Raw genomic sequence first — 288,358 nt, 5'->3', positions numbered from 1 at the left:
TTGATTACATAGAACAATTGTTCTCAGTCTATTAGAATCCCCAGGGGAACTTTTAAAGGGCCGATGCCCAAGGTCTCACTCCAGGCACATGAAAGCAGAATCTCTGAGGGTGAGGCCTGGGCATCTATATTTTTTTAATTTCCCAGGTGATATTATGTGCAGGCAGGGCTGAGACTGTACCTGCGGTGCTGCCACCAGGGACTGCTTTCCCTGGAGGCTGATGAGAATATGATCAGCTCATGTGCTTTTTATAATTCTTTGTTTAAATGAGATGAATTTGCATTAGCTACTCTGCGTTCTGTGTATAAAGAATTATACACGTGGTGGAGAGAAAGAGAGCTCTGGTCTTTTCATTCCCTTATGAGAGCACTGATCTCATTCGTGAGGGCTCCACCCTCATGACCTCATTACCTCCCAGAGGCCCCACCTCCTAATGTGGTCACATTGGGGATTTAGGTGTCAACATATACATTTGGGGAGGTGGGGGTAGAGACGCAAGCATTCAGTCCATGGCAGGGTACTTGGGGACAGAAAGAAAACTGAATAGTGACTTGTCCCCTCCCTCAGGTAAACTCAAGAGAGATTTTCCTGGGATGACTCTGGGGCAGGAACTCCACCCCAGACCAAGGTGTCCTCTCTGACCCTCAGTTTTCTCATCTGCAAAGTGAAAAGAATAATCATCTCAACTGCAAAGAACTGTGGTGAGCAGTAAATGAAACAGGGACACAGCGTTGCTCATTAAGTGGTAATCATTGTCATTACTGTCATCCTCCTGGGCACCCAGCAAAGGGGAGGGGAGGGCCCCGCATCCTCCCTCAGCCAAGAAGCAGGAAACCCAAGTTCCAAATCCTCTCTCTTCCTCCTCAGAACCAGCGCTAGCTTCTCCATTAGTCACGGGAGCACTGTGCCTAAGGCCAACGATATTTTAGGGATGCCCCAAAATATCTTAATTTCTTTTCACCTTATTTGATTTTGATAAGAACACTTAACAAGAGATCTATATTCTTAACAGATGTTTATATAATACAGCATTGTTGACTAGAGGTACAATGTCATACAATAGATCTCTAATACTTATTCATGTTACTTAACTAAAACGTTTTATTAAAATATATTTGACTTATAACATTGTGTAAGCTTAAGGTGTATTTAACTGAAATTTTATGCCCATTGACCAGTGACTCCTCACTTCCCCTTCTCCCCAGCTCCTGAGACCCTTCCCCCATTCCATTCTTTAATTCTATGAATTTGACTATTTTAGACACTTCATATAAGTGGAATCATGCAGTATTTGTTTTCCTGTGTTTGGCTATTTCACTTGGCATGACATCCTTGAAGTTCATCCATGTTGTTGCATATTGCAGAATTTCTTTTTTAAGGCTGAATAGTACCTCACTCTATATCTATGCCATATTTTTTTACATCTTTTGAAATTAGAAAAATATAACTTTTAGAGTAGGCAAAAATGTTTGAAATTTTTTTCTCATCAGAACAAATGAGATATTTAGGATCCACAACAATTTATTATTGTGGAAGGGCTCACAGAGAGAGAATGTCTAAGGTCCATGGAAACCATGAGGCAGGCCTGCTCAAAACTCACCTGGGCTGGCCGTTTTGCACCCCGCACCCCCGCCCATCCTCATCTGGACGACGTTCACCTCTCTCGTAAACAGTGCAATAAGCTTCCCAGCAGGACTCCCAGCCTGCTATCTCAAACCCTCATAGGCATCCTCCATAGCGATCTGTACATGCAGCCTGCGTGACCTGTCAAAATCACAAACCTGTGTCTCCCTACTGTTGAACACCTTCCACGGACCCCCATGCCCTCCGGACAGAGTCCCAACTCTCCACCATCACTTTTAAGGCCTCGATAGGCTGACACGTGCACCGCTCTGGCCCCTCCCTCCCACGCACCCGCCCCTCCTGCTCTCACGCCCCCATGCCTCTGCACCTGTGGTGCCCTCTCCCCAGAACGCCCTTCCCCTGCAAGCTCCTAGACATCCTTCAAGGCCCCGCTCCTCTCAGAGAAATTCCACACATTCGTTATGTCCTGATTTGTTGAGAGTCTCCTCGAGGTCCAAGGCAGCGTTTTCTTCATTCTCATCCCTCCACCCACCGACGCAGTGCCTAGCTTAGAGCAGCTGTCCCACAGCATTTGCGCAGTAGTCACGGCCAACATCTGGGCCCTCTCCACCCCACCCTAGCCCCCACCCCCTGAGGCCCTGTGCTTTCCAAGTGCTGAGGATGCCCTGTGCTCCTGCCCATCCCTCCTTGTCCAGCAGGCTGGGAGTGCAGCACCTCTGGGTGCATGGGCGGCAGAGCAGCCCTAGGTGGGTAGAGCCGTGGCCCTCACCATCCACACCCCCTCCAGGAGAAGCCATCAGCCAGCCAGGATTAGAGGGAAGGCTTCCCACCCCAAGAAAAATCCCAGGGGCCATTTCAGAGACCTGGCCAGGGACCAAGGACCTGGTGCAGCCTTTGTCTCTGGGTATGACTCTGCACCTTTCTGTGCCTCAGTTTCTCCATGTGTTAAGAGTAGATTGGGCTAAAACCTCTAAAGAAAGCCTCCTTCCAACTCTGGCTGCAAAAGCTCGCCCAGGGTCTCTCATCATCCCAGGCCCAGTTCCCAACACAGAGGGAAGAGTGCCACCTACTGAGTCCCAGGCTCCCTCTGGAACACCCAACCACGGAAGGAGTCAGCCAAGCAGGCAACCTGCAACATGAGCAATTGTCTGCTTTCTCCCTTTGCTTAGCCACAGCCCCGTCCCTTGTACAGGGTTGAGGGGCACTCCTTCCAGCCTGGCCAAGGGGGGTTAGCTGCACTGCCCCACACCGTCCCCCGCCCCAAACCCCAGGAACATCAGGAGCCCTTGTGCCATCCTGTCCCCATGTCAGGCCCAGTGCCGGGCAGCCTTCAGCTACCAGCCCCTCTCACGCGGGCCGGTGGCTGGAGGTGGAGAACAATGATCCCTATTGTGACTAAATTTCCCCCTGAAGATCTCATTCAAGATGTTAGAGTGAGCGATCATAAAAGGAATTAATAGTTGATTCGCTGTATAATTTCCTAGTTCAATATACTTTAGTGCAGCGACTAAATGAGCCGTCCCGGCCGTTCGGTGGGGCCAGATAGCGACTTTATCACTGGGATCTCAGGCTGAGGAATAAAAGCAATTCTTCTGAAGTAATTGCGTCTAATTAAAAGAAACATTTAAAAAGTGTAACCAAAAGGAATTCATTTCAAATGGAAAATTAATGCTGAAAAATAGCCCTGAGCTCTCTTGTCGCAGCTAATAGCCAGGCAGCCGCAGAATAATTAAACTGTTTTGAAATGTCGATACCATCTTCCTCGGGAGATGGGCACGGCTGAGCACGTCGCGGGCATCGGTGAAGGGGGCAGCTTCCAATGCGGTGGCCAGCACTGGGACTCGGGGTGACAGCCAGGCCACCCGGGACCAGCATGGCAGAGGTTGGGGCCATGACACTTAATGAGAGGAGTACCACTGATTCACACATCTTGAGTGCCTGAGTGTCCTGTTGCACCCTCAGAACAGCCTTGCAAGTCAAATCTGATCATTAATTATTATTAATATTATCATTGTCAGTTCATAAAGGGATTCCCAGTGGCAAGACACCTTGGCTAAAAAATCTTGTCCCATTACCAATACGAAGCAGAGCCAACACTCGAACCCAGGTCCACCTGGCTCTGGTGTCCACGCCAGTTCCACTAGACTGGCAGTTAGGACTCAGCATCGGGAGAGAGACCCTATGCTTGCTGATGCTGTGGTTCTCAGCTGACTCCGCACCTGAAAGACTTGAAAAACCCTCCCAGGCTCCGCTCCCAGACACGTTGCCTTCATTGGCCTGGGGGCAGCCTGGGCATCAGTATTTTTTTAAAGCTACCCAGGTGACCGACTGTGCATCCAGTAGGATCTAACCCCCAACTATTGGCACTCTTCACGCTGTGGACACGCCCTGAAATCTTCCTGCCTGCTTTCCAGTGGAGGGGAGGGTGCAGGGAGGGTCAACAGGATTACGATGCAAATAACTTCCTTTGCAAGGTTGCAGCCAGGACGAAATGGGCCAACAGACTGAGTCAGAGCTAGGCACATAAAAGATGCTAAATAAGTGTTAGTTTCCAAACAGAGAACAGCAAGAAGTGAGAACCCAAGATGAAAAGTCCAGCAAGCCTTAGCTTCTGACTCCATTAAAACCTGGGAAGAAAACTAAATCTGAGCAGTTTCACAGTAAAGACAATCTGGTCCAAAGGGCTGTGTAGTTCCAAATTGAATTCAGAGCGGAGAGGCCACTCTGGCTTTAGAACCAAAACTGCATTATTACATATACACAAAAACCCGCTTCTTTTTCAAGTGCTTAACACTCAAACTAAGCTGAGGTTTGCCTGTGATCAGTGATTAGGGGACATGCTTTAATGAAATAGAAGAATAATTTGTAATCCATGAGTTGTTTACATGCTGACAAGCATTTCTAAAGACCTTGGGAACACTTGCAAAGTAGGTTTATAGATGCACCTAAACTTTCTTTAGACCGTGAAGATTCTTAGAAAACACCTTCTTTATACATATGCAAAGATCCCCAGTCCCCTTTTCTGAATTGCAAATAGATTCCAATTTTCAAAGATCATCAGCAAAGCACCCATCAGCTTTGTTAATGGCTAAACCTCTTAAAAGGCAACCTGGGGACTCTAAGTATGATGGAGACCGTTGGGAGCAGGAGGTAAAAAGCACCACCTTGCCTTCTGAGGAAAGGAGGTGGGCTGCAGTGACCCCAGGATCTTTGCAAGTGTGAGGAACTTCCACGAGGTTTTGCTATTGCTGCCAGCTGCCACTTCAGGGACTGAGGACTTTCTCTGGCCACTGAGTCTACTTTGTCCATCTGCATGGTAGGCCAGAAGTGCCACCCACAGCCTCAAGGCAGCTCTCAACGAAGCAACGGTGAGCAGTGAGCATTGGTAGATGAATACCCCAGCTCCCTCCCTCCTTGGGGAAAATGACTTTGTGCTGTCCTCTGCAGGCTCCCACAATCCCCTGCAGAATTAAGCCTCAGTCACCCCGTGGGAACTAGCATGATCGTGCACCCTTTCTTACCTGTCTCCCCCTCCTTATCTCACATCGTAACTCCCTGCATTGTCTTCAGCTCCCAAATAAATGACTTTGCATTTGAGTCCACGTCTACTAAGACAGAGGGTAAGAACTGCGTCTTTCGGGGGATCAGGTCAGCAGTTGCCATGAAGATCTACCACAACCTGGCTCTGTGACTTAGGAGAGGTCGGTTTGCTGAGCCTCTCTTTCCTTCACTCTGCATCTTGCTCATGGGAGGTCGCTGGGGGGCTGCACCAGGAACTCTGAAAGTCAGAGCTGTGCCGTCCAATCAGAGAACCACTAAGCACGTGGTTGTTTAAATTTAAATTAATTAAAATTAAATACAATTAAATTTAGTTCCTCAGCCACACTAGTCACATGTGAAGTGCTCAAGAGCCATTTGTGGCTGGTGACTACCTGCTATAGGTTGAATGTTTGTGTCCTCCGCCCAAAAAGAATTCATATGTGGAAACCAAACCCCCAGTGTAAAGGTTTTTGGAGTGGGGTGTTCGGGAGGCGTTCAGTCATGAAGGTGGGGCCCTCATGAATGAAATTAGTGCCCTTATTAAAGAGGCCTCAGAGAGCTCCCTGGTCCTTCTGCCATGTGAGGACACTAAGAAGATGTCTGTCCATCAACCAGGAAACGGGCCCTCATCACACAAGGCCCACGCCTTGATCTTGGACTTCTCAACCTCCAGAATTATGAGAAAAAAATTTCTGTTGTTTATAAGCCATTCAATTCACAATATTTTGTTATTGCAGCCCAAAGAGACTACGACACTACCATGCTGAGCAGCACAGGTGCAAAATATTTCCGTCATCACAGGAAACACTGCCCTGGCCGAGAGTCGGACAGACCTGAGTTCAGACCTGGCCTTGCCCTTGCTGCTGTGAGATTGGACAGGGCACCTGCCCTCCCTGGGCCTCAGTTTCTTTTCCTGTGAAATGGGCTGTATTAATTACCTGACCCTGAGCAGCAGGATTCTCCCAAGAACCAAATTAAAAGTCATATGTGAAACCACCCAGACCGCACCTTGTCCAGCTGACCCAAGAAGCACGAACAACGTTGACCACCTTTCTTCCTCTTAGTAGTTCGCCTTTCTTCCTCTTAGATCCGTGGGCCCTGGCTACGCCCCCTCCACTTTCCATCCTCTGTGATCCCTGACTCCTTCCCACCCACCCACCTCTCTACCCACACCTTCAAGCAATCCCAGGAGCCTGCGGAGATATAACCAAGAACTCAGACATATTGGAGGTGGGTTATCAGGGAGAATGGCTTTGTTGGGCTCTGGGAGGGGAGCCTGAAGAAGGGGTGGCCTTAAATGCATATTACTAAGTGAAAGAAGCCAAGCTGATCCGACTGCAGACAGTGTATGAGAGAGCTGGAGTGTATGACTCCAACGATGTGACATTCTAGAAAAGGCAAAACTATGGAGGCAGTAAAAAAAAAAAAAAATCAGTGGTTCCCAGGGGTTTTGAGTAAGGAGGGGTGAATGGGTGGAGCACCGGGGATTTTTAGGCAGTGAAACTACTCCCCGTGACATTGGATTGGCCAAAAAGCTCATTTCTTCTTGTTTTCTTTTTTCTGTAAGATGGCTCTAGTAGCACTTAGTTGTCTTTAACTTCATTCAAAAGAATTTTGTTAAATTGCATTGCACAGCTGTCATATCAGCATGCATTTTTTAAAAGCTTATCAAAATTGGTGAATTTCTGTGTAGCCATTTTAATATTGATGATAGAAGAAAATATGCAACATTTTCAGCATATTATGCTTTATTATTTCAAGAAAGATAAAAATGTAACTGAAACATACACACACAAAAAGATTTGTGCAGAATACGGAGATGATGCTATGACTGATCGAACGTGTCAAAAGTGGTTTGTCAAGTTTCGTGCTAGAGATTTCTCGCTGGATGATGCTCCCCAGAAGGGTAGACCAAAGTTGATAGTGACCAAATCGAGACATTATTTGAGAACAATCAACATTATACCTTGCAGGAGATAGCCAACGTACTCGAAGTATCCAAATCAATAAAATTATTGGTGAAAATGAAAAATGTGTCTTTTACTTTATGGAAAAAACCATATGGACTTTTTGGCCAACACAATACTATAATGATGAATACAAGTTATTATATATCTGCCCAAACCCATAGAATGTACAACACTAGAGTGAACCCTAATGTAAATAAACTATAGACTTTGGGTGATAATGAGGTGTCCATGCTGGTTCATGAATTATAACAATTGTACCACTCCAGTAGGGATGTTAGTGAGAGAGGCTCTTTCAGGCAGCGAATGTGGGAACTCTGTGCTTTCTGCTCAATTTTGCTGTGAACCCAAAACTGCTCTAAAAAAAAATAGCCTATTTAAGGATGAAACAGTTTTTCAGTGCCTTGGTCCATACCAGATGCCAATAGCAAGAACCAGCTTAGAGGAAGAGCCATCACATGGTGGGGCAAATGAAAAAGACACATTTCAAGGTTCAAATCATAAGAAATAAGTACACAAGAGAAAGTGTCTGGCTAGAATGTGAAGACAGCAGCACTTGGCTTCAACCCACGGGCCTAGCCTGCCCTGGGGATTTTCTGTCCTTAGCTCCAGCCCGCCCTGGCCCAGCAAAGTCAAGCCTTTCGGGATGGAATATCTTTAATCTCCAGCCATCCCAGCCTCCACCTGACACCTTCATTTCTCTTTATTTGCTCTTTCTTTCCCTTTCATCACAAAACGGTCAAATCACCCAAAACTTTCCAGTTATCACTGAGCCTCCCTAATTAAGCTAACATTATTAGAAGGCTGAAAAAAAAAAGAGAGAGAAAAAAACCCTCCCAAATTCTCTTTGCGTTTCACTAGCTCTTTAATATGCGAGGCAAGGAGAGATGAGCTGCTCCTAATTGCCAGTCCCTGGAGTAGCCAGTCAGAAAATGAATTGATGTGTTTTTTTCCTTATGAACAATGCATGTAGCACAAATTGCGGTGGCCGTCACCAGAGATTTAATTACAAAATATCATTACTTTCACACATCATTTCAGATTTGGCCTGATCAAATCAAAGTGAGGGCGAGAGGGAACGAAAACTGCACTCTTAGCAGGGTCATTCATTCGGGGTGGCTGGAACGCGGGGGACGCTGGCACTGTGGAGATGTCCTCCGGGGCCCTGCAGGGAGAAGAGCTGCCAGAGACACGCATGGAAAGGGAGCTTCCCTGGGCTCAGCACTTCTGCCAAATGGAGGGTATGGGCTATGGGAGAGCCCCCGGGCTTGAGAAGGACCCAAGCAGGGAAGAACCAAGAATCAGGTTTCAGGGAGTACAGGCCCCTACCGCTTGTCACCGGTGGCTTTAAGCATGCATAGCTCCGGGTCATTCATTCTACAAATATTTGTTGAGCACCTCCTATGTGCCAAACACTGTGCTCTCCCCAAGGCGGCAAAATAGTAAGCAAAAAATCATGTTCTGCACCGGGTTCACACTGTGGTTGAGAAACAGATTTGATTCAAGTAGTCCCAGCAGAGTGAGAAAGACGGGGGCGGGGGTTGGCGGAGCGGGGGGGCCGGGGGAGCCAGACTTCCTGAGTTTGAGTCCCTGCTCCATCCCTGAATCGTTGGGTGACCTTGGCCAAGTCACTCAACCTCTTCATGCCTGGGCTTCCTCGTCTGTAAAACAGGGATGACGCTAACATTTAGCTCGTAATCACGGTGAGGATGAGATGATTTAATATTTATAACACACTTGGAACAGAGCCTGGTACAAGGCAATCCCCATGGAAGTGTAAAATAAATACAAAGTTGCAACTGTAAAAAGTAGAGTGTGTAGTACTCTGACGGCTTGTAACAGGAGGATTTGACCGAATCAGGATAGTCAGGAAGGGCTTGAGCTGAAAAGCAAAGCAAAGGGAGACATTAATTAAGGGAAATACTGAAGCAAAATGGCCTCAGCAAAGAAAGCAGTATGTGCGAAGGCCCTGTGGCAGGAGGGGGCATTTTAAGGGCAAAGCACTGAATAAAAGTCATGCGGCTGGATCATGATGCACGCTAAGGATGAGGATGTTGGTAGGCCCAGTCCTGGTCAAGAGTTTGGACTATAAAAATTACCCACATGCACAGGAGTCTTTGAAACATTCATCTCTCCACTAGCCTCACTTGTGTTAGATCTATTGCAAACGTGGCCCCCACGTTTCTCCTCCCTGTATCCACATCCCTTGCAATGTGATGTGGCAGCTCCTCCCATCAAGAAATGAAGTACATTTTGCCATCCCTTGAACCCAGGCTGGCCTTGTAACTTGTTTTACCCAACCAAATGTACTGGAAGAAACATTGTGCCTGTTCTGAACCCGGACCTCAAGCAGCCTGGCATGCTTCTGCTTGTTCTCTTGCGGCTTTGCACAGCCACCACTAAAACAAGTTTGGCCTGGCCTGCTGAACGATGAGAGACCACAGAAAGCAGAACTGAGTCATCCCAGCCCAGGCCATTCCAGACCAGCCAACTAGCCGTGGACGTGGGAGGGAGCCTCAGCTGAAAGGAGCAGAACTGCTCAGCCAAGTCCAGCCACCATCAACAGAACCCTCAGCCAACCCACAGAATTAGGAGTTGGATAAATAGTTTTTGTTTTAAGCCACTGAGTTTTGGAATGGGGTGTTACACAGCAGTAGCTAACTGATACACAGACTGGGCAGAGTCGGGGGGAGCATGGTGAGAAAGGATGGGAAAGCACACACTGTACCACAACGTGATACTGATACATCCAAGATGTGCGCAGAGGGATGAGAGCATCTAGGAAGGAGGACTTATCCTGCAGGGAGGAAAGAGGAGCCACGGTCAGGGGAGGCTTTGCAGAAGAGAAGACATGAGCACCTGTTTGTCCAGGGAAGGAAAGTGAGAGGAACCTACCAGGCAGAGGAAAGAACACAGGCAAAGGCACGAAGTCATGAAAAACGAGAGGGCTTGGTCAAGGGCAGGGAGCTTCTGGCTTCTCTAGTACCTTTGAGGGGGCAGAGCTAGAGGTGGGGCTCCAGCTAAGGAGCACCCTGCTAGGAGGAGACCAGGAGCTGAGGATGAACACCTGCTGTGGCGGCAGAAGATGAGCAAGCAAGCGGCTTGGAGAGGTTGGGGCTCCGGGACAGATGGAGTCAAGGCAGGAGGGCCAAGAAGGAAAATAAGTTCCTCCACTAGACCCTCCCAGCTTGGGAAGTGACATAGGTCACAAAGGTGTCCTGGAACAACCACAAGACAAGACCACTTCCCCCCCCACCCCACCCCCGTGTGGCCTTAGGCAGGTCTGTCCTCTCGGAGCCTGGCTCCTCTACTGCAAAGTGAGCGCGAGAGTCTCACCCTGGCTTCCCAGAGCTCCTAGCAAGGAGATCATGAAAGAAGTCTGGGAAGTTCTTTGTGAACTAGAAAGCCCATGCATGCACTTGAATGGGGCGGGGTTATTCTCACTCTTCACTCTATTTTCTCCAGTTTTACCCAGGAAAGGGAGCTTTCCCCAAAAACCGTGCATCTGTTGGAATCCCACAGGAAACAGATGGCAATTGAGGAGAGTATAATTTTTTTTAAGTGATGTGGGAAAACCAACCAGGACCATGCTGAGCCCAGGGGTCGCTGCAGTGGGGAGCCCTTCTTACACTGAAGGCTGAGGGACAAAAAGAGAAACAAAGTATGGAGACACGGAAAGCGATGAGCACAGACCGCAGGTGTGGCTCTAGCCACCAACCTCGTCGGGAGCGAGTTGGAGAAATCAGGGCCCTCAACGCCACTCTCCCCCGACCCCCTAGTCATCAGCAAGACCCTCCCACTGTTTGCACGCATCCAGGAGGTGGAAGCCTGAAGCTCAAGCTCACGGCGCAGCCCTTATGGGTCGGCCGCCCGAGGTCAGAGCAGAGTGGAGGGGAGACATCCAGGGCCACCTGCACAGAGCACGTGTGGGCTTCGCGGGGAGAAAGTGGACTCTCTGAGACCTGGCCTGACGCAGGCCAAGGGCAGGACTACCTCCCTGCACGCTGCGCAGTCTTCACCCCGGTGATTCCCAAAGTATGGCCTGGGGAACCCCTAGGGGTCCCAGGTCCTTTTAGGGCTCAGATGTCAAAACTATTTTCATAGTAATACTGAGAAGTTACTTGCCGTTTTACTCTCCTGCTCTCACAGAGTGTGTGCAGTGGGATTTTTCAGAGGCTACGTGAGAGAGCTACAATTAGGTACTTGAAAAGGCTGTTAAAATGCTCCTCCCTCCTCCAACTGCATGTCTGAGCAAGGCCGGACTCCCTGCATACGTCTGAACCACACAACTCACCACAGTAGATCAATTGCAGAAGCAGAGGCGAGAATCCATCAGCCTCCCATTAAGCCAGAAATGTTAAAGATTTGGGAAAATGTACAACAATGCCACTCTTCTCCCATTTTTCTTGTTTTGGAAAATAGAGATACTTTCTGTTAAAAAATGTGCTTTACATTGACCTAAGATAGATTTATTATTGTTATTTTAAATGAATTAATAACTTTTTTCCTTTCTATGTTAATTTCTAATATGATAAATATTCATAGATGGAGCCCACATAAACCAAACCTCTTTAGGGTCCTCAGTAATTTGGGGGGCTTAGAAAGGGGTCCTAATACTGAGAAGTTTGGTGCCTGCTCTCTATCGGCGCCCAGAGCAGCTATCGAAGGAAGGTACTGCTGTCTCTCTTCTAGTAGGAAGGAAGATGCTGAGGTCCTGGGACAGGGTGGCAGCTCCCAGGCTCACACAGCCGGCCGGCCGCCCAGCTAAGATTCCGTCTGGCCTGTCTGGCCCCAATACACACCCACTGTCTCCTCCCACCGCGTGGGCTGGGCAGCAAGAAGCCAGGACAGCATCGAATGACAGCAGTGCAGCACCTGGCTTCTGCCACCTCCTCCAAGGAGGCCAAATGACAGGGATTGATTGATCTCAATGATCAGCTACAAATGGTCCCTACATGTGGCCATGTTAATCAGCTTCTACCAGCCAGGATCTGACCGGTTTGAAAGGTTTATAGCAACAATGTGGGGCTGATTTATTTCTCCTTAATAAAAAAGTGATCAAGTGAAACCCGCATCTATCATTCTATTTATCACTCCGGGTGATTTATTAACTAATTACACTTGCAGCGGCCGCTGGTTCTAAGTAGGGGGAGGTGGGGTCGATGTGGTCATCAGCGCAGCCCTGGACACGCCCACTGCCCTCCCCTCCCAGCCTCAGCCACTCACAGGCAAACAAGTAGGGGTCGAGGATCTCGGAGAAGGGGGAGAGGGGAGAAACAGAGGGGCCGCCCCACCATCTACGCCTTCCCTACCTTGTCCCTGGAGCAAACAGACGGTGCAGGACGCGGCTCTGTTTCCCCAGCTTCCTCCCAGCTCTCTGGAGGGAAAGGGGGCCTTAAGGCAAGATCGGGAGGGTAGGGAGGGTTTGGGGGGAGGAAAGGTGGAAAGCCAACAGCCCAAAGAGGAGACCCAGGCTAGCGGAAACCTGCGGGGGGGGGCTCCCCCTTCTTCCTTGCTGCCCGAGGCAGAGGTGCAGTAAAACTGGACACCCAGTTCAGTTTGAATCTCAGATCAACCATTGAGAAATTTTTCATGTGACGATGATCCAAATTTGGATGCTTGGGCATCCGATAAAATCTGGCAGCCTCAGCCCCAGGACGGTGAGGGATCTGGGAGGGTGCTCAGCTGTGGGGAATTGTGGACTGTTGTGGCCCCGCCCCCCGCCCCCTAAGGTCTGAGTTCCCTTTAGTCTTCTTGGAGACATAACACTCAGAACTCCAAACTTTTTCCCCCCTTTCCTGAAACCTTGAGTTCATGGTAGGAAAAGTCAGGAGGTGAGTTGGCACCGTCTTTGTAGAAAAGCATGATGCAGAATCTACTGAAATTGAGAAGAAGTAAGTGTATGCCGTGCTTAAAATAGTGCCTGACACATGGAAGTCCTAGTAAATAAGTACACCCACAACCACCCCTTCGACGCAGTGATCCCACTCCCGGGCTCGTAGGAGGGAACCGTAGGGCTCACACACCTGCTATGGGACAAGGGTGTTCCCTGCAGAGCCTATTCCATTAGCCAAAAAAATCAGAAGCCACCCAAAATCTATTCAGCAAGAATTAGGTCAGTAGATTGGGATGCAATCAAAGTATTCTCAAGTAAAAGGAATGGGGGAAAGAAATCTACTAACCTGCCAAGAGTTTGAAGATAAGAAAGCAAGTTGAGGAACATTCTAGACCCAGGTCTCTCAGCCTGAGCACTACTGACAATCTGGGCCCGAAAATCCTCTGCCACGGGGTTGTCCTAGACTCTGAAGATGATGTTTGGCCGCATCCCTGGCCTCTCACCACTGGATGCCTCTCCACACGTCGTCATGGTGATCAGCACCTCCAGACATTGCCTAACATCCCCCGAGGGGCAAAGTCACCCCTGAGTGAGAACCACTGGTCTGGACAAGTATCAAGGATGTTTATGTGAACAAGAGCAAACACCGAAACTAGTATTTCTATAGGAACTTAGGTAAGTCTGTGCGTGCATAAAGAAAAGTCTGGAAGGCAAGGCTGGGAAGCTGGAGTTACCTCTGGGAAGAAGGCGAGAGTAGGGAAAAGGGGAAGAAGGAGGTGGAGGGAGACTGTGGCCGGAAGTGTACGAGCTGCATGTTTTCCAGTGAGAACGTGCTTGTCCATGACTAGTGTGATAGGAAAGGAAAGAAAGGGAAGAGGAAAGAAATGGGAGGGGAGGGTTGGGGAGGGGAGAGCCGAGGAGAGGAGAGCGGGGGAGGGCAGGGGAGAGGTGGGGGGAAAGAGGAAGAGAGATGGGGAGGGTGGGAGGGGAAAGAGGAAGCCAGGAGGGAGGGAAGGAGGGAGCCCTAGAAGCCAGGTCTGGGCAGAGACGCTGCGGGACTTCCCTGCTGCCTTTCCCCCTGTGATCCTCAGTAACCTCAACGCGCAATAAGGGGGTTGCACAAGCCCCTCCTGCTCTGTCCTCAGCTCAGGCAAGCCCCAAGGTGACCCGGCCCCCTCGGTCCCCCGCGGTCCCCCCCACCCAGCCCAGTAGTTACACAAAGAGAAGCCACGCTGGGGGTCTTTGCACCCCCTCTCCCAGCTCCAACTGATTACTTCTCCTGGGAGGAGGGAGGACGGGCTGGTCAGCCGCCCAGCTCCACGCGGAGGACGTGGTCGGGCTGATTAAATAATTACACAGCACCTACTGAGTAATCACGCTGTCTGGAGAAGCGAGGAGCACCTTCAGAGGGAGGCCCCATTAGTGATTTGGGGGCGTGTGACTGAGTGTGTCTGTCTCCTGCCTATGATAAAATTATCATCCTAAGGCCTCATTAGCAAAATGCATTCATCGCCCACCTCATTCGCTCACCTACCAAACCCGGAGCCTCATTCTACCGCGGAGGAGACTGAGGCTCACAGAGGTTTGGGGCTGGATCAAGGACCCAGGAGTGGGGTGGGGTCAGGTCCATCTCTGTCTGCCGCCACTAGGGCCTGGTGCCAAAGGTCGACAAAAACAAGGTTCAGGACTGAAAGACCTAACAGAGATGTTTCGTTTCTTGCTTGCTGTTTTGGGGGTTTTGTTTCCCCGCGACAATTATTTCTCTTTCCTTTTGGAAAAGAAATCGAAAACCGGCCACAGGAGCCTTCTTCTTACGATCTGTTTCCGCCAAGAGAACAGCGCAGGGTGTAGGGTGAGAGGTGGGGCCCACTGCCCTGTCCCCACCTGCTCCCAGGCCCAGGGAGGGACCACCCACCAGCAGGCCCCATTTATACTGGAAGAGCCCAAATTCATTAATAATGATTAGTCTCTCCTTGAGAAGAGGTGTGCAATCAAAGGACCATTAAAATTAAGTGCCAGAGGAGTGGGGGAGGGGGCAGGGGGAGGGAGGGGAAGGTGCAGGACAGGCAGGCAGAGCTCAGAGAGACTCCCTCCAGGAGACTCAGACTCTTCCTTGCCTCAGGACCTTGGGTCAGTGACATCTGGTCCTGTTGTTGAGGCTCAGTGTCCCCGTCTCTGAAATGGACAGGCAGTTGTCACTATGGAGTCAGCGGCAATGTGTGTGGAAGCACCCAGATGAGAGGAATAAGTGTTGAGCAACCTTCATAGGTGGCTCCCAGCAGCATGACGCTAGCACAGAGTAAGTGGAAGGAGTGGCCTCTCAGTGTCCAGCTGGCCTCCCTTTGTTCCTGGGCACCACACGCTGCCCACCTCCCTGAGTCCCAGCACCCCCAGGACAGGGCCACAGCTCTGTCCCCTCTTCTGGTCTCCAGGCAGGAGCAGCATGGGAGGGGAGAGAAGGACACCTTGGAGGAGGCTGGACCAGACAGGGCTGCCCTGCCACCAGCAGCCCCTCAGCCCTCAGCTCCCACCTGCCATCTAGTTTCTCAGGAGGCCTCAGGGGCCGAGAGGAGGCCCCAGGACCCCCACCCCCACCAACTGATCCTCCAACTGCCCCAGGTGACAAGAGACCAAGACGTAGCCGTCTGCTGGGTGCCAGGATATCCCACACACAGAAAACGAAAACTTTCCCCCTCCTTCCTCAAAGAACAAAATCCAAATGGAAATAAAGAAAGGAAGAAGAAAAAAAGAGAATCCTGCATCCTGTTGGGTCCGCATCTTCCTTGGAGAAGGGGAAACACCAACGTGTCAGGCGTGCTGATCTCTGGGTTTTGCAGCTGTCGGATTCTTCTTGAGGACAGAAAATGAAATTTTACGAAGTCCCCTATCACGTGCCAAGCTCCCATCTGGGTTACTTCGTCTACCGACCCCAAGGACACCGCAAGGTTGGTATTAATCATTCCTATTTTCCAGAAGAAAAACTCAGAAAGGCCAGTAGTTTGTCTGGGACAGTCACAGCACCAAGCAAGACTCAGGGCCAGAAGCGTCAGACTGCCTTGCCTTTTGTTCGTCCCCTCCACTTGGCAGCCAGGCGCCTGGCTCCCGGAGATCGGCCCCAGGCCAGGCGGTTCAAAGGAGCTCCTCACGTGCCTGGCTGAGGCTCTCCGCAGGTTAGAGCCCAGGACTACCAATCATACCTATTTCCTAATGAAGACATTGAGCCCAGCGAAGTGAAGTGACTTGGGCAAGGTCGTGGGGTAAGGACATGGAGAGCCAGTACTCACCCGAGGGACTGTACATTCCACGAGGACCTGGAACAGTCCAGCCTGGCTCCCCACTGGGCCCCACTGGCTCAGTGTTTAGAACAGAGCTGTGGAATAACCAAGTGCTAGACAGGAGGGAGGACGGGTAGCGAGAGGAAGGACAGATTAGCACAACGACAGAGCAGAATGGTGAAAGGGGCTGTCCAGAGCCAAACTGCCAGGGTTCAGCCCTCAGCTTTGCCACGTTTTACGTGCTAGCTTCTTAATTAGTCTCCGTGCCAGTTGTCTGATCTGAAAAATGGCCGTTATCCTAGTGCTTACGCGCTGGGGTTCTTCGGAGGAACCAGTGAGCTGGTACTGTGCAGCCTGGCACCAGGTGAGCGCCCTCTGCCTTGTGAGTGAGTGGAAGGCAAGCAGCCCTGAAGCTCAGGACTAGCCCACAGTCCAGCCCCAAGGTGTCCCTGTCAGGCTCCACTCTGAAACGTAACACCTTCGGTTTGGCACCCTGGGCACCTCGTTTGCCTTACTGACGCTCTTCTCCCCACTGCGTTCCATCTGGGCTCCCCTGGGGTCCGGCTGCTCCCACCCAGAGGATGGGGGCTCTCAGGCCAGCCCTGCAGGGGTCTCCAGCCTTGGAAGAGGGAGCTCCCCTGGCAGGAGGGAGGCTGGAAATCACTCCCAAGTGATTTCAGCGAGCTAATGGGCTAAGCATCGCCTTTGCGAATGATCACAGCGCCACCTAGTGGCCATATTGGAGATGGCCCAATTGGCTCCGGAGGCCAGCCAGGTGCTTCTCACAGCAGGGGTATTGATTCATTTATTTTCAATTTGTTTAAAATGTAAGTATAGTTGGTATATCATATTAGTTTCATGTGTTGCCCTATAGTGATTCAGCATTTATATACCTTTAGACATTCAGTAAATATTAATCGAGGTCCTAATACCAAGTACTTTGATGGGTTGTTTTCACACATCACATCATGGAATTCTAACAGTACTCTAAGGAAGGTATTGTCATCTTTCTTACAGATGAGGACACTGAGGTTCAGAGACACAAAGTTATTCGCCCAAGGGCACACAGCTAGCACAGGGCAGAGCCAGAATTTGAGCTCTGATGCCACAGCCTTTTCTCCTAATCGCTAACCCTCAAGGGGATTCGGTGAGAAAGAAAACAAGCACTTCCTCCATTCTCGCGAAGCTTGCAGCCTACTTGAAATCACGGTTCATTTATCAGATGCTGCGCAAGGCACTGGAGCTGCCGTGGTGAACAAGGTGGCCAGGGTCCCCACCCAGATGGAGCTTATGGGGGAAACGGACATTAATCAAATAATCACACAAATAAACATACAACAGTGACAAGAGACAGAAAGGAAAGGAATAGGTTCTGAGACAGGTTATCAGGGCATCTACCTGACCTGGGGGTCAGGGACTCCCTGAAAAAGTGACAGATCGGGCTGAGATCTGAAAGGTGACCAGGTCTTCTTAGCCAAGCAAAGGGACATTCATTAGCAAATGAAAACTGTGTCTAACATCCATGTTTTCACTTTTTGTTACAAATACATAAATCTGTAAATAATATACTGAGTACATGCTTTTTGTGACTTGCTATCGAATGCTACATTGTTCCTCAGACCAACACCCAGAACCATTAGTTTTAACGAAAGAGACCATCATACAGCAGACATCTCCCATGTGCACTGTGATTTATTTACCCATGGCCCTACTGACGGCACTTGGGCTGTTTCCAAATTTTCACTCCTACAAACAGTGCTACAGCCCACATCCGCCAAGCACATGCATCTCAAAGTCTGCGTATATTCTCATTTCCCTGGGGTATGTGCCATATTCTTTCCAATCTTTTTAATATCATTTTGGTAGGAGGTGAGGAGAAAATAAGTTCCCATTTTAAAATGTATACAGAAACAATTTAATTTACTAGTTCATTTACCCTGGCTAAAGCCATGTTAAGGTTCTGGAACATATTTGCCAAAATGTTTCCCACATTTCTGTAGATGTGGTTCTTTTCTCCCTCTTCTTTTATAATTTTTCCAAGATGGGAAACTTCTTAGGATACATCCTTAAAGGGTTGTGTTGGTTTTGTGTTATTTTTTTTTTATCACTTGTCTCATAAACAGGACTACTTCTGAAGCTTGATTTCAGGATTTCAGCTGAGTGCTCTGAGTCCTTTAGGGGGCTGGTCTCAGCCAGGTAGCAACCCCCATCCCGCTACAACCCCACCTGGGAAGTTGCACCACGTGACCAGCAGATGTACAATACCTAGAGATAGGGGGCACCTGTTTGCACGTTGTCCAGTCTGTGAGGGAAACCTGAGTTAGCTGGCGCCATGCTTCCTGTTGATTCCTCCTCCTGTATTATGGCCCCACACCTGGCTCCAGGTGCATGTGTAAACTCCATCCATATCCAAAGTTACTAGAGTATCAGGTCTGAGGGAGAGACTATTGACACGAACCCTGAGGCCCATGATGGTCTCTCTTTGTGTGTATATATCGAGTGAGGGGTGACTCCCCAGTTCTCAACAGCCCCTTTTCTGCAATAGTCCCTGACTTTCAGAACTGTGGTGAAGCCTGGAAGATGCTAGGGTAGTGAAGGATGAAGAGGACTCTACAGCCAGGCCTTACCACTTTCTCTACCAGATTCCTTCACTGGGCACTCACCTTGGTCCACTCTGTCAGGAGCTGAGCTGAGCTGAGCCTAGCAGGGCTTAACAAAAAATCGCAACGAGACAGGACAGCGGATCTCACAGCAGTTCCAAAGTATGCCACCAGGTGGCAGAAGAGCACAGGCTCTGGACCTGGTCTCCAGCTGGGTTAAGAGTCTGTCAACTAGGACTCTCAGACCTGCATCCAGATCCCTGCCGTGGTTCCTCTGCCCGCCTCAGCTTTGGGATTCCTTCTGGGTCCCCCTGCCCCAATAAGAAAATCCCTCCAGCTGGATATTGCAGTCAGCTGAGGTGCAGAGACTCTTCTGTTACCAAAGAGCCTGCTGGCTTCATCACGCGGCGAGGGGGGCGGGACGCGGTGGGGTGGGGGGGCGCGCAGGGCTGCCCAACAGCCCAGGACAACTCAGGAGGCGGCATGAGGAGGCTCAGGCCAGAGTGCACCACAGAGAGGATTTCCAGAACCCAGTAAAGTAGCCCTTCGCCCTGTCCCAGTTTCTGCCCCTTCCCTTTGTGGCCGTAAGACTCTGAACCCACATTCAGCTCCATTCCCTGAAGCTATGGCATTGGTTGGGCTCAGCCTGGACTGGGAGGGTAGATGGAAGCCCAGGGGTCAGTGGTCTGTGGCCACAGTCCAAGCCCTAACTTCTTTTCTTTCCACCATTCCAGACAGCCCTGACTTCCCTGGCCTGAGACCCCTGGCATCAGGGGATCCCCTGGGAGACCCCAGATCACGGGACCAGCACAGATCCATCTGATGGACCCCGGATGCTGTCTGTGACCTGGCTTCCAGCCTGTGGTGCCCCACTTCCTGGTCAGGACAGACCAGCTTGTACGGGAAAGTGAGCAGGAACAAGCCATGACCTGGAGACACTGCGCGGACCTGAGGCCTAAAGCCTGACCTCTGAAGCCTGAGTCTGGCAGGGCCCCAGCTCCCTATACACCCCCTATGTCACAAGCATGGTGGTGACATTTCCATGACAGGTGGGCTGGTGTGACCTTTCAATGTCCTGCCTGCCACCCTCCTAACCTGCAAGCCCCACAAAAGAAGAGACCACATTCACCCCTACAACTCTTGCAATGAACACAGTGCCTGGCTCATCATAGATGCTCTGAAAATAACTGTGGAATAAGTAAAAGAATAAGTGATTCTTCCCAGAAGAGACCTCAAAACACCTGTAAATTGTTTTACAGTTGACAAGTCACTTCTCTCAGTGAGCTCATTTCATTCTCCACCAACCTCCATGTTACATACGGTGTCTTCATTTCCTATCACTGCAGTCGCAAATTACCTAAGTCGCAGACTTAGCACGTAAATTAACATCAAGCTGGCTGGTCTTACAGTCCTGGACGTCAGAAACCCAACACAGGTCATGCTTCTAACATCAAGGGGTCTGCAGGCCTGCATTCCTTCTGGAGTCTCTTGAGGAGACACCATTCCTTGCCTTTCCCAGCTCCTAGAGGCTGCCCACAGTCCTTGGCTCGTGGCCCCTTCCTCGTCTTCAAGGCTCGCAATGTCCCAGAGTTCCGCCTGAAGCCAGGAAGGGTCCTCTGCTTTTAAGGGCTCAGGTGATTACATCGGCCTCACCAGGATAATCCAGGTTAATCTCCCCATCTCAAGCTCTGTAACCTCCGCCACATCTTCCAACACGGTCACGGGTTCCAGGAGCCAGGGCATGGGCATCTTTGGGGGTCGGGGTGGGGAATCCCACAGGCTGTCTGGCATCTGGCCAATACAGATTCAAAAGCAGAGGTGAATTCACTTGCCCACCCCTCCCAGCTTGTGACTGGTGAAGGAGACCCAGTTCAAACCCAAGTCTTTGAGGCTTCAGGAAATGAGCTGCTTCTCCCCTTGTCCTTATATGTAAATACCCAGGGCTCCAGACCCCTTTACAGGAACCCCAAGGTCAGAAAACATGGGCCCCGCCCCTTTAGATCAATTAACTTTTATTTAGCTCTTAAAGTTGTAGTTTATTGTCATTGTTTTAACATAAATACATCTTTTTCAACGAGGGAAAAAAAGAATTAACCCACCTCATTGGCTTGGGAGTGGAGGGAGTGGGCGGGATGCTCCCACCGCTAAACTTAAAGCCTCTCCTTTCTGCAATTGAACAAGTGACCAGCAGGTGGCGCTGCAGGCTCACAGCCCGCTTTTCGGCCTCCTGGGCCATGTCTTTCATGGAGCTGCGGGGGTAGCAAGAGCCCGGGTCTTTCCCTTCTCTTCTCCAAAAACCGCTCTCAGAGGAAATGCCCAAACGGGTCCAGTCAGGCAAAGCAAGGACATAAAGTCCAGAGGGTCACCCAGCCTCCAGGCAGCCAATTTGGGAACTACACCACCAGGTACACTATCCTGAGCCAGGCACAAGGACTGGAGATCAGAGAGTTGCATGAGATCAGACTTGGTTGCAGGGCATTTACACACACTTAGTCTTTCATCTCATCTTCCCCGTGGCTCAGAATGAGACCTGGCTTCAAAAATAATGACTGATTAGGCAGATAGTAGCAATGCATCATTTTTTTAATCTCTCCCAATTCCCACTTACAAATAAACGGATAAAATTAGCAAAAGCAAAACCACAGATATCTGCTTCAAAATTAGGCAGTACAGCCCTGGCCAGTGTGGCTCAGTTGGTTGGGTGTCATCCCACAAAGCAAAAAGTTGCCAATTTCAATTCCCAGTTGCTTTGATAAGAGCAACAGAAAGCCAGAGGAGTCTTGCCCAGTTCCATTGCAGGTGAGGTCAAGAGTCCCCTGGAAGAACCGAGCCTCTGGAGCACTCCAGCCTGACAAACTCTCAGCCCTGACCTGGTTGTGTTCCCTTCCAGGACAGGGTCCCCGAATTACGAACGAGAAACTGCTTGGAGCAGGATCGAAATGGAGGAGGATCCATCAGAACAATCAAGAGGGAGAAAGGAAAAAAGATCTTTGTCTAAGTGGCCGAAGGAGGTGGAGCCTGAAACTTCAGAATACAGGCCACCACAACTGTGTAAACCACGTGAAAACAAGATGAGAGGGAGCCTATGCGGTCGGAAAGCCTTCCTGGATATTTAAATTCAGCAAAAGTAACTTCACATAAAAATGAACAACCAAGAAGTCTTGAGGTCAAATCCCATACAGAGTTAATTTAAGCAAAAGGACAATGGGGAACAAAATAGCATCCCTACAGTCCTGGCTGGGTGACTCGGTTGCTTGGGGCTTCATCCTGTACACCAAAAAAAAAGGGTTGTGGGTTCGATTCCTGGTCAGAGCACATACCTAGGTTGCGGGTCAATCCCCAGTCCAGGCGTGTGTGGGAGGCAACTGATCAGTGTTTCTCTCTCACATGGGTCTCTCCCTATCTCTCCCCCTCCCCATCCCTTCCTCTCTCTCTGAGGTCAAAATCAATAAACATATCCTCAGGCGAGGATTTTAAAAAATAGCATCTCTCCAAAGAGTAATAGTGTACCAGCAAGACATTTCAATTTCAAAATGAGCTAAAAGACAATTTTGAATTATGCAAGATGTGAAAGGACGACACGAGTCTGAATTAGAAAACCTTATAAGTAAAGGTGAAGGAACTCAGAAAAGAATTAGACATACAAAAAAAAAATCGTCTTGGAAATGAAGGCTAAGATAGAAAGAACCCAAGATCAAAATGACCAGACCTAAGAGGCCGTCTTCTTCATTTCGGGCTGAAAGGGGTGGGTGTGAGAAAATATGTTTCTTTATAACCAAAAAGTAGCAATGGGCATCCCTAGCTGCCAGACCAGGTTGTGAAATACCATTTCAAACAACAACAACTTCTCTTGGGGAAAAAGCTGATTCCAAGTCTGGAGCAGAAAACATGCAAGATGAAGCTGGTATATCTTGTCTAAAGAACAGGGCAGCTCTGAGACCTCTAGGGGTCAATCCAAGGACTCGAGCCAACTTGAAGAGCCACCTCTCATTGGCATGGCACAATAAAATGGGCCAATTTGAACTTCGAGAAAAACAATACTGGTCATTGATTGTAGCCCGTCAAATAGGTTTAAATCCTAGAGTTCCTAATGACATTACAAAGAAATTCATTGGTCTCCTTTGGAGGATGGTAAAGAACCACATTTATTCCTTTGAAAATGAATAAACAGAGGGGAAGAATTAGGTATATACCCTGCCTTTTTTAAGTGAACTGAGTGAAGGAAGCATCTCTTTCGAGAAGTCTCTTTCCATTTGGTAGATCTTTTTAAAAGGGTAAGATTGAAATGTTGTCGTTTGTAACCCCCAATGAATTAATGGACTAACTGATAATGACCATCGACTAGGACAGAAAGAGGAACCACCCAACATAAAGTGCGGCCCAATACAAACCCATGGAGGATCTAGCTAAAGGTATTGACCCTAATCTGATCAGGCCTCGGGATCCAGTGGGACATGGTGCGCTGCACCGTGAAGATGGAGTCAGCAAAACCTGGACCGTGGGAAACTCCACAGACCAAACAGCTGGGTCCTTCAACACACAGCTTGTAAGGAAAAAAAGGGCTGAGGGGAGCCTATTGATTAAAAGTGACTTAAAAAGGGCTTTTGTTTTTGTTTTTTAATGGGCAATTCTAAACCATAGTACCTAGAGATGCATGCTTAGGTGATAAAACACAGTATCACTAGAAAACAATGACAAAGTCAATTGCAGGGGCAATGAGAGGGCTCAGATTGGAAGAGGGGGCTTGGAGGGGGTTGAGGAGATGCCTGCAGGCCAAGTCCTATCTCATTAACTTTGGTAGCGGTTAGTGTTTGCCTTAAGATAACTCAGTGAGACACCCATTTGATTTGCATAGTTTTCTGCATGTGTTTAAAAATAAAAGACTGAAGTGATTAAATGAATGAACAGCACTACTAGGTCTCATTGGTCTCTTCTGATGGGTGACAAAAGGAAAACTCAGACAGAAACACGGTTCGTCCAAGGTCACACAGCTGCCGAGCTGCCCAGCTGGGCTCAAAACCGAAGTGAGGCGCCTCTGTTCATTTGACAGTTGCTGACACCTGCTGAGTTGATTGCAAACAGCTGAATTAAAACCGCCTGCCTTCAGACCCACCTGCCCTGCCAGGGCGTGGGGGCGGGGCACGTGTAAGAGGTATTTCTTGGTCTTGGTGCCCAGCTGAGCATGGCCGCAGCGCGCCCAGGGCGCATGTGCAGGGCCCAGACGGTGCTCTCGGGGGCTGCACCCACGCTCTGGCCCCAGGCTCTGGACATGGAAATTCATTTGATGAAGTTTCACTTTTGTTTCTCAACACCTCCCAAATTGTTCCGGAAGGAGGGTCTGGGAAAGGGTCCTGTTCGGAAACTAAAAAGTCAACCCTCTCCAACATTGCAACCCCACCTGGGTTTGGGGTGCCAATGAATTGCGGCAAATGGGGAGAAGGCGAAACTGTGCTGCCAGCCCTGCAGGCTGGGGCCCCGTCCTTATCTGCCCTGGTGTCTGGTATCCCCAGCATTTGGCTCTTGGTCTCAAAGAAAACAGAGCCACAGTATATGTTTATTAAATGAATGAATTTGATATATTGCTTTTGATCTATTTCACAGAGAATCCAAGGCTCCAACAATACTTTTAAAATATATCATCTTTCACTCTAACATGGAAGTTATACTAATGTCTACCCCTGGGGTCATTGGGAAGATTAAATCATTTGATGAATGTAAAACCCTTAGACTAGTGTCCAGCACACACTAAACCCTGAGTGAGTTATAACAAGTTTGTCTAAGGTTAGGACCCAGTCTGTGTGGGATTAGGGGTCAATCTGAGGCCAGGGTCAGAGGTCAGGCAGTAGAGAGAGCTAGTTTAGTATGAGGTTGGGATGAGAGGACCAATTTGTGGCCAGTCAGCATTCAGATTTTTTAATTAGCCATCTATTTGTTAATTTACCCCCTCAGTGTTCAAGGCAGCTTTTAGGAACACCAACCACAGAAACTGCAGAGAAAGAGGTGGCACCCGAGGACCTCTCGGCACAGAACCACCGTCAGATGACCAAGTCCCAGGGCGTGGTGGCCACTCTGAAGCCCACACTGCAGCCCAGGATCAAGCGGAATCTGTCTCACAGAATCCTGGTGAGAGTTCCAGGAGTGAACCCAATAAATGTTTGCTATTATCGTCAGAACAGGGGGCTGAGGTGGACCCAGAGGGCCCATTCAGAACTTGCAGTGAGCAGTAGGGACCGGCCTTTTCTCAGTGGCCCGATCAGCACCCTCTCCCCAGGAGCGTTCCCCACCCCCAAGTCAGAACCAGGAGACGCGGCTGTTCAGTGGCATCAGGCTGGGAAGGCCAAATCCATGCCCTCAGGGCTGCTGACCAGCAGTTCCCCAGATGCCTGAAGTCCATTGGGTCTGACCCCACCCTCAGAACGTGCCTGATGGGCTCTGCCAGCCCAACCCCACTCCCGGACGCCTCTTTTCTTTCTGTGGCTGAATACATTTGCCAGGTGAGGAAAAGTCCACAAGGCATATTTCAAATGCTAAGTGCGCACGCGTGTGTGGGCTTTTGTTAAATTCCTGTTGTTCTTGTAACAATGCAACAGCTTCAACAATGCACAGTGCCTTATAGTTCTGTAAGCCAGAACCCGGCTGATCAAGGGGTCAGCAGAGCTGTGCTCCTTATGGAGGCTCCAAGGCAGAGTCCGTTCCTTGCCCCTTCTGGTGTCTGGTGTCTGCCCACCTTGTAGAGCTCGTGACCCTTGTCCATCAGCAATTGTATCACATGACTCTGCTTCTTTATTTATTTATTTTTAGACTCTATATCATTTATTTCCGACCTGAGTTTTATTATTTTCTTTCTTCTATACTTTTGGATTTGTTTGTTTTTTAGTTCCTGGAGTTGTAAGGTGAGGTTGTTTATTAGAAGTTTTTTTTGTTTTTTTTTTTGGCTTTTCGAGATAGGCTTGTATTGCTATGAATTTCCCTCTTAGAACTCCTTTTGCTGTGTCCCATAGATCTTGTGTTGTTGTGTTTTTTAACTGCTTTTTAGAGAGAGGAAGGAAGAGAAAGAGAGAGAGAGAAACACCAATTTGTTTTCCCACTTATTTATGCATTCGTTGGTTGATTCTTGTGTGTGCCCTGACTGGGGATGGGACCTTGACATATTTGGATGACACTCTAACCAACTGAGCTACCCAGTCCAGGCTGACGACTCTGCTTCTTAATTCCCTCTCTTTCTCTGACTCTGACCTTGCTTCCCTCCTATCAGGACATTGGACCTACATTGACAACCCAGAACAATCTTCCCATCTCAAGAATCTTAATCAAGTTTGGCAAGTCCCTTCTGCCTGTGAGGCAACATATTCACTGTTCCCTGGATTAGGAGGCAAATGTCCTTGGGAGACAATATGCTGCCCAGCGCAGGGGCCTGGCCTATCAACTCCCAGGATGTTGTGAATGCCCTGCTTTCTGCTCTATGGAGAGGAGAACTTGTGAACAACCAGAACAGCCCTCCTTCTCAACCCAAGGAAATGTTCGTAAAATGTCCCATCAGAAGATAAAGAGAAGTAAACCATCCCTTCAATTCCTTCTAGAGTGAGCACAGGACATTATGCTCGCCTCCCTGTGGTCCTGAAGGGTGGTGACCAGTACGAAGCTTTGCCTGCTGGGGAGAATCCAGGCCATAAAAGATTGTGCCAGACCTCCTTGCTCACTTGGGATTAAAAAGACCTTTTTTTTTTTTTTTTTTAAATCAACTGGGATGGTCCAAAGATGCAATGGCCACCAGCTCTGCAGAACGCATGAGACAGACCCAAAGAAGAAAAGCAATGGTGTCCTCAGGGTCCCAGATTCTTGTCCCTCCTCTCCTGCTTTATCTGGCTCTCGGGTTCTGGGCCTGGACCCCCAGCCACAGAGACGTGCAGGCAGGACAAGGCAAATGTGCTCAGGAAGCCCTCCCGTCCCCGGTCTGTGGAAACCACCACAGCTAGTGTCCCTCTTGCAAAAACTGTTCTTTTAGCTGAAAGTCATAAATCTCCTCTTGTTTAACTGACAGGTTGATTGTTGCCTTTGCTTGCAGGGGACACAATACATAGGGAGCAGTCAACCTTCACTGTTGGAAGGGGGAAGTCAGTCAAATACCAAGATTAGACCTGATCTGGTAATCACTGGATAGGAGAGCTGTGAGGGGGGGCAGGTTGGGGGATGGAGAGCTCCCCAGGGACCACGCAAGCCCAGGTTGTGCCTGGAAGCTGTCCTGTCCCCACCTGGAGCCTTTGCATGCCTCTGTTCCAAACAGACGGGGCTGAGTCCTTGCATTCAACTCCCAAAGGCAGCCCTGTTCCTCATGTTCACATTCCTGAGGGGTCCACCTCACTGCAACCCTCAAACACTGACAATTCAAGAGTAAAGTGTCAAAAAAAAAAAAAAAAGAAGAAGAAAAAGAAGGTGAAGAAATTGGGTCAAAGTTGAAATGGGAGAAGGAAAGCTGAGGGCAACCAGGAGCAAGGTTAATGTAGGCAACGCAGCTTTACAGAATCCTAGGCCCATGGAAAGCATGGGCCACAAACCCGACTCTTAGCTTCCCAGTAACTGTTGTGAAAAGGGAAACAATATCAACCGCATGATTCATACGGCCTGTCAGCTAAAAGCAAAACCATTCCCTGCCCCACGAGGAAAATGTCAGTTCCTGTTATTAAGTTGTGGAAGAAATTATTTTGGAGTTCTTGTGGAGAGTCACTGTGGACAGAATGGATGAACACTATCCTCAGCGAGATCCTCACGGTAAGTCCAGCAAATGGCTTTCCAGAGCTGTTTCCTACAATTGATCCTGATGAAGGCCTGCCGCATGATGCTGAAGCCCAGTTAGGTAAAAAGAGTTCCCTCCAGTGAACCCTCTAAGGTTAAGTGCTACAAAATACCCTTTCAGATAAGCTTTACTAAGGATAAGAAGTTAAGTGATCAAAGTCATCCTTTATGAGGTTATGGGTTTGGGAGAGGTATAAATTTCTGCCTTTGTGCTTCCTTCAAGTTGGCCGCTGGATACAGAGACATGATCAAAGTTGAGTTCAATTCCTTTGGCTAGAATCTCGGTGAGCTGGTGGAAACACTAGTCACCAGTGAGTATGAACTGTCAATAACTACGCATGGAGGTGTGGATAAATTTCACCAACACAGTACAAAAGAAACCAGACACCAAAAGGTATACACTATATGATGTAAAATATATAGAAACAGACAAAACTAATGTATACTGCTAGAAGTCAGGATAGCAGTTAAACTTGGGAAGTTATGACCATAAGAAAGAGTGAGCAGGCCCTGACTGGTGTGGCTCGGTTGGTTGGGTGTCATCCCATAAAACAAAAGGTCACCAGTTCGATTCCCAGTCAGAGCACATGGCTGGGTTTTGGGTGGTCCCTGGTCAGGGTGCAGGCGAGAGGCAACCAATCTATGTTTCTCTCTCACATCCATGTCTCTCTCCCTCTCTCCCTCCCTCCCCTTCTGTCTAAAAATAAATAAAATCGGGGGTGGTTTTAAAGAAAGTGTGAGAGTGCTTCCGGGACACTGGAAATGTTGTTAATGACATGGATGGGTTCAGTTCGTAAAAATTCTTGTGATACATGGATGGGTTCAGTTTGTGAAAATTCTAGGGGACATTTCTTAGTGTATGTTACACTTGAATAAAAAGGTTTTAAAACTGGTATCAGGTCATTATAATACAGATTTTAAGTTAAGGTGCTGCTTGAGGAGACAAGACCTCAGTCTGCGGCCAGAATTGGAGCTTGTTCTAGGGCTGAAATCTGGGCTCAGCCGGGATGAGAGTCAGTGTGGTCACACAGTCACATAAGGGCTGTTGCTGCTTGACCACTTCCATTTCAGGGTCTGACCACTTGATGTCTCCATGCGACAAATTGCGAAGTGAAGAACTGCCTGGGCCATCGATGGCCCTGCGCTGGGAGAGGTCGAAGCTCACAGCTCACGGAAAGACTGGGAGGCTCCAGAGAGTGAATCCAAGAGGAGCAGGGCTGGCCAGTCTGGGTTTTGGGGTCCAGGCCCCATGGAACAGTGGGTAGGAGAGGGGACCACAGAAGCAAGGCCAGCTCAGAAGCCCCCAGCTCTGTCCCGTCTCAGTTGGCATTATTTCATTCACTTCTTTGTTCGTTCGTTCATTCATTCATTCACTGTTCAATGAACTCTTGCTCTGGGCCGGAACTGAGGATTCAAGAACAGCAAACGGGCCAGAGTCTCTGACTTCATGAGTTTCACACCTCCTCACTTCTCTCTAAGCCCATCCCCAGGCCTAGCATCCACAGCGCCCTCCAAGCCCAGAAGAACCTCCAACATTAGAATCCACCTCCCAACCTCGGGCAAGACTCCCCTTTTCTTGTTTATTATCTATCTTTCCTGTTAGGATGGTGTCCAAAGGGGTCTCATCTGTCCTCTTGACCCTGGCGTTCTCAGGGCCTGGTCCAAAGTAGATGACCAATAAATACTTGCTGAGTGGAAATGGGATAGTAATGAAGGGGTCACATCACCCCTGCAGAACCAAGAGAAACAAAACAGGGGGGTTATCTCTGGGCCTAGGGTGCCAGGCCCCCCAGACCTTGCAATTTTGGAGGAAGCCTCTGTCAGGGCTGTTGGTGAGGCGGGTGTGGGTGGGCGCCTGAGTAGGACTGAGCCCCGGAAGTTTCAGGGCTCCCGGGCTGCTGGAGACTGTGCTGCCTGCCCCGCTCACAGACCCTGGGGCAGATCCACTTCCCCTTTTTCAAAAGTAAACACAGTGGGGGTTGTGGGGGGGAGACAGGGCAGGCTTCCGCACAACAGTGACAGGCCCAGGGACCTGGCGACAGGAACAGGAAATAGGAGGCAGCAGAGATTAAGTGGGAACCAGCTGGGGCTGCCCTGCCTGACTCCACCACCGTCAGGCAGCCACCAGTGACCTCGATCCAACCTTGGCAGACAATGACGGGCAAACAGACCAGCTGGGGTAGGGCCTGCTGGATCCTGGGAAAAAGACCTGGGTGTGACTTTGGGGGAAACCAGTTGGAGGGGAGGGGGGGAACAGCAGGTACCCCCTGGAGGAGGGAGGAGGGAGTAAGTGCATGAGACACAGATTTGGATGGCCACGTGGATGCGGACAGCTACCCTGGAACTTCAGAGGCCCGGTTTTGTCCCATTTTCTTGGACCCCAGAGATGGGGGGCTAGGATGGGGCCTCCAGCACCAGGGTCTGCATTCTGCAGCCTCAGGCATGTCCAGTCAACCTCTCCATGCTGGCCCATGGCGCGTTAGAGCAAACCAGACCTGTCCACTAGAACTTTCTGCAACTATGACAGTGTTCTAGAGCGAGGTGCTCCAATATGACAGCCATTAGCCACACAGGCCAGTAGCTGCCATATTGGACAGCGCAGCTCTAGACTCGTGTGTAAGATGACGGCTAAGCCACCTGCCCTCCTTCCACACCTTCACATCCTCCTCCTCTCCACGTGGCTCAAGCTATCAGTCAAAAGCTCCATTGTAATGGGTGTGAATTTCACAAGTCATAAACTCATGTGAAAAGAATATATGAAATACTTAATTTTTCTATAACTGAGTGTAATGTCTATCTCAAGTGCCCACCCTGTCTGCTGGCAGAAATTTACTCTAAATAAATTCAGGCGAAAGGCAGTCATGGGAGGGTTTCCTCCTTCTTCTTTTCTCAGAGTTCATCTAAGTCTCAGGGTGCCCAGGCTTTGGGAGGGGGGACATTTGGAGCCTGCGGGGCTACTGTCCATGCTGGCATCTAGCTAGTAGCCCATGTCCTACTTATCCAACCTCTTCTTCTTGTTTCTTTCTTTTTGAAAAAATTTACTTAGAGAGAGGAAAGAAAGAGAAGGAGAGAAACATCAATGTGAGAGAGACATATTGATTGGTTGCTTCTCATATGTGCTCTGACTTCGGACCACACCCACAACCCAGGCATGTCCCCTGACTGGGAGTCGAACCAGTGACATTTCACTTTGCGGGATGATGTGGGACCGAGCCACAGCAGAGCTCAATATCTTCTTCAATCTCTAAACTTCATCTCTAGGTTCTCCTATTCCTACAACAACTGCAGGGAATAAGGGGCAGGTACAGAAGCCTTTCTTAAAGACCCGCCCCAGCATCTAACTCTATTGTCCCCACCTGCCACATACTACCATATCCCCCTCCCATACACATCAGTTAACATTTATTAAATACTTCCTATGTACCAGACATCTTCTGGGCCCATTTAGGCTTTCCAACAACTCTCTGAGATAAATACTGCTTTGCAGGTGAGAAACTGAGGCATAAAGATGTAGTGTGAATAAACTCACACAGAAAATATTCTTGGGCTAGGACCTTAAAAACCAATATTAAATATGCATCACCCACCAATGCTATGTCTAGGAATCAACCCCAAAAATACACTGGCAAAAGCCTGAGAGTAATCATGACAACACCATTTGTTACAGGACTCTTTGAGGTAGCGAATGCCTAGAACCTACTCAAATGTCCATCAACAGGGCATTAAGTGAATAAATCATGGTACATTCAGGGGTGTCCAACCTTTTGGCATCTCTGGGCCACACTGGAAGAAGAAGAGTTGTCTTGGGCCACACATTAAAATGGAGTGCCATGCAGCTAAAAAAAAGGAATGGGAGCCATCTCTATATACTGTAATAGTGTGAACTTCAGAATATAGTGTTAAATGAAACAAGTGGATGTGGTATGCTATTCTTTAAATAAGAAAAAAGGGATATAAGTACTATAAATATACATATATGCTTATTTTTTAATTAAAAAAACAGAAAGCTTTTTTAAAAAAATGATTACCTATTGGAGAGGAAGAGACTTGAGCAGAAGGAACAGGTATAGAAACTAAACTTACCTGAAAATACTTTATTTTGAAGATTTGGCTAAAGAACAGTATAAAAGTTCTACATAACTATGAAAGCAAAATTGAATTTTAAAGTAATCCTTAAAACTTGATAGCAAAATGAAACAGATCTATCAAACTATGAATTAAATCAATAGTGTAACCACTCAGAGAAGAATTCTTTCAAATGACATTAGACACAGTAATTTGATTGTACGTTCCCATCAGGATATATTCAAAGGACAAGAAGAACAGAAAAAAAAAAGTTTTTAATCTTAAAATGTTTTTGGTAATCTTATTAGTAAAAATCATTATTTTATACATTATAGAATAAAGCAGATACATCTAATGTTTTTTAATTGAATGTATTGGGGTGACACTGGTTAACAAAATTATGCAGGTTTCAGGTGCACAGTTTGAAAAACAAATAAATCTAATGTTATTGCCATTAGAAACCAAGACTCTTGGCCTAAGAGAAAAGAAATGCAAATATAAAATCAAAGAAGTTAAGCAAAAACCCTGTAATCCAAATTGAAGATGAAAATATCAGTGTGAACTCAAGGCCTCAAATATTTTGATCTCTATCTATTGAAAAGGCCCAGAAACAATTAACAATGAAATAGTCATAAGTGCCCCTAGAGAAAATGTTGCGAAAGAGGTAAATACCATTTCCCATGATGGAATCAGGGTTCCTTGGAGAAATGGCTGATCCAAGGTCTGGGGCAAAAAGTCTACTAGATGAACCTGGAACATCTTTCTGATCCAGAAAAGAAGCAAAGGTACAGAGTCAGGTCATAGGGCTCAAAAGCCATTTGGAAGAGGCTCTAGCTGGCCAAAGATGAGACAAGTTCAGCATCAGTAAGGTTTAAAATCAAACAGGTTTAAAAATCCATAAGTTTATAAGGATACTAAAAAAGAAAGGCCAAAAGAGAAAAAGAAAGAAAGAAAGAAAAGAAAAGAAAACCTCATTGCAGTCCCTTTCAGAAAACCTCATTGTTAGGGAAGTGACTCATCGTTTTGAAAATTGCTAAATAAAAAGAATCACCCATTTTTTCTACTTTTTCTATATGAACTGGATATTACAACTAAATAATTGGTTAGAGAAAGTTTCTCATGATAAAGTATTTCTGCTAATAAATGAAAAAAAAAAACCCTAAAGAATTAGGATCTTGCATCTTGTATTTTGCAACCTTTAACAAAACAATACATTTAAGCCACGATCATCAATAGCTAGGAATTTCACAGAAAGAGAGACAAATAAACATGATATGCCTCCTGGTAGAAATATACAAAGTCACCTGTGAAACATTCTTGCTAAAAAAATAAATAAAATGTAATCCGACTACTAAAATACTAGTCACATAAAATAAAGGCATCGGGGAATATGTTAAACGACACCACAGGGGTGCAGTCAGCAAAATCCAGGAGCCCCTACAAGACAAATACTTCATTTCTTCAATAAATAAACTGAAGACAGTAAAGGAGAATCACTCCACTTCCTGTCTATTTCACCTCCCACGCTTGGAAGAAGAGGGAGACAGAGGGAAAACCTATAGAAGACAAGAGACGTAAGAGGCATTAATCAGTGCAATATATGGGCCTTGTTTGGTTCTTGATTCAAACAAACACAAATATGATTTAAAATGATGTAAAAATTGGGTGTGTTTGAACACTGGATGTTTGATAATGTTAAGAATTTGTTGCTGATTGTTTTACATATAATTATGGTATTGTGGTTACATGTTTAAAGTTATCTTTTAGAGACACCTAAGGAAATGTCTGCAGTTGAAATGATATGATGTCTGACAATTGCATCAAAATAACCAACAAAAGAGGGAGGTAAATGGGCACATAAAAGCTAAGTGACGGGCACATGCAGGCTTATTATATTATTCTCTCAACTTGTGTGTATACGTTTTCTATAATAAAAAGTTTTAAGAGAAAAGAGCTAATAGTATTCTTTCTACATTTCTGGTATAAAAATCGTCTCTGAAGCCAAAGGTACTAGTCTAAACCTAAGAAAGATGATAGGATAAAAGTCTTTGTACAAAAAAAAACAACACTTCAAACTACTTTTTAATTGCAGTGGCATTCACATAATATAAAATCAAACATTTTAAAGTATAGAGTTCAGTGGCATTCAGTACATTCACAATTTTGTATAACACCCACCTTGTCAAGCTCCCAAACATTTTTGTCCCCCCAAAAGAAAACCCCATACCCATTAAGAAGTCACTCCTCATTCCCCCTCTCCCCAGCCTGTGGCAACCACCTGTCTGCCTTCTGTCTCTATGGATTTACCTGTTCTCAATATTCCCTATAACAGAACCATACATTATGTGATCTTTTATTTCAAACTATGCCCAACCACAGGTTGACTGAGCTCTGTTTTGAACCAGGCACTAGCTAAGTGGTGGAGATAAGATGGTGAAAAAGACAGATATGATCACCACCTCTATGGTGCTTCTGAGACAGCCAATTGTGTGTATTTATTATGCAAATAAACACACACAATTAACTATCTAATTACAGATGTGCCAGTGCTTCGGAGTTGAAGAGCAGAATCTACAGGGAAGGTAAAACAAAAAGAGCATGATCTAGTTTGGGGAAGAAGGAAAGTCTTCTCTAAAGAGGTGGCGTTTAAGCAGAGCCTTAAAGAATGACATGGGCTCTGTCCCAGGAAGCAGGGACAAACCTTCCTGGCCAGGTTCGATTCAGAGTATTGGAAGGTCCAAACGGAGGAGTCTGAAATTTGATCTGCTGTTGTTGTTAGGGTTTTTTTGTGGGGAAGGAGGGATTGTCTAAAGTCCATAGTTTACATTAGGCTTCACTCTTGTGTCACACAGTTCATTGGGTTTTGACATCTATAATGACATAATTCACCATTAGTGTCACACAGAAGGATTTCATTGCCCTAAAAATGCTCTGTGCTTCACCTGTGGATCCCTCTTCTGTACCCCCTGACTGCTGGCAACCACTGGTCTCGTCACTGTCTCCTATGACTTTGCCTGTTCCAAAATGTCATGTAGTTAGAATCATTTAGTATGTAGCCTCTTCAGACTGGTTTTGCTCACTTAGCAATATACATGTAAGGTTCTTCCATGTCTTTTTTTTTTTAAGTCTTTTCATGGCTTGAAAGCTCATTCTTTGTGTGGGGAATGACACAAATTTTATCACTTTTACTATCTTTAAGTGTACATTTCAGTGGAATTAAGTATATTTGCATTGGTGTGCAACCATTACCACCATCCATCTGGAACTTAGCTCATCCCTTTTTATTGCTGAATAACATTCCATCGTATGGATATACCACGGTTTGTTTATCCCTTCACTTCTTGAGAGATTATTTGTTTTTAAATAAGGACATGGGCTGCCACGTGGAAGACCAATGGGAGGAGAACGAAGGATGCAGGCAGGGAAGCCAGGGAGGTGACTAATACTGCGGTGACTAATACTTGGATAATCCCATCCAAGTAAGAGATGACAGTGACTTCAACTGGGGTGGTCTGAGTGCAAGCAGAGAGAAGAGGATAAATATGAGAGAAAGAGTGGGGTGGGCTTGGCAGAAAGTGAAGAGAGTTGAATGTGGAGGGGGAGGGGAGGGAGGAGTTAAGGTGAGGTTCCGCTTGTAGCTTGGGTGACTAGATAGGTAAACGGTGGTGACGGAGATGAAGGAAAAAAAGGGAAGGACAGGTTTGGGACAAGACCACAAGTCCAGCTCTGGATCTGATGTTTCAAATTTGAAGTGTCTGAGAGACATCCAATTGGAAATGTGAAGGGCCCCATGGAACAAACCTGGACCTCAGGCCACTTTCCCCTCCCTTACCAAACAATCCAGCCCTCTGACCTTAATTCTATTCCTGAACAGGACAAGTTTCCTCCGGCCTCAGCGCCATGACGTCGCTGTTCCCTCTGCCCACTTCCCACCCAGAAGGCCATATAGCTAGCCACATTCAACATCAGGCCAAATATCACTGAATCCGACTCCTTCCAGAGACCCAAACTAAAGGTGGCATAAGGAGTGAGCTAGAGAACCGTTGCAGATTTTGCTGTGAAAATGCCACATTAAAAACCAAAAAACAAAACCAAAAAACAAAAATACCCTCCTGGAAACAGTACTTATAACAGTAAACATTCATCTCTCATCTAGGGGTCTGTGGGGCGGCTGGGGTTCATCAGGGCTCCCCTAGGCTGGGCTGGGCTACAGGCTCTGGGTGGACTACAGGGCTGCTTTGAGCGTCTTCCACTATGAGTCTGGGCTGAAGGAGCCCCACTATTGGGGACTCATGGTTCTTATGGCCGGGGACAGTTCCTCAAGAAGGATGAACAGAAACACTAAGTGTTTGGGGTTTTCTTTTTTTAAGATTTCATTGAGTTTTTTTTCTTTAGAGAATAGGGAAGGGAGGGAGAAAGAGGGAGAGAAACATCAATGTGTGGTTGCCTCTCATGCGCCCCCTACCGGGGACCTGGCCTGCGACCCAGGCATGTGCCCTGACTGGGAATCGAACCAGCGGCCCTTTGGTTTGCAGACCAGCACTCAATCAACTGAGCCACACCAGCCAGGGCATGCTCAGTGTTTTGGAGCCGGCTTCTGTCACTTCCACACGTATTCTTGTGGCCAAAGCAAGTCACATGGCTAAGTCCAGTATCAACAGATTGGGGAAGTATGTTCCTCCCATGATGAGGAGGGCTGGGGGAAATAAACATCTGCTGAACAATCTGCCACAGGGCCCAACTCTTTTTTTCCCTAGATGGCACATTTATTGAGTCATCCCTGTCCACTTTTAGAAGACACTATCTTGTATGAATGAATGAATGTATGAATGAATGAATGAATGAATGAGGGTATGTGTCTTTCAAGGCAGGAAGAGTCTTCTCACTTTTCAAATGAGGAACCTGAGGCTCAGAGAAGGGAAGTGACTCACCCAGGGTCACAGAAGCCACCTGTGGCAGGCCCAGCCTATCTGCCTCCTTCGGCTCAGTTCCCTACACAGTGAGTGAGGCAGGAAAATGCCCTCCTGTGGAAAGGGGGGCTATGTCACCCATTCCGCCCTCTCTCTGAGGCTTGGCTGACAGGCACATACTCAGGGAGCAAGTAGAGCAGAAGGTTTCCTCACTGATTCATTCTCAGGTCTCCCTTCTAAGCCAGGTAGGACCTTGACTTGTCATTTCCGGGTCCCAGAGCCCCAAATGTTAAGTGCATGCTGAGCAAATGAGTCATCAGTACAATGGTGACTTTAATTGCTGACTAAGTATTTCCTGAAATTCTGCGTCCCAGCCCAACTGCGCCCGCCCCTAAGGTACAGACAGTCACCTCTCTGTCTGCGGAGGCCCTGCACTATCTAACACAGAGGGGAGCACGTGGCAGAATGGAAAAACTAGGGATAGGCATAGGAAGAGTCTGGAAGGACATGCCTCAGATACACAGGGGCACTTCTTTTGAAAAAGGCTTACTTAGGACTTTCACTCTCCACTTTATATCTCTATGTAACATTTGAACAGTTTGCAATGAGCATAAGTGGCTTCTGTAATCAAGAGAGGAAAAAGCAGGCTGAAAACATTTTAAAGTTTGTACTAGCGTGCAAAAAGCGATCACTTGCTGGTTGGTTGGGAAACTCCTGAAAATCATCTTCTTTAGAATCCTACTCCCACGCGTTGTTAGAAGCATGTCTTCAGGAACTGAGTCAATTCCCAGCTATTCCTTCAGTCAGCCAGCCCGTAAGCACCTACCATGCGTCAAGGGCTAAGCGAGCCACTCTGGTGAGGAGTGACAGGCAGGGGAACAGGTGGTAATCAGAGTCAGTGAGGTCTGCATTCATACCATAGCTGACATGAATAGGGCTGGCCCATGGGCCAGACACTGTGCTAAGTGTTCCACATGGATTAACACGTTTAATCCGCACAGCAAGTCGATGTGGTAGTAGCTATAATTATCCTGCTTTACAGCTGTGGAAACTGAAGTGCAGAGAGGCAAAGGAACTTGCCCAAGGTCACAGACGAGCAGATGGAAGGAATGACATGCGATCCCAGAGCCTGTGCTCTTGACCACTACCCCACACTGCCTCCCACTAGGAGCCTGCCCAAATTCCACAGGCAGGAAGTGGCAGCATCAAAATCCAAACCAAGCAAGGTTCATCAGCCTCCAAAGAATATGCTCTTAACTGATAAGATGCTCCTTTCATTTCTACCCTTCCCCATTTCTGGAATTCCCCCATTCCAACACCAACACGCCAGGTGACTTGGGTCACCTCCCTGAGCCTCAGGTTCCATGGCTGAAAACGGGAAGAACTCTGCTTACCCCAGGGGAGGTGAAGGGAGGTGTGAGAGGATAGTAACTCCTGTGGAATGAGGAACTCAGTTAAGATATATTTGTGTTCTTCCTGCTTTCCAGGAGTTCGGTACAGTTGGCCAAGTGGACACGGGGCAGGCCCAGCCGTGAGCTCCAGGCCGAGGCATGCATTAGGTAGGGCCAGTGGCTGGGTGCAGGGTGAAAAGTCAAGGGTTACTGTGTATCCAGAAGACTCAGCTGAGGGAATACTGGAATAAACAACCCCTAGAAGTGGGGGTGGCGGGGGCTTGGTTCGTCATCTTTCCTGTTTTCCCAACCTGGCCCGGTCCCAAAGCCTCTTCTTCATCTTGTCAGGATTTTGGCCCTCCGCCCTACGAAGGAGCCGCCAGGAGGCCCACAGTGAGCCAAGTCTTCAAGGAAGCAACGTCTTCTGTGGGTCAAGAGAAGGCCAGAGGCTTTCTGGGAGAAAGGAGAAGACAGGGACAGAACAACGGGAGGGCCCAGCTAGCACGCTCCTCCTTGAACCCTGGGAGGAACGGAGGCTTAGAACAGACAAGGTTTATTACTTTGCTGGTGGCAGGGGCGGGGCAAGTAGCCTACATAAGCAAATAACTTCATTTCATGCAATGTCTCTTGTTACAATGTGATGAGATGCCCTAGGGACTTACCTCTTATTTATATCAATCAGTGTATGGTAAAATTGGTTCCTTATATGCCATTTTGCTGCAATACCTATGGAAGATATCAAGTGAGGACATAGTGTATACTCCTGCCTCCCAGTCCTGAGCCTTCTCCATGGCAGAATACCAAGTGCTCACTCGCTGCCTACTCTAGGGCCACCCACGGAGGGGGAGGGGCCGTTAATCCCTTTTTACCACAGATTTCCCCAGCAACATCTCTCCATCACTGCACAATACACTTAGTAAACACAGATGTGGGACCTAGGGGGACTGTAAAGATCTTGTTAGCTCTGACCATGCAGGAAATGGGGATGACTGGCCCTCTGAAACAAAGAACCAATGCTTCCTGAGCACCTACTTACTATGTGCCTACACAGTGCCAGGCACATTCAACATGCTACATCCTCTAATCATCACACTAACTGTGGGAAGCAGATCACGTCCCCATTTTGTATGCGAGGAACCTGGGGCCGATAGGAGAGAGGTTTTCTGCCAACTCTACCTGCCCCCATAACTCTATCCTAAACTCCAGACCCAGCTGTCTGCCTTGCCTTAGGCATCCCCATTTGTATACCCCACACACTTCTCAAACTCAGCCTGAACAAGGCCCAGGCCAGGTAGTTCAGTTGGTTAGAATATCATCCTGATACACCAGGATTGCAAGTTCAATCCCTGGTCGAGGCCCAGACAACTATTAATCAATGAACGCACAAGTTGATGTCCCCCTCCTTCTCTCTCTCAAACCAATCAATAAATTAAATTAAGTTTAAAAAACCTTAACTTGAATGAGCCTAAACACATCACCTTCTATCCACTGACCTCTGCTTTCCTATCGCAGGCTCACTACTCAGCAACCAGGATATCAACCTTGACTCCACCCTCTCCCCTGGTCTCCAAGTAGCAGCTTGGACCAGTGGTCCCGCCTCCAACTCTGTTTCCCAGACACTGGATTTCCTTAATTCCAGGTTTGGAGCATAGTCCAGACTTGAATTGTCTCGCTCCTAGACGACTCCCACAGCTTCTTCTGTATTTTATTTATTTATTTATTTATTTATTTAGAAAGAAGGGAAGGGAGGGGAAAAGAGGGAGAGAAACCTAGATGTGCAGAGACACATCCATCAGTTGCCCTTGCACACCCCCAAACTGTGACCTGGCCTGCAGCCCAGGCCTGTGCGCTGACTGGGAATCAAACCAGCAACTGTTTGGTTAACAGGCCAGTGCCCAGTCGACTGAGCCACACCAGCCAGGGTTCCCACAGCTTCTGAATAGGCCATTCTGACTCCAGGTTAGCCTTATCCCCATCTATACCCCACCCAAATGTTAGGGTAATTTTTTTCTAAAATGCCAATTTTGCTAGTCTCACCCAAGAGAAAACGCCTCAGTGACTTCCCAGTGCCCTCGAGAGAAACCCCTTACCCAGGCTTACCAGGCCCCCCAAATCTTGGCCCTTGCTGCTCACCCTGGTCTCAGGTTGGGTCACTCCCTGCCCCCTGTGCCCCCCTCCCCCAGCCTCAGATGTCCTGGATGCTCACAGTTCTTCTTTTGCTTCAGGGCCTTGGCACATGCTATTGTCTCCGCCTTCCCTGGTGAACTCCTTCTCATCTTTCAGGTCTCAGCTTAGTCACCACTTCCTGACTACCCTCTGGTAAGCTTCGTGAGCTACCACTCCAGTGACTTCCCACAGTTCCCCTGCACCTCCTCCCCGGCTACCCGCCGCCTTCCCCTCACATGCCCCTGTGTGGGCCAACAAAGCCTTCACAACCAGCACAGAATGTTGGAGCAACACTCGTCAAGGGAAATGTAATGCATGCCACATGTGTGACTATAAATTCTCTAGTAGCCACATTTTAAACAGTGAAAAGAAATAGATGAAGCCCTGAGGTAGCTCAGTTGGTTAGATCACTGTTCCAATATGTCAAGGTTGTGGGTTCAATCCTGCATCAGGGCACGTAACAAATCAACGAATGCATACCCAAGTGGAACAACAAATCGATGTTTCTCTGTCTTTTTCCCTTCCTCTCTTCCTAAAATCAATCAAAAATATTTTTTAAAGAAATAGATGAAATCAATCTTAATAACATGTTTCCACCCAATATTTTTAAAAATGTATTACTTCGACATATAATCAATATAAAAATTCTTAATATTTTATTTTCTTGTTGTACTAAGATTTCAAAATCTGGTGTATATTTTATATTCACGGCACATCTCAGTTTGAACCAGCCACATTTTAAGTGCTCAATATTACCATGTGCTAGCAGCTACAAGATTGGACAGTGTAGTTTTAGAGGATCCTTAAAACTAACTGGTCTGTTCTGTTCTGGGAGACACTAATTCTGAGAAATACTCACAGGCATTCTGTAGAAAAAAGGGATTCTCAGTCAAATAAGTCTTAAAAACACTGACAGTGTGAAGCAGGATTTTTATGCTTAAGAACCTCCCAGAGTTTTATCTGTGCTAATATACGATGTGATACTAGAAACTGACCCCAGAACATGTAGCATTTACACAACTCATCTGAGCTCAGATCTCTATTCTTGTAAAGCATTGAGGCAGATTAGTGTCCAGTGGAATGTTCCCTGGTAAATGCTGGTGTAGCCACATCCCTCACTCTGTCAGGTCTGGGATCCCCACAGAAAGAACTTGGGGTCCAGATAGCACACCTCATGTGCCTCTGAGCCTGGCACAAAGGAAGCGCTCAAAACCTGATCGAATTGACTAATTCTGGGAAGGTGCAGAGGGCAGGCCTAGAATCAGTAACAATTGCAGCATATCTGAGTTCAAACAAGGAAGTTTTTTGGCCTGGCTGGTGTGGCTCAATTGGTTGGAGCATTGTCCCTTAAACTGAAAGGTCGCGGGTTCAATTACTGGTCAGGGCACATGCCTAGGCTGTGGGTTCAGTCCCTTTTCAAGGCACATACACCCGATCAATGTATCTCTCTCACACTGATGTTTCTCTCCTCTCTCTCCCTCCCTTCTCCTCTTTCTAAAATCAATAAGTATGTCTTTGGGTGAGGATTAAAAAAAGAAGAAGAAAGTTTTTTGGGTGGGTGTGTGTGTACGAGAGAGAGAGAGAGGGGGGGAGAGGGAGAGTTTTTAACAGTTCAAAGCAAACTTGCCAGACCTGTCTGGAACATGCAATTGGTAGCCTTATAAGATAATGATTTCTCCATCACTAGGAGTGATTAAGGCTGGAGTTCTGGGGGAAGGAGGAGGGAAGGGTCTTCCCGAGTGTCTAATTTCCCTCCTTCAGAACAAAAACGAAAGAAAGGAAGGAAGCAAGCAGTGGGCATGAGAACTTGAACTTTAGAGGAAAGTGATCCTATGTACACGCAGACATTTCTGGGCCCTTTATTAAGAACACACTTCGGGACTCAGGAGGCCCAGCAGAGGGTCAGTTTACAGCCAAAGCCCCTTTGAGGCTACAGGTCCTTGGTTCAATTCAGAAGATGTTTTTATCTATTTCATAAGCAGTCAACATCTGGTCAATGACTAATTGAATCCATTCATCATCAGCCAGTCAAAATGTATGTATGTCTGGGCGGTGGACAAGAGGATGGTCTGTTTTAAAATTGTTTTTGTGAGACAAAGACAGGCAAGACCAATCTGTGCTGTTAGAGTCATCAGGATAGCGGTTAACTTGGGGGTAAGGACAGGAAGGAAGCAAAGGGGGGTTTCAGGGGGCTGGCAAATTCTGATTCTTGATTAGGTGCAGGTGATACACATGTGTTCCGTTGGTAAAAATTCATAATCTGCAAATCTGCGTACTTTTGATAGGCGCACATTTCTGTGTGTATATTACACTTTGGTAAACACATTTAGAAGTTGCTTTTGTAATGATTTATGCCTTTATCACTCTAAGGGCAAAAGTGTGATTGTGATCAACCTGACTAAAATTATCAGGCTGGTCTGAGATTTGAGCTGAGGAGGAAGAGGTTAACCGACAGCCAGGTGTTTCTTGTGCAGGGTCTGAGCAGCAGTCTGCCAGCTCAGAGGGCAGCTGGAGGTTAGCCATGCTGTGGAGAGCCCCCCAACCTTCCACAGACAGGCAACACATGAATTTGGATCAATTGTCTTAAAGCCTCCAGGTGCCCATCAGTAGGATACTTGGAAGTATCTGGAAGCAGGAACTTTCAAAGGTTGGGTTCTGTGTCACCATGCCATGCATGGGGCCTGGCACAAAGTAGGTGCTCCACTAGGTGTCCCCTCCCTTCCTCTTACCTCGATTTCAGGTATGGCAGCCCCAGAAGTGCCAAGGCCTTCTGTCAGAAGAGGCTGGAGTACCCCATTTAGAGTTAGCAACAAGCCCAGAGGCGGGCACAGCTGGGCTGAAGATGGAAGAGGAAATGAAACCTTGCATGGCTCACATGTGCTCAAGTAACTGCAAAGAAGCCACCTGTGGTCAGTTGAAGTCATGAATGGAGGTGAAAGAGAGAGCTTCAGAGAAGTGGCAGAGGTAATGAAGAAGGTGCATTTCAGGAGACAGAGAGTGGGAGAGGTTTTAAAAAAAGCACAGCAGTTAAGAATAACAGAAAACATACCATGGGCTTGGGGTTGGGGGTGGTAGGTTTCAGGTGGGAAACATCAAAGAAAACAGCAGTTTATAATAGGCAACACAACACGGTGCTGAGGAAAGAGACCCTGGGCTTGGGACCATGTGGTGTTGGCAAAACTCCTAATGAAGCAGTTTTTTCATCTGAAAAAATGGGACAATAACAATTCCATCCTCTGGGGCTTGTTGAGAGGATGAATTCAGTTGGTGCATGTGAAAAATGGTTCGAATCTCGTAGCCACTCTTCATAGCAACGGTATCGGCAGTAGCATGGTAGGGAGGAGCTTCTGCCTCCGAAAGAAGACCAGGTGGGCTGACCTGGGAGCCAAAAACAATCTGAAATCTAGAGGGAGCAGAGAAGGGGAAGAAAGACCACTTAGAGGAGAAGTGCTTAATTAAGGCGCCCCTGAATTTCAATGCAAAATGCTGTATTTATGAGTATATGTATTTATAGGAGGGAGAGGGCCCATAACCCACATCAGTTTCTCAAAGGGGTCTATAACCCTCCCCCCACCCCAGTTGTTTAAGAATTATTGATCTAGAGAAATGAAGGGTCAAGAGAGGGAAGTAGCTGAAACAAAAGATCTGCCATCACCCACAATGGCCCCACCTCCATGAACTTAAGACACGGTTTAAAGGGTGGAAGAGTGTCTAGAAAGGAGAGGCAAGGAGAGTGAAGTTGCTGGGATGAAGGCTTAGAGAACCAAACCAACTTGCAGTGGGGTGGTGAAGATGAGGGTGGGGGCTCAGCTCAATTATCACTGTGTCCCGGGGGAGGCTGGGTGAGTGGATGGCTGGGTAGGCAGCCCAACCCAGTAGCTGAACATCAGAGAACTAGTGGGGTCAACTGCAGAGGGGGAGTGTGGGGGAAATGAAGAGACCTTGACCGTGTGCCTGGGAACTGAAAAAGGACTGAGTAGCAAATTCTTTCCTTGTGCCTGGTGTGATGGGAAAAAACTGTCAGCCAGTGTATAGTGTTCTCCAGCTGAAACACTTCTGGCTCTGCGGGTGAGGACGTGCAGAAAGGCATTCTGTGGGAGGAGACACTCATCACTGTTGTCCTGTGGCTACCTCAGAGACACCTTGGGTTGGAGTCTGGGGAGGTAGAGACTTTGCTATTTAATGATTGGGAGTTTGTATCCTGATTTGGCCATTTCGTTCATTTTTTTCATGCAGTAAATATTTCTTAAGCACCAACTATGTGCCCAGCTTTCTACTGGGCGATGGAGATGCCACATGAGTGAGAGATGGTTCTTGAGCTCAAAAGTCTTACATCTAGTTGAGGAAGTGGACATAACAGTGCAGATTGTTAAGGACTGTGCTGGTTGCTTTGGGAACAGAGAGGAAGGGCACTCATACTTCTGCAATCTTCAGTCTCATCTGTAATGTAACTCAGTGTAAGAAGTCTCCCGGCACATTCCAGGCCCCTGCTAGCACAAGTTAGGAGGAGCTCACTGCAGCCCGTTATTGTATTCAAAAAGCATTCATTGAGCATCCTACGTGTGCCAGGCACTGCTATAGATGCTGGAAATTCAGCAGGAAACTAAACAGATTTTTAAAAAAATCCCTGCCTTCATCACGTTTGTATTCTAGCAGGAGGACCATAAGCAATAAACAAGTAAACTGTTCGGTCCTTTGGGACTAAATACGGTGAAGGTCTTTGGAAACAAGCAAAGCAGGGATGAAGGGTGGGAAATGGATGAGGGGAGGGGTTTATGATTTTAAATAGAGTGGTCAGTAACAGTCTCACTGAGAGGGAGATATTTTAGGAAGGATCTGAAAGAGGTGAGAAAGTAGGCCAGGAGATGGGGGTGCGGGGAGGACATTCCAGGTAGAAAGGCCCTCAAATGCAAAGGTGCTGAGGCTGGAGGGTGAGCGGTGTGTGCTGTCTGGGGAGGATTGAAGGGGGTGGGGTGCCTTAGGAGAAATGTCGGGGAACCAGGGATGGGGGAAGGCAGGTAGAGCCCTGGGGACTATTGTGAGGATCTGAACACTCACCCTGTGTGAGATGGGAACCACCGGAAAGGTTTGAGCAGAGGAATGACAAGGTCTCATATTTTCAAAGGATCTCGTGTTCTGAGGACGTCCTGTGGGAAGACAAGCATGAAAACAGGGGAAGTCAATTGGGAGGCTGCTGCGTTAAGCCAGGTGGAGAGGATGGAGGCCTGGGCTAGAGTAGAAGCAGAAGGGATGGTAAGACATGTTTAGCATCTGGATATTTGAAGGTGGTGTCCACAAGATTTGCTGACAGATTGGATGGCAGGGTTAGGCAGGTGAGAAAAAGAATCAAGGATGACTCTGGGGGTGGGGAAGGATGATTCTGAGGCTTTGCCTGAGCTATTAACTGTGATATGGAAGGCCAAGGGTAAGGGGGGCGGTTTGGGAAGACAGAAGGTTGGTTTGAGGGAGTGTGTTTAAGAAGCCCATTTGAAATCCAAATAGCTATGTTGGGTAGGTGGCTGGATACACAAGTCTGAGGCGAGGGGGCAAGGCACTGATTTACAGATATAAACGTAGGACTCCTCGGTGTGCAATGGGCACTTAAGGCCACAAGAGCAGATGGATCCTGAATTATGAGAACGGACAGAAGAAACCTGGGGACTGAGGCCAGGGGCTCTCCAACATCCAGCAACAGTGGCCTCGCCTGCTTTTAATTTGAGGGTTCCAAGGCTACACACGGACTTTCTGTAAAATTTCATGCAAATATTGTTTCAGTGTTCTGTAGCCCAGTTCTGAATGTGCATGCTCACCAGGAAGGCAAAAGTCTGCAGAAGGAAAAAAAAAATCCATTTAAAATAGATTGTGCTACCATTATCCCGAAAGAACAGGAGGGCCGAGCGCTGGGTCTTGTGGAGAATTTGAAGGCTTCAGCTTTCTGCCATCAAACTCTGAGGCTGGGCTCCAGTGGAAGAGACTGCCCGGGTTGCCAGGCGGTATCTTGTAATTGATGGTTTGCTTGTCTACCTCCTCTACTGGACTGTGGGTTCCTCCAGGTGGGGGCCCTGTGTAATTCATCACACAGCTACTACCAGGGCCTGGCACCAAACAGGCATCAGAAAGTGTTAGTGGAACTTAACCACAGTGCAGAATCTGAGAGGAACACTCATCCATCCACCCAGCTCTGGGTGTCCTCTGGCTCATCATCAAAGCTGATGTCTTTTCTGCTGAATTCCTTCCCAGGAACCTGCGGCTGAATCCTGAATCCTGCAAAGGTAGAGACAGACTCTGTCAGGCTGGACTCTGCCCTTTGGGAGAATATCCCTGGATACGCCATCCTGAAAAACAAGTTCTGTGTGTCATGAGTCAATCCTCACCCTGGAGGTGAGGTCTGAAGCAGCCTGTGGCCTCTTAGAAGTGAGAAGGAGTGTCTCCTTCAAGGGGACCTCTCTCTCTTTAGCTAGAATTCCCAACACATCTGCCCATTGTGCTAGCACTTTGTCAGAGGGGTTGGGATGATCCAAAAGGCCCTGAACTGGACATGTTAATAAAAGTCCCTCTTATTAGCGTGTCTCTTCCATCATAGACCAAATAAATAAGCAAACAAACAAATAAGCATACAAACAAAACAAAAGCCCTTTTAACCCCAGGGTACTCGTGTTATTGCTCTACGTTCCTCCTCTTGTTTATAGCTAAACCTTTGTACAACTTGTCTAAACTTGCTATCCTCCACTTCCTCACCTTCTATTTACTTCCTAGCTCAGGCCCATCCCTGAAATCCGGCCTCATTCTTTCCAAGGCTTCCCAAATGACCTCATCGAGTCCAATTACTTCAGGTAGCACCAGATATTGACAACTTCCAGTCTCCTGAGCTCCAAACCCATATATACAACTGCCGGCTTCATCTCTTGACTTGGCTCATCCACAGACACTTCAAACTAAAATACACAGAGCTGAATTCATCTTTCTCCCAAACCAGGTCAGGTCATCCAAAGCGTTCCCTCCTTTGTGAGTGGCATTTCCATCCATATCCTTGAGTCCTAACTTCTTCCTTTTTCTGACGTATATAATCAGTCACTAATACATCACCCTTATGTCATGAATATCCCTCAAATGCACACACTCTTCTCCAGCCTCATGGCCTTTGTGCCCATCAGGGCCACCATCTTTGCCTAGATGACATCAGCCTTCTTCACTGTGCTCTAACAAGCCTCTAGTCTTGACTACTTCAAATCCACTTTCTACATTGTAGGCAACATTTACTGAAATGCGCATTACTACGTTCCTCCCTTGCTCAAAACTCATCAGTGGTTCCCTACGGGCCTCAGGATAAATTCCAAACTCCATAACCAAGAGACCCTCAGTGAATTGGGCCTTGCTTACCCTACAGCCTCATTTCCCATCACCCCTTCTCACACTCCAATCCTTAGCCACACTGAATTACTAGTAGTTCCCCCAATAAGCCATACTCAGTTTCGAAGCTTTTGACCTCTGCCTCTAGGGCTCATCTCCCTCGGTTGCCTTCTTTATCTTCCCTAACCTTCACCTGGCTAACTTCTATCCCCACTTTCAGTCCTCAGTTTTAAATGTTATTTCCACTTGGAAACCTTGTTGGACTCCTCAATTCAGGCATCTCCTCTTAAGGGCTCCTAGAGCAAACACACTGTACTTTACCCCCAAAGCACTTATCGTAATAAGTGGCAATTATTTCTTCTTGTATCTGTCCCACCTACTAGGTCCTTGAGGGCAGGCACCTTCCCTGATGAGTTCACGGCTCAATCCTGAGCACCAGGCACGACACCTGGCTCACAGCTGGTGCAGTGAGAACCCTGGGGAAAGAAGGAGATTTGATTACAGAAGTCGGTCTTAGCAGACTCTCAGAGGTAGTAGTCACAATGGGGTGTGGAGGGTAGGGTCAACTCAAAAGGCTCCCAGGCTTTGAACCTGCATGATTAGAAGTTAAGTAGAGCTATTTACCAAACAGGGACCATAGAAGGAAAGGGCAGGTTCAGGGAAAAAGTTGAACTCAGGAGCAGAGGACTGTGGGGGCCATCAAATGGACATAGGCAATTGGCAGATTCTGTAGCTCCAAAAAGAAGTCAAGGATAGAAATGTCCATTTGAGAAGCTATCTACAGAAGTCAATATAAAATCCATAAGCTTCCAAAGGGAGGGTGTGTAGAGAGAAGCTTGGTGACAGAAGCTTTGGGAATATTTACATTCTGCTGGGAGAAGAGGAGGAGGTATAAAAATGGCATTTATGGAGGTAGGAGGAAAACCAAGAGAATTTACAGTCACTTGAGCCAAACGGAAAGAACCCAAAGAATGTGTCATCCACATCTACAATGCCTTCCCTTTTCTTCCTCAGGCCAGTGCCTCCTCACGTGCAATGTGCTGCAGAAAGGTTCGGGAGAATATGGCTACTCCATTCGGAAACTGGGCAGTCTCTGATTAGAATGGAAGTCACATCTACAGTGTTTAAGGGGTGGAAAATAAGGCAGAAAAGGCAGCAAGCACGGAATATCCTTTCCAAATATTTCAAACAAGGCCAGGGAAACTGACCCAAGGACAATTTGGGAGGCAGTACAAGGACTTAGAGATTGGGCTCCACAGTCAGACTACTTGGGTTCATATCATAGCCTCACCTCTCAATAGTTGTGTAACTTTGGGCACGTTACCTTAATCTTCTTAAACCTCGAGTTTTAGGTCTGTAAATGGTAAAATGAGTGGCACCTGCTTCATATGGTCAGTGAGAAATAATGTAGGTGAAGCACTTAGCACAGGGCAGAGCACATGGGTAAGTAATCAATTAATGTGAGATGTTATTTTTAACAAGGTCAAGGAGGAAAACTGGGAGAGGAAGCAAGTGAAGTTGCTATGCAGGAGGAAGAGAGGGTGCTGGAGTGAGCCAGGCTCTGTGGAGATGAAGGGACTGGGGCTGAGGATTTGGTGGGGCTTGTTTGGGGCATGAGGAGGTAGATATTTTTAAAACCTGATCTTAGCTAAGCTGTCACCTGCTGGTTATTAAGTGAGGCTGCTACTTTTGTTCTATTTTCTTGGAGAGTCATGCTGAGTCAGCTTGGGGTTTCTCTCATTCTCAGAATTTTCCAGTATTTCCTGGAGCCCCAGTTTCTGCCTCTCTGCCTCTCCTACCCACTGGCTCTCAAGGTGGGGGCAGCTGGATCTGTGCAGTAACACAATGTCCCAGCAGCACACCCTGTGAGAGGGAGATTTAGAGAGAACTGCTGTCACAACATCTCCTTGGGCTGTACCCTGGATGTAGGCCAGTATCCTCAGTCCCCTTCACAGTCTGCATCCTCACAGTCATTCCATGGTTAACGATGCTTCTGAAACACTTTCAGCAGCCTCCATGGGCCTCCTGGGTAATCTCCCATCTCCAGTGTCAGCTCTGCAGAACTGTCCCCAACTTCTGTTTGTTCTCTAGCCTGCTCAAACCCCTGGCATAGTTCACCCTGCAGTGTCTTGCTGTTATCGGAGAGGACTTTCCACCTTCTCAGCCTCAGGGAATTTCCCTCTACCCTGTCCTGACCAAAGCTATTCGTGACCCTGACTCTGCCTTTGCATAGGAGACCCTTCTTGCCGCAATGTCTTCCCTTCTCTTCCAAGGCCAGCCCCTCCTCATCTTTCAAGAATCGCATCAACTGGAAGCCTTTCCTAATATTGCCCCCAATACCACCACTGGTGAATTGGATGTGCCTACCGCATCCCAGTGTTCCCATAGCAACTGGTGGCTGGCCACATGTTGTCTGTTATTCTTTGTACCTTATGGTAACAGTTGGGGAATGTCTATCTTGTTATCAGACTAGGAGCCCCTCCAAAATGATGATTAGGTCTTATTCATATCTGTATCCCCAGGGTGGCATAACATGAGGGCCCAGGGGGCCAAAGGGAAAAATAGAGTGCCCAGGAATCAAACGCAGGTTAGGACAGCATCACTTAGAGCTCTTGGTCTTAGGGACCCATGAGAGCTCCATCAAACACAAGGGAGTAATTTATTTAGAGGTACAGGAACAGGAATGAAATAGGGCCTCAGGGGATTTAGTAAGAACCTGGGCCCTGAATATCAGGGTCTTCTTTTCTCTTTTTTCATTCATTTGTTGATTATGCATCTCTTCTATAGGCTCTCTTGCTGGGTGCTGAAGATTGAGTGCTAAGCAAGATAGATACCCCGACCTTTCAACAGGGGACATAGACATAAAACCATTAATTGCCCCCTGTTAATAACTTTTTAACAATTGTGATAAGTATTAAAGAACACTGAAAAGAACACTATGAAAATGAAAAGAACACTATGAGAGGCACTTGATCTGGCCGGGGAAGAGGGAGTCAGAGAATGGGGTAGGTGGGGGCGGGTGTCACTTTGAGAAAATGATATTAAGGTTTAGCTTTGAAGAATTCACAAGAATTAATCCCAAAACATTTATGAGTACATGTGATAGAGATGATTTCAATAGTCCATGGATGAACACTTTTTGTATTTATTTGTAAATGATTTCATGGACATTATTATTTCACAGATATTGTTCTTTAGGATGAAGAGCATGAGTTTAGATATTAAGTAATAATAGTGGAAGTGGTAATAGATGTGACAAAATTCATAAAGGTCACACTTGAATTAAGCAGGGTATGCAGGGCCTTGGCATCTACTTTAAGAATTTTGAAATTTATATTAAGAGTGATGGGAAGTATTGTGGGAAGGAGATGATGGTTAGGTCTCTGAATTGAAAACATCACTTCGGCTACTGTTGGTGAGCAGTTTCTGAGAGAGTTGGAACAGAAGCAGGTACCCCTGTTAGGAGTCTATTTTAATAATGCAAGCAAGAGATAATGCCCACTGCACAGGTGTGAGGGCAGGGGAGAGAGAAGGAGATGGATTATAGAAATGCCATCAGCTGGACTAATGAGGAATAAGGGAGAGGAAGATGTCCAGAGTGGGGCTTTTCTGAGTGGAGGAGATGGTGAGTTCAACCCTGGAGAAGCTTGCGAGGTATCCAAGTACAGATGTCAGGTAGGTCACTTATCTCTGACATAGTTTAATTTTAGCAAAATAAGTGACTTCACAGGGCAAGTGTGTCTATTCAGAGCGGTGTACACAGTAGACGTTCCCTGCCTGCCTCTGCCCCGCAGTGTGCTAGTGATCCAGGGGTGGTGAGAGCTCGGGCGTGTTTACCCCAGGTCTGGTTTCCCCTGGTCTCTTGCGCCAGCCACCCCCTTTCTCAGCACAATTCTAGGCTTACAGTATTTGCTCAAATGTATGTAGAATGAACAAATGAAATTAGTTCTTGTGACTCAGGGCTACATGTACCTGGCTGAAAATTGGAGCTGAACCAGACTTTTGGTTGGTTCTAAAATTAATTGTTAAGAAGTGGGCATAAAATAATACAGAAATTAGAAAGCCTGGACAAAGGCTGGAGCAGGGGCTCCTCCCGCCAAGAGGCCTCGGGGTCTGGTTAGTGAGCGAGGAAGCACTGGTGGGAGCTCTGGGGACCCCTGCCGCCAAGGTATCCGCAGTTCCAGGGAGATGCAGAAGCGGTGGTCCAGCTCCGCCCGGGCCTTGCGCGGTCCCGCCGCCGCCTTTAAAGGCCCACCACGTGGCCTCGCTGCCGGCTCGGGTCCGGAGGCGGTGTCCTGGCTGCGCCTGCGCACTGCTTAGCTAGAGGGGCCGGGGTTCCGAGAAGGCGCTGGGAGAGGAAGGGTAGGTTGTTCAGGGTGGGCGGCCGTGGGAGGAGTCGGCCTCTTATGCAAATCACAGCGTCGCGCGTGGGCTAGGGGCGGGGCTTGCCATGCAAAATCCGGTCCTCCTTTGGTAGCGCGAGGGGGCGGCCCCCACAACCCTCGGCCTCTTTTCGCGAGTCTCTGACGTCGCCGACGTCCCGTTTAAAAGCGGCCGCGCAAGCGCAGTGAGCCGAAATGCGAACTTAGGCTGTTACACAACTGCTGGGGTCTGTTCTCTCAACCTGCCCGGCAGCCTGTAAGCCTCGCCGCCGCTGTTGCCGCCTCAGCGGTTCTAGGGGTGTCAGACCTGACGCCACCTCGCTTCCGCTTCCCCGCGCCTTCGGGAGCCACCAAGAGCCCCCGTCCGCCCGCACAGGCCGGTCCCGACCGTCTGCGTCTACTCGGCGCCCCTTGCCGCCCACCGCGCTCGCCGGTCCGGCCGAAATGAGTGGGGACCATCTGCACAACGATTCCCAGGTACAGTCCAACCTCCCGGCCGCGCTTCGGACCCCGCAACCCCGGGCCCGACCCAGCCGCTTTGACAGGCCGGAGCCCCCCGCCAGGGGCGGCCAGCCAGAGGAAATCGGATCGCTAGGCCCCGGACGAAAGCCCCGAAGTTATAGTTTGGGGGGATGGTTGCCTTTTCGGGCCGTTCCCGGGGCCCCAATACCCGGGGGCGCAGGGTGGGTTAGGCCCCCGGCCGTGCGCGTTGGCCACCCGCGGGGTTTAATGTGCCTGTTGTTTCATATTCCCTTCTTTTCTCTCTCCAGATCGAAGCGGATTTCCGATTGAATGGTGAGTGTGGCCCCCGCCCCGACCCCGGGCCCCCCAGTCGCCCGCCACCTACCCCGCACCCGGCCAGAGGACAGACATGGCGTCCCAGAGACTAAGTCCCGGCTCCTCGCTCACCGGCCCCATTGTTCCCATCGGGCCGCCTCTAAACCCCCTTTCCGGGGATCCCAGCCCCCCCAAATCGCGGCCCTCCCAAGAGGGGGCAACGGAGACCCCATGTCGCCTAACACCGGCCCTAGGGCGGCCTTTCCGCGCCCGGATTTCTCCCGGGAAAGTCGCCTTGTCGACAGTCGGGACTTAGTCTCTGCGCCATTTTCTTTTTCTCTCTCCTCTCCTTTCTGTGCCTGTGTGTCTTTCTCTCCCTCCCTCGGCTCCTTCTTTGAGCTGCCCAGAAAGCTTTCTGCAGAGCAAAGCCATATAAATCACAGACTTCACCAGAGAGAGAAGGGTGGGAGACTGAATTGTTACTATTTTTTCCAAAGAGAACTTTATTTTGGGGGGTTATTCCCTTTCTGCTTCGTTTGTTTCCTTTTCTGCTTACAGAATGAAAGCTGTCCTTTGGCAACTGTTTTATTTTTTTGTTGTTGTTGTCGTTTTTGTAAGAGGTTTATGATAGGAATTGTGGCTCTAAAATTAAAGCTACCCTTCGTGGACTCCTTCATATTTTGAGATTGTTTTTCCCAAGTTGTGTTGTTTGCAAAGGTAGTAGTGCCTCCTTTCAAAAAGTTTCTAAGTTCTCTGTGGGCCATCCAGTGTAAATGTTGGACTGTGGCATACTGATTTATTTTTAAAAATTAAAGTGTTATTGGCTAGAACTTTTCGATGTGGCTGAGGTGCCTAAGGTAGTGCTTTTTTAGAAATGCGGTTGAGTATACTAGTCGGAGGGAAAGGTTGTTGAGCATCTCATCATGGTGCTAGTGTACTGGCTTTTTCTTTTGGACTGTGGGGAAGAAAAAAGGATTTTATTTATGTTGAAACAAAGAATGGCCATCACCCACTCCTGCTTCCTGTTCATTCTTTTTCCAAAGCCGCTGTTTTTCAGGAATCTAGAGCGACTTGCCTTTTCCAGATCTTTATGGTTTTGAACTGGGTTCAGCCAAATCAAGGCATTTATTCTTTGAATATTTCCACTACAGTTTTCCAGTTAAGACTCTACCCAATAAAAGGCTCACTCTTTGGGCTTTTCAACAATCCTAGTGAGAGAAGCTTCCCTCTGTGGTGTGCTGGGAATTCCCACTGATTCTGTTGGTACATAATCCTGCTCAATTGAGTTTGGGTTCTGGGAACCTCTCCAATGGGAGAAGCTGATGAGTAGTTTTTCTGATGTTGTAATCAGCAGTCCATCATGTTAGCCTGCTCTACTGAGAGCTGCCTTATGTTCAGATTTTGAAGTGGGGGCATCCAGCAAGAGATGGTCTTCTGCTAGGAGATATTCTGGTTAAGTTAAAGTGTAGCATTTCTTGAGCACCTAATATGTCATGCACTGTGCTAAATGCTAGAGTTGAACTTTCAGTCACAATGCTGTTCTTGCCCTCAATCCAGTCTATTGGGGGAGATATAATTAGTTAATTATAAGGTAGGTGCTAGGGCATATGTATACCCAAAATGCTCTGGGAGACAAGGGGACTTAATTTTCTCTGGGGGTGGAGAAAGTTTCTCAGGAGGTGACTCCTGAGCTGGTGTTATGCAAGACTAGATAGATGCTCAGTGTCAGGGGCTGGAGTATTTCTTAACTATGTTTAGCCAATGTATCAGGATTTTAAAAGAGGGTAATGATGCCCCTGCTGTTCGGAAAACTGCAAAGAGTATAAACATGTTTCTTTGGGATGTGGAAGCAAAGGAAGGATGTAGTAGGTGTAAAATGTCCTTTTAACTTCTCTTGGAGGAAGGTAGTATCGTAATACAGAAAAAGTGTGTTCTTTTGACTTTCCAACTGGGCTGAGTATGTAATATATTTAGTAGTGAAACAGAGTTTAGTCCTTTCTCAGAAAGTAAATATGGTTCTCCCCTAAATTATCCAGAGGAAATATTGAATATGTGAATGATTGTGGGCTGGTTGGGTTATTGATTTTTAGTGCCATTTTTATACAGGCTGAAGTAAACTGACTATATTGACTTAACAGAGTGTGTTCACTTGTAATAACAATAATTGCTAATACTTATTGAATACATCCTGTCTGCCAGGCATGAATATCAGCTCTTTCCATGGATCATCTAATTTAATCCTCAGAAGGGCCCTTAAGATTTAGGTACTGTCATCTCTGTTTTACAGATGAGGAAATCGAGGCTTAGATTTATTTACCAGCTTGCCCAAGGGCAGTGATTAGGGGACTTCAGAGCTCACAAGCTTAGCCACTGTGCTATATATGTGATTCTGGTATGATTCTGCTAGAAGCTGCACATCTCTACTTTCTTACAGAGCTAAAAAAGGCAAGAGGGAAGAATTTGATAGTTTGTCATTTGCTTTCTTTTTAATCTGAACTTGATCCTTCAAGAGGAAAAGCACTTTAATTGTCTCCACACCACCCAAAGTGTCTGACACTGGAGTGATTATCTTTGTAAATAGTGTGTAGAAGAAAGCTGTAGAAGTAGTAACTGTGTGCTTGCTCTATTAAGTAACACACAGGTAATTAATGATTGATTTATGTAACTCTTAATAGTTTTGAAAAAAATAAAAATCAATGTTTAATTATGCACAGACATGTCATTACTGAACTTTGTATTAAGAGTTTGCTTAAGCTTGAGTTTCAGGGGACCTAACTTAAACCCATCTTACAGATTAATTGTGCAAGTTCATAATACTAAAGGAAGCATCCCTCATTTTGCCTGCCCTCATCCCCTAAGATCTAAAAGATTTTTGCCCTTTGGAGCTCATTCTTTACAATAGCTAGAACTGTTGGCTGTTTTACAGAATTTAGAACACTTAACTGCTGGGGAAGTCTGTTGTCTGTGAAATGTATTTGTGTTTAAAATACTGACTGGGAGCTGGGAGTTCAGGAGCAGAAACTATAATTTCTTTTCCCTAAATGAGAAGACTTCCTTTCTGAGTGCTGGTAGCACTAACTGTAGTGGGGCTTAGTCATTGTTACAGTACCGTGCAGACCGCCAAGCTGTCTGTAGAGTTGATAATGGTAACATCAGGTTGGGGCTAGCGATCCTTTTGTTGTTTCAGGGACCTGAAGTTTTGCCTATCTATGTTGGAGTTGTGTTCTTCCCTACCCAGCATGAACAAAGTATGATGCAGGATTCCATCAGTAATTATTCTGAGAAATGTTACATGGGATTATAGTTTGAAACCATCTTGTGTTGATTCTGGTTAGTTTAATGGATTCAAATTGGATGGGGGAATGAAATATAAATTGTTCCTGATGTTAACAGATAAGTTCTGTGCTGTTGGGTGTGGATTGGGGTGGGGGATGGGAAGGCTGATGATGTGGCTGTCTGAAAAGTCCCTTCACATTTAAAAAACCCTGCAAACTGAGGGCACCTTCAAATGAAATCTGGCACATCTTCCTCCTCAATCCATAAACAGTTCAGCGTTGGACTCCGGCGGCATCTTTCCTCTTCCTTGCACTGCAGCCAGCCGGAGTCCTTGGGGCACCTTTTTAGATTTAGCAAGCTGCTGTAGAACCTTGTACCATACTTATGAAACAGAATTGCTTGTCAGCATGTGCTTTTTTATATTATCAGCGTATCAGAACTCAAACAAATTTTAGATTTCAATATTCCTAGTAAAACAAGAAAATCCAGGAGTTAGTAAAGGAATCTGAAATACCTCATGGTTTTAAAGGTGAACACTAGATGATGCTGACTCTCCAATGCATACTTTTTTTTTGGTAAGTAAAGTAAAATGGAAAATATGAACCTAGGATCAGTCCCCAAATCTCATTTTAACTTGTAGTAGCAAAAAAAAGAATTGAGTCTGACTTTTTTCTTTAACATCAGCATAAAAATGGGGAATTGTGAGAGTTTGAAAAAGGGATTTGTTAATTTGTTCTGGGTTTTAGTGAATTAGTATTCATTTATACATTATATGATGCCAGAGAGTCTTAACATGTCTTAAAGCTTATATTCCAGAATTAAGCTATTGGATTTTATTGTTTGTTTTCGGTATGTGGAGAGGTGTGTGTGCGCAAAAAATGTCTACCTTTAGAGTCTGTAAATATATTAGAGAAAGCTCTGTGCTGTATATTATAATAACAGGTATCCTCTACTGCTGATGGTATGGGAAATGATTCTGTTGTACTTTCTGGATGTTTGTTCATGTTAGGAGCCTTCAGTTTATACTAAAATTATTTCATGTTAGTTGGGTGTGAAATGAATGTGTATGTTACAGGTCTTCAACAGCTTCTGCCATACCTTCAGTGCAAAGTAAAACTGGGTTGCCTCAAACCTATTTGTTCCCCCAGAAGTGTGTTTTGTGGGGGATTGCATCCATATGAATCCACGTTGAGTGCCCGTAAAATTTCAAGTTCCCTTGGAAAAAATGGATACAATTGTACATTTGAATGAGACTGTGGAAATGATTGAAATGAGTATTTGATTGTGGGAACCTGAGTTAAAAAAACTATCTTGAAAGGTAAAATATAATCACTTCATTGCATTTGGAGGTGGGAGAGAGTCAGTTGAATGACCTTTCTGTGCCTTGTGTTTTAGATTACCTGGCTGCCCCTTAATTATCACAAGGCATTGGGCAAAACAGTTGAGAATTTGGCTTCTTAAGGTAAAGAGTTTGGGATGGGAGAAGTTCCTAACTGGCCCTTAAGAAGTGAATGAGGTATTGTGTGTAAAGGAAGCTTTCAACTGTGTTTAAATTTTGGGCAGTAATAATTGGAACAGATCTTTCTATTTCCATGCCCAGTAAATCCTGAAGTTTGAGAGGCAGCCTTCCATCCTCTGGGTCATGGCTGCGGATCAGTAGCTGAAGTAGGAAATCTAAATAGAGGCAAATGGCATGGAATAATAAAGCATTTTGCCGACCCCAGCCCTTCCCTCACAACCTGCCTATCTAGGTGTGCACAGTGTGCTCCGTGCTGATGGCATGGGACCTGGGAACTGTGGAGAGGGATAAAGAAGGTGGCGGGGGGGGGGGTTGGCAGGGAATGGGCTGGCCTCGAATATATTAGGTGGGAAAAGCTTTATAGTTTATAGTAGAATATCTGTTAGCTATTAATGATATTTTTGGTAGTGTTACGGGAAATGACTAATAGCTTGCTGAAATGATTTAATAGCAAATAAATACTGTTTAACATGATTTTTATTCTGTATGCTCAAGAGATTCTAATTCTTTTTCAAACTGGGAGAGAAGTGACTTTGCTGATTATCTCGTATCTCTCTATGGTTTATAGGCTGTAATATTATCAAGCTAGACTACTCATTATCAAAATCTGTATTAAGTGTCTTTATCTGTCAGTTAGGTCTCTAAATTTTAGTAAAGAAAAACTCCAAGGGAGTTAGGCAATTTAAATTTCTTTTAATTTGTTGTAAGTTTTTAGACTGACTCAGTTATCTTCCTGCCACCTTTACCTTATATACTGTTCTTGAAAAGTTATCTTGAATTGTATAGCAAATATTTTTATTTACAACCCCCTTCTGCGCCCCCCCCCCATTAGTTTGGGGTTAGGTGCATCTCTACCACCAGGCTGTTAATTCCTCTCTGAGCCTTTGAAGTTCACTAACTTAGTTTCTGTGGATTTAAGGAACTAAAGAACTCAGTTCATTAGCATTTCTGAGACACACCTAGATAAGCAACAACAAAGGGTGTTAAAGCAATTAGCAGTATTGGGGGCTTTACTTCTCTTGTCTTTGTTGCTGAGAACAAGTGTAATAGTTTCCTGGGTATTCTGACATTTTCCTGTATGTATTTTAAGAACAAAAACAAATCTGCCAACCCATAGACCAAATATTCTTTGTATTTTTCTTAGGACAGCTAAGCAAAAATATATGCTCGGGAGATTTATTGGAGGAAATATCTTTGACTGGAGTTTACAAAAAAAAAAAATTAAGTTGAAGATTAGTTTTACAGCAGAATACACTGGAAATGCACCCTTTTACTGCTTAGCAAAAGTTCAGATTTTAAGCTTACTACCACATATGAATGCCCAGGCACATAAAGCTTCATAGGCAAAATACTGGTTGGGCAGAAGACTTACCTAGCAGGTGTCAGGATCAGTGGATTAGGGGATCTCATCCTCTTACTTTACTCAACTCTCATAACCCCTTTATTTCTTTGTACAGTAGTTAGCTGTCTAAAAAGTAATAAGTTAGCCATCTGAACTCTTGTATAGCAGCGGAAGGGGAAGTGAGAGGAAGGGAACTAACTTTGAGAGCTTAGTAAGCACCATGTTTTTGTATTCATTACATCTGAATTTAATGCATATAGTACAGATTTCATAGGTTTCTGGTAGAACCAGAGACCAAGAAAGGAAAAATTTTCATCTTGTACACCTTCTCACCACCCATTTTTGATAGTGTGCTGCCTTTCAGATTCCAGAAACCCCACTCAGGCTGTAATTTGTAAGATTCTAGTACTGATGTCGTTAATCACAGCCTGCCCTTAATTATCTGCTGGTAGAGAGAGCTTAGATCCGTTGCACCTGGAATGTTAGGCCTTCAAGAGATGCTTTGGTTTTAAGGCTGGAACCAGATTGATATTGAAGGGTATCAGTGATGAAGAAAGAGGCTATGTGGCGCTATTGTACTCTTGAGCAGCTGTGATAAAATAGAAAATTACAGTAGAAATCAGAAAAATCTAATTAAGTCCCTGTTCTTACAATGAAACTTGCCCTGGCCACTATACAAAGATGATCTTTCTATTTTTCATAAACCATTGAGAATTAAGTACGTATATGAATGTGCCTCTGCTCACATTTTAAAATTTAAACTTTGGTCAGTTTCTACATACTCTGAAATGGGTCTTTATTTTGAATGTTAGATTTGAAGTAGTGACCTTGGTGACTCCTTCCTTCGCTGGTATTCCCTGGTACTGTTTTCGGTCTTTCTGACATTTACAGAGTTACCAGTGGCATATAACAGGAGTTGGTTGACCCTACCTAACTGAACTGCATAGCCTGCACTGATCTCTTCCGACTATCAAGCAATCACTGTAAAATAAGAGGTGGTATACGCATTGGGTTGGCCAAAAAGTCGGTATGGCTTTTTCCATAAAAGACACATTTTTCATTTTCACCAATAACTTTATTGATTTGGATATTTTGAGTCTGTAAGCTATCTCCTGCTATTGGCTCCTAGTGGGTAGAGGCCAAGGGTGCTGCCAGACATCTTGCAATGCATAAGACAGCTAGCCTGACAGCACAGAATTATGTGGCTAAAATGTTAATAGTACCAAGAAACTTTGCAAGCCACTTCTGACACGTTCAGTCAGTCACAGCACAATTTTTTGTTTGTTTGTTTCAGTTGCATTTTTACCTTTCTTGAAATAATAAAGCATAATATACTGAAAATGTTGCGTATTTTCTTCCATCTTCAATATTAAAACGGCTGCACAAAAATTCACCAATTTTGATGTTTTTGTTTTTAATGCATGCTGATATGACAGCTGTCACTATACAATCTAACAAAATAGTGTTGAATGAGGTTAAAGACAACTAAGCAGTACTAGAGCCATCATATGGAAAAAATATAACAGACTTTTTGGCCAACTCAATATATCTAGGTTCCTCCTTTTCTAAGAACAAGTCAAAGGCAAGGTAGTGATTGCTAAAAGAACTTGTTTGAGCTATAGCAAAAACAGGCTTAGAAATAAAAGAAGTATATTGATGTGGCTAATTTCTCAGCTCTTTAATAGAACTATAGATTTTCTATAGAAGATATGCAGAGCTTTACCTTGTAGATGCATTTAATAAATGAAATGCCAAGATCATTATTTGTGATTTTTTTTTTTTAACCACAAAACTTAGTGTGTCTTGTGTCAGCATGTTTTTTCCCTAAGGGCACTATTTTACTTCTGGAAACTTTTTTTTTTTTAATCCTCATCTGAGGGTGTATTTATTGATGGGGGGGGGGGCCAGAGAGAGAGAGAGAGAGAAAAAGAGAGAGAGGAAGAAAAACATCCAAGTGAGAGAGAAACATTGATCAGCTGCCTCTCAGTGTGCCCAGACAGGGGACCAAACTCTTAGCCTAGGCATGTGCTCTGACTGGGAATTGAAGCTGCAGCCTTTTGATTTATGGGACGATGCTCCAACCAACTGAACAACACTGGCCAGGGCACCACTAAACATTTTTAAATTGAGAAGACTCAAAAACACCTGAGTGACTTTTAATTTTTCATTTATCCAGGTGGTTGCTTAAAGTGACCAACTTACTTTCTTGGGAAATTGTAATTCTTGGGAACAAGAACCCCTTAAATAATAAAGCTTAGGTAGGTATGAGAATTTAAGTAGTAAACTCCATGTTAACAGTTGTGCATGAGTCTAAGCATTTGGGAGATTCCATGAAAAAGTTGTATCTAGTCAGGAATTTCAGCAGTGGCTCTTAAGGCTAGCTCATGTCCATTACTGAATTGCCTTGAATGTGTTATTTTGGAAGTGCTACTTAAAGAAAAGAAACCACAGTCAGTTAGGGGCATGTTCACTAAGGTCCGTCAGATTAAGATCTTAGTAGTGATCTTATACTATTGATCAAAAGGATTATCAGAAGCATCACAACAGGACCAGACTTCAGACTTCAGAATTAATATTCAATTAAAGATAGGCCAGAGAAATTAATTTTGTAGGATAGAAATTACAGAATAGCATCTAAGTTTAAAGAGTCTTTAAAGATAAAGTCTTCAAAAGATACGGTTCTTAAAAGTACATGGGGGGAAAAAAACCTGTGGGAAAGTGATTATTAATAACTACATGGCTATATTGCTTTCAATATATGAGTGTTCAAGATAGGATTGGATTTAAAAGTCTTCAAAATTTTGGCCTCTTTATTTTATATCATTTTCCTGTGATACAGAATGTGAATAGTTTTTGAGGGTGGGGTGGGGTGTCTGTCTTCCCACTGCCCCGAATCAGACAACCACGATATAGTGGAAAGGACAGAGACTCTGACTCAAGGGGACGTGAATCTTTCTTCTTTGCCTGTGAACTAGGAGAGAGCATGCGAGGAGCACCTTAGGAGAGGTAGAGCATAGGAGAAAATTTTTAGTTCCTCACCAGTCCTTAAAAAACCCTTTCAGAGATTGTCTCATTAGTCTTTTGTACAAAGGGAACTTACTTAATTTCTTCAAATTTAGGTATTGTGAGATTTTACCCAAGGGGGAAGGTCACTAGAGAGCCTTGAATATGATACTGCTGTGAATCCGAGACAGGTTGGCTCAGGAGGGTACAGACTTGCCTTGAGTTTGTGGCTGTGTACAAGCCATTTTTTACTCGTAAATTAAATTACAGTTTAAGAATCTTAGTGAAGACCTTTCCCCACTTTGCATTTGGGGTGGTGCAATATTTATAGCTTACTTAGGAAGCTAAGAATGTCACATTTCATTGCAAATGGAAAGTTGAATTTGCCATATTCATTAATCCAAACATTCAGAAAATAAATACCAGTAATGATTAGACACAGATAAACAAGAGAAACCCATGTGGCTCTCTGAACACTTTGAAGTTAGTATATTGTAGATCTGTACAACCACTTTCTTCATTGAGATTTACAGTTTTCATTGGGACTCAGCCCAAAGGCTCCTGTCCTATCAGGGTGAATGGGGATGGAAGGCATTGTACTTTCCAGCAGTTAATGCTTCACTATTAGCCAGAGTGATATCTCCATTTATTCCCAGTACTAGGTGGTTTTTTCCTTTCCTTGAAAAAAATGGAAACCTAGGTTCCTAATTCCCAAAGATGTTCAAAATTATAATTCTAGAAAATTTAGGTTTTCCTTTTTTTTTAGACTACCTATAAGCTCATTAAACCTTTTCACCTGTAACAGAATAGTTTAAAGTTCTGTAAATTTATTTTTCCATATCTTTTTGTATCAAACACTTGTATTGAATGAATTTTAGAATAGTATTCTTCAGGTTTCCCTGAACACATAGATTTGTCAGTGACTAGAAATATAATAAAGAGTATGAAATCACCATCTTTGTAATTTTGCAGAAGTAACTTAAAGGTTAGACTCGGTACTTAAACTCCTGGGAAACTAATTTTATGAAACAGTTTGAATGTGTTCCTGTTGTTACTCCTTCCTAATTATAGTGTCTTGATATGGGCAATGCACTAAAGCTGTTAAATTCAGAGGAAGGGTCATAGTACATAGTGGTATTATAGTGATACGAATACTAGAAATGTGACGAGGAGAGACTAATCGTTAGACTCACTGTGCTTATTCTTACAATCGGTGTGTTTTTGCAGGAATGGATGCAATGTCAGCAGTTCTTCCTGTTTAACATCAGAAATAAAGAAACAAGAGCCTCTTGGGAATTGCTTATACCTGTTTCTTAGTTTTTCATGGTTCCAGTTAACCTGTTGGGAGACCAAAAAGGGCAGGATGAACATAAATTGACCAGCCCCTGTAACGGCCGGCCTGCCACACTTGCAAACAAGGAGTCCTCTGAGGCCGGACGCCCAGCCCTGCGCAGTCCCCGAGGCAGCTACCTCAGCAGCACAGCAGCCCTGGGCGTGTGGAACGGGGTTAGTGGAGGCGGAGCTGGTGATCGCTTCATGATGGTTATTCCTTTTTTCCCCCTTAAAAACAAATCACCTTCCTTCCTTCCTTGAAGGCAGTACGATATAAAAGGAGGCACTTCAGCAGAACTTTATAATCCTTTATAGATGTTAGCACCGCCCTAATCTCAAAATGTCTCGAAAGCTCTCTATTTGCAGAAGTACGCTTGTTTTCTCTATGGCAAAATGGATTCTGGTTGGGCAAACAAGAAGTTAAAATTTCTCTCCTTATAGCCCTGAAAATATTATGGAACAACTTGAGGACTGGAGCCAACTTCCAGAACTTAGATGTCAGATAGTGTGTGTTGAACTCCTATTTTTGGGAGAGAATAGTTTCAAAGTTAAAATACAATATGATGAAATGTGTCCATAAGTGACTGAAAGCATAGTACAGGTGTTTGCATAAGTAAGACTAGAGGAATATCAAGCAGGATCCATACTGATTGCGCATGTGTAAGCATGCATGCCAGCACGTGCTGTTGTACAGAAGTGAAGATAACTTTGCTAAAGTACTTTTATTGAAAACGTGACTTTAAAAAAAAAAGCAACCTTATTTCCTGGAAATAAAGTTCAGTGTTCATTCTTCTCCCACAACTTGATGATCCTGTTTTGTTCTGTTCAGGTGTTCCTTTTTACCCTGGAAACGCCTCTTGGGTTTAAATTAAGTGTACCCAGTACTTCTCCATTTTACCACCTATTTTTAGGAAGGCAGTAAGTATTGTAAGCTCCTTGAGGGTTAGGAACATCTCAGAGCCTGTTTTAATATTGAAGGCATAGTTGTAAATACTGTTTCCTTTCCAGTGAAGTCTGTCTGCGGTCACCACTGATCCCCAGGCCAGAAGTGACCACTTTTCTCTGGCTTTCACGGAGACCATGTCCTTTTCCGGTTCCAGTTTTTCATTGCAGGCTGGAAATTTACATGTTCGCTGAGTTTAGGTAGGAAGTGGGCAAGAGGGCTGTCTCATCATATATGGTCAAAGCAGACACTTTCAACAAATGCTGTGAAATGGGAAGCCCTTCCTCTCCTAGCTCACCAACTGATAGAAGATAAAGTGAGAAACATTGAGAACTTCCCACTGAAGTTTCCCTGTTCTCCAGCTAACATGTGTAAGAATCACCTGGGAGTGTTTGGTAAAAATACATATTCCTAGTTCTGTGCCTCCAAGTTGATTCTGTAGTGAAGTGTACTGAGAAATCTGCATATTAGAGATACCTTTAACAGTCCCAAATGATTCTGATTAATACAGGTGACCCATAAATCTCCTTCGGAGAAATTTATCTGGGCTCCGTTGTCGCAGTGGCTAAGATGTGTGTTTTACCTCATTTGATTAAAGTTGAGCTATTGGTTGAGCTATTAAGATTAAGGGAGTTTTTAAAAAAGATCAGAACAGTGTTTTCCAAAATGTGTTTATTAAAGCTTGATCCTTGTCCCATTCGAGATAAATATCTTCTACCTTTCATTGAGTATTTACCTAAATAGCAGTGATAGTTAACTGCCTTTGCAGCTGTTTTAGTTTGTGTCTTGTCAGAATACTGATCCTTTAACAAGTCATTATTTGATTCTGATGTCATCTTTTAGGTTTGGGTGACTAAACAGGAGCACAGAGTGAGAGGTTGTTTTCATGCTAATATTCCTACGATGGTTAAGGCAGGGCTTAGGAGGTAAGAGGAGGAGGTATCAGCAAAGTTTAATGGAATGCTGAGGATCTAATCTTTGGAGGTCACTACCTTTAGATTAAATTAGGGGTCTTTAAGTTCCTGATGGCAGATATTGAAATAGGAGGATTCAAATAGAGCCTTGCTTCGTAAAGTGTGGTTTCCTACTCTGTATCATTAGCATTGCTTGAGAACTTGTTGGAAATGCAAGCTATTGAGCCTCACACAGACCTACTGGCTGAACCTCTGGGAGTGGGGACTCAGCCATCTAGGTTTTAGCAGTCAAGCAGGTGATCTGGTGCACACTGAAGTTTCAGAACCAAGGAGTAGAGTAAGATTTGAGGTTCACTTTCTCCTCACATACTTAGTAAGTATGAACCTCACATACTTAGGAGGAACAAAAGACAGTTGACAAAGTCCACATGCTTACCAGTGAAATGTAGACTTTGGAGTTAGATAAACTTGGGTTTCAGTTCTTGTTAGCTGGGTGGCCTTGAGCAAGTCACAGTTCTGATCTTAGTTTTATCATCTGTAAAAGTACAGATAATAGCTACCTCAGAGCCATATAAAAGAGCACTTAGTACGAGGTACTATTTCCCCAAAGTCAAATAAGTGACACGAATAAGTTGACTGATAAAAATAAACATCTGGACAAATTATTTAGTCACAACATTTTTTTGATACCTAGAACTAGTTTTATAGTGATTCATCCTCTTAAGCAGTGTTCCTTGTTTTTTCACAGGATCGATAGCTGGGCCCCAGTACTTGTACTTCCTTATAATTATGAAGTTGGAGTAATGCATAATGGGAGGAGGATCCGCTGGAGCATAAAAAGGAACCAGTTACATAATTAGCACCAGAGAGGCTTCTAAAGAACATACATGTGTTTAAGCATAGTCTTGCTACTGCTGGTTGCCCAGAGACCGTCCTGTGCACTTGAGGCACAGTCCCTCGTGATGTGACCACGGCGGCCAGCCCCTAGCCCTCGGGCTGCATGTGGCCCAACACAGACTTGTAAATGTACTTAACACCTTTTTTTTGCTCATCAGTTTTCATCATTGTTTGTGTATTTAATGTGTGCCCCAGGACAATTCTTCTTCCAGTGTGGCCCAGAGACGCCAGAGAGTTGGACACCCCTGCTATATATACATTGAAGGCCCAGTGACTGAGTTAGTAGTAATAGAATGTATTAAGCAACACATCAACACACTTGACACCTCCATGGCCAGACAAGTTGTGGACTTGCGGGCATTTTGAGGCTTAGGCTGAGCTGTGGATTCCTGTGTAGCATAGGCAGAAGGTTTGTACTCATTTTCACTACTTTGCAGGCAATAAAGTCTCACTTAATAGAAGCAAAGTAGCACAAGCCAGCAGGAATGGACTTGTCCTAATTGAGCTGGCCTGAGAAGGTACATTTTTCAGGTTAGACAAGTCCTTTTTCTCCTTTAAGTTCTGCCTCCTGGGGAAGGAGAAGCATTTCAGTGCAAGGATGTCCTTGTGACTCACTGCAGAAGAGTATAGGAAATGCAAACGACCCTCTTAAGGGTCTTGTACTGGTTAATTACTTTTGAGTAAAAGTAAAGAGTAAAAAACCCCAACTTTGTCTTATATTAGAGACCAAAGATGAGTTAGTAAGATGGGATTTGTTTGCCATACTCCTGAAACTTAAAATACGTGCTCTGTCTAGGTTTGGCTTCTGTCTTGGTGGACTGACACCTTCATTGAAATGTCCTCTGGGCAGCTCTCCTTGCCACTCTGGTTCTCCAGGGGCTCTGTGCAGCAGTGGCCTGCCTTTTGAGATGGCCACTGTAATCAGGCAACTTTTTAAAAAAAATTACATTTATTGCGGTGACATTGGTTAGTAGGATCATACAGGTTTCAGGTGTACATTTCTATGATAACATGATCCGTACATGACATTGTGTGCCCACCACCCAAAGTTTAACCATCTTCCGTTGGCCAGGCGAACTTGTAGCTGGCCTCAGGGGACTCCACAGCACGTTGTGCCTTGCCAGGTAGGCAAAAGGCCTCTGCCCGAGTTCCAGCAGGGCAGCTGGGTCAGGAGAGGAGAATGCTAGCTAGGCAAGGAGTTCAGGACAAAGGAGGTCTCAATCTGACTTTGTCAACTGTGACCAGAGCAAATTACACTATGTTATACTTCAGCCTTCCTACCAATAAAAGGAAGATGTTGACCTGGATCCAATATACTTTTTTTTTCTTTTCCTTTTTCTTTTTTTAAATGCTCACTTGAGGGTATGTTTATTGATTTTAGCGAGCAAGAGGTGGGGAGGAGAGAGAAAATCACCAGTGTGAGAGAGAAACCTCAATCAGTTACCTCCTGAATGCACCCTGACTGGGAATCGACCCCACAGCCTTTTTGGCGTATGGAATGGTCAGGGCCGAGATGTTTTTCAGTCAGCACTGATTGAACTAGAACTTTCACTGACAGTGGAACTTTCTGTCACGATGGAAATGTTCTGTATCGGTGGTGTCCCATATCGTAGTTGCTAGCTATATGAAACTGTTGAGGCCCTGAAATGTGGCTAATGTGGCCAAAGAGCTTAATTTTTCAATTTTATTTTACTTAAGATTAAAATAGCTACATGTGGCTAGTGGCTACTATACTGGACAGCACAGCTCTGGATAAAATTTAGGTAGGAGCATAGAGATTCAGGTTTAGATTTTGCATGGAGTGGGAGTGGGTGGGGCTCTTGGAACTTAAAAATTCAAAACAGGTGTAAATTTGGTGTATTTGAGTTTGAATAAGTCTTCCTTCTGTATGCATACATTGCCTTAGCCTGGGTAACATTCTAAGAGGTTTTTATGAGCTGGTAAGTAAAATCATGTCTACCAAAGCAGTTGGAAGCCCAGACAGTTCTTCATTTTGCTTGACTGCTTTAGCTCTACTCAAGATCAACACTTAAGGCCTTTTGGATTGAATAAACTCTCATTTTATCTCCAACCCTATAAGGGAGGTCCTGTCTATTTTGTAGGTGACTAGATGGATTAACTTATATGCACCTTTAACCTTTAAAATGGTTGATATTAGCCTACAACTTCATTCGAAATTGCAGGTTTTTGACATGTTGCTATAACAAGAAATTAAGTATGTATTTGTTAAATCGTACTTAGTAATAATAAGTGAATGTCTGAACATAAGTGATAAAGAACGTAAGGTCGTACAGGCAAGCAGACAGCGCTCAAGAGGTTAACTCACCCAAGGTGTTGCTGATAGTAAAAGCAGGTCAGGTGTCTGCTTTTATACCCCACGGTGGAGGGGCGGGAGTGTCTTCCTGCCATTTGCATGCTTATAATGAGTAGTAAGCTGCATCTTAACTTTTATAAGTAATCTGGCCCATAGTTAGCTACACAGTAGTAGTCAGAAGGAGCAAAATGAGATTGTATCCTTAGCCACTGTGAGGATCACTGACATAGTGGACATATGAGGTCTCAGCACTTTGAATAGACTGCTTAAAGACCGGGAACAGGTTCCGTTTCCTCCAGCTTTAGCGTCAAATTATGACCATTTATTTTGGGGGTTGGAAGAAGAAATGGAATAGGGATGAAATAGCTGATAATTTGAACATTCACTGTCTCCACTTTATCGTTGAAGAAACTGAGGCTCAAGGCTGTGTAGTTTCTAAGTAACCCACAGAGCTGGAAGCTAATCTAGGCCTACCTGATGCCACAGCCTGAGTTCTTAAATGGGACATAAAGTAAGGTAAAGGGGAGTCTAGGTGACTCAGCTGCTTCCTGGGAATTCTGGGCTGTAGTGGAGCTACTACTCATGTTGTATCAGACAAAAAGCTCTCCTTTTATAGAGCACTCGCTTTATTTACAATGGATTCTTACCAGACTACTGTCATTGACTAGTAGGCTCTGCTGCTCTTTAATGTGTAATCCTTTCCCTCTTAAGGAAAGCTTGCCTGCCTTTGCAGCAGACTGCTGAATAATTTATTTTTGTTAGCAGTTCAGCTTGTGCTTAGAGTCAGTTATTCCAGAAATCAGTAAAACTTCTCTTTATCTGAATGTTCAAGAAAAAGGATCTTTTTGTTAACCAAGGATTAACTAAAACCAACTCTACCTCCCCCATTTTAGAAGGATCTCCTAGGTGTGCATATTTACTGAGGAATTTCTTCGGAGGTGGTTAGCAGTATGTGAACAAGCATGACGTTTCCACTTCAAGGGGGATAAATAACAAACTTAACTAGCTTGCTGCTATAGAAGCAGAATTAGCAGTGGTCTCAGCATTGGCCTGAGCATTGGCCTCCCCGTTCAGAATTCTCACTCATATGACTTATTTTCTCCAGTTTTGCAGAGCAGGAGTAGATTTTTAACCTTGTAGGTAAAGCAGGGAGGATGGTTTTCACTCACAACTGAGCTGAGAAAGACACCTCTGTCTACAGGCAGTGCGGGGGATAGTTTCTAGTCACTATTAATTAGTGGAGCGTTCAGTAAACAATGCCTTCTTTTGTATAGCCCATGAACTAAATAGTTTTTACATTTTCTACTGGTTGGTGGGAAAAATTTTAAAAAAAGAATACTAAATATACCTGGAACTAATATAATGTTATATATCAATGATACCTCAGTTTTTAAAAAGAATATTATTTCATGATGTAGGAAAGTCATATGAAATTCAAATTCCAGTGTCCATAAATAAAGTTTTAGTGGAATGCAGCCATGCTCATTCATTACCACATAACCCGTGGCTGCTTCTGTGCCCCACTGGTGGAGCCGAGTACCTGCAGAGGAGTTCAGGTGGACTGCAAAGCCTAAATTACTTACAGCCTGTCCCTTTACAGAACAATTTGCTGACCCTTGGAATGGTAGGTAGTGCCAGTTGCTTACCTGACTAGTGGTACCTGTGTGTATCGCAGGAAGCTCACAGGACTTCTCATATTACCTGGTAACCTCTGGCTCCCAAAGGATTCTGTAAGCCAAGTGTCAGAGTTTACTGTGAGCGCGCAGTGTCATTAAGCCTTAATCCATCTTTTTTCTAGTTGTTTCCCTAACTGAGTTCCACTAGCAGGACTCAAGGTAACTGTTTCTCTCTAAGCATGGCTCTGTGCTCTGATGCCCAAACAACAAACACAGTTTCTATTCTAAGGAGCCTGGGTACCCTATCCCTTACCTAAGCTGGGCTAGCTGTGTCGCCCCTTAGGCGCCTCTTGCTTCTCCTGCTCACCTGGGAGAGCATCAGGTGAAAGCAACTTCTTTCTCAGTTGTAGAGACTCAGTAGTCTCAGCTGTAAATTAAAGATAAAATCCTCAGAAACCGACTAGCCCACGACCTGTGCCTGCCTTTTAAAGAACAGAGAGATATAATTGAAATGGAAACATTAAAATAAAATCAGTATGGCATGTTTATTATTGCAGGTGGCTGGTATTTGATGTTACTTATTGCTCAAAGGACCAACAAACCACAAGGCAGAGTTTTTCAAAATATTCTGGACAATGTAGACTCTAGTAACCTGGGGAGCTTGTAGTAAAATACACAACCTGGTTAAACCCCAGGTCTCATACACAGAAACATTTGAGAATCACTGCTCTTAAGCATTAAATATTTTTATTTTTACCTTAATCCTTTTGAACTAAAACAATTTTTAAAGGTCATAGAATTTTTGTGACTGGAAGTGTAAAGGACCTATAGAGGCCATTTTACAGATTAGAAAACTGAGACCAGAGCAAAGAAATGAATTAACCTAGGGTCTCATCAGGACATCACATAAAAGACTTAGGTGCTTCAAGGATGTTGTCGTCTTACTGTTAGAAAGTGTAACTGACTTTTAAAATACGGTTCTTGGCAAAATTATGTAACAGTGAGCACCTTGTTCTGTCCTCTTACCGTATCTAGAAACTTCATCTCAGAAAACCTTATAGTTAATTAAGTAATGTTTTTGAAGACAGTTTGGTGGTCCCATCACTTGAATCTGAATTTTTTTAAAAAACAATAATTAATAGGCCCCTGGGAATATGAAGCAAAGGAAGAAATGAAGATGACCTTGAATTTAAGGGGAATAATGGAAGGCGTGGGATAGGAGAGAAGGTTGTAAAGTAAGTCGAAGTAGGATACACAGACCAGAAGGGGCTAAAAAGGAAAGATTAAGGTAATTGTAGCTGTCATAAAAGTATAAAAGGAGCCAAAGAAATTTAAATGTGGAAGTGAACTGGAAGCAAAAACATCCTCTGACCATTTAACCAGTCTTTTGTGTGGGATTGAGGCCTAAAGCAAACCAGTGGGCTGCCTCACGGTGTGTCTTTTTGCATGGCAAGGCTCTCAAGACAGCATCTGGCCACTAGTCTCATAGAGTTGCCGATGTTTAAGAACGAAGGTAGGTTCTTGAGTGTTTTTAAATCAGTTTGTGGCATTTCTTCTGAATATGTAGATACTTTGGAAAATGTAACAGGTTTGAGAAATTTGACATTGTGCTGCAGAGCTGATAAAAACAAAATTGAAAATGCTGGATATCTACCTTTGAGCAACTCTGTCTTCTAATGCAATGTACTTCTAACGTTGAAATTTTACCAAGCATTGAATATTGAGGAGAAAGACTTAAGCACTTTGCACAATAATTGGCTACCTCTGTGTGCTTGAGTTTGACCCTTTCTTCGACTTCCTAAGTTCTTATGAAGGTCTTTTCTAACCACAACGTTAAAGTCTGATTCTGGAGCTTAATGGGGCCAAGTCCAAGAAAACCTGTGCAGTTACGGGAACCCTCTCTTTTCAGAGGGTCCTCACTGGACAGCTGTTGCTGCGGGGTGGCCGTCAGCGCTTGCTGCGGAGCTTCAGGAGGGCAAACGCTTGACACTGAACAAATGTTCGAATGAATACTGTGAGCCCCAGCTTCCTTAAGGAAGAAAGAAAAAGAAATATTTATTGCTCCAGATGTCATCTTCTCTGCTAGAGGTTTTGTTTAATTAGCTCAAGGGTACGGGGTCCCTAATGGGTGAAGCCCATGAGTTTCAATAATGAACAAGTCTGTTCATGACAGAAGGTCTTGTTTCTGTACAGTACACATTTGGGGAGAACAGATGACAATTTGGACTTTAAAAATTGGAAGTGTTACTAGTTCCTTTTCTCATTCTTAATTTTTAACGGGTTTGTTTGTTTGTTCATGTTAAGAACTGAGTTCTCCCAGCATTTTTCTTTTAAGTTCTGGAGCTCTTTGAGCTCTCAGCCAGAGCAGCCTCTGTCTTGCTTCTGGAAATTTCTCACTGTGATAAGAGCTCTTATTCTTGTTCTGTGGGATACAAATTAAAGCTATGGGTGACAAATTAAAGCCAGCCACCATTAAGATGGATTGCAAACTGGGTTTCCTGGATTCACCATGGGCCAACATTGGTAAAGTCTTGAGTTTAAAGAGCTTGTATGGAGGGGAGGGGAGGGTAGAATTTTTTCACCTCCTCAACCCATCCCCCTTCCAGTTAAGGGCTTTTAGGCTTCCTGGCTGCTTTTAGTTTGGCACTAAGTTCCTGGGGAGATTTGCCCGCCCCTGATACTGACCACACTCCCGGATGCCAATCTTTATCACCAAGACCAGCTTGTTATCTGTCCTAGACAAAAAACAGTCTTCTTTTAAAGTGTACAGTGTTGAGTAGAACTGTTGATTTTGTTGAAACTCCAGCTTCTGGAGATGTGTTATCCGAAGGTTTGAAGGTCAGGAAGGAAGGAAGGAAGGAAGAAGATGCAAGCATTTATCCCAGTAGAAGTGATTTAATAATGAGCAGGTATTATCTTATTTAGAAAATTAATTTCTTTACCCAGTGTGTTCACCCAGATGGTTTCAGCGTTCACTTTCCTAACGTACTGGTTGTATGCGTGCGTGTCAGAGTTAGCAGGGGTTATCTTTGACAGAGTCGTACTGTGAGTGCCCCTTTGAGAAAGGCAGCTTTGGCTGAATAACTCTGTTCCCCATCCTCCACACGCCACTTGATGACTGTGTTTGGAGGAGGAGCCTGGCATGTGACACAGATGCTTTAAGTCTCAAAACCTGCTGACAAAAGTCAGTGTAGAGAGGTCTGGCTCAAAACATGGCAAAGAGGCCCTCCTTTACACCGGAAAAGTCTCTCCCCCACCTTTGTTTATAAGAAAGCGAAGGACTTCTCTCTTGCTCTGACCTGATGACCCCGAAACGTTTAGAAGAATGGCGGAGTGGCATAACGCCTTAAGATTATAGACTAGTTGATAAGAAGATCAGTAATCTTTGCCCTTCCTTAGGTCCTTCACTCTCAAGAAAGTGTAAATGTTTATACCTTGGTTGAATTGTGATTGTATTACAGACCCTGGGTGGAATAGGTTTGGCAGCATTGTTAGCCGCCTGCTGATTGCAGCTAAACTAACACAAGTGGTTTTCTACCTAAGAGGTGTAAAGTGGTCATCCGTGCTTCCCTTAGAACCTGTAGGTTTGTTTGGTACAGGATTGTTAGAGCAGCTAAAGTTTGATCGTGCTTTCCATCGTTGGCTGGTCGGGCAGAGTGAACTGGCATGGTTGCCGTCTTAAGTACAGGTATATAACCTGACCCCTGAGTTATTTGGAGTGTTTGGGTAGGCTCAGTTCAGTTCCGTGTGAATTAATCATGAAGAGGGTTCAGTAATAATCGTACTTCATTGACAGTTGTCAACGTGTTTGTCACTTTATGGAAATTAGTCAGAAATTACACAACCATACACAAATAATTTGACTTTTGAAATAAAATTCTTTAACTTAAGTATTCTGAGCTCATTTCTTCATCTGTAAGAGAGGCCGCAGTTATCAAATCAATGATAAACAGAGATTTGAAGATTAATCACTGACCTATGCTGCCTTCTCATACACCCAGCAGTTAAATGAATTTTAGCCAAGGTCATATAGTAAGTAGAACAAGGATTTGAATCAGGAATTTTTGACTCTGTTGAACCAGGGGGCTTCCTCAGAAGTCCCTTTTAATATTCTGTGCTGCTCTGTGTGATGTCTCTGATCAACATTAGGGTTAAGCTATAGGCTTTTGTGCTGAAAGACAAATCATTTTTGAACATATTTAATGAAGTGTTTTATGGACTTGACTTCCTTTACTTTTGTGTATGTGTCTGGTTCCCCTTTGGGGAGTGAACTCTTCATCTTATGCCTGATTTGACACTGATTTTGTTGGCTACTTGAGGCTGACTCTGCACCTGGTTTCCAAACCTGCAGCTTCATTGTCATACTGGGATTATGCCAGCTTTCAGGGACTTTATAACAGTTGGATCAAATTTTAGTGGATTTACTTGATACTGAAGTTTCTTATTCCTAGGTGTTTTATTTCTCTTCTATCTAAGCAGAGCATTGGGACTCCAAAGTTACAAAAAAAATGAGTTTATTTTTGTTGGGTTTTTTTTGTTTTTTTTTGTTTTTAAGAAACTGCTTTGGGAATACAAGCCTTTAGAGAGGCAGATATGCTATAACTCTGGGATTTCATTTTTTAATATGCCCCTGACAAAAATCAACTCTACCATTTCCTAGCAGGCAGGAAGTAGATCTCACTTAATTTTGCTCAATCATGACAAGATCAAGATTTCAGCAACAGCAGTAATAATAGATAGTTGATTTTTATGGCTTGTGTGCCAAGAATGCCTTTCTCCTTCCTCTACTTTGCTGACTCCCTCTTAACCTTTAGTGAGACTCAGCTCAAACCCTGTCCCCTCCAGGGAGCCCATGGTGGCTCCTCACTGCCCTCTTAGGTCCTGGCTCTTTATTTTTTGTTCTTTGCTGGAATCAAGCCGTTTTCCCTCATTATATTACTTTTCACTTGGAAACAAAGGAAGCAGTTAATCCAGATTAATTTTTTTTTTACTCTTAAGACTTTTTTTTTTAAATGCCCGTAAATTAAGTAATCCTACTGCCTTATTACCCTTACTGAGAAATAGCAGGGCAGGAAATTCTGCCCACTTGTAAGAGATGGAGGTAATGATACCCACATGTTTCATGTATAGACATTTGGGAAAATGTCTGTTACCTCCATAAAAAGTTTTTCGTAGTTTCTAAATATAGGAGCATCAAGATGCAATAAAAACACTGTTACTTTAATGTCAATCATTTGATATTTGAGAGTTTGGCGGTAGGAAGGGAATTTTAATTCATTCCAGCAAGTCTAAAATTAAAGAAAGATTTCTTCTGCTGACTTAATTTCTCTACCTTTATGTATACATAAACCAGCTTAAATTTTCTGCCTTTGGAAGTGTATCTTCAAGTTAAATGCCTAGATGTGAATTGCTGGGTCAAAAGAGAGTATGTAAATTAGTTTTTTTAGATATTGTTAAATTCCCCCTCCATGGGGATTATATGAACTACAGGTACCTCTTCAGAGATGTTAAGAGGCAGAAATGTGTCTTAGATTTGATGAAATGGGCACTGTCTGGAGAGTTGTATATACTAGAGGTGATGTGGAAAGCAAATGAAAAGTGCACCACCTTGTGTAGAATGTATGCTCAGTAAGGAATGGCTCTTAGTATTGTCTTTTGTGAAATGGGGGTGACATTTCCTTATCATGAGAGAGATAAGAAAATTGAATGGGACAATGTTTGTTAAGTACTCTCGCAGGGGTCTGGCACCTGTATTAGTGCCCCTTTTCTCTTGCATGCCTTGGACCCGGGCTGATTGGGTTCATATCTTAATTACGACCTTCATGGATTGTAAATTCCTTAAGGGCAGAGTTAATGTCTCGGAAGTCTTCAGCAGTGCGCTTTGGGCTTAAGAATATATTTTAAATGTTTGTAAACTAAATTAGACCTCAGAATGTAATTCTGAATCCAGTGGTAAAAGGATTCCTTTTCTTTTGCTTGTTAACCACCAATCCTTGCATAATGGCAGCCAGCAACTATTCCGACTGGACAGACACTGACACTTCTCTTTTATCATTTGGAAGTCTCTTTACTTAAAATCTTAGTTAACTTCAAGGAACACTTCAGATAACAGTAACAAAAGATGTTGATTGCTATGCTGTGCGTCCATTTACTTATCTATGCTATGGAATAACTTCAGTTAAGTTAGAGTGAAAGGAATTAGTTGTTACCTGTCTCCTATCTTCTCGAAGTTGCCTTATTTCTGGGGTCTTTCTCCCATGTCTTCATCTCCAATTTTTTAATACTAGGATTTGAAACAATTGTTATCAGTCAATTAATAGGTGACCTGAATTCACAATGAAAATAGTTTTCTGGTGACTTAAAATGCAGTGGTTTGCACCTTTCATATCTAAATGTCAATCAAGTTCAACACAGTTCTTTTTGCATTTAACCAGTACTTGAAGAGGCAAGATCCTCTCTCCAAAACATTTTAACAGTATCTATTGTTAGGTGAATTCCAGTTAAGGGGAAAGGGTATGTACTAAAAGTAGTCTTCAAGGCCATCAGTGAGCTGTCTACATTTTCACCAAGAGGGGTATAGATCAACATGCCTCTATTGGTTTCACTTCTTTACTTACTGGATTCTTTCCTGATCCACATCTTTAGTTAGATATCCCACTGTTATCTTAGGTACAATATGACTTCAGTGAGTTTCATCATTTCATCAGTCTTTTTCCTTCTCCCCACCTTTGCACAGCTTTCTGTGTCTTCAAAGCCACTTTGTTCTCCTACTTGGAGGACCCAAAGCCTTTGATTCCTTGACTCTTCTCCGGGACACACAGCCGGCAGGTTCCAGAGCTGAGTTCTAATTCGACCTACCGCAGTGTGCTTTTATCTCTCTTCCTTGCTTTGCAGACCCACTACGGTCACTTTTTTCTAGACTGCTTTTTCTAGACTGGCTAGTTGCTCTGCCTTGCCTTTTCTACTCAGATTGTCCTTCAGTTAATCTTCCTTAAGTAGGGCTTTTATTTTGTTCCTTTTCTGCTTGAAATGGCTCCCTGTTATCCTTGGAGCAGGACACCCTGACTCCGGGGTTAATTTTATCTCTTATTGCTCCTTAACACAAGTACTGTCTTGGATTAGGCTAGTCTTCTCCTTGTTGTTCCTTTATATAGTAAGAAAAAAGTAAGGGATTGGAAGGGAAGAAGCTTAAAATTTTTATTATGAAAAGTTTCAAGCATACAAGGCCCATGCAGAAGGTATCCAGCCTTGTAATATGGATAAGAGACATTTATTGAAGAAGGTACAAGATACAAGAAATATTGTACGTAGGACAAGGATGCCTCAGTCCCCTTCATAGTAGGCACCTTGGGGACTCACACAGTTCTCCCAGTCACCCTTTTTGTATTTTCCTGAATCTCATCAATGGTCTATAATCTCTTCCCTTTCAAAGGTGATTTTAGTTTTGGGAAAAGCCAGAAGTTGTAGGGCACTAAATCTGGGCTGTAGCGGAGCTGAGTCACTTGGGTGACTTGATGTTTCACCGAAAAAACTCTGCACCAGAATGTGACACTTGAGCAGATGTGTTGTCGTGATGAAGCTGCCAATCACAAGTTGCCCATAGCTGTGGCCTTCTCGATAGTTTCTGCAGAGCAGCGTTCAAACTTAACGCAAAATTTGATGCAGATTCATTGCTCTACTTGCTCAGTCATTTTGAATGTGATGGTCACACAGTGCACATGCGTACGTGGCTGCATCTACCGCCCCCACTGATTAGTACCGGAAAGTCATCACCGTTCATGCACGCACATTCCAGTCCACTCTCCTTCGCCACCAGGTTAACCTCAATGTCGCGCAAACCATTCTCATTATGTTAACAGTGGCTGGACTTTTTTCAGACAGGCCATTTGTATAGAGCAGTAGAGAGAGTAGTATAATGAATGCCTATGTACCTGCCATATCTGTCCACTTCAGTAATTCTCATCCTTTTGCCAATCTTGTTTTATCCATTTCTATATCTCTCTTTGACTCCCCCCCCCTTTTTTTTTTTTAAATCCTCACCCAAGGACATTTTTTTCATTGCTCTGAGAGAGGAAAGAAGAGAGGGAAGGGAGGGGTGAGTAGAGGGAGAGAGACATGTTGGTGTGGAGAGAAACATCACTTGGTTGCCTCTTGTATACTCCCAGTTGGTGATCGAACCTACAACCTTTTTCGTGTATTGGACAGTGCTCCAGCGAACCGAGCCACAGCAGCCAGGGCTCCCCGACTTGTTTTTTAACTTGAGAATGTTTTAAGGCAAATTCTAGGCATCATTTGCCTGGAAGTATTTCCATATGCATCTTTAGAGATTAGCTGTCCGTTTACTGGTGCAGATCATCATTACAGTTTCCCTGTCAGTTGATAATTTCATTTGTTTACACCCCTAAAAAATTTTTTTTAATTTATTGACTTGAGAAAGAGAAACATTTCTTTGTTGTTCCACTTATTCATGCATTCATTGGTTGATTCTTGTGAGTGCCCTGACCAAGGATTGAACCCACAACCTTGGTGTATCAGGACAACCCTCTAACCCACTGAGCTACCCAGCCAGGGCCTATTTACACACTTTTGATGTTCAGGAGGCACCCCATTCTGTGTTGCCTCCCCTCTCATTTATCTTGAGAAGGCCCACCCTGCCATATGTAGCTCTACTATAGTCATTCAGATAATTGAAGAAGTTATCATATACTGTACTTTCTGGTATCTGTCACAGCACATATATCACAGTTGAATATGTAATAGACATATAGTAACTTCTTTTAAAATTGGGGACACTTGAGGTTTAGATCTTTGACCTAGGTCTTATTTTTATCAATGGATTATAGCCTTAAGTTTAGCAGTTGCTTTAAAAGACTTGAGACCTGGCTTTAAAATCAATTTTGAAGTTTTGTGCATTTAAAAAGATAAGGTTATTGGCAGACTGGTTGTCTGAAACCTACCTGGAGTTACTCTCAATTTATCTTTTAGTTAGTTTCCTTACTCTTTAAATTTAGTGCTTTTTAGTGAATTAAACTGCTTTTTCCCTTGTGTACACCAGTACTTGTCAAAGTAAATTCGTAAAGCATGGTAATTTAAAAAAATTACTTTTTATTACAAAAGTGATTCACATGGGAAAAAGATTGGAAAAGGAGATGAAATACATACATGAGAAATCAAGTTGGTCATAAATTCACCACCCAAAGGAAACTACTTTTAACATTTTTGTGTCTGTCTCTAGTCTTTTTTGTACATGTTGTTTTTGTGTTTGTTGAATTACACACAAGAGTAATTTTTTAAAAAAATTTGTCCCTGCCATACCCTTGGGCCATAATAGCAGATCATAATGTTCTGTTTCCTGTTTGTTAAATCTGGCCTATAAACAAAATAAAAAAACACAGACTTCATTCCAGGTTGTACTGCTGGTGGCATGTTTTGTCATTATGATTTAACCAGAGTGCTTCATTTGGAGCAGAAGTAATTGGAGGGTTTTATTACTGTCAAGTAATCAGGGGCCACCAACTTTGTATATTAGATTGAGTCAGCATTTTAAAATTTTACACTTGAGACTTCTAGAAGTTGGAGTCTTCTGTGCATCTCTGTGGAAGACTGGGTTCAAGTTCTGCTTCTAATGCCATATGATTTTATTTTCCCCATCTCTGTAGGATGAGAAATTCTTATAGGTGGGGTATGGTCATATAAGTTTCTGTTCCCATAGGGTCTGGCATGGAATAGATAATTTTAGAGGATTATGCCAAAGGTGGCCGTGCCACATTTTGTGAGGAATGGGATGAACACATACATTGCCTATACACGTTATTATTAGTTATTCCTGTCAAGCATGTTACCTCAAAATGTAGCAGCTTAAAAAAAGAAACATCTGTTTTCTCACACAGCCTGTGTGAGCCAGGAATCCAGGAGCGGCTTGGCTGCGTGGTTTCATCTCAGGGTCTTTGTGAGGTTGCAGTTATCTGCAGGCTTAGAAGAGGCTGGGGACCTACTCTAAGAGGGTTCACCCACATGGCTCTTGTCAGTGAGCTTCAGTTCCCTACCGTGTGGGCTTCTCCATAGGGCTGCTTAAGTTCCTGACAGTATGCCGGTGGCCTACTGCAGAGCGAGGAGGAACAGCCAAGTGCCTTCCACGGCCTGGTGTCAGAAGTTACATACCAACATTTGCACTGTTTTTTAGGAGTGAATCTCTAACCCCAGTCCATATTCAAGAAGAAAATTAGTTCATATCTCATGAAAAGGAGTATCAAATAATCTGTTGGACATATTTTAAAATCACCAGACATGTGTTACATACATAAAACTTCCAGTTGATGAGTATTCAACTTTGGGGTGACCTGATCCCAGTGGACCTCATTTTTAATAGGCCCTTGGTTAATTCACATACACCCTAGCCCTGGCTGGTGTTTATCAGTGGATTGAGCACTGGCCTGCAAACCAAAGGGTCACTGGTTCCATTCCCAGCCAGAGCACATGCCTGGGTGCGTGCCAGTTCCCCAGTAAGGGGTGCACGAGAGGCAACCACACACTGATGTTTCTCTCTTTCTCTTTCTCCTTCCTTCCCTTCTGTCTAAAAAATAAATAAATAAAATCTTTTTCTAAAAAGTCTGATACACCCTAAAATTTTGAGATTCACTAACTTACATAAGCGGAGACGGATAACTGTGTTCATAGATTAAAAGAAGTGAGAATGTTTCCAAATTGTCCTATGAACACAATTCCCAGCTGGCCTTTTTCCTTTTCCTTTTTTGTTTTCTTCTCTTTTTGTCTTCTCCTGGCCTCCCTTTTTCTCCTCTCTTGTCCTCTCTTTTTCTCTTCTCTCCTGTCCTTTTTTCCTTCCTTCCTTCCAAAAAGAAATTAACAATCTAAAACTTACAAAAATTCAGAAGACAGAAAAGGCATAACTATTTTGAAAAGGAATAAAGCTAAAAGTATGGGGTTGGCCAAAATGTTTAATTTTTTCCTGTACATTGGCTCTAGTTGCCCTTGGTTGTCTTTAATTCCTAACAATTTTGTTAGATTGTATTGTGACAGCTGTCATATCAGCATACATTTTTAAAAAAACTTATGAAAGTTGGTGAATTTTTGTGCATTTTAATATTGAAGATGGAAAAAATAAAACATTTTTGGCGTATTTTATTTTATTATTTCAAGAAAATGTAAAAACGCAACTGAAATGCAAAAAGATTTGTGCAGTGTATGGAGAAGGTGCTGTGACTGATTGATTGTGTCAGAAGTGGTTTGCAAAGTTTCTTGATACTGTTGACATTATTTTGGCCAAATCTTTGCTGTGGGGTTGTCTTATGCATAGGAAGATGTTTAGCTGCACCCCTGGCCTCTACCCACTAGAAGCCAATAGCGAGAGATAGCCAACATACCCAAAATATCCAAATCCATAAAGTTACTGAAAATGAAAAATATATCTTTTAAGGAAAAAACCATATGGACTTTTTGGTCAGCCCAATAGTTAATATTATCTGATTTCAAGACTTGCTATGAGAAAGAACCTTACTGTGAAGCTATAGTAGTCAAGATAGTGTCCGTGTAAGGATAGCCTAGAGTTCAGAAACAGACCTAAGATGATGTGGTCACTTCATTTTCAGTAAAGAGGTCAAAGCAATTCAGTGGGAAAGGTCTCTCTTTCCAAAAACCAGTAATAGAACAACTGGACATCTTTATAAAAAATGTGCCCTAACTGTCCTTTGCCTCTGTAAAACTCCTAGGGAAAAAAAGTATTTACAATACATATATCTAACAAAAAAAAATGTAATCCAGAACTCTCATAACTCAGTAATAACAAGACAAACAAATATTTTTTAAACTGAGGGGAAGATTTGAAGAGATACCACATCATAGAAGATATATGAGTGGCCAATAAACACGCAAGAAGGTACTCATTTAATTAGGAAACTTGGATTAAAACCATGGTGAGAGAACCATTACATACCTGGTAGAATGGTAAAATTAAAGGCTGATAACACTAGGTGTCGGTGAGCAGCTTTAGCATTTGGACTCTAATGCATTTTTGGTAGGAACGTATAATGGTAGAACCACTTTGGAATGCAGTTTGGCAGTTGCCTATAAAGTTAAACATAACTTACCATTTGACCCAGTAACGTTTGTACTGTATATAACCAAGAGAAGTGAAAATATGTCTATAGAAAGATTTGTGTATGAGTGTTCATAGTAGGTTTATTCGGGATAACCAATGTCTGGAAACATCTCACATGACCATCAACTGGAGAATGGATAAATAACTTGCAGTGTATTCATATGATGAAACACCACTCAGCAGTAAAAGCTAACCAACTACCGATACATCCAGCAACGTAAATAAATGCTAAAAATATTTGGCATAAATGTTGAGTGAAAGAAGCCAGACACAAAAGACTAAATCCTGTGTGGTTTCATTTATATGAAATTCTAATAATCCAGACAAATGTATCATAGTGCTGCTGGATCAGTGGTTACTTCAGCTTGGGGTGCAACGTGGAGATAGGTTGTGAACTGGCATAAGGGAAGCTTTCTGGGGTGATCATATTGCTCTGAATATTTTGTTTTTTAATTCTTTTGAGAGAGAGAGAGAAACATTAATTTGTTCCACTTATTGACGCATTCATCGGTTGCTTTCTGTGGGTGTGCCCTCACTGGGCATCAAACCCGCAACCTTAGTGTGAAAGAATAATGCTCTAACTAGCTGAGCTACCTGGCCAGGGCTTTTTCTAAATCTTCGTTGAGGTGGGTATTATACCTGTGCATATTTTTGTTAACGTTATTATCACACTATCTTTGAAATGTGTATATTTTACTATATAGAAACTGTATACTTCATTAAAGTTTATTTAGAGCATATCTCTTGAGGATTGGATTTTCCAGGCATTACATAGATAACTGTCTAATCTTGGAAGTCAGTGTTCAGGTTTATTCCTTTGTATCATTTATAGCTTAGCCTTAATAGTACCAGACCCTAGGATAAGAGTGCCAAACTGTTGCTTCCTTTTATTGTAGAATTGTCTCCCCTTCCTGACTGCACATTTGTGGCACATCTTAGTTTTAGGGGCAAGGTAATGAGGTGCCTTGCCCAGACTGCTTTGTGAAATCTTTCCTTCCAATGGAATCTCCCAAGAAAGATTTCACAAAGCAGTCCAGACAGGGCATCCCATTACCCTGCCCCTAAAACAAAGAACATGTGTTACAAATGCCATTTGAATCCTGTCATTGTGCTTCTTGACCAGCTTGTCAAGGTAGGTAGGCAGGAGATAGCTCATGACTCAACTCTTAACTGATTCATCTCTTATGGTTGCAGATTCTCATAAACACAAAGATAAACACAAAGATCGGGAACACCGGCACAAAGAGCACAAGAAGGACAAGGAGAAGGACCGAGAAAAGTCCAAGCATAGCAACAGGTAAGGGTTGAACCAGCAACCCCTTCATTCAGCTATGGCTTGCCTCACCTAGAATAGGCCTAAACTTGAGCCACAGGTAAACAGCCTGGACAGCAAAGTAAGTAGAGACTGTATTTGATTCGAGTCACTAACAGGATGGCCTTGATAATTCAGACCTTACTGGTGATGCCATTGTTCAGATCACGGTGTGTAAAGTAAGTGTGGTGAATTTTCTTTCTATATATACCTCATTAAAGTATAATTTTTAAGTAAGTCAGCTATGGATTCATTGTAATATGATGGCATTCAGTCAAGTAAGTGTTCAGAGAGCTCGCCTCAATAAAAGGTGACTGGATTGGAGACGTGATACATTTTTTTACCTTCTGTCCCTCTCTCCTGGAGAGGGCGCTCCTTGCTAGCCTCAGGTTATCAGAGTGGGTCACCTCTCAGAAAACCAGGGGCCACCAACGTAAATGAAACTCAGTAGTGTTGCCTTCTGGGACTTAGGCCTCAGGAAGATGTTTTCTTGTTCATTTTGCCAAGTAACCAAAGATGTCTGGGGTATCTTTGGATATATTTTCAACTGCTTGTTGAAAATGAGGACTTATGCTTCTTTTCTGAGTAAAGGCAGTTGGTGAGAAAGCTGTATTCCCCTGGTGCCCTTAGTTTTGTTAGAAAGGAATTTACGTAAAGATCAGTCATTTATTAGAACACATGCCTCTAGCTGAGGTTCTCTTGGAAGGCACTTGACTCTTGAACCACTTGGGTTTGAACTGCATTGGTTCACTTATGTGCAGATTTTTTTTCAGGAAATACTGCAAATATATTTTCTTTATAACATTTTTTTCCTTTGGCTTACTTTATTGTACAAATACAGTATATAATACATATACAAAATATGTGTTGACTGTTTATGTTATCAGTAAGGCTTCCGGTCAACAGTAGCCTATTAGCAGTTAAATTTTTTGTGGAGGTAAAAGTTATACATGGATTTTTGACTGTGCATGGTGTGGGGAGTTGGCACTCCTAACCTCGTTGTTCAGTGATCTGTCATACTTCGTTAGCTTGGTTTATTGTCTATAGACAAGTTAAAGTGAGAGTTCCTTTCTGACTCCGGGGTTTTGGTTTTTCTTTTTAAATGAGTAAGTTTTTCTGAACCATTAAAATAACCAGGTTAATTTTCTCTAGTGGGAATGTTTCTTCACAGATCATTTACCATTTCTGTGATCTTCCCGGTGTCCCCCCCCCACCTATTTCTTAACAGGTGATCATCTAGTTTCCATTGTCATTACTCTAGTGAATTTAATCTCAGTAGGTGAATCCAAACTCAGTTCACTTGCATCTGCTAGACTCTTAATGGTCCTTTGGAGCAGAGTTGGGGTCTGTTGTATTCATTTTATATCCTCAAGGTTTAGTAGGTGACAGTACGTATTTTTAGTGAATGAGTGAGTGGGTGACCTATCAATAGACCAGTTACCATCTTCCATCATCTTCTCACATATTCACAATATTCTACAAGGCAGTTCCCTTTGGTCATTCTAAATTTCAAGCAAGGTTTTTGTGTGTTTTTGGTGAAATATATATGTAACATAAAGCTTGCCATTTGAAGTGGCATTAAGTACATTCACAATATTACACAGCCATCACCAGTGTCCCATGTCCAGAACTTTTTCATTATCCCAGATAATCTCTGACCCCATTAAATAATACCTTCCCGATTCTCTTACCCCCACCCTTGGCAACCTCTGTTCTACTCTATGAATTTGCCTATTCTAAGTACCTCATACAAGTGGAATCATAAAATATTTGTCTTTTTTGTGCCTGGCTTATTTCCCTTAGCATAATGCTTTCAAGGTTCATCCATGCTTTTGCATATTACAATCCTGTTCATTCTTATGGCTGAATAATATTCCATTACATGTCTTTTTAAAAATCCATTCATTGGGAGCATTTGAGATCTTGCTTCCTGGCAACTGTAGTCAGTTTGGCTCAGATAAACTCAAATTCTTATAAAAATTTAAAAAATCCAATCATCTGTTAATGGACACAGTTTTTTTTTTACCTTTTGACTATTGTGAATAATGTTGCTATGGACATGAATGTGCAAATATCTGTTTGAGTCCCTGGTTTCAGTTCTTTCAAGTGCGTATTCAGGAGAAGAATCGCTGGATTATGTCAAACCATGTTTATGCTTTGCTAGTTGATGTGAAGTGCCAAGAAAATGAGATAACCTTTGACCATGAAGAACTCTATGATCTGAGGAAAATGCTTATAGATCAGATGAAGAAATGCTAATTTTCATGTTACCAGAAATTTGTCCAAAAAGCCTTTTAAAGGATAGAGGTTAATATTGAAAACATAAGCTTTTAAAAATGGATCCTTGCTTCTCTGGTACATTTACTTTGCGAGCTGTGATTTATAGTTGTGGGAGAAAAAATTGTGTAGAAGTGGCATAAAATACTTTGGGACATAAGGTTGGTCCTGCCCTTTGTTACCAGAATCTCCTTTTTTACACTTTTTAAAAAAGATTTTATTTATTTATTTTTAGAGAGGGGAAGGGAGGGAGAGAAACATCAATGTGTTGGTTGCCTCTCACACACCGCCGACTGGGGACCTGGCCCGCAACCTAGGCATGTGCCCTGACTGGGAATCAAACTGTGACCCTTTGATTCTCAGGACAGCACTCAGTCTGCCAAGCCATACCAGCCAGGGCAGAATCTCCATTTTTAAAAAATAAAGAGTAACTTTGGTGTTACTTTTCTTGAAAAATCCACAATAGCTTAATTGCCTTTTTCCAGGAGAAGGTCTCTTACCTGCTTTGGTCTTATGATCTTGGATAGGTTAGATAACCTTTCTTAAGTCAGCTCCCTCATCTTCCTCAGTTTTCTCATATTAATACATGTTTCACAGGAGACCACATGGGAGTCAGTAAGCATAAAAGCTCTACAAATGTGGTAGATATTTTGTATATCCATCATAGCATACTTTCCAAGATTATAGTGTAGGCAAATTCAGGAATTTGTTGTTCAATTTTGTGCCTTTTAATATTTTCTTACTTCCTTTATTTCTAATCAGAATGCTTAAGAAAATAACATGTTGGCCAAGAGGCATTGGAAAAACCTGGCCTGAGTTTCTGTTTACACATGACTAAATCTAGCCCTGGATCTCTAATTCCCATGTAAATAACTTTAAGACAGTTGAAGCAGATGATGTGTTGGAAGCAGACTTTTAAATACTTCCCTATTTACCCACTACCTTTTTGCAACGAAGGAAGTGTCTCGGTTATTGTCCATTCATGTCCTGTACACTGTGTTCCCTTTTTAGTGACTTCTGATCTTTCAAGTAGTTTTGGGTTTCTTAATTTTTCTTCTGTAGCAGATTAAGGAAACCTCGAAGCTTTAGTCACCTCTGAAGCCCAGAATAATTAAGATTCAGCACATTCTGTTTGAAAATTCTTCACTTCATTCCAACACTTCGCTAACAGATGTGTTTCTGTGTTCCTTCTCTGCTAGATACTAGCATCAATCATTTCTCCTTGGGCTACACTAAGGGCCCAAATCCAGGAGGCACCTTCTTCCTGCATAGTAACATCTCCTGCATACCTGGAGTGTCAAGAGAATGGGAAACCAGCCCTTCTGCTGAGAGAATGGGACGTGGACTAGCCCCCCTCAGGGGATCCCATCTAATTCCTGCAATTTCTCCTTTATTCTTACTGAAAGTGCAAACTAAGGGAGAGGGGGTATTAAAGATTATTCCATCTTATCCCTTTGTATGTACAGGAGTCTGAGGTGACATGCTCAGAGTCACCGGACGATAGGGTAGCAGAACGAGGATGAGCACAGGGCTTCTACATCTTCTTGTGTTTTTCTTCCACTACAACATTCCTTCCAGTAAACACATACGGGAGTGCATGCACGAATGAAAACAAACCCCTTTCCTAAGGAAGGTTAGTTGTATAGCTAAGCTATCTGTGTTTCAGTACGAGCACCTCTTTCTCATACACATGTCGTAGGCAGCTCAGGGTTTAAAATGCCAGAACATTTCAGGCACTGCCTCTTTCATTCTGGGCCCCAAATCTCTCAAGTTTTGGGGGCTCATTGTATTAACTTCATTAAATTCTGACCCTATGAAAATCTTACCTCTATCTCCTGTTTGGTTTGTAACATCACAGGAAGAGTTTATATGAGAGTCAAATAAAAATAATTTCTCCTGTTTATCTCTAACACCACTTTTTTCTGTTAGAATTACTTTTTAGCCCTCTAGATCCTTGTAAAAAACACATAAATCCTTTCAAAAGAAACAAAAGGAATACTCTTACTAGATGCTAAGGAATTGCTGGCCTTGTAGGATCTCACCAGGTATTTCTTTGAAAGGTTGTATTCTTAGCCATAAATTACCTTTAATACTTGACCTCTTCTGTAAACAACATTATCAAAAGCAATGGGGGGTGGTTTTGAAAATAAAGGACTGTCACGTGTGTGAAAAACAAGATTCCCCCTGCTAGGTTCTGACTGCGTGCCTCTCTTGCCGATTTAAACCTGGCACGTAGGCTGGGGTGGAAAGCCGGGGAGATAGGAGAGCACTGCTGTGAACCACACAGAAGCGCCTTTGCAGCCACGCCCGCAGCACTCGCCTGCCCGTACAGGCAGCGTGAGAAGCATCTAACATGAAGGATGCTTTTGGGTCCTGCTTTCCCTTCAGTTCCAAATCCTACGTGAAGTAGAACTGAGAGAATGTAGGGTCTTAGGAAAATGTCCTGGAAATTAAGCAACCGGTTCTCAGATCGGGGAAATTTTCCTGAAAGTAAGCTTGCTTGCTTATTCCTTCCTTCCTTCCTTCCTTCCCTCCCTCCCTCCCTCCCTCCTCCTTCCTTCCTTCTTCCGTTTACTGAAGCTCTTTATTTAGTTATACATCCCTGTAGCGGCCTATCTGGGGGAAATGGACAATTAATTAACATAGGTAGGTAGGGAAGGCAGCTGGACAGTTCAGAAAGGAGGAAAGTGAGCGCCACAGCCACTCACACGAAGGTCAGCGTGATGTGGTGAAAAGCACGCCAAAGTAGATCTCGAGAGACCAGATCCTGTCATTTACTAGCCTGTGTGCCCCACATTTACAAGCTGTGTGTCCTAACCCAAGCCATTTAACTCCTGGGTCTCATTTTCCATTTCGGTCAAGCGTTGAGAGTAGTACAGACCCAGTCAAGTTTTCAGGTTTGTTGGGGGAGAATTAGGTGGAGAACAGTAACGTGTAAAACAATTGAGATACGATGGTAGTGGTGGCAGTGATGATGATGATGGTGGTGGTGGTGGTGGTGATTACCACAAAATCTGATAAATGTCCTTCAGATAAATTGGAGCTGTCCATGTTGGTAATTGAATCTAATTTAGTACTTACTTATTGATAACATCTAATTTGGAGTCCTAGTTTTCAATTATATCTAGCCCTGTTATAATGAACTATAATCATTCTTCAAAAGACCTCATGGTGGAAAACAGCATTTGAGCTAGGCATTGAAAGATGGTTAAGTTCTTGACAAAGGAAGGTGATGGCCAGAAAGAGGGGCGTCTCAGACGGTGAGGAAAGCGCGAACAGAGCCTGGAAGTGTGGCGTCATGCCCTTTGCTGCGGGAAGACTCCAGGAGGCTGGATGCCGGGATTGAGGGGACGGCAGAAGCACCAAATGAGGCCAGAAAAGTGACTTGGGGCAAACCTAGTCAGAGGTATTTCAAGAAGTTGGGGCATAAAACAGTAGTTGGGACTTGATTCTGAAGGGCGCAAGAGGCCATTAAAAATAGTTGAGAAAGGGAGATACAGAACTTAGCGAGGAATGGCATGAGGGGTCTAAGAAAAAGGGCTCCTACTTTGGATAACTGGGTGGCTGTTTATCCCACTAATAGAGATAAGGAACTTAGAGAGAGGGGAGGAACGGCAACTCACAGCTTGTATTGGGTTTGCCCTTTATCCTCTCTGGCCTGCCAAGAAAGGATTGAATAATTTCTGAAATTACATTCAACTCAGACTTCCAATAATTCTTGAGATTTTGAGCATTAAGTGATACGCAGTAAGAAATCTTGATATCCTAGAGTCTTTCTTCTGCATTCCTTTACCAGAGGCAACTTTTGAATTTACTTAGAATTTTTTATTTAGCAAACATTTAAGCTTTAATTGTCTGCTCTTCTTGAAGGAGCTGTGGATTTTCTCTTTCTGCTGCTTTGAGCTCTCAGGGCTCTCCCATAGGAATCCCCCGTGGTTCTATTGACGGCAACCACAGGGAGGGGTTTGTTGTTCTGGAGTGGCCCGGTAGCTGGGATGAATCCGTTCTCTTAGCCATGAGTGGCTAAGTCCTAGTTTCAGAAGATAGAGAGGCTCCTTCCACCCTTAGCGGTGCAGCTTTTCCACTTTGTTTGGGAAGTACTGTAACAGAATGGTCCACTCTGGAGCCAGACTGCCTGAGTTTAAATCCTGCTTATCCCTCATTAGATGTGTCTCTTCCCTCATTAGATGTGTCTCTTCGGTGAGTTATCTAACCTTACCTACCATGTCTCAGTGTCCACATCTGTAAAATGTAGATACTACAACTTACCTGTTTTGTTATGGGGATTAAACTGCTTAGAAGAGTCTCAGGCACTTAGTGGTATTCAAATATCTGTTAAATACTTTTATTAGTGATGGTGGACAAGCTATTTTTGTTTGTCTCCTTTAACAGATTTAAATGGTTTCCCATAGCCAACATCCTACTTCCAGAATATCAGACACAGACTTTTTTTGGTTTGCTTTGTTTTCTAAAGCAGCAGCAAATGCCATCACTGGACAGAAGGAAAAGGCTGTTCCTTCCTGGCATCTCCCTATTCCACCTTTCTGCCTGAGTGCCTTACAGGAACCCTGGGCAAACTTGTCCACTCAGCTCCAGTGAGGGTCACAGACCAAAGGTTTCGCCATCATCACTTTAAAAATAGTGTCGGTTACTTTTTTCTGGAGTGGAATTTAGCTAATTGAAGCACAGGACAGGCATGAACACTGGAGAGGTTAGGGCTCTTTCATTTGTTCTCTTTGGCATTGACTTCTGCTTGTCCAGGCTGCTGCTGTGGTGGGCCTTTTCCCAGACGGACGTGGGCCCTGAGCCCCAAGGGGTTAGCATGTGTGCGTAGCCACTAATTGGGTGTTTTCTCTCTCAGATTGCTTATGATGAAATTCCTATTTCATCCAAAAGTGTGACCATTACAGAGGTTCTGGAACTGTCTGTGATTTGGCCTTCAGTGTATCCCAGACTACATTCATTCTTAAAATGTATTTGTTCTTCAGATCTTTTTGTTCCTCCTATCATCAGTTTTAAGCCTTTTTCCCAGTTTCTTTGTCTTACTTAGCCCCGCTGAAGTTTTTTCAGTATCTCACCTGGTCTACAGCCTCTGAACTGGCTAGTATTTGTGGCCTTCTGTGGTATTCAGAGCCCTTTTTTGTGACTTTGACATTGTGTATAAAAAAGTAGTGGGATCAGTATAAAGACAAGTGTAACATCGCTTAAAACAGGCAATCAACACATGAACTCCTCTTTTGCACTGGTCAGAATTTCCATCATCTATCAGTGGGCAAGGTGCTGCTCTTTAAGCCACCATAAAAGCCAAACTAGTTTTAAACATTTTGGGAAAAGAAGTACATACTAGGAAACCCTGTGTGATAATGAGTCAGCCTAGCTGATCCCAGATTCGCTCCATTTTCTACCCTGGCCACTTCCTGCTTCTAATTTCCATGGTACAGCCTTAAATAGGCATCTCTATCACAGGACTTTGTCCCCCTGATGTATTTGCCCTTTGCCAGCATTTCAGCCTGCGTAGGGATTACGGATGAGGGATAGGACTCCAGTCCTCTCTGCTCTCTATTTCTGGAGGCAGGGACAGGAACAGTGACTGACAAGCAGATAGGATGTTAGCACTGTGTTCAGAGCCTAATAGGGGCCCACAAACTCGAATTCCTAACAGTCCCCAATGGGATGCCTCATGTACCACAGGATGTCATTACTCTGGATCATCTGAGTTCACTTAATACAAAAATCCAAACCTGCTCTTTTAGATCTAAACGCTGCGAGAGGGTTTTCTTTGGAAAGTTGATAGTTTCAGCTCATCCTGGTCTTTGTGATTAATTTTGACCTTCAAAGGGGTTACTACTCTAACAGGAACTTTCAATTTCCTGCATAGATTTCCTTCTGTTTAGTAGGCAGAGGAAGTATCTTGGACTTTTTTCACTTCTCTAGGGTGGCCTGGGTTCTGTCTCATTACCTTGTTATTTGTTGACCCCTTTTCCCTTATCTCTGTTTGGTGTGATAATGAGCAGCAGAGCCGAAACTGGAGGGGCTCTGTGTCACACCTACAGACTGCCCATGCCTGGTTGCCAAGAGGCCAGGGAGCCAGTTTTATAGTGAAATAGACTAATGTTCTACGCATTGCTTTCATTGAGAAAGGGAACAAGGGGGGAAGGTGGACCAGAAAGGAAGATGGAGTGTTTCTAAACTTAGATTCCTGAATCAGCCTTTTATAGTTTTGTGGGAAAACAAAATGAGCAGTGATCTCAAAGGTCTTATCATTTCAGTTATCCAAGAGCTCTGTTCTAGAAAGTTTCTGCTTGATGGTAAAATTAGGTTTGCACCTTAATATCAAATCTCAGATTGGCCATGCATTTGTCTCTAACTCTAGTCTACCTTAAGTTGTAGGTATCAATTTCATGGAATTGTAAAGGTGTTGATTTAGTGGGAGGTGACCTGAACTTGGAGATGGAAATGCTGAGTTTAAATCTTAACTTTGCTTCTTTCTAACATAACTTTAAGACTGAACCACTGGCTTCACTGTTTCTAAATCAGTCTAAGGGGAGCACACTGTTTGCTTAGAAATGCTTTTTTTTCTTCCTTTTTTGGGGGATGAGGTATATTCATCAGTAGTAATATAATTGTTCCCTATCTTTTTTGCTTTTAGGCAAAAACTTGTATAGACCATTAATATTTCTTATAGTTAATGTTAAAAACCAACTAAAAGTACAATACTTGTATAATGGAATAGTGATATTAGCATACATTTTGCTGGTAGTATCAAAAGCACGTGAGAGCTCTTGAAGAATCAGTTGCAATCTTGGCAGCTCTGCTATTTTACTCATCATTCTAAAGCTGGAGTGTTATGCAATTAAGAACCATTTTTGTACAAAGTGAAAAATAAGCTTTTTGGTAAAACATTGCATTTTGGAAAAAACATTAAGAGAACAAATTGCGTAGAAAGTGACACCACACTGATGCTGAGAATAAAAAGCATGGTGGGAAGACTTGGTCACATGTGCCTCCAACTAGGGCTGAACCTAAGCTCAGCCCTCATGAGTTCAAAAGAAAAGTTTGTTCATGTATAAACTTGTTAGTTCCATGTGTGGTGTCTCTCAATAACCCAATGAGGTCTTTGAAGAGTATATAAACAAGGGAAAATGAACATTTTTTTTTTCCAGACAGTTCCTGGATTTTCCCTCACCTATAGTCCTGTTCCTTCTAGTCTCCATATTCTCTGGCTAGATTTCAAAGAGTTTCTGCGTATTACCCAAAGCCCTGTGTTCAGCCGGGGCTCCTTTGGTGTACGGAGATGTATGGGACAGCAGATGCTCTCCTGACCCAGGTTCTGTGGCCGCCCCATAACTGGTGCTGCCATTTGTTTATCCATTTTTGACCTTTGATATGACCAAGTATGCTTGCCAAATTGTTTTTAGGACAAACTCCATGGGATGGACATAGCGTAACGCGCTCATTGCTGGTAAAATCTTATATTTTGGGGGGGTTGGAGGTGTTAAGTGTGACAGATGGAAAATACTGTCTATGGTGGGAAAGGCAATGCTTCCTGTAGGCCTGACTACCCGTCAGCTGTTTTACGGCTGGGATGGACTCCTTCCCCTCCTCCCCAGTTCGTAGCACTTGAATTCAAACTTCCTTTTGTTACCTTATGGAATATATTGGTGATGTGAGCAAGGTTCCTAAACCATCTGAAGAAAACAGTCATCCAGTGTTCTAACACCTTAAGCTAAAGAATGCGATTTTCACTTATTGCCTCTTTAGTCTTTGTCCACATGGATGTTTTTATGCAGTTGCAGTTATTTTATATACAAATGCATTGTTCTACACCATTTTATATAAGGGACTTGAGCATCCGCAGATTTGGGTATCTGCACGGGGAGGAGGTGGTGTTCCTGGATCCAGTCCCCCTCGGATACAGAGGGACAACTATACTCCTTTTTTCCCATGCCATAAACATTTTCCATGTATATTGTAGGACTTGTATATTTGTTATCTAAATTAATATATCACAGTTTTTCCTAGTTGTTACTCACTAATTTGTATCTATAGTTTTTTGGTGGTTCATTTATTTTTGCTTGCTTCTTGGTATGGGAAACATCAGAGTGAACATCTTTGTGTAATGTTATTTCCCAAAAAGAAACATCCAAGAGCTAGATCTCAGGGTGGGAACATTTTGATGGCCCTTGCTTTGAATGTCATGTTTTGTTTTCCAGAGGAATAGTGCCTTTTTACAGTGCTACCAGTGTGTCCACAAACTCTTTTAAAAGCAAGGCTTTTAAACATTTAGCACAGGACATGCCTTTGCTTTTTAAGTTGGGTCTCGTCTTGAGGAAAGGACCAAGCAGGATTTATAAGCTCCGTATAGCAGGAGCTGACTTTTCCTAGTAAAGTCTAGCAGGAAACATATACAGTGTTGGGCTGCTCACTGTACTGAAGCCCTGGCCTGGCTACATGTCTGAAACATCTCAAGTCTGGCACAGAGCTACCAGATATATTTTTGATGAATTGTCTTTACCCTTCTCATCAGGTGTGAGTGCTCAAGTTGAAGTTTTCATTATAGTTTTTTGCTGGTAGAATGTTGTAGAAGTACAGCCGAGCCTATCGTATATTCTTACACTTTTTTAAAAAATACCCTGGTTTGTTTAGAATGACTGTGCTTCTGTATTTGGTTCCTTTGCTCCTTTGAAAAAATAAAAACATCAAACAAGATAAAGACTGGTGTAGACAAAAGCCTCTACTTGAACCTTCTATCAGGACTGTTTATTTAAAGCATTGTAAGTTTCCATGGTTCATGTTATCTTAGTGTATCTTGTGAGTTGATCTTGTGAATTGAACCCTTGTGGTCCCTACTCTGGCCTAACCCTCTGTGTCTTATTTTTCACAGTGAACATAAAGATTCTGAAAAGAAACACAAAGAGAAGGAGAAAACCAAACACAAAGATGGAAGTTCAGAAAAGCATAAAGACAAACACAAAGACAGAGACAAGGAAAAACGAAAGGAGGAAAAGGTACAGAACTTTGCGGGGTTGGGGGAGGGTGTGGAGGGCGAGATGTGAGGCATGCTTCTCATTTGGTTTCCCTTTTAAAGCCAGTGTGGAAGTCCCTTCGCTGCAGAGCAGATCGCTTGGCCATTGAGGGGAAAAGGTCTCTGTCAGGAGACTTTAGAGTTAACAAAAGATTTAAACTAGGAAAACCAAAGCCTTTTGCCACTGTATTTATAGTATCATGTCAATTCATATTATTTCATATGGTGAATGGATACATTGAGGATGTAGTGTTTCCGGAAATATCAGTTTTCTTTCACAGGGGAAATGAATTCTGTTTTAGAGGAAAGACTTAACTGTATTGGTTCTCTGTTGAATGAAGGTTCTTCTTGAGGGAAAATTTGGTGATGCTGGTGCCTCTCCTGACTCCTGGTCCCAGCACGACCAGTGCAGCCTTCTCGAAGTGGCTGGGCCCCTCTGGCTGTGAATGAGTAGGCTGGGCACAGACTTCTAAAAAAAAAAACTGTGTTTATTTTAGTTTTTGAACAAGAAACATTTGTACTGGGTAAACTCAGACAATATGAAATAAGGAATATAGTGAAAAATATATCTCCTTTTTATCCCTGCAGCCACTACACTATTTTTTGCATTCTTCCAGAGATACTCTGTGTACATATATATGTGTGTGTTCCCATCTCTTTGTATATGTGTGTGAAGATTTTTGAAAGACATGGAGTCCGTCAAGGTAGAAAATGGGGATTGAAAGAAAGAATTGTGTATATGCTTTCACAGGAAATAGACATTTCTTTTTGTTTTGTTTTGCTTTTATTTCCTCTGTGCTGCCAAGGGCAAATCCTTGGGAGGTAGAGTTTATTTACTGAGGGAGGGAGACCTGCCATAATTTAAAGGTAAAAAGCTACCATTTTGAAGGGAAACGTTTCTCAGTGAATTAGAAAATTCACCCTGAAGAATTGTAAACATGAGTCTTACAAAAATAGAAAAACCTTCAATTCACCTGTCCGACAAGAAGAGTCAGTCTGATCAGTATGCCCAAAGAGTTGAGGCCAAATATTCCTAAATAAGAGAGGCTTCTTCAAATGTAGTTCTTTCAAGGTATTAATCAGTTACTTCTGTTTTACCTTTCAGATTAGAGCCTCTGGGGATGCAAAAGTAAAGAAGGAGAAGGAAAATGGCTTCTCAAGGTGAGACTCCCCGCCTCTCTCCGTCGGCGCCCAGCAGGCCAGCTGGCCCAGTTGTGCCGTGGCCCGAGCTTACCTAAAATACGCTGACCTGGCCCCTGCCAGGCTTCCAGGGAAGCGGGCAGGCAGAGGGCGTGGTCTGAGCCAACTTGAGCATTTCTAGAGTGCCATTTAGTGAGACTGACCAGCACGTTTTCTATTTGGAGTGGAGAAGGTTGACGGGAAGAAATTTTTAAAAATTGAGATGTAATTTACATACCACAGAATTCACTCTTTTCAAGTGTACAGTTGGCTTTTAGTGTATTCACAAGGTTGTGCATACTCCCCGCTACGGCACTACTTGATTTGAGAACATTTTCATCACCCCAAAAAGAAACTCCATACCCAGTAGTAATTATTAATAATATTCTGAGGCTCAAATATAGATTCCTTTGTGACCTACAATTTTAGGGAAGGGCGTAGATTTGGGTAGAAATATGTATCTCTTTTCTGGAAGGAAAGGAAAGTATGCACAGACTAGAGGTCACCTTTTCTGTGCTATTTTTGCTGTTTTGATTCTGTTTTCCTCATCAGTCTCAACTTTTCCAAACAAGCCTGTGAGTCCCCTCTAGTTTCAAAAAAGCCAGAAGTTTATGGTCGTGTACTCTCGCTCGCGTCCACAAAATGACAGCATGGATTTATTAGGAATTGTTGGGAGTGTTTGCATTATTGACCAGGAACAGAGTATTTTGAAAGTTTTGCTTCCTTGAAACTTTGAGCTTTCAGTTTCATTTGAGAACATTTTGGAACACTGTGCCGTGTCTGCCAGGTCCCTTAGGCTAGGAGAAGCAGGAGCCCTCTCCAGGCGTGTTTTGTAACTGTCCCAGGAATGCCGAGTAATAGAGTTCACTGGAAGCTACCCTGGACAGTCTGGTCTCTTAGATAGAGTGACTGAGTACAGGGAGGCTATTTTCTGGCAAGAGACAGACTGACTGCCTGGGATTTTTACTAAGCTAATACTAAGAAATTAATAGGCTCTTCAGACTTGGTGTAGTCCTGGATTCAGTTTCAGACTTTCTGGGTTAGAAGATTTGGAACACAGCCTTGGAGGCAGCGGCCTTTGCATTCGCTCGACTGGACTGCTCTTCAGCTTGCATGTGCATCGTTGCAGAGTCCAGGGGCTTCCCTGGGCGGGACCCGTGCTCTGAAAAATTGCTTTAGAAGGTCTTCAGGCCTGGTAGCCCTTCCCACATGTTTTACTTCACCTGCGACAGTAATAGGATCTAGCATTTCCTGGTTGGGTAAATGGCAATGTTCCTTTCTTTCTAGCTTTTGGAGATTTTGGACCCTTGGGTGTATGTTAGTCATTTTTATGGGGTGGGGGGGTGGGCAGAGACAGCTGTAGAGGCTGGCATTTGGGGAGCATGCAGAAATAAGGAAGGAAAGCTAATTTCTGTAAACATTCTAATTCTGTTGCAAGCAAGGAGATCCAGTATGCTTGAGGGGGTGGGGTCTACCTTTAAAACCCTGTGACTCTCCTGACTTTCCTTTGCAGCTGAGTCTGTAAGCTTATCCCTTCGGTCTCTCAGAGGTGGGAAGCTTTGTGTCCAGAGACCATTCCCTGTACCCAGCTAGTTAGCTCTGTAAGTGCTTCTGGCTGTCAGCAGTGAGGTTCTGAAGAGATGTGCCAGACCAGGGACTATCCCAAGGCTGAGGTGATTGTTGCTCCTGTGGTTTTCTCGCTTCTTCCTTCCTCTTTTTGGTTTAACATAGTTGTCTAACAGAATAATCTTCTGTTTTTAATCCTCACCCGAGGATATGTTTATTGATTTGCAAGAGAGAGGGAAAGAGAAACATTGATGTGAGAGAGAAACATAGATCAGTTGCCTCCCGTATGCACCCTGACTGGGGATCCAACCTGCAACCTAGGTATGTGCCCTGACCAGGGATTGAACCTGCAGCCTTTGGTGTACGGGATGATGCTCCAACCAACTGAGCAACGTGGCCAGGGATAAGAGAATTAGCTTTAAGGCAAGGCACTCTTCTGTGTACCAAGTAAATAAACCTAAAGAGGACATTGAACAAAGCCTAGATTTGACTTAGAATGGATTGACTTTGTCCTGAGCCTCTCATTTAGCATGTGCCCTTTTGTTGTAATGTCAGCTTGGTTATTTTCTCATGTAACAAAGGCTCTTTCCACTTAGACCCTTAAGGTACCGAGTTTGGGAAATAAATTTTGATTCCTTTCCTTGTAAAAATTGTATTTTAGCTTTTGGAGCACTGGAGTCATCAGTTGGGATCATTCCTGGGGTCAGATACACAGTATACCCCTCGTGTGAAATGAGGAAACAGTTCAGTTTACGTTTGTTCCTGTTATGGTCTGGGTCACGCTGGCAAAGGCAGCTAAGATGTACTGGAAAAGAATATTGGCATAGAATAAGGAGTCCTAACTCCGAATCTTGAAATGTTTGTTCATCTGTAAAATGAGGACAGTATTGTCTACCTCACAGGGTTAAAGTGAGGATTGAATGAGAAAAAGCGCTCATAGAAAACCTTCGTAATCAATATATACAAATGTATGTTACTGTCCTTCTGTTAGCTGGTTCTCAATGAGCTAATTTATCCCTCCTTTGGATTACTTAACGTAGATGTTCCAGCTCTCAGTAACTAACAGTTTTTTCTTTTTAGTCCACTACGAATTAAAGATGAACCTGAAGATGACGGCTATTTTGCTTCTCCTAAAGAAGATATAAAGCCGTTAAAGAGGCCTCGAGATGAGGATGAGTGAGTGTTCATTACTTTGACTTTGAAAACAAAAAGGAGTTGTTTAAAGAATAAATGTGATGTATGTCTTTGCAGTACACAGAAAAACTGCACTGACTTTTACTCATTTGGAATTTGTGATTAATTGATTGGGTGACTTGATTTCTCTTTGAATTATGAGAAGCAGGGTTTGCTAAGCAAGCGAGTAGTGTACATGAGGCTTAAATGGAGACTGTATTTCCATTTTTATTATTAAAAAGATAATGCATGTTAGTAGGAATCCCACATTAAACAGAACTCACAAAGAATATTTAAATTAGTTACGTTAAGTTTATGATCACTTAACCACAGATAAGTTTTCACTGTTAAAGCAATTTCTCTAGGATCTATGCCTGTCAATACATTTTAAGTGAAGTGTCAGTATATTGAAGAAGAAGTAATAAAATTGGTCTTAATTAAAAGTTATTTGGGGCTTACATGTACCTCTTTCTCAGATTCAGTCAGCGAGGTTAAATTCTATTCATTATTTTCAATCTTGTATAGCTTATCACAAAGGATTTATGGTAGAAAGTGGTGGGTGGAAAGGGAGCAGGAATATACTTGGTGAACTCATTTGTGTTCATTCTGAATTCATACAAAATCTCTTTCCTCCCCACTTCGAGCCAGTCATTACTTTGTGGCAGCCATTGTCACACTCACTGTAGGTCCCCCGATTTCCATCTTCTAGTGGTGTCCTTTATGTATGTGTCCCTCCATTCCACTTACCTCCCTGGCCTGCGTGTAGTGTGAAGTTGTTTGTTTTGTTCTCAATAGGGCTATAATGATTGGGCTTTGGTCTGGCCTTCTTTCTCTGTCCCATTCTTGATTAGAATGCTCAGCCAAGAAAGATAGCAACCATGCCTGCCTCAGAAGCCTCCAGAAGGAGTTAGGGGGTCCAAATCCTGTTGGTGAGAACTACTGAGTCACAGTTGTGTTAACTGCATATTCATGTTCCCCTTTCTAGTGCTGATTATAAACCTAAGAAAATTAAAACAGAAGATACCAAGAAAGAGAAGAAACGAAAACTAGAGGAAGAAGAGGTTAGTAAAGAGACTTAGGCCCTTTGGGGCTTGAGTTTGGAATAGGGAGTTTTCCGTAAGACAACTTGGAAGGCAAATGGGTTTTAGGGATTTAATTGGCCTGCTGTAGAAGAAAACCTCTTACTTGCGTGCAGTGGCTGTGGCATTGTTAGTGTGAAGATCTCTCCTAGGCTTCCTGGGTGTCTACCCACTGCTATGCTGCCAAATGAGGCTCTTAGAGAAACTCCGCCCTCTTCATATGTACAGAGGATGTGTGAACAAGAAATCACGTTTGCCTTACAATCCAGAAGAGTTCTCCCTAAGAATGTTTTTAGTGCTTTCTCATACCCAAGAAAGCTTGCTCCTCCCTCACTTTGGGTAACCATTCCTTCTTAACACCCTTGAATGGGTGCGGCTTGGACGCAGGGTGAATCCAAGCTCTACCCCAGCTCCACCCAGTCTGGCCCACATCTGTGCCTCTCCTCATCTCGTACCTCTTCCCTAATTTGCTTTGTTCCTGTCACACTGACCTCCTTGTGTTTCTTTATTCTACACAGTTCTTTTGTGCTTTAGAGCTTCCTGTAGCACGTACTGTGCACATACTGTTCCGTGTCAGGAACACACACGCTCTTCTCCCTTCTTCTCCCAATTTATAAGCCTTCCTTAAAAATCTTGGTTTAATTCAAGTACTTTTTTAAGGGTTCTGTTTGATGTTTTTGGTAGATTTAACATACAATAACATGGTTCCTTCTTTTGATACTTTCTGTTTCTTATACCGGAGAGTTGTTAGAAAGTGATTCAAGTAAAACATGCTACAAATTCACAGGGGCCTTAATCCTGCACTCTCTGAAGAGAAGAAAGGGGGTTGAGTGATTTTTAAGTCAGGTGCTGCATTTGGGGTTAGCCACTGCCTTGGGCAAAGTGGATTCACAAGCGAAAAGATAGCAACTGGAAGTATCATCGGTAGAGACAGCGATAGTGTGGGCCAGTGAGCCTTACGAGTGTAATCTATCAGAGCAGACGACTAACAGTAATAAGTGAAATGTGATAGGTGCTTACTGTGTGCTAGCCACTATTCTTAACACTTTATGTATATATCATTTCATTCAGTCTGTAGATCGACCCTTAGAGACAAATATTGCTGCTATTATCTCTGTTTTACAGATGTGGAAACAGTATAGAGAGGTCAGATCATTTGCCTAAGGTCTCACTGCCAAGTGGTAAAACTGGGGTTTGATGCCTTAAGTCAGCCCTGCCTCCTGGGGGACTTAGCTAATCCTTTTAACTCCACAAGAAGGGAGAAGTGCCTTTAATGAAATCATGTTAAGAATATTAATGAGTAGGCAAGGCATAGGGAGATGATTGGGTCCTGGATTTAGAGAATTATTGTTTTTCTGAAAATCTGTTCTTGGCAGAAGTTCAAGTTTATGTGAGAGCCGACTCAAGGAATTGGTGGTGAAGTGGAGGTTACGGTAGTCAGTCACTCCACTTTCATGTAGGTTATTAGGCTAGTCAATAAAGAAACGTAAAACTTAGCTCTCCATGCTTTCTAGGTGGCCTTTATGCTCGTGTTGCATTCATGTACGATAATACCTTTCCTGGAAGTCGGAAGAGGTTAGTCATAACTCTTAGGTAGGCCATTTGGAAAAAAGGACAGTTGACTCCCTTTTTTTTAATTGTTCTGTTAGCAACCTCTCTACAGGGGGAGGAAGAAAGTTCAGGCTGAAAGACTGAATTAATACAGTGCTGATTGTGGCCAGGACCCCAGATGGCAGACTCGGTCATTAAACCTCACTCTCCAGCTATGTTTTTTTCATTTCTGGGAATTGTTCTGAGTCTCTTAGTGACTGATTACCCCGTTTTAAAGTTTGAGAATATGCAGTGTAGCCAGTAGTTTCCTGATGGGACCATCTGCAGGCCTGTTCAGAAGCTACTCAGAGAATGTCTTAACTGAAAACATTTCCCTTTCCTGTGGTGCGTTTCAGCCTAAACAGTAAACATTCTCAAATTAATGTGATCCTCCAGTATTTTCTCCTCACAAACATACTAACACATTTCTATTCTCCATTCCTATTTTTAAATATGTGTGATATTGTCTTCTTTCTTGTACCCCAAAGGTCATTTGCTTAAAGATCCTGAGTTTCTCTTAATTGCCATCCTATCAAATTAGTCCTGGAATGTTTGTCTCTTCCAGTCATTTCCATGAGTCACATTCTTTTATTTTTCTGGTAAACTTGGGCTTCCATCATGCTCAAAACCTCTGAGTCAGAGTTTCCTTGAACTGGAAGGGGTCAAACCAAACTCTATACAAAGCTCTTTCGAGCTCTGCCATTCTGTAACTGATTTTAACGTAACTCAAAATCACCTTTCATAGCTATATAAAACTTGCGGAGTAAAGACTTAAGTTATCTTGAGTAGTTAGAACAAAGGAAAATATCTTCAAAAGAGTTTCAGTTCTCTTGAGCGGGACCCTCACCTGTTGAGTAACACATTTTTGCCTAGATGTGTATATGTTTTGAGATTTATCTCCTGTACTGGTGAATTGCTCTTGTTTATGTTTGATGATCTCTTTCTGTGCCATTGTGACAGCTCACCTAGGGTCAGAGCCACAAAGAAACATCACCATAAGAAGCAGTGGTCATTCTAAGGCCTCCAGAATACTTGCTCACTGTTTTGTGACTGTGTGCAAACAGCAGCAATAGAAAGTTCCCCACTAGACTCAGTCAGGACTCTCCTTTCAAATCATATATTAAGCATTTGATGGAAAGCCTCATATACCCATTATCTGGGAGTGTTAGAGAGGGTTAAATATGAGTAGATTCCAGCATAAGTGAGGACAATATGCTGGGCTACTCTGCACAGCAGCGCTGCTTTCCCAGACTTACCTGAGGTGGAAACAGGTACAGTGTTCAGGCTCTTCCTCTGCAGAATGAGTGTTTTTAACGCTATTCTGAGCAATTATTTGTCAGGGAGCTTTGGGAACTACTGCTCTAGAGAAAGTATGAGCACATTTACGTTCACCTGTCAAATAGAGAGGATTGAACCTGAGAATATCTCTAGTTCTGATGTTCTGAGATTCCAGTTTTTTTTCCTAATGGGCCCCCAGATCTACTTAGAGAAATGCAACTAGTCCTTATTTAAGTGCTTTCTCCCCATGTTTCTTTGTAGGATGGTAAATTGAAAAAACCCAAGAATAAAGATAAAGATAAAGATAAAAAAGTTCCTGAGCCAGATAGCAAGAAAAAGAAGCCGAAGAAGGAAGAGGAGCAGAAGTGGAAATGGTAACATCTCAGCACTGGATTAAAATAACAGCTCTTTGATTCCTCAACCTAATGAAGCAATAATTTTGCGTTACTAAAATTAATCCCTGATATTTGGGGGAGGAGGGAAGTATTTAAAAGAACCTCTCTAGAATAACATTTGGAAATAAATTTCCCAGGCCCTAGTGAAAGCATTAACTAGCTCTTGACCTATTGGATCTCAAAACTAGGTCCCAATCTATTGAACAGAATGAACGATAGAAGTAGACCTATGCATACATAGGAATTTAGCATATGAAGAACATTGTATTAAAAATGGTAGTGATTATTTTAAACAAGATGCATTATTCCATAAATAATGTTGGAAAAACTGCTTGCTTTTTAAAAAAATCTCCTTGAGAAAATATAGATGAGTAGTTTTATAAATGTAGACTAGTGAAGTCCCTTTGGAGCATGGCATACATATAACCAGAGTCATAAGGAAAAGATTAATACATTTGATACATCAAAGTTAAATCTTCTATATGGCAAACAAACTCATGCCATTAAAAAAATATTTTTACGGAAAATACTTGCAAATACACAGGGCTAAGATTCCTACTATGAAAAATAGGTCTCTTAAAATAAATAGGAAAGGAGTGACAGAAAAAGAGGAACAGGCACTTCATTAAAGAAAATAAATTCTTAGTAAGTATCTTAAAATATGGTCAACCTCACAAGTAACAGAGGCTCAAAGAAAAATAGTAAATGCTCCATCTTTTTGTTTAATGTCTCTCAGACTGGGGAAGATTAATAAGTATCAAAATATCTAGGTTTGTGACTGAGAAAATAGCAATCAGGCAGCTATATGAAGGGCTTTTTAGCAATACCAGAGGTTACTTTTGAAAAGTGTGTTAAGGTGGGAAATTTTGTTTTCTACTTAATAAATTTTGATGTTTCGAATTTTGAAATAAACATGCATTTTTTTCTAATACTGATTTTACTTAAAACTTTGTATTACTTGACTTTCACACCAGTAATTCATGATTTGTATTTATGTTGAAAAATTCAAATGATCCAGAGGTATAGGAGTTAGGAAAAAAAGACAATTTCCTTTCCCTCCTGTTCCCACTTATTTTTTTTTTTTTTCAGCTTTGCGGCTGTTCGTAGTTTGGTAGCATTTATTCTGTGGGTTTTATAATTGAGAAAAACAGTCTCCCCCAGCACCTGAGGAAAGAGAGGAAGGTCAGTAAGCAGAGAGGTGGCTGAGAGGAGCAGAGCTGCAGTGGCAGAAATGCGCAGTGTGGCTGTGGAACTGGTGGTGTCGGCGTGAGCATACGTGGGGTTAAAGGGAGGTAGAGACCCAAATCACAGGACCGAGAATCCTGGGCCTTTCCAGAGACCAGAGTCAGAAAACAAAAGATGTGTTTTCACTTTTTTCATTTTATTTCCTTTTTTTTCTTTGTAACTATTTGAAGTTTTTCAGTCATGGAATACTGAAAGGTTTTTTGGACCTTTAATAAAATGATTTGTTTTAAGATAAAATGAAGTGATTGTGTAAATCGGGGGTTGTTGCTGGGACTTGTGAGAATGGTTAGTAAGTCATCAGTCTGTTGTCTCTCTGGCCTCTGTGGTGGGAGCTCCTTTTTTTCCCCCTCTCCAATTGATTTTAGAGAGAGAAACATTGATTTGTTGTTCCCTTTTTTATGCATGCATTGGTTGCTTCCTGTATGTGCCCTGACTAGAGACCGAACCCACAGTCTAGGTGTATCAGGATGGTGCTCTAACCATCTGAGCTACCTGGCCAGGGTTCGTGTGTTTTGAATGAACAAGTTCATTTCCTTGTCATCACCAGCCCCTTGCTGTCTTCCCCACTTCCTTTGGAGCCTTGGCTCTTGTTGGGTCTTGAAGTCCTCTTTTTTCCCGGCCCAGCCGTGTATGTGAGTGGAATTAGGTACCCTGGAAGGGTCTAATAGCCTAATTTTGCTTCTGTGGTTGAAGTCCTTATTGGTGTTGCCCCACATTAATTCTGAGAGACCAACCTTTGTATTTTTGTTGTTACTGTTTTGTTTTTTGTTTAAGTGGGACCGGTCAGTCTTTAACTGAAGATGGTTGGTTTGGGCGCGAGCAGTCTCTGCTCTAGCCTCCTTGCATGCTTTTCTCAAGTCTGGTTGTTACACACAGTGCTGTGGGGTACAGTGTAAGTTACAGAAGTAGAGAACAGGAACGATCAGCCTCCTGAGAGCTCACCCTTTCCTCTGTGGCTGTTGGATGCCTGTTACACTCTCGAGACAGTGGTTCCGTCCTCAGTGACTGCCAGTCAATTGACAGTGTAGTCAGGGGACTTGGAGGGCAGATTACTCTAGTTTGTACTGTTCCTTTTGCCATTTCACTAAAAGAATGACACACTTTACCATCTTGGCCAATGTATAGATCTTTTGCTTCCCCCCAGAGTCTGCATCCTTGTTCATCCTGCCAAAAACAAACTGATCACTACCTCCCTCTCTTTGGTGATTGCGGTGATGGGGAAATGGTCGGAATCCCTCTGGGTTTCTTCACTGTATCATATTTTCCCCATAGAAACAATGTTTATAAGTACTGGCAATATGCTCAGGTTTAGTTCAGTGAAAACCTGTTTAATCCAGATCCCCCTATTTTAACTGGTACCTGGTACAGGTGCATAAGGGTTTCAGCTGGTGCTCCAGTCAAGTACACTTCTGTGTCAGGGCTGACCTGTTGGAACATAGGCCCCATCTTTACTCTTATACAGATGACTCTTGACCAAAAGACCTTGAAACTAGGGAGTTTGTTGTTGGTGTGTTAGGGGTGACTTTAAATGGAGTTTTGAGTCTTCTTTTAGCAGAGACTCAAAGGATTATAATGTAGGGAATTCGTGTTGAAAGACCAGGACTCATGAATACAATCAGTAATAGTGATAAGAAGTTTATGGAATATGGATTGACATTCTCCTCAAACCAGAGAGACTGTCCTTGAGTCCATAGACCAGCTTCCAGAAAACTGTAGCATGTGATGTTTATTTCCGAAATTTTAAAAACTAAATGTGTATTGTACGATGTACTGTGAGATGTTTGTTAACCTCAAGGGAATTTGATTTCAGAGAGCATGTGGATGTTTACTTTCCTGTCTTACACATATTTCTAGCACTTTCCCACCTTCCTTTATTCAAGCGTATTTTATTGTCAAATATATACCTAACTTGAGTTAGTAAGTCAAGCCAGCCATAGAGAAGTCATTGTAATGTTCGCTTGCTTTTCTTAATTCTGTTGTGAACCATTGATGGGGCCCTAAAAGGACAACAGTTCTGTCAGAGACATTTGTACAGGGAGTTGTTGATCCAATGATATCATCCTGTTGGAGGATATATCCTGTTTACACTGATTTGGGGAAGAATAGACTCAGGCGTTTGAATAGTTTCCTGAACCTAGGCCTTTTCACAATATTTATTTATTTATTTATTTATTTATTTATTTATTTATTTATTTATTTATTTATTTGGGAAGAGAAGGAGAAAGAGGGAGAGAAACATCAGTGTGAGAAAGGAACATCAGTTGGTTGCGTCTCACACACACCTTGACAGGCACCGAACCCACAGCCCAGACATGTACCCTGACCAGGAATTGAACCAGCAGCCTTTCACTTTGCCAGCTGAAGCTCAACCAGCTGGGCCACACTGGTCAGGGCCAGGCCTTTTTTAAAAAAATTCCTCACTGGAGGGCATGCATATCACCTTAGAGGTAGGGCAAAGGAGGAACAGAAAAAGCATCTATGGGCTGCCTCTCACATGTGCCCCGACTGCACTCGCCCCACTGCACAAGCCCCAACTTGGGGCTGAATCTGCAGTCTAGGCGTGTACCCTGGCCAAGAATCGAACTTGCGACCTTTTAGTTTATGTGACAACACTATAATCAACTGAGCCACACCAGCCAGGCACTGCATCTAAGCCTTTTTATGCCAACATCTAGTTGGGATATCCTGCCAGTTTCATTTCTGTAGAATGGTAGGTTGGTCATAGAGGATATTTAATGTTCTAAGTCTAAGATTTTATTAATAGCTTGATGAGGTTTATATTTTCAAGTTGTTTTTAATTGTGGCAAAATAATATAAAAGTTATCATCTTAACCATTTTTAAGTGTTCAGTTAAGTGGTGGCATTAAGTACATTCACATGGTTGTTTAGTCCTTACCACCACCATCCCTCCCCACCGCTCTCTTCGTTTTAAGAAGCTGAAACGCTGTGAAAAAGTAACCCTTCCTCATCCGACCCTTTTCCTTTGTTCTTTTCCACCATTCTACTTTCTGTCTCTCTCAGTTTGGTTATCCTAGGTACCTTATGTAGGTGGAATCATACAGTATCTCCCTTTTTTTGTGACAGACTTGTTTCACTTAGCGTAATGTCTTCAAGGTTCCTCCATGTTGTGCCTGTGCGCATTTCCTTGCTTTACAAGGCTGAATGATGGACCCCATTTTGTTTGTCCATTCATTCACCTTCGTTTTGTATCTCTTGAGGTTGTGAATAGTGCTGGTGTGAACGTTAGTGTACCACTATTTGAATACCTACTTTCAGTTCTCTTGGTGATACTCCTCGTAATGAAATTGCTGGATCACATGGTAAATCTGTGTTTAACGTTTGAGGACCAGCCATGCTGTTTCCCATAGCAGCTATACCTGTTTACATTCCCAGCAACAGGGCACAAGAGTTTCAGTTTCCCAGGCCCTTGTCAACACTTATTTCTAGTTTCTTTTGTTTTGCTTTTAATAATAGCCATCTTAATGGGTGCGACTTACATTTCCCTAATTATAGGTGATGTTGAGCACTGTTTAAATGGTGATTGGTCATTTGTGTATCTTTGGAGAAATGTCTATTCAGATCCTTTGCCTATATTTTAATTGGGTTATTTTTTTGTTGTTGAGTTTGTGGTTCTTTATATAGTCTATTAACTCCTTATCAAAATACTTGCTTTTCCGATATTGCCGTCATTCCGTGGTTGCTTTTTTCCCTCTCTCTTGGTTGATGCAGTTTTAAATTTTGTAGTCCAATTTAGTTTTTCTCCTGTTGTCTGTATTTTTGGTGTCACATCTAAGAAATCATTGCTAGATCTGCTGTTACAAAGCCTTTGCCTTGTGTTTTTTTTTTTAAAGAGTTTTATAATTTTAGCTCTTACGTTTGGGTCTTTGATACATTTTGAGTTTATTTTTGTATAAGTGTAAAATAAAAGCATGACTACATTCTTTTGCATGTGAATATCCAGTTTTTCAAAAACCATTTGTTTTGAAAACACTGCCCTTTCTGCAGTCAATGATCTTAGCACCCTGTCAGAAATTGTCTGACTATATACCCTGACTTTGATTTTTTAGTATACTATTGTTAGGGCACACAGTTTGATACATGCTATTTTTAGTTGTTTCCGAGCTTTGTTTAAAACATTGAGTTCGAAGATAATGCAAAGTAATAGGGTGTGGATAATTGGCCTTTGGAATGATTCTGCAGAACTGTAGGGCTTTTTATTTTAAGGTAGAAATAGTGAAGATTAAAATCTGTGCAGTTTTAAATCTCTCCAGGAGAACCGACTGACTCTGAAAAGGAACAAGCTAGTGGTAGTGATGAGACAGTCTGACTAATTCTAGAGAAAGAAAGACTTTGAGACATCAGCCAATTGTAGTATATTGTCCTTAATTAGATTTGAGTTTATGAAATATATTTGGGATATAATTGGAAAGTTTTCAATATGGTCTGGATATTAGAATACTACCAGGGAATTACTAGTTTTGTTACATGTGTTACATGTGTAACTGTTTTATAGCTAAGTAAAAGAATATTTTTATTTTTATAGAGATGTTTGCTGAAACATTTTAGGGTAAGGTATTATAGCTGCAATTTACTTTGAATGATTCAGCAAAAAAAGGAAATTTAGTATAATATTAACAATTTTGTATAGTTGATGGTATATGGTATTCTATAATTATTTTTCTGTGTTTGATGATTCTTAAAAAGGGTTTTAAAAAGCTCTTTCTACTGCAGTTTACATTCACTTATCATCGTCTGCTAGGTTGCTCTGGATAACCCATAAGTACCCTCAACTCAATATAACCCAACTGAACAGTTATTTCCCAGTCTTCTCTTCTATTATGTACTTTCTCATGGGATTGTTTTCCTCTCTACCTTCAACTGGCATCACTCCCAGGAGGCCTTTTCTCAGGTGTCAACAGCATAAATGTCAGACGTCCCATTGTGGCTTACTGTTATACCATTGTGATAAAACACCTGTTTTCATTTCCATATTCCCACTTGTTGCTGAGCTCCTTGACTGATGACCTCTTGGTATGCAGCATCTTTGAACCAAACTATTGAAATGTATTTCTCTCCATTTCATCTTATTTGTTGTGAAAGCCACTGGTTATTTTGATCCAGGCCTTGAGTGTAGGCCTCTGAGTCATTCTAAAGCATCAGTCAATTGGACAGATAATAACTTTGGCATTTAATAGGTAATCTCTATAATAGGTAATCTCTATAATAGGTAAAGTGATCACTAAATGAGATTGTACCTTGTCTTCTAAAGGTGGGAAGAAGAGCGTTATCCTGAGGGCATCAAGTGGAAATTCCTAGAACATAAAGGTCCTGTGTTTGCTCCACCATATGAGCCTCTTCCAGAGAGTGTCAAGTTTTACTATGATGGTGAGTTGTTCCAAGGTTGTCCATTTCTTGGCCAAGAAAAGAGTCTGGTTCTATATTAGGAATAGAAAGTGAGGATGGACTCCGTGCTGTATAATCCATTTTGTTTGTTTCATTTTGTTTTATTGTCTTCATATGGTTTTGGGGAAGGGTCATTAGGTATTTACTTAACTCTCAAAGACCCATTTCATGCTGAAAAGGTGCCAATAAGAAAGGGGCTGTTAATGTCTTATCTTCATGAGCCCAAAACAGTTCCTTTACATAACGCACAGCACTGGGTCCACAGGCTAACTGCTTTTATCTGAACTTTATTTCTAAGGAGCTACTTTTTGCAAGAGTTATTAGTACAGCCTTAATGGAACACTGATGTTTTATTTTAGCAATATCATGTGCTCACAAGCTGTTCATCACTAGAAATGGTCCTCGTATTTGGTTGAGGATTGCCACCAACCTCAGGGGAGGGCTGGTAGGTGTCTGTCACACACTCCACATCGTAGAACACTATGCCTTTACTGTGTGTGCAGTCTAGTCTGATGCACTGCTTTGAAGACATGCCCTGCCTAGTTCTCACAGAAACCTTAGAATTGTCCATTAACTCTCACAGGTATTTCTGACCTTGGGTTGAAGAGTTTGAGAGTAGTCTTTGACACTCCTCCTGTTGGCAGTGTAGCAGAATGCAGATAGTAATGCTCAACCGATTTCCCTTATTCCAAGATTTCTGTCTAGAAGTGTCTAGAGCATTATTCCGCAAACTCCTATGTGCTTAACCCCAGGTGGATCTGGGCGCATTTAATAGGTGTGGAGTGGTATTGGGTGCTTCTGAAGCAACTGGTCTGCTGACCAAACTGTGAGAAATGCTCAGCAGGAGAATAGCCAAAAGCATCAGTGGTGAATACGCCGAGCCCCGTGCACTTCTCTCCGCCAGCAGTGGCCTCAGGGTCCTGGGTGCTTGTAAGTCAAGGTAGCAGTTTATACTGAACGTTTGGGTCTTACAAGTAGGTGGCTTGGCAAACTGAAAGTTGTTTTTTAAAACTATGTTCATTCAGTGCGTCTGTGTTCAGATACCAAGACCCAGCAGTGGTCAGTCTTGATTAGTCCTTGATCTCATGGACTAGTCTAGCAGACTGCATAGCCTCAGTGACGAATGCTGGCACCAAAGAACATTCTGACCTGTCTTCACCAGGGACCACAGGACAAAGTCCTGTCAGCCCTCACAGTGGGTCATTCCTGGAGACTCTTAAGTGTGACCCAAAGCCAAAACTCCAAAGAAAAGAAAGAGCCTAGGACCTTGAAGAAGACAATCATAAAATAGTTATTTTGTAGCCCTAATTTGGATTTACCAAGAGCTTTAGAAAGGTCAACAGGTGGAGTCTCACTTTTGAGATTCAAAGTGACTTGAGGGGAAACTAGATTCCCTAGTCTTTGGGCTTCTCTTCTCCAGATGGGAAGCCACTGCCTGAACTGGTCGCCTGGCCCCAGCAGTCCTCTGTCACAGGACAGGAGCTCCAGCTCCCGGGCTGTAGTGTTTTCTCGGTCTTTTCTCTGGAATCCATTTCCTTTGCTTATGTAAGCTCCCACTCTGCAGTAAGTCAAGAAGTCGCATTTGCTTACTAGTTCCTATTGGTTCTGTAAGTCCTGCCTCCTCTCTAGGGAAGGGAATCCTCAGACTCCTTTAGGACCAGCCAAGGAGGTGGGGCACGGGCTGGCTGAGGTCATGGCTTGCCTCTTAGAACCTCCAGTTTTCAGCTTTGACTCAGCATTTTCTTCCCGCGGGAGGTCAGCCTTTTGCACAGAGCATTACCATCGCCAGGAACCTTCCAGCATCTTCCCACCACCTGCTGCTGGGAGCTGTCATTTTGACGGCTCATCTAAAACAGGAGGTGTCAAAATTGCTTCCTCTATTGGGACAGAATTCAGTAAAATTGCCCAATGAGTCTCCATTTAAAAGAAAATAACAAGCAGACCAGAGAACAGTTCACATTCTTTCTCGCCATGTATTTTATTTAATTTATTTCATTCTTAGTGATTTAATGGTTTCCTTTATATTGGAAACATGTTAAAACCTTACTGGTAACTGTGGTTCAGACCTGACTGGGGGAGTTCTGCAGACGTGCAGAAAACCCTGGAAAGCCAGCAGCTCCTCCCCCTCCCGGGTGTCATCTTCCAAAGGCTGGAGCTTAGGAGGTTGCAAGCAGCGCCACCTGTTGGCCTCTTAAGTTATGTAAATTCCAAGCGGTTCTTTCTGTGCACCAGGGCAGTTTCCATTTTGTGCTACAATTCCCTTCAACCCTACCATCAGGGATGATAACCTCCCAACCATGGGATGAGATGTCTTCTGAGCTTTGAAATGCCTGGATTTCGGGTTAAGTTTTAGTTTTCTATAATAAATGTGAAAATCCTTGATGAATTATTAGTACCTATGTAGTAACAAGGTAGTAGTATATTATTTAACCTAATTTTAATATAGCCAAATTATTATGCCATGGATGGTATTGTAAAGTTGGGTTTTCAAGAAATAAATAGGAATGGGCCCTAAGAGTACTGTTAAAAGTACTCTATTTGAAAAGTAGATTAAACTCTCAAGTACAAAACCCCAAGGTTCCATTCAGATTTACTTAATGCTGTGTAGCATCAGGATTCCTTTAGAAGGGTTTTTACCAAACGCAGGCACCGTGCCGAGGACCCAGTCATTCCTTGTGTTCTAGAAAAGTGCAGATTCCCTGAATGAGGCAGCCTCACAGTGCCTGTGTTCCAGGGCAGTGCGTCTCAAACTCCCAGGGCGCACACAAGCCACTCGGGGCTCGTTAAAATGCACCTACTGATTCAGCAGGTCTGGGGTGGGGCCTGAGATTTTGCATTTCTACCAAACTAAACTTCCACTTGATGTCGACACTGTTGGTCTGTGAGCCACGCTTTGAGTAGCAAGGTTGTACAGGGAAGTCTTTCTTAGATTTTTTCATATGGGATATCTGGGCTTGCCTGCTATGGATATATTTTTTTTATTCATACTCCACCCACCTAACTTTAAAGAAGAAAGATGCCTATTTCTTTTCCCCACAATTCCTTTCTTCCACTCCCTGCCCTATCCTTTCCTCCCCTTCCTGAACAGAAGCTGCTTAGCTTAGCAGTGGCAGGAGTCCCTCTGAGGATTTGATTTTTAAAAACCATTGAAGAGGTGTAAAGGACCCTGCTTGCTGAAAGGAAAAGGAAGAGTGACTGGGCCTCCCCCAGGTCATCCCTGTCCTGAGCAGGCACCTGGGAACAATTTACTGACATAGTCTCCAGAGAATGACCCAGGTAAATATCTGCTAAAGAGAAGGAACATGTATAAGTAGATATAAATCAGAATATTGTCTTCATTGTTGTTGTTACCGTGTGTCACCAGACCTTTGTATACCTTGAGAAGGTAAACCATTATTAAAGCTGATTTCTCCAGAGCTCAGTGCTTATACTCAGAACATGAATACTGTACCTTATTTTTTTTTTTGGAACCACTTTTTTTTTTTTCCTAGGTAAAGTCATGAAGCTGAGCCCCAAAGCGGAAGAAGTAGCTACATTCTTTGCAAAAATGCTCGATCATGAATATACTACTAAGGAAATATTTAGGAAAAATTTCTTTAAAGACTGGAGAAAGGTATATGTATTAATCTTCTAGCACCTTGCAGAAATATCAATCAATTACTAAGTAATAAACTATAACTTTACATACAACAAATCCCCAAATATAAAATTAGAGCTTATGAATTGTATTATGTTAAAGGTTAATTTTTTCCTGCTCACTTACTATATTACACAGGGTTCCTATCCAGTGGGAATGCTTACATTTCTTTCCTTCCCCCGTCATACGGCTGCAGGAGGGCGTTTGTTAGATCAGGCCGAACTGAAAACCTCAGCTCCAGTCAAGCGAGGGACAAGTTCGTCCCTGCAGGGCTTGCTCTGTCTGCTGTTGCAGGGATGTCACTGTGAGGTCCTGGTCCCTCTTGATTCTTGCGTATTTGCTTTAGGTACTTTCTGCTCTTAAAACCGCGTGTCCTCTATCTGCCTAGGTGATTTTAAACAACCTTGTTATTCTCAGTGTCGAGAATGTAGACGGAGGCTGAGCTGAAGTTTACATTCTGAATAGTTCTGGAAACGAGATTTAGTAAATGAAAGGAATGTTTCTGAGAGAGACTGAGTATGGGAATATTTCTCTCATTACTAAAATAAATGATATTTCCATGTTTCTCCAGCTGTGGTATTCATATCCCTAGGGGATTGTGGTGATGTGCCAAAGAATTCAAGGCACTATATAGGAGTTACCTTTTTCAGTGATAACTCATTTTAAACATTTTTATATCAAATACATATTTTATAACAAAAGGAAGTGATTATATTTCTTTTTTTCAAAACTCACTGATTTAGATTGACTTACCTATTTAACGCCTTCGACAAAAAAATGGGTGGTTTGCTATAATTGCAAGGAAGCCTGAGGGCTTATTAGTATATTTACCTTCTTCATTTATCTCCCTCTTTTCTTTTGACTAGGAAATGACTAATGAAGAAAAGAATACTATCACCAGCCTAAGCAAATGTGATTTTACCCAGATGAGCCAGTATTTCAAAGCCCAGTCTGAAGCTCGGAAGCAGATGAGCAAGGAAGAGAAACTGGTACTATTTCTTAAGCCTTTGTAGGAGTTTGGAATATTGAGTAGTTCATCCAGTTTTCTTCTTGTTCTTATAAGACGGCTTTGACTTTCTTACTCACCACATGACTCTGTACTAAAGATTTAGGATTCTCAACCTTATGGAGTCTAAATTTTCTTCAGGGTTTTATGTAGACTCAAAATGAACACTTTGTTTAATGTGTTTAATGTCTCAGTATGAGAACTCTGCTGCTCCTGTCCCAAAAACCAGTGGGTCCAATAATACAGCTTTAAGGATGGACAGATCTGCCCCACAGTGGCTCTGGATATTAGAGAGGTGTGACAGATAAAACTGTTGGTCATGTACCTCCATGTTCTTTGATCTATTTTACGCTGGAATCTGGCCACACTCATTTATATCCATCGTTCAGCCTTGATTGACGCTTTTCCTGGAGGATCCTTTCAGTATCGAGCAGGGATGTCATTTTCTTTTAGGACATCAGTAGGCTGCCTATCTTTGTAAAAAGGTTTTATTGGAACACAACTACCTCTACTTATTTACATGTTATCTATGGATGCGCTCATGTGGCAGAGAGGAGTAGTTGCAACAGAGACCTTATGGCCCTCAAGGCTAAAGTATTTTCTATCCAGAAAAAGATGACCAAACCCTGATCTAGAGGAATGCAAGCTGGAGTTTCATTTTTTTTCAACTTGGAGGTCCAGAAGTTAGGAATTTAAGAAATTATTTGCACTTCAAAGCCCTGTAGTTTGGATATTTTAAAAGATTTGCATGTTTCTAAAATTTAGGCCATTGTATTTCTGTAACTCATTGTTTGATGGTGTCTGACCTTTAGTTTTAAAATGATGAGTTATTGTTAGAATGATAACTGCATCAGACTTTTCAGTGCCGGCTTAGTCGTCTCCCCAGTATTCCAGATGAGTGAAATTTGGTTTATTGCTCATTTCAGTGGTGTTTCTAAAGTTAAAAACCACTTTGGTGTTTTGTTCTTAGACTGTTGATTCAAAGATGGGGAGGTTTCATAAGCATCACCCCGTCAGAGCTCCTGCAGAGGACACCTGCTGCCAGCTAGTTCGGAATCTGGTTCCACCCACAGGGCAGCAGAACTTAGTTAAATTGAATTGCTAAGTATAATAGTGAATGAAGAGGCAGCAGAGGATCAGGAGGCTTCAGATCCTTTCCCTCGCCTTTTGGAAGCAAGGGTCACAGAGTAACTAATTCTGTGTCTCAGAAAGGCTCCGAAAGAGGTGTGTTTGATCTTGAGAACCAGCGTGAAATGCTGTTCAACTGAACGTCTCTGGGACCCTTGGAGAGAGTGGAGGTGCTGCTTAGGAGGCCTGTCAGGGGGGCTCTTCTCTGTCCCCCATGTTGACACTGCTCAAAGAAAACAGTGTAAAGTTTTAAAGTTACATTTAAAATATCTAGGTAAAATATTCCTAAACATACATCCTTAGAGATGAGAGAATCAGTTTTGAAAATATAGCTGAAGGAAATCCTTATAGATAGGTCTCTAGGGGACTTGTAATTGCATTTAAGTTTGAAAACTCTATTAGAGGTTTTCCCTTACCTGAATTCATTTCTTAGTAATTTTTAGACTTTTCTTGACCTTGACCTGTTCTCACACAAAGATAAGACTATGAATTGAGAACAGCCATTTGAACCCATTTTGAGTACTTCCTTGCTGTCTTCCAGAAAATCAAAGAGGAGAATGAAAAATTACTAAAAGAATATGGCTTCTGTATTATGGATAACCACAGAGAGAGGATCGCCAACTTCAAGATAGAACCACCCGGGCTTTTCCGTGGCCGTGGCAACCACCCCAAGATGGGCATGCTGAAGAGACGGATTATGCCCGAGGACATCATCATCAACTGCAGCAAGTGAGCCCAGTTCACCCTTTGGGCCAGAAACGAAGCAGGGGCTTCCTTTGTCCTTAGCAGTTGGGCACACTTTCCATGTTGCTGAGAGCTGATTAGGGGCAGCACAGGACTTCCAAGTGTAGATCTCCAGGTTGTTTCCCTTGCGTTGACGGGTGAGGAGGAAACTGGGACATAGAAGCTCAGCAGATTTATCCACATCAGGTCATTAAAGGTGAAATTATTCCTCACCTCTCCTCATTTCACTGCCCTCCTGTTCGGTTATTCCCACAGAGATTCCAAGATTCCCTCTCCTCCTCCAGGACATAAGTGGAAAGAAGTCCGACATGATAACAAGGTCACTTGGCTGGTCTCCTGGACAGAGAACATCCAAGGCTCCATTAAATACATCATGTTGAACCCTAGCTCACGAATCAAGGTAAGGGGTGACTCAGACCTGCTCTGGTTAGTGGGGCTCTTAGTCTCTTATTATTGAAGTGTAATGTCCTTGGCCTCTAGAGTCACTTTGACAAATCAAAAACCCTCCCCACAAAAAGAAGGCAAGTACTTTCATGGTCAGCATTATCTGGTGGTCTCCCTAGGATGTATCTGTTTTCTGCATGTCCCTGTAGTCTTACTCATTCACAAAAATTTGCTGAAATTGCAGTATGCCCCTGGCATAGTATATGCATGATGCTAGGAATTGTGTTGGTAAACAAGATAGATGCAGTCTCTGCCTTCACATTGCTTATTATCCAGTTGTCAGAATGGGATGAAGAATTTGGTAAATAAATATATATTTCCTCTTCCTTACCTTTCCTGGCTCTGAGGAAGGGAATGTAATTGCTGTGACTCTAGAAAGAGGCTGTAAAATCTTACATACTCTTCATTTCCAAGGTTTCATCTGGGTAGATTCCACCAGGACCAAATGGGGCAGTGCAGGCGGAAAGCATGTCATGAACTGCTGTATACCCATGTGTTGTTACTTGTCAGTGCTGCTATTGAAAGGAGAAAACTTTTGGAAGGGAAGTCAGTTCCTGTTAGCCATGTAGGCATACCCTGCTTCGGAGAGTCCCACGAACTTCCTCCCTCAGGTACACTGTGGAAATGTGAACAGCAGCCTAAAAGACAAGCTCTGCAAGGAAACAGTCAAGGAGTTAGTTCTATAACGACTGTCACTGTTTACGTGCAAGGGACTGGGACTGAAGACCTTCTTAACCTTCTTAATGACTCTTTTAAGTTATTAAAAATTCATTAAAATAGGAAAGATTAAACTTAGACTAAACTGTACTGTTTCTAGCTTATAGTCCTGTGTTCTAATGAAAACAACCCATCTCTGTTTTCTTCAATTCAAAAGTGTCATTTTTTCTAGTTTAGAGTAGAGAATCAGAAAGAGAACCCTCATGGGTGAACATACGGTACCCATGTAAAAAACATGGTGTATTCCCCTCTGAAATACCACAAGGTAAGAATTGGGTTGTATTAGAAGAAACGTAAATGCTAAATGCTTTAGATAAAGAAATCAGTTATTCCCAGGAGTTAAGAGATCAGAAACAACTTCATGAAGGGAATTCAGGGGAGGATAGAGAAAGAATTCAGGCCTGATTTTCAGACATTTTCTTAAAATTTTTTATATTATTCTAAATCCAATAGAAGGCTACTAGGTTTGAAAGAGGGCAAATAATAGCAGATTTGTTTTAGAAATGTGTGACATAATTGATCATTCTGACTGCTGCTCTGCAGAGACTGGATTAGACACAAACAAGAAGCAGGGAGACCAGGAGGAGGCTCTTGTAGTATTCCAGGCAAGAAGTGGTGGTGGCCTGAAACGAGATGGTGGCAGTGGGGATGGAGAGAGGAGAGGCGAACAGATTCCAAATAGACGTACACTGTCTACTCTTACTCTTAGAGCGATTGTGGGAACGTCTCTGAGCATTGCAGTCCTTGTTAGAAAAGCCAAGTGGAGTATCTCAAGGGCACAGAGCCAGCCAATTTATTGCAGACAGTATCCACGTGACTTCTAGGCACCACAGGGATTTGTGCAGGTTTCTGGATGATGGTTAGCAGTTGTGAACCTTGAAGTTACCCAGCCATTGGCCCTGCCTAGAACCTTACATCCAGAACAGAGCGGCTGACTCCACTCAGCTGGGTTGGGACCCTAAGCATCAAAAAGATAGTTAAAGGCTTGGCAGGTGGTACTGTTGAGGGGAAAAAGAAATGTGAGTCCTTCAGCTTTCTATCAGTCCCTTGGCGTTTCCTAGTCACCAGAACAGTGAGATCTTCAGGGGTCTGGGTTTGACTGTGCTTTGAATAGTTTTTTAACTGCATAACCAGCAAGAGAAGCAGTCTTTTTTTTAGATAAAATAGAAAGATACAAGCATTATGTGTTTTATTTTCAATAAAATATTTCAAATATACAAAAAGAGATAATATAATGAACATTCATGCCCACCGTCTGGACATGTCAAATCTTAACATCATGTCCTGCTCAACTCCTTCATTTCATAAAAAGGTATCCAGATAAACAGCCGGAACCCCCTGTGTAACATTTATCTCCTTCCCTGGAGATTACTGTAATGAATTTAATGTTTTCATTCTTGAATGTATTTTTTATTTTTGCAGTATATGTGTGCATAAACAATATGTAGTATTGTTTTTAAGGTTTAATTTTAAAATAAGTATGTCATTAAGACATTAAGATCATTCTGAAACTTTATTTCACCCAACTTTGGTTTTGAGGTTTTGTTGTCTTGACATACATTCTAATTTATCCATTCTTTGTTTCCTACACCATGTATCCTGTTAAATAAAAAACTGTCCACTTGTCAGACAGTTAGGGTTGTTTATAATCTTTCGCTATTATTAACAGTGCTGAAATAAACACATTTTCCTTTTGTATATGGGTGAAAATTTCCCTCAAAGAATCTTCACATTTCCAAATCTAGCCAGGTGGATGGAGTCTCAGATATGGCACCAGCCCACTGACTCTGGGGGAAGGTCTTGGCAAAGGGACAATGGCTTCTGCTTGTCCCAGTGCCAGACACTTCAGTGCCTCTCTGTATACCACTGTATACCAGGTTATGTGACCACCACCCCCACAGAAGGGCATACAAGTTCCTTTTCCACAATCTTGCCAACATTTCTAAAGTTTTGCTTTTTAATGTATTTTCATGTATAAGTATATGGTTGAGATCTAATTTTTTTTTTTTTTAAGATTTTATTTATTTCTAGCGAGAGGGGAAGGGAGGGAGAAAGAGAAACATCAATGTGTGGTTGCCTCTTGCACGCCCCCCAACTGGGGACCTGGCCTACAACCCAGGCAAGTGCCCTGACTGGGATTCAAACCAGCGACCCTTTGGTTCACAGGCCTGTACTCAGTTCACTGAGCCACACCAGCCAGGCCTGAGATCTAGTATTTTTTTCAGATGAATAACCAGTTGTCGCACAAGTATTTAGTTGTATTGTAGCCCCCATATATCAAACTTCTATATATATGCCTATTTCTGAGTTCTGTCCTATTTATTTCATTTATTTCTTCATTACTAGCATACTGTCTTAAGTACTGTAGCTTTGTCAAATTTTACTATTGAGTGGAGCAAGTTTCCATCATCTCATTCTTCAGCATTGTTGTGGTTATCCTTACCTCTTTGCTGTTTCATACTATTTTTGAGATAATTTTTTCAAGTTCTAATGAAGACAGGATTTTTTTTTAATACTTACCTCAAGTTATGTTTATTGATTTTTTTTTTTTTTTTTAGAGAGGGAGGAAGGGGGAGAGAGAAACATTGACTTTTAGTTACTGATTTTTTTGGGGGGGGTGGAGAATTTGGGGTGGGGGAGAAACAGTGATTTGTAGTTCTCCTTTTTTATGCATTCATTGGTTGATAACTTGTATGTGCTCTGACCTGGGATCAAACCCTCAACCTTGGGGTGTGGGAATGACAGTCTAACATACTGAGCTCCCCGGCCAGGGCCTGACTGACTTTATCTAAGATATTGACACAGGAACATCCTCTAAGTCTCCAGCCTTTATATCCAGTTCTTATACCTCATATTTCTTTCAAGTTACACTTTTTATTTTATTTTTTAAACCCTCAAGCAAGAACATGTTTTTATTGATGTTAGAGAGAGAAACATCAATCGGTTGCCTCCCGTATATGCAGCAACAGGGATCAAATCTGCAAGCTAGGTACGTGCCCTGACTGGGAATCAAACCCATAACCCTTCTGTGTACGGGATGATGCTCTAACCAACCGAGCCACCTGGCCAGGGCTACTTTTTCTTTTAGGGAAAAAAACAAACCCACATGGATCCATAAAACTGCAACTGTCTCTTTAGTTGACAAGTATTCGATTAATTTCTACACTATTTTTCAGATAGATTTTCAATGTCTTGCTCTTTCTTTTTTTCTGGCACCCCTATGAGGCAAATATTGGACCTCTTAAGGTTGTCCCGGAGGCTGTTTATACTATCCTCATTTTTTTGGATTCTCTTTTCTTTTTGTCCTGCATGGTGGTTTTTTGCTTCTTTATGTTCCAAATCATTGATTTGATTCTCAGTTTCATCCACTCTAATGCTGTTTACTTGTAAATTGTTCTTTATTTCAATTAGTGAATCCTTTGTTGCTGACTGGATCTTTTTTATGTTACTTAGGTCCTCATTAAGTTCCTTGAGCATCCTTGTAACCAGTGTTTTGAACTCTGCATCTGAGAGATTGCTTATCTCCATTTTGTTTAGCTCTTTTTCTGGGGTTCTAATCTGTCCTTTCATTTGGGCCATGTTTCTTTGTCTCCTCATTTTGGCAGCCTCCCTGTGTCTGTTTCTATGTATTAGGCAGAGCTTCTCTGACTCCATGTCTTAGTAGTGTGGCCTAATGTAGTAGGTGTCCTGTAGGGTCCAGTGGCACAGCCTTCCCTATTACCCAAGCTGAGGTGTGCCTTTCATGTGGGCTGAGTACACCTTTCCCTTTTAGCTGAGCTTTGGTTGCTGTTGGCAACCAAACCAGGGAGGGATTTACCCAGGCCAGTCAGCTGCAAGGATTGGTTGTGACCACCTATCACCAACCTGTGTCCTCCGTGGAGGATCAGCTGTGCAGGGGCAGGGTGGTGGTGCTCTGACGTGGTCTGTAGCTCTCCACTGGGTGTGCTGACCCAGGGGTTTCCCAGGTGGTGCCAGCCAAGGTCAGTCCCCACATTTGTTTGGCCTGGGGGCACTCTGCTTGAGCTGCAAAGCAATCTGAGATGGCTGAATTTGGATATTCCCAGGTGAAGCCAAGCTGGAAGCTAATCTGGCTGCCACTAGGGCTCACGGAAGCCAGCAGTTGTTTGTTTGATAGGATTTAGGAGCCAAGACCAGCCATTCTTATGGAAAAGCAGCTTGGGTGGGCCTGTAAGTTGGGTGGGGTATAGCTTCTGTGTATCTCCAAAGTGGGTAATACAGTGCTAGCCAGGTTGATGGAGTCTCAGATGTGGCATCAGCCTAAGGGCTCTGTGTGGGGAGGGCTCAGCAAAGGGGCAATGTCCTCTGCTCATCCTGGTGCCAGGCACTTTAGTCCCTCCCTCTGTATACCACTGGTCCCTTCAGGCCACTATCCCAGTGCTGGAGCTGAGAGGGAGTGAGTCTGAGTAGGCGAGTCTGTGTGGGTTCCCCAAGAGGAACTGCCTAGGGCTCCAGCAGCCTCCTCTACCAACTCGATCCCCGCTGGTTTTTGGAGCCAGAAGTTGTGGGGACTTATCTTTCTGGCGTTTGACTTCCTGAACTGGGCGGCCTGGTGTGGGTCTGGGACTCCTTGCTCCTGAGATATCCGTCCTGAATTTCTATCCACGTGGGTGTGGGGCCAACCCGTTCCTCATCCATCCTACCGGGCTGGATGGATGTGATTTCTTCAATTCCGCAGTTGTCAGATTTCCATTCAACTCGATTTCTGACGTTCCTGAGTGATGGTGGTTCTGTATTGTAGTTGTAAATTTGATGTGGTTTTGCGAAGAGGCGAGCCATGTCTGCCTACGTCACTATCTTGACCAGAGCCCTGAGGACTAATGTATTTTTATTCTAGAAAACTCTGAGCCATTATTTCTTCCACAGCCTCTAGGCCCTTCCTTCCATTTGTTTCTTTTAGATTCATATTAGAGGAGAGTCCAACTGGAAGCATCCCAGGGGTCCATCAACATAGTAGATAAACACATTATGGTATAATCAAACACATTAGGGGTAGACTTAGAGTATACCGTATTACCAGCAATTAAAAGGAGTGAACTACTGATAAATGCAACACAGATGAATCTTAAAAACACATTGAGAAACCAGACGTAAGATTCTGTACTGTATGATACCATTTATATAGTATTATAGATTAGGCAAAGCTAATCTGTGACAATAACAATCAGATTAAAGGATCAGTAGTTGCTTATTTGGTGATTAACTGGGAAAGGCCAAATGAGGGAATTTAGCAGAATGATAAAAACTATTCTGTCATGATGGGCAGGTGTAGTGGACCAAAGCTGATTAAACTGTATACTTAAATATATATAACATAAAAGCTTTTAAATATTCAAGTAAAAGGTGAATAGAAAGGATTGGAAGAAAATAACATCACTTATATCTTGAAAAAAAGATTTAAATAAAAAGATTATAAATTCTCTACAATCAATAATAAAAGGATAAATATATTTTAAAATGGGGACATACAGACAGGTGGTTGATTTTACCTTTAAACATGGTATAAATTTTTTTCAAAAATGGTATAAATAGATAGGGCCAGTTTGCTGTGTCTTTTGTTTAAATGACATATGTTTGAAGTTCAGAAAGCCATTCACTTTTTCTTTGGTACTCTCTACAGTGGCAAACTCACATAGGGTTCACCAGGTAAGTGAGAAGTAGAGTGAACCACTTAAGAATATTTGCAAATGTCATCGTTCCCCAGGACAAATCTCTGAGAAAGGGTTAGAGAACAGGATTCGCTCACCTGCCACTTTGCTGTCCTGAATCCAGACCCTGACCCCGTTGACCCACTGTGCTTGATGGGTAGGCGGTTATATTACAAGGAGAGAGAAAATGAGTGTGCACACTAGTTTAAAATAAAAAAAGTTAACCCAAAGAATGTTTTGTTCAACTAATCAAATTGGGTTCTTGTCCATTATAGAGGGCTGACTGAGTAGGGAAAGAGGAAGAGGGGTTAAAGGCAGCCCCTCTGCAGTGGATACTTTGTTTTACTGAGGTGGTTTTGATAAAGACCTTGCTTGGAAAACCAAAACAGATATTTTATTTTCTAGAAGTATCCTGAAAAAACTGTTCAAGTGCATTTTACCCTGAGCTCTGTTCAGGGAACTGAAGGCAGCAAGGATAAAGGCGCTTCCTGGAGGCTGCCCTCCCCTGCTCGCCTCTATGGACAAGGTGGCTCCTGTCCCACCTCTTCTCTGTGTCCTGTTTGAGAGAATCCTGGATCCTTGTGCCAGGAGCCCAGCCAGCACATGAAGAAAAGCTGGTCTTGTGACATCCTCTGTGAATGAATTATTTGTTGGGTTTTCTAACCCTTGTTTCAGGGACATGATTAAGGGACTGAGGCAATAAATCCTACAGGACTTTGAAGAGTCAGAGGGCAGGCTTTGGTGGGCCTGTGTGCCTTAGAGCAGGGGTCCCCGCCCTCCGGGCCGCGGGCCAGGACTGGGCCAGGCCTGGGCCAGGCCTGTTAGGCAGCTGGCCGCACGGCAGGAGGTGAGCCTGAATGTAATGTGCTTGGATCATCCTGAAACCATCCTCCTCCTCCTTCCCTGGAAAAATTGTCTTCCACGGAACTGGTCCCTGGTGCCAGAAAGGTTGGGGACCGCTGCCTTAGAGTAAAGGGAGAGAGCCAACTTCTGACCTGCAGACTGTGTTGCTGAAGACAAGCCTTTCGTGTTCAGTCTCCTGTAAGTGTCATGTCATGGAGACGTAGTGCTGACTTGTACCTAAGGACAGCTCGTATCACACCTTTTCCCATTCACTCTAAAATGTCAAGTGTACTTTAAAAAAAATCACTGAGAAATTTTCAGCTTCCCCTTGTCAGGAAATAGATACTTCTTCTGTGTCACCAAACTCCTATTGTACATCACCTACCCACAAGATGTTGTTACCAAACCTCTTGTTTTATAGCCAAACAAGCACGTAGCACCAGCCCACGCCCAGCTGTGGGGGAGCGCTGGCGACCCCTTAGCGTACCCGGGCACGCCATCATTTCTGAGTGTTTAGGAATGCTCCGGGGAAGTAGAAGTGTTTTTTTGGCTCCATATACCTCCCACCCCTTTGCGCTCAGAAGGATAGTCACCTTAACCACAGTTCCCACGCCTCAGGGATCACATCTTCTGTGTCACAGGGGAGCCGGCACATGCCGGCAGAATCGCTACCCCTCTTTATGACGGGGGGTGGAGGAATTCAGAGCAGAGATTCATGGGTACTTAAATTTCTCTCCTGTATTCATGTCAGATAGTCTGTTTTAGGCCTTGTAATATTCACCAACCCTCTTAGATGTCCTGGATATTTCTTTTCTTCTTAACCTTTCTGAATTGATACTGTTAGTCTTTGCTGGCAGAAATCTTCCATCACTGTTGATTGCAGTCAGTCTTTTCACACTTTTAAAAACCTTTAATTGGCTTTAGAATTCAATTTTAAAACTTTCCACAGAAAGCTCTAATGTTTAAAAAGAAAAGGCTTCCAGGAACATTATTTCCTCAGTCTGATCAAGAATACTTTTAAGCGCAGAAGGTAGAAAATGGTGAATAATTGTGGCTGTTCCTAGAAATCATAATGTTCTTTGTAATTACATGTTGTAATCTTTGGTTCTGCTTCCTTGACAGTTTCTTCCATCAAACTGGAAATGGTTGTCATGAATTTAACGAGCATCAGGTCTAGCAGGAAACTGCTACTGAGTCACAGATTTGGCAGTATGAAGGGGGTCTTTATACCCTTTGTGTTGACAGAAGTCAGTTTCTGGGACGTGCCATGTGGGGTTTTCCCAAGAACATGAACATTTTGCAGACTGAAAGCCAGAGGCCTTCTTTTTCATTAGACAGGAGCCAGTTGGGCCTGGCATTGAAGTGGGACCACATGTTTCCTCACTAGGTTCAGTGCCCTAAAATTTCTCTTCGGTACTCTTCTTTTTCTACCTTACTTTAAGCTCAAGTTCCTTCTTTGGTTCAGAGCACTGAATTTGGATACTTAAAGTCTGTCTTTACCCCGCCATCCCTAAGCAGTCTGCCTTTGGGGTTGGGTCTCTGCAGGGTGAGAAAGACTGGCAGAAATATGAGACCGCTCGGCGGCTGAAGAAGTGTGTGGACAAGATCCGGAACCAGTACCGAGAAGACTGGAAGTCCAAAGAGATGAAAGTCCGGCAGAGAGCTGTGGCTCTGTATTTCATTGACAAGGTGAGGGCGCCCTCCTGTCACATCGTGTTCAGCCTCACAGGAACGCAGGGAGCGCTTGCTCGTCTGGGCCCCGGGCCAGGTGCTGGGGCGGTGGGGGCAGCCCGGACTCAGTGTTGGGTCCCGTGGGGAGAGCCAGCCAGCATCTGCCGCTGTCCGAATACAGCCTGCCGCACAGGGAGGGTTTGCCTGAACCTGAATGTGCCGGAGATACTGTGACATTTTTAAACTCTCTGAGCCACCAAAAATGCTTTGACATCACAACCTAATACACAAATATACTTATGTTTGTGTAACTGAAACAAACGTTGCACAAAACAATGCTTTGCCCTTCCTATGAGCAGTGAATTCTGGTATTTTTGTTTCATGTTTAAAAAAAAAGATTATAACACTTAAAATTCATTAAACAGTCCAATATATCACAACTGCAGTTTGAAAGACATTGCTCTGGAGATCAGCTTCTCGGTATTTAGAAGAAGATTCCATGTTTTTCTACCAGTTTTGCACTGCTTATATTTGAGCACAAATCTGACTTGTCTCAAAAATGAAGCAAAATTAAGAGGCTAGCTTTTTGAGTCTTAATTGCCAAGACTAGAAATGCTCCCTCAGTTGTTGCTTTAAAAAAGGGCAGAAGTGTTCTTCCTTTCCTGCATTCCCATTTGAGGAAACAGTAAAGAGAAGCTTGGATTTATGGGGAAGTTCAATGTCCCCATGACTCTCCATACTTCATTTCATAGGGGAAACAGCAACAGTGCAGAATCCAGAATTCCCAGGCCTTGCAGACTAATGCTCTGTTCCCAAGGAGAATTGGGAGACTTCTGATTTTGGTTTCCTAGCAATCCTATGAGATTCAAGTTTCTTCATTTACGTTCATCTTTTTTTCTTCTCTCCTCCCTGGACAGCTTGCTCTGAGAGCAGGCAATGAGAAGGAGGAAGGAGAGACGGCGGACACTGTGGGTTGCTGCTCGCTTCGCGTGGAGCACATCAATTTGCACCCAGAGTTGGATGGCCAGGAATACGTGGTAGAGTTTGACTTCCTGGGGAAGGACTCGATCAGATACTATAACAAAGTCCCTGTTGAGAAAAGAGTAAGTTCATGTGGCCTCGTTTTCCTTCCTGCCTTCCTTCCTTCCTGCCTTCCCGCCTTCCTTCCTTCCTTCCGTCCATCCATCCATCCAACAAGCATTTACTGAGTGCTTTTTGTGTGCTCTGTGCTTTGCTGGGCATTAGAAAGAATGACCTGAAAGAGAGGGGGGAGGTATTCTTTGGTGTCCTGTGTACCTCTTTTAGTCCCTGCCCTCACCTCCAACCCTGGCGCTACCTTCCTGAGAATGAGGGCCATCTCGCATAGCAGTATTCAAAAGAGGATGCTGTGGAGGTTTGCCCTCACAACAAACGTAAGATGTAATCTACCACATTGTTGTAATGATTTAACTGCATTTCCATATTCCCTGGTCATGTTGCACATTTGTCATTTGCAGCTTTGCTTGACTTCTCCACAGCTCCTGAGTGAGTGAAAAGGTAGCCCTTTGGTCCTTAGATCTCTGAGCTTGTAGCTGAAGAGGATATTGCAACTCTATGGTCCCCCCCAAAATACTGAGCTTGAACCAGAGACCTACAGAGTACACCCTTTTAGTCTGATATTTATTGAGTACTTAGGCTTTGCTGGCTATGGAAATACTCCTGATGAAATAAAGCTAAAGAGACCTGAGACAAACTCAATGCCTGAGCTTAGGTTGGATTCCACATAGACACGGAGTACAGAACATCATTAGGTCAACTGACAAAATTGGAATATGGACAGTAGATTAAAGTAGGTACCAGTGTAAATTTATGAAGCTGATAAGTACTTTGTGTAGCTAGGGAATATCTTTACCCTCTGTAAGTACCCACTGATGGTTCAGGACAAGTAATTAATACATACATGTATATGTAGAGAGAAAGAGTGAGCAGACATGCACACTGCACAACTGGTAAATTAGGTCCTGTGTTAATGGTAGGTGCCTTTGGGTAAAGCATATGGGTGTTCCTTGTACTTTGGATTTTTTTTTTTAAGTTGCAATTATTTCCAAAGTATAGGTTTTAAAAATAATAACTAGGCGCTCTGCTTGTTTCTTTTAGGTTTTTAAGAACTTACAGTTATTTATGGAGAACAAACAGCCTGAGGATGATCTTTTCGATAGACTTAATGTGAGTGGACAAAGTGCACTGGGTTGAGAGGAGCCCAGCCAGAGCCTCACAAGCTCCTCAAGGAGAGCCTTGCCTGGGGTGACTTGGGCTCTCCCTTCTGCCTGCCCTGTGGCATCCTATCCATCCTTCTTCCCCTGCACACACGGGCCCCGGGCCCTGAGGCGGAGGGAGACAGGCCCTGCTGTTGTCCTGCTCTGACTCCCGCGGAGCCTTCCCTTTCCTTGGCTGCATGCCAGGCATCTCTGCTGGAGACCCAACACCTGCTCTTGATATCTGATTGGGGAAGATGTTAACAGGAGAGGACAAATTTGCTTTACTAGCCTGCTTAAGATTGAAGGACTTCTTGGGGAGGTATCATACAACCCTTTGTTCTGGGATTCTCTTCCCTCTTTTCCCAACATCCCTCTCGCAGAGCAAGAAATGTGGCAAGGTTGTGATTGCAGGGGTACGAGCACCTCAGAGCTTGCCAGAAGGGGCAGGGGTGTATGGCTTTTATCTAAATCCTGACATCCCCTTTGTTGCTGTATCTCATGCAGACTGCTATTTTAAATAAGCACCTTCAGGATCTCATGGAGGGCTTGACGGCGAAGGTGTTCCGTACATACAATGCCTCCATCACGCTACAGCAGCAGCTGAAAGAACTCACAGCCCGTAAGTACTACTTGGCCACACAGGGCCCACACCCTACAGATGAAGTCCCCTGTCCTTGTTCAGCTAAGTCCTAGATCTGTTCCACTTTTTCTCCCAAACATTTTGACTGAAACTTTTCCCCTGCATACCTCTAATAGAGAGCAAAGGCTTAGTTTTCTGTAAACATAAAATCAGTGCTATTTCCCCATTCCTATCCTGGCTTCTAGATTCCACTTAAGGAGTGCTGACAGGGGCTTTCTGTCTGCTTTGAAAACGCCTGCATTTTCTGTTTTATACTTACGTTATTTAAAAGCTCCCAGAGAGAAGACACAGTTCTGTAATGTTCTGTTAAATTGGAGAGAGCACAGTTGTCATGGTTACTAAAAAACACCAGAGCAAATCCTTTCCTTGAGGTTTCTGTCATTTTTTCCCCCTTAAGAGTAGGTAGTATTCTAAAAAACAGCTGCAGAAGGTATCACCAGGATCTGCAAGCTTTTTCCCCTGGAGCCCAGTTACTGCTAAATCCCCACTGTCCTCTATAAATAGGTCAAATGGTTTTAGAATATGAGCCAGAGAGGCCAAAGATGGATCTATGGAAAGTCAGTATTTTAGGGTGAGATAAAGAGTGACACAAGTAAGAACATTCCTTGAGTAATATTTTTTATTTTATTTTTTAAAATATATTAAAAAATAAAAATATATAATATTTGGGGGGTTTTAAAATGTAAAGCTCATGGTCCCTTGGTCTTGTCCCCCGCCTCAGGCCTTTTCTGTCACAATTCCCTATTTGCTTCGGGTTACGTTGGGTGGGTAGGTTGCGGAGGCAGGCACTGCAGCAAGCATGTGAGTGTGTGGACTCTCAGATTTTGACCCTGTGGCTTGGGGAAACTTGAATTGATCATCTGAGTGGAACGAGGGGCAGTAAAATCATGAGGGTGCAGCACTGAGGAAGGTACTGTGTGTGTTCTCTCTTGTACAGACTGACTCGTTCACTGTCATGTTTCTTCTTCACAGCGGATGAGAACATCCCAGCGAAGATCCTATCTTATAACCGTGCCAACCGAGCTGTTGCCATTCTTTGTAACCATCAGAGGGCACCACCGAAAACTTTTGAGAAGTCCATGATGAACTTGCAATCTAAGGTATCTTGGATCTGGATGGTAGGGTAGTAAAGTGAAGAGAACAGTGTCTGCTGTGGGCTGGTCATCCAAAAAGGAGAGGCATTTCAAATCCAGCCTTCCAAGCAGGGACATGAGGCCAATGCTGAGGCTGTGCTGGAAGAAAGGGCCATGCTAAGGCCAGACAGGGGGAACTGTGGTAGTAGTTAACCCCGGTCCGGACACCAAATGTCAGGTGCCTGTTGTTCAGGTGTTCGCTCTGTGGACAGAAGGTCTGCGTTGGACGTTTTGAAAAGCTGAGTTTGATATACCCTCTCTGAAGTATTGCTGATTGTTGTCCTTATTATACAAGAGGATAATGGGCATAAAGAGTCTTCACAGATCCTTGCCACAGCTGAGAAGTGAAACTGTTTGCAAATTAGATTGTTTCAAGTTGAAAAGACGATGGAACAATGATCATTTGCCCCCAATTCTAGCACAACTACTTTTATTTTTACATATTCCACAGGAATCATATTTTACATAGTTCTTCATCAGACCTCTCTTGAATACTAGGGAGAAACTGATGTACAAATAGATGTGCCTCTTTTCCTCCCTCCAGCCCTGCCTGGCACTGAGCTTTTTAAGCCACAAAGACACTTACCATTTAATGATGAGCATTTTTGTGTGAGCAATGGCTAACAGAACTAATCCATTCTCACATATTGGGTTGGCAAAAATATCCATGACATTTTTTCTGTAAAATAAAAGACACATTTTTCATCGTCACCAATAACTTTATTGATTTGGGTATTTGGAGTATGTCGGCTCTCTCCTTCTATTGGCTCTGGGTGTGGCTAGAGGCCAGGGGTGCTGTGGAACATCATCTAATGCATGAGACAGCCCTGCAGCAAAGAATTATTTGGCCAGAATGGCAGTAGTACCATGGATCTTCACAAACCACTTTTGACACAGTCAGCCAGCCATAGCGCCTTCTCTATACACTGCACAAATCCTTGTTTTCCTTTTTCAGTTGCATTTTTACCTTTCTTAAAATAATGAAGCATCTTACGCCAAAAATGTGTATTTTCTTCCATCTTCAATTTGTAAATGGCTGCACAAAAATTCACCAATTTGGATTAAGTTTGGTTTTTTTTTTTTAACATATGCTGATATGACAGGCTGTCACAATACAGTCTAACAGAGTTGTTTTGAGTGAAGTTCATTTCTAGAACTTTGATATAAAAAAAACTAAACAAACATTTTGAGCAACCCAGTACTAACCCAAAATGAGAATTTGCAGATATTCATTGCAGAACAGACACACAGGGTTACAAAGGAAACCAATTGTCTTAAGTATACTTGCCAAATATATTTTAAAATATATATAGTAATAGATGTGCTTCCACTAAGATCTTAAGGGGGTTCTAATAACCTATAAATTTCAAGGTAGTGATGAATATAAATGATACTTTAATATTCAGTAATTATATGAAAATATTTTCATTATCTATTGCTGATAGTATCATAGGTAATACTGGTATCACTATAGTTTGTTGCCCATGTAATTGAAGGAGAAATGAAGAATTTCAGCTGGAGGTTAATGAAATTACAGATGTGATTCTTTTTTAATACATGTTCACAGAATTCTGTACTAGACAACTGGAGTTTAAAATCTGCTATAGAGTGAGACCACATACACATTTTTAGGCACATGTTGAAATTTCATTCTGTTGAAATACCTTCAAGATAAATGCCCAGGAATAGTACGTCTGGATCAAAGGATACACACAACCCACAGTGCCCTCCGGCTTTCCTGAAGGGCTGCACACAGCCACAGTAAATGCACGTATGTCCATAGAGCTCTCACGTCTGTACGGTGGGCAGGCAAAGAACCGTACAGACCGCCCTTCCTAGCGGCTCCTGTTTGCTGCCACTCTGTTCAGTGGCGGTCACCTGGTATTGTTTCCTCTCCTCGTGTTCTGAGCCAGAAATGAAGGCATGAATATTCAGGTGTTGTTTACCTGATTCAGGAGATCCCTCCCTGGAGCATGAGGAGAGCCTGTGTTGACCTCACTCTGGAACCACTGTCTGGGCAGCCCAGGTGGCCTGCCAGAGGAGCCCTCCAAGCCCAGGAGCCTTCTCCCATGTGCCTCCAGAGCAAATACATGCCCCTGTTTGCCAAGGGAATCAATGGAGTCTTGGACGCTTTGGGAGAATTTGGCATAGATTGCTAACTTAGCGTTTGCAGAAATGGTTAAAAGATTGTGGTGTGTTGTATTTCTAGCCGAAGAAGAATCTGGCTAGTGGTGTCTGTGATGCTTTTGTGCATAGAATTGGTTCCTTCAGCTTGCCTTTGGACAACGTAAATGTTGGAAGTAAGCCATTCATAGCAAAATGCATTTAATGATTGTCTCACAATAGCAGCCTCTATTTCCAATCTGGGGCTGTGTATGTATCTCTAACACAATTCTAGGCTGAGAGCAACAGCCCAGGGTGTGTGAGTCAGGCATATGTGTCCTCTGCAGAGGCTCCTTCGGCCCACAGGTTAGCAAGGTGAGCAGGTCTGGGGTGCCCCTGCACTCCGCAGCGCTGCCCTGGGTTTGGGATCTAGGTCTTTGGTGTTGCTTGCTGCCATCCTCAGGCAGGAGCTCAGAGAGTCTCAGGTTGTCAGGAGGCACTTCCAGGGCTCTGTAAGGCAAGAAAGGCTGCAGTTCCATGAGATTCATTTGTAAAAAGAGCTCTACGGCTAAAAACGTTTACAAGTTTCGGTTTTTGAGGAAAACTAATTTCCTCCCATCTCGGCTCCCTCTCCTTTTGAAAACAATGCCAAAGGCAGGGCATGCCATGTATCAGCTTGGAACAGACTGGCTGACCTTTTAATTGCCATGTTTTAGTCCCTTGGATATGCTCTTCAAAGCATCCTTTTTTTCTTGAGAAGCTGGCAGCGCCTTCCCAGAGTGCTGGCAGAACCCAAAGAGTGAGCTGGGCTCAGTAGATGTAGGGATCCTGTCTCAGCTTCACAAAGAGTATCTTCTGCAGTATTCTTGGAATTCCATATGATAAACAGCTGTCATCTGTAGCCCCCCGGTGTCCAAAGCCAAAGTGGTCTCTGAAAGATGAGCACCCACATTCCCAGTCCCAGTGGGTTCTTTTCCCTGAGCATGTGGCTTAATCGGGTCCTGGATCTCGTCTATAGAATGCTTATTTCTTGATGGGTCACTAAAGAACATAAATGGCCGAATAACAGTTGAATTCAGCAGTCCCTGGGCACCATGCTAATGTGTGCTTTCACAAGGCTGCCTCTGGGTGTTTCACCTGGCAGACCACCAACAGAGGCAGCCTCCCTGGGGGAAACAACATCCAGGCTTGACCTTCTCTAATGTAGTTCTTTTCTTCTCTCTGGGCTTTTTTTATTCTTAACACTGACTGGTGTTCTTCCCTACCCAGATTGATGCCAAGAAGGAGCAGCTAGCAGATGCTCGGAGAGACCTGAAAAGTGCTAAAGCTGATGCCAAGGTCATGAAGGATGCCAAGACCAGGAAGTATGTGCTGCCGGTGTGCAAGGCGGGGGGTGGCTGAGAGAAAAGCATGCACAGACCCAGCCAGGCGCCCCAGGGCTCCACTCTTCCGGGGTTTCTCAGTGATAGCCTTTGGAAATCTCTCTTGGGGGCTTTCTGCTGTTACTGTGCCCTCAGTGGCCGGGTGGTGGTGCAGTGTGCTTGTCCAGAGGCCAGGCCCGGTTCTTGACGATACCCGTTCTCCCAGGGTGGTAGAATCAAAGAAGAAGGCTGTGCAGAGACTGGAGGAACAGTTGATGAAGCTCGAAGTTCAGGCCACAGACCGAGAGGAGAATAAGCAAATTGCTTTGGGAACCTCCAAACTCAACTATCTGGACCCGAGAATCTCAGTGGCTTGGTAAGCACCGAGCCCTTTGCTGCTGGCTGGAGAAGGGTGGCGGGGTTGTGAGAGCGCTGCGTACTTCGGTCCTCTGGGAAACCTCTGCCGGGATTCAGATGTGCTTGCTTCAAAGGTACTGGAACCTTCTGGATGTCCTTCAGTGGTCAGTGCTGTTACACTGCCCTTGAGTGTGTTTATGTCTGTTGTAAAAAGGCAGGTGCAGTCCCCATCCCTTATGGAACTTTAAAACAAGAATGGAAACTCTTTGCCCATATTGAAGGAAAAATATAAAAGAGCCCTTCACTTTAACCAAAAAAAAAAAAAAATTTAAATTTTATTTATTTTTAGAGAGAGGGGAAGGGAAGGAGAGAGGGAGAGAAATGTCAGCGTGTGGGTGCCTCTCGTGTGCCCCCTCCCAGGGACCTGGCCTGAAACCCAGGCCTGTGCTCTGAGTGGGAAATCGAACCGGTAGCCCTTTAGTTTACAGGCCGGCACTCAGTCCACTGAGCCACACCGGCCAGGGCTAACAATGTTTTAATAAATTTTTTTACACGTGAAGGAAGAAAAGCAGGAACAAAGAGGAAAAAAAACAGAAATGAGAACAAAGGCAGATACATTTTCTGTTCTTTGCTCGCTCCTTGTCTCCCGCCACACACCCCCACACCCAGCCATTTAAAAAAAAAACTTAAAGTCAGTAGCTTTTTGAAGATGCCTATTAGTTACCTTGAACTGGTTAAGTTCTGGGCCTAAGTGGAGGGATCATCCCCTGTGGCACCTGCTCCTCTGGGCCAAGGTTTGCACACCCCTCTTATGCCCTGTCCACTCTTTGTGCCCTGTATGGTGCTAGGGGATTGGTTAGCTTGAAAGGTCCTACAGACTTAGGAGCCAGACTGCTTGGGTTCAGCTGTCAGCTCCATGGTCCTTAGCTGCATGAGAACTTAACGTTCTGCCTTAGTCTTTTCGTTTGTACCTTTTTCATTTTTGCATCTACGGTCGTGCCTGCTTTAGAGGTTATTGTCAAGGTTAAGTGAGCACCTGAATTCTCATTCTCACCAGATAGATGCAAAGAGAAGGCAGCACTCCAGGCCCCTGGCCCCCGGTCTGGGCCATTGCTCCCCGAGACACTAATCCTACTTTTTCTTCCTTGTTTGCAGGTGTAAGAAGTGGGGGGTCCCAATTGAGAAAATTTACAACAAAACCCAGCGGGAGAAGTTTGCCTGGGCCATCGACATGGCTGATGAGGACTATGAGTTCTAGCCAGTCTCAAGGGGCAGCATTCTGTGAAAAGGAACAGTGTGGTTTGGGGAAGATGGATAAACTGTGAGCCTCGCGCGCCCTCACACCTGAGGGCGAGAGGCGGCAAGTCTTAACAAACCAACATCTTTGAGAAAAGATAAACCTGAAGATATTATAAGGGAGAGCTGAGCCAGTTGTCCTATGGACAACTTATTTAAAAATATTTCAGATATCAAAATTCTAGCTGTATGATTTGTTTTGAATTTTGTTTTTATTTTCAAGAGGGCAAGTGGATGGGAATTTGTCAAGAGTTCTGCCAGGCAAATTCGCTGTTTCACTGAAGCATTTGGATTCTCTTAGCTACTGTATGCGAAGTCCGATTATATTGGTGCGTTTTTACAGTTAGGGTTTTGCAATAACTTCTATATTTTAATAGAAATGAATTCCTAAACTCCCTCCCCTCTCCCCCATTTCAGGAATTTAAAATTAAGTAGAACAAAAACCCAGCGCACCTGTTAGAGTCGTCAATATCTATTGTCATGGGAATCAATTTTCATTAAACTTGAAGCAGTTGTGACATCCGCAGTGTTTTGGTTCAGACACCTGTTCACAGAAAAGCATGATGGGAAAATATTTCCTGACTTGAGTGTTCCTTTTTAAATGTGAATTTTTATTTCTTTTTAATTATTTTAAAATATTTAAACATTTTTCTTGATCTTAAAGATCGTGTAGATTGGGGTTGGGGGGGATGAGGGGGTGAGTGAGTCTAAGGATAATGAAATAATCAGTGACTGAAACCATTTTCCCATCATTCTTTGTTCTGAGCATTTTCTGTACCCTTTCAGATATCCATCTTTTTCATTTTAAACCCCAGTCTTTCACTTGAAAGATTTTATTGTATAAAAAGTTCCACAGGTCAATAAATCTAGAGGAAAATGAGTATTTGGTCCAAAAAAGAAAAATAATCAAGATTTTAGGGCTATTATTTTTTCTTTTGTAATTGTGTAAAAAATGGGGAAAAAAACATAAAAAGCAGAATTTTAATGTGAAAACATTTTTTGCTATAATCATTAGTTTTAGAGGCATTGTTAGTTTAGTGTGTGTGCAGAGTCCATTTCCCACATCTTTCCTCAAGTATCTTCTATTTTTATCATGAACTCCCTTTTAATCAACTGTAGGTTATTTAAAATAAATTCCTACAACCTAACGGAAACTTAGTGTCTGCCTCTTTGTTACCCCAGGCCCCAGGCCAGAGTGGGGCTCTGGGGCTGGGACTTGGTGTGGGCTGCGGTCTGGCTGCTCAGGTCAGCAAGGGTGGCTCCCTGCCCAGGAGTCCTGCTGCCACGGGCGTGGGTCGCAGGGGAGCCAAAGGCCACCCCCGTAGATAAAGGCAAGCCCAGGAAGTGAGGGAAGGTGCAGGAAATCTACAAGAATAGATGGGGTGCAGGGACTGTATTGGGTTGGCCAAAAAGTCTGATTAGTTTTTTCCATAAAATAAGACACATTTTTCATTTTCACCAGTAACTTTGATTTTGATATTTTGAGTATGTCAGCTACCTCCGAACACATGCAATTGGTTGTTCTCAAAGTCTCGATTTGATCACTGTCAACTTCTACTGGCCTACATGACTGTGGAACATTGTCCAGCAAGAAATCAGCACGAAACTTCACAGACCACTTTTGACACATTCTATCAGTCACAGCACCTTCTCCATACGCGGCAAAACCTTCTGCATTTCAGCTGCTTTTTTACCTTCCTGGAAATAATAAAGTATAATAGGCTAAAAATGTGAAGTTTTTCCATCTTCAATATTTAAATGGCTATACAAAAGTTCAATTTTGATGTTTTTTTTTTAATGCACACTGATATGACAGTTGTCACAATACAGTCTTAACAATTTTTCCAGTGAAGTTCAAGAAAACTCTAGTGCTACTAGAACCATCTTACGGAAAAAACAAACGTACTTTTTAGCCCACTCAATAGAAGCCTAGTATGGGTGATGTTTATGGAGCAAGTGTATGAGGGCGGCCCCTTGTAGTACAGGCTTCCTCGGCTAGGTGAGCGTTCTAGGAACCCACCTGTATCAGTGCACCAGCTAGCATTGTTGCGAGAGACTGTGTTCAGCTTCAGTGAATTGTTTTTTGAAGACTCTTTTGAGCCTGTTTGCTCACTTCACAATGGGTGATTTACGAGTGTACCTGTCCACACGGGCAGGTGTTTAGCAGTTTTTGACCAAAAACGGCATGACCCCCAGGCCCCACCCTCCCTGTTCACTCGCTCTCACCCCAAGTGACTTTTTTTCCCCCTGGATGAAAAGTTCTCTAAGGAAAATGTTTTGCCAATGTGGAAGATGTGAAACAAAAAACAGAAGCACTAAAAGGCATCAAAATCGAGTTCAAGAACTGAGCAGTGGAAAAGACATCTCAGGAGATGTATTGCATCATATGGTGAGTACTTTGAAGATGACTAAAGTTTAAATGTAAGAATAAACACAATTTTTATATAAATAAATTCCTGGCGTTTTGGGTCCCACCTTGGGAGGCAGATTTTGGGAGCGCCTTTCCATGTGAGCCGGCCAGAAGCAGCAGGGAGCTTCCCTAGGTTTGCTTGTGTGCCTGTACCTCGCAGTCAGGATGGCGGGAAGTGGATCCCAGCAGCCCTCTCCCAGGTAGGCTGCCAGCTCCTCCCTGCATGGATTGGTTGGTTAGAGTGACCTGTGACCACTTTCCAGTGCTCTGGTACTCAGGCTGGCCAGGGGCCCTACAAAGATTGTTCCTTTCCTCATCCTAGGTTGTAGCCGAGTCTGGCATTGAAGGTGAAGGGTGAGATCTCCCAGTCGAGTGGAGCAGGAAGGCTAGGGTGGTCAGAATTCGTCACTTAGCTGTAGGCCCTCTGGCTGGCCAGCTTGTGCATGTATGTTCTGGGGCACAGCCATCTCCTTGACGGTCTCTGAACTCCCCAGGGATGGGAGCTGGGCAGGGACTGGGTCCACAGCAGACAATCCTGGGGATTGTCTTTGGCAGCCTGCATTTCATTGGCCAGTGAGGGAGGTAGCATTCACCCCAGGGAATAAAGAAGGTTATGTAGCCATCGTGGCTTTGGAGTGAGGGACTGCAGCCATGTATTTTTGGATTGACTTCTGTGGTGGTGTAGCCAGACCAGTGAGTGTAAGGAATGGCACTCAGTGGTCCAGCTACTGCCCAGCTGATAAGCTTGATGGCTGGCGGGTGGGTGGGGATGAAATGGACCTCAAGTGTGGGGCTTAGCAGGACCTGCCGCAACTAGAGCACAAACCTAGTCCACAACTAGAATCGGGGGCAGGAGGCCTTGCAGGCAGGAGATTTTATTAATGAGAGGAACTCGTGCCTGCCTTTTGCAGCAAGGACTTTTCTGCAAGCCTTCTAGGGACAGGTGCAGGGCCACTAGATGTTGGTCAAGAACAGCTGGGAAGGGCATATCCTGGACGGAGACATCAGGCCTCAGAGAGGAAGCCAGGGAGCAGGAGGGCGGCCTGGGCACTGGGCAGGAGGGAAGAGACTGGACAGGGAGCTGAGGGTCCTGAAGGATGCTTGAGGGTGGAGCCAGGAGACCGACCCCCTTGCCTGCTCACCCACTGGCTGGTCCCCTCCTCCCAGCCCCGTCCAGGAGTGGCCGATGTGCAGGGTCTGACAGCTCGTCCTGTCAGGCCCTTCCAAGACGCCTGAGTCCAGCTGTGGGCACAGGGAGACGGCCGCCACACGCTGCCCACACTGGACAGCTCGGCGCTTCCGTGGCTGCTGCTCCTCGCCCCTCCCATCTAGTCAACAGGACTTGCCCTCCCTGCCAGATCTGCCTGAGGCCTCGTACACATTGAAAATGTGAAAAAAGAAACCACAACTCCCAGGCCATTCCAGCCACCACCTCCTCCCTCTTCATTTCACAAACAAGCCCCTGGAATGAGTCACGGACACAGCCCTGCCACTCCCCCACCCACGGCAACTAGGTTCTGCCCCATCTTGCCCCCAGTTCCCCTCTCCACCCTGGCCAAATCCACCAATGAATGAGGGGCCAAACCAGTGAACGGACTCCGCCTCCCACTGAAGCTCTTTGAAGCACTGGACAGTTGACCCCTTTTTTTCCTAGCAGCTCTACTGAAGTATATCTTCCACATCACAAATAATCTACCTATTGAAGTAACGTACGATAATTTGTAGTATCTACTGAGTGGTACAGCCGTCGCCGTAAATCAGTCGTGAACATCATCCACCCACCAAGATCCCTCGTGCCCCTTCCACCCACTCCGCCTTCACAAACCTACTTTCTCTAGAAATCGTTTTTACGGGGGGACATCTCACACACAGGGAATCACACAATACGTGGCCACTCCCTTCTTAAAGCACGTCTCTCTGGCTTCCTTCTGCTTTTCCTCCCCGCTCAGGCCGTTGCTTCTCACTCAGCCTCATTTCCTTCACACCCGAATGTAGTGACTTCCCTGGCCCTCTCCAGCCTTGACCCCTTTCCTGAGCTCCAGGCACTTCTCAGCAGGGACGCCCATGGGCTACTCGACCTCCCGTCTCTGGAACTGAGCTCAGGACCTACCACAAGCTCAAGGGGCTGGGTTTCACGTCTGAGTCCCTCAACCGGAACTGAGAGTAGTCATCACCCTTCACGGCTTTCTCTCACTTCCACATCCAGTAAATCAGTGACCCTGAAATCACCTCCTAAATACCAAGTACAGGTGGTTCCCCACAGAAAACTTAAATTATTTTTTTCTTCTGAGAAAAGAGTTTACTTATCTTTTTTGGTTCTTACCAAATCCTTCATATAATGGGAAGCTCTCTAAACTTGTTTTGAACTAAACAGCACTTTTTGGAGAAAACACATTACCCTGAAATGACCTCAGTCAAGCTAGTTTTGGAGGATTATAAGTAGTCCCCTGACAAAATCAATAAACAAGAAGGGAAAGAAATTTACCACAGGCTTAGTAATTATTTCTCACAATCCTAAGTATTACATGTAAACAAGTCTCTCAATGATCACCTTAAATAGCAATATGGTGTTGACTTTTTTTTAGGTTTGATAATGGTACTGTAGTTCTGTATATTTTTTTAAAGACTCAGAAAAACACTGAAGTATTTATGGATAACATTATAGAGTTAAGATGTTTCAAAACATTATGGAAGCCTGAACCACTGAATAATAATATACAGCTATGGGAGAATGGAAACCTGTTATAATGTTATACAAACATTATATTGTGGGATATTCATGCTTAGGTTAAAATTTCCAGTAATAGCACCATGTCCTGATTCAAAAAGTATTCTCTCTGCAGCCACGTGGATGAATCTCAAAAACATGCTGAACTTGGACACAGTGGTGCATATGCGAATGATTTCACTTATATGAAATTCTAGAATAGGCAAAACTAATCTATACTAACAGAAAGTAGACGAGTGATTGCCAGACAGGGGCAGGGGAGACTGGCTGCCAAGGTGGGCCTGGGCACTTTGGGGACTGATGGAAATGTTCCATGTCGTGACTGGGTGGTTTACATTTGCCAAAGCTCACCAAACTTTGCCCTTAAAATGGGTACCTTTTACTATATGTAAATTATTCGTCAACAAATTTGGTTTTTCAAAAGTGCTCTCTCTCAGACACTTAGAGGGCAGTGGATGCACTTTTAGAAACCATATTAGATGACTCAAAAAGTAGCTCCAGTGATTTCTACAAAGAAAGAGTGATGTAGAGAGTTTGAACATTACTGCAAAGGTAAGAGTGGGAAAAGTCAACATTCATAAATGAATGTATTGTTTCAAATAATATGTGACTTACGTATAACTAAATAAACTGTTATATGTGGACATTTGAATCATGCATCTCTAAAAATGTTTATGTTTTAGTTGCAAAAAGAGCCACAGAACACCTGGACTGACATTGCAAAATGAATGATCACCTTATATTTGCACCTGCCTTATCTTCAAGCACATAGCACACCGTCTCACGCTTTGCCCCACCCCCACAGCCACCAAAGGTCTAAGCAAGGTCCGGTGTCCCTTCTCAGGGTTCCAGGGCCCTTATCACACTGATCTGTCCTCTGCTGGCATCTCTGTATCCACTGCTCGAATGGGAACTTGATCTGATTCACCTCTGCTGTGTTACTGCTACAGAGGAGGCATCGGGCATATTTGTTAGAAGAAAGGGAGAGAAAGTGGAAAAATAGGTCTGCCCTGGCCTGGGCCAGTGGCTCTCAAGGGCTCAACCTTCTTCTCCTTTAGTGAAGCAATTCCATACCCCTGCCACCTTCCTAAAGAAGGTACATCTGGAGGCCAGTGCTCCCGCCTCTCTGCGTCCCAGTACACAGACCCCTCAGCAAAGAGAAGGCAGACTCTGCAGAGAGAGCAGAGTCCCTGGGAGTGGCTGGGCCAGGTCTCCTCCTGCCCTGACTGGGAGGAAACAGGAGGCTCTTCAGGGGCAGAGAGTACATCCCAGGTGAGGAGGAAGCAGGAGGACATCACCTAAGGGGGAGGCCCAGCGACTAAGGTGGAGACATAGGTAGACAATGGGGCCAGAGGTCAAGGAGCCTAACTGACGGTTGTGGGGGGGAGTGCAAGGTGCACTGAGGTGAATTCTTACGAAGTACTAGCTGCATGCTGAGGTGCAGGCCGGCTGGCTCAGGAACCCTTGAGAAGGGCTGGTTAGAGGTCTAACATTAAGAAGCTACTGAGTCAAAACTAAATAGTTTAAAGAGATGAAGTTTTATGTATGGATCAGATTAGATCCTGCCAATCTATAAATCTGCTTACCTTTAATTGTGGAAGGGGCTTCACTGAGCTATACCTTTATATTTCACCTTATATATCCCATCAAGGTTATTACCAGGAACAAATAAACTGTCAGCATTTGCTGTTAATTTGCCAAGAACATTCTCTACTATTTCAATCAAATAAGTGTCCATATGATAAACTTCTTTTATAATTTATCCCCAGGAAAACTTTTCTCCCCTAAGTCATCAGTTATCAGAATAGGAGGAGTTTTTGCTTTGGCTACCGGGAAGCTCAGGCACAGCTGATTGCTTCTTAGTCATCACAGCTGTTAACTCATATTAGCTATGTTATGTTCCTCCTTTTATTACTGCAAATCCCATTTCTGTCCTACGATGTTTTTTTCCCTTTGTTTTACGTACCCTAAACTTTCATAAAGGACCAGAAGAGAATACATTGGTGGTGGGCCTAGTGATGTGTGCCACCCAATTCCCCTTCAAGGAAGTACTTGTTGCCCCAGCTGCCAGGAGAGCCATCAGCCCCCTACGGTCATCTCAGTGGCAGCCACTGGCTGGGGCTGTGCTCTTCCCAGGGCAGCCACGTCCTCTGGATGATGAAGGTGGGGCTCCGGGGCACTGGCCTGCATCACAGCCTAGCTTCTCCCTGTGCCTTCGCTTTCCACGGTGCTGATCCCAGCCAAGGGCGCTCCCTAATAAACATTCTGCACACCAACCTCTGTCGAGCCTGCTTCCCAAGGAACCCAGCTTGTGACGACATTTAACCAAATAACTAAAAAACAGAAAACACATCACATCAGGTATGGGTATTAGGAAAGGGGTGAGGATATGCAATAAAATGTTCATACTTACCGACGTGGGAGGTAACCTAGCACTGACTCAAGCCAGGCTCTGGGTTTGAATCCCATCTCTGCCATCTCTCAGCTGTGTGTCCATGAACATGTCCCTTAATCTCTCTGTGCCTCAGTTTTTCATCTGTAGAATGGGGATAATAAGAGTCCTCACCTCAGTGCTATAATGAGGAATGAATGAGCCAATGTTGTTGAAGCAGTTATATTAGGCCTGCTACACGCTAAGTGCTGTTCTAAGTGTTTGTAAACGAACAGAGGGCCGGAGGGTCACGTAGGCTGAGACTCCTCCCCAGACTTCAGGCACAGGTATCGGTGTGGGCCAGGGCATGTTGAAGCAGGAGTATTGGCAGAAATAGGCCCAAGCAGGACTAGCCTGGGTGATGTCACAGGCATGTGCCTCGTGTGGGTGCTAGGCTGCTCCCTCCCATCCAGTGCAGCTGCACGCATTGCCAGTGACACCCACGTACCCATATATATGCTGAGCTGGGGGAAGCCCATCCCAGCCACACCCTTGGCGCGCCCTGATTTTCCTGAATCTCTTTTGGTGGAGGGAGGTACCTGAGGCCTGGGATGCTGGCTCAGAAGTCCCAGGAGGAAATGGGGCCCTGTTTCCCGTTGAAGGGCCTGGCAGCAGACTGAAAATACGAGCTCCCGTTGGCACGCATTTCTGGAGTCCCTAGAGGCCCAGTCTCAGAAGCAGAAACACAAACAAAAGCAAGGAGGTATGGGCTGCATGTTGGGAAGCTTTAGGAAATAGAAAAAATTTTAAAAGTGCATCACAGGCTGCCCAAAGTGACATAAGAAGCTCAAGGAAGGCTGCAGCACTTAGGAGGGACCCTCCTGGAAAAATGGACAAGGTCAGATAGGCAGGGAGGGTCCCCATTCCGCCCCCACCCGTCTTCTGTACTTCACCACCCCGAATGACCCTGGCTGGTGTGGCTCAGTGGACTGAGTGCCAGCCTGCGAACCAAAAGGTCACCCTGAGTGCTCTGCCGCACTTAGTAAACTCTAGCCTTGTTTCAAATCCTATATTCCTTAAGCTCTTTCTGGCCTCAGGGCCTTTGTACATGCTGTTACGGCTACCTGGAAAGTACCGGTACTTTCCTCCAACCCACTCCAAATAATTCGCCTGGCCATCTCCTCTCATCCTCTGGGCCTCTGCTGAGTCCTAGAGAGGTATTTCTGGTCTAGTACTAGACCTGAGTAGGGCTCTCTAATGTTTATCTCATAGCCCTCTGTTCTTTTCCTCTGTAGCCCTCATCACAATTCACCTGATGTCACAGCGTTTATCTCTCTAATGCCCGTGAATTCCTGGAGGGCTTGCACTGTGTTTCTCATTCTCCCTGCTCATGCCACCCGGCTGCGGACAGGGGCAGCACCATTCTAAGCCCAGGCCAGCCCAAGCCGCACTTTCTGGGCACTCATGGTTTGTGAGTCCCATGTGCCCGGGGCCAGCCATACCCAAGGCCTCCCCTCACGCATATGGATTAACCAGCCTGCCTCCATGCCCACTGACTATTGACCTGCTTAAGCCAGTGGCTCTCTCTGAGCCACTGCAGAAAATGCATAGTCAGATAGGCTGGGGTTCAAATCCCCACTTGTTAGCTACGTGGCCTGAGGGCAAGTTACAGAACTTCTCCGAATCTCAGTTTCCTCATCAGTAAATTGGGGACAATGATCCCTGATTAGAGGGTAATTACAAGGATTAGGTGTAACCACATTATGTACGTACTGAAGCACTGGGCCAGGCAGTAGTAGGCCAACTTTAGTTCTCTCCTTCCTACTCTTAAGGCCTGTCACTAGATGGCAGTCCATCTCAGCCACTTCGCCTTCCCTCAGGTGGCTGAAGCCTCCTAGTACCGGGGACAGGACCTCAGCTTGTTAGGGGCTGCATTTGAGGGAATGAAAACATACAAATGCACACACACAAGTTACCACCACAGCAAGACAAAGTCAGAGGCAGCTCCAGACACTAGTCGCCACCCAGCTGGGGAGGTTGCCTGAGCACACACTGTTATACACTCACCAATTCCAGGAAAACTGGATCTTTCTCTGGCATCTGCTGGGTGTTCCACTGGGCCCCTCACTCCTGGAATGCGGTAAGTTGTCCTGCCTGGTTCAATATCTGTCTGACCAGCTCCACTGTGACTTCAGGTGTCTTCAGTTTGGGCAGTTCTCTGTGAGGTGCAGCTAGATTGCAGGGGCAAATCTAGAGAATGGTTTCAGGAAGACAAAGCGTGCGAATTATTCAAATACAGGTGTATCTCAGAGATATTGTAGGTTTTGGTTCAGACAACAACCACGATAAAGCTGGTATCGTGATAAAAGCGAGTCATAATCTTCTTGCTGGTGGAGAGTCTTGCATGCAGTTTGTAAAAAACACAATACCTATGAAGCACAATAAAGCCAAGCTCACTAACACGAGGTCCACCTGTAACCACGAAAAGGCCTTGGGGCCGGAGAACAGAGAGTGAAGGGGAGGTGGGGAAGAGGTGAAGTGGGAGAGAAAGGGGCTAGGCCAAACAGGACCTGCTGGGCCAGGTAGGGAATGTGGATTTCATGTGCAATGGGAAGTCATGGAGGGTTTGAAGCTGGAGGTAAGGAATCACGATTTAATTTCCTTTGAAAGATTAAAGAAAGCACGAACAAGGAGGGTAAAGTCTGGATGAGAAAAGACAGGCCTTGGGCTTGCGGGTGGGTGGAGCTATTTAAGGGCAGAGTGAACTGAACTTGATGAATTGCTGTGGGGTTGATGCGGAGAGAGGAATCAAAGACGTCTCCAGGGGTTTTGGCCCAAGAACCTTAGTATTTAAGTGCCGCGTTCTAAGAAAGTGAAGGTTGGGGGAAGAGCAGTTCGAGGAGAGAGTGAGATGCCCACGTTAAGTGGGGACGTGGAGCAGGCAGTGGGCTGCGGTGGGATGCAGGGGAGATCCAGACTTGGTGCTGCGGGTGCCTGGGCGTGGGGCGGGTGTGAAGCCACGGGAAACGTAAGGTCGCCTTGGGAACTGGCTCAGGACCCAGCCCCAGAGGAAGAGAAGCTTCTGAGGTCGAAAGGGAGCGGCCAGAGAAGGAGGGAAAAAAGGGGAATCAGGCCAGGAAAACCAAAGCTTAGAAGAGCATTTACAGGAGGGGCGCCATGAAGGAGGACCTCACCATGTCCTATCGCGTGGACACGGAGAATGAGGTGGGGCGGGCAGTGGCAGATGCGAGGGCCTGGGTCTAAGGCCCCTGGGGACCGCGGGTCTAAAGGCCCTGTAGGGGATGCTCAGGCCTGGGGGTGCTTCTCCAACGACTGGACCCACGAAAGGAACACTGGCCACAGGGACAGGACAAACGTGGGTCTGCGGCCTGCGGGCCAGCCCTGCGCGGCCAGAGCGGGGGCGGAGGGGGGGCCCCCAGACAAGCCGGCTGTCCATCAGAACCCAGCGGCCAATCCGAAGGCAACCCCGCCCCCGCCCCTCCCCGGAGAGGGAGCACAGAGGACCCGCCGCCGCCGCCGCCGCCGCCGCCGCCGGGGTGAGGCGGCCCGGCCTGGCTCCCTCCGCCGGGCAGCCCGCCCAGGTAACCGGGCTTGGCCGGCGGGCCCCGGGGGCGCTCAACACCCTCACCACTTTCCAGTTGCTGCGCAGGCAGCGCTTGGGGAGTAGGGGTGAGGAAACGGCTGCGGCTGGGCCTGTACGGGACAGTGGGCTGGGCGTCAGCCCCTGCGACTGACTGCCGGGCCGGCGCGCGGCTCCACGCGTGACGAGATCGGCCGTGGCCACCAAGCTGTGTCCGGGGCCGCGTGAGGAAGCTTTGCGGGATGGAGGAACGGGGGCTTGACTGCGGGAGGCGCGCGCCCTCCCGCCGCCATTGCTCTCTACGCCCCCACCCGGGGCCTGGCCGGGGGTCGCGGGGCGCAGGCGCGGCGGGCGGCGGGCGGGGGTCCTCCCCACGGGCGCGCGGGCGTCTTTGTTCCCGGCGCGCGGGCCGGGGCGGGCCTGCAGGGCCGCCCCGCCTCCCACTCAGGCCCCGCCCCGTCTCCGCCCGCAGGAGCTGCTGCCGGGGCCCACTCGCCGGCCGCCTTAGCCCCCGCCACCGCCGCCTACTCCCGCCGGCCGATCCTGCGCCGCCGTCGCCGCCGCCACCGCCGCCGCCGGCCCTGCCTCTGCCTCCCCCAGCGCCGAAGCCATGGCGGGCGTCTCGTCCCCTTGCGCCAATGGCTGCGGGCCTGGCGCGCCCTCAGACGCCGAGGTGCTGAACCTCTGCCGCAGCCTTGAGGTGGGCACCGTCATGACTTTGTTCTACTCCAAGAAGTCGCAGCGGCCCGAGCGGAAGACCTTCCAGGTCAAGCTGGAGACTCGGCAGATCACGTGGAGCCGCGGCGCCGACAAGATCGAGGGGGCCAGTAAGTGTGCCCCCTGCCCGGGGCCCGCTGTGCGCGCGCTGGGTGGACAGGGGATTCGCAGCCGTCTCCCCCGCGCCCGGGCCCGCAGTCGGAGAGACTTGGGCAAACTTTCCTGCCCTTCCCACATCCTCCGGACTCCACCCCCGCCCCGGCCCCGGTGGTCACCCCAGGCGGGGGGCATCCGGGTCCTCAGTCACCTGACAAGACACCCCCTCCCCCAACTGGGGGGAGTGTTCTGGCGCTTTGCCCGGAGGCCTAAAAATCCTAGCGGGATGGAGACCCGCGGAGCAAGCATCGGGGTCCCCCACACCCCGGGAGGTGTCGGTGGAAGTGAGGGGAGCCGAGGCAGTGCCCCTACCCCAGCCTCTGAACTTGGTTGGGGTCGGGCAAAATGGTCGTCACCCACTCCCCTTCCTCCAAAAAGACCAGTCTTGGTGAAACACTTTGGGCCCCAGGTTGAGTTCTTACTTGCAAAAGAACCTTTGGGTTCTCTGAGTAGAACTTAGGCAGATGTTGGGGTAGGGCTGCTTTTGGAACAGAGCTGAGCCTGCTCATCGTTCTCTTGAGAGGAGGAGGAAGGGGGTCCTGTTTGGTTTGGAAAAGCCTGAGAGAAGGCAGTGGCTGCTTTTTCCCACTGCTGCTTTTGTCCGGAGACTAAATTTTGGAGGTCTGTGTGGGTGGGCAGACACCCAAAGTCAGGGAAGGGACTTCTGGTAAAAAGCCAGGCACCCCTTGCCCTTGGAAACACGGTCTAAAAGCCTGGCCCCGGAAAGGCCAGGCTCAGTGCCTTGGAGTCAGGTACTCTTTTCAAGAATGGGCCGCCAGCTTGGGGTCTAGCCCTTTGTGTTCGGCATCCTGTGGCTGTAGAGAGCCGGGAGCAGCTACTCTTAATTTCCTGCCTCTTTGCTCTCCCTGGCCTGTGCGTGGCTGCTTTTGCACAGATCTCAGTGGGGAGGAAGGAGTTGGGGGATTTTGAAAAACCCCAGCTCTATCAGAATGTCATTCCACTTAGTGTGTGCCTGTGCTGTGGCCGGATGGAAGCTCAGCTCTCCTTCCTCCGCCTTTAAGTGTGAGAGATGATGTGTGCGCACCCCATGTGGTGTGTTGCTTCCTGCAGGACCCCCCACCCCAGACTAGTGTTAGAGAGAGCCAGAGAGCCAGGCTCCGAACTAGGTCCAGGGGACCCCCAGGGAAAGGTCCTGCAGGTGTCCTTGGCCATGGTGTGCATGGGTGAGGGGACTGGCAGGAAGGAAGATCTTGTGGTGAGGCGGCCATCCTCAGCTACAAAATCCAGATCTGATACAGCTGCTGAACTTAGAAATGGCAGCTCCCTTCCCCTGTGCCCCCTTGGGCCCTGTCAGCCATTGGGAGAAAATATTGATTTGAGAGACAGGATTCTAAAGTGGAGGAAGGACAGACGTTGCAGAGAGCTGATCTGGTCCTGGGGGCATCACCCAAGTGTCAGACTTCAGGCATGGCCCCCTCGACTGCTTCAGCGGTGCTCCCTGTGAATTTGTGGCGCAGGATGGAGGCTCCCAGATAGAGGTCTCCTGGGTAACGGGCTCATTTCAGGCCACTCATGTGACCTGCAGGCGATGCGTGCAGCACAGCGGTTGAAGGCCAGGCTGGTTTTGAACCCCCTTCCCCCACCCCATGTATTAGTTGTGTGTCCCCTTGTGAGTTACTTACCTTCTCTGAGACTTAGCTTTCCTCATCTGTAAAATGGGAGTAATAATATATCTACTGTATACTGTATGGTGGCTCTGGGGATTAAATGAGAAAACTTACATAAAACATCTAGCACAGTGTCTGGCACGTGAACGTTTAATAAATGGGAGCTGTTGTTAATAATAACAGTAATAGACGGTGGCTGAGAATGTTGCAGAGGTGGATGGAGTACGGCTAGAAGAGAGGGTGAGGGTACCGGAAGGGAGGAGGATGGGGACCGAGTTCAGGTTTCACTTAGACCACCACCCGGAAAGGGATAGGAAATGTTTTTCTTTCTCCACCCCCCGCAACCCATCTACTCACTTACCTACTTACCACACAGAACAGTGTGTAAAGTGTATGGAGATGTACACAACTGGCATTCTTGTTTGTAAGCTGGGGCCTGAACAGAGGAAAGGGGTGTGGAAAGGGATGAATCTAGCCTGTGGGGCCTGCGGTCTTTGGAGGATGGAGGCGGGAATGCAGAGGACCTGATGCCCCCGGCCCCCACGGGTCGGGCAGCCGGAGAGGCACGCGTTCAGTGATGTCCTTAGTCAGCTGGGATTTGAGAGGCCTGGCACATGGTGAGAGGGTGTGGAAGGGGCCCTGGCCCTGTGGGTGTGGAGGCCCGGATTGAAGGAGCCTGGGTACAAAGGCCAGTTAGACACTCAGGTGTGGAGTTCAGATCTTGTAAATGGAGCCCCCTCCTGAAGCTGGCCCACTCCTACCCATTTGTGGGTTCGCATCGCGGGTGGGTTCTGATCCTGCAGCCCCGCTCTGCAGACTCGGAGGAAGGTTGGGTCGCCTGCTGGGTCCCCTGCTGCCTGGCCTCTTGCCCCAGGTGCCTCAGGTGTCTGGCCTTTCCCTGCTGGCCTTGTCAGGATACCGTGCAGTGCCTGCAGCTTGGCCAGAGAGAGACAGGAAGGCATTGCCCTCGGTGTCCCTGGCCCTGAGGAGAGGTGGTGAGGTTCAGGGAAAGTGCACAGCAGTCCTGTGTAAGACCTCGCTCTGGCCTGGCTGCACCCTCTCACTTTACCACTTGGGAAGTAGGGCTGGCACCTGCTGGTTTCTAGGATGATAGTTTGGCTCAAAAGAGGCGTGGAGAAATGCTTTGGTGCCCGGTGTCGTGGCGGTATGACAGGAACCAGGGTGATGTTTAGCTTTTTTTTTTTTTTTTTTTTTTTTGTGCAGATACTGACATAAGTGAAAATAAAGCAATTACAGACTTCCTGCTGAGTGCTACAGAGACTTTTCATTATGCTTTCTTGGCTAATCCTTACAAAGGCCCAAGGGGGTTGACTGGAGTACCGCTCCATTTACAGATAAGGAAATGGAAACACGGGGAGCGAATCCTGCCGAGGGTGATAGTGCGGGTGTGGGACAGCCTCAGCTGGGCCGGCTCTCCAGGCGGTGGCCCGCTGAGGGCACGCTAAGCCCTGGGGTTGTGCTGCGAACAGGCCTCCGGCCTGTTTCCCTGGGGTCTGGGTTGCTCCTGGGAGGAAAAACCTTCGTGCTCAGACCTGCCGTTACAAACAGCCTCAGCCGCGCTAGACTCTCCCCCCAGCTTTTCCTTCTGGTGTCTTCTGGGGTGAGATGGTTCAGTCAGGGGTCATTATGGGCAAGTGGCCCAGGTGGAGGCTCCCGGGAGAACTCTGCGTGCCAGCCAAGCACGACCGAGGGGACTTTGGAGCCCTAGCCTTTTGTCTTTGCTTCTTCTGCAGATAATCTTCTAGATGCTAGGCTTCCTTCTGTAGGGAACGAAAACAGATCCTTGCCGTCAGGGACACTGAAATGGGCGAGGGCAGTTTCTTTGAGGGGGTGGGGGGCAGAAGAAAGCAAAGAGCCTGCAGGAGGCAGTCTGGCTGGGAGAGGAGATGCTGCTGGGACAGCTGCCGGGGTTCGGCCCCAGGGCCGTGGGGCTGCTGAGCAGACAGACCGCAGGCCCGCGAGGCCGGTGTCGCCGGGTTTTCTTTGTACTGGCTGGCGGCGCCCAGTGGGAGAGGGGCAGGAGCACGAGTCCGGATCTCCAGAGCTGGCCACCCCTGCCTGTGTGTTTCCTGTCTGACTGTAGTTTTTCCAGGGGAAGTCAGACCTCTTAGTGTTTTCTCAGCACCCCAGGCTTGCCCTGGGGTGTGGGCTGCAGACCAGCCCCACCAGGCCCCCATCCCTCTGGGGCGCTCTCTTTCCTGTGAACCTAGGAGAGGGGCCTGCTGCACAGATGGCTGGAGGGGCTGAGCACATGCCCTGCACGGGCGCCCCCAACACCTCCGGCGTCCTCTTGTGTGTTGCCCAGGTGCACGGGCCTCAGTTACCAGTTAGAGATCTGTGGGGAGCCCCTTGGACTGAGGGGCATTTATTTGTTCAATAAGTATTATTTCAGCACCTCCTGTTTGCCCACTGAGGGCTCAGAAGACACACAAGATATGGCCTGTGTCATTGAGGAACCCCTAGACCCTCAAGGAGGTGAACTTGGGAACATGTAATTATAACCCTGTGTGTTATGCACTGTGATAAAGGTCTGTACCGAGAGCTGCTGGGGGTTGAGAGGAGAAAGCCAGCGGAGGCGGCCTGTGAACTGGGCCTTGAGTGATTGGGGAACTTGCCTGTGCCCTGGCTGAGGCATGGCGGTCACTGCGGGGGTCGCCGGTGCATTAGGTGTGGTAGAGATGAGGCCCCCGGGGATGGGCGGGGGTCGTGTGGGGAGGGCCATGCTGTGCTGTGCTCATGGGCTGCACCCGTCCTGTGGAAGTGGGACTGTCTGCGCGTTTGCCTGGGAGACGTTGAGGAGGGAGACCAGTGAGCTACTGCCATTTGAAGGGGACAGCTGACGAGCGGGTCCAGACCTGGTTGCTGGGGCGGGGGTCGGGGGTGTTGGGGCTGGAGCTGAAGGGATGAGACAGTGGAGCAAGTACAGATGACCTTGAACTACATGGGTTTGAACTGCTCTGGTCCATTTCTACGTGAATTTTTAAAAAATCATACACAATCATTCCTCCTCACATTTGCCAATTTAACCAACTACAAATAAAACAGTATTTTCGATGGATTTGTGGATTTGCAGGCCTTGCTGTATGCATTGTTCTACACCATGTAACATACGGGACCTGAGCATCCGCGGATTTTGGTATCTGCTGGGGGTTCTGGAACATCAAGCCCACGGATACTGAGGGATGGCTGGGGAGTCAGAAGTTATACAGGGATTTTCAACTGCATGGGGTAGGGGGGCAGGGATGGCATTTGGGGTTTGAACTCATTGCCTAGGTTAAAAATCCTGTCTGCAACTTGCTCTGTGACCTTGAGTATGGGACTTTACCTCTCTGGACTCCTCACCTGTAAAAGGGGGATAGTAACAAACTACATTTATCTCAAGGTTTTTGTGAGGATTTGCTGAGAATATGTGGAAAGTGCTTCGCATCGAGTAGCGTGGCCTAAGTGCTTAATGTCGGGGGGACTCGGATGGGGAAGACGCAGGAGCTGGTGCCTGGCCACCAAGGCCTTTGATCTGGAGACAAGGAGGCCCACCGACCTTCTCCATCCAAGCTCTCAGCAGCCCCCTGTTGTCAGCGTTGGTTCCCGCTGCTGACCTTTGCGGGGTGATCGGGCATTTGGCCAGAAGTGGATGTTTTGGTAACACACCAAGCATCACATTGTCCTATTTCTAGGTGCCTAAACCAGGGAAAAGCTCTCTGAGCACATTGGCGTCTTCCGGGAAGAGCTCTAATGCCACCACCTCAGTGGGGTAGGGCCTGCCTGTGCCTCTGCTGTGACCATCCCCGTCTGTCACCATTAACTCGTGCCCTTCCCTCTGGGATGTGGCTTCAAGGAGGCCAGAGGTGGATAGTGTCGCAAGGCCCCGCTAGGACAGCAAAGGAGGCCTTTTCCCCCCTCCACTCCCTCTTAGAGCCGGAGAAGTCTGTGGGGACTTCGAGGAGAGGCCTGGGAGCAGGGGGTGTAGGAGGGACTGTTCCAGTTCTCCCCGCAGGGCGCTTCATTCGTGGAAGCGTGGCTCCGTGTTCCCTGCGCGGGGAGCGCTCTGAGAGCGGCGCGGGTGGTAACGGATGACAAGGCTCAGCCGAGCAGCGGCCGCCAGCAGTGGCCGGTAATCGGGCTGCAGTGACCAGAGGTTTGTGGCTAGACTCAGGTAGGTTTAAGTTTGAGTCTCAGCTCTTCCGTGACCTTGGGGAAGCTACTTTAAACTCTCTGAAACTGATCTTTAGTTGTAAAAGTAATTCCTTCCTCACAGAACCATATAGTAACAATAGTCGAATGAGATCATATGTGAGAGTAAAAGATTTTATGTGAAAGTGTTCCACACAGCATGTGGCACTTAATAAGAATTTGTTTCCTTTTTTTGCTTTCACTTTAGTGACAGAGCTCCAGTTCCATCACCAAGCTTGGCCCCCAATGCTGCTCTGATAACCTAAGCTAGAAGTCCGTTTCCCACTTATTTTCTTTGTTCCCTGCCTGAGCCTACACAGAGGCCCAGGGTCTGAGAAGAATTGGGTGTTTGAATAGCGCATGCGAGTTCTGGATCATTTTCTCAACTATCGCGTTGTTTGAGTTCCCCCAGGGCTCCATGAATTGCTGGCGGGCAGGAATGGTGAGCCCCCTCTTGGAGAAGAGGAGACCACGGCCCCGAGGGCGCGGTCGCACAGCAAGGTCATGGCCGGCCGGGCGGGGCCAAGTGCCGAGCGGTTCTGATTGCCCCTACAGTATTCAGTTTATTCTCCCGCTCTGGAGAGAATGACAACAAGATGGACTGTTCTGTAGGACCAGAGTTCGTTTTTTGTTTTTGTTTTTTTAAATAAACATGGCCAGGACTGACATCTACTCTGCCTTTTAGCCAGATGGGTTTGACCAGCTCAGACCTCTCGGTGGACGAACTGGACTCAGTGCCTCCACCTGGACCCTCTGCTGCCCCTGGCTCGCTGCAGTGCCCATGGAGGCGCTTTCCCACTGCTGCAGGGGGCGAGGACGCAACTGGCCAGAGGTGGGGGCCGAAGGGCCTCGCTCCGCCTCTCTTCCCCGCTGACGGGGACAGCTGTACCTGAGCCCCCGCCGGGGACATGGGAACCTGGAGCTCCATGCCCAGGGTGCTCTGAGAAGGGCCTTCCCAGGACCCTGATGACAAGCCCACGTGCATGCCTTCTTCCACGTGTCCCTGCGTTTGTCTCACATTTATTGTGGCCCTGGTGGGTGTGTGTTAGATGTGCTGAACTGGACAGATTGCTCTGCCTTCTGATTTGTTCATAGGGGCCATAGATCTCTAGCCTGGTGAGCTTTCTGGATCACCTACCAAGGCTGTTCTTTCCTGAGGAAAAAAGGAGAAAACCCGCCTGTCTTGGGCCTCTGTGGCACACTGAACAATCACGATGCCACTTGTGCTTCCCTGGCCCTGGACTGTGGCATTTGTTGACATGCTATGCGCCGCGGAATCCAGTGGTGACCATAAAGGTTAAGGTAGACAGAGCCAGCAAGGACAAACAGCTAGGCAGAAAACAGTCATCCCTGGGAGGGCTGTGAAGGAAGCAGCCCGGAGGCCGCTCCGTCAGCAGCAGGGGTGAGGGTGCGCTGTGATAACACCGGCCCTGAACCTCGGTGGCTGGCCACAGCCAGGGCCCGTTGCTTCCTTTGGCCGCACGTGCGTGTCCAGGACAGGCTGTCCCTGGAGAGGGGCCTCAGTAGCTCCGAGTCAGCCCTGTGGTGCAGAGCCTGGGCACTGGGCAGACCAGGCTGGAGAGGGGTGCGGTGAGGGCAGCTGTGCTGCTGCGACCGAGGAGGTGGCAGCCCGGGCGGGTCGAGGGGCCGCTTCGGCTGCGGTCTTTGAGACAGTGTCTGTGTTCAGGCTTTAGCGCAGCCATGCCCTTGCCCACCGTCTCCCTACATTCACCCCTGACACACGTGCCCCTATTTGAGCTGCCCCTGAGCCTGGTCGGCTGTGGCCACAGCTCCCTGGAGCACCTTTGCGGGTGTGCTGGGGCCTCAGAGGGAGTGGGGCGTGCCCTCTGTCCCCAGACCAGAGGGAAGGATGGGCAAGAAGGCCTGGTCCCTGAGTTCTCTGGGGCGGGGAGGAGGGGCAGTAGGGAAGGCAAAGACTGTCACTTTCGGGGAGGCTGTGGTGGTCCCTGGAGACCTGGCTCAGGTCTTGATGTCCTCCCTCCCTTCTTGTGAGATTCATCCCTTTCGAGGTGGTGCCTGGCCAGCCTTTGAGAGGCTGCAGTGGCTCTGAGCCCGGGCACAAGCACCAGCCCTCTCCTCACTCGCCACCCCCTAGGAACTGGGCCCATCCTGGGGGAAGCAGGGAGGGCTCCTTTTTATAGCCCACATGTAGGCTTTGTGTATAGGCTCTGCTGCTTCCTTCCGGGCCTTTCCCGGTGTTGGCGGGTGGCCCTGGCTCCAGCAGGACTCAGGATGCGGAATAAATGGGGTGGGGCGTTATTCTTGCAGAAGACTGGCATCTCCTTTGCTGAGCCCAGGCCTGGCACAGAGGAGGCTGGGTCAGGAAGCAAGAGAAGGAGGTGACCCAGTCCTTGGTCCTGGGAAGCCTGTGATCGGGAACAAGCAGGAAACCATGGCAGCCCAGGGCTGGCAGGGGGCAGTGGTGCCTGCGGCGCTGCAGGCTGAGCCTGCGGGTCCAGGCAGAGTCCCGTCCTCGTCCTCGCTGCAGCGGCCGTCCTGCCCCGGGGGCTCCCTCCCCTGCTGGCTGGCGCGCGGGTGTTGATTAGAGGATCTTTGCAAAGGCCGTGAGGGGTCGGGGAGCCAGGCGTGGGCACGGTGAAGAGCGGAGTCCCGCCGGAGCTCAGGGCCGGCAGCAGACAGCTGGCCAGGCTGGCGAGGGGTTGGGCCCCAGCGAGTTTGACCACTTGTTTGTGTGAGATCTAATTCTAACGCAGCCAGGGTGGGCCGTTCACTTTGGGGTTGGCTTCCTGTTTTCTCGGACACCTGGGGATATGGCTGAGCTGAAATGTCCTGAGGGAAGTGGTTGTTTAAGGGATGCCCTCAGGTCACCGTGTCCTTGGCTTGGCCTTGCCCGTGGGGGTAGTGAAGACTTTGACCACACTGGAACTCTGGTGGTTTGGGTGTGCGGTGGGGGGAGTTCGAACCCCATGGGGTTGATTGACTGCAGCCTCAGGCCCGAGGAGTGTTCGTAGAGTGACTAACCCTAGAACGGAGGGGAGGAGCCGGCCACAGGTCCAAAAGGCTTCTCAGCCTCCTTGGGGGCAGGAGGTCAGCTGGGAGGCTGGGCAGCGAGGAGGGCGGGGGTGGGGAGGTGCCGGGTCCCTCTCCGAGGCTCCGCAGACCACTTCCCCTTGTTGCACCTGACAGTCCAGCTGTTTGGAGGCAGTCTCTTTCCTACCCTCGTCACTTCCTCCACCCACAAAAGTATCTGAGTGTGGGATGCCTGCGTTCGCCTGTCGGCTCCTAACTGGGACTGAGGCTTTCCTTGGGGGCTCTTAGCATAACCACTAAGGGGATTAGAAAAGGGAACATACGCCGCTTGGTCAGGGATTTTCCTCAGGGCCTCTCGAGGACGGCCAGCAGCAAGATACAGAGAGCGTCCCCTTGCGTGAGAACAGGGTGCCTGGTGCCTAGCCTGAGAACGGGCCCATCCTGGAAGGGCGCGGCGCGGCGCTGGGCTCCGGGGGCGGGGGCGTGGCGGCTCTCACCGGGGGTGTGCGGGCGGAGGTGAGGCGCCCGGCCTTCAGAGGGTGCCCTGGGGAATTCAGATCAGGAAGGGGGGCCATCTCCAAGCGTCAGAGCTGGGCTTCCTGGGGAGGGAGGCGGTGCGTGGGTGAGTCCCTGTAGCCTGGGAGCGGGGGCGGCGTGGGGGTCTAGACACACAGCGGGGGCCTTGCCTCCTTGGGAAGCACGGGGAGGACAAGGAGAGAGGCTCGTGTGGGGCTGGCAATGGCCCGAAGGGAGTGTGGCCAGGCGCCGAGGGCAGGCTGGGCCGAGCAGCTCGGGACGGCAGAGGCTAGTGGGGTGGCCAGAGGGGGCGTCCGGGCCAGCAGGCCTGTGAGAGTGATACCGTTACTTAGGATGTCCCCAGCCTCCTAGTTGAGGTGGACTCTGTTGAGGTTTAAGGCCTGGGCCCTCATCTCCCCACAAGAGGGCTCATGGTGGCGGTGGTGGCACAGAGACCAAAGAGGCCAGGGCCGGGCTGGTGAGAGTGACCGCCTGGGGCTCAGTGGGGAGGCCCCTGCTTCCCCCCGATGTCTGCCCTGTCACTGAGACCTGCAGTCGGCAGCCCCTGTTGCTTCCTTGGGGGGAGGGGCCCCAGGTTTTTCTTCTTCTCCTAACTCGTCCCATTTCCTGCTGGGCACTGGGACACTGAAGCTGGCAGGCATGGCCCACGCCCTCAGGGAGCGTACGTACACACCAGGACTGAGCATCAGTCCGATTGTCTTAGGTACACGTATGGTTACCACCCATCTGGGTGATCAGAAAATGTGATTATCAATAATAGATAAGGCCAGTGAGACTTGTTCAAGGATTAGATGGGGCGAGGGGGAGGTGAGAGAAAAGATGTTAAGGGTGATTCTAAAGTTTCTAGTTTATCTGCTTGTTTGCAGGTGGTGTGGTTAGCTGACCCAGGAGGTGTGGCAAGAGGGTTTGGTGAGAGAAACCAGTGTTTGCTTTTGAGGGAACCAGGTGAAGATGGCAAGAAGGAAGTTAGATGGAAGGGTCTAAAGCTTAGAGTCAGGATAGAACTGTGTTTGTGAATTACCTGTCATAGGAAGTCACTAAAGCTGTGGGTGTGGGTGCCACTGACTAGAGGGCAGGTGGAATTTCAGGAGAGCAGAGGACCTTGGCTTGGGCCTTGATGAGAGCCAGCCTGGGGGCGGGGAGAGGCCTGGAGCCTGAGGTCGAGCAGGAACACTGGAGAGCATGTGAGGGAGAGAGGTCGACGGGGGGACTTCGAGCCAAGCAGAAGGCACAGTCAGCCGTGTTGATTGTTTGGAGGTTCTGGCAGGGGGAGGCTAGGACAGTGGCTTAAGCTGAGCCCTCTGGTTCTCCAGGTGGCCTAGATGTATGGGGGGCATTTCATCGGGCCTTGCGAGGTCCTGGGCAGCTCTGGGACCTGGCACTGCTCAGCCCTCAGCCTCTCCTGTGACTGGGGCCTGGCAGGCAGGCCATCTAGAATTTGGGCAGCATCAAAGTGCACAGGACCTCTGCCTCTAAGGATTACCCGTGAAATCCTGGGGAGTCACCTTCTCTGGGGCAGAAAAAGTGAGACAAGCCCCTTCTCCTGGCGGCGACTTCCCTTGCCACAGTGTTGCAGGCGGCTGTAGGCCCCCCTGCCCTCCACTCCCCTCCCATCCACGACGCTCTGAGCAGGTGCCCTGTTCCTGGGCAGCCACGCTGTGGCACGATGCTTTGGCTTCCCTGGCTCCCTCTGGGTGGCGTGGGCAGGTCAGCCCTCCAGCCTTGCCTTCTCTGGAGCAGCCCGAGGCTTTGCAGCAGAACTGCTCGCTTTCAGCTGTTTGCTCTGAACCACAGACATGCGTCTCTCTGTTGTTCTACTCTTGGCACGGCCTCACAGTTATCTGCTCCGCCGTCTGTTTCCTCCACCAGGCGGGGGCTTTCTCAGGGGCAGGAACTCCAGCGCTTTTTTGATTTCCATGTAGCCAGGACCCAGCCCAGGGCCTGACACGGAGTGGGTAGGTGTTTGATCGGATGGTGCAGTTCGTGGATAATCTCTCCCAGCTTTGGGCTACCTGGGTGGGGCCTCCTTTTGCTTCTCCCTTTGGGGCCTGGGCCTGCAGTGCCCACCTCCAAAATGAGCGACTCCATCTAGTGTCCTGGGGAAGAGGGATGGCGGCTGCTGTGGGGCCGCTGTGGAGGGCCCCAGCTCTGCCATGAACTGCCATGTGGCTGTGGTGAGACCCTGTGGAGCCTCCATTCCCCCATTGCTCCAAAGAGGAGATTCACCTAGACTCTGGGCTCTGGATGGCTCATCATGCACGGGTGAGGACCCCTTAGGCTGGGGCCTGAAGCAGTTAGTGCCTAGGGGTGCAGGTTCCCTGCAGGAGAGTCCACTCCATCCAGCTGACTGAATGGCCTTTTCCTGTTTATCAAGGTGGGAGGGGGGCCGGATGCTGGGTCATGCCTGGATGCTCTTCTCAGTCAGGTGTTTGGGGAGTCCGACTGACGAAGCCCCAGCTGGGGGCAGGTGCTGGCCTCTGCCGATGGTATTCCTGGGGCTCCAGGGTTTGGCTTTATGCATCCTGGGAAGGGGCTCTGTTCCCCTCTCCCCTGCTGGTCTGGTTTGAAGGCAGCCGTACAGCAATGGGGAGGACATAGCTCAGCCTCACCTTCCCTTTGCTGCGTGACCCTGTGACCCGGGTCTCCGAGCCTTGATCCTGATTTGTAAAATCGAGATGGCTCCCACCCCTCCGCTTTTGCTTCCCGCTGTCGGGAGCTGGGAGCTGCTCCTGAGCTTTCCTGTTGGAAGGCGGGAGGGGGGGTGGGGGCGGGCCCCCCACTCCTGAAGGCCGTGGTACCCGTTGGGCAGCCGTCAGGGGACTGCAGCATCAGGCCCCCCGCGCCCCACCCCCCTGTCTGGCTTCTCTCTGTGTCTCTGGCCACCTCTGCCCTTTGCCGGCAGAGCTTCAAGGGCTCTGTGGGAGCTGTGTGTCCCTGGCCAGGACAAGCATCCTGGGATACAGAGCCCCCTGCCTCTGGCTCCCTGCGAAGGAGGCTCCAGGGCCTGCCCTACCCTGGGGGGCTACACCGAAACCTGGGTGTGTGAGGGCAGAGGTGCAGGGCCAGGACTTTGTCCGGAAGGCAGTCGCTCCTCCTGGGGTGCCTTTCCTGCATCTCAGCATCCCCTGGGGGAGAGGGCCAAGTTCACCCGTGTTGCCTTGGCCCTGGGCACGTGGTTTCTTTGGAGGATGATGAAGTGGTAGGCTGACTTGAGGGGCGGGGACTGGGAATGGCCCATCTGCTGCACGGGCTGCCTGGAGAGGGTGACTGATTAGAGCACTTCTGGGAAGGTGTGCATACCTCTCCTGTCCCCTGGGACCCACTCTGAATCTCCTGGTGGCCCTGGCTTAGAGCGAGGCAGGGCGTGGTGCTCGGGGAGCCCTGCCTCTTTCGCTGTTGCCTCCTCCCCGCAGCCCTGGCTTCCCGAGGTTCCCACTGGCTGCGGGGGCCCTCGCACGGGGGCCTCCCATTGTTTCCCGATTGCACTGGCCCCTCGGGCTGCGTCCCCCGGGCTGTGCCTGCTCTTTCTTTTTCCTGTCCCCACAGCCACCTCACTGACCACTGCCTTCGCATGTTTGGTGTAGCCCCTCAGCCTTTTTGCCCCTCCGCACAGCCCCTTCATCCCTCATGCCGTCTCTGGGCACCTGGGGTCTTGGCTGTCTCCTTCAGGTAACTAGCCCTGGAGCCTGACTCTCGCGTGTTCATCCCTAAGCTCTGCAAACGTTTTGAGGCCTCCCCAGGATCTGGGTTTGGGGAATGGAAAGAGGAGTCCAAAGTGGTTTCTTCCTTGGGGAGCCGACAGGCCGATGGCCTGGACACCAGGGAGCACTCGACGGTGTGACAGGACTCACGGAGCACCAGGTGTGCGACTGGCCGGGGCCTGGCAGCCAGGTGAGGAGGTGGCCCTGGCCTGCGCGGAGCCTGGTGGCGGGGAGGAGGCTGGGGGCCCTGGTGGTGGGCTCTGCGGCTGCCCATGCCGGTGCCGGTGCCGGTGCCTCGGTTGGCCCTGCTCCCTCTGGAGGAGGGCGGGGCTTGCCCCACTTCCCTCCAGCGCCCCCTGCGGGCCAGCGGCCCTGCCGGGGAGCGCGCCCCTTCCACCCTCACACTGTCAGATCTTAAAAGGGCCTCTTACATTTGTTTATCATGAGTTGAGATTTTTTTAAGTTGCAAAATGTATTCCCATGCATTTTTATAGGAATAATTTCTATTGTAGTTTACATCAGTTAACTTACAATTATAGTTGCTTTACTTTGTAAAGGGAAAACTCTCAGGAAATATGTCATGAAAAGCGTGTTTTATGTCCGCAAGTGTGTGACATGTACCTTTTCCACCTGCTTTTTGCTGAGTTGGTTTTCTTGGCCGTACCTCCATTTGGGGGGGTTTCAGTTTGGATGTGTCCTCCCGTCCCTTTCTGGTAAGATCACTGTGTGTCCTTCACCACGCGGAGTCTACCGGCAGCTTCCGGAGGAGGCGACTGCATCTTGCAGATGAGGGAGAGGTTCAGAGGCGGCACCTCCTGTCCCCGCCGGTGCTTCTGTTCACGCTTCCCTGGACGCCTTTCTCGCCGGATGGGTGGCTGGCGGGCCAGGAGGTGCGGAGGGCTTCTCCCTAGGCAGGGCCATTTGGGAAGTGGCTTCCCTGAGGCCAGGGGATGCCAGGACACGGGTTCCTGACCAAGAAGCTGGGTCTAATTCAGGATCTTGGTTGTGATTCTTGGCCTCCCCGTCCTGCTTCCAGAGCCCGCGTTGCGTGGTCAGGGCGGAGCCCTGTCTCTGCCCCCTGTGGCAGGACGGGCCGCCCTTCTGGGGCCGTGCCCACTGAGGAACCCTGAAAAAGCCTTGGTGTCCCACTTGTACTGCCCCTTTCTTCTCCAGGGAGTTCCTGTTGTCCTGGGGCTCTGCCTGGTCAACAGCAGTGTTGCCCCTGTGCACAGCCCTGTGGTCGCCGTCCAGGTGCCTTGGGCACAAGGGACAGGGGGGGCCTTGTGGCTTGGCCTAATGTCTGGGAGTGGGTGTGCAGCAGGATCCCAAGGCAGGAAGCAGCCCAGCCTTCAGAGGGGCTGAGCACAGGCAGGTCCTCTGTGCTCATCGTCAGCCAGCCTTCCCAGGCTCCAGACTGGCTGCCTGCCAGGTAGCGTGTCCCCTTCGCGGCACCCTCTCCTCCCCCAGCCAGGATAGCAGGTACCGTCCGAGGAGTGGAGGCTGGCTCTCGCATGGAGGCAAGTTCTAAGCTGGCCCAGAGGGCGGCAGTACCCTCTGTTGCTGTCTAGCTGTGCAGCTCCTAGGGTGCTTGCGATCATTCTGTGGCTCAGATGAGGAACCTGATCTTTCTTTTTTTTAAAGATTTTTATTTTATTTTTAGAGAGAGGGGAAGGGAGGGAGAAAGAGAGGGAGAGAAACATCAACGTGTGGTTGCCTCTTGCACATCTCTGCTGGGGACCTGGCCTGCAACCCAGGCATGTGCCCTGACTGGGAAGCGAACCAGCAGCCCTTTGGTTCACTCAATCCACTGAGCCACACAAGCCAGGGCTGATCTGTCTCTTAAAGAGAAAGTGACCGCCATTACTTGTCTATCCAGAAGGCAGTGGCTCCTTGGGTCTGCCTGACCTGGGCGCTCGGCTTGGAGGAACTGCTGGTCGCTAGTCTCTGTGGCCTCAGGCAGGGAGCCCATCCCTGGGCCAGGAGAGGAGGGAGGGCGCCCTCCCTGCCTGGTCATCGGGCACACGCAGGCTCGTGGCACAGGTCTCGGCGTGCAGGGCCCCGCCACTGGCCGTGAGCCGTTTCCTTCCCCGGAAGGACCACAGCAAAACCCAGTGCGTGGTTGGGGCGGTCAGGGCAGGCTGAGTCCTGCTCTCCCAGGAGGCTCTCTTTTCATAAGGAGCCCGTTGGCCTGTAAAAGGTTTTAGGTAGCCTGTCTGCACTACAGCCTTCGCTTTGTCCACAGCCTACCAGCGAGGAGAGCGGGCTTGCCCAAGGCTCGAGCTCGAGCTTGGAAATAGGACTTGGTTCTTGTGATTTCAGATCTGTTAGTCCCCTGCTCCAACACCCCACCCGGTAGGAGGTGGTGCGGTGCACTTGCCTCCGACTGCTGGTTAGCGTGCAGCATCAGGGTGGAGTGGCTGCTGCAGGCTCAGGAAGCAGCTTCTGGTCTGGAGTGCGTCTGCACACACTCAGAGCCCTTGTCTGCAAAAAGATCGATCCCTCGCCTCACTCCCCAGTCTCCAGCCCGGTGGGACCTTTCAGCGCCTTTGGTTTTTCTTCTCCCACATGTCCCCCTGAGCACTGTTCTCCGTGGACCTGAGCGGGGCTGAGTGCTGGGTGAGGGGAGCCTGGGACTAGGATGTCCCTGCTCTCCTGCTTCTCTAAGCAGTTCCCCTTCTGTCCCCCGGGAGGGTCTCTCTTCTGCCCTTCCTTCCCCCTGTGGGTCTGGCCCAGACTGTGTTGGGGTGGCCAAGGCCATGCCTGTCCCAAGGAGTCTCCTCCCCATGATGACAGTCCCTGGGGGACCAGGCCTGGTTCTCTCGGGAGAGGGGACCCAGCTCTCTTTGTTCCAGGAGACAGAAGGATGGGGGGAGGTCACACAGGATGTGGCTTTTGAGAAGCTAGAAGAGTGCCTCACCCTGGTGTTGTGTCCTTTCAGCCTGCCGTTCACTCGATGGACTTGGGGGGCACCAGGGCCAGGCTGGCACCTCCTTCTGGGGGGAGTGCCAGGGACCAGGTGCGGCCAGCAGGAGCTTGGGAGACCTGGATGCCTGGCCTGCAGCTGCCCTGTGCCTGCCTCTCTTGGGTGGGAGCCTGTTCTGCCTCCTGCCTGGTCTCCGTGGCAGTGTGCCCAGGAGCACAGGGCATGGCAGGGGTTCACCCAGGGCTGCCATCTGCCAGTGCGCCATGCGTGTTTGCGCATGCACGCATGTGGGGTGGCTGCGTGTGGCCTGGCAGCAGGCTTCGTACTGACCCTCCAGCTGCCACGCCTTGGACTGCCTCCCCTGACTAGGGGGAGGGCTGAGAGGAAGGGCCCAGGCTCCGCACCAGGCAGGCCTTGACCTACATGCATCTCTGCCTGGGAGGCTGTGTGCCGGTATCAGAGGTGTGGGCGGGGATGACAGCAGCTTCGCACCGGAAAAGCATGCTGGTTTCTGTTTCAAAGGGCAGATTTTGTGGTGGTTCTGCAGTTTCTCACCTGGGCATTTCCCCTGTTCAGCTCCTCCTTCCATCCCTGGAAACTCTGTCTTTCCGGGCTGGGGCTTTGTGACTCAATTTTCCCCTGCCCTGTTTCTACCTATGTACTAACTCCTCATTTTTAAAACTCCACTCCCATTTCGTGTCCCCCGCTACCCGTGTGTCTGCCGTTTTCCCTTCTTCGCTCAGCCCTTGGGCAAGCACAGCCTGGCCGAAGGGGAGATGGGGGCATGCAGGCACCGGGCCTTCGGGGTCAGGGGCGTGGCCACTACAGGAAGGTGCTTCCAAGTTGAGCCTTGGTAGAATTGGGAGTCCGGGAGGTACACAGTCCCTGGCTGGGAACCAAGATGAAACAGGGGACAAGACAGTACTGGTTGTTCCTGCCATTTATTCAGCTTCATTTGGATGGAGCAGAGAAGATGGGGCACAGAAGTAGGGGGGTGAATCATTGAGCCACATCAGGAAGGGCCTGGAAGGCCAGAAAAGGAGCCTGTTCTCCTTAGTGAGCAACCTGGGGAACATCCAGAACAATGTTCTGTAAAGATTCAGAAGACATGGGCAGGACGGCGCAGTGGTCAGAGCTGGAGGGCAGGACGGCTGGCGGGAAAGGCGGGGCTTTCAGTGGAGAACCCGGCTCATGGGGTTTGCTGAGGGCGTTGGAGCAGGCCCGGTAGAACCAGTAATGTCCGGAGGGGGAGCTGGGCTTGGGGCCAGGGGCCTTGCCACTGTTCAAGGTGGAATGGGTGGGCCCCAGCTGTGGCTAGAGGGACAGGGAGAGGGGCTGGGGACTTGGCTCCTTCGGACATTCCTGCCGGGGTGTGTGCAGTTGGGCTGGGAGGGCTTCTGGGGCGGAGGCTGGCGGGACAGCCCACTGGCGCCGCTCCTGGCCCCGCATCTTCCAAGCCGGTCTGGGCTGAGAGCATTCGGAAGGAGGCTCTAGAGCCGAGGGAGTGCTCAGAGAGGTGTCCCTGGTGGCTAAGCCAGGCTTCCTCCATTAGACCTGATCCTCCCTACGTCTCTCCTCCTGGGGCCTGGAAAGTCTGCTTCCTGTCCAGGCCCCAGCCCACATCAGGGGCAGGGTGGGTGTGGGGCCGGGGCAGCGCGTCCCAGGCCTGGGGTCAGAACCCCTGTGCCCAAGCAGCACTGGTGCGGAAGGGCACCCTGAATGAGCCCCGGCCGGGCCTCCTGCAGGGCTGGGCGCTCTGGCTCTTAGGGCGTTCGAGCTTATCAACACCTCACGGTGCTGCTGTTGGTCACCTAGGGTCCCAGATGACAGAGCAGTGGGGTCAGGGTAGTTGTCACTCCGCTGTGCTCACACCCCTCATGAATCTTGAGCTGGGGTTCTCCTCCAGGGCCCAGGCGTGTTTTTCTACCTCCCTGCCTCCTAGAGAAGTTGAGTCTAGCCCTTTGCTTCACTGATGGTAAAACCGAGACTGTGAAGAGCCCAGGAGTCCCTGAGTGTCATCTCTGGAGCTAGTGGCCCAGGCAGGTGTCTGCCCTCAGGCCTGCATGCCCCCATTTGTGCTGAGGCAGGGGTGTGCGCAGGTCTGGACAGCCAGGACGGGAGACCTCCCTGGGCAGCCGCTGCCTCGGGGGACGAGACCTCTGGCCGACGCTTGTGGATGCCTTTGGGGGCGGTCCGTTTCAGGGGTGCACCCCTTCTTCAGGCCTGATGCATTTCCTCCCATGGGTGCTGAGGCCCAGCCATTTGGGCCTGCCCAGCCCACCCTACCCTTGGGACTATACGATTTGGTTTGGGTACTTCGTCTCAGGAGGTAGCCCTCACAGAGCAGCCCTGGGTCCCTGTTTCTCTTGCTCAAGTCCGGCTGCTTTCCTGGTCAGAGCGGCCTGCCTGTATCCTCATCAAGGGCAGGTGCGTAGGGCCGAGCTCCCTGCCCACCCACCGCGCCCCCGCCGGCCCCTGCAGCTGCTCAGGCCTCCAGCTCTCAGCAGAGGTCTGGGCGTAGGCGCAGCCCAGCTCTCTCTCGCCATCCGCGGGGCTGCCTCCTGCCTCTGCAGTGGGTCTCTCTCTGTGGTCCCTTCCTGAGATAGAGTGTGGGAATAAATGAATGAGGAAAGCAGCTTGCCCTTGTTTTGGTGCTGAGTCTCAGAGACCCCAGCCTGACCTTGGCCTCTTCTCTGCCTTCCTAGTTGACATTCGAGAAATCAAGGAGATCCGCCCAGGGAAGACCTCGCGGGACTTTGATCGCTACCAAGAGGACCCTGCTTTCCGGCCGGACCAGTCACACTGCTTTGTCATCCTGTATGGGATGGAATTCCGCCTGAAGACCCTGAGCCTGCAAGGTAGGAGTCACGGGGGCCTGGAGGAGGCAGGAGAGTAGTTCAGGGGAACGTCCCCAGGTCCCTGGCTCAGCAGGAGGTGTGTCCTCAGCTCAGCTGTTCCCCCCTCACTCACAGCTACATCTGAGGATGAAGTGAACATGTGGATCAAGGGCTTGACTTGGCTGACAGAGGACACATTGCAGGCGGCCACACCCCTGCAGATTGAGAGGTAAAAGCCACCGCTGACCCTGTGGTTAGGGTTGGGGTCATTGGGATCAAGGAAGCGGGGGCAGGGAGGCAGGGTCACCACCTGCTCATCTCCTCCCTGGGCCTGGCCCTCACATGAGAAGTAGCCCTCACTGCCGGCTTCTCCCTGCAGGTGGCTGCGGAAGCAGTTCTACTCGGTGGATCGGAATCGTGAGGATCGGTAGGTCCTGAGCTGGGGCGCTCACATGGGTAACCACGCCTCAGAGCAGCTGCCTGGAGACCCGGAGGCTCCAGGGAACCTGTCTCAGGCAGGCTGGCTGGTGGAAAGGTGGTTCTGGCACAGGCGGCTTCCTGCTGGAAGCCCTCTGGTGGCCATGGTGCAGGCTGGCAAGAGAGGCCAGGGACAGTGAGCTGTGTGCCCTGCCATGGCAGGCAGAGACAGGAAGTGCCGAGCTGGCTCTGAGTGCCCTGGAAAGAGGTCAGGGCGGCTTGCAGTGTGCACAGGGGTACCTTGAAGCTCATGTATTGGAGGCCGTGCTGTGATAGCCAGAGGGCCCATGGAGAGATGGGGGACAAAGACCAGGTCATGGCCTTTGTTGTCATGAAGGAGATGGAGGGCTTGGAAGAGAGGCGTGACCCGACCTGACCTAAATTACGCCGACTTGCTTGCTGCCAGTGGAGTGTCCCGGGCGACTGCAGCACTCCAGGGGGAGGGTGGGGGGGCTTGGGTCAGGGCGGGTGGTAAGAAGTGGCGGGTTTGGGGGGGTGAGAGAAAGAGGAGGTGAGGACAGCAGTCGTGGGGAGGGCTGCAGGAGGGGTATCTAGGGGGGCTCCGCAGTTCATTTGGGGGGTGTTAAGTCTCATGACAACCTTAGATGTCCAGGCGGAGACATTAGTAGGCAGGTACACAGGTCAGGTTGGGGTGGAGATGTTACCTGGGGAGCATTTAAATGATACGGAAGGCCATGAGGCTGGATTCACCTGCGGGTGAGCGTGGCCAGGAAAGGAACGAGGGCCAGTGGCTGATCCCAGGCTGCTTGGGTGCTGGGGGCTGGAGAGGTAAGAAGGAACTCGCCAGGTGCTGGAGCCACTTGTGAGGTAAGAGGAAGACCTGGGCGCACTGGTCTGGAAGCCCGGAGAGAAGGGAGTGGTTGGTCAGCTGTGCCAGGCCCTGCGAAGTGTGGTGAAGACCGAGGCGCCCCTCGCACCTGACGGCACAGAGGCTGTGGTAACCCTGAGGCAGGCAGTGCAGGGGGCTCCGGGAGTGGGCCAGAGCACGGGCGGCCCCTCCAGGGCGCTGCAGGGAAGGGGGCAGGGCAGGAGGGGTATGCGGGGCAAGGCGGGTGTTCTGGCAGCAGAGAGCACAGCCTGCTGTGATGCTGATGGCAGAGTCCACGGGGGAAAGCTTAGTGATGCAGCAAGTTCGTGCCCAAAGTGAGGGCTCTGGCAGCCCACCTCCCCGTGCTGAGGGCCCGACAGCTGGCACCCGCGCAGAGCCAGCGCTTCCAAACAGCACTTGCTGGTGGCAGCCTGGGCCGCTCAGTAGAGAGCTGAATCCCCTCGGGGAGTGTGGGTGCTGACTGCCGGGCCCTTGAGCAGGCGGGGCAAGGCGGCAGAGGGGGGCTCCCTCCCCGCCCCGACACCCCTTCCTGGGAGAGAAAGTCTCTTGTGCCCGCATTCTGCTGCTCGGCCCAGCAGTGGCCCCTCCCCAACTCCTGGCAGGGCAGCCCTGGAGGGCAGGGGGTGCTGCCAGCTGAGAGTGGCCTCCCCGTCTTCCTGTGCCGTGTGGAGGCCCAGGCCCCCAGCATTCCGGGGACGGCGAAGGAGTCACTGCGGAGTTCCCTCCTGGGGAGGTTGCGGGTGAGCCCTGCGCGGGCCGCCCCCTCTGCCCAGGTGGGCCAGCTGCCACCTGGGGGCTGAGGGGCCAAGGTGTGGGCTGGAGCAGTGCTGGGGGCGGAGGGACTTTCCTGAGCCTGGTCACTCCTGCCTGGCCAGAATCCTGGGCTTTTCTTTGCTCAGATGAGGAAACTGAGGCTCAGAGCAAAGCAGGGACTTCTCTTGGTCACCCCAGGGCTCTGGTCCTGCCTCACTCTCAGGACTCCAGGTCCCAGAGTAGTGTTGTTTACCTGTCCAGCCCCAGGTGGACTCAGTCCCCAGGTTAGAGGTCATGAGAGGTTGGCGACACCACTGGAGATGTTCATGTTTCCTTAGTATCTCAGCCAAGGACCTGAAGAATATGCTGTCCCAAGTCAACTACCGGGTCCCCAACATGCGCTTCCTTCGAGAGCGGCTGACGGTAAGGGCCTCCCTGGTGGTCTTTGTGGGGGTGGGGGGACGGGGAGCCCCTGGCCAGTGGGCCTGACCAGAATCCTTGCTGTGTGTGCGGCGCAGGACCTGGAGCAGCGCAGCAGCGACATCACCTACGGGCAGTTTGCTCAGCTGTACCGCAGCCTCATGTACAGCGCCCAGAAGACGGTGCATGAGCCTCCTGCCTCCCGCGGCCCTCGCCCCTGCTCTCCTGCCCCAGCCCTGCCTGCCCCAGCCCTGCCGCCCTGCTTGGGGGCTTTTGGGGTGCTATTCCTCCAGCTCTCCCCTCCTGAGGCCTGCCCCCATCATTTCCCCCGGCCCTTCTTCCTGAGAGCCCCTTTCCCACGCGGCCTCCCAGGGGCCCTCGCTCTGACCAGGTTCTGTCTCCTGCAGATGGACCTCCCCTTCTTGGAAGCCAGCGCCCTGAGGTTTGGTTTGGTTTGAAGTGGGGAGGCAGGGCTCTCCCCAGGGTGACGCCCTCAGCGGGCGGGAGGCAGTGGGAGGGGTGAGCGTGCTGGATGTCCTTTCGGGCAGGTCTGCTGGCCGCAAGCTGGGCTCTGCCTTCCAGGGGTCCCCTTGTTGTCTGCAGGCCGTGCCAGCCAGCTGGCCGCCAGGCACTTCCCTTCTCTCCTGCAGGGCGGGGGAGCGGCCGGAGCTCTGCCGAGTGTCCCTTCCTGAGTTCCAGCAGTTCCTCCTTGAATACCAGGGGGTATGGCTGGGCCGGGGCTGGCCTGGGGCTGGGCCGGGCACCCGGCCGAGGGCGGCTGCGCTTAGCCCTGGCTGGAACCTCTCACATGCCCTCACCCTCCCCACCCCCATCAGGAGCTATGGGCTGTCGACCGGTTCCAGGTGCAGGAGTTCATGCTCGACTTCCTCCAGGACCCCCTGCGAGAGATTGAGGAGCCATACTTCTCCCTGGATGAGGTGAGGCCTGCCTTCTCCTCTTCCGCCAGAGAGAGCGGGTGGGGCTCCCAGGGCTCCGCTGGGTGTCCAGGAGGCGATTTGTCTCTGGGGTGCCGCTCTGTTCACCCCGCTGTCTGCCTTGCCTACCTAGCTGAGGCCGAGCACCCTCTCCTTCCCACAAGCCCCGTGCCGGTGGGCCAGGGCTGGGGCTCAGTTTCCTTTCCCTCTCACATGTTTTTCCTGGACAGTTTGTCACCTTCCTGTTCTCCAAAGAGAACAGTGTGTGGAACTCGAAGCTGGACGCGGTGTGCCCGGACACCATGAACAACCCTCTCTCCCACTACTGGATCTCCTCCTCGCACAACACGTGAGCGGCTCCCTCGGCCCCGCCGACCGCGCCCCCCCGCCCCCCGCCCGGGAGGGAGGGAGGAGCTCACCTGACCACGCTGGCTTTCCTTCACCATCCAGGTACCTGACCGGGGACCAGTTCTCCAGCGAGTCCTCTCTGGAAGCCTACGCGCGCTGCCTGCGGATGGGCTGTCGCTGCATTGAGTGTGCGTTGGGGTTGGGGCCGGGGCTGGGGCCGGGGGTGGGAGGCCCACCCGCCTGACCCTGCTCACGTGGCTCTCCAGTGGACTGCTGGGATGGCCCCGACGGCATGCCGGTCATTTACCACGGACACACCCTCACCACCAAGATCAAGTTTTCGGACGTTCTGCACACCATCAAGGAACATGCCTTCGTGGCCTCAGAGTGAGTGGGGGGGAACCTGGGGCCGGCTGGGGTCCAGCTCTCTATGACAGAAAGCAGAGGGTCCCCTCAAATGCCCTGTCCCCATTGCACTTGCCTTTTATCTTCATCTTTCCTCTGCTGCTGCTCAACTGAGCCATTGCTTCCCACGTTGCCCCCTGTTTCCTCCATCCCTGTACCCCACTCCTTGTGGGTCCTTCTCTTTAGCCTGTGGAACACAGTCAAGTTCTTTGATCCTTAAAAGATCCTTCCTTAACGCTGACCTGTTTAGGCCATTGTCCTGCCAGCTCTTCCCTACACAGCCCAGAGAGTTGTCTGGGTCCCATTTTACAACTCCTGTTCGCCCCTAGCCTTCAGTCACCATGGGATGGGCTCCGAGAGGAGACCAGCAGGGACCAGGTCACCAGCCTCTCCTGCCTCACTGACGGGATCGCCAGGGCCCCCAGCAGCTGGTTTTGGAGCCTGCGTCTCATCGCTCCTGACCTCTTTGGTGCGGGATGTCTCTTGCCGTGTTGGGGCAGCTTCTGAAATGGAACCGCCTCTGGGGGCTTGTGTCTGCAGCAGACCCAGACGTGCCCCCACAGCACCCAGCCACCCTCCTAGCAGCCAGGGCCCGCGTCCTCTCGGATAGCGTCCTATAGGCAGGACCCAGGCAGGACACGTGACTCCGTGAGGTGTCGTTTGGACTGAGTGTTGACCCTGCAGAACTGTAGGGTCTGTGCCACCACACTGGTCCCCTGCCTCGCAGGTACCCGGTCATCCTGTCCATTGAGGACCACTGCAGCATTGCCCAGCAGAGGAACATGGCCCAGTACTTCAAAAAGGTCCTTGGGGACACACTCCTCACCAAGCCCGTGGACATTGCCGCTGACGGGCTCCCGTCACCCAACCAGCTCAAGAGGAAGATCCTTATCAAGGTAGGGGGGCTGGGCTGGTAGTGACCCGCCTTCCCACCGCAGCTCCACAGCCATCGCTACAGCTGTTGGTCAAGGCCTGGGTGAGGAGGGGCGGCTCCAGGATGGGCTGGCACCGCTATGTCCTTCCCCCCACCCGCAGCACAAGAAGCTGGCTGAGGGCAGTGCCTATGAGGAGGTGCCTACGTCTGTGATGTACTCTGAGAATGACATCAGCAACTCCATCAAGAACGGCATCCTCTACCTGGAGGACCCCGTGAACCACGTGAGGACTGGGCCTAGCCGTGCCGGGCTGGGGGCAGGTGGTGGGAGGGCCCCATCATGGGTCCCGCCTCCGTCTCTTCCAGGAGTGGTATCCGCACTACTTTGTCCTGACCAGCAGCAAGATCTACTACTCTGAGGAGACCAGCAATGACCAGGGCAATGAGGATGAGGAAGAGCCCAAGGAGGTGAGGGGCCAGCCTGGGGCTGGGGGCGGGGCTGGGCGCAGCGTCACTGACTGTCTTTGCTGTCGTCCTCACCCGCCCAGGCCAGTGGCAGCACAGAGCTGCACTCCAATGAGAAGTGGTTTCATGGGAAGCTTGGGGCCGGACGGGATGGGCGGCACATCGCCGAGCGCCTGCTGACCGAGTACTGCATCGAGACTGGGGCCCCTGACGGCTCCTTCCTAGTGCGCGAGAGCGAGACCTTTGTGGGCGACTACACCCTGTCTTTCTGGTAATCCACTCTCCATGCTTGTGCTGTGGGCGTGGCACCACCCAGACGTAGCCGAGGTCCACACTTTGTCTTTTGTCCTGGGTTTTCAAGGGAAACACTTCCACGTTTATCTAGTCTGGCGGGATGTGGCGCCTCGCTTGGGGTGGGGCGTGGTGTTCGGGGCTGGGCCTGCTCTCACTGCCTTCCCTCTCCCCTCAGGCGGAACGGGAAAGTCCAGCACTGCCGGATTCACTCCCGGCAGGATGCTGGGACCCCCAAGTTCTTCTTGACAGACAACCTCGTCTTCGACTCACTCTATGACCTCATCACGCACTACCAGCAGGTGCCCCTGCGCTGCAATGAATTTGAGATGCGCCTCTCAGAGCCCGTCCCACAGACCAATGCCCACGAAAGCAAAGAGTGAGGGCGGGGCCAGGGGTGGGGTGGGGTCCTGGGAGGTGGCGGCGGGGTCCTGACTCGGGCCCGTCCTCAGGTGGTACCACGCAAGCCTGACCAGAGCACAGGCTGAGCACATGCTGATGCGCGTCCCCCGTGATGGAGCCTTCTTGGTGCGGAAACGGAACGAGCCCAACTCCTATGCCATCTCCTTCCGGTGAGGCGTGTGGCCTGGGGTGCTGGTGGCGGTGCAGGGCTGCCGCTGGGCCCTGTGTGACTCTTCTGTCCCTGTCAAGGGCGGAAGGCAAGATCAAGCATTGCCGCGTGCAGCAGGAGGGCCAGACGGTGATGCTGGGCAACTCGGAGTTTGACAGCCTCGTCGACCTCATCAGCTACTACGAGAAGCACCCACTGTACCGCAAGATGAAGCTGCGCTATCCCATCAACGAGGAGGCGCTGGAGAAGATCGGCACAGCTGTGAGGACCGGTGGTTGAGGGGGTGCGGCAGGCGGGGGGAGAGTGTGACCCTCCTGAAACTCCTGGTCTCACCGCTGGGCAGGCCCGGAAGCCACCAGCTGTGGGAAGATGCAGACGTGTGGGACAGGACTGGGCACAAGGAAGGCAGACGAAGAGGTGGGGGACAGGCATCCCAGCTGAGAGGCCGCCCTGTATGCCGGGGCCAGGAGGTCCTGGGGCCCGCCCAGGGAGAAGGGGGCCCGGGGCAGGCGAGAGGAGGCTGCCGGGGTGGAGTGGTGGAGGACCAGGACCTGGCGTGTCGGGGGTCCTGGGCCAGGACCGTGGCCTTGCATAGAGGGAAGGCGTCTATGACGGGAGGTCCACTTGGGACTCCTGTCATCAGTGGGCACGGGTGGCCAGAGAGGGGACTGCCACCCACTGGGGCTGGGGTGGTGGAGAGGAGCGTGCTGGCGGACAGGCTCTGCAGTGAGGGGTGCGCCGCTGAGCAGTCTCCGAGGGGTGGTCCTGGGGGGTGCGCTGCAGCGACCTCCGGGTGGGGTGGGCCTCAGGGCGGAGGCCATGCAAAGAGGTGGTGAGGGCGCCGTGGGGGACCAGGCGCCAGTGAAGGGGGCCCCTTTTGTCTCTGGGTGTTAATGTGACCCTACTCTATCCCTTTTCTAGGAGCCTGACTACGGGGCCTTGTATGAGGGACGCAACCCTGGCTTTTATGTGGAGGCAAACCCTATGCCGACTTTTAAGGTACAGTCTCAGGCCTGTGGGCACAGGAAGCTGGGGACAGTCCCCAGCTGCTTGGGGCTTGCATCCTTCTGCTCAGGGCCCATCTGCGGTCTCTGTAGAGAAGTGGTGGTTGTGGTTTTCCGAGGCCTGAGAGGTTGTGAGAGATGTGTGGTTGGTGAGTGGCCGCAGCTCTCTCTGGGCCAGCCCGCCCCGGCCCCGGCCCCGGCCCCGGGGGTCGGCACGGACCCTGCACACTGCTCCCCGGGGTGGGCCCGGCTTCTCCCTTGGGCAGCAGTGGGGCAGGGGTGGGGCACACTTGCAAGAAGACTTTGTTTTTGTCACGTGCTCCCTCACCTCGCGAAGGTCTGTCAGATCTTCCTCTTTTCACCTTTTTCTCTAAGAAGTAAGAGCTGTGCCCTGTTCCTCCCACCCTTGCCTTCACCTGCCAGAGAGCCTAGGAGAAGGCTCCTTCTCCTTATTTTTCTGAGGAGGAACGGCGGAGGCCGCAGGCGGTCAGGCCCCGAGGGAGCACTCGGGCCCCGCAGACGCTCCCGCCCAGCCCGCCAGCCCCGACTCCTTGGGCACGTTCACATGTGCCCTGGTAGAGCCTTGGCACTGTCCCCAGTGACATCTGTCCTGAGCCTCCCGCAGGGCAGTGGCACCTGCTGCTGCCAGCGCCCCAGCTGGGAAGCCCAGGGGAACGTGTGTACGCGCGAGGCCCCGGCCAGGACCGTGGGCGGCAGGCTGTGCTCTCAGCGGCGCCTCTCCTCTGCAGTGTGCGGTCAAAGCCCTCTTCGACTACAAGGCGCAGAGAGACGACGAGCTGACTTTCACCAAGAGCGCCATCATCCAGAACGTGGAGAAGCAGGACGGGGGCTGGTGAGCACGCGCCCGCCTGTCCCGCCAGTGCCTGCAGGGCTGCCTTGGCCTGGCTTAGATGTGGGGGCTGCTGACAACAGATACCCTCCTCGTGGGAGTGTCGGGTGGTGGCAGGGGTCAGAACGCCCTGGCTTTCACAGGTGGCGGGGAGACTACGGTGGGAAGAAGCAGCTCTGGTTCCCGTCCAACTACGTGGAGGAGATGGTCAGCCCTGCAGCCCTGGAGCCCGAGAGGGAGGTGAGGCGAGAGCCGCTGGCGGAACAGGGTCTCACCCCGGCACGATGCGTGTGCACAGCCACCCGCACGTGTGGCCACCCGCCCTGTGGTGGTCTACACCACACACGCCTGTGTAATCCTGTGCACATTTGTAAGCTGTATTTGTCGCAGGCAGCAGACATCCCCTCACACGCGTGTACAGGAGATGTGCTGACGAGCCCATGGGCTTTGCTTCCCACAGCACTTGGATGAGAACAGCCCCCTGGGAGACTTGCTGCGGGGCGTCTTGGATGTGCCAGCCTGTCAGATTGGTGAGCCCCCATCCCCTTCTCTTGACCCCTGTCCCTCAGGGTCAGACTCCCTTTTGAGGCTCTCCGTGTTCCAATGGGGAGGCCAAAGGCTGCCCTCACTCTGACCTGTCCCCATGCTTGCACACCCCCTTGACGTGACCCCGAGCGCCCTTCCGCGCCCGCAGCCTTGCCCCTGCGTGCTCACCCTGGGCCAGCACTGCGGCTGATGCAGGCAGCTGGCTGACACCCACAGTCCTGATGGGTTGGGTCGCAGGATGTGACACAGGCTTGGAGGAGGGGCCCGAGGCTCGAGGTAGAGGCCTGCAGCAGACGGGCTCAAGGTCTGGCCTCCCCGTCCTGGCAGCGCCTTGTCACTGAGCTGCGGTGTCCTCGGCTGTAAGCGGGCCTGGCGGAGGCAGTGCCACGGACACAGAGACGTCTGACCCTGGCTCTTCTCTCGCTCCCTCAGCCATCCGTCCCGAGGGCAAGAACAACCGGCTCTTCGTCTTCTCCATCAGTATGGCGTCGGTGGCGCAGTGGTCCCTGGATGTTGCCGCTGAGTCACAGGAGGAGCTGCAGGACTGGGTGAAAAAGATCCGCGAAGTGGCCCAGACTGCGGACGCCAGGGTGAGCGCCTCTAAGCAGGGATCTGGAGGAAGCAGGCATGTGGCCAGCAACATGGCACATTTAAGATGCGTTGAGATACACACGGGACGTCCAAGCGGGTCTGCGTAGTGGGCAGTTGGCTCCACAGGGCAGAGGTAAGAGGAGTCCTAGGCGGGAAGCACCGGTGGGTGCCCAGGAGGCATGAGGACAGGCGCTGAGGACAGTGTCAGAGGTTTGGCCTGGAAGGAGAAGGTACAGGCAGACCTGGTGGGTGAAGGGAAGGATCCAGGGTCTATGCTGAAAGCAGAAGAGTCTGTGAGTATAGGAGGGGCCCTGGTGGGATTGGCCTGCCAGGGGTAAGAGGACAGCACGGTGGGGACCGTGGTGAGGGGGTTTCTGTCACTGAGATGGGGCGGTGGAAGTAGGTGGTTGCTTTGGAGTGGGAGGAGCTGAGGTGGTAAAGCTTTTTGGCCCAGGTGGCGGATGGTCCTTGGGGTACAGAAGACCAAGCCAGAGTCCCAAGTCCCCAGTGAAGTCACCGGGAAACCAGGAGGCAGCCTTTATACCTCAGAGAGGTTCGGTACTCAATGATGACAGCATCACTGGGTAGTGCCGCCAACCCAAGACCCTGAGCTGTCGCTGGGGAATGGGCTGTGGTGAGGCTCCTGCCTCCGAGAGCCTCCAGGGGCACGTGTGTCCTTGGGCAGAGAAGCACGGTTCTGGGCTGAGGCTGACGACCGGAGGGCTCTTGTTTATGGTTTGGTGGGGGCCCGAAAGTGGCTAGGGTGGCCCAGAGCACCTACCAAGTGGACACCCCCAGGCTCGCAGGGGCCGCCGCCTCCTGGGTGGGGCTCCAGCCGGGGACTACAGGGGCTTGTGTGTGTCACCAGCTCACAGAGGGGAAGATGATGGAACGGAGGAAGAAGATCGCCCTGGAGCTCTCCGAGCTCGTCGTCTACTGCCGGCCTGTCCCCTTCGATGAAGAGAGTAAGGGCCGAGGCCCAGTGGGCGTGCATGTGTTGGGAGCCCTCCATGGGGGTGCGAGAGGAGAGTTTAGTCCCTTTACGTGAGGGGCTTGGGAACCAGCCCCCCGGCACTGCCTGGGTGGTAGGGCTCTGTAAGTGTTCTCCCTGTTTGGCCCAGAGATTGGCACAGAACGTGCCTGCTACAGGGACATGTCATCCTTCCCGGAAACCAAGGCTGAGAAGTATGTGAACAAGGCCAAAGGCAAGAAGTTCCTCCAGTACAACCGACTGCAGCTCTCCCGCATCTACCCCAAGGGCCAGCGGCTGGACTCCTCCAATTATGATCCCTTGCCCATGTGGATCTGTGGCAGTCAGCTGGTGGCCCTCAACTTCCAGACCCCAGGTGAGAAGGTGCCCTGTGGAGTGGGGAGGGGCACCCCCAGGCAGGGGGCCGGAGACCACTAACCCGGCTCTTGCAGACAAACCTATGCAGATGAACCAGGCCCTGTTCATGACCGGGGGGCACTGTGGCTACGTGCTGCAGCCCAGCACCATGCGGGATGAGGCCTTCGACCCCTTTGACAAGAGCAGCCTTCGTGGGCTGGAGCCGTGCGCCATCTGCATCGAGGTAGGTTCAGGATGGGGGGGGGCCGCTCCCCTGGGGCTCGCGTCCAGGGTCCAGGGTCCAGGGTGTGGTGCAGATTAACGAGACTGGGGAGGGGCGCTGGACTGTTGGGGAGCCTGAGAACGACAGCTGCGGGTCTTCGCAGCGGGGCTGGACTCTTGAGTGGCTCTGGCCAGAGGCAGCTGGGCTGAACGTGGCTGGCTCTTGGCACAAAGGAGTCAGACTGCCCACAAGTCCAAGGCGAGGGTGGCCACTGCCTGGAAGGATTAGGCGGAAGGCGGGCGGGAAGCTAGTGCTGAGCCAGAGCCAGTCGCAGGCACGAGTTAGGCAGCACAGTAGGCAGGAGAACAGGGTGGGCCCGCGCGACCCCCTGCCGGGGCCCAGGGCTCTCACACCTTTGCAGCAGTCCCGGAGCGCCCCCGGCGCCCCCTGGGGGTGTGGGGTTCAGGGTGCTTGGGGCCTGAGCAGTCTTGAAGGAGTTGGGAGGACAGCGTGGGGCAAGCATCCACCTCTGAAGGAAGGGAGTCCTTTTTCTCCACAGGGAAGTCATTTGAAAGATTTCTGTGTTAAAACAGACATGGATTTAATGTGAAGTAGATGGTAAAACCTGAAAACTTTGGTTAAAGTTAAGATGTCTTTAAGTGATTTTTTTGCTATCAGAGCTGCTTGCTCTTAGGGACTTGACAGTCAGTGTCCTTGGAGCCCAGCAGAGGGCGCACTGCCTCCACTGCATAGCGGGGACTTGGTGGGAGCAGGAAAGAGTCCTGGGCCCATCTGTGCTTGCCTTTCAGGTGCTAGGTGCCCGGCATCTGCCAAAGAATGGCCGAGGCATTGTGTGTCCCTTTGTGGAGATCGAGGTGGCTGGAGCTGAGTATGACAGCACCAAGCAGAAGACAGAGTTTGTGGGTGAGCCTTCCTTCCCCACGCCCTGCCCTCTTCCTCCCCTCTGCTCCAGTGACCCCATCCTCACCCAGTGGTGGCCTGAGGCCTTTTGCCCTTGCTTTCGCAGTGGACAATGGCCTGAACCCCGTGTGGCCGGCCAAGCCCTTCCACTTCCAGATCAGTAACCCTGAATTCGCTTTCCTGCGCTTTGTGGTGTATGAGGAAGACATGTTTAGTGACCAGAACTTCCTGGCTCAGGCTACTTTCCCAGTGAAGGGCCTGAAGACAGGTGAGGACCCTGCCCGTGATCAGGGGCTGGAGGGTGGGGGGCCCTTGCTCCGCTCCCTCCCAGGCTGAGGGCCAGGTTCTCCTCCCAGGATACAGAGCGGTGCCTTTGAAGAACAACTACAGTGAAGACCTGGAGTTGGCTTCCCTGTTGGTCAAGATCGACATTTTCCCTGCCAAGGTAACGGCAGCGGCCGGGGATGCTGACCGGGCTGCAGTCTTGCGAGGGGCAGGGGAGTCGGTCGCTGACCTGCTGTGCTTTCCCTTCACTGCAGCAGGAGAACGGCGACCTCAGCCCGTTCAGTGGCACATCGCTGCGGGAGCGGGGCTCCGACGCCTCGTGCCCGCTGTTCCACGGCCGGGCCCGCGAGGGCTCCTTTGAAGCACGCTACCAGCAGCCGTTTGAGGACTTCCGCATCTCCCAGGAGCACCTTGCAGACCATTTTGACAGCCGGGAACGAAGGTAAGGGAGTGGGGCAGAGGTGGCCAGCGTGCAGCTTGGCGGAGGGGTGCCGGAGAGACGGGAAGGAGTGGCTCTGTCATCCGCCGGCACCCCTGTCTCTCTGGGGGTACAGGAGCGATACGGTAATATCTGGTTTAAGGCTGTGCGCCTGGGCTGCAAGGCCCCACTGCCAGTAAGGACACTCACTCCTCTGTCCAGGGCCCCACGAAGGACTCGGGTCAATGGAGACAGCCGCCTCTAGCCATGCCCAGCCCCGTGGAGAGCAGCAGGTGGCTGCGTGCCTCTTGGAATGCCGTGAACTGGGTTTGCTGGAAGCGGCCTGCCTGGCAGCCTTCCTGGTCTCGCAGCCTGGAGCCTGGATTCCAGCAGTGGATGCTAGACAAAAACCAAGCCATTAATGAGATGTGTTACTGTTTGGGGCCTCCACACCCCAGCCTGGGTGAAGGCAAAAACTGTACTGTGTCTCGCATTAAGCACACACATCTGGCCCTGACTTCTGGGGGTGGATCCTTCCATCTCGTGGGGCCAGGACCACGGCTGCAGCCCCTTGGAGAGAGGTTGCCTCAGCCGGCAGCACAGGAGGCTCTGAGGAGCCGCCCACATTCCTGAGAATGGAGGAGGAAGAGGAGCAGCAGCAGCCTTGCTGGGCCAGCGGAACAAAGTTTACATTGTCCTGCAGCTTTAAAACCACAGCCGGGCAGGGTGGGAGGGTAGATGCCCCGCAGTCTGGCCCCGGAGCCAGGGCCTAGGAGCACAGTGCCTGCCCGAGGAGGACACAGCACAAGGGCACACTGCCCATGGTGGGGCACACGACCCGGCCTGAAAGATACAGGGATCATGTTAAAAGTTGCAGTATTGGGCATCGCGGGCGATGGAGGGTCGGCCTGAGAGGGGCCACCTGAAGCAGGGACGGGGCAAAGTGCCCCAGAGCCACAGCAGCGCCTTGGCTGTGGAAGGACAAGGGCCCAGAACTGGGCGTGCCCCACCGCTGTGGGCTACGCCATCTGCCACTGCCCATTTCTGGGGCCCTGGACACAAGCCTAGAGGACCTGCTTACCAGGGCAGACGAGTTTGTGGACATACTCGAGGCCTTTGTCAGGATGATCGGCGCCAGTGTGGCCAGAATGGAAGAGCAAGTCGCCAAGGCGGAGGCCGAGCTGAGGACTGGGCCCAGTACGTTCAGGAAACTCCTGCACACAATTCACATGCCCTTCTTCAACAAGGCTCCCTCTCGAGGCCCTAGCAGACCGGCTACGAAACCCCATCCTATTTCGGACCGAAAACCACTTTCCCTGTTGGAGTGGAAGACCTGGGGTCTGGGTCTGCAAGAGGACGCTCTCTGAGATTCTCTCAAGTATTAACTCAGTTGAAAACCCTATTACTAGACATACATGATGTTGGAGTATAGAATTTTAAAGTTTATTTTTTGCACACACTATTTCTCACTATCTTCATTATTTCACGTAGGATGTATGATTTTCTATGTCTTCCATTTCTAACCCGAAAGCTGCTTGGTGAGGGGATTGGGGAAGCAGAATGAAAGAACTCATCTGTGCACTGTGGCAGAACTGTTATTTTTATGGATTTTCCAGCTCAGCTAACAGTGTTACCTTTTCAAGATTTATATATACTCTTAAGAAAAACCACTGAGCCATTAAAGCCTTGTTAGTATTCGGTCCTAATAGTGATTCAGTTTTCCATAGCTTTTAGGGTAAGGAGTAAATTATTTAACATTATATTAAACTTTCCATATCATGAATTGTAAACTGAAGAAAATCATACAATTTCTGAGGAAATGTATTGATTTAAACTAATTCTGAAGGTGTATTTGAAAGTATGACCTCACAATCTTAATTTGTCCACAGCAAACATGTCTATATATGGTTGCCCACATTTGGTTTATAATTTAAATATTAAAAAATTTAAATTTTTTTGGAAAAGCTTTCCTTCTAAAAAGGACTTTTTAAAAAGCAGTACTCTCTCCTCGGCGGTGTAACTCTCGCGCCCCTCCTGCGCTCACCGTGAGGAGCAGCCTCTGCGGTGGGCCCTGTCGGGGGCTTGATTTGGGATGTTAAGGCACCGTTGGGAGTGGGTTAGGAAGAGAGAAAATAGCAAAGCTTATTCTGGTGAGGTGGTTTTTTTTAAGGCAAAAAAAGACTCACTATGCTTTCCCTTAGGAATGGAAGAGGGACTGAGGAGCAGCCTGCCTGGGGGTGGGGGGGCAGAGGGCGACGGGAGACGGCCAGGCAGTCGGTGCTGAGTGGGGCTGCAGCCGCCCAGCTGGTGAGAAGACCCAGGGAAGGAGACGGGAGGTCGGGGTGGCAGCCCCGCCTCGCAGGACAGGTTGGGGCCCAGGCCCATGGGTGCACAGCAGAGCCGGCCCTCAGCACACGTAAACCCAACGCTGCATTTGGGCTTAGGGTTAGCCACTTGCTAGTTCTGCTGCCCTCTTAAGATCTGACTGCCAAATAAACCATCCTTGTCTCCTTTTTCCTTTAACTTGTGTGTTCTTTTGTGGGCTCAGGAAAGCCTGTTGTCTGGAGACTTGTTAACGAGGGACAATTGCCTGGTGGTTTTCCTGTAGTGGAAGCCAGCAGGAAGTTTCTGGTAACTTCCCTGGTCAAGCAGATCTTGCCTCTGGGCTACGAGGAGGTGTGAGGCCACCGTCTCCTCCAGCTTGCCCTCTGAGGGAGCGGCGGGCAGTTCCCCGGGACCTCTCAGAATGTAGCATTCAAACATAGTGTGCCGGGCGCCACTCTGGTTGCCTCTGTTGCTTGCAACCAAAATCTCTACTCAGAATACGTATGGTTAAGGGCCTGACCTTCCCTTCCTGTGGCTGTTTTCCTCCTGGTCTGTGCTGGTGTGGATTAGAAATGATGCCATACAAAGAGTGACTGGGCATATGAAGCCACCCCTGGGAGCCTGAGAAGATCTGTCATTGAAGAGAGGCTGGTAAGTGTAATTAGTTGGTTCTTAGGATGGTAATTAGCATATCCCGGTCCAATAATGCACATACCGAGGCGTGGTTGGTGGCTCTGGACCAAGACTGTTTCAAGACAGGCCCAAGGTGTTTTGGAGTTGGAGGCTCAGAGCATCTCTTTGCTACGTGACAGTTCAGACCAAAGACATCCATTTCCCAGGTTCATAGATGTGGGGCCAGGCCTGGTTCATTGTAGACCCCTCTGAGCACTACCCACTTGGAGAACTGAGATTACCATTTAAAATGTTTCCTGTCATTCACCAACATAGGTATGACAGCCAGTATCAAACCACCACTGCTTAGGTTCTTGCCATCCTAGGCTTGCCTCCTGCAGCCTCCTGGTGCTTATCAAAGGGACAAGGGTGGTCTTTCCCCTCAGACAAGAGGGTGGTGGTCGATAGCCCAGAAATAAACCCATGCCTTTGTGGTCAATTAATTGACAAAGGAGGCAAGAACATACGCTGGGGTAAAGACAGTCTGTTCCAGTGATTTTCAACTGATGTGCCACAGAATTTTTAAAACATCCAGTACCTTACTATTTAGTCAGGAGCACTATCCTCTTTTCCCTTAGGTTGTCAGATTAAAAAAATGACAACAGCCCTGGCTGGTGTGGCTCAGTGGATTGAGAGCAGGTCTGCAAAGCGAAGGGTCGCTGGTTTAATTCCCAATCAGGGCACATGCCTGGGTTGCGGGCCGGGTCCCGGTTGGGGGCGCACAAGAGGCAACCACATTCTGATGTTTCTCTCTCCCTCTCTTCCCCTCTCTAAAAGTAAACAAAAAATCTTTTTTTTTAAAAAGTGACTACAGCCAATACAACAGTAGCCATCTGGTGGAACGCCCTGTCTTGCAACATAAATATATAGGTCATATAATAGAGTTGCATCTTAAATTGGTCATGTGGTCTGATTGGTTAATTCTCGGTACCAGAAATTCTTATATACTAGTATAGGCAACTGATTTTTTTTAAAATCACTTTTCAAGCAAAAAGTAGGCAATTGCTATTTTTTAATCAAAATTATGCCCTTCTCAGATAGGAAAAAATTATTTTTTTGTGTACTAGGCAAAAAATACATTTTTTGGTGTGCTGCCGAATTTTAACTGGTTTATGCAGGCCATGAGATGAAGAAGGTTGAAAATCACTGGTCAATTCAATAAATGGTGTTGGGAAAATTGGTCTGATATGTGCAAACAATGAAACTGACCACCTTACACTGTACACAAGGATAAACTCCAAATGGATTAAAGACTTAAATGTAAGACTCAAAACCATAAAACTAGATGAAAAACAGGCAGTAAAATCTCCGATGTTTCTAGTAGCAATATTTTTTCTGACATACCTCCTTGGGCAAGGAAAACAAAAGAAAAACATGGTACTACACCAAACTGAAAAGCTTTTGCACAGCAAAGGAAACCAAAATGAAAAGAATCTACCGAATGGGAGATGATAGTCTCCAATGATACCTCCAATAAAAAGTTAATGTCAAAGATTTATAAGTAACACAACTCCACATCCAAAAAACAAAAAATCCAATTAAAAATTGGGCAGAGGAACGGAACAGACACTTTTCCAAACAGGACATACAGCTGGCCAATAAACCTATGAAAAGATGCTCAACGTCACTAATCAGAGAAACGCAAATTAAAACCACAGTGAAATATCTCACACCTGTCAGAATCCGGGCTCTCGTCAATCAACAAGCAAGCACTGACAAGGATTTGGAGAAAAGGGGACCGTTGTGTACTGTTGGTGGAAATGCAGATTGGTGCAGCCACTGTGGAAAGCAGTATGGAGTTAGTTACCCCCAAAATTAACAATGGAACTGCGTCATGACCCAGTGATTCCACTTCGAGATAAATATCCGAAGAAACTCATAACTTAAGCGAAATAGGCACCTATATGTTTGTTGCAGTGTTAATTACAATAGCCAAGATACAGAAGCAACCCAAGTGCCTGTCAACCGACAAGTGCGTAAAACAGCAGTATGCAAATACAACGGACTACAGTTCGAGCATGAAAACGGAAATCTTAACCACTTTACAACCACACAGATAACCTAGAGCCCGTAGAGTCCCCAACCCCCAGTGCCCATCCGTGGTCTGTTAGGAACCAGGCCTTGAACTTGAGCAAACCTCACCTGAGCTCCACCTCCTGTGTCATATACCTCCCTTCCATGAAACTGGTCCCTGGTGCCAAAAAGGTTGGGGACCACTGACTTAAGAGGGTATTAGGCTCAGTGAAATAAGAGAAAGACACCATATGATTTCATTTATATATGGAATCAAAAGAACAAAGTAAGTCCAACAAGACAGAGTCGGAGAAAATGGTTGCTGGGTCAGGGCACTGAGTGAAAGATGAAGGGATTAAGGAGGACAGATTCATAGTCACAAAATAGTTACAGGGATGTAAAGTACAGCATAGGGAGTACAGTTAATAATTTTGCAGTAACTATGGTGCCAGGTGGGTAGCTGAAATACCAGGGGGGCAACTGTGTAAAGTATAAAATTGTCCAGCCATTACGCTATACACTTGAAATACACAAAATCATATTGAATGTAAACTGTAATGGGGGGAGAAAAGGCAGTGCGCGGGCATTACCCTGGGCTCTCCTGACCCGTGTTCTCCGGCTCCAGGTTCTTGTGGCCAGGAGAGAGCTGTTCTGATCAGTGAAGGGAGAGCCTGCTGCCTGTTCGGGGCTGTCTTTGTCACCATGTGACTTCCTTGCTGAGGGGGACCCCTTCAATTTCCATCATGACGTACCTCCATTTACTGAACAAGTCTCTCTCTGGAGCATGATGTGGGAGGGGCAGCCCCACAGACCTGAGGCCCCCTGTCTCCGGGGCGCTCCCCGTGACAGTGCCTCTGCCTTCCACTGCAGATGTCTCGATCCTGCCTCCTAGTAGAAAACATGGTCTTGTGTCACGTAAATCCATGCATCAGTCTCGCCTCAGATTCTTCCAGGCAGACCTGATGATCCTTGGGGACCCAGGAGGCTCCCCGGCAGACCTGAGTGGTCGGGGCCGAGAGCAGGGCGGGGGCAGGCAGGCAGTGGCACCTGGGTCGACAGCAGGGGCAGACTGGCTCCCTTGCAAGGTGCTCTGCTCCTGGCCGGCCGGCGGGCCTTGCCTCACCCAGTGGGCACAGGTGTACACACAGCACTGCCTTCATGGTCAGTGTCGGCAGCCCAAGTCCAGGACTCGGGGCAGAGCCCCCTCGCGGGAAAGGCTGCCCCGTGGGGAGAAGGCAGGAGCAGATTCTGACCTCGGTTAACAGCACTGCTGCTGCTAAGGATCTGTGGCCCCCCGCAGAGAGGCAGGGCTGCCCCTCCAGACCGGGCACTTGCTGAGCGTCACCTGAAGGCTGCTCCTGCGGCTAGATACTCACTTGTCTTTCAGCTTGAGCCTATCACTTCTGACCATTTCAGTTCTGTCAGGGAAAACCAGCGCGAGCCGCTTCAGTTATCCCAGCCGGCCAACTCACGGAAGAGAAGGCGGCCATGCTGCCCCCACGTTTCAGCTGCACGGTGAAGCCCTGACTCAGCCTGAGGGCCCTCCTCGCTGGGTCGTCCTCTGACAATGCCGAGGGCACTCAAGCCCAGGGGTTGGTCAGGTTCTGTTCCCTGCCTGGGAGCCCCTCAGCCACCCCTTGGTTAGCCACATCGGCCAACTCCGTCCCTGGCCTGAGTCTGCACCCACCCTGGGGTCAGGCGATTAGCTACGGGTTCCACACCTGTGCGCTCTGGCGCCCAAGGACTTGCTCAACATGAAGCTGCTTCCTAGTCCCCTAAGTCCCCTGGGTCCTTACGCACATTTGCCAGCCTCCTCCCTCCACCCTCCCAGCAAATGACAGGCTCTGCTCAGTACTTTTCTCACAGGAAAAAGACTTGCCAACGTCCTCTTACCCAATACCCGATGACTCCTGGCTTGACTCAGTTGGCCTCCATTTGGCAAAATTTCTTTAAAAAGTCTCATTTCTGTTACGTAGAAGCCTTTCCCGTGGACTGAGCAGTGCCGGAGAAACTTTTCTGAAGTGAGTTGAGGGAAACTGCCTTGCTCATCCATTCAAGTTTATGGTCAGTCTTGCCCACAAAATAAATCAGCAGATGTGAAGTGTTTTTAGCTTTTTTTTTTTTTTCCTGACTCCCCCATAAAATAAAATCAGCAGATGTGAAATGTATTTACGTTTTTATTTAGGAACAATCAAAACATTTGAAGTACCATTTCGACCCATTTCAAATTGTACAAGCAGTTTGTCCCTGTTGCCCTCCCTTATCCACATCCACAGATACAAAATCTAGGAAATGTGCAATTTGCATCTTAGAAATAGCAGCATCCCCACAGGGGACCTTGTGAGGCCTGGAGACCGCCCAGAGGGCAGCCCCTCCGCCCACCTCGGCACAGCCGTGGTCCAAAGGCAAGTTCCATTCTTCTGTTGAAAATACTTCCCCACCGTAGAATCCGCATCCCACCCAGGCCTAAAGGGCAGAGTGTGCCTCTCGCTTGCGCTCTCACACTCGGCTGCCGCGGGAGGTACGAGCCTCTTCTGCAGCTTGGCAATGTTTTAATTTGCCTCTGGACGAACAGAAACAGGGCAGCTGCCTCTTAGCACCAAGATGATCACTTCTTCAGCCATCTCTGGGAGACAGGAAGCCCACCAACTCAACAGTCAGTCCCCTCCTCACTTCTCAGCCCTCCGCCCTCCAGAACAAAGGGGTTGCGCTGAGACCGGAATCCACATGGCGGTAGGAAACCAGGAATCAGGACTGTGGGGAAGGAGCCTGCAGGCCTTTGGCAATGTCCCGACTTCCACAAAGACTGCACTCAGTAAACTTTCAATGAACAATGGCCGGCAGGGCAGAGGGGAAGGTTGGCGTATTTTCTCTTTTTAATAACAATTATGGCACAGTCTGGCCGTCCCGACACAGTCGAACAAAGCAGCTGCCCAGAAGCGCGCTGGGAACTCCTCCGCACAGGGGTGAGCACCTCTCCCCTGGCACTGGCCCACTGTCACTGAGCAGCCTGATTACCGAACTGGATCCCTGCTCAGGGGAGGGGTGGGCGCTGGCTCTCGCCCAGCCTGCATTTCAAGCAGGCTGCTAGGATGAGACAGCTGGACCAGCAGGAGCCAGGGGTGAGTGACATCATCTCTCTTTAAACACAAGTTACAGGGTTAACAGATACCACGTGGGTAGATTCTTACCCTAACAGTGTGTCTACACCAGGGTTTGACTTGGGAAAGACCAAGCGCTTGTAGCTTTTTATATTCAGTGACAGACAGCTTTTATCATCCTAGACATTTTACCTCCAGCTCTAGTCACACTGAGTGCTTTTCAATCCTCCATTTGTCATGGAAGGAAAAAGGAGTTATAAAGCATTAGCTAAGACAAGCTACTCATGAATACACTCAAGGGCTCGCGTGCGCACATGCACGCAACAGAGCCGCTCTCCTGAAGAAAGAGGCACTAATGGCAGGTAAACACTCCGACTCCTCTCAGGGACCCTGGCTTGCCACTTGCTCCGAGTGGACAGCGGGAGAGACACGAAGCAGCCAGAAAAGGAGGTAACCGCAGCCCCCATCAGATGGCCTGCCCACTGGGCTCCTGTCGCCCCCATGGGGCCGGCTCCGGCCTGCGCAGCAGCAGAGCAGCAACCATAGCTACTTGGTGAATCCCTTGCAGTCCTGATCTGACTTGAAAAACTCAAGGCCACAGGAGCTTGCCCTGTCCTTGTCCATGTGGTAACCAGGGCCTGTCTAGTCGCCCCAGACTGTGGCGCTTCCGCCCCCTCCGGATTTTGGGGCAGGTAGGATTCTTGATTCCTATTGGGCCAGGGCTGTCGTGTGTCTCCATTCTGGTGAAGGAGTAGGGCCCCATTCAAAGGAGAGGCCAGATGTGCAGGCAGGTCACAGAACAGCCAGTCTTGACAAGTGAACTCAAGACGAAGGAACCAGAAAAGCAGACTGGGGTCTAACATTGTGCTCCTCACAACTACATGCAGATGCTGGGTCAACTCGGGTAGAACTGGGCTCAGCCCCGCCCCTTCCCTGTGTGACCTGGCACTGGCCTTACCACTGAGCTGGGCGCACGCCAAGCAGCACCCAGGGCAGCCACTTGCCTCCAGTCCCTTGGCCCTAATCCAAATACACCGCTTTGCTGAGAGGCCGCGCCCAGCCTCCTCGGCCCTGGTTTCCGTCGCATGGGTTGGCTGCCATAAATGGGACAGAGGAAAGAGCATGGCGGGCAGCTCAGACCGAAGCCAGGTTTGAGGAGGGGCTGCTCAGGAGGTTTGGGCTCCACGTCCCCTCTTGGGTGCTGGAGCTTTACTGAGGCCAGGTGTTCCCCAAGCCCCACGGAGAGGCCGCCAGGGTGACTGGGAAGGCGGGGAAGGCCTGTGCTCCGAGGGAAAGGCAGCAACGGGAGCCGCCTGGGGACCCCAGAGGGAGAACCCCAGCCTGGGACGAGAACAGAGCTCGTTGTCCTGGCGCGAGCAGGCTGCTGCTATGCAGGCCTTCACGTTAGAGGGTATTCTTCCCCGGCATACAACTGGGCCTTGCAAATCTGCGGGATTCGTGAACATTGAAACTTCACGCAAAAGCTGAGTCAAACTGAAAATGTGCCCCAGGTAAACTCTGAGCAAAGAAAAAAGGAAAAACTTGAGGAAAAGCCCAAACTCCAGGTTAGGTTTTATCTAGGATTTTCTTCCTGGCTGGCTCTCCTCTCCTGCAAAGTGCCTTTGTCCACCCGGGCTGTGATGCTTGAGCTGACAAAGCTGCTCCAACCCTCAAATTTTGGTCCGAGAAGAAAACAGGAAGACGAGGCAACGGGGCCCAAAGAGGGCAGCACAGGCGGGGAGCTGGGGGAGAGGATGTGCAGAGAAACACGAGCACCCAACCAGAAAGGCCGAGGCCTGTCCTGAGCGGAAGGCAGCCTGGCGCGGATGTCCCAGAGGCAGAGGAAGGTGACACAGGGCCTGTCCTTGGACCACTGACCAAGCAGAATAAAACTCACAACAGCCCCATCTCAGCCTGGAGGACACTGAAACTTCCTGGTGGGACAGCCTCCCCGGCCAGACAGTAGGCAGCCATTAGTACTTGGGGGAGCCTGCAAGGCTCCACCCAGCACCACCGAGCTCCCACCTTCGGTTTCTGAAGAGCAGGGTGTGGAGGCCTTGGGTGGAGGCGCTTTGGTCCACCTGGACAGCTGTCATCACTCGGCCAAGAAAGGGGCTGACGTCCGAGCGCTGCTGGAGCCCAAAGTGCTGGCCGCCGTCGCACTCAGGCGTTCCAGCTCAGGAGCCTGCCGCCCCCGGCGACAAGGACCGCCTTCCAAATCAAAAGGGCCCTCCAGTCAAGTGAGTGAGTGATCCAAAAATGCAGAGCATGTGTATCATAAATCCAGGTGTCCCGGATCAGAATGATGATCTGGTTTCACCTCTTAAACCGGGATCTACAACCCCATGTAAAAAATAGAATAAACCAAACATGGAAAAGACATAGGCAACAGGAAACAGGGAAACACTCTCACTGTCTCTGACGAGCCCAAGTGCATGCTGACGAGCAGGGAGATGAATCCCCTCACAGAACAGGCTGCTTCTTCCAGAGAGACTCCCCCCACCCCGCCCCGTCTCTGCAGCCCACGCACTGCCTCCTACTGCAGCAACAGCGCAGGACCTGCCCCTTCGGTGGTGAGCAAAACCGCAGTGATCTGTCTTGTGACAGGGCCACAAGGCTGGCTGCAGCTGTCCCCGCGCCCCACGGCACTCCTGGCACAGTCCCGATTTCTGGGCTAGTGTAGCTGTCTCTCTGTGCCCGGCTGGCTGTGTTCATGGTTCTGCACGAACACCAAAGCTCTGGGTGCCTACAATGTCCCTTTAAGCACCAGCTCAATGACTGACCACCTCTGACCATCACATTTGATCTTGTTCTTTCAAGCATAACGCCCACGCCCCACTTACTCCAGTCCAAGAGCGCAGGCAGGAGGAGGGTGTGTCTGTCCACTCGCTGGGCCCCTTACCAGGCAGTCTTGTCATGCGCTGCATGGCCCTGGCCGGTGGGCAGGGCCGGCAATGTGAGAAAACATGCCAACTTTTCCACCTTTTAAGGCTGAGCTGGTTCCAAGGTTGGGTCACTCTCTCTGTCCTGCAAGAACTTATCCACCATGTAGCTTATGTTTTCTGTCATGCCATTTGGGTTGTAAGTGAAATGTGAATACAAATAACCAAGAAAATCCTCTCCAAAGACACACCCCTTCAGTCAGAGTGTGCAGGGCTCCAGGGTGATGCCACAGGGTGGGTCTCAGACACTGGAGGTGGCTTATGCTGGGCCACCCGGTGCGCCCAATGTACCAGCGGGCATTCCCTCAACACAGGCTCCTTTCCCCAACACCCTCGTGCCACGGAGTTCCTCAAGTGCACGCATCCCATGTCCGTTTCACGAGCAAAGTAGCAAATGAGTATTGTACTGTATATGTGAATATATAAATTAATCTGCATGTACATAAACCCTAAAGGAAAAATTCCAGGTGTCTTTCTGAAGGAAGGCAATAACTCGCCATTCTTGGCAATTCTGCAAAGAGGCCTTTGGGGCTAAATAACTTCATACCCCCAAATGGAAAGGATACAAAAACAGGCTGCAAAACTTGCAAAGTATTCACAAGTCACCTGTTTGAAATACAGAAGAGGTGGTCCCTGATGGGACAGAGAGGGCAGGTAGAGACACTTCTGAAGAACACCATTCTAGGGCTTTTGATTTGCAAAACAAGCCCTCTCCTGGACGGTGGAGGGTGCTGCCACCAGCATCTTCATCCTCTCAGGCGAGCCAGTAAAGGGCCCTGCCCGGTCCAGCTCCCGGGGTGGGGCGGGGAGAAGGACCGCGCCTAACCCAGCACCAGTATCTCTTGCCCAAAGCTTCTGCCCTGTCTCTGGGGTCTCCTGCTGCACACCAGCGTGGCCCGGTTGGGGGGGGCGTGCCCGCAAGGCCTTGGTGCTTTGGGAAGCAGGTGGTGTCTGGGTGAGCGCGCTGCAGGTGACCCCCTTTGCCTGCCGCACTCTTTACCTGCTGCTCTCAAAGCAGCCAGCCCCGGGGAAACAGATTTCCAATCCAGTATAGCTTTGTAAGCAAGTCTCCCCATGTTTCAAAGGCACCTTTTCCTGTGATTTTTCTCAGTTAAAAAAAAAATGGGTACGAGGGTTAGGCTAAAGTAGACAGACATCTTATTTCCAAGTTTGCAGCTATAAATATAGACCTTTAAAACTATAAACCCTCACAAAGCCCTCTCCAGTTACGCCCAGCAGCCCCGGGGTGAGTGCCCAGCACGCCAGCGAGGCCCTTGGTGTGGGGGCCGGGGCGCCCTGGATGTTGTGTCGGGAACCCCCTCGTGCAGGTCTTGGTGCTGAAGGCCCCCCCAGCTCTGATAATTCCCAAAAGTCCTGAACCCCATCAGTCCTCACTCTCGCTACTGGGCAGGCGTGGGTCTTCCTTCCCAAACCGCGGGTGGCTTTGCAGGGCATCAGGATGAAGGTCTCTGCACACCACAGCGCCCCACGCTGCAGGCGGCGGCCATGCCCTTTTACTTTGTCCTCACCCCTGGTTCTGTTTTCAATTTCCCTCTCACTCTAAACGTGTCTAGATTTTTTTAAAAATGCGGGCACATAGGTCAGTACATGAGGCTTAACAGCAAATGTTTCTTTAGTTGATCTGATAACTGAAAAGTAATGGTCCATGATTCAAACTTCCATGAAAAGGCAGAATTACTGAAACTTAAGAGAGTGGTAAGCATCAAACACTAATCACATAACCAGTCCGTTTTTTAAATGTAACAGCGGGTTCTGCACTGATTGGCCCATCAGGCAAGGCAAACCTGGCAGGACATTTTGCTGGTCACCACTTAATGCAGCAGAGAGTTCTTCAAAGGTACTGCCTTCCCCAGGGAAGACAAAGGGGGCCCGGGGCCCTAGGTGTGGTCTGAGTCTGCTGAGAACCCCTCCTCAACCCTGGAAGCTGAGGGACCGTGGCCCCAGTAATGTCCAGAGAGCAGACGCGAGGCATTTTTAGAGATGATGTAAAAGACAACATACTGCTTTGCTAACCAAGATTTCTATGTAATAAAAGTGTTTGCAATCCAATGTTTCATTAAATGTGTATAGGCGGACTTATATGTTAAAAACTTGATTCAGCATCTATGAATATGAAATCTGAACTACTTTATCCATTGGAAGGCAAAGGAAAGGTCCTACATTGTGGGAGGAAAAACTGACGAGAACTTTGCTCTCCCTTCTTGCTCGGTGGTGGCCGAAGGTGACAGGGCAGGATTTGGGCCGTCTGTGAGGCTTCCAGAAACTCTGCGCGCACCCAGAGGCCGGGGGCGGGAACCGGTGTGGCAGCGGAGAGTTGAGCTGGGCCCTTGCACGTGGCAGGCGGCATCCCAGACTGGCCGGTCCTTCACAGTGATCGGATCAAATTCAGTCTGTTTCTGAGGAGAAAGCACATGCCTGTCACCTCCATGTCAGTGGCCGCCAGTGTAGCCCCCAGGGCGGCATCACTGGCTTCAGGGACCTCTTAATTCCTTGAGCAATGGCTTCCCACCAACCGCCTCCCCCACTCGGTGCCTGAGCAAATGGGAAGAAGGCCTGCAAGAGAAGGACAGGCTGCGGGGAAAGCCAGCCAGGGACCCGCGCTAAGCCCCAGGCGCCGAAGCTGTACAGGAACGTGTCTTCTCTGGGCCTCCAGCCTTGTCCCCTGGGCCCAGCTCCCCAGGCCGCCGCCTCCCCTGGGGTCCTGTCCTCACCCACCCATCCCGCCCTCTCCTTCCGGCTCTCCAGTACACACTGTTCTAAATAACAGCAGCCGGGGCTAGTTTCTGACATGTATTTTACTGATGCCTTCACTTTGTTTCTGACTCCTGACCCTAAAGTCAAAGTCAGGGGGGCCGTTCAGAGACGCCCATCATCTGTGCTGCTCACAGAGGGGCCCTGGCGGCGAGGCGGCTGCCCAGGCCGTGAGAAGTCAGGTGCAGATGCACAGACAGGCCCTCCCTGCACCCCGGTATCTGTGTTGGATAAAGGAGGATGCTGCCACCGGGGCAGGGCCACCCGCACGGCCCCTGCTCTGTCCCACCCAGGACACAGCGTTTTGCGTTCTGGTGGCATTCTGGTAACTGAGGGGTGTAAGTGCTCGCAATTCAAACCCAATCCTCCCAATTCCAGGCTAGCTTTCTTTAAAATTTTGGTACAACATACATAAGTCCCACCATTTTTAAGTGTACATTAAGTGGCATTAAGTACATTGACAATGTTGTGTAACCACTACCCTATTACCAGCTGCCGAAGAATACAGTTTAGTAAAATTTTAACTTAAAAAAGCCAGGGAAAAAATTTAAAAAAAAAACTACTGTGTTCTAGTTCCCAGCGATCTATGCTGTTTTGCTGGCAGAGCCAAAGCCCAGGTGGACGGCCCCAGGCGGCAAGCCTGGTGCAGGAAAAGGTGCCAAGGCCCCCAGCCCTGTGAGGCCAAACCTGCCCCGGTGCCTGGCACACTCCCGGGAGGCCCTCGCTCACTCCCAGGGGCCTGGAGGAAACCAAGGTCAAGCCCAGAAGTACCAGGTCCTGGAACCAACTTCTCGAGGCCCACAAATCAGATCATCTGAGAATCCAGACACTTCCTCACTTTCCAGTGCCTCCTGTGAGGAACTAAGCTCCATGGCTCCTGGCCATCTTGGAAGGAGGCCTCTAACGAGGAGGGAGGGAGAGGCTGGGAACTCAGGGCCCAAGATCCTGGAATCAACACCTGATATGTGACTTGTTTGTGGCTTCAAGAAAACTGCCTTTAATAAAATAATTTTGTAAAGTTTTCTGTCAAGTACTAAGACCGTGACCCAGCTTTTGATTCCATAGACATCTAAGAGGGAAGATGATTTTGCATTACTTCTTCATCAGGAAGAGCCACTGAAATGCAAATTACAGGATTTTCTTTCTTTCTTTCTTTTTTAGGTTTTTAATTTATTTTTTCAAATACATTTGTCTCTGCCAACCCCCCACCACTTTCCCTTGCTCCCTCCCCCTCCTTCCCTCCCTCAGCTCTTCCCCTTTGGTTTTGTCCATGAGTCCTTGCTATATGTTCCTTGACTTTCCCTGTCCCTTCCTTGTCCCCGCCCCCCCCTTCCCTCTTGTCTCTGTTGGTTTCTTTTCCTTTCAGTGTTGCTGGTCAGGATTTTCATCATTAAAAAAACACTTAATGTTACCTACGGACAAGTAAAGACTCTCTTTCCTTTTTGTTCACCAGTTTGAGTTGAATTTCCTCAAAACTCCTATGGCTCTCTCCTGTCCAATGGTGTGGTTCTGCCTGACTCAGGTGATATTCTAACCTATTCCCCTATTGCTAAGAAATGGTAGGAAAGTTTGGACCCTTGTAGGCTCACTATGTTCCTTCCCCAGCACAAGTTTAAAAACAAAACATGAAATGAAATGAAAATACAACTCTCAACCCTTTACCATGTTAGGCTCTGATGATGTCTGCTGCCAGGTGCCCCCAAACAGCTGGGCAGCCTTTGAATCAGCAGATGCTCCCATGCAGTAAGTTCAGTGCCCACCCCTGGGCGTCCCCTCCCCATCCCCACAGAGGGCCACCGTGGCTCCTGTGGGCTCCTTACCCAGCTGACGTCCAGCCTGGGGACTCGGCGTGTCACAGGGCTCTGAGCTGGCCTCAGGGGCACCAGGCTCCCACGGCCCACTGTTCTCGGACACCTCCGAATAGGTATCCCCTGGCCCTTTGTGAACTGCTGCAGGGTCACCGGAGCCCTGGTCCTCGCTGCCTGTGTCTGCCACGGCCCGCGTCTCCTCGCCCATTTTCTCAGCAAACCACTGCTTGACCTGTTGGGGGCTCATCTGGGTCTTGTCACAGAGGCTCTGCAGGTCGTCCTCATGCAGTGTTTTGTGTGTCACGTAATAGTCTTGCAGCAGCTCCCGGTTGCCGGGGGCGATGACCAGCAGCCCTGGTGGGAAGTTGCCCCGCTTGTAGTCTTCGTACCACTTGAGCTGGCCGTTCTTCAGGGCGTACCTGCTGTCCCCGAACCAGCGCACCACCTCCGGCCGCGGCAGGCCCGTCTGGGCCATGATGTTGTCATAGTCCTGGGTGCTCGGCCACTGCGTCTGCACAAAGAGCTGGCGCAGCAAGTGCCGCTGCTGTGCTGTCTTCTTGTAGCTCACCTTGCCGGGCAGCTGCGCAGCCAGCTTGTTCGACCCGTCGTCTTCGGGCTCACAGGCGACCAGCCCGGGCAGCTCACTCTTGCCGTTGGCCTCAGTGACCCGCAGGTTTTTGAGGTTGATTTTGATGGGGCTGACTTTGCGTTCAGCCAAGGTGTGGCTGCTGGCCCCTTCTGGGGAGCCGTTCTCCCCGAGGACCCTCAGGTCACTGGTGGACTCCTCTGCTCCACCCTCGTCCTCAGCGGCCTCCTCCTCCTCCTGACAGGCACTCCCATCGGCCTTTGTGGTCTCCTCGGCATTCACTTTTTTCCTTCTCTCAGAAAACCAGCTGTCAATCTCTCTCCGGGTCATTTTGGTTTCAGTCCTCAGGCGGTCCAGTTCCTCGTCAAGAGGAAGGGGGTTTTGTGCAAAACTGCTCTCCAGGGCTCGGAGCTGCTCAGGGGCTCGCTCTTTGTATTTGGTTGGTGTGAAGTCAGGGGTCTGGTGCCAGGACTGTCGTTTGGCACAAGGGTGGGCAGCCAGCGTGGCTGCCGTCGGGAGACAGGTCACCTCGGGAGCCTTAGACACTGGGGAGAAGGGCACCTCTGGCATGGAGTCAATGATGATGGAGCTGGGATCTCCGGGCACCATGGCCCGGGAGCCCTTCAGGTTCCGGCAGTGGTACCTCCGGTCACTGAACCATTTCCGCACCTCCCTTGTGCTGAGGCCGGTCACTTTGGTCAGATGCTCAACTTCGCTCTGTCCCGGGAACTGGTTCCGACAGAAGCTACCTTTCAGAGCTGACAGCTGTTCATGAGATTTCTTATTTTTGTAGATGCTGGCATCGAGGAAGGCCTGGGAAGTTATGCTGGGGCAAGCTGTGAGCAGCGACTGGGCCGCGTTGACCACCTTCACCGCTGACGTCGTATTTGAACAGACAGTGTTAATGGGTGCAACGGTTGGCTGCTTGGGGACGGAGGTAACTGCTAGAGGGAGAGACGAGCTTGGTGCCTGCAACCCATTGGCCATCAGCGGCTGAGTAACCAGAAGTCCCCCTGCTGCGCCCTCTGGCTGCCCCACAACATGACCCGGGAGGGCAGCCTGGATGAGATGCTGGACGTTGCCGGCACTGGCAACCAGGGGAGTATTGAGAACGGTGATTGTGGGCTGAGGGACAGACTGAATGACTGTATTGAACATCTTTTTCCGGGCATCCTCGATCTCTTCAGGGGACCAGCTGATCCCTTGTTTCAGCCTTTGGGCTGTGAACCAGATCTTGAGCTGTTCCTCTGGATACTTGGTGACCACAGTCAAGTAGCAGAGCTCGGCTTTGGTTGGGTAGGGGAACTTGTGGAAAGAGTTCTTCAGGAAGCTGTTGGAGTCCATGGCCGCATTGTACGTGGGAATGCTGCTCAGGGGGATCATCACTTTGGGAAGGGACTTGGCCGTGGGCAGTGGCTGGTGGGTGTGGTGCTGCGCATGCGCGGGGGGCTGCTGCTGGAGGGACAGGAACTGTGCTATACCCGCCGGCAGAACTGGCACTGTCCCTAGCAGGGGCCCGTTGGCCGTGTGGGGAGGCTTGGCGGAGCTGGTGGGTGCCTGACTCACTGGAACAGCCCCATTGACAAAGGAGTGGTCCCCCTCTTTCACATCTATTTCCCCAGCTGGTGTGTTTGGTAAGGCCTCACCAGTGGGCTGACTGGGGACGTTTTCCTTGAGCGTATGAATTTTTTTGGCTTCAGCTTTGCCTTTCATTATCTTCATGATTGGAGTTTTGGTGATGATGATTTCGGCTTGTCCGTCGGTCCCGTCAGCGCTGGGCTCGCCCAGGGGGTCAGGAGTGCTGGTGCTCTCGGGGACGCTCTGCTCCACGACGACATGATTGTCTGGCTTGGCCACATTCCACACAAAGCTGGCTTCCCCTGAGTGACACTTGGCATTGTGCAGAGAAAGCCCCTCAGGAGTTTTTGCCAGAAAACTGCACTCAGTGCATACAAAAATTGGGTCTTTATTAAAGTCTGTGTGCTTGGAGTTCATGTGTCCCACAAACTGGGTTATGTCCTGGGATCTGAAATCGCAGTATTTACAGGAATACGAATAGCCATCCAAAGTGCTCCGATGCCCGTTGGCCAGCGCGGCGCTGTCGGTGCTGCTGGAGGTCTGGGGAGCCTCGCTGCTGGTGGCAGGCACTTCTGGGGGCAGATCCTGTGGGGGTCCTTCGGGCAAGGCCTCAGGGGGCGGGGCCTCTGCGCTGGTGTCCTGCAGCACCACGGTCTTCACGGGGATCATGCACGGGGTGGTGGATTTCCTCTTGCTGGCCATGGCGACAGCTGCTCTGGGTGATCACTTGGGGAGCTCTTGTCCCATCAAGGGCCTCACGGTACAAGTTCCAGCTGCTCCATGAGGGCCGAAGAAAGTTTCTAAGGGCAGCTTTTTCAATTGTTTGCAGAAAGCAAGTTCTCTCTATTAAACCTGAGGAGAAAGAAGAAAACGAGTAAGGTCCCTAAGCTCTGTGTGTTTCTCAGATACCCAGACCCACTCCACTGCTTGACTTCTATCGCTGGGACCGTTTCACAGGGAGTCCAGCTCCAGCTGGGATGTCAAATCTGAGTCAGTAGCGCCCCCAAGCACTAACAAAACGGTGTCCCAAAGAATGATCTGGGGATGTTCCAATGCCATTTGATTGACTTCAGCTGTGTGTTTTTATTTTGTATTTCCCTCTGCATCCTTGCATTAAGTAACTCAGATTCAAAAACGAAAGCGATAACAAAATAATCCTCCTTTGAAACACCAAATTAATTCTGACCACGTCCGAGGGAGAACAAAAGCTCCTAGTGTAATTCTTGTTTAAATGTTTGAGCCAACCAGGGTTTGTCTTTTCATAGCCTTCCCACATATGACAACAAAATGACGCCTCTGCCTCTCCCAAGCCAGGCCAAGGCCAAGTCAGCGGGAGCGGGTGGGGGAACGGGCTGGCTGTAGGAGCTCGGCCTCCCTGCAGCCTTTCCCTGCCTGCTGCCCTATCACACACACTCCAGGCCACAGAAGAGGGTCACCTCACAGTTGCTGGTTGTACCCCAGGCCACTGTCACTCAGGTGAAGCCAAAGGCCAGAGAGTCAGGGGATCCCAGACCCAGACTGTGACCCAGCCAGCTGTGCATTCTCTCTCTGAGGACAACAGCTTGAAGTGTGGTCTCATCTTGCGTGTGCAAACTACATGTGACTTTGTATTGTGCTAACTTTTTATTTCTTTCCATTCCTTCCTTAAAAATAATAACTCTTAAGTCCTTGATTCATTTGAAATTTATTTCAAAAGCTGGGATGATGGATTAAAATAATTATTGTAATAATTTTTTCTTGAGATGCCTGTGAAAATGTTACTGTGATCCCTATTAGTAATATTATATCACCATAAACATCACTACCTTTCACTTAGTAAATTATATTGCTGATATTGATTACAATAATAGTAATTCTAATACCAAAACCATGTTATCATTAGTGTATGGATTTGATATAAAAATGTAAAGAAAATTAAAATATCTTTATTCAAATTCTTAGTGAATAAACACAATACACTATTTTTCTGTTTGTAAGTCTAATGCCAATGATCATGATAATAAAAAATAATCACTGTTTAACAAATAGGGTGAGAGAAGGATAAACATATACCCAGGATCTAACCAGTCACCATTTCCCCCAACTTGAAGTGTCATACATATTTTTTTACTTAATTTTTTATTGTAAAGATAAAATATCAATATTAATAAAATTTAAGAAAACAAAACCACCTATAATTTTGCATAGCCTTCCATCTAGTGCAAATGTTTCAAACATAGTTTTAATCATGATGGGCACACTCTTGTGTTTCTTTTCTGGCAATGTGACATCATAAACATTTTCATTAAATACGCTTCATAATTGTAACACCCAATAGCTGCTTACTAATGTATCACTATGGACTTGACTTAGCCTCCCCTGTTACTGGACAGCTCCCAACATCCCTCTCTCACAGATGACAGCGAAGTGACCTCTAGGGGTATAGGATGTACTTCTTCTATTAAACTAGTTCCTGAGGCTAAGTTCACAGAAATGTATTTATTAGCTCAATGAGGATCAACATTTCTGAGTTCCTCTATATATTATTGACATTTTAAATCAAGTGTTTCATAATTCCAAATCAGGAAAACTAAAAATAATACAGATATGTTTCTAGTAAGCAAATAAGATTTTCAGATAAATCACTGAAGACATAAAATATCTGAAAGCACAAGTAACATCATAAAAAACAAATAAATCAGACTTAATTAAAATTAAAAACTTTTGTATTCTAAGTCACCATCAAAAAGAGAACCTGCAAACTCAGAGAAAATGTTGCAAATAATATATCTGATAATGGGCTTGTACCCAGAATAAAGAATTCTTACAACTCAACAATGAAAAAACAAGAAAACCCCAATTAAAAATTAGGGAAAAGATTTGAAAAGTCATTTCTCCAAGGAATATATATAAACGGCCAGTAAGTACGTAAAAAAGTGCTCAACATCATTAGTCATTAGGGAAATGTAAAATCAAAACCACGATACCAGCTCATACCCAAGAGATGGCCATTATCAAAAACAAAAACAAAAAACAAGTGTTGGTGAGGGTGTAGAGAAATTGGAACCCTTGTCATTGTCGGTGGAAATGTAACATCGTATAGCTTCTATGGAAAACAGCACTGACTTTGCACTCTGTCGATTGTTTCTTTTGATGAAGTGTTAAGTTTGATGTAGTTCCCTTGTCCATTTTTGCTTTTGTTGTCAGACCCCAGAGATCATTGGCAAACCAATGTTGAGTAGCGTTTTCCCTGTGTGTGTTTTTTATGAGTTTTATAGTTCCAGGTCTTCTGTCCAGTCAGCGATGTTCGACCGGTGTGCCACAAGGGGCAGACCTGCCTATTTGGCCAGGGGCACTGACCTCTTTCCCTTTAGATTGCCAAATAAAAATGACAACAGCCAGCACAACAATAGTTGTCTGGTGGGAATGAATCAAAATTATATCCATTTTCTGGTCAGATAGGCAAAAACATATATTTTTTAATGTGCCACAGAATTTTAGTAATTAGTTTACATGTGCCATGAGATGAAAATGGTTGAAAATGGCTGGATTAGGTCTTTATTTTGAGTTAATTTTTATATAGGGTGTAAGGTAATGGTCCAGCTTCATTCTTTTGCATGTGGATATCCAGTTTTCCAGCAGCATTTATTGACGAGACGGTCCTTTCTCCATTGTGTAGCCTAGGCACCCTCGTTGAAGATCATTTGACCATATATGAAAGAGTTTATTTCTGGACTCTCTATTCTGTTCCATTAGTCTATGCCTGTCTTTATGCCAGTATCATACAGTTTTGATCACTCTACCTTTGCAATACAGGATTGGCAAAAGTAGGTCTACAGCTGTGTGTACAGAAAACAGTTTATTCTTGTATTATTATTTATTAATTATTGTATTATTTTCCAACTGTACAATGAACAACTGTAAACTTACTTTTGCCTCATCCTGTATGTGAGTGTGTATTTGCTGTTTAGGGTCCTTTGAGATTCCAAATACATATTAGGATTTTTTTTTTCTATTTCTGGAAAAAAAATGCCAGTGGAATTTTGATAGGGATTACATTGAATCTGTAGATTGCTTTGGGTAGTATGGACATTTTAACAATATTAAGTCCTCCAATTAGTGAACATGAGATATCTATACTAGAAAATGAATTCAACAGAACATTAAATCATAAAGAAAAAAAGAATTCATTGACCAAAAACAAGAACAAAGGATAAATACAAATCCATTAAATAATAAGTGACTTTATTAGGAAGGAAAAGTACATTGACTTTTTTTTAAACTTTGTGCTTTCTTGTATTGTTTGAATTGTTACCGTCCTGTGCTCCTCTTGATTTTAAAGTAGCAGGAAAGATTAAAATAAAATTAACAGTGCAAATCGGGTGGCCAGAAATATAGAGTGATTGTGAGTTGCTCATTTGGAATTGGGAGGTTTCAGTGTGACATGAACCAATCTCGGGCGTGAGAGTGGTAGGAGATGGGCCTTGATATGCCCACAGATGCCAAACCTTTGTTGAAACAGAGGCCTACTTGGTATCATTATCTTATCATTTACTTGGCAACCTTGTCTTTTGAAGGAATTCAGTTGGAACAATAAATGATAACTATTAAGGATTTACCTATACCAGGGAGGTGGAGGCAATCTGACCACTCTTTACTTTCAAATACTACAGTCAGGTATGTGTGCAGAGGGTTCTGTATCCACAGATTGAACCAACTGGGGATCAAAAATATTTTTTAAAAGTTACATTGTTGCTCATGTGTACCTTATAGTTAGGCCTACAATATTTGTATCTATACTGAACCGTACATCTTGTCGTTATTCCCTAAACAATGTAGTTTAACAACTATTTACATAGCATTAGGTATTATAAGTAATCTAGAGATGATTTAAAGTATATGGAAGAATGTGTGTAGGTTATATGCAAATGCTACATTATTTTATATAAGGGACTTGAACATCTGCAGATTTTGGTATCTGTAGAAGGTCTTGGACCCAAACCCCCTCAGATACCAAGGGACAACTGTATTAATTTCAAACTATCAACCAACTGGACCACTTCAGTGGACCCTTGACACCCTGAAATCCATGAGGGCACAATCCGATTGAGGTAGAACCCTCAGGAAAGGTAGTTTTGACACTTGAAAAAAAACCCAGTTACAAACATCCTGAAAAATGCGTACTTGTGTGAAGTTGCACACAATAGCTGAAAAAATTAGTGGACGCCTCGCACTGGAAGTGTCAAAAAGTTGTACTGGGGCCAGATGTGCAAACAAACCAAAACAAAGAACCCAGCAGATTCTCATGTGAATTGAATCCAGGCTAAAAGGGATAGAATCCATGAGCACCTTTTAAGAGTTGATGTTTGGCATGAGTCAAGCGATCCCAATAGTGGTAGTAGCTGGGACTGCAAACCACTGCCATAAACTCCGAATTAAATCGATGGGCTCCTCCATTCCAAGGGACTCCCGAAGTATAAACTAACACCACACACCGGCGGGCCGAGCGGCACTGACGGCACCACTGCTGTGCTAGAAAGGAAGTCTGAGAGATTTCCGTGACCGACTAGGACACTGGATCTTCTTTGATTCCATCGCTCAGAGTGCTTCATCATCTGCAAGGCACTTTTACAGCCTTTGATCCATCCCTGTAGCTTCCTGAGTTAGTTATTATCGCCCCTTCCCCCATCTTAGCATTAAGGAGTTATTGAGCAAGAAAAGGGAGATGATATGACCAAAGTCACACAGTAGATTTGTATTCTGACTCTGAATCCCATGTTCTGTTTTGGCCCACAGTCACTCTGAATACCAACTGAATAATAAACCCACTACCTTTAATTATTTTTACATTATTTACATTAGTAATTATATTATGTTGAGCCTTCCCACAGAGGGCTCAAAGTTCTTAAACCTCAATTATTCCAGTGCTGTTATTTTTTTATTAAAATGACTTGACAGGGCTATCATGAGCCTTATTATTTATAACATTCTTGCACAGTCAGAAGAGAGGATATATTTACTCTTATGTATGACTAGAGAACTGTGTTACAGTGGGGCTAAGTGATTAGACCAAAGTTAGTCAGCAGGAATCTGTAACAAAACAAACACAAGGAAAACTGGCCATCCTCAGGAATGTGTATGGGCAGGCCCTTGGCCGTCCAGCAGGTCCGCTGGCTAGAATCTTCAGATTTTTGCTGAAATCAAGGAGTTATAAAGAATTCAAGTTTGTTTCTAAGCCCAAATCCTCAAGTGTCAAAGCAGCGTCCAGCCCAGAGCTGGCCTTGTTTTGCTCTCTGGACACCTAAGGGTCGCAATACTTTCTGCACTGCGTAATAACCACTCCGCTGAGGGATCAGGGCCAGAGCTCTCTACTTGTTTTTCCCCCTCAAACAATTCTTGTTTCTGTTGTCACCAACAGAAACAGCCTGCTCCCGTCAGATGTTATCACCTTTATAGCGAACACTAATTTATCCTCTCATGCTCAGAAAGGTGTTTATGATACAAATACGGAGGCCTCAGAATGAAAGGGACTTCAGAAACCACATCTTTCAACCACTCATCTTTGCGTGAATCATCGTGAAGGAACCACCAGCTGGTTAGGATAGCCTACACTTCCAAATCCCGGAAGAGAGCGAGGTCAGCACTTTCTGAGGTTGAAAAGACGTTGGAAATGATTCCTTGTATAATATAAGAATTCAAAAAATTACCTTCCTGTAGGTTTTACTCACAAAATTAATTTCTTACTCAAAAAAAGAGTTGAGGACTTACTATTTGCTAAGTACTACGTGCCAGGTAATAGATCTACAAAGATTTTTAAACAGATGCCATCCTATAGTCAAAAAGCTAATTGCTTGTTGTGGATATTAGGTCATTCATCAATATTCTGGGGCAGGCACTTCTTCAAGACGTACTGAGTTCCCTGTCCCTTGGAATTGAGGTGTAACTGATGGAATGTAAGCAAATGTGTTATCTCCAGGGAAAAGCTTTAGGAGAAAATGCATGCTTTGGTCCACAACTTACTCTCTGGCCCAACAATTGGCAACGTTCCAGACTGTGGCTACTCTATTAGCCTGGGTCCAAAAATGGGAGGACAAAAGGTGACTGACAATGTACACACAGTGTGAGCAAGAAACAGCCTTTGTTGTTTTAAGCCACTGAGGTTTTTGGAGCTGCTTGTTAGCACAACATAATTCAGCCCGTCCTGACTGATACACAGCATAAGGAAAGCCAGGTGAACAAATTAACCAAATTCAAACACTAGGCCGAGTGCTGTAGTGGAGATGTGTACAAGACTCAGGAGGGCGCAGGAAAAGCCTCGCCACCCACCTCAGTTTTCTGAGGACTGGGGGAGGCAGCTTGAATTAGAGGTTGAAGGACGAGTAGACACTGCCTAGCAGACATGGTGAGAAGGGGTGCCCCAGGGAGCACTTTGTGCAAAGTCAGAGGGAAGAGAAAACATGTTTGGAGAGCTACACGGGGTTCAGTTTTGCTGACATAGGAAGTATAACATGGTGGATTTACCATGAAGCTAATAAAGCTGAGGCTTCAAGGACCCTCACTTACATGGGCACCTTCCAAGGCCTGTATCATTATTTTTATAAATTTACACTTATAGTCTTTATACCTTTCTTTTTTTAACCTTAAGAAGAACTCCCTCCTAACGTTCAGGTTCCACAAAAGCCGGATCTGCTCTGGATGGGGTGGGATCTGCTCTGGATGGGATGGAGGGCGATAATGGCATGATTAGGGATCTGCGGGGCAAAGCTGCTGCTGCCCTCTTCATCCTCCACATGACTCCTTTTTCAACATCTGGAGAAAGGAGTCACGTTCCCCAGGAGTCTCCTTCCCCCGCCCAGCCAGGCACCCTCATTCCTGCACTCGGCCTCATGGGCTGGAGTGTCTGGGCCACCCCCACTGCCCCGCTCCGAACGCGCTCGTCCCCGTCGACAGGCCTCTTGGAAGTGGGGCCGGGACCTGAATCTCAGTCTCCAGATGTGCTCCGCGTATGTGCCGCTCTCCTTAATGAAGCTTCCTGTGTTAGACTTAATCCGTCCGTACGAGTTGTTACCCAAATGATGCCAGAGTAGTTATGCTGTGATAGTCCCCAGGAAAATATTCCTGAGTACGCTGGGATTTAATTCACGTGACCAGAACCAGTATCAAAACACAGCATGTGTCGTTTCAGTTTCGGTTTGGCAGACATTGAGGAATTTATTTAACAAGTGTTTACGAAGAGCCCACCCTGTGCCATGCGCTGTTCTCCATGCTAGAATATCGGAGAGAAAAAAGAACTATAAAAACTCTGCCTTCCTGGAGTTCACACTTTAGTTTGAGGGAGAGACAATTAACCAAATAATTTAGTAAATGAAGTTGTGTTAAAGAGTAATAAGTGCAACGGAGAAAAATAAAGCAGGAAAGGGGACGTGCGGAGGGGATGAGGGGCAGTTTTAAATATGGTGGTCAGAACGGCCTCACCGGGACTGGGACGAAGGAGCAGAGGCTCGGAGGTGAGGACCTGAGCCACCGGATGTGCGGGAGAAGCGTTCTGGGCGGAGGCACACGCTGGGGAGGGGGCGCCGAGGTGGGAGTGGGCCTGGTTTGTTCCCAGCAGAGCAAGGCCAATCCAGCTGAGCGGCAGGCGCAGAGAGACCAGGAGAAGACCAGGGTGAAGAGGTGAGGAGGCCGGCTGTGCAGAGCCACGGTGATGACTTCGGTGTCCCTGAGATGGGCGGCGCCACGGGAGGGCCTGGGGCCGAGGGCCGACGCGGCCAGCCTGTGGCCTGCGGGTTGCCTCTCCTGGCTGTGGGGAGAATGGACTGCAGGGAAAACAGGTGGAGAAGCAGGAAACCTGTCAGGAGGTTACGGCGGCAACCCATGCAGGAGAGGACAGCAGTCTGGACCATAACGGCAGAGACGCAGGTCAAGAGAAGTTCTGGACACATTTCGGAAGTAGAGCCGACGAGATTTCCTCAGGGTCGGATGGAGCATGTGATAGGTATATCCAGAGGAATCAGGAATGACTTGGAGAGCTTTGACCTAAGCAACTGAAAGGATGGTGTTGCCATCAACCAAGATAGGTTTGAACCTGTCAGCTTACTGTGAAAAGCAAACGCAGGTCTGTGCTGCTAGGAATGGACGGTCCGTGTCTAGGTGAAAAACCGGATTGAGCTGCTTTGGTCAGAAGCATTTCAGAGAACTAAGGGGTCAGGCTGCCACTGAGCAGGGCGGCTGTACAATGCCCATGTGCCCAGTGAAAAGACTCTGGTCTTTGCCAAAATCTGCTCGAACCAACAGAGCGACTGTGGGAAGGGGTGGGATGGGGGAGAGGGTGCGGGGGTGGGAATGGGGGAGACGAAGCAAACGCGGGATACCTTGAGAGCCACTAAGTCAGCAGCTACATCCTCAGAGATGTGCAACAGCTCCTTCTAAAGTTACACATGTCCCGTTAAAATGTATTTGCATCCTAAATCTTGTTTCAAATACAAAAGCAAATTACTTTATTTAATTTAAAACTAAAATTAAAAAAAAAAAACAATATAAGTGGTTTGTTCTGGATGTGGTTTTTTACTTCTGAATTACATTTGTTTTGTTTTAATTGAATTTTTCCAATGGGCCAGAGAGTTTACAGGCTAAATAGCTTGAAGGCTAGCAGGCCAGCTTGAACCTCCCAAGCGCATTCATTGACAAAGGAGCTCTCTGGCCCTCCCCCATGAATACAGCGCTCCTCCCTCTCCTTCCAGCTCAGTCTGCCTTTGTCACCTTCTTCAAAGGCTGCACTACAAAGCCCATCAAGATCTTAGGCAGGAGAAGGGATGCTTGATTTCACTCACAGTAAGAGAAATACTAATTAAAATCACTCTGATTCTCTTTCACTTACTTTGGAAAAGCTTGAAAGATTTGACAATATACTCAGTTGGCAAGGGTTTGAGGAAATAAGGCATTCTCCCATACTGCTTATAGGAGTAAAGATTAACAACACTTCTATGGAAAAGTATTTAGTAAGAGCTAACAAAATTTTGAATGCCCATTACCTTTGATTCAGCAAGTCTGCTTCTAGGAATGTAGCCTACAGGCATACATGCGTGCATTAATGGATGTATAAGGTAATCCGCTATCAACACTGCAATAGCTAAGGATTGGAAATAACCTAATTGTCTACAAACAACTGTCCACAAATGGGGATGGAATAGTAAGCACTTGTACAAAAGAATGAACAAGGACTTTTTATGTTGCTATGGATTAATCTTCAAGATATCTTGATACTTGTTTTTTAAAAAGCAATGTATACATGTGCTTCTGTATATACACACTTACAATCTCTCAAGACAAACACATGAGAAACTAGTGATTTGCCTTGGGGAGGGGAATAAAGAGGGAAGCTTTTTCCCAGTGAACTTTTTAAAATTCTTAACAATGCGAATGTGCTATGTATTCGAAACAAAAACTTAAAATTTGAATATATAAATGGAAAAAAAAACATTAGTATGTTTTCCAAAGTGTGTGGATTGTTACAAAGAGCAGCAAGTGAAAAGGTGAGTGGCCAAGTGGGGTTGAAGCAGAGGTCCTTAAAGGATATAGGACTCGGATCTAATATCAGGTAGAACTTTACATTCAAGCTTCTAATAAGTACAGGTGGGCTTTGGGTTTAACTTCCATAGTGGTACACATGGGCACTTCATTTATATCTAAATATAAAACCTACAACTAAATATATTCCATCTGCCTCCAGCTTACATACATAATACTAAAATACCTTAGAAACATCCAAGACAGAGGAAAGGAACAATCAATCCATGCAGAGCAACCTCTTTCCCAAATAAAAAACCCTTTAACAACCTGTTATCCAGTCTCTGAGTATCTCCATGGTCTGAGACTCATCACCATGTGCAACAACTTAAAAGTTCCTTTCTTAGCTGGGCCTGCCTCACTCCCAAGTTTTAGATTTGCCTTTTGAACGGACACAAAACAAGGCAGCCCTGTTCACTGTGTGACCGGTCCACTCTCCTTCTATACATGAGCCTGTCACGCAGTCGATGATGGTCGTTTCATCTTTTAGTGTCACTGCTGCAGTGTAACCATCCGAATTCATTTCACACTCTCTAGTGACCTGCTCTTTGAACCCATTTTAATTTGTCCACGTCACTCGCAAAATGTGGCAATTAGAACTGAACAAGCATTCAAATGTAGCTCGACCAGAGAGAAATCAACGGAAACTGTTTTAATCATTCTACTACCACTACTACTAATGTGAGACATCTATCTGAGTAGCAGTTCTGTTTTCTTTTTCTCTGTGCACAGATGAGAAATTTGAGAGCCAGCAGGACAAGGCAGCACTGCTGGAAGTTGGCAGCACTGGGGTTCTTTCATCACAAGGCCATGTGAGGACACATTTTCACACACTCATTTACAATTCTGATAGAGGCGTTCTGGGCTTTCATTCCCTTCGCCTCTCTGAGTTCTACCTTCTTGTCTAAGGAGGGAGTGTTTTGGTCCCTCGTTCTTTATGATAGCCATGCCACATGGGATCACAGCTAATGGCCACTTCGGCTCTTGCATTCTCCACAGGGCCTCAGTGGTGGCGACGTCTGAGGCCCCTCCAGGTCTGCTACACCTCTCTCCCTAAGAATCACAGCCCTCGTGAGGTCTTCTCCGAACACTCATGTGAAATGTCTAAGACGGTCCCCAACCTCCACTCTGATTAGTCGTCTTCCCTAATAGCACCCTAATTGTTTCTCTACGACATTTAGCAAAATTCATCACGGGATCATTATTTGCTGCTTCTTCTGCTTAATGTTGCCTACCCTGGCTAGTTCTGTAAAGTCAGGGCCTATATCCACAGTATCCTCAGCATCTAGCACAGTGCCTGACACAATGTAATTTTCACTGAATGAATGGATGAATAAATGGGAACTGAGTATGAGGTTAATAACTCTAATATTAGAGCTGGGTTTGTATTCAAGAGCTCTACCATTACAAGCTGTGTATTCCGGGCAAATGATTTCATTTCTCATGATCTGATTCCTCAATGGTGAAATGAAGAAAATAATGCGTACTTCACAGAGTAGACATGACATTCAGTGTACAAAAAGATTTAGTGTGCCACCTGGCACACAGTAAGCACTCAATAAGTCATAGTTACTGCTGCTGCTCTCATTCCATCGTCTCCCACTCAGAGGCCATGCACTGGAGAATGACCATTAATTAACTGTAATGGCAAAAGGTACATTAGCTACTTGATCCTGTTTCTTTGTTTTTTTTAATTGTGATAAAAAAAAGTATACAAAAATTTACCATTTTAACCATTAAAAAATTTTTTTATCCTCGCCCAAGAACATTTTTCCATTAACTTTAGAAAAAGAGGAAGGATGAGAGAGAAACATTAATGTGTAAGAGAAGCATCGACTGGTTGCCTTCCGTATGCATCCAGCCTGGGGATTGTATGCACCTGGACTGCAGATCGAACCCACAACCCAGGCATGTGCCCTGACAGGGAATCGAACCAGCAACTTTATGGCTATGGGATAATGCTCCAACCAACTAAGACCCACAAATCCAGGGCCATTTTAACTATACAGCACAACAGCATTAAGTATATGCACAGTGTCATATAATAGGTCTCCAGAACTCTATTCATCTTGCAAAACTGAAACTCTACATCCATTGTACAATAATTCCCTTTTCCCCTCCCCTACTCCTTGACAGCCACAATTCTGCTTCCTGTATCTAAGAGTTTGATTGCTTTAGACATCTCATATAAGTGGTATCAGACAGTATTTGTGTTTATGTGAGTGGCTTATTTCACTTGTAATAATGTCCTCAGGGTTCATCCATGTTGTACCATGTGACAGAATTCCCTTCCTTTTTTAAGGCTGAATAACATTCCATTGTATAAACTACAGTTTCTTTGTCAACTCATCTGTTGATGAAGAGGTTGCTTCCATCTTTTGGCCAATGTGCATAATGCTGCCGTGAACACGCGTCTGCAAATATCTCTTTAAGACCTTGCTGTCAATTTTTAGGGGTATACATCACTTTTTAAGCTTCCCAACACCCAATGATGCCAGGAGAGCCCCACCAGTCTTCACCTCTTTGCTCTTGTCACAAAATTACCTCCTTCTCAAGCTCACCCCCTTAGTCCTTTCAGATATCCTCCAGGTTATTTTATTTTTATTTTTATTCTTTTTAAAATCTTCATCTGAGGATTCATTCACTGATTTTAGAGAGAGACAAAGTAGGGAGAGAGAGAGAGAAACAAAGATGTGAGAGAGAAACATCGATCAGCTGTCTATGATATGTTCCCTGACCGGGGGATCAAACCCACAACCTAGGTATGTGCCCTGACCAGGAATCAAATTCACAACCTTTTGATGTACAGGATGATGCTGCAATCAACAGAGCCACCTGGCCAGGATGCTTCCTCTATTTTTAGGTGGATTCTACAGGTCAAATTTTGAATTTATTTCCTTGTCAAAAAGGGAAGGAAGCTATTAAATCTTTCCTACTCTCTCTGTTGGAAGATCTCCAGGTCCCTTATCCAGAGTAGGACACTGTCCCAGACCTGAGCAGAGCTGGGCTGCAGAAACCTAGGGTGCAGTACCCCAGAACGACACAGAGCTGTGGCACTGCCTCAGTTGGCCCATGACAATTTTGATAATGTTCACTTATGAGTAATGTTTTGAATGCTGTTAGTATTTCATCAAGAAGTTATTAGCTTCTCTTGACAAGTAAGATTAACAAACATTCATTGGGTTTATCAGTCTTGTGACTTAGAGCCAGGATATTTCTAGGCAAATCCGCTTCCAATCTAATAATGCCCAACGAAAAGGATCAACTGGATTTGATCAAAAAAGTTCCACATCTTCCCAGAACTCTAAGAGCATGGCACTTCCACACCATTGTCCTGAGGGGCAACAGAACAGAGGTTTTGAGCAGCAGATGAAGACGTACTGGGGGCCTCTGGGGGTGCTTGGCTATGTCCTGAGGAACCTTAGGGTGCCAAGGTGACCCAGGGGTAAGGAGGAACAATAGGCCTCAGCACCTGAGCCTTCTCTGGTCTACAAAGCAGTAAAGTCAATCACTTCATGAAAGAGTGGCTACGACTACTCAAGATACAAAATTCCAATTTCTTCCAATTCCTATTTCTTCACAACCACTGTCAAACCAGGAATAAAGTACATGTCTCCCTATTCCCATCTCTACCCTCTTCCTAGAGTATGTGAGGGCACATGTACATGCATGTATGTGTGCACACACATGCTCATCACTGATACACTCAGGAGAGTTTGGGGAGATATAACTTCTGGTGCAAAGTAGTAAGCATGTATATTTTCTTTCCATGAGATTTCTGGAGCCTAAATAAAACATTTCTAAGGACTTCTCTTAATAGCATATATGAGCACTGATGCGATGTGCCTACCATCATAAATTTGGTAAAAGTTATATTTATCTGTTTTTAAACCAAAGGGCTGCTTTAATATTACATGTTGGGTTTCTGGTGGTGGTGTTGTTTCTATGATAATCTTGGACAATAAAATTTCATCTGACTTTACTTAAAATACCACTTAACTTTCATGAGAATAGAAATCATTCCCTTAGTTGGCCCTCTCCCTCACTCCCCGCCCCCGCAGAGCCAGCCCCCACCGTCCCACTTATTTAACTTCCTTGCTCAATCAGCCTTTGGCACACTGAAGGCTCCATTCCATCCTTCCATTCTGCCCCAACTACTTGCACCAAGGTCAACAGTCAAGTGGCTCTCTCCAACTCTTTGGCGAGTCTCTAAGTCATTTAGGCCCCAAAGGAGGTCAAGACCGATGTCTCTAAAAGCTCTCCACAAGTGAGCAAACTCACCGCTGCCTGGCACTTTGCAAGCTCCTGTACCCAAGTGACCCCCAAATCACCCTTGCGAAGCTTGAATTACCTGCCAAGCTCCAAATCCATTACTTCTAACTGCCATTGGTCCCTGTAGGTTTTTAAAAGCCATGCACATAGTTTCTGCCTTCCCTTACCTTGGCATCCACCCCTCAAAACAAACAAACAAACAAACAAACACCTAAACAAAATAAGCAAGCAAAAAATTCAACCACCATGTTCTATGCCTAGATCTCCATCTCACTTCTCACCATCGGTACAGATTTCCAAGCAAGGGACCCAGTCTCCATCACTCCCGCATCCTTTATGCAGTCCTCCCATGCCTTCCCCTTACCCAGCTGCCATCACATCCCGTAAATCCAAGAATATTTCAAATCTGACCTATTGTCTCCATCTTTGTGAGACACCATCTAATGGTTAAGGGCTTATGCTCTGGAGCCACACAGGCCTGGTTTCTATCCCGATTCTGCTACCTATGAGCTTTGGGACCCAAGGCATGGTCCTTGTGCCTTCTATGTCTCCATTTCCTCCTCTGTAAGAGGAGATAATAGGCTTAATCTCTCAGAGTTATTGCAAGAATTAAGATATGGGTGTGAGGAGTGCAACACCATGCCTGACACACAGCAAGGACCCCACAGACAACGGCTCCTGGCATTATCCTTGTGTCTTTCTCCGTAATTCAGTCTTTCGCCAGTTCTGGCTTGGAGTCCTATAACAATCTTTCAAGCTCCCATTTTCTAACATTGTCACCAGAGACTACATACTCAAAAACAAATCTGTTATGTCACTCCTTCAATTAAAGAATTTCAGTGGGCTTCTTACTTCCAAGCAGAAGAGTCTATACATATGCTGTTTGATATGATAGCCACTAGCCACATGTGGCTGTTCAGCACTTTAAGTGTGGCTTGTCCAAATTGAGATGTACAATATGGATAAAACACATACTAGGTTTGAAGACATAGTATGAAAAGGAATGTAAAATATCTCAATAATTTTTAAAAGGATTTTATTTGTTTATTTTTAGAGACGGGGAAGGGAGGGAGAAAGAGAGGGAAAGAAACATCACCATGTGAGAGATACATCAATCGGCTGCCTCTCGCATGTTCCCAACTGTGGACCTGGACCGCAACCCAGGCATGTGCCCTGACCGGGAATCGAACCAGTGACCTTTTGGTTTGTAGGCTGGCACTCAATCCACTGAGCTACTCCAGCCAGGGCTCAGTAATTTTTTCATAGGAAAGAGTTCTTTATTTAAAGAGGAACTGAACAAATGCTGATCTAGTATCTTTTTTAAAATTCTTTTTGCATTCAGCACACTAACATAGAGGGAAAAAAAATGACTAAAACTTAAATATGAAAAACTACTTACAATTATATCCACAATTTTATACATTTATCTTATTCATACGTTAGTGAAAAATCACCAGCTATTATGAAATATGACAAATTATATCAAAAAGAACCAGAAAAACCTCATAAAAATGTATCCAAGTATGAAAAGCCCTGTACTTTTGATATCTTCACATCCTTCTGTGTGCTTATGTAAAACACATTGTTTCTTTAAATAAATGCATCCATTTACACATTCTTCTGTCTGCTCCAAGGCTATATTCATGTAGCCATCCAGGCAAGCCAGGACCCCTCAATAATCCGGTCCAGAATTTAATTTTATCACAACTGGTCGTTCAATGATTTGCTTTAAGAAGTCACTGGGCTCTAGCTGGTGTGGCTCAGTGGACTGAGTGCCGGCCTGTGAACCAAAGGGTCACTGGATCGATTCCCAGTCAGGGCACATGCCTGGGTTGCCGGCCACATCCCCAGTAGGGGGCACGTGAGAAGCAACCACATATTGATGTTTCTTTCTTTCTCCCTCCCTTGTTTAAAAATAAATAAAATCTTAGAAAGGAGGAGGAGGAGGAGGGGGAGAGGGAGACGGGAGAAGACGACGACTCATTTTAACAATCCTGATCAGAAGTCTTGCACCTGGGACCGGAATCCCCACTCTAGGGCATCCCACAAGCCCAGCCTCTGCCCGACAATGGGATGAAACCCTGATCTAGTACCTTTTTAACCCCCTTTAAATTATCTTTTTAAATCAACATGCTTCTGTTTTTTAGCAGTTTCTCATTGGTTCTTAGTCCCTTTACTCATGCCTCCTTTCTTTTTCTCTTTTCCCATCGGAAAAGTTATGGTCTCAGAAGTACTTACATCTTTTTTGGAAGGAGGGGGTTTTAAAAAAATATTGTGATAAAATACACATAATGTAAAATTTACCGTGTTAACCATTTTTAAGTGTACAGTTCAGTGGCATTAAGTACACTCACATTGTTGTGTAATCATCATCATCATCCATCTCCAGACGTCTTTTCTTCTTGCAAAACAGAAATTCTGTACCCATTAAACAAGAACTCATTCCCTTCCCCCAGCCCCTGGAAACCACCATTTTGCTTTCTGTCTATGAATTTGACTACTCTAGGTACCTCATGTAAGTGGGATCACACAGTGTATTTGTCCTTCAGTGACTGGTTTATTTTACTTAGCATAATGTCTTCAAAGTTCATTTGTGTTGTGTCAGTTTCCTCCCTTTGTAAGGATGAATAATAGTTCATTGATTTGTATATACCACATTTTATCTATCCATTCATCCATCAGTGGACACTTGCTTTGATTTTTTGGCTATTGTGAATAATGCAGCTATGAACCTCTGTGTACAAACATCTCCTTGAGTCCCTGCTTTCAATTCTTTAGGGTATATACCCAGAAGTTAAATTTTACCCAGGGGGATAAATGGTAATGGAACAAATACAATTAAAAATAATAAATAAATTTTACATAGAAGTGGAATTGCTGGATCAAACAGTAATTCTATGTTCAACTTTTTGAGTAACTGCCATACTGTTTTCCATAAAAGTTGCACCATTTTACAGTCCTACCAACAGTGATAATTCCTCCAAACCAATGCCAACATTTTGTTTTGTTTTGTTTTTAAGATTTTATTTATTTATTTTTAGAGAGAGGGGAAGGGAGGAAGAAAGAGAGGGAGAGAAACATCAATGTGTGGTTGCCTCTCATGCACCCCCTGCGAGGGACCTAGCCCACAACCTAGGCATGTGCCCTGACTGGGAATCAAACAAGTGACCCTTTGGTTTGCAAGCCGGCACTCAATCCACTGAGCCATACCAGCCAGGGCTGTGTTTTGTTTTGTTTTGTTTTGTTTTAAATAGACATCATAATGGGTGTGAGGTGATATCTTGATTTGCATTTCCCTAATGATTAGTGATATTGAACATCTTTTCATGTGCTTATTGGCTATTTATACAACTTCTTCTGAAAAATGTCTGTTGAAGTCCTTTGCCCATTTTTAAGCAAGTTGTGTTTTGTTGTTGAGTTGTAGGAGTTCTTCATATATTCTGGATATTAACCCCTTATTAGATACATGATTTGCAAATAATTTCTTACATTCCATGGGTCGGCTTTCCACACTGTTGAATGTGTCCTTTGAAGCACAGAAGTTTTTAATTTTGATGTAATATAATTTATCTATTTTTTTTCTTTTGTTGACTTGCTTTTGGTATTATAGCCAAGAAATAATTGCCAAATCAAATGTCATGAAGCTGCCCTGGCCGGGTGGCTTGGTTGGTTAGAGCATTGTCCTGTACACCAAAAATGCTGCAGATTCAATTCCTAGTCAGGGCACATATCTAGGTTGTGGATTCCATCCCCAGTTGGGATGCATATAGGAAGCAACCTATCAGTGTTTCTCTCTCACATTGAGGTTTGCTTCTCTCTCTCTCCCCCCGCCTAGAATCAATAAACATATCCTTGGGTGAAGATTCTTTAAAAATGTCATGAAGCTTTTCCCTTTTCCTGTATTTTATAGTTTTAGCTTTTACACTTAGCTCTTTGATCTATTTTAAACTAACTTTTGTATACAGTATAAGGGAAAGGTCCAACACCATTCTTTTGCATGTGGATATCCAGTTTCCCCAGCACTAGCTGTTGAAAAGACTATCCTTTTTCCATTGAATATCATCAAAGTCATTTGACCATATGTGTGAAGGTTTATTTCTGGGCTTTCTATTCAGTTTCACTGGTCTATATCTCTTCATTAATAATTTTTAATATTAAATATATGTTGAAATAATATTTTGGGTATATTGGGTTAAATACATTTTTAAAATTAACTTCATCTGTTTCTTTTTACTTTGTCAATGTGTTTCCCAAAACATTTTCAATCACACATGTGGCTCACATTATATTTCTACTGGACAGTGGTACTCTAGATGCTCAGAACTTGGGCCACCAAGCAGTGCAGAGAACAAGAGTTGACACCACGGGATTAAATGAGAGTCTGCAAGCTCCCTTCCTCCTGTATTACTGCAGTGCTCAGGGAGCAGGAGAGCCGTGTGGTTGATGATTGAGGGTTTTGAATCAGCCACGCTCAGGTTTCAGTCCCTGTGACCGCTCTGTCTAATGCAGCAGCCGCTAGCCACACATGTCAATTGAGTACTTGAAATATGGCTGGTGCAAGCTGAGATGTGCTGTATGTACAAGATTCAGACAAGATTTCAAAAACTTAGTAAAAAAATGTGATGTAAAGTATCTCATTAATAAATTTTATTACATGTTGAAATATTAACATTTTGATAGAGTTAAATAAAATATATTATTAAAATTAAACTTATCTATTTTGGATAGATTTGTTTTTAGAGCAGTTTTAGGTTCACAGCAAAACTGAGTGCAGTGTATAGATTTTCCATATCACCTCTGTTCCCACACATGCATAAGCCTCCCCCAATGTCAACATCCCGCACCAGAATGTCACATTTATTACAACTGATGAACCTCCACGGGCACATCATTATCACCCAAAGTCCATAGTTTACATTATAATTCATTCTTAAGGTTGTACATTCTAAGGGTTTGGCCAAATCTATGACGACACGTATCCACCACTATCGCATCAGACAGAGCAGTTTTAGTTCCCTGAAAACCCTCTGTGCTCCACATAGTCATCCCTCCCTCCCTCTTAGCCCCTGGCAGCCGTCATCTTTTTTACTATCTGCCTTCTCCAGAATGTCATATAGATTGAATCACAGAGTATATAGCCTTTTTGGATTGGCTTCTTTCACTTAGCAATATGCATTTAAGATTCCTCCATGTCTTTCCACAGCTTGATAGCTCATTTCCTGTTTATTTTTATTTTTAAAAATGTTGCTCCAAGAATTTTTAAAAGACATACGCAGCTCACATTATATTTCTGTTGGATGCTTATTGGCTTGACACGGCATTTTTTCAGTCTGGCATCAGCCTGCCTCTCCAGCCACTCAGGTTCCTGCTGGCTACACCTGGTTCCCTGCATGCACCCTGACACACCAGCCACCTTGCCTGCATGCGTACTAAAGCGCCCCGACCAGAGAGTTCTTTAAGTCCTTTATTCCTAAAGACTAATTCACGTTCAGACCCAGCTCAAATATGACATCTTCAGTGAGGCCTTTCTAAACTTCCATTGCACCTAAGTCACCTTTCAGAGCACTTTGTAATTTTTCTTTTGATTATGTGTTTGACTTTCCCTCAAGATTGTGGACTGTGAGCTCCTTGAAGAAACCATGTTTTCTTTATCTTTGGGTCCTCAATCCCTAGCACAGAGCCTGACACTCAGTAGGCCACACGTATGTAGAGTGAATAAATGAATGAAGGAAACACAACAAAATACAGATTATCCTACAATAAGAGACAACATATCCACTTAACAATCACACAGCTCAGGCAAGTATCCTCAATGTAACACACCAGCTGCTAAAGTATATAGCTGGATTTATTTACAAGCTAAAATTTGTGTTTTATTTCAAATCAACACCTTAATAACCTTTATAATGCCTGCCACAATTTGGTGATGGTAATCAGACCCTGTATGGGCAGTGGATTCTGACTGCCTTGGAAATGCGGGGACTGGCTATGGAAACTGGATGGTTAAAACAACCACATTCCATATCCATTAGCTGACAGCCCAGACCCCACCAGAATGGAGGCACTGAACTGAGCCTTTGATGTAGTTTCCAAAGAAAGCCACCAAGATGATTAAAGAGTTGGAACATGAGATTTATGGGGAATGGCCACAGGAACAGAGACAATTTTGCCTAGACAAGAGAAAAGGCCGAAGGGTGACTTAATAACCATCTTCAATCATTGTTATTACACAGATGATGGTGACCAGATGGTCTTCGTTTCCACCAAAGAAAGAATATTGCAAATGGACTCAAGCTTCAGCGTAAGAAAACTCTAGTTTTAAAGAAAGGACACAATGGCTAAGAACTAGTACACAGCAAAGCAGACCCAAGGAGTGTGTGGTAGCCACTTCCAAATGCCTTTATCATGCTAAGAAAGCAGCAATTGGTAGAGTGTGGTTGGGCCTTCACAATCCCTGCTTGAGGGCATATCCTCAACTGGCTAATCTTCAGATGAATCAAGTAACATACAGCCATAGGAATGGAAAAGACCTAAAGATACGAAGATTGAAACACAGCACCCTCTGGTGTACATAACTGTATTTCAATTAAGCGCGATTCTTGATACACATCAGAATTTCTCAAAATAGAAGGTCCAAACCATGATAGAGTCAAGAGACACTTATACCAGGCCCCTCCTAGTATTCATTTAGTTGCTCCATTCAACTTTATCAAGCACCTACTATATACTTCCTCCTTGGGTACCAGGAAGGCTCTTGCACAGGCAAGCTCAACCCCTGTAAACATTAAACACAGCTACCCCCAATCCGCTTTTGAATGCTGAATTCAGACTTTGATACATTCGCTGGCACATGAACATTTCATGTTGATGCATGACAATGCTATCTACCAGATCATTTCCTTTTTGCCCTGCATCAAGGAGAACATTACATACAAAATTTAGGGAAAACCTGAATGGGGTACTCTTCCAACGTATCCCCCTCTCTGTCATGGTGGACATAGCCCTTCCTTACCAACCCAGACCTTTATGTCCCCTGAATGCCAACAGACCATCCTCTTAGGCTATATGCTTGAAAACTTCCTCCATCTTCCCTCCTTTTATTTGTAAGTACAAGAGACAGTCTACCAGCTAAAAAAAGTCTGATAATCAATCAAGAATGTTTTGAGTTCCTCTCCATGTCTTTAGTCATCTTGGTGCTGGGTGGGAACTTCATTTAAGTGGCACACATCCTTTATTCATGTGACTCACTACTGCTAAGCAGCTGGTGTGTCCTAGATAAACACGACACAGGCCCTGTGTCTGAGATCCACAGTCCAATGGGGGAGACAGAGATACAGGTAAAAATAGATTAAGTTGGAGCTCAAAACTATAAGTACTAACACAGGAAAAGTGAAAGGTAGTGAAAACACCAGAGAACTACCTGGGTCTTCCTCAGGACCTCAGAGCAGGACTTAAATCCTGTGGGAGCAGGCTTAAAAGGTGAGAAGGTGTTGTCCAGGCAGAGGACACAGGAGCATGTACCATCCTAAGTATAAAGATCTCAAGGCCTAAAAAATAAAGTATGCCCCCCCGCCACCTGCACATCACCACTTGGAGAATGGAACCGTGCAACACACTTCCTCCAGATCCAAAGGTCTCCTTGAGGAGACGTGAACACCTGGGGTGAACAACCCCACCCCTACACGTTATACACAGCACATACCTACGTGGCAACAAACAATCAAAACCCAAGCATGCGAGCACTGGTCTGATGGAAGTGAGAACACGCTGGAGTGGAGAGCTCTAGGCAGCCAGCGGTCGGGCTGGGAAGCTCAAGCAGGAATTCCCCTGACACCAGCCACCTTGCTCCGTGCCCACTTCCCTGGTAGCACTGGAGACGATGAACTGTAACTTGGGAACAAGCGTCCCCTCCCACAAGATGATGGGCGGAGGCAAAAGCTGTATCTTTTCATTACCATGCCTCTATCACTCAGCACATATGGAGCTCAGACAAAATTTAATGAATAAGCTAAGTGCCTAGTTCATGTGCATGACTAGGATTTAAAAGAGCACAGCCCTGGGCCTGTAATCCCAAACACCTTCCTCTATCTACTTCCCCTTGTTTGTTCTTCCCTGTGAGCTATCTGTCCTCATCCCGTTCATGCTTTCCTCTCCTTTCACTTTCTCCTAAATCAACTCCTACCCTCTGACTGGGGAAGGAGGGCAGATATTCTTGTCCCCAGTTAAGAGTGACCTATGTCAAAATGAAACAGCCAAGCCAAAGAGGTAACAAGGAACTGGCCTCTAGCACACTCAGAAGAATGTGAGATTACTGCCTCACGAGGGGAAAAGAGAAACCCAACCCGATTACCATGTAAAAATAGGTCACTGCTTGAATACAGTCCTTTGGGTTCCTGGCAGCAAGCGTCTTTTGCTTGACTCCAGTGTCACAAGAAAGTGGCAGCACTATCTTAGAATAAGGGCTCCACAGCCAGCTGGCCACCTCAGCCTGGCCCTCCTGTGGCATTCTAGAAGCAGACAAGAAATACCAGGGTTCATATATTTTGTTTTGAACCAACTAGGACATAACTCAAGGTTATCGTATAAGAAGTCTCTCTCCTTTACATTCAGCTGTACTTTATTTAGTAGGAAAGAAATGAATAGAATTCAGCTAGCTTGCTTATATCTATGTAGAGCCAGCAGTGGGCTCTTTTCCATGAGTTATAACTATAAATTATTATTATTTTAATCCTTATCCAAGGATATTTTTTCACTGCTTTTAGAGAGAGAGGAAGGGAGAGAGAGAAACATCGCTATGGCAGAGAAATATTGATTGTTTGCCTCCCATACGCACCCAGACTGAGGATTGAACCTGTAACCTCTGTATTTGCTCTCCATGGGAATGAAACCTGCAACCCTCCAGTTACAGGACAATGCTCCAACCAAACTGAGCCACACCAGCCACGGCTAATTATGAATTATTGTAGTGCTTTACTTGCAGCAAATTCTCTGTGTGTGCATGGCCAGGAAGGGAGTCACAATTTTGCTTCTATGTCAAAAAACTGTGTATTGCTCAAAAAAAAATAGGCTGAGAATTACTGATCAAGAATCAGTGGTAGAATAGTGAAGGTAAGAAAAAAGGCATTTGAGCAATACGTTTCATTAGCAAGCAGCATATTTCATAATAGCAATGATTGACATTTATTAAACAAGGTTCCAGAGTGCTCTAGTAAAGTAATTCTAAGAAAAAGGTTCCAGAATGGTCTACTGATACATCCCTCTATTCTAAAAAAGCCCTGGCTCATCTAGGTGTCTGGTGTATGTCTTTTCTCTACAAAGAAAGGCAAGATCTCTGAGTTAAGGGTTCAGCGCTAAACCACTCATCTTCAGCAATGGTGACATGCACACAGTGGGCATCTATTAAATACACCAGTTACAGGTGGTCATCTGCAGTGTTCTGCTTTACTAGCAAAAGAAAGGGGCTATAATTACAAGGCCCACCCAATACCCAATTTGTTCTATGGGATTTAGCATCAAGCCTGGGTCCCCCAATACTAAAACACTCCATACCCAGTATTTGCATGAGTGCAGAGAACTCACAGGTGCAGGGTCTGAAAAGCTGAATCATACTCCAGTCATCTAAATAAAATTAACTAGAATTGATATTTCAGCTATTTCTACCAGAGATTGATGTAACTAATAAGGCTAAATAGGAAAAAAAAAGTGGACGGTATAACATTTAGAGAAAAAACTAGAGAAAGGGAGGGAGAAAGGAAGAAAGGAAGAGGAGGAAAAGAAGAGAGAAAGGAGGGCGGGGAGAAGAAAACACTTAACTAGGCAATGGCCTCGCTACCAAAAACCATTTCTTAAGAAATTTACATGATACTTTTAACATCTGTTCATTGTAAAAACACATAACAGAAACCTATAAATTCTGTAGTTTTACCTAAATTTGTATTTCAGTTATCAAAACATTGATAAATTTGAAAAATATTTGTAGGCAAGAAATTTTTTAATTTGCAGAAATACATAATTCATGCTTTACCAAAATGGAGCCCTCCAACCTCTTTTCCCCCACCTCCAGTGTAGAATCTTGATCCACCAATTAGAATCACTAAAATACACAAAATAAAAGGAAATTTATCTCCTTTTTAAAAATATATTTTATTGATTGTGCTATTACAGTTGTCCTGATTTTTCCCCCTTTGCTCTCCTTCGCCCAGCACCCCCTACTCCCTCAGGCAATTCCCTCACCATTGTTCATGTCCGTGGGTCATGCATGTAAGTTCTTTGACTATTCCATTTCCTGTACTGTACTTTACAGCTCCATGGCTTTCTGTAACTACCTATTTGTACTTCTTAAGCCTATCTCCTCTTCACCCATTTCCCCACACTCCCCTCCCATCTGGCAACCATCAAAACACTCTCTGTATGCATGATTTCACCTCTGTTCTTCTTGTTTGCTTATTTCTTTTTCTTTATTCAATTGTTGATAGATTTGTATTTTTTCCATTTTATTATTCATAGTTTTGATCTTTTTCTTATATAAGTCCCTTTAACATTTCATATAATAATGGTTTGGTGATAATGAACTCCTCTAGTTTTTCTTGTCTGGGAAGCTCTTTATTTGCCCTTTGATTCTAAATGATAGCTTTGCTGGGTAGAACAAACTTAGCTATATAGGTCCTTGCTTTTCATGACTTTGAATATTTCTTGCCAATCCCTTCTAGCCTGCAAAGTTTCTTTTGAGAAATCAGCTGACAGTCTTATGGGAGCTCCCCCACAGGTGACTAACTTCTTTTCTCTTGCTGTTTTTAAGGTTCTCTATCTTTGACCTTGGGCATTTTAATTATGATGTGTCTTGGAGTGGGCCTCTTTGCATCCATCATAATTGAGACTCTCTGTGCTTCCGGACTTGCATGTCTATTTCCTTCACCAGATTAAGGTTTTGCTGGGAATCTCTAAACCCACCAGATTAAAGTTTTCTTCACCAGATTAAAGTTTTCTTTCATTATTTTTTTCAAATAGGTTTCCAATTTTTTGTCCTTTCTCTTCTTCTGGCACCCCTATGAGGCAAATGTTGGACTTCTTGAAGTTGTCCCAGAGGCTATTTATACTATCCTCATTTTTTTTGGATTCTCTTTTCTTCTTCTTGTTTTGATTGGATGTTTTTTGCTTCCTTATGTTCCAAATCATTGATTTGATTCTCAGCTTCATCCACTCTAATGTTGTTTCCCTGTAAATTGTTCTTTATTTCAATTAGTGAATCCTTTATTCCTGATTGGATATTTTTTTATGCTGCTAAGGTCCTCACTAAGTTCCCTGAGCATCTTTATAACCAGTGTTTTGAACTCTGCATCTGAGAGATTGCTTATCTCCATTTTGTTTAGCTCTTTCTCTGGAGTGCTGATCTATCCTTTCATTTGGGCCATGTTTCTTTGTCCCCTAGTTTTGGCAGCCTCCCTGTGTCTGTTTCTACATATTAGGCAGAGCTCCTTTGACTCCATGTCTTGGTAGTGTGGCCTAATGTAGTAGGTGTCCTGTAGGGTCCAGTGGCACAGCCTCCCCTATCACCCAAGCTGGGTACTCAAGGTGCGCCCTTTGTGTGGGCTGAGTACACCCTCCTCTTGTAGTTGAGCCTTTGTTGCTGTCAGCAGATCAATGGGAGGGATTTACCCAGGCCAGTCAGCTGCACGGATTGGCTGTGACCACCTCTCACCAACCTCTGCCGTCTAGAGAGAATCAGCTGTGCAGGAGCAGGGTGGTGGTGCTCTGATGTGGTTGGTAGCTGTCCACTGGGGGTGCTGGGCTTGGGGTTTCCTGGGTGGTGCAGGCCAAGGTCAGCCCCCACCTGTGTTTTGCCTGAGGCCACTCTGCCTGAGCTATAAAACAATCTGAGATGGCTGCTACTTGTGCTGGGCTTAGAGATTCCCAGGCAAAGCCAAGCTGAGATTCTAGGATTTCTCCTAGCGCCAGGCCTAGGGCTCACTGAGGCCAGCTGTTGCTTATTTGATAGGATTCAGGAAGTTGCGAAGCATGAGCCAAGACCAGCCATTCATATAGAAAAATTGCTGGGGTGGGCCTGTAAGTTGTGTGAGGCTGAGTCTCTGGGCATCTCCAAGGCAAGTCAAACAGTGCTAGCCAGGTTGATGGAGTCTCAGATATGGCACCAGTCTGCCAGCTCTGTGAGGGGAGGGTAAGGGACAATGGCCTCTGCTCACCTTGATACCAGACACTTCAGTTTCTCCCTATATACCACTGGGGTCTTTCAAGCTGCTACCCCAGTGCTGGAGCTCAGAGAAGGTGAGTCTAAGTAGGTGAGTCCATGTGTAGGTTCTTTAAGACAAACTGCTCGGGGCTCTAGAATTTTCTTCTGTCAACTCAGTCTGTGCTGGTTTTTGCAGCCAGAGGTTGTGAGGACTTACCTTCCTGGCACTAGAACCCTGGGCTGGGGGGCCCAGTGTGGGGCTGGAACTCTCTGCCCCCAAGATATCCCTCCCAAATTTTTACCCATCACATGTGGGTTAGGGGTCAGCCCGTTCCCCACGTGCATCCCTCCTACCAGTCTGCATGGATGCAGTTTCTATAATTCTGTAGTTGTGAGACTTTCATTCAACTCAATTTCTGACAGTTCTGAGTGGTGGTTGTTCTATATTTGAATTGTAAGTTTGATGTGGTTGTGTGAAGAGGCGAGCCACGTCTGCGTACACTACCAGCTTGAACAGAAGTCCCCTCCTTGAAAGCCAATTCAAAATGGCTTACATAATAAAGTAGGTTTACTGGCACATGCTCAGTGGAAAGTCTGGAGGTGGGGTTTGATTCAGTTGCTCTAGAATGAAAACAAGGGCCTGTTTTCTTTCCCTCTACTTTGTTAGCTGCATCCTAGGGGTAGCTGTCCTACTCACTGCAAAATGCTACAGCAGTCCCAAGCTTCATGTCCCCACACTATCCAGGACTGAGAGAGGGTTGGCTTTAGGAAGGCCTCTTAAAACACTGAGGAGGCTTCTCCCCAAAGTTCTCAGCAAACCTTCGGATGGCCTGAACCGGATCACACAGGCCAGAGCTGAACTAACCCCCTTGGCACTGACTGCCACTGGGTTAATCACTGTGGCACAATGTGAAGTGTTATCTGATTGGGTTTAGACAATCACGACCCACCCCTGGAGCTGAGGGCGGGGCCAATCCTTCTCTACCAGGAGACATAAACACTGCTGTGGAAGGGAGTGGGTATTGAATTTGACTCTGAGATCTCCAGTATTGAGGGCAAACATGGAAGTGCATTTTAAGTGGCATTTCATCATTTAACAAAGACTAATGTTTATTCTTATATAGAGACAAATTTTCTTGGAGGGAAACTCCAGGAGAATCATGTCTTGGAACTACATAAGGGAAAATTGGTAAAGGTGAGGAGAGCACGCTAAGCTTGGAAAGATACACTGAAACACATTGAAAAAGGCCACCCTTAAATTGATCCCCCAGAAGGCAGAGGATGTGACAGTAAATCTTAAACAAGTGAAATTATCTCAGCACAGGGCTGAGATGAAATGGTCCAGATGCTTTCCTTTCACATGATCTAATTTACAGCAAAGAGTAGGGACTTATCTTATACTCCCTCTTATGTATCAAATTTCTAAAAATGAGCTCATTCTCACATGATGAATTAGTGGTGTGAGCTCTATGGATGCTCATGTCCAATGGATCATTTGCCATCTGTCTCCAGACTTCTGACCCATGACCTCCTCATGTAGTATTTCTTCATTCATTAGCTGCTGATAAAAATGGAAGGCCAATTACATTTCTGCAGGCCTTAGGACATTTCGTTGCTATCCCAAAGATGGAATCAGTTTTCTTTGATGTGCTCAGACTTCCTCTCTGTTCTAAAAATATGGCCATATGTAGAGGAAGTAAATGAAACTCTCTGGGCAAACCCAGGCTGGTATTCGCACTCTTGGATATTTACATGGTTTTTATAACCCCAGGTCTAGGAGTATATGAACACTGCCTTTGCCCACAGGATCAACTGTCACTAACCGCTTACACTGTGCACAGAGGTAAATGTAATATAACGTCTGAACAAAATGCAATACCACCTCCTCTGCGCTGCTCTCCGTGTACCAGAAAGCTGTGGGAGGGAACGAAGGCACTGTCCCTCTCACACTTCAGCAGCCCCCTTCTTTACAAAGCAGCTGACTTCCGGTTCTCTTGGGTCAGGGCAGACCTCCCAAACCTCGGGGTACAGTTGTAGGGCCCCAGTGATCCGAGAGGGGTAGCAATGTCTCCTTATGAAACAGTGGGCACTCAGAAGTGTATGGGCTCTCCCCTGCTTCCCTGGGATTAGGGGAAAGTCTCAACACTCTAGTGCTTCTCCAGTGAACAGGATGTGCTACTCACCTGGTACTGGTAGGGCTCTACTCCCTCTCATAAGGTGTAATGGTGAGGTGCTATCTGGAATCGAGATCACTGCCAACAAGGCAATGGGAAACGATTCTGATTTCAGGGGCACACCTGGGGCTCTAGATTCATTCTTCAGTTTCAGTCCACATTTGATTGACCCCTGTGTACAGAGTTCTGTGCTCACATCTCTTCAGAGCTTCAAACAACCCTAGGAAATGGATATTATCACCTCTATCTCACCTGCATGGAAGCAAAAGCTCAGAAAAGTTATGTCTACTGTCACAGAGCTGGGATGTTACAGTTGGGTACCAGACTGAATCTCCTGATGCCAGGTCTGGTGTTCATTCTACATTGTGCCATTGACTCTCCCAGTGCAAGGTTTGGGGCCTTGGAACAGTATTACATAATAAAGTGGGGTGTGGATTGTCAATATCATTAAAGCCAAGCTCTTACCCTGCTCTCAAAAGATAAAGAGTAAATCACGTTAAAGGGGGCTATCGGGGGCAGAGGGTGTTGCAGTGAGTGGACACGAGCAGTTTGGAAACCCCAGGGTGAGGATCATCTCTGACTGGAGTAGGGATGAGGAAAGATCTCAGAAGGTGAGGCCATCCCCTGGGGGGATGGAGTTTTTGAGGTTAACAAAAGCCCCTAACACAGACAGGGATGTGTGGGAAACCCCTTAGATGGGGGTTTCTCAGCCTTGTGGGGGGCTGTCCTATGCACTGCAGGAAATTTAACAATGTTCCTGGCCTTTACCCACTAAGTGCCATTAGCACTTCCCACCCACCCCCTTATGACAATTTTAAAAGTCTCCAGACATTACCAAATGTCCCCTGTTGAAAACCACACAGCCTTAGATGAACAACTGGGGTCTGGTTGGATGTGAGGGCTGGGGAGGAGCTTCGTAAGAGGGGGAGGCCATGAGCCAGACAGGAGAGGGAAAACCATGCGCCCCAAGGGTCTTTTAGTCTGCCCCCTCAGCTATGGGCTCTGGTGACATTAGGACAAACGGAGCCCAAGGTGATCCCACAATGGGGTCCCTTTGAAGAATGCCCAGCAGAGCCCTGGCTGGGAAGAGAGGAAGATTCTAGGCCCGGGCAGTTTGGAAGGGGCAAACCCTCACTCCCTTTTCTCCTTTCAGTAAACAGAAGCCAGGGAGGAAGACACACTGAAGGCTATAGGAGCCTGGAACTCCCAAACCTGTTTGGGAGGATTTGAGGGGGTCTGGATTAGAACTACTGAGCTCTGCTGACTAGGACCGCAGCGTCATCCTTTCCTTCACAGGCACGTCCACTCCTGAACCCCTCACCCTCAGACTGCTGCTGTCGCCCAGGAAAAGCAGAAAGGAATCGGGATACCTACTCCTGGGGGTGGGAAGGCAGGAAGGAAAAAGGAGAAGGGGGTGAAAGAGAATTTTGAAGTTCAAGAGAGATATGCTAACAGAGTTTACAAAGGGGACCTTGTTTATCAGTAAAGAGAAGAAAAAGTAGAACTGGGACTGGTGGTTTGAGAAAAAGAAAGAGGCAAAGAAATGCATCTTTACAAAATGCTCAGTGCCAGTCTGGGTAAGCTGCATCACATGCATATTCTACTTCCCGGCTTCATATTTATGTCTATGAATGGTGTGGGTATTATCATATCTTTATAGCGGAGGAATAGGAGGTGTAAGGAGGCAAGTGATTCCCCTTTGTTGACAGGCAGAGGCTGCCTCAGGCGTGGTTGGCAGGCTCCTCCACCCTATGCCCGCTCTGGGCTCCTGGGTCCACAGCCCCTTGCCCCATATGAGCTGTAGCTGTTTGCTTGTCCGTCTGCTCCACTTGACAGGAAGGTCAGGGACTGTGTTTCGGATTCTGTGTCTCCAGCATTTCCAGGCACAGGCCCACGGCCACGGAGGAAGCAAGCAAGAGTTAACACCGAGGGGAACAAAGGACCTGCCGAGGCCCAGCTGCGTGAACTTCCAGCAGAACTAATGAGCACACCCAGTTACATAAGTGCTTCTCTTGCTATGCTCAGCAGCCACTTGAGGAAAGCAGGGCTGTCTTTCTTTTCCTGTGCTATATATAATCTGCCTTGGCAGGGGAGCACGCTGCAGTTCCACAGCTCTGTCACATTAGATATTAATTTCTTCTTAAAAGCTCAGCAACTGATTTTTTTTTAAACTACCGATGGCACAAAATAATAATTCAAACTTAGCTTAAGATTTAGATACCTTCCCCACATATCCAGCATTTTTCTATCTCAAAAATGTTTTTTTTTTCCTCGCTCCACTTTGAGAAGCAAAGGAAGGGTGAAATGAGATGCTGAAGAGACAGCTTGCCACATTCCATAATTACAGACTTTGACACTGGAACCTCAAGGCTCCAATCCCAAATGGGACAGTATTTCCCTTTGGTAACTAAATAGGGGTTGATCCATTAACCAAAAATATATTGTTGATACAGAGTAGGTCAGGTTTGTTTTTGGTTCTTTCCCATCTGCCTTCTAGGCCCTAATCCTGGAATTCATGACCCCATGCCATAGACAGAATGAATATTTCATAGAAAGAAACATTCATTTGTCCTGGGACTTGATTGAAGATGGTTTTTGCTTAATAAATCTCTTCTTTAGCTTTAGTGCAGTTCCATGAAGAATGTTTCCTGATGCCTTTAAAAGCACACATTTACTAAAAATTACCATATTAACTGTATGCCAGTCCTAAAAGCTTCTAATTTCTGAAAGACATAGTTTGTTAATCTAATATAAATTGTTATATATACACACCACTTGAACATTAAAAATTATATTTCTTTAAGTATATTCAATCATTTATACTTTCTTCTAATTTGGTTGGGCCTTCTACCATACCAGTTTTTCCAAAATGGTGAGCTATTAAGAAATAAAATCATGTATTTGATGTTTCCATGGGGATGGCAGGTTAAGAAGGAAAAAAAATGGGCTTTAAAAATATGAATTGGATCAGCATTAATACCAAAATATAAGTATTAGTAGATTAGTATTAGCAGTATTTATAGTCATAGTTCTTATAGAGGGCATGTAAGACATTTTGAGACGTGCTAATACTGAATAGCTCAGTTACAGCAAGTATTCTTCGAAAGTGGCTTGTCACTATGGTTGGAGTCAGATAAACCTGAGTTCCAACCCTGACTTGGCAACTTCCTAGTGCAGGTCACTGGGCCTTGGATGAAGTATTTAACTTCCCAAACTCAGAATTCTCTTTTTTTTTAAATGGGAATGGTATCAGTATATACAGTGTGAGGTTCATTATGAAAATTAAGTAACAGAGTATATGTGAAAGCATCCTTGTGGGGCATGCTGAGAGTCTGGCAGAAGTCTTGGGCTTCTTGCCTCCTTCCTGGCTCCCTGCAATCCCCAGTCACCACGGTGGCCCCTGTGCAAGGCTTCTGAGCATTGTCCTCCTCCTCTCTCACACAGGCTGCTGTGCTGACTTCCGTGACCTATATGGCCTACAAACACACATGCCCCCTTCCCCACATGGTCCTCTGTATCACAACCATGCCTGCCTTTTCAAAACACCTAAATCATTGTGTTCAGTGATTCTCTACAGGATAAAGTCTGCCCACTCGAGCCTAGTGGCATGGTCCTCAGTCTGGTCCTTCTGAGCCCCTGGTTCCTTACGCATCCTCATCTTCCCACCCCACCTCTGACCAGGCCAGCCCGCGTTCCAAGGCTAACATAGCCCCCACAGCCTACACTATAAACTTCAAACTGCTTCAAGTGGCATCTGAGACACATGGTATCTAGCCCCTGTTCCTCTCCAGTTTCACTGTCCGCCACTCCTTTCCCTCCTTACTTTATACCCAAGCAATTACACTTACAGTGGCTAGAATGCCCCAAGCTATCTCCTCACTCTTCAACTTTACATATACTCCTCTCTTTGCCCAGAACACCTTTTTCCTCTCATCTAGTTGGCAAACTCCTAGACAGTCTTCAAACTTCACTCTAACGTCTCCACTTCTGTGACAGTATGTAAAGTGCTAACACTGTGCCTTGTACATTTTTCTGTTACTGCACTTTCCATACTGTAATTATTTTTCATGTCTTTTGTATTTTACTGGACCACTATAAATGTCTTCTTTGGGGGACAGACCAGGACTCAGTCTTGCACAGAGCAGTCACTTGGGAAATATTTGTATTGTTGAACAGAAGAAGCTTCCAAACTAGTGGGAAGATCAACTGAAATGCAGGTATACGTGCTACAAGAGCAGCCTGAGACTATAAGAGTAGGCAGAGGGAGAATTCGACAGCATCCCCATTTAAAATGTTAAAATGTTGGAAGTGCTAGAATTCAGAAAAAGATATTCTTTATATGGTTACAACTCTAACAAGTCAATTACATTTACCTAAAGCCCGTGGAACTGAAAACTGTATTCTTCTCTCCAAAGGCTCATTCTTTTATTAAGTTTCCTGTTCTGTGGAATCATCATGGGCAATCACTTTTGCAGTTTTTGGCGATGCCAGTTTATGGCTATGTTTTTCTGTTCACTGAACTGGCTCGTTTCTTCAGGAGAACAAACTGTTCTGCACTGAAGCAGGAATTGGCTGGGTTCTAACAAAAAGATTTTCCCCCCCGACAACTGTTTTTGCAAAAGACCCAAGTCAATTTATAGCCAAGTAACAAAAGGTCAAAAAGGTTAGTCAAGCAATGGGCGTAATTCCTGTGTGTCACAGCCAATGAAGGAAATGGGTGGGAATAAATAGTATGCAATAGTAACATGAAATTATTTGCGCAAAACTATTATTGTAAACTATACAAAGGGATTCATGACTTCCAATATAAAGAATTTCCCACTGATTTTTTTAAGGCACATTTACTGTGGAAGAACTGAGATGACCTCGAATTTCTCATTCACAAGTGGAAAATGTCAAAAACCTTTCATACTAATTTATGAAAAATCTTGGTCATTGTTTTACAGCCCTGAAACAGAAATGGTCACATAAAAAATTAAATAGCCCATAGTTAAATCACAGTTAAATACAATTTACATGGCTGAATTTAATTAAAAATGTTTGCCAAAAGACAGAGAAAACTGAACAAACGGATAGGCTTAGAGAAGTCCCTACAAAGGAGATAGTTAATCTGTTTTAATCACGCTAAAAGTGTGACAAACCGCTGCATTATTCAACGAGCGTAAGAACAACAAGAAATGCCTGCCTTTAAAGCGGACATGAAGAACTGACATCACCAGCCAAGCAAGCAGATGAATAACAGCCTGTACTGGGCAGCCAACCAGGCCCAAACCCATGGGTCTGTGGCGTCAGGAAGCCTTTCAGATTCCAAGACTATTGGAAGCACCACCTCCCTCATCATGATGTCTACAGTACTCACCATTTAAAACAACCAAATCATCCAAAAGACGAATGGTTAAATAGAACACTGTCGTGTTTCAGACAAGATGATGTAACTTGTTTCTCCCTCAGCCTCCTTGCTAAGTACAAATATAAACCCTGGAAATAACGCAAGAGGCAACCAAAGAGTAAGACTGAAAGGTAGAAAAGGAAAGATGAACAGGTTAGGGATCCCAGGACTGGAGGAACAACATAGCAGCAGGGCATCTTATGACCCCCGCCCCACTACCAGTTCCATCCTACTAAAAAGACAGCCCAGGCCCAAAGTTCCCCAAGCCCCAGCCAAGCAACAGAAGGTGATCCAGGTAGGCTCATCATTCCCTGTGACAGAAATGGAGTGCTGCTGACAATACCAGGCCAGCTGGAAACACCAACGAGGAGGATAGATAGGGAGCACTGATAATAAAACAGGCTGGGAAAGCACTCTCCCTCCCTGCAGGGCCCCCCGAAGTACTCTTCACCCCAGCAGATGGAGGCTCCCTTCTCTCACTAGAGGCCAAGCATTGCCCGGGGAAACTTCGCCCCATTAGAGCATCAGCAGGCACCAGTGGGAGCCCAGGCTGCACCAGGTAGCTAAGCAGACCAAAACAGTAACAGCAAAGGCTCTGAAAAGTACATTGTCATTGGAACCACAGCCTATAAGAGTAGATACAACCTGTGGGCTAAAATTAATCAGGATGACTTGCTGGTAAAATAAAAAACATTTAAATAGGACCCAGAGTCTCCTAAAGTAACAGACAAATGTCCAGAATAGAACTGAAAATCATCCAATATACCAAGAACTGGGATAACCACAACTTGGACGAGAAAATATAATCAGCTGTTATCAACACCTGGATAAATCTGATGTTGGAATTAACTTACAAAGGATTTTAAAACAAACATCTTAAAAATGTTGCAACAAGTAATTACAAATTCTCTTGAAACAAATGAAAAAAAATAGAATACCTTATCAAAGAAACAGAAATTGTGAAAATTATAGAACTGAAGGATACAAAAAGAAAAAGAAAAACTTGCTGGACGGAGTGGAGATGACAGGATAAAATCAGTGAACTTGAGGGTAGATCAATAACACTTATCCAATATGAACAAGCGATGAGGCTGAAAACGAATGAACAGAGCCTCAGGCACTGAGACAATAACAAAAAATGAAATGTTCCTATCATTAGAGTCCCAGAAGGAACATAGAAAGGGAGGTGCAGAAAGAGTATTCAGAAAAGATGGCTGAGAATTTCCCAAACCTGGTGAAAAACATCAACCTAGACGTTCAAGAAGCTGAGCAAACCTCAGAAAGGATAAACCCAAAAAATCTATGCCAAGACACATGATAACGAAGTTCCTGATCATTAAAGACAAAGAAAAATGCTTGAAAGCAGAGAAAAACAACACATTGCCTATAAGGAAACACTAATTTAAATAACAACAGATTTCTCATTTGAAACCATGGAGACCAGGAGAAAGTAGCACAACATTTTCACTGCTGAAATAAAAGAACTGTCAACCATGAATTCTGTATTTAGGGAAATGAGAGGGGAAAAGACATTTTCAGTTTACGAAAAACTAAAAGAATGTGTCGCTAAAGGATCTACCCTTAAAGAATGGCTAATGGAAGTTCTTCAAATAGAAAGGAAATGATAAAAGAAGAGATTTTTGAGCAATAAGAAGGAATAAAGAACAGAAAAAGGCCCTGGATGGGTAGCTCAGTTGGTTAGAGCATCGTCCCGATATACCAAGGTTGCAGGTTTGATCCTGGGTCAGGGCACATACTAAAATCAACCAATGAATCCATAAATAAGTGGAACAACAAACTGATGTTTCTCTCTTTCTCTCTCTCTCAAATCAATAATAAAAATTTAAAAAGAATATGAATACATACAATAGACTATCCCTCTTGAGCTTTATAAATCATATTTAATGACAGAAAAAAGTCAAAACACCATATGATACTCAAAATACTTATATTTAAAAAGGAGGAGGTAAAGGGACACCAAGATGGAAGTAAATTTTCTATATTTCATTCAAAGTGGTAAAATACTGATAGCAGTAGACTATTATAAGTCAGTTATACACACCATAATACAGCAATCACTAAGAAAATGATACAAAGAGACTCAAAAACACTACAAATAAATCAAAATAAAATCCTAAAAATTCTTCAAGTAACCCAGAGAAAGGCAACAGAGAAACAGGAAACAAAACAAATAATAAAATGACAGATTGAAGCCCTAATACATCAAAAATTACCTTAAATGTAAATGGTCTAAATACACCAATTAAAAAAAAAAGGGATTGGCAGAGTGCATAAAAACAAACCCAACAATATGCTGTTCACAAGAAACTCACTTAAAATTCAATGAAATAGGTAGGCGGAAATAGAGTACCATTTATACCACAGATAAGCATAATTTAAAATAACTATTGATATTTTATCAATAGCTTTAATAATACAGGAAAATATTTAGACTATTACATTTTATAAGGCATGATAATTAAATAAATTAAGACATAAATATTCTCAAAGCTGGATACAAAGTGTGTATATAGAATCACTTCAATTCTATGGAAACAATTATTAAACAAATGTCTCAAAAGAATGCTATCAGGATATCAATAACAGCCACCTCAATTGTCTTCATTATGCTTTCCCATATTTCTCAGTTTATCTATCATAAGAATGAATGGTAATTACCAGAGGGAATGGGGGTTAGGGGAGGAAGAAGAGGGTAAAGGGGGGATAAATGGTGATGGATGAAGACTTGACTTGGGGTGGTGATCACACAATAATATATAGATGTATTATAGAATTGTGTATCTGAAATCTACATAATTTTATTAACCAATGTCACCCCCAATAAATTCGATAAAAATTTTGAAAAGAATGAATGGCATCCGACCTGGTGTGGCTCAGGGGATTAAGCCACAGCCAGAAAACCTAAAGGTCACTGCTTTGGTCCCTGGTCAGGGCACACGCCTGGGCTGCAGGCCAGGTCCGCAGTTGGAGGTGTGCAAGAGGCAGTTGATGGATGTTTTTCTCCCTCCCTTTCCCTCTCTCTAAAAATAATTTTTTTAAAAATAAAGAATGAATGGCTTTTACAATCAGAAAACAATGTAATTTTTTAAAAAAATCTCTTCAATAAAAGCAACCTGTAAAAGATAGCTGTGTTGCTGCCTGGGGAAAAGAAACTAGTATTTCTCACTGGCACCCACCATTAATGTAGGTCTTTCCACTAGTGATCTTTTTACCTGGCTGTCCACCCCTTCCCAGAGGACCAGAGGTACAGGCAGAGGGCCTGGAAGATCCAGAAAATGTTCTTTTTGCAGTCTTTGGGAATGGTGTTCAGAGGATGGGGGTAGGGAGTGGTGAGGAAGCAGACAAATTAGGGTGCAGGACAACGGAGACAGCAGAGCAGGACTGTTGGACACCTGCCCCACTGCCAGAGGTCTCCAGAGTCACTGCCCTAGGTCTCCACAGGTCTGACCACTGAGTTGGTTCCCATGTGTCCTCACTCCATCACCCAAGGCCACATGAGCATGTCTTGACCCTCACAGCCCAACAGAGCCTAACGCAAGTATGATCCCACCATGCTGGGGACCACAGTCCAAACAGGAAATTCTTCTGTTTCATATTGCCAAGTCAGTATCAATATAACATTCCCATCTCCCTTCCCCACTTCCCCCCTTTCTTTTATTCTCACACAATGACATTTTTTCATTGCTTTTAACAGATGAAGGGAGAGAGAGAAACATTCATGCAAGACTGAAGTATCAACCAGTTGCCTCCTGTACATGCCCAGACTGGGGATGAAATCTGCAAGCTACATATGCACCCTAACCAGGAACTGAACCCCCAACCTTTAGGTTATGGGACGATGCTCCAACAAACTGTGTCACACTGGCCAGGGCTCCCTTTCTTTTTCAAAGACTCTCCCTAAGTTTATCCAGAAGCCCTGTGACAATCTTCCTACTAGAACAGGACCAATTGTTTTTGTGACATTTCAAGTAAGAAACCTCAAAGTAATACAATTCTTTCTTGCCCTTTACTTGTACATCCAATCTATTAATATAATGGAGATTCAACATAGAATGCAGAAGATAGCAGATACAATGGTTTCTAAGGTCCTCTATTAGAGATTTATAATTCTTTTACCAACAATACCTTTACTCTTTCTTAACACAACAAATGAGCCCAACTAAAATCAAAGTTGAAAGCGCAAACCAAGATTTTTTCATGCATATGATGCTTCCTTGTTGATGTTGCTATGGTCCTATTTAACAGTCAAGGATCATTTCAAGACCTCTCATTTTTATTACCAATTCTGGTAATAAATTTTACTTTAGTGAAGATATGAAATCCCATCTCTAGGGCCATACCAGATAACTCAAAGCCCACCTTGACCTTAAGGCGCAAACACTGCAGGACTATTTCCATGCCCTCACCTTTTGCCATCTCCCATAGCTAAGCTACCAACATAATGAGGTAACACAATTTTACAAATAATTGAGAAAATATTAAATTTGAGACCATTTGAACGTCCCAAATAAACTTTATTTCACCTGTTGTCTTGTTTTTTGGGGACTAGAGTGGAAAAAGCATGGACTTTGGAGTCAAAGAGTATCCCTATTACCTATTAGCTACACAACTTTGCAGCTTCTTCATCTCTCAACCGGAAATAACTCTGCATATCTCTTATGAGGATTAAGTAATATATTGCTTATAAAAATGCCTGGCACATCATAGGTGCTCTCCTGGCTCCATTTCATATTCCTAACTTAGTTTCTTTTCTCCGCCTACTTCTCATTTATGTTTTCCTGCTATATTTTGTGGACCTGAATGAGTCACCTTAAATTCTTTTGGAACAAAAACAACAAAAAGACATATAAACATACAACATAAAAATAGTAGACACTCCTCTGGGAAGCAGAGTGGGCATTTACTGAGAAGGAACATGAGGCAACTTTCTGGGTAATGATATCTTGGTAAATGTTTGGTTACACAGCTGTATGCATGTGTCAAAACTCAGCAAATGTACAGTTAAAATTTAACTACAAATTTAACTACAAATGTACAAATATTACCTCAAAAGAAAAAAACTATAAAAACAAATAGTTACCTCTACTTAGTGATACACATGCTGAAGTACTAAAGGGGAATACATAAAAAATACAACGAACAGATGGCTGGGTAGATAGAGGATTAGAAAGCACATGGAGTAAAATGTTAATCGTCAAAATCTGGTAGTGTGTATATTGCTGCTCATTGTAAAATTCTTTCAACATAGCAGCTTATTTAAATTTTTCATAATAAAATGTTGGATAAAAACCTCCTACAGAAAAAAAATGGAAAGCACTCAATACATATTAGTTCTCTTCCTGCACCCTCTTCCTGTTGTTATACACCCACTTCTTTATCTACCTTTAAATAATAGGCACGTACTGCAGTATTGCCTAGTACAAGTTGCTTAACCTCAAGCCCACTGAATCTGTTTCCTCATCTATGGAATAATAACTATGTGCCTCACAGGATTTTTGTGAGGATTAAGATGATAAATATATAGCACTTAGCCCAGGTCCTGCCACATAGCCGGTGTTTGTTAAATGCTTGCTGTCATTATGCCAGTAGAGCATGCAGCAAAGAGCAAGGACGTTGTAGTGTACTATTCCAGTTCCAGGTAGTAGTTAGAAGCCCTGACTCCTAACTGACTACCTGGGTTAAAATCCCAACTGTACTGTTTTGTAACTTTGAACAAAATTCTTGCCCTTTCTGTTCCTCAGTTTCCTCATCTGTAAAAAAAAAAGGAGGTGATAAGTATCTCTCACAATTATTTAATTGATGACAATTAAACATGATAATACATATAAAGTGCTTAGATAGTGGCTAAGAAGGTGTAAACAATCAATGTTAGCAAATTCACTATGCTGGACATTCAGAGGATATGAAGATAAATTTAAGTCCCTGACACATAAAGGAGCTGATAATCCAGAAGAGGAGAAAGCCATGTCAATAGAAGCATCACTAAGTGGTGTGTGACATGAGCAAGAGGAGACATGCTACAGTGGGCTTGGGATACTGGAAAAACAGACTGATGATAACGACCGAGGAAGACCAAAGACTGCTTCAAGGGGGCGGCACCTGATGATCTGGGACTTGAAAGCAGAGAAGGGGAAGAAAAAGCTTGGTCATGTTAAAGTACATGGCACAGCCTACTAGAGCTTAATAAAAGGTACATAGGGGTAGGTTGCAAGATTGTGGCTGAAAGGGACAGGGATACGACAGTGGAAAGAAAGCTCTGTTGGTAAATGTAGTCTTTGTTCTGAAAAAATGATCATTCATTCATATACTCCACTGTGTTAAGTAGAGCTGAGTCTTCCAAATTAATTGTCAACCATTAACTTACCCTTGACTTTTCTCTGAGAAATAACAAATACTACTCATCATTCATCCACTGCACTCTTTATATAAAATAACTAAAAATTCATAACCATAACCATTTTACCAACTCAAGGTATAAATACATATCTCTACTCAATCACAAGGCCCAGAATCTCTGGGGGCAGGGCTTACTAATAGTGTAATGGAATCAAGTTAGTTAGCACCACTGTAGTTGGTTCATTGTGTTGAGGTTCAACTTGGCATCTGACCCAAGAGATTAAATTCAGGAAGGAAGAATCATCCATACAGCAGCAGCAAAGATCTGGCTCCCCTTGGATGCTGCCAGCTGGCCATGCTGTACCTCTCAGAGCTCGCTGTGCCCTGATAAATACATTTATGATTGTTATAAGCACTGAGCAAAACAACTAAGCCTTACCAAAATGTCAACATCAGAGCCTGAAAGGAGTGGCCAGGAGAGGGACAGATTTTATGATTTAAAGGCATCAAACATTGCTTCAAAATTATGTAAATTTAGCATATTAAGTATACATTAAAACACTTTTGCTGCACTGTTGGAAGGAAATTAAACTAACATAAAATATATGGAATGAGGTTTAAAAATTTTAGGATTATGTACAGGTAGACTTTTATCTTGGTATAAACCAAGCCTTTTTAGCAGAAGCACCTTTGAGTGAGGTAGGTGGGCTGGCTGACTTAGGCTCAAAGGAACAACCTCCTGGTCTGTGAGGCCCATGAGAGCAGGACCATGACCATCTTGCTCACTGCTGTTTTCTCAGAGCCCAATGCAGTACCTGGCATGTAATGGGTCACAGAAGATTTATTGACTGAATAACTGAATGGTCTGGTCCCCAGCTTTGTAAGTTCAGAAATACAATTTATTTTTAGTTCACTTGAAATTAATTTTTTTTAATCCTCACCAGAGGACTTTTTTCATTGCTTTTAGAGAGAAGAAGGGGAGGGGGAAGGGAGAGAGGAAGGGAAAGAGAGAAACATGACGTGATAAAGAAGCATCAGTTGGTTGTCTCCCGTAGCGCAGACTGGGAATCTTAGGTGCACATGTGCCTGCACTGAGGATTGAACCTGCAACCTGAGTATGTTCCCTGACAGGGAATCCAACTCGCACTTTCAGTTATGGGGCGATGCTCCAACCAACTGAGCCATACTGTCAATGTGATAGGAAATTTTTGATTGGGCGGGGGAGAACTTTTTTAATACCAACCAAATGCACTGGAGACACACTGCATTTTCACCCTCATTTTAGAGAAGGTATAGCTTTCCAGGAGCCTCGCCGTGCGTGTCATTTAGCCAGAGCTGTCCTTTCTTAATATCAGGGCATTTACATGTGGGAAGCAGAATCCCTAGTCAGGCTGCTGCCTAAGGATCAAATTTAGAGCTTCTGAGATGGCTTTTGGCCTCCATATGCAACAAACCCAGCTTTGCAGCAACCAGGTGAGTGTGGCCTCTCCTCACCGTGCACAGGGAAGACCAGCTGAGTTTCACCCTCCAAATCCTCCCAGACTCCATACAGACACATATTCCCTGTGCAACATTCTTTCTTTGAACACGTTATAAACCCTTAGCTTTTAAGAATTTTTTTCTGTATTTAAGGCTTTAACTCGGTTGCAATGACTAAGAAGGGACCTTCATTTACATGTGCCTGCAGAGGACTGCTTGGGTCTGCCCATCTCTGCATGGATGTACACCAATTTTCAGGCCATTTTGCCTCAGCAGCAAACACTGTGGCAATATCTTCAGAGAATTCCAGGGTACAAAATGACATCTTTGGATCCATGATTCTGTGTAAATCTGACTTGGGATTTTCTGCCCCCCGCCCCTCCCCCGCTTTTTTCTACTTACATGCAGTACCTTGCATTGATTAATTTTCTGCCCATTTGGCCTCATAAAATTTTCAGAAAAATCTCCCATCAACATAGCTTTTCACTAGTATATTCTCTAAAAAGGCCTAGGAAATTCAACATATGAAATGAGCAACATTGTGGAAGGTCATCATTAATATTTACCCACTCAAAGAAGGAGACTTAACTCTAAGCTTTCTTTCCTGTTCTTAAGCCACTTTCTACCCAGAACCAAATAGTTTTTCTAACACATGATGGCTTTTTACTTAGAAAAAATAAAAATGAGAAAGAAAGAAAACAATGTTTGTGTGTAATCTTGTCAAAAGTTTCTTTTTAAACAAATTTTAAATTTTAAGCTCATTTTTAGACTTATAAAAAAAGTTGTAAAAATAGCGCAGAGTTTCCATATATCACTGACCCAGCCTCCCCTAATGTTAACATCTTATATAACCATAGTACAGTGAACAGAACTGGGATATTGGTATAATACTATTAACTAAACCAAAGATCTTATTCAAATTTCGCCCGTTTTTTTCTACTAACGTCTTTTTCTGTTCCAGGATCCTATCCAGGATCCCCACTGTACTTAGCCATTGTATCTTAGTATCCTGCAGTCTGTGACAGTTCTTCAGTCTTTCCTTGTCATTCATGCTCTTGCCACTTTTAAGAGTATTAATTATTTTGTTGCATGTCCCTTGATTTGGGTTTGCCAGACGTTTTCTCATGATTACACTAGGGTTAGGCATTTTTGACAAACGACCACAGAAATGATGTTGCGTCCTTCTTACTGCATCATGATATTGCTATGTCTTATCACGAGTAATGTTGATCTTGGCCACTTGGTTAAGGTGGTTCCTCCACTGCAAAGTTACTACTTTTCATTTCCTTTATAGTCAATAAATATGTTGAAGGAATTTACTTGAAGCCATGCAAATTCTAGCAAGGGTTTCTTAAAGGACTACCAGCTCCCTCATTCACAAGCCTCTTTGCTTTCCCTAAAAACTCCAAGAGATTAGGTGGCATGCCTTTCCCTTACTATTTCTGTTGTGCAAGCTGTTATTACTTTGTTCAATGAGTTTTCTTCTTCTTCTGTTTATAAAAATAGCATAGCTTCATGGTCAAAAACAACTGTGAAGAGCTCATGACCACAGCTCTGGAGGTTGGTACCTGTTACGAACTGAGTGTGTGTGTCCCTCCCCCGGCCTGGCCCCAATTCATGTGGAAATTCTAAGCCCCAATGTGAGGGTATTAGAAGGCTGGGCCTTTGGGAGGTTCTTGGATCATGACAGCGGAGCCCTTATAAAAGGGACCCCAGAGGGCTCTCTCATCCCTCCCAGCGCTGTGAGAGCACAAGAAAAAGGCCACCTGCAACCCAGAAGAGGGCCCTCACCAGAACCTAACCATGCTGGCACCTTGATTTCAACTCCCAACCACCAGAATTTTGAGAAATTAATATCTGTTGTTGAAAAGCCACCCAGTCTATGATATATCGTTATAGTAGCTTGAACTAAGACAATACTATAGATAGCCTGATGTATGTATATTCCAGTGAGCCTTTCTCCTCTTTTTAATACTACTGGAGTCAGATACCAAAGGCTTAACTAAATCTCAGCCTCACCATGGACTTCAGGCAAGTTACTTAATTTTGTGTGGTGATTGGTCAGCATCTGTTATTTGCAGATGAGATGAGCAAAATTAAATAACAATTTTTTGAAAGAACTGTTCAGTAAGATAGAAATAAACATTTTATGGCCTGTATTTAAGAAAAATCAGCTGAACACTGCCATGGGAAAGGTGAGGTCACACAGCATACACCCACAACCCCAGATGCCACATCTGGACCAAGGTTAGAGTCCTTCATTGCCGAACTCCTTAAAAACATGAGAGGATGCTACCTGGTTCCCAGGGTTTGTCTATTTCTAGTTTATCAAGTAAAGCTCCAACAGTCTGTAAATATATCACTTATTGGTGTGGTCCAAATGACAATCTGGCAAAGGTCATCTCTCCTACTGTTTTCCCCCAGAGCAACCACAGCTAACGACGGTGAAGCACGTGCACTGGACCCTGCTCATCCTAAGCATTTCACATGCAGTAGTTCATTTAACCTTCATCACAACCCTTGTTAATTGGTATTATTAGTACCTCCAGTTTACAGATGAGGAAACTGAGGCACAAAGAAGCTAAGTAACTTGTCCCAGGTCACCCAGCTAGTAGCTGGCTGACCTGGGATTTGAACCTATGCAGCTCAGTTCCAGAGTGTCTGCTCTTAGCATCGCACTCACTGTCGTCAATGCAAGGACAAATTATCATCTGGAGGAGACACAAATTATGAACTCGAGTTCTGGAGGAAGCTGAATTGCACAGAAGGTTTAAATGACAGAAGAAAACCACTTGCAGAAAGGAAAAACCTGAGAGAAGAAACAAGGAGGGGCTCCCAGGGTCTCATACATACTTAGCAATCAAAGAAGGTCACTAAGACAGAGCCTGGAAACATATGAAAACAATGTGTTGTAGGAAAAGAGAAAAAAAACCCCAAAACTCTGCGTAAACAAGTTAAACGAGCAGATTATGTGAAAGGGAATCCAGCAGTTACCCTGATTTTTTTTTCTTCTTAGTAACAGAAGCCCAGAGACAAGATAATCTTAAGATATAAGACCTCAAAGAAAAAAAGGATGAGCAAATCAGAATTCTTCAAGCTGTCTTCTGTAAACAGACAAAATGATGCCGCTCCCTCCCACCCCACACCCCCACACACACCAAGACCAGGTGCCCTTGTCATTCCTCCACCAACGAGCTGTCTCTGAGAGCTGCAGTCAACAGCCACTGTCTGCATCTCCTCGGCTCCTCTAACTTCAGTGCGAGCTGACTTAGGTACACGGTGGGGTTGGGCATACTGGGATCACTATCAGTTTTCTAGCTGCAAAAAACCTTGGCTTAGTCCTCCTTATCCAGCTGGACCTCTGGGTGTATGGCCATGCTGGCCACTGTCCCCTGTAGAAAGTCACCTCTTCTACACCACTCTGTTCTGCCTCTGCCTCACCTCTTCCTCTAAGCACTGACATGCATCCAGGCCTGGTGTGCAATCTCACTTGCTGGCTTGGTAACAATGCCTTGGAGTCTTAGTTTCCTGGCTAAAAATAGGGTAGTAATAATTTCCACACACAGGGCTATTGAGAAGATAAAGTAAGCCATTTGAAAAAGCTCTCGCCACCCCATACTGGACAGGTATCGCGGTGCTCAGTACATTTCTATTTCCTACACAGAAAGACTGGTCTTTGCCAAGAGGCCATCCTGTGATCTTTTACTTTCTGTCTACACTCTCTGCCCAGGGTCGGGGAGGATTTTATATCTACTCTTCTGGCTTTGACATCCTCCGTGGGGCAAGTGCCTCTCACACCTTTATCTCCAGCCCCCAAGTCTCATCTGTTTCCGACCTATTACTAAGTGCTCCCAGATATGTCTTCCTAGATCTCTTGAAGGTTTCTTAAATTCACCAAGTCCTAAAATAAACTCTTCTCTGCCTCTCTCCGAATCAACCTCTGCTACCTCCTCCACATAATTTACGCCCCCCTCCATAATTTGGTCAATATTTCCACCGTCTTTTATTACCTTCCCTAAAACAAACAAACAAAACCCCTCTGAGTCACCCTCTAATTCCCAATCCCATTTCAGTCAAACACTAGAATTTTTACACTGCCCCAAAACACCCCATCTTCTCTTCTCCATCACTGTTGCTAGCACCTTGTTCAGGTTCTATCATCTCTCACCTGGATGTCTGCCACCACCGCTTAACTGACTTCCTCCCTGCAGTGCTTCACACGACAGAGTTCTTTCTAAAAACAAAATGAGCATGATGCTGCCCTTCTTTAAAGGCTTTGTGGTGCAGCCCACAGGATACAAACTGAAACTTGTTGGCCAGGCATTCAAGGTGCTTGACCATCTGGCCCCAACATCCCTTTGCCCAGTCCCATTTCCAGCCACTTGGTAGCTTTAAGCTTTGATGAACTTGGGCAATGAACTTGAGTACTTTCAGGTTTATCCATATTCTCACAAAGCCCTGCTGGTACAGTAGCACTCAGCAACCAGGATGTCTTCGCTGACTCAACAAACATCACTCCCTTTTCCCTGCTCTCTGTATCTCCAGGACACCTGACACATCACATCTTCTGTCACTGTTGATCTGCACACATGCCACCTCCTCAACCAGAAAGGGGACTTGGAAGGCAGGAACAGACTGCCTTTATCTTTGTAGCTCCTGCACCTACTTAAGTGTCTGTCCAGCTCAGAGCGAGGCCTCAGTATTATTCACTAAATCAAAAATAGCAAAATGCTTATGAGTAATAGGCTGAAGCTCAGAATTAGTACACCTTGTCAAACAAATGTAAAATGTTAAAGGAAAAAATAATGGGGGTAGATATAGAACAAGAAGAGGGGATGTCAAAACAGGGAGAAACTTGAGCTTCCTTATATGAGAGGAAAGGGAAGTTCGGTTTTTGCTTTAACGATAGTAAATAAATATAGAAACAAATGTTATTTTCAGCAATAAGAGAATTCAAAAGTTTGTTCACCTTTAAAATGTTTTAAACTAAAAAGGAAAGAAGAAAGCATCCCATGTAACAGAACAGAAAAGAGACAAGAAATACAAAAATTAAGAAATTATATACAGAAAACATAGCAAATGCACTATTAACCATAAATTAAAGATGACAAATTCACACCTAAGTTATAGAATCTTCAAGGTTAGCTAAACAGAAGACAAAAATCCAACACTATTTTGCTTGCAAGATACAAGGAAGTTAGAAAATGTGCCAAAATCACTACACAAAAAAATCTATAGTCTATCGGTGGGAAAAAGAATAGAGAAAAATTTAAGTATTGGCAAAAAATAAAAAAGAAAAAGAAAAAAACCAAACCACCAAAAAACTTAGAGGAACTTTTTAAAAGTAAAGGAACTGCATATTTTGAAAGAAAAAACCAAAATACTTTGGAAGGACCACAAGACACTGGCAGAAGTTGCTGCCCATGGAGGGGGACATGACCTGCGGACACAACAGAATGAAGGCAGCGAGAGACAGTCTCTGTCCAAGTGCTCTGAGCCAGGAAGCATGCATGAGGGTTTAACAGGGGCCGAGGAGGTACAGGATTACCCGCAAACCTGTATGAGCTTATATGTGAGATAAATCCCTAGAAATGCAATGCTGAGTTATCTAGTATGTGCCTCAAAGAGTGAAAGATTAATATGAAAAGATCTGGGAAAATATATTTGCTAATGATACAAGCCTCAGATAGAGGCTTGATCTCCGAAATATATAAAGAACTCACACGACTCCACTCCAAGAAGACAAATGATCCAATCAAAAAAATGGGCAAAGGACCTGGGCAGACACTTTTCCAAGGAAGAGATACAGAGGGCCCAGAGACATTTGAAAGGATGCTCGGCATCACTAGCCATCAGAGAAATGCAGATCGAAACCACAATGAGATACCACATCACACCGGTCAGAATGGCCATCATAAACAGATCAACAAACAACATGTGCTGGCGAGGCTGTGGAGAAAAGGGAACCCTAGCACACTGTTGGTGGGAATGCAGATTGGTGCAGCCATTGTGGAGAGCAGTGTGGAATTTCCTCAAAAAGCTGAAAATGGAACTGCCTTTTGATCCAGTGATTCCTCTGCTGGGACTATACCCTAAGAATCTCAAAACGCCAATTCAAAAGAACCTATGCACCCCAATGTCCATAGCAGCACAATTTACAATAGCCAAGTGCTGGAAGCAGCCTAAATGCCCATCAGTAGATGATTGGATCAAAAAATTATGGTACATTTACACAGTGGAATACTATGCAGCAAAAAGAAAAAAAGAACTACTACCCTTCGCGACAGCATGGATGTAACTAGAGAGCATTATGCTAAGTGAAATAAGCCAGGGGGCGAAAGACAAATACCATATGATCTCACCTGTAAATGAAACCTAACCAACAAAACAAAGATGCAAGGAAAAGAAGACCAGCAACACTGGAAAAAAAAAAAAAAGAAAGAAAGAAACCAACAGAGACAAGAGGGAAGGAAGTAGGGGTGGGCAGGGGAAAAGGAAGGGAAGGGGCAAGTCAAGGAACATACAGCAAGGACTCATGGACAAAGCCAAAGTGGGGAAAGATTGAGGGGGCAGGGAGGGGAAAGTGGTGGGGGGAAGGTGGAGACAAATGTATTTGAAAAAATAAATTAATTAATTTTAAAAGAAAGAAAGAAAAATGAAAAAAAAAGAAAAGATCTTAAAGGTGAAACAGAAAAGGCATGATGTATAGAATACAACCTCACACTTGATAGGTAGGAGTGGAATGGGAAAAATGAGGTAAGGTAGGGGCTAGGCAAGATAGCTCCGTGTTGCCAGGTACTGGGTAAAGACACGGATATAACAGAAAATTGGCTTTGTTCTTCCCATTAACTTTGTCCCCACACAGAGACCTGATAGAGGAGAAGGGCAGAGGCCATGTGGCTCTCCTGGAGGAGACATGAGGCAGGAGTCAATGTGATGATGAGCATTAGAAAATGTGTGTACAAGTTTACTTGCAAATAAACTTGTCTTATGCAATATTTAGTTTAGAGGACTGATATACAATACCACTAAATAGTGTTTACTCAACTTGATGACTCAGTTAAAGAAAGAGCTAGCTGGAAGACATCCACCATAAGGCAGAACATTCCAGAAGCTACAGTTTCCCATGGGCTGGGCGGCCTCTGGCTTGTGGAAAAGGAGTGATGTTGCCATGTCTAAGTGAGCCTGCTGTGCACAAACCTTCCAGCACCACTACCACCAATGACCGACTTAATTTCCTCTGCTTTTTTTCCCAAAAATTTCTACACAGAATACTGGAAAAAGGCTCTTGACTTTATAATGAAGAGTAAGGTAGTAGATTTCTTTTACTTAAAAAATGTTGATGACAACAACTAAAAAACCCTGAAGTCTAAGCTTGTGAATGGCTGAATAACAGAATAAGTTGAGTTGCCAACTAAAATAAGTAATTATAAAACTTTACTAGGACACATCTATTTCATCAAGTGAAGATACTGAAAGATGCTTCCTATTTCTGAGGACAGTGGCACCCACCTTGTAGAATATAGCTTTAGAAAATTGGTATTCAAACTACTGTTCTGGTTTTTCAAGGCAGTCATTTAATAAAGCAGAAGTGTAAGTCCTGCACACAAATAAAAAGTTGACCTTAGACAAAACCTGCACATCACAGAGACACAGCACATACCTCTGCTTTTATAGTACCCAATGATCAACCTAAGATATAATAGGTCCCTAGGTCACCTAAGAAATAACCTAAATTCCATGTTCAATACAGATTTTTAGATTAATTTTAAAAAGAATCATGTGATCAAAGAGCTCAGCACTAAAAACTGAAGGAGAAAATTAAAAACAGTTTAACAGCAATACAAGGACTAAATATTATGGCAATTGTTCAGCAAGAAACCTGCTAAAATTCAGAAGCATACTATTTACCTGGGACACATACTTTTTTCTTACTTCATTGGTTCCTCCAGTTTCTCTCTTCACTTTATGCAGCCCATGTACATCTTTAAAGGTTCACTTGTTGTTGCTTCTGCAGTTGCAATTCAGCCCTGTAAAAGAAGCGGCACATCATCACTGCATGAGAAAAAAGATAAAGTATATTCTAGGAAGCTGCATTACCCAATCTCGTCAGTCTCCTTTCCTAATTCATTTTCACCAGAACTACACACAAACAGAAAAGCAAATGTGGTGGGGAGAGTAAAAAAGAGGTCATTAAAATACAAACTAGCCATTTAAAACTATTTAAAACACTAGCAGAAAATGAAAAATATAAATGGAAGTAACGCAAACTCAGTTGTCTCCCGTAATAGATCAGAACAAGACGACTCTTTAGAAGCTGTAATTGTAACCCTCTTTCCACCAGCGAGTTTCCATTTCTCCCTCCTAGCTAAGTTTGAAATGGCTTACTAGAAATGATAACATTAACTGATCTGTGGCCTTACAACTTCAAGGATGCACACCATCAAGGATGTGCTATTTCCTGACGCCCTTCCATTCAAAGCCCTGCGTTTTTCCTGCCATGGAGTCTAGCGGTACCAGAATGGCCTAAGTTGTGAGTTCCAGCCCCAGAACTATGTTATCTGCATCTTTGTTTCTGACCATTACCCTAGTGTCAGCCCCTTCTGCCCAGAGCCAATGAGGGACACAGTAACTCTTGGTGAAAAAATTAGACAGTAACTATGTTTTCAACAAACCACCAGAGATGCTTCTTGCAATCTTAAAATTACTTCTTTCCCAAAGCATTTCCTTTGGTTGAGATGTCATTAGCAGTAAAATAGCCCTAAAGAGAGTATACCTGAGGATCTCAGAACTTCAAACAGAACAGTGCATAGGTACACTAGAGAGGATTGGGACTATGAGTATCTGTGAATGTAAACAAGTTTGCCCCTCAGAAAAGCACCCCTCACCAAAATATCTCCTATTTATTTTTCACCATGATTCTTACGTCTTTAACATACACAAAGCCAGCTTTAACTCTGTGTCAGGCACTGTTCTAAGAGCTTTAACGACATTAATTATATCTTTAAAGCAACTCTATGAGGTGGATTCTAGTATTCAAATTGCCCAGATGGGGAAACTAAGGCACAGAAAGCATTTAAGTAAATTGGGCAGGAAATGCACTAATACCTGTTCATAGGCAGAGGTTCCTGGGCAAATGTAATCTTGCGTGAGTCTCATCCACTTATTTCACTTCCTTTTACTGCTGTCATGGTATAGGAGCTCAATGTCTGGTTAAATTAGCTCTTTTTGGATTAATACCTTATTGAAAAACTTAACTTTTAATTCTCCACAACTTAAAGATTGATTTTTTTTTCTTATTTTAAAAAATTACCCGGTGCACATCACAAAAAGGAAATCTTAATTTTATGGAAGTCAGAAGCAATACTTTAAGCTGAATACTCACATTCACTCCCTACTCAGCTTATTAAATTTATTCCGGATAGTTTGCTATGATTACCAGGTTGCTTCTAACTTTAAAATCACAAAGCCCTGACTCAACAAGGCATTGATTCTTTCACTCTCTAGTTCAGTTGACTGGGACATGATGCTAACGATGCCAAAAGCTGTGGGTTCAATCTACCACAAACCCGTTAGCTTTGTTTGCTTTATGTCTGCAAACTCTTGGCCTGAGTGGCATATTTTGGATCATAACAGGAATCAGGTGGGACTGCGCAAGACAACTGGCACATCTGCTAGAGAAACAACTCTACGTAAAACAAGGGCAGAAGCAGGACTGTGGAGTAGATGCATCAACTTTACTCAAGAAAAGCTTCGTGATCAATGGCAAAGCATTTCTACCTTTCTGAGTAAGAAGCGCTTCTCAGTCTCAGGCCTTTTGCCGGAATCTAACCTAAAAGTCCCTCCTTCAAAAAAACAAAACAAGTGTAAGATAAAAATAAGAAGCTAAGGTTTTTAGTTTTTGCACAATCTCTGCTTGATTGATCTAAAACAGAAATTTCTTATTCCTGACACCGATTTCATTGACAATAGAAATTACTTGTGACAGTTTTAGATAAAGTGTCAAAAAAAATCTCCAGCAGTGCAGAATAGCAAACAATCAGGAAAATCTTACCGCAGTTCCACATGTATATCCTAGATTTTTTTAAAAATTACTCTTAATTTTTATAAAACCAGAAGCTGCTCCATCTCCAAATAATATAAAGTTATTTTAATGTGTTTTTTCAAGGTAATTAAAGAAACCAACCAATATCAGGCTAGATCACATTTTAAAATCTAGGGCTCATTCAAGATAGAAGTTTTACCAGCTTCTACAAATAAAAAGGAAAAGAAAAACTATATTCCTTAACTGTTATTTTAAAAAGAAACCCACTTGGGATAGTCCATCTTCAAGTTTTCCTGCCCACAGGTGGAAAGAACTTTCCCAATGTACTAGTGGTATAAAGCACATGGGTTCCAACAGTCACAAGGTAACTATGACAGCAAAGCCACTGTTATTTATGAGATCACAAAAACTATATGATGTAATTATTTTTTTAATTGAGGTGAAATTGATGTAACAAAATTAACTATTTTAAAGTATACAATTCAATGGCATTCACAATGTTGTAAAACCATCACCTCTACCTAGTTCCAAAACATTTTTAGTCCTCCCAAAATGAAACCCCGAACTCATTAAGCGGTCGCTACTATTTCCCCTGCTCCGACCCCTCCAACGACTAATATGCTTGACTGTCTCTAAGGATTTACCTTCCTGGATGTTTCATATGAATGCAATCACACAATACGTGACCTTTTCTGTCTGCCTTCTTTTACTTAGCATGATGTCAGTACTTATTCCTTTTTATGGCTGAAAAATATTCCATTTGATGGATATACCACATTTAGTTCATCCATTCATCCATTGATAGACTTCTGGGTGGTTTCTATCTTTTGGCAACTGTGAATAGTGTTGCTATGAACATTTGTGAACAAGTGTTTGTTTCAATGCCTGCCCTCCATTATTTTGGGTAAATACGTAGAAGTAGAATTGCTGTCTCATATGGTAATTCTATATTTAGTTTTTTGAAAAATTGCCAAACTGTTTTCTACAGTGGCTACACCAGTTTACTCTCTCACCAGCAAAATATGAGAGCTCTGATTTTTCTGTATCTCCATCACCACTTATTTTCTGTTTGTTTGGGGTTTAAAAAATTACAGCCATACTTGTGGGTGTGAAGTGGTATCTATTGCATTGTGATTCTAAATTGTACTTACTAAATAACTAATAATGCTGACCATCTTATGTTTTTTGCCCATATTTTAATTGAATTGTTTGTCTTTTGACACTGAGTAGTAAGAGTTTTTAAAAAATATATTATGCATATTAGGTCCGTATCAGATTTGAAAGTCATTCTCTTCCATTCTGTAGACTGTCTTTCTACTTTCTTAATAGTGTCCTTTGCTGCACAAAAGTTTTGAACTTTGATGAAGTCCAGATTTCCCATTTTTCCTTTTGTTGCCTATGCTTTTGATATCGTTTCTAAGAATCCACTACCAAATCCAAGGTGATGAATACTTAGCCTTTTGTTTCCTTCTAAGAGTTTTGGCTCTTACGATTGGGTCTTTGATCTATTTTGAGTTAATTTTAGTATATGGTGTGAGGTTAGGATCCAACTTTCTTTTCCATGTGGATATCCAGTTGTCCCAGCACCATCTGGTGAAGAAATTCTCCTTCTCCCATTGAGTGGTCTTCGTATCCTTGTCAAACATCAATTGACTATAGACGTGTGAATTTATTTCTGGATTGTCTATTCCACTCTATTGATCCATATGTCCACCCTTATGCCAGTACCATATTGTTTCAACTACTGTAGATTTTTAAAATTGGGAAACATAAGTCTTCTAACTTTATCCATCTGTTTCAATATCATTTTGACTATTCAGAGTCCTGATGCAATTCCATATGAATTTTAGGATCAACTTTTCCATTTTTGCAAAAGAGGCTGCCAGGATTTTGGTAGAGATTGAATTTCCCTGGTTCATAGTTTATTTTCATCATCTTGAGTTCCTAGTAGAGGAACTGATACTCATGAGCCTTATATGTTCACTGACAGAAGTTGTCTAACAGACTTTACAGAATGGTATCATGAATTTTCTCTGATGTAGTTCAAATCCCCAAAATTGATTATGAAACACTAGCTACTTTACCAAAGACTGTGCTCAAACACACTTGTTAGAGCTTAAACTGTCAACTATAATTGGGAGGGCTGGGAGGAAGACTTTAAAAGTCTTTTCTCTATAAATTTTTTTTTTTTTTGCTAAAGTCTACAAGAGAACAATTGTTGGAATTTATAAATGTAACTTGGGCTGGACACAATCTGTTCTTTGCTCTCACATCAAAATTGAAGACAACATAGTAATCCAGGAAAAATAACTGTGGCTTTTTCTAGGACTAGCAATTTCAAGGAAATTATATATTCCCTCAAACTAAAAGTCATCTTAAGACCAATAGATTATTAGTCTGAAGGGCAGTGATTGCTTCACTTCCTGTGTTTGGTGTCAACTTTTCAAAGCTTCAGTTTACATCTCCTCTCAATGTAGGGGCATACAGGACTCATGATCCAAAGTGATCCAGTAATATCAAAAAGGGTCTTAAGAATCAACTCACTTTTAGATAATTTTAATCAGAAAATACCATCTGGTATTGAAATAAACAGCTAACAACCAAATCCTGGGAAAAAGGAATCTAATTCCAGGTATTTTGTCAACTATAATGAAACGAAAGGCAATAAAAATATCTTCTGGAAGGTACTCAAGGTCAGTGCCATGGCAGGAAATGTTACCTATATTTTGTTTTTACCAGAACGTTTAAGTTGAAGAGAGTAAGAAAAAGGAGGCAAGGAAAAAAAAATAGGGAAACGGGCGCCAGAAGGTAAGCAGTTAAGAACCTGATGCAGTGAGGTAACAAACAAGAGTGCAGGTCAGGGCGGGGTGGGGGGGTGGGGAGCTGGCCTAGGGTGTACGTGCAGTGGACTGCTTGTTGGTGGAGTCTGCCGCCAAGCACCAGAGGACCCTTTCAGTACAGTTATCAGCAAAGCTGGTCAGTATAACATCAGTGGTAGACTCACTCTTGGCATGACTTTTGCCATTAATCCTTCGAGAATTGGATAGCCTTTGTAGCATGGCAGGGGGAGAGGGCACCCTCTCCTTTGAACCTGCCACTGCCTAATGCGGGCCCTGACTTCAGGACCACACAGTTTTCTACTCTCTGTGTTTTCAACATACTAATTGAATACGATTACTTCTCCCTCCACACTTCCTCAGCTCTGTTTGCATTCAGTTAACCTGAACTCTGCGTCAAGATTCAGGGGACAGGTGAGATAAAGGGGCAGTGCCCAAGGAGGTGGGATGAAGGCCCTATTCTCCTTGGCTGGTGGTAGCACAAAGGGCAATGCACTCTACAAGGAATGAGATGGGTGTAGAGGGATGCTGTGCCCTATTCTGTCACACAGAGAGACATCCTGGGCCTCTTAAACCCAGAACTCACAATTCCTGCTTTTGGGTAATACACTGAATATCTGAATGTATGAAAACCATTTATATCTAGGGAGAATTTTTTTTTCCAGTTACCGAATCATCTGCCCCAAGAAGCCATCTTTTTTTTAGTAGCTTGTTTTGGAAGAGCAGTGAGGGGCTGCATTGCAAATGCTCCCGTCGTCTGCCACTCCTTACCCCAGAAGCCCAGCAGAACGGAGTCCAGATGGGCACTCAGCGACACTTGCTGCAGGGCCAGCTGGGGTTGAGGAAGCGCCCCCATCCCACTCTGTTATTTTTCCTTCTGTAAAAGGAGCTTTCAGTTCATTTGCAGGCCTGCCACTCCATGCCCAGGAGCTGAACTCCTGAGGCGTCTGTCCTGAATTTGGCAAAGACTCTTTAGTTTTGTTCTCTGCTCTCTAGTTTTGTGGTGGTCTTGGTTACAAGCTCCTGGGAACAAGCCCATAACTGTCTGGCAAATGCCTGACTTGTGAGCACCGCTACACAGGAAAAGAGAAGCAGGGGAGCATGCTGGGATCTGTGACACAGCTACAAGCTCACCATCCCTGATTTTAAAATAGTCCAATCCTGGGCACATCCCACATGTCTACCAACATGAGAATGGATAAACAAATGGTGGTATTCACACGATGGACTACCACTCAGCAATGAAAAAGAAAGAGTAAGTTTCTGATATATACAGTGTTGATAAATCTCAAAATCATGTTGGGCAAAAGAAGCTAGATATAAAATAGAATATATTATATGATTCTGTTTATATAACATCCTAGAAAAATATCAAAATTAATCGATGATGATAAAGATCAAATAATCTTTGGGTAGTATTTACATGGGTATAAAACAGTTGTTAAAACTTACTGAACTATACACTTAAAACCTGCACATTTTGCTGTATGTAAATTATATCTCAATTTTTAGAAATAAAGTTTAAAGTCTTTATAAAAGTGGCAAAAAGACAGTTTTCCATTATGTTGCACCTATGTGTCTAACATTTTGAGAAAGAGGCAAGTATTTGAAGTACTCAAATATACTTTTTTTTTTTAAAGACTATTTTTAGAGGGAGCAGAAAGGAGGGAGAAAGAGAGGGAGAGAAACATCAATGTGCAAGCGAAGCACTGATTGGTTGCCTCCTGCACACCCCCAGCTGGGGACCTGGCCCCCCAGGCACATGCCCTGGCAGGAAATTGAACCAGCACCTTTTGGTTCACAGGGCATCATCCAATCCACTGAGCTACACCAGCCATACCAACCAGGGCTCAAATGTACTTCTTTAGACAAAGCAAAGATAAATCTCTTTCAAGTAGTATAGAAGCTTATATCAATGTATTCATTTAATTTTAAACACCAAATTACATAAATAATTCTCTGAGAGTTCTCTTACTCTAACATCTAAATTAAAACATGTTAAGCATGTTTTAAGAGCAGAAAAGTATAATGTAGAGGATGGGAAAAGTAACTTGATTATTTTTTTAATGTGCGAAAAACATTTCCCATAATTTTAAGAGCAATATACATTCACTATAGGAAAACTGAAAAATACAGAAGAGTAGATAGATTACATGTGGAGAAAGCTCACATAATACAAATCATAACAATAAGGAAGAAAATTAAAAGCCACCTGAGAAATATCCACTACCAGAGATAAGCACAGTCAACATTTTGATATACACACACACACAATTTTAACTAAATTGGGATTATAGTGTATACAGTTACTTTTTTCACTTAAATATATGTAACATTTCTGTGTCAATGGCATTCTTTGCATTTTTTATTACTGATGTTAAATATTTTCATGTAATTGTTGGCCATTCTTATTTCTCTGTGAGACAGTTTGGCAATTAAAATAATACTGATTTATTTCCTGATTATAATATACTTACTGCAGAAATGTAGAAAATACAGAAGGGTAGAAGATTATAGGCGAGAAACTGACATAATCCAATTTATAAAAACAATCACTACTATTAAATTTTACTTTGAATATACATTTTTCTTATAGAATTGATATTCTGGATAAATCTGTTTTAGAATATGTCTTTTTCCACTTAGAATCATTAAAAGCTACATAAGCATTTTCCCTTCGTTATTAAAGTCTCTCTAATCATTTATTTTTGTTAGTTTCATCCTGCTTGTGGAATTTTGTTAGCCACATAAGTACCATAATTTAATAATTACTCAGTGTCAAACACTTGAACATTTTTGTTTTTATTTACTTTATCATGTGGAGATAAACATCTCTGTATATAAGTCATCGCTTACCCTATGATTATTTCCTTGGGATTGGCTGCCAGTATTTGAATCCCAGGTCAAAGAGTACGAATATTGTTAAGGCCCATATTGCCAAACTACGTTGGGAGTTACATCAATTTGCAATCTACAAGCAGTATATAAGAATGTCTGTACTTCTACATCCTTGCTAGCATTAAAGTCTCTTTCTCTGTCTCTTACACACACATACTCCCCATCTCTCACTATAACTCTCCCAAAACACACATTGCTAATTTGATATGTGAAAATGGTATCTTACAAATTTATATGAATTTTTCACTAATGGAATGAAATAGTTTTTCATTTGGTGTAACCACTTCTATGAATAGTCTGCTAAATTCCTTGGCTATCTGACACTTTTCAGAGGTAACAAAAAAGTGTTTGGTGACTTCTGGTTCATGACAAATGTTGGAGCATTAGAATGTAATTCTCCCTTTTCTTAAATATGACAAATATAAAAGACCAATTACTTATTATAATGGTAAAATATATATTATAGAAATATAAAAAAGAATAAATTCACAGTAGCACAAGATCAACAGGAAATATGCCATCAGGAGAATGGTGAGGAATTCTGGGCAAAAACAAACAAAAAGTCATTAGAACTGACCTATGACAGTCCTAAGAGGAACCTTCAACTTGAACCAAGCAAAAGAAGACTTTAAAAATGTGAGTGTGCCCAAGATATCCTTGGGAAAAACACATCCAAATTGACAGTGGAACCTGGATATGAAAGTGGGTCAGGGATTGTCAGGAGGATAATTAAGGTCTGTCTCCTCCAATGTTCTGAGAAAGCTAAATTGTGAGAACGGTTTCTATAATAAAGTAGGGGATCAGTAGCAAGGGAGCACCCACATAAGTGCCAAGACTAGAGGATGATGAACTAGCACCACAAATGACAAGGCACATGCCCACCAAGAGCCCTGGAGGGATAGCCTGACCACTTAGCAGGACCAGGGGTCCCAGACTCTGGAAAAACAATCCCCAGTTATGCTGAGGGAATTCACTACAGTTCCCACTCTAATCAGACAACCGGGGTTCTCAGTAGGTTGCATGCACATCAGAATCACCTGGGGAGCTTTTGAAAAATACCACTTGATATATAAATGGCCGACAGTCCAGGGAAACATCACTAATCAGCAGGGAAATGCAAATCAAAACCACAATGAAATATCACCTCACACTTGTAAGAATGGCTATATCAAAACAACAACAACAAATAAGGATGCGGAGAAGAGGTAGCCCTTGTGCATTATTGGTGGGAGTGTAAATTGGTGCAGTCACTATGGAAAACAACAAGGAGACACTTCAAAAATTAAAAAGAGAACTACCATATGATCCAACAATTCCATTTCTGTGTATTTATCCAAAGAAAATAAAAACACTAACCCAAAAAGATAAACACACCACCCTGTTCATTGCAGCATTACTTATAATAACCAAAATATGGAAACAACCTAAGTGTCCATTGATGGGTGAATGGATAAAGAAAATGTGATACGCAGAGGAATATAATTGAGCCATAAAAAAGAATGAAATCTAGCCACTTCCAACAACATGGATGAACCTCAAAGGCATTAAGAAATGAAAGTCACCCTAGCTGGATGTCTCAGTTGGCTGAAACATGATCCCATACACCAAAAGGCTGCAAGTTCAATTCCCCGTCAGGGCACATACCTAGATTGAGGGTATGATCCCTGGTCTGTGTGCATGTGGGAGGCAACCAATCAATGTTCCTCTCTCAGATCAATGTCTCTCTCTCCTCCTCCTCTCCCTCCTCTCTCTCTAAAATCAATAAACACATGGTGTATCCTCTGGTGAGGATTTTTTAAAATTAAAGAAATAAAAGTCAACTGGGGATACAGAAAGCAGTGTTGATCAAAGAATTTAGTAAAACTTACAGTTAAATCTTGGCAGTGCAATGCAACTGCTACTAAGAATTCTTGAAAGAGAACAGGCATAGAAATACAGAAAATTAATCAGAACCTTTGAAAAAAGTCTGGGAACCAAAGGATATGCTGTCAACACCAAAGGCAATCACATAACTGCTCTTCTCATTAGGCAGAATTAGGCTCTCAATGCCTCTAATGAGGTCCACCTCTAAATGATGGCCACACATCAACTCTAGAAGTCTAGGCCCTTTACACGCAGTAAACCTGGGCAAATAAGCAACCTTACAAAATGTCTCATGACTACTTATTAACATTCCCTGAAGATAATTATTTTGATGAGCTAGAGAGTGGTACAGGTAATAACACTCATTAAGTGTATCACCGAAGATACTTCACAGTTCTTTAGATGTCCTATTTGTGTGTGCGCGCAAGCATGATTCACATGCCAATGGTTTTCTGTACTCTCGAAATGAGGTCTCCCACTCTCACCTGCATCTGTCCAGCTGCCGTACAGTTTGCAAAAGTCCCTAATCTGGAACTTCAGCTATCACTATGCAATTGAATGACTTCCTATAAAAAGCAAGGTCATCCACCACTAAGGGTGAAGGCAGGAACATCTCCTGGGGAGGCAGTCAGTGACATTAACATAACGCATCCATGGGCACTGTGAGTCAAAGACAAACAGGAAGAGCTGCATTCTCCAATCTCCAACCCAGACTGTTCGGACCACAGCTTCTCTTAGAAAAACAGGACATGGAAAGTCCTAGAAAATGAAGTCTCAGGTGGGAAAAGGGTGAGGAGAGAGGTAAAAAGCACAAACTTTGCTCTCAACACTTGCATATATTTGGGCTGTTAATAAGTATATATGTTTGTATATTACTTATATAATTTTAAAAAGAAGAAAATGAAAGGTGATTACACAAAAGCCTCCACTTCTCAAGTCTTTGCAATAGAAAATAGTTCCTCCAAAGTAATGAGGACATTGTACTTGTTTCATAATGTCACAATTACTGAATAAAGAGTGCTTTTTACATAATAACTTAAAAAGGAATACAGCTGTTGATCAAATAAATGAATTCATAACATTTACTTGGTGCTAACATGGCACCAAGAATCAGGCCATCTGAAGACTCTCCTGCACTCAGACCGCTCCCTTTCCCACACTGACTTCCTCCGCTCCAATTGCTTCAAGACCCACCTTCCATGCCAACAATGCCCAAAGCCAGCTTTCTCTCAACCACAGAGCCACTGCCCACAGAATGTGTTCTTGAATGGCCCACTGCCTCCCAAGCTCAACATGTCCCAAACCAGACCCATCATCTCCCGCAGACCTGATTCAGTTCCTTTCATGTTTGACTGCAACTTTAGAGCCACTCATTCATGAACTTGAAAGCTTCACGATGGTAGTAGCTTTGTGCTCAGTGCTATCCTCTCTTGTGCCTAGAACGGTGAATGGCACACAATAGACACTTATCAAATATTTGCTAAATGAATACATGGTTAGAATTGTGTACTCTAAGTAACTACAAATTTTAAAAAACTAAAAGAATTTTGGGGTATTTACCCAGCCAATGCCAAAGTTTACCAGAAGGGCGACAGACTGAAGGTCCATAAGCAGAAAAACTGGACTGCAGAAGACAAGTCTTAGCTGACCAGAATGACCTTTTGAAAAAGAAAAAATCGTACTTACAGATAGAGCCCAAAAGTTTCCCATAGTTAACTACCACTCCTGGAATTTGTCTGCGATAAGACAAATTCTTATAGCACCTTTATATTATATGCTCATGACCCGTGGCCTTTAGTTAAACATTCTCCATCACCAGAGGTGTTAGGCATAGGCTGGGGGCATTTTTGCACTGAAAGGGCAACTATCCTGAATTATCTCTAAAGCCCCTTTGAATTTCATCACTGTGTAATTGTGTTTATTTAAATATATGTATTTTGCAATTATTTAACATTAAGGTGTTAAGTTGAATGGACACAAACATTTGCAAAGTCCTAAAAGAAAATCAACACACTTTTTAGACATGCTAACTAATAAACCTAACAAATACTACTGAATATATAACCACTTTCAATCATCACTAGGCCTCTGGTGAATGATAACTTAGTTTCAATTGTATTGTTCAATGTAACTGTGCCTGCTATTTCAAGTTCATAAATAACTCCAAAGTCACAGTCTAACAGAAAAAAAAAATAAAGGAGATCCTTGTTTTATTCCAAATTTTAACTTAAAGGGTTGATTACATCATTGAGCTGGATGCAGATTGATGTCTCCCTCTGTATAGCTCAAGTTATTCATAAAGAAGGCATCTGTCTTCCTTTGGGTAACATATCAAGGGTGTGTGATCTCGTACCAGTGAAAGCACTGGATATATCTATAAATCATTCCAAAATTCGCATTTGTAATTTCAGCAGTTATAACAATGTTACTTAATATATCACATTTTGACATAATCCAAGGCGCTGGTGAAAGCTTTTTGCCCCCCACCTAGATTACAAATGCCACAGGGTACGGATTGGCCTTTGCTGGTTCACTGCTATATTCCTAGTGCCTAATAGTATGTCTGACAAATACTAGGTGGTGAATAAAAGTTGGTTGAATAAACAACTAAGTTTAATGATGTACTTATTCACCTCTATCCCAGCTGTAATTTTATAAAAAGCACATCTACAGACTATAAACTAGTAATAAGACGTCCAAACACATTTTGAGCAAAGGCAACAATGGAATAAGTAAGAGCATTTCAAGAGGACCAGTTTGAGAGGAGAGCACTCTTATGTTTGACAAAGTTCTGTTATGGCTGTTGGAAAATCTGCTAACTCTTGCATCACAACTCTGTTATTAAGCTACTGAAACTCCACAGCCTTCCTTTAAAAAGACAGTCTAAAAAGAAGTGATGGATAAATGAGTCTGCTTTACCGGATGGTGATCATGTACTAGGTACTGTGCTTGGCACCCGACATATATTTCATGTAATCTTCATAAACACCCAATGAAGCAAATGCTTTTTAGCTCCATGCTACTGATGGGGAATCAGGCACAGAGAGGCGGAGGAACCTGTCTTAGGTCACCCAGTGACGAGCCAGGGCTTTCAACCCAGATTGTTGCTCTCAACCACTTGTCTATGTTGGCAGAGCCAAAGTTTCTCTGACCATAATATCACCAGGGTAGTGAGCATGTGGAAAAATAGTTACAGGCGCTCAGTAAAGATGAGTTATCTCCCCCTTTCTGTCTCCTCTCTCACTTTCTTCATCTAGGGGCCTCCTGTCCTGGCTTCCTAGGCAATGCTCCCTAAGTTATCATTTGGAAAGATAAGCATTGACCCAATAATTTGCTTCCTCCCTGCCTACAAGTTTGCAGAGCTTTAGGATACTCTGAACTGTTTGTGGTATTGTTTGATGCAGGCCACTGAGAAGCAATTAAACATATTACTCATAATTGGGGAAGTTAAGTATGCTGCCCCAGGTTATGTGGCTAAGTGAGTGGTGGAGCTGAGATCTGAACTCAGGCCTTTTCCCCTGCATGTCGTGCCCCCTTTCACTACCGAAGGGGAGTGACATAACCTCAAGGTGGGTGCCCACATGAAAAAGGGAAGATCAGAGAATAGAATTCACATAAAACTTTAAGGATGTGTGGGAATAGATGAGAGATGCTGCCGGAGAAAGGCAAATCCAGAATAATATAAAGGATCTTCCGAAAGGAAGGCTATAGCAGTGTCTGTAAGTAGGTTTTATGCTAAACCAAGTTAGTACATGTTTGGAAAGGTTGACTGGATCAATTTTTAAAATATCTTCTCTTCTAACCAAAGATGCAATAATTATGACAAAAATGACTATATTTATTTTGTTAACAACTTAGCAAGCCAGAGCACAAGTACTACATGATGGCTGTGGTTATGTAAAAACAATAAAAGGTTGGTTAAAATATATATATTCTAAACCTATTATTTCCACATGGGCCAATTAAAACATTTTAGTTTATGTTTTAATAAACTTAAATAGACATTTTGAGCAATCAGGAAAATTTTAATATACTGAGTATTAGATGATATTAAACAACTTGTTGCTATTTTTAGAGATGTTAATGGCACTGCAGTTATGGGATTTTTTTAAAGTTCTATTATTCAATCATTGTTAACACATCCAAGTCATTCCTTTCAACCTGGATTGAATATGGGCATTATTATTCACTGAAACTAAAACAACCTTATTATTTTCAATGTCAAGGCTTAATTTTTGCTGCTGTTGTTTTTCTCCTCTGATTGGGATTTCCTAATTTAATGCCTAGTTACAGGATTCAATTTTGTGATGTATTTGAAAAACACAGTCTTTAGTATTTAGGAATTAGAGTCATCTAAACACATTAATGAACAAGGGTGAAGTAATCAACTCATTGAGACTAATAATACTTGGTTTGGGTTTTTAACACAGCCAAATTGTGTTTTATATATTTGAAATGAGAACACCGTTATATTTGCCAAATTAAACTGCAGGCATACCTGGTGATGGCCAGAGGGAAGGGCACGGATGGAGGCTGCTGGGAGTGGGGGAGGATGGGCACATCTTTATTAGTGTCAACAATAAAAATAAAGAAAAATAATAAAGTCAAGATAGCATATGGCTCTTGAAAAAAAAATTGCAGATATACCATAAAAGCTTCAATTATGCACCAGAATAGGTTCAGAGTATTTAGTAAAGGGTAAGTTGCAGAATAACATTGAATTCACCCAGAAAAGTCCACTGTGTAGGGCTGGCAATATTCTTTTTCTTGATCTGGGTGCTAGTCATATAGGTCCACCCAGTTTGTAAAAATTCACCAGCCTCTACGCTTATGTTCATTGTTCTTCCCAAGTCAAGTCTCCTTCCATCACCCTTTATTCCCCCTTAACTCACTTCTACTTCCTCCTACCCTCCTTTCCCTCTGGTAATCATCATACTGTTGCCTGTGTCTATGATGTTTTTTATTTTTTTTGTTTAATCCCTTCACCTCTTCATTTATTCTTTTGTATACTATAATTGAAAATTTAAAATATTTATGTTAGATTACATACCGAAATATTACAGATGAAATGATAGGATATCTGGCATTTACTTTAAAGGACCAGAAGATGAGGGGTTGGGAGCGGGGCTCAGGTGCTCATGACCTCCCCGCCCTGTGTTCTACAGAGTTCACTTGCTAATCTATTATTGAAAGGCTGCCAGTTGCAAGAGTATCTTTCAGTTTAGGAATGTAATTTCAACAATGCATCCATTTTCTCCAAATTCCAAAAGAGTAAAAAAAAATTGGATGTGCCATAACATTTCTTATAAAAAGAATCTTATCGGTAACACTGTACTTTCTAACCAATGTTTAAAAAACTATTTAGTTTCTCTTTGGGTAACTTTCTGGTTTAAAAAGCACTGAGTATACATGAGCGTTTTATCAAATGTCCAGATAACAAGAAACGTGAAAAGATACCAATTATGTTGGAAAACAGCTTGTTGGGCAGGAATAAAGGGTCCACTCAAGCAGGCACAGAGAGGTCCACAACCACGTGGAAGCTGGTCAAGCTGCACCACTCTGGTTTTCTTCATTTACCTAGTGAGGTAAGAGATGAAGCTCTGAGCACTCGCATCAGACAGTGTTTGTTGGGGGCTCTAATGGGACAGCAGAGCTATCCAAACACGGAAGGATTTGCTCTCATGAACAATGCTACCCGAAAACTGGGCCTTTCTGCTCGAAGCATGATCCGACAGACCCCACGGCATCGGCATCCCCTGGGAACTTGTCCGAAAGATGGAATCTCAGGCTGCACCCAGACCTATTAAATCATTTTACCTGCATTTTAACCCAATTCCCAAGTAATCGGCATGCATATCACATTTGAAAGGCATGGGATTAGGGGATTACTGCCAACGTGGAGGGAGGTTTCCATGGGGCTCTTCCAGGGGCCTCCGCTGTTCCTTATTTTTACTGAGACTCACAAGAGGATACTGAAGAGCCCTCATCAAATCCCAAGTGACACTAATCTAGAAGGAAACGATTACACAAGTGTGTCTTTGGAAGAAACCAGCTTGACAACAGATCATGTGAAAAGAGAGAAGCAACCAGGGATTTGCTGAAGAAAAAAAAGTAATGCACACTTGAATGTATTCCTGCAAATCAGACCATTTCTCGAGAACTGGATGTAAATCTGACCACATATTCTAATAGAGTGACTGACAGCAAGCTGTGGTCACGGACAACGGTGAGAACGTAACTGGGAGGGAAAGGGATCAGAGATTCTATACCATGACAAATGGCTAAACTGGAGGACATTAAACCCAAAGAAGAGGTGACTAAGTGGGAACACTGTGGTTGTATTCACAGATTTGAAGGGCTGTCTCAAGACATTTCATTCTGAAAATGAGTTTTTGAGCATCTGCTGTGTGCCAGGAACTATGCCAGGAGCTAAGGACACAGAGAATGAAAACCAGAACTGATCTCTGATTTTCTGAAGATTCCTGACTAGTGGGAGAAGTTTGTCTGTCGCTCCAGGAAGCAGAACTATGACCAATGGAAGGCAAGTGGAAGAGCAAGGGCACCATCCCAGGGAGTTCTGCAGGCCAGAGGCTCGAGCTTTGTAAAGGAGTGAACAGGCCGAACAGGCCGGGCCTCCCAGGGCTGAGCAGGATGGGTTTGGGAGGGGTGACCACCTCCCAGGGAGTAGCCCAGGGAACTACTAGGCCAATGCTAATATTACAGGGCTGCAAGATAATTGGGGCCAATATCATAAATCAAAAACAAGATCTGTTCAGAATTACACTACATTCAATTTAGCCAAGAACACATTTTTTAAAACTTAATCACAATTTAGGGTTTCAGCTAAATTTTGTGTGCGAATTATAAGTGATGTCCAATTTTTCTATCAACAGTAATTTTTAAAACCTAGGACTTAAATAAAAAATCAACATTAACATTTTAAGCAATAATTCTGCTTAATGACTCATTTTAATTATAATCCTGCTTCTCTCAGCAATCCCTAAAACTCCTATTTCCATGTTCTTTGATATACCTTCAGAGACGCTCATCCTCTTTCTGAGAAATTATCCTTAAAAAATAATGATTCCTTTTCTTTTACCAGAAAGAACAAAAGAGGGAGGAGAAACTAAATATGTGAAGATGCAAATAAACAATGTTTATAAAGAAAAATAATAAATAAACTGTGTACACTTTCAACAAAACCACTAGTCCTTTTCATAGCATGAAACAGAATAAATAAATAATATTCAATAAGTCAGAGAATTGGTAATAAGGTAAACTGACAAACTATTCTCAATAATTATGAAGGTTCTATAGCAACATGGAAAAACACTCATAATGAAAAGAAGATAATATAAACTTGTACAATTCTAGCCACGTAAATTTTATGCATATATACAACAAAACTGAACAAAGAAAATTTTAGTATTTATTTTTCTAGAGTGTTACAATTCCTCTCTTCTTTTATTTAAAATTTTTACTTCACTGTTGTTGTTTCAACAGTACTTTTACAATAAATGTATCGGGAACCAAAATAATTTTAACTTACAAGTGTAATAATTTGTACATTATCAAGAAGTGAAATAAAGGAACACAGAGATTCATTTTAACGTTCAATTAGTTCTTTGTCTTTTATGAAGCTATTTAAGTTCATAAACAACCAAAAGTAAAAGGTAATGAGATTCATGTTATGAAAAGTGCTTAACATTTGTGGAAAGTAAAAAGGACTTTGTACAGCAACCGCCCATGAACTTTGGGTGAAAGCAAAACTAAATTTCTGGATTCTATTTTGCCTTTCACCTTATTTGATCTCACTTAACATTATTCATGCCAAGTTGAGTTTTTTCCTCCTCTTTCCCTTCTCTTCAAGTTCATAGATGAAGAAAAAAAATACACAGCCGCTCTGAACAGTCCTCCCCTGTTCTCCCAGCGATGCCATGAACTGGGGCTTCCTGGAATGGGCTCCAGAGAGAGTCAGATGCGAGGGCTATCTGGCTACCATCTGTCACCGCAGGGATCACCAGGGCTTAGCTGACTTAAGGCCAAGGCTCAAGCTGTCCACGTCTATAACATGGAAATGATACTACTTACCCCAAACTGCGGTTGTGTCATGAGAACTTCCTGGGTGATGCTCAAGAAATGCTTATTTCATCCTTTTTTCCTACCTTCCACTACACACACACACACACACACACACACACACACACACACAGAGTTCTGCCCATTATGAAACTGCATAGTCCTTATATCTAATGTTTTCATATTGCTCCTCCAGACTCACTCCTCACCCTTCTCTACCTTGCTCTCTGCCCCGGCAGGCTGACCTTTACGGATCACACTGGCAGACCCTGTTGCCTTTGACTTCTGCATTTGTCCAATGCTGAGTCCCAGAAAGAGGTCAGAGGAAGGAAACAGAGTGACAGTGGGGGGTGAGGTTGGGAATTCATTCCACTTAGACTGAGTGTATCCCTCAACCAAAGTCACTGCTCTTTTCAAGGTGGCCTCTTCTAAAGGACAAGCCCTTCTTGTTTCTGATGATCACTTCATCCGCTTGTCCTGTTGGAGCTAGGAGTGGTATTAGTTCCACTATATAGTAGAACTGGTAATAAGGTGAACACTAGTTCCACTATATAGTAGAACTAATACCACTCCTAGCTCCATCAATAATTATGATAAAATTATGATATATCATAATTCTGGGTTCCTGCTTTGTTTCCTGTGATTTGCTCTACATCTAACCCACACCTCTTTAAGTAAACTCTCCTGGAATTCTCCTAAATTGAGAATACCAACTTTTCCTGTTGGGACTCTACCTGGTAAAGCCCCGTCTACAGCATTCCAGGATTATGGGATTATGTATACCTGGAATCACAGGGAGAATGGGCAGTTCTAGAGTTCAGCTCAGGATGAAATGTGCACACATGTGGGCCCAGATGATTCTGACACACCAGACTCAAAAGACAGGACTGCACTTCCCCAATAGGCCTGAAGCAGTCCTACAACTGAGCCACTCCCCTCACTCCACAGAGGAATAAATAACAGTTCCTAAATCCTCAGGGGAAGAGTTCTAGGGAGTCCCATATTTTAATTCCTCAGTCCCGGCTCAGTTGAAAAGTCCCAGTTTTATCCCAAATTAATAAAGGTGTCCAACTCACCAACCTCTTAGGGACTGGGGAAAGGGGACATAGCAGCCTCCAAAAAACCCAGACTTCCAACTGTGCTACTATCTCATGTGTGGAGCTGGGCAATAGGGCACAAGAACTGACTCTCCAACACCAAAAGGGCTGTTTTAAACTCAGAAGGAGTAGGGAAAGAACCAGGAATAACCAACTGCCCCCACCCTCATACCTTTCTCTCCCTCCCAACTCCCAAGAAATGAGGACACTGAGGTCCACAGAGGATAAGTGTGTAAGGCAGGGCTAGGACTGAATACAGGTAACTGGCTACCAGTCCAACTTCAATTACAACAGCCACAGTCTCTCCCATATGCTCTGTGCTAGCCAGCAGCCCAAAAGCAAGTCAAAGGTTTAGTCCTCTTCTGCTACCATGGTATTAGACTTTGGTTTAATACTGATGTGCGGGCCTCGAGTGGTGCTAGTCATCCCAAGACCAAGTAAGTCACAGCGGTATCATCTCTGTTCACTGGGTCTGGAGACACAGAATCAAGGAGCTCAGTTCTGTTGTCAGTGCCTGCCACGTGAAGAGCAATCTCCTAGGCGCCATGGTGAGCTGCAAAAATCATCCAATTCTTTCTTTTTTTCATTTACATTGTAATTAAAAATACCAGAGAGCTAAATATGAGGCACAGCAGGAGGGGGTTGTACACAGAGCCTTACGCAGGTGTTAAGAGACACAGGATAGTGGTGTATAAAGAGCTCAAGGTCTGGGTCGCACTGCCACATGTGAAACATGGGGCGAGTCCCAACGATCCTAAGCCTCAGTTTCTTCTTCGTTAAGATGAGGTCAATAACAGTGTCTACCAGTAATGATATCATTATTAACCAGGGTTGTTGGGAGTATTGAACTACATGGCATGAGTGACAGTCCTTGGCACAGTGGCTGGCATGCTGTGACGGCTCAGTCAATGCTAGCGCCTAATATCAGACCCAGCTGAAGAGGCTTAAGTCTCCTCTGGCTAGAAATCAAATTGTACAGCCTTACTGGCATTTTCCCTGCACTCCAGGACTTAAAAGCCTTTGTTTTCTTTTAGAGAGAAGTAGATTACAATATTATTGAATGTAACAAAATGCTTTACTGTTAAGTAAGACCACTGAGATAAACATATTCCATTAAATAAGACATTTTAGAACCTCCGCTCAGAGGTGGGTTCCATGAGGAAGTGTGTCAGCTGAAAGTTCAAAAAGAGATTAAGCCACCAAAAAAAGCTCACAAAATCTTGGGATCATCTCTTTGGATTACAAAATATAGAATAAGGACGGAGGTTACAGCTGAAGAATCCAGTATCCAGAGTCTGGAGAGAAGGGCTTTGGGGGATAAAAAGGAAGATGGTAGCTGTCTTCAAGTACTTGAAAGGATGCATATGCTGTATTTGGTGGGAAAGACGCACTTAGTAAATGGGTCAAAGGTCACAAGACACAGATTATAGCTTCCTGTGAGAGTGTTCTCAGGCTAACAAAGAGGCCCCCTACATAAGAGGAAGAGCTGGCATCACACCAGTGGGCATACTGGAAAACCCTACATCACTTCCTATCTGTCAGTTTGAAATCCTAATGTTTTGTCCAAATACCAGAAATAAACATAAGCAGAATCAATGGAGTATATGGCTCATGTATGTAAGCATTTCTCGCCCTCATAACAATAAACCCTTGAGAGAGTAATATGGGGATTAAATGTAGTCCACTATTACACATACTTAAGCAGTCTTATTTCATTCGCAAGATGTCTATAGTTAAAAAATAAATAACTCCATAGTGCTTCTCCTTAAAAATAATCATCCCAACACTACATCAAAAAGGCATCAGTACAACAAAACAAACGAAAAAGGCACAAGCACAATCTGTAGCATTATTTTGATTAATGAAGCTTAGAGTTTTGTTTAGTCAAAGGCATCTCTGCTTTTCACTCTTTTAGGCTCAGAAAATTAAACACTGAAAAAAAAATCAGGAAAGATTCTAAAAATCAAGCCACTTGGAAGAAAGTAATTCAACATTTTATTTTCTTTGTTCCACCTGCCAAAAAAGATAAAGTGGGTTTGGAACTGAGAGAAAGACAAAAATAAAGAATTCAAAAGAGTAGAAAAAGACATTTGAAAGAGAAGCATGAGAGTTTACTGACATTAACCACGGAGAATCTTACTGAAATTCCAGATGTGTGACTTGTATACCTAAGTGTATGTATACTGCTCTGTTTCTACCCATTTCTTTTTTCATTCACGCATTGAGCTGGAAGGCTATGAAGGCAGAAGCTTATCTTTCATTCAGTCTATTTGCTGCCTTCCCCAGCTATCACAGTTCAGCCCAGGAGAACATTAGTGCTCATCACCATGGAGGCAATTATAGTGTCAAACCCAGAATTGTGGGATCACACAATGAGGGACATGTAATATGTTTTGGGTTCAGAGCAAGAGAGTGGAGAACCAAATTACCTACCAGGCAGTACAGGTCTTTGGGAGCTTTTCTGAAGCAATTAATATTCTTAAATTCTCAGATGTTTTCCTTGTACGAGATGAGGACAATTACTAATTCTCTTGAGTTAAATTAATTCCTTTGTTCACAGAAGATATTATACCAGAATTCACAGCCCTCAGACAGTGAGAAATGGTCTACTAAAGGACATACAATCAGGTGTAGATACCTTCATTATAAAGTGTGGCTTTCATCTGAACGAGAGAAAGCAATCTTTGACCTAGATCACTGGGTACTTTGTTGAAATCCTATCCTTCAAGTACTATTAGACTAGGGAGACAAATGAGTAGGCAGGGTGCTAACTGCTACCTATCATATCCACTTTACGCTCCAGGAGAAATGGAAAGGGAGAAGTGGCGGCGGCGGCGCCTAGCCCAGTTGGAGGGCTTAGAGAAAGCTTCCTGGAAGAGGGGGCTAAAATGAAGCTGGAAAGGCAAGTAGACATTGGTCTGATGAAGGAGGGGGAGGGCTCTTTTTCAGAGAGGCACAGAGGAAACCCTCGAGGACCAAGGTTAGAAGCCTGGGGACACTATCATTTCAGGGCTGGCCCGAGGACTTGGAGACCACAAAAGGGCCACAGGATAAGGAAGCAGAGACACAGAGGGCTAAGGAGGAGAGCATTTCAAGACAGCAATGGCTCATGTGACTGAATGCCAGTCAGGCCAGATGAGGGCCAAAGGCCTAGACTTGGCTAACCATAAAGATCCTCAGGTGCCCTTTGCCTGAGACATTTTAGAAAAGCAGCGAATGACAGAGGCCAGGGCACAGAGTTGGGCTGAGGAGGTGAGGAAGTAGATATTGTGGATAAGGCTACTTGCAGAAAGCTTGGCTAAGAACAGGGAATGAGCTAATAGGAAATACAGGATCAAATTTTCTGCACTAACCTGAACCTTTCTGCTCTGAGCTCCAGACTCACTTCTCTTGAATTCCCTCTTTTCCCTTACCACTACATTCAGGATACACTTTGGCCTTCCTTCCATACAATAACCAGAGTGGTCTCTTTAAATTGTACCTGGGATCATCTTAGCCCCTACTCAAAATGTGCGACCGTTTCCTGCTGCCCTTAGAATAATTAACTCCTTGCCTTGGCCTGCCTGTTCTTCTGTGACCGGAGCCCTGTTTCCCTCCCCAGCATCTTCTCAGGCACCTCTCCCTCCTGCTGGTCTGGACAAATCGGTCTTCTTTCAGCCCACAAACCCTTTAAGCGCATTTCTGCCTTAGGATCTTTGCTCAGGCTGCTTCCTCTGCCTGGAATGCTCCTCTCTTGCCCTCCCTCCTCCAACCAAAGCTGCCAAAGGGTGAGTCACTTATAAAGAACAGCCTCCACAGAGTTCTTCCTCCGCCCTGTGCTCAGGGGTTCACCTCAAACCAGCTTCAGAGCGCAGGTTTTCCACTCCCCAGGTGGGGTATATCCAGGCTCTCACCAGCACGGGCTTTGACAGCAGAAGACTCAAGACCTAGCTCGCTTCTCTGCTGCCTGTTAGTTGTGTGGCCTTTGTCAAAGCATCACCTCATCAGTTTTCTCATCTTAAAAAAAGATAAACAGTGTCTGCCTCCCCATATGTTAGAAAGCTCATCTCAGAAGGAACGTAAACACCTCAGTTTTCATCCACCTATCTCGCATGACTCGAGGGCCTCTTTCCCACATTTGCAGCACTTGTCTTCAATGAAAACCAGTCCTAAGCCCCTCAGCCCTTCCCAGTCTCTGTCCATCGAGGCAGGGAGAGTCACCTCTGTGATCGGTCCTAGGGCTGCACGCTGCCTCGCTCTCCTCAGCTCCCCCTCCCCACCATGCTATGCCCACTGAAACCCACACACCCCAAGTGCACCTCCCGGCCAGTGACCGCCTCCCCTCAACCACCTCTCCTTTGGCCTTAGTCACCAGCTCCCATCCTAGGTGTGGTGCATAAAAGCCTCTCAGACAATCCTCCACTCTTCCTCTTTCCCCAGTCTGCTGTCTGGACATCGACACCCAGGGCAACCTTGGAAACCACGGTGTGAAGATGGCAAAGCACCCATCCACTGAATCCCTTCTACCCCAACTGCGTACTGGACCTGAGGTCAGCCACTGTTTTAAACCATAGGGATTTCATCAGGCAAAGCTAAAGGAGTTCATCGGCACCAAGTCAGTATTATATGGAATGTTAAAGGGTCTTCTTTAAGAAGAAGAAAAAAACAATATAAAAAATATTAGCAACAAAATGGCAATAAGTACATATCTATCAACAATTGAATCTAAAAAACAAAATGAACAAGCAGAACAGAAACATATTCATAGATACAGAGGACATTTTGATGGTGACCAGATGGGAGGAGGGCTGGGTGAAAAAGGGGAAGGGATTAATAAGTACAAATTGGTTTTTACAGAATAGTTATGGGAATCTAACGGACAGCATAGGGCATACAGTCAATAATATTCGAATAACTATGTACGTGTCACATGGGTGCAAGATTCATCGGGATGATCACTTAGTTACGTCTAATCACTGGGGTGTACACCTGAAACTAATATAATAATGTATGTCAACTATAATTAAAAAATAAAAAATTATAAAAGGGACCTTAGAGATCCTCTGCACCTAACTCCTCACTTTATGAAGAAACTAAAAATAAATCAAGTTAAAGAATAAAAGAAATTTCAGCAGGGCTTATCTGTTACAGAAGCTAACATTTCTCTACGTAATACAGGCTGAATTTAGATCTTTGGAGAGAAGTGGGAGGACTCTAGTGGTAAAGAAGAAAGTTCACTCAAAAGCCTGGAGCTAGGATTACTCATAGCCTGATGACACCAGCTCCATTTATATACCTACTTATCATCTTCAAAGCACTTTAAAATACATCTCATCTGTAAATACAACCGTCGTCATCCTCATCACTTTTGTTGTTTTTGTTATAATTAACAGTTTACAAATGAAAAAAAAAAAACCAGACTTAGAGAAGTTAAAATATGCCCAAGGTCCCATAGCTTATAAATGGAGGCAGCAAGTCTGGACCACAGTGGCTTCCTGACTCGTGGTCCAGTGGCATTTTCACTACAGCATCCAGTCTCTCAGAGCCACATTCTAGTGCTACAGCAGAGATACTCTTGGATGAAGTGCAAGGGTGCTGGAATGAAACAAAAAAGACAGGTAGTCTAACAGAATAGGTTAAAGGCAGATTGCAGAGGATTTTATAAACATCAGACTGTGGAGTATAACTTACATTCCATAGACAATGAGAACAATAATCAGCCTCCACATTCAAGCCCCACAGCAGTAATTTTATACCTTCACTTCTGTCTTCAAAGACCTTACTGCACCATCTCCTCTTGGCTATCAGTTGTTGCCAAAGGTTCACTTCGCAAAGAAAATAGAAGCCTTTGTGATGGCAAATTTTCCAGAATCCTACTTTCTATAAACATTGCTCTATCCCCAAATAGCGTTCTTCTTTCTATGCCAAGTGAAAAATGCATCCCTCCCCTGGCAATGTTACTGACCATCCCTGTGCCAGTCCCTCCCTCCATGGTGGAGACCTAGATCAACCACTGTCCTTTTTCTCCCTTGAATCTCTGCCTTCTTCCTTTCTTCCAGCTCCATCTCTTCAGCCTCTGAATATGCTATAGTCGTATAGTCCCTTTTACCCTAAAATCATCCCTTCCTCAGCAAGCCCACAGCCCCTCTCATCCTACTTCACAACTGAGCTCCTTCAAGAAACAGCAGCAGCAAACACTCATTTCCACTTCCTCACCATGGATTCTCTAGTCCACCCTCCGGAATGTACAATGACACTGAAATAGTCACCTCTACCACCACCACCTAGGAGCTTAAGTTCAATGGGCAGATGCCAACATTTCTCTCAACCTTTTAGTGATTGCACTCCCTCCTTCCTGAAATTCTCCCCTGCCTTGATTTCTAAGACCCAGTCTCTCCTGATCTTTGTCTGTCCATTCCTTTTTGGTTTCCTATTGGCCTCTCTTCATCCACCTCTCCCCTTAATGTTAGTGTTTCCCGTGGTTCCATCTTGATACCTCCTCTTACACTACATGCTCTATTCTCCGTTTGAAGTCATCCACAAAAATAGCTTCAACTGACAGCTACACACTGGTGACTTGAAAACTTACATACCTGCAGTCCAGACCACTCACACGAGCTCTTCATACCCTAGCAACGTTTGCTTCCCAGTAAGTATCTCTATGTGGATTCCATGGACATAGCAAACTCAACATGGCGAAAACCACACTAAGCAGCTTGCTTACTGTTGTGTTTCCCCTCTTTCTGTATTGATAATGAGAGCATTTGTTGAGTACTATATCATTCTGGGTTCTCCAGAGAAACAAAGCCAATGGGATGTTTGTGTGTAGGTGTGTATGTATGTATGCACGTATACACACACAAACTAAAAATCTTATTTTAAGGAATTGGCTCACATAACTATTAGGGACTGGCAAGTCTGAGATCTATAGGGAAGGCTAGCAGGCTGAAAATTCAGTCAAGAATTGATGGTGGAGTCTTGAGCTCATACACTACTCAAAAGGACACTCTGGAACCAGGGTCTGGCCCTCTCACCTCTATCTCCCCAGCAACCTACAAAATGCCTGACACACAGCAGAAGCTCAAATATTAGCTAACGGCCAACCAGGTAGAAAGTGAAATGTTATTAAACGAGAATGAAACAGAAGGATGTGGAAGACACTGAATCATGATGAGGAAGAATTGGGAAACTTGAACAAGGGCTATGCCATAAATCGAGACACAGACCTTCTTCATTTGCCTGTGGCATTCATTTGCCAGAATTACCTGACCACTACCTAATACTGAATAGGCCCATCACGCAGATAGAAGCACATCCATTCCAATATTTTATGTGAATGTCTCAACAACCCTGTGAAGTTGGCATGGTAAAGAAAAGGCCATATTTTATGAGTAAACTGAGGCTCAAAAAGACTTAAGGGCTTTGTCTAGGTTGCTAGAGAAAATATCTACAATGAAAGGTCTTAGTTCCTCAGTGATGTGCAGGTAAGAGGGACCATAAAACACCAAATGGTCAGAACCACAAGGGAGCCTTGAAATCAAAGCTCCTTATGTGCCTAAATCTGCAAAAACTAAAGATATCTTCTACTATTTACAAAAGATATTTATTTTAGTTATAGTTCAGATCATTTTTTATTTTACTGCACTATAATTCCATGGTATATATAAAGTTATTAGCATTATCATATGTCCATTGTTGTAGTAATAAATTTCTGGTTATAAAATAAATATCTAGAAATGTTGTTTTCTGAAATAATGCCAGTATGTATTAAATCTACACTTCTTTAGGGGTGACTAAGTAGCCTATATTAACCAAGGCACCCAAAAGCAGCGGGCTGTTTTATTTATTAGTAAACATTAGAATTAGTGAAATATTAAAATATTTAGGCCAAGTATTGCATTTGGTGACTCTGAAGCTACATGACATTCTCTGAAGCCATGAAGTATTAGAAATTCCCCGTTAGCTATTTCAATTAAACAAGGCAGGGCTGATTACCCCCATTTACATTTGCATCTATAGTAACTTGACCTTTTCAAAGCTCTTTCTATGTAGTGTCATTCAAGTGTTATAAAAGTCTTATAAATATTTTAAAAAGGTGTTTTATCCCAGTTGACAGAAAATAGAGGCAAATGCATAAGGTCATGTAATTGATAAAAGACAAAAGCAGGACTAGAGGCCAGGCCTTTCCGCCCTCTGGATGGCAGTCACACTATGAATCTATCACGGCTCCTGGCCACGGAGCCACCAGACAGTAAGTGGCATGAGGCCAAAGAGACCATGTCTAACTTGCTCCCCAATGGTGCCTGGTGTCTAGCATAGTACTGGACACATACTAATCATACAATACTTGCATTTTTGGTGAGAAACTGAATTCATTTTCTGAGAGCTGCTTTGAGAGCTGCTTTGGTCACCTGCATGATAAAATGGGGCATATAGCTTTGCCAAATATGTTGGCTTTTAAAATGCTATTGACATCACCAGGACATATAAGGAAAATACTGTCTTTTTAAAACCATATGTGTTGATTCCCAAGGAGATCAGAATTCTGAGCCAGAGACCCTTTCAGCACAAAATGTACAAGTGATATGGTTTTCAGCTTCTTGGAAAATTAAGTGTTGAACGGATGGGGCAAAGGAAGATTGAAAATAGAGCCTTGCTCTGGCCAGGTGGCTCAGCTGGTTGAAGCATTGTCTCATGCTCTGAAAGGGTTGTGAGTTCAATCCTTGGTCAGGACACATACCTAGGTTTAGGGTTCAATTCCCGATCCCCAGTCAGGGTACGTATGGGAGGCAACCAATCCATGTTTCACTCAGTTTCTCTCTCTCTCTCTTTTTCCCTCTCTCACTCTCACTCAAATCAGTAAACATATCCTCAGGTGGGAAGGGAGGGAGGAAGGGAGCGAGGGAGGGAGCGAGGGAGGGAAGGAGGGAGGGCATGAGGGAGGGCACGAGGGAAGGGAGGGGAGAGGAGGAAAATAGAGCCTCAACAGGACAAAGGAAAAATTGCAAGATGTCAGGCATAACAACTATTTGCAAAACCAGCACAATGGTCCAGCTGCAGCTAACTTACCATGGCAAGAAATGGGATTGCTAAAGGAGAAGGGATTCACTCAGAGGGGCACACGTCAGCAAGGGAGAATCCACTCTGTGGTACGGAGATACAGCTTTGAGGCAGGACAAACCCAGAAACAAGGCACACAGCCCTTGCTCGAGGCAGGAAGAGAAATTCTGCACATGGCTTCACAGCCCTGCTGTAAACCCCTCTTGCTTAGCTAGAGTGAAGGAGGACAAGGAGGAGCTGGCCCCCTTCAGTTTACTACGGCCCCAGCCCACAGTGCTCCCCTGCCCTCACTGCCAACCTTCCCTGAGAGAGACATTCAGAAATGAGATGGTGAGTGGTCGAGAGGCCTCCTACCCTGGCAGGCTACTCCTTTCCTATGCAGGCCTCACCAATGTCACTTAGAGCTCCATCTTCCCCCAAATCATGAATCATATATCAAAACATGTACCTTCCATTATCGTTCTGATTTTCTATTCACCACCACTTGAGACATTCTTATGATCCCAAATTATTTTTAAGGGCTTTCATAAAAGCCCTTCTCTACCATACGTCCCTTAATATTTCATATGTTAATCACAGACACAAGTTATCCAAAAATAATTGAGAAATGAGGCATTCTGGATGAGTGAAAGCTAATTCATTAAGCACCAAAATATTTCTGTAATCTTACTAAAATAAAGAATGCCTCAGTACAGAGGATATCAAATATAATTGTCCAATATTCTACCCAGCCTTCAAGACGCAATCTAATTACAAACACTGCCTGAAAGCATCTCTGATCCCCTCTTGCCACTTACACCCAACACCAGTAATAACCTCTTTTGTCTGCGATCCTACATTTTGATTGCACCTTGTAGCACACAGCATGTTCTGCCTGAGGTTAGACATTTAAACGCACCTTCTCTAACTTTTAAAAATGAGTTCCTTGAGACCGGAGACCTCCTTTTTTAACCCCAAGGGGCTGAGTTCATAGCAGGAATATAAACATTTCACAAAAGGAATACTCTAAAGTGATCCAAACATAAAGAATACTGGAATAAAGCAGGACCTTCAAGGGTCCCTGCGCTCTGTAGGGCAGGAAAGTGTGATATTAGAGAACATGTTACTATCATTAAAATACTCACTGGCCTCTGGTTCAGTATTTCTCAGTTTTAGAAGAAAATGTTTTTCTAACAGGGAAAAAAATACTCTGAATTCCTTTTTAAAAGAAAAATAGAATTCCTTTTTAAGACTCTCAACTTGCTAACTGAAAGTTCTGGTTGATTTGGCATTGCTGAACCCTCACCGCCACATTTTCTAGGTCTCAAGATGTGCATTCAAGCGGCTCCCTGCACTTCACCAGGGAGATGAGTCGGCGAGTGGAAGGATGTGGTAAGTGACAGGAATATAACCAAGATGCTATGCCATGTTTGGCACCCCATTCACGAGTTTGAGAGCCAGGCTTCATGGGACCAGCAATGCTAAGAGGAAATTAGAAATGGAACACATGCTAGAGCAAATCAAGTTTTAGGCTCAAGGTCCATAGCAACCATTTCTAGCAGAGCTGACAAGATTCTTTTCCCAAAGCTTTAGTGTTTGGATATAACACTGCATCTCAAACTCAAAACCTCCTTACTAGCAATAGGGGATTCTAATTGTTCAGCCAAGAATGGCTAACTCCCAACTTCCCTCCCCAGCAGCTATTCTTTTGCAGGATTCCTCTTCCTTGTCATGAAAAGGAACAGAAGTTTCTTAGTGAAAATAGGGAGAATGGGATGGTAGGGCCACTGGTATCATGACATTAAGTATCAAATAATGTACATGGCCCATTGGGGATAACTGCTCTTGTCTCTGGCTTGTCATTGAGTAAATGCTTCTTCTTCTTCTTTTTTTTTTTTTTTAGTAGTCAAGAGAATCTTCAAAGTTTATTTGAAAATCCATAATTATAATGGGGTGTTTTAACATTTTTCTCAGGAAATGAAAAACAGTATTTGTTGGCATATGACAGCTTAGAAAACAGTTGATAGAATATTTTTATGAAACACCTACAGACGGGTTCATTTGGTCAACAAAAACCCCACACACACTTTTAATCACAATCAAACATAATTAAGAACATACTAAGGGATTACATTCAGCTACAAGTAACGGGAAACACCCCCAGTCTCCCCGACAGAAGGACGGTCTGGGTCAAGGCAGCCACTGCACGCGCAGCAGGGAGAGGAACTCCCGAGCCCCCCTTTTTTACTGCGCACTGTAGATGTCATGGTCCATCGGGAGAGCACACTCACTAGCACTGCTAAATGCACAAGATGTTTCCTTACAAGTTAGACCGTATCTAGATACAATCTAGAGAGGAGGGGAATCAGGTATAAGCATCAAAGTCTGATTCCATTTCCTGGCGGACACAAGAGGGCTTGCAGAAAAATCCAAACTCTGATGGACCTCTGATGCGGGTCTTGTGAAGAAACCAGTGTAAAGCTACAATATCAGATGGCTGGTGGTGGTTTTGAGGATAGTCTTGGTTGGAAGGTCAGAGAATCCAGACTACGGTTTGGAAGATGGTGTTCCCATAGCTACTGTGTACCTGTCTGTCTGTACTGTATGGTGGCTCCAAAATCTAATTCCCTCTTCGTGTTAGCCTTCCAATCCCATGCCAGTGTGGCTATACCGGAATTCTAATATGGAAGCACAATGTAGATGGCTGTTGGAGAATCAAGTTCCTAACATTACCCACAGAGGGGAATGTCTCCAACTCTAGATTTTGTTGATCCCTCATCTTAAATCAAAATTTATTCACCAAATATACCAGCAAAAAAAAAGACAAAGAGGGCCAAAAAATTAAAATAATATTTTACATGAAACTATATCCTTTCATAAACTTGCCATACATAGAATTTTTTATTAGTATGGAAAACAGAAAAAGGTTCCTATTCCCATTACCCACCAAGAGAAGTTTTATCAGAGGGAAAGGCAGAATATATATAATGGACTGGGGATATAAAGGACTACCACAAGGTCAGTAGGAAAATCCAAATACCAAAGAGCCCTTTTTCAATGGCCCCTTAACACAGAACAAATAAAACGTGATAAAGACATATTTAACCTAACTGCATATAAAAATACACTCCAATTCACCCATAAATCTAACAGGCTTCAAAATAGAGAGAAAATATTATTAAATGTTTTTAAGGAAAAAGCACTACCTACTCATCTTATGCATTATTGTAGGAGGAAAACGCTCAGAATTATCTCATGTGAATAGTCACTTCTGAAATTAGTAGAAATTCATAGTCCAATGATATATTTATAACATTAATAAGAACTCTTTCATATTGAAAGTTCTATGGCACATTATACATGGATTAATTTTTATCAAGCTTTCTCCCATTACTTACATTTCTCTTTCATGGGAGTCTTCACATGTAACGCTGTGTCTCAATTTAAGCCTTTCTCACACTTTTCACATTTAAGCATTTTACCCAGTGAGTCTTTTCATGTGTTGGAAAGGAACTAGAGTAACTGAATCCTTTCCCAAATTCTGCAGTTCTATAAGGTTCCCCTCAAGAAGACATTGTCATATGTCTTCAAAAATGGGTGTGATAAATGAAGGCTTTTCCACATTCCTTACATTCATCGGGCTCCCCTCCTGTAAGAGTGCTTTCGTGTGTTTAAGGAACTGGGATCTCATTGGCCTTACCAGTGTTTACATTCCAACGACAGGTCTCCAGTGAGAATTCTTTCATGTTTTTGCAGCTCTCTGGGATATCTAAATACTGCACTACATTTTTTACATTCATAGGGTTTCTTCCCAATGTGATTTCTTTCTGTTTTTGAAGATAACTGAGACAACTAAATGTTTCACTACATTGTTTACATACATAGAGCACATAAGGTTCCTCTCTCCAGCATGAATTACTTCGTGTTTTCAAGGAACTGTGATCTCTGTTGGCTTCATCACATCACTTACCTTCATGGGGTCTCTCTCCAGTGTGAGTCTTTCTGCGTCTTTGTAAGATGCTATAATATCTTCAGTTAGCCCACATTCTTCACATGCATGGGGTTTCTGTCTAGTGGGATTTCATTCATGTGTTTGAAACCTTTGATACCATCTGAAGGCTTTCCCACATTCTTTATTTTCATAGAGCTTCTCTCCAGTGAATTTTCTTTCATATCTTCAAAAATTATGATAACATGTGAAGGCTTTTCCACATTTCGTACATGCATAGGGCTTCTCTCCAGTGTGACTTCATTCATGTTTTTGAAAACCTAGATGAGAACTCAAAGTTTTACCATATCGCTTACATTCATAGGTTTTTTCGCCTATGTGAGTTCTTTGGTATGTCTGTAAGGCGCTCTAATATATATATATAGGTTTTACCACATTGTTTACATTCATAAGGTTTCTCTGCAATGTGAGTTCTTGCATGTATTTGAAGAAAAATAAGACAACTTTACTACATTTTTTACATTCATAAGGTTTAGCTCCTGTGTGAGTCCTTTCATGTGTTTGAAGTTTGATGATATCTGTAGACTTCCATATTGTTTACATTGACAGTTTCTCTCCAGTGTGGGTTCTGTCATGTATTTGAAGTGAAGGTGAAAAACTAAAGGTTTTACCACATTCCTTACATTTACAGGTTTTCTCTCTACTGTGATTTCTTTCATGCTTTTCAAAAACACTGGAGATAACTGAAAGCTCTCCCAGATACATTACATGCACACGGCTTCTCTCCGTAATTCTGATAATCAATATGGCTTGTGTCCAGTTTGACATCCGATGAGATGTCAGTATTATGAGATGAATAATGAATAAAGACTTTTCCACACACACACTATTTTCTCATGGTTTTACTCCAAGAAGAGTTTTCTTGTTCAGAGAGGTTTAGAATAAGGCTGATGTTTTCTTCACATTGACTACCCTCTTTCCCACCACACATTCTATCTACCATATGATTTCACATCTAGATTTCCTGGCTCTCCCAGGATCCTTCCTACTGAGATCACAACAAGAGAGGGGCTGCAACAACATAGCCACCAGGGCCTTGAAGGGCCGGCAAGACACGTTCCTAAGCTCAGTTGGAGAGAGAAGGGAGTAAATGGTTTTCTAATCTAGTATCTTCAGAGACAGAACTGTGTCACACACATTAATTTTATGGATAGCTGAAGCAATAAAACATGCAAGCTTATGATGAAAAGCTTTCTAAAATGCATTACTTCCTCCTCGGCCTTTCTGAACTAACCAAATCATAATTTGACCTATTCTTGTTGAACAGAGTAACAATGATGATTCATTGTTCTATTCAGAGACCAATGAGGCTAACAAGACTGCTATATTTTGAATGATTTTGTATAACATTTCTGCCTCTTTCATCACCAGCTAGCTGTCTCTTGTTGCTTTTGTCAGTGTGCTTGCCTCTAATGAAGGGTCCCTTAATTCATACTTCTGATATCCGACAGACCTAGAAAGGCAGTCTATTAAGGGTCACGGGCTAAGGCTCATTGCCATGTCTTAAGCATCAGACCCAGGCCGTTGGCTTCCAGATCCCACATTTTATCCGCTATAGCTGCACTTCCCAAATGTGCTTAATTATAAAGAATTACCAGGTGTGTGTATCGGGGAGGAAGAGGGGAAAATACACATTCTCAGTCCCCTCTCCGAAATCTAATTCAGGGGACCTGGGATGGAGCTTTGGAATCCTCATTTTTAACATACACCCACAAATGATTTTCATGGCCAAGTTTAGTCAATACTACATACCATCAGTGCTGCCCATTGGGATCAGGATTCCTTCAGAAGCAAAATGAACTTGGGCCAAACCCAACTCCTAGAGAGACCTTATAATCAATCAAGCATCCAGGTCACTGCTGTCTCATTGCCCTCAGGCAAAATCCCCTGAGGCTCCTGCAGGCTGGCCATCACACTTCTCACTGCCGGTAATTCATTCATTGAAGACCTGGCACACCTTCCTTCTCTACACCCCAAATGTCCTGCCTTCCTTCCGATGATTTCTCTGACCACATGGATGACCCAAACCCAAACTCTCTAGCCTCGCAGTTACTTAACCTGCTTGAGTTCCCTGAGTTCATATACTTCAGCCATTCATGTCAGTGGCAAAACCCAGGAGCCTGTCACATCCAGTAATTACTGCTCCAACTCTGAAATATTCCACTCCCTTGTCCTTTCCTAACCACGTCCTCCTACTACTCTAACACTCCAATGTACCTATTCCTTGACTTCATCAACACCTTTGGTCCTCTTTTCCTCCCCATCCAGCCAAGGCACTTCTACCCATCATGTTAATCACTCTCTGACCAATACCCTCAGTTCCTCTGCTCTACCGTCCTTCTGCCACTCACCCCCGACAAACCCCAACCCTGGCTCTATCCAACTATACATCTTCTTTGCTCCTAAAATCAGGCAGTTGCATGCTACTGGTTAATCCCAATTAATCCACAGTCTCCTATCTCAAAGAGCCCTACATAGAGCCTGGAGGTCATGGACATTGCCCAAAGTCACTCTTCTTCCTGACCTCAATTGTATGTCAAATCTCCTTGTTTTTCCTCTGACCTCTCCCCACTTTTAGCAGAAAACCTTGTCCTGTTTCAGAGATGATGGAAGCCACCTGTCTGGTGCTTGCTTATAAGCCCAGAAAATAGAACTGTGCCCACATAAGATCTGTCAGGCCCATTGCATCTGTACTAGGTCTACTGTTTGTTTGGGAATACGAAGGAAGCTCCTAGTCCTAATCATTACTGAAGTACATGGCAATGATGATGAGCACCTTTCTGGTGAACAGTATAAAAATAATCAGCCTCTCAAAAATGGCCAGCCTCTGTAAAGATCTCTCTACCCTGAGAATCTTTAAGACAGGAAGAAGTTTAAAAAAAAAAAAGGGAAGAAAGCTATCTTACCTACAAGCATTTAACAAGTCTAAATCCAAACACAAAGTTGCTATATATCAACAGAATAATTATAAATCCGAAGCCAAATAGTTTATTTCCTGATAGTTTTTATCAATTAAAACCAGAGTCAGTGAAACAAATACCATTATGGTCTATTTTTCATTCTTACCTAAATTCTAATTTGTTGATGGGGTGACAAATCATTTCCTGAGGGCTTCTCCCCTCCTTATAATATTAAGCTAACATTGATTTTGTGTGTGTGTGTGTGTGTGTGTGTATAATTATGCTTCTCAAAATGACCCTGTGAGATACAAGCTATTATTTTTCTCCATTTACAGCTGAAAAAAGAGACTTAGACACGTTAAGTAATTTGCCCAAGGTCTTACAGCTGTAAGTGGCAAAGGTAAAATTAAAACACAGAGCCTCAACATAAACTAATCTCTATATGCTTTGGCATAGTGGTTATTATCAGAAACTTCCCAGGAACTGCAAAATCCACACCCAAGCATTCTTATTTTTTATACTCCAATATATGCTTAGAAATAAAAACATGAAGAATAATCAAATAATAATATTGCATATTTCATATTCATTCCTACATGTATATCAGAAGGCAATAATGCATAAGAGGGACATTTCTACAGTCATATCATGTATGTTCATATCTTAGCTCTAACACTTTGTTAGCTGTTTAATTTTAAAATTACTTAACTTCTCTAAGCACAGTTTTCTCAACTAAAAATAGGAATTATAATGTAATAACCATCATCATCTTAGTTAAATGTTTTCTCGGATATTTATTTTAAAATATTTTTCTTTCTTTTTGTTTTGTTTATATATATTTTTTAAAAGTTTTTATTCTCCCCAATACTTAGAGATAATGTGTGAAAACACTTAATAATGGACCTGGCACAAATTAAGTCTCAAAATGCCCTGGCTGGGTAGTTCAGTTGGTTGGAGCACCATCCCAGACACCAAAAGGTTGTGCGTTTGATCTACCCCCTTTTCCCAGTTGGGGCGTGCACAGGAAGCGACCAATCAATGTTTCTCTCTCACATTCTCTATCTCTACCCTCCTTTCTTCTCTCTCTAAAATCAATAAAAACATATCCTTGGGTGAGAGTTTTTTAAAAAGTAAGTCTCAAAAAAAGTTAGCTGTTATAATAATTACTCAAACTGTATCAAGGCTCTGCATCTACTGGATTCTAAGCAGCACCAGGTGCCAGGACTATACCGTAAGTAGGACAAGGCTTCCCCTGCCTTCGTAGACCTTGCAGTCTGTTGGGGGGAAGTAGACAATAAAGAAGAAAACAAACATATAAGTGAAATACTTGGAATTTTGGCTAAACATGAAATCTACATGTACGGCAGAAGGGCTGAAGAGGGCAGCCCCTCTGAGGGGTATTTTGGCTGAGACCAGATGTTTGAGAAGGATCTTTCTATGAGAAGAATGGGGCTGGGGGAGTGCCGGGCAGGGAGAAGGGTCTGTACAGGGGAACTTGGCATGTTTGGGGGAGCTGAGAGGGCTCCAACCTGACAAGCATGGCGGGCAAGGAGGCTGGAAAGGAAGACAAAGGCTGGACACCTCAGAGTAAGAAGTGCGGATGTCGGCTAAGTACAGTGGGAAGTCACTAAGCATGGGGCTGGCATGATCTGGTTTAGATTTTTGGTAGGATCACTCTGGCTGTAGAGGGGAAAGTGGGTTAGAAGAAGGTAAGAGTAGAAGCTAGGTGTTGAAATAAAAGGCAGGAGCAGTGATCCAGCTGAGAGGATGGTGGGTGGATTAGGAGGAGGGAGGGAATGGAGGATTTGCGGTATTCTGGAAGGCAGGCCAACAGGCGACATTGATGAATTGAATGTGTGGTGAGGAATCAGGAAGAATCAAAGATGACTTTCAGGTGTCTGGCCTGAACAATGAGTGAACAATGAGGGAAGGCTGGAGGAGAGGGGAGGAAGGGGCCAGAAATGAGAATACTAATTTGGAAGTTTAAGAGGAAGACTGAGTAGTCAGTTGTGGATATTTGAAATATGAGATCACTATGAGGCAACTAAGTCGAGATAGCTGGAAGGCTGTAGTTGAAAATGCAAGTCTGGAACCAGAGAAAGGTCCAGGCAGCAGGTGTAACTGAGGGAGTCATCTTCATCCAGAGGATATTAAAGTCCTGGGAATAGATGAGATCATTTAGTGGGGAGAATGTGATGAAAGAAGGGAGGTAATCAAATAAGAAAAGACAAGACATAATAAGAAATCAGGTTGGTAATCTAAAACTGAACATAGTAATGGAGCCCATACAAAAACACACCGAAGTACCCCAAATATGTTTTCAATAAATGCCTGTAGAAAAATTAAAAATAAATTCTTAACACACTCCCTTTAGGCCTTTAAAACACTAAAATTTTCATTTAGGATTTTCCCCACAAGTTCTTGAATATTCTTAGAAAAATAATTTTGCCCTCATCAGTGTGGCTCAGTTGGTTGGGCACTGAGCTGCAAAGCACAAGGTCACCAGTTGGATTGCTGGTCAGGGCACATGCAGGTTCGGTCCCCAGTTGGGGTGCGAATGAGAAGCAACTGATTAATGTTTCTTGCCCCTCTTTCTCCTTCTCTTCCCCTCTCTCAAAAATTAATCAATAAAATCTTTTTAATTTTTAAAAGAAAAAATTTTGAAGTTCTCTGGATTGTGTTTGGAGGCATCCTTTTCCTTATGAGCAAAAGCAAGGATTTTTTTCAAAAACTCACTAAAATACTTGAAATTCAAGACTTTAAAAAGCTTGCTCTCATTGTATGCCCTCTCTGTAAACATTCTCCCTTAAGATTCAAATTTTCCCATCCTTAGAATAAAAATGCAATTATATGTTTTATTACTGATGTCATTTCATCCTGAAAGATGAGACTGGTCCTTTCAAACAGTTCAAGAGTCACATGAGAGATGTAAAATGCTCAAGAGATCAAGGATTTATTTTTAAATGTTGAAAAACAAAAACAAAATACTTAAGTATACCTGCTAGTCATCCAAAAACTGATAAGCAAGGAACTGAAAAGGATAGAATTGCCAGAAAAAAAATATGTAAGTGTAACAGGTACTCCTCAAATGAAAACACATCAAAGCTGTAATTACATCTCTGGGTATCTGTTAACCCCCAAAATTCGCTATGTTCTAGAGGCTTATACTGTCACTAAGAACTACCAAATTGAAATCACGGTTGTAAACATAACTGGGATACTCTCTACATTTCAAAGATTTCCAGAGTGACATAAAGAAGGGTGTATAAGAAGGAAAGTCAGTAACATTTGCCAAAAATTTCCTTATCTCAATTGTGAAGTTAAATCAAGACTAATTCTTCTTACAATCAAGGCACACTTTGTAAAATTCTTCTTTACAGATATGTAAGACTGGACTATGCTGACTTTTAAGGGATTGTTATACCATTTCATGATATAGTTAAGTAAAAACCTAGGAAGCTACCAGGAAGGTCACATGAATAGATGGATAATAAGCATTCATTCATTCACTCGTTCAACAATATTGATTAAGCACCCATGATATGTCACGTGCTGTTCTCAGCCCTGAGGTTCTATCAGTGAGAAAGTCTCACATTTCTGGTTTAATAGAGGAAAGAGACAATAAAATAACAAATAGCTGCATATGTATTTACCAAGTGGAGGTAAGTGCTACGAAGACAAGTAAGGTGGGTCAAGGAGGGCTGGGGAATGGAGTGCATTTCACACACAGTAGTCAGGGAAAGCCTGCTGGGTATGTCTGAGTAGACACCTAAAGCCAGAACTATGATATCCAGGAAACAGAGTTCTAGGTAGAGGGAATAGCAAGTGTAAAGCCACTGAAGAGTTTAAGACATAGCAAAGAGATCTGTCCAGCAGGGCTGAAGGTGAGGACAGGGAAGTTGCCCAGTGGGCAAGGACTTCAGGTTATACTATAAAATGAGAACTTAAGAGAGTGCTCTAAGCAGAGGTTCTAACTTTTTTAAAAGCTCACAAAGGGAACACAAGTTCTTACTCGTAAAAACAAAACAAATAGATAGCTCTCATAGTCTATAAGTAGAAAACATACAATAAAACAATCTTATAGTATGGTGGCATTTTTGTAAGAAAAAAATACATATGGGAACAAAAGACTAAAAAGATAAATATCAAACTGGATTACTTATGGTTTGTGGGATTGTGAATTTTTCCTTAGGTTTTGTTTTCTAGTTTTCTGCCTTACACGTGAATCACTTTTGTAATTTTAAATGTTATCATAAGGAAAGAAAACCCACTCCCGGAGACTGCCTTAGTCTGAAATCTTAATTATGAAACACTGAAAAACAAAACACGGCAGAACATTTTCTCCAAAAATTACCCGACTGCCCGTGCAATGTTTGCCTGTTTATGGAGCAGTGCACAAATCAAGCACTGCTCAATGTATCAAGGTCACAAAACCAACTTGGTTAATATGTTTATCATTACATAGTAGCTCTGTCCTCTAAAGCAACTTTGATTACCATCTTTCCAAAGCAGCAATAGAAAGCCCTTTTCATTAATTTCCTAAGACTCTTTGATACTACTTTGCTGCTTCTGGATTTTTCCACTGTATGTCTCTTAGAAACAAGTTAAGCCCAAATAAGTTGTTCCAGCTAATGAAGTCTGCTTTTGGTTCTTACCCCGTGGGTGAGAACTGTCCGGCACAACTCCAAGTTGTTTTAGGATGCATTTTCTCTTAGTTTTGAAATACTGCAATACTAAGTTACTACAAATGAAGACCATCAAGATAACAACATACAAGAACGTGTATAAATGGAAACTACAGTAATCCTTTTTTTTTTTTTTTTAAGTGAGGATGTGTGGAGGTCTCAGGAGTAAATATACTGTGTGTTCACGTAACGCAGATGAAAACGGAAAGTAGTTTGGCCTCCCTCCCCCCCCCTCCCTACCCCCCTCCGCCCCCCGCCTCGCCATCGCAGAACGGCTTCTCCCAGGGCACAAGCCCAAGGCAATCACTGCTCAGAAATGCGAACCACTCCGCTCAACGAGCCTCAAGCTCTCAAGCACTGCACCTGAGCGCCACATCCCACCCGCTCCTCAAACACTTCCAACAAGCTTCTCTGAATGAAAATCCCAAACCGGGAAGGTTTCACGAGCCCCATACTCCGCTCACACTCCACTCGCGGCGGCATCCGGGAACCCGGCGCCCGGGTCTTCTGTTTCTGCGTGGCCAAACAAGGGTCCCAGGATTCAGGGTCCTACTGTACCCCAGTGGGTCGAGTCCGGGTTCAGCCGCCTCCCAGAGGCAGGCGCCAGCCCATCTCCGCAGGACAAACGGGCCGGCGGGAGTTGCAGCAAGTGGCTGTGGCCTCCCAGCATCTCCGCCTCATGTCCGTCAGGCAGTCCCCCGCGCTCCCCTCCCTGCTCTCGGGCGCACACGCAGTGCCCACCGGCGCACCCTCGGACACGCACCCTCACGCGGCAGGCGGGCATCCGCAGACCCCTACTTCCCCTCCACAACCCCCTGGTTGCTCCTTGTGCAGCTGTCTGGCTGATGGGGGAGCTACGGTGACCCCCAGGAGCCGGGACACCCCACGCCCCCAGGACACCCGAGACTGGAGCTGGGGGAGGGGGTGATGACAGATGGGCGAAGGGCGGGGCTTCGGGGGGAAGGGGCGGAGCCTCCCAGCATGGGGGTGCTGGCGGCTGACAGAAAGACCCGGGGCAGCGGGCGGGAGGGGTTGGCGGGCACTACGGGCAGGGCTGAGGGTCAGGCGTGGCGGGAAGGCGTTCGCACAGACACAGAGGGCTGACAGGCAGAGAGACACACAGACACGGGAACTGACAGTCGCGGGGAGCACACGGGGCCGGCGGGCCGCGGCAGGCGCTCACCTGGCAGCTGCGGCGGCGGCGGCGCCCGCGGCCGGGCCGCTCTCGCCGCGCTCCGGACCTCCCTCCTGGAGGCCGGCCGGCCGGCCGGCGCAGGCCCCGCTGAGGCGGCGGCGGCGGCGACGCCGGAGCCGCGGACTGCTGAGCGGCGGGGACGCAGCTGCACCAACCGACTCCCGGCCACTCGGCTGGGCTCGGCTGTGCTCGGAGACACTCGGCTCAGCTCGGCCCCGCTCGATTCCGATGGGGGCGTGGCCCGAGGCCCCCGCCCAAGTCGCCCTTGGCTCTTGGTGGGCGGGGCTTTCAGGCGGGCGCGAGCCCCCGGACGTCGCGGAGAGCGGACCTTGCCCCGAGCGCATGCGCGGGCTTCGGTCCCGCTTTTCCCCAGGCAAGCAACTTGAAGTGGGTGGGAGAGAAAGGGGCAGGGGCGGATGCTGCGGCCCCAGAGGTTCCCGGCTTTTGTGCTCCGTATCCTGGTCTTTCTAGAGGAACAACTAAGGAAGGCCACACCAGGTTACACTTTCAAAAGGATGTGGGCAGGGCAGGGTCCAGAGGCCGTCCCCTCCCCCCACCCCAGTGCAGAGTTTCCACACATGCGTCACCTTGGGAGTCAGCCTTTTATCCCACCACAAACGCCACTGCAGTTTTGAAACTCTCCTGTTTCCTAAACAGATCGACAACTTCTGATAACTGCTTTCCTAACATTCAATCTTCAGGTACTTGAGAACTTGAAAGCATCAATTTGCCCCCCTCGGGGTACGATAACGGCTGTCCTTTCTCCGCGGCGTCTATTGTGTAACCTGCAACGCCTGAGGTGGGAGGGGGCCCTTTTCTGAGCTTTTGTCACACTCTCCAGGCACCATTTTTGTCATGGAGCCCTAGTCTACAGCAAATGTGCTCAGAAAGTGGTCCCCCCATGTAGAATCTGGGGACTAATAAAGAGCTCTGCAGTCACGTAACCGGGGCTGGGATCCTGGACCTACATTGCACCCGCAGATTAGCGGTTGGCCGAGTGACTTTGGACATGCTACTTAATCTCTCGTCCATAAAAAAGCAATGAAAATATTAGTAAGCCAATAGGAATGATTGAAACGATTAAATGACAGCACACCGTGAACGTTTCTGCACAGTGCTTGGTGTTCAGTAAATAAGGCTGACATTAACTTCAGGTTGGTATAACCTTCAGAGCTGAAAACCAGTGAACATACACAGGGGTGGGCAAAAGTAGAGTTACAGTTGTGAGTAGGCAAAACACAGACTTCATTCTTGCATTACCGAATATAATGCGTACTTTTTGCCCCGATTTTTGAGGGGAAAATAAGGATACACAGTATACATGGGTATAATAATGGGGTATGATAATCCCGTGTATAATGAACACAAAAACGTGAGTGCGCATTATACATGGCAAAATATGGTATTTTTCTGTATGAACTGTAAACCTCCTTTTGCCCACCCCTGTATACTTGTGTATATATGGAAGTGTTGAGCAATATGTCAAAATTAACATGCACAAAAACCGAACTGAAAATTGCTCCTCAACTTGGTCCTTTCCCAGCCTTCCCCACCTCAGTTCATGTCAATTGCACGCTTCCGGTGGCTCAGGACAAACCACTGGCATCATCCTCGAATCCTTTCTTCCTGTCACATCCCCCGTGCAGTCTAGGAGCAAAGTCTTTCAAATACCCTCGTTTGAGCCCTCCCCTTCTGTTTCCTAGAATATTGCAACAATCTACCACCTGCTCTCCCTGAATTCATTCTGCCTTCAT

At 45.7% G+C, this 288,358-nt stretch overlaps 3 protein-coding genes across 13 annotated transcripts; 2 read left to right on the top strand and 1 right to left on the bottom strand.

The window, feature by feature from the left end:
- The first annotated feature begins 52,057 nt into the window (after positions 1-52,057).
- Positions 52,058-135,558, top strand: TOP1 (DNA topoisomerase I). Its single transcript, XM_054573753.1, has 21 exons — positions 52,058-52,336; positions 52,630-52,654; positions 83,102-83,204; positions 94,381-94,504; positions 95,627-95,682; positions 98,347-98,442; positions 99,425-99,500; positions 102,648-102,760; positions 109,296-109,411; positions 112,921-113,042; positions 113,933-114,055; positions 115,742-115,929; positions 116,200-116,344; positions 125,160-125,303; positions 126,203-126,388; positions 127,422-127,490; positions 128,027-128,141; positions 129,135-129,262; positions 132,668-132,762; positions 132,986-133,135; positions 134,272-135,558. The coding sequence occupies exons 1-21, from the start codon at positions 52,304-52,306 to the stop codon at positions 134,372-134,374; spliced, it is 2,310 nt and encodes a 769-aa protein (XP_054429728.1). The 5' UTR covers positions 52,058-52,303; the 3' UTR covers positions 134,375-135,558.
- Positions 135,559-145,994: 10,436 nt separating this feature from the next.
- On the top strand, positions 145,995-180,027 carry PLCG1 (phospholipase C gamma 1). Its single transcript, XM_054573752.1, has 32 exons — positions 145,995-146,349; positions 165,093-165,245; positions 165,360-165,453; positions 165,604-165,651; positions 167,643-167,727; positions 167,823-167,906; positions 168,132-168,166; positions 168,375-168,447; positions 168,561-168,662; positions 168,890-169,008; positions 169,110-169,195; positions 169,274-169,394; positions 170,140-170,308; positions 170,448-170,570; positions 170,653-170,754; positions 170,835-171,022; positions 171,221-171,421; positions 171,495-171,614; positions 171,694-171,874; positions 172,535-172,612; positions 173,367-173,470; positions 173,611-173,707; positions 173,928-173,997; positions 174,446-174,603; positions 175,473-175,569; positions 175,726-175,950; positions 176,027-176,175; positions 176,964-177,078; positions 177,182-177,343; positions 177,432-177,520; positions 177,615-177,802; positions 178,001-180,027. The coding sequence occupies exons 1-32, from the start codon at positions 146,133-146,135 to the stop codon at positions 178,041-178,043; spliced, it is 3,876 nt and encodes a 1,291-aa protein (XP_054429727.1). The 5' UTR covers positions 145,995-146,132; the 3' UTR covers positions 178,044-180,027.
- A 10,986-nt stretch (positions 180,028-191,013) lies between these two features.
- On the bottom strand, positions 191,014-286,798 carry ZHX3 (zinc fingers and homeoboxes 3). Of its 11 annotated transcripts, XM_054573743.1 has the most exons (7): positions 286,593-286,798; positions 261,079-261,198; positions 257,182-257,279; positions 256,949-257,057; positions 245,890-246,008; positions 193,424-196,427; positions 191,014-191,248 (listed from the first exon to the last, which is right to left on the bottom strand). In XM_054573743.1, the coding sequence occupies exons 6-7, from the start codon at positions 196,275-196,277 to the stop codon at positions 191,238-191,240; spliced, it is 2,865 nt and encodes a 954-aa protein (XP_054429718.1). In that variant the 5' UTR covers positions 196,278-196,427; positions 245,890-246,008; positions 256,949-257,057; positions 257,182-257,279; positions 261,079-261,198; positions 286,593-286,798; the 3' UTR covers positions 191,014-191,237. The 11 variants fall into 11 exon arrangements, with proteins under 11 accessions (XP_054429718.1, XP_054429715.1, XP_054429717.1 ...); XM_054573740.1 differs by lacking the exons at positions 256,949-257,057; positions 257,182-257,279; XM_054573742.1 differs by lacking the exons at positions 256,949-257,057; positions 257,182-257,279 and having other exon boundaries at positions 245,903-246,008.
- Positions 286,799-288,358: the final 1,560 nt, after the last annotated feature.

This window comes from Pteronotus mesoamericanus, unplaced genomic scaffold, assembly GCF_021234165.1.
Source record: "Pteronotus mesoamericanus isolate MK-2021 breed Mesoamerican mustached bat unplaced genomic scaffold, CSHL_Meso_final contig_25, whole genome shotgun sequence".
NCBI classification, from domain to species: domain Eukaryota; kingdom Metazoa; phylum Chordata; class Mammalia; order Chiroptera; family Mormoopidae; genus Pteronotus; species Pteronotus mesoamericanus.
Note: the sequence above shows the minus strand (reverse complement) of the source record. Positions and strands in the feature narration are given on the sequence as shown.

Coding starts and splice junctions, on each gene's coding strand:
- TOP1 (XM_054573753.1), top strand. CDS start 52,304: ATGAGTGGGGACCATCTGCACAACGATTCCCAG. Junction 95,683..98,346: donor AAGGAAAATGGCTTCTCAAG/GTGAGACTCCCC, acceptor TTTTCTTTTTAG/TCCACTACGAATTAAAGATG. Junction 129,263..132,667: donor TGATGAACTTGCAATCTAAG/GTATCTTGGATC, acceptor TTCCCTACCCAG/ATTGATGCCAAGAAGGAGCA.
- PLCG1 (XM_054573752.1), top strand. CDS start 146,133: ATGGCGGGCGTCTCGTCCCCTTGCGCCAATGGCTGCGGGCCTGGCGCG. Junction 175,570..175,725: donor TGTCCCCTTCGATGAAGAGA/GTAAGGGCCGAG, acceptor TGTTTGGCCCAG/AGATTGGCACAGAACGTGCC. Junction 177,803..178,000: donor TTTGACAGCCGGGAACGAAG/GTAAGGGAGTGG, acceptor TCCTCTGTCCAG/GGCCCCACGAAGGACTCGGG.
- ZHX3 (XM_054573743.1), bottom strand. CDS start 196,277: ATGGCCAGCAAGAGGAAATCCACCACCCCGTGCATGATCCCCGTGAAG.